At 41.6% G+C, this 244172-nt stretch overlaps 4 protein-coding genes across 16 annotated transcripts; 1 reads left to right on the top strand and 3 right to left on the bottom strand.

Annotated features, from left to right (window-relative positions):
• Window positions 1–10797: 10797 nt before the first annotated feature.
• On the bottom strand, window positions 10798–86573 carry LOC141992394 (mucolipin-3-like). Of its 2 annotated transcripts, XM_074961411.1 has the most exons (26): window positions 86342–86573; window positions 84245–84474; window positions 81300–81467; window positions 75262–75415; window positions 74500–74584; window positions 74321–74417; window positions 73550–73649; window positions 68580–68692; window positions 68346–68495; window positions 65514–65615; window positions 65280–65402; window positions 64113–64319; window positions 63327–63457; window positions 48483–48642; window positions 43183–43356; window positions 29782–29935; window positions 29128–29221; window positions 28941–29037; window positions 28496–28595; window positions 24055–24170; window positions 22830–22979; window positions 19503–19604; window positions 19264–19386; window positions 15525–15731; window positions 13764–13882; window positions 10798–11724 (listed from the first exon to the last, which is right to left on the bottom strand). In XM_074961411.1, exons 2-26 carry the CDS (start codon window positions 84470–84472, stop codon window positions 11688–11690), a joined length of 3291 nt encoding a protein of 1096 aa, XP_074817512.1. In that variant the 5' UTR covers window positions 84473–84474; window positions 86342–86573; the 3' UTR covers window positions 10798–11687. The 2 variants fall into 2 exon arrangements, with proteins under 2 accessions (XP_074817512.1, XP_074817513.1); XM_074961412.1 differs by lacking the exons at window positions 63327–63457; window positions 64113–64319; window positions 65280–65402; ... (8 more) ...; window positions 84245–84474; window positions 86342–86573 and adding an exon at window positions 53980–54053.
• Window positions 86574–89615: 3042 nt separating this feature from the next.
• DNAI3 (dynein axonemal intermediate chain 3) lies at window positions 89616–146356 on the top strand. Of its 9 annotated transcripts, none has more exons than XR_012640585.1 (24): window positions 89616–89721; window positions 101249–101387; window positions 103598–103639; window positions 110222–110403; window positions 110986–111090; window positions 113582–113728; window positions 114705–114904; window positions 115281–115397; window positions 116524–116714; window positions 117589–117713; window positions 117814–117903; window positions 121605–121694; window positions 122553–122681; window positions 125798–125871; window positions 126879–127026; window positions 127969–128056; window positions 130721–130851; window positions 131791–131854; window positions 134278–134408; window positions 135330–135534; window positions 136668–136759; window positions 138478–138600; window positions 140066–140390; window positions 142533–146356. XR_012640585.1 is itself a non-coding variant. In XM_074961405.1 (23 exons), the coding sequence occupies exons 2-23, from the start codon at window positions 101264–101266 to the stop codon at window positions 140198–140200; spliced, it is 2733 nt and encodes a 910-aa protein (XP_074817506.1). In that variant the 5' UTR covers window positions 89616–89721; window positions 101249–101263; the 3' UTR covers window positions 140201–142524. The 9 variants fall into 9 exon arrangements, 6 of the variants coding, with proteins under 6 accessions (XP_074817506.1, XP_074817507.1, XP_074817509.1 ...); XR_012640584.1 differs by having other exon boundaries at window positions 140066–140903; window positions 142533–146351; XM_074961405.1 differs by lacking the exon at window positions 142533–146356 and having other exon boundaries at window positions 140066–142524.
• A 13335-nt stretch (window positions 146357–159691) lies between these two features.
• SYDE2 (synapse defective Rho GTPase homolog 2) lies at window positions 159692–222025 on the bottom strand. Of its 4 annotated transcripts, none has more exons than XM_074961402.1 (7): window positions 221983–222025; window positions 204602–205330; window positions 187542–188641; window positions 183908–184034; window positions 170269–170450; window positions 167731–167962; window positions 159692–162147 (listed from the first exon to the last, which is right to left on the bottom strand). In XM_074961402.1, exons 1-7 carry the CDS (start codon window positions 222008–222010, stop codon window positions 161645–161647), a joined length of 2901 nt encoding a protein of 966 aa, XP_074817503.1. In that variant the 5' UTR covers window positions 222011–222025; the 3' UTR covers window positions 159692–161644. The 4 variants fall into 4 exon arrangements, with proteins under 4 accessions (XP_074817503.1, XP_074817501.1, XP_074817502.1 ...); XM_074961400.1 differs by lacking the exon at window positions 221983–222025 and adding an exon at window positions 211213–212743; XM_074961401.1 differs by lacking the exon at window positions 221983–222025 and adding an exon at window positions 212500–212738.
• A 12462-nt stretch (window positions 222026–234487) lies between these two features.
• Window positions 234488–242510, bottom strand: C8H1orf52 (chromosome 8 C1orf52 homolog). The gene is made up of 3 exons (XM_074961399.1): window positions 242148–242510; window positions 240845–241052; window positions 234488–237983 (listed from the first exon to the last, which is right to left on the bottom strand). The coding sequence occupies exons 1-3, from the start codon at window positions 242415–242417 to the stop codon at window positions 237907–237909; spliced, it is 555 nt and encodes a 184-aa protein (XP_074817500.1). The 5' UTR covers window positions 242418–242510; the 3' UTR covers window positions 234488–237906.
• Window positions 242511–244172: the final 1662 nt, after the last annotated feature.

Genomic DNA, 244172 nt, shown 5'->3' with positions numbered 1-244172 from the left:
CAACTCCCAAACCAAGAGGAGTATCCAAAGCCCAGCCTTCCCTGCAGGGGGGTGGTGAAGGTAGTCAGGGCCTGATATTTCCTCAGTAAAGACCCCAGGATTTGGCTTAGGGAAAATAGCACTGAGGGCGACATTTTGCTTTAGTGAGCTGTAGCTCACGAAAGCTCATGCTCAAATAAATTGGTTAGTCTCTAAGGTGCCACAAGTACTCCTTTTCATTCTGCTTTTGGACATTTGCTTGAAACAGCCATTAATATCAATGGGATTGAGCCGTCACAAGAGAGGTCAGAATCACTGAGCCCAAATTAAGGGACTACTGATAAATGGTGGTGCCATTGCCTATCTCCCAGAACACAGTGGCAGTATGTGGAAGTGGGAAAGTAAACCTTTAAGTAGCTACTTATTGTAGTTGTTGAATCACATTTATCATGCTATCTACGTAACTTTACCCACAATATTAGGTAATTCATTGTTCTCTAATCATTTCTCCTTGACTTAAACAAACACTTCAGGCATAAACTGGCTTGACTAAGGAAGGCAGCAAATGGTATGTTAAAACTGTGCTGTTTTCATGCTTTCAGAGGACAAGGCAAAAATTAATGCAGCCAAAGGATCTGTGATGCACCTACTGTTGTTACACTTCTAAATGCAAACGTTTAAGTGACCTTCTAGTGACATCAGATGACCATTCTGAATGTGGACATAAGGGCATCTTATTTTTTTTCCAAAATGTTGTTATTAAAGGCCTCCTGTCTGAATGAATTCCCTGTGCATCACTCAGCATAACATCTTGGTGGTGTTTGCGGGGGGGGGGTGGAAGGGGGAGGGAAGGGGGTTGTTACAAATGCTTCAACCCTTTATGACTATACAGAATAATTAAAAAAAAAATGTGAGAAGCTTGATTGTCCCTCCCCCTGCCCAATTTCTCAAACGTCTGATAAACATTGGCTTCACTCTGGCAACAAAGTACATGGCTTTTTTCCCTAAAATGTTGTGTAATTCCCCAAATGGAAGCACACTGGGGCATGAGGAGGTAGGTTTCTATTTTAGTGGGTTTCTTTTCTGTTCCATTTGCTATTGTGTATGTGCAGTGGAGGCTAAAGTGATCTGAATTGTTTGGTGAAACTGACTCTTAGGTGTGCACTCTGAGCCAGTTTACAGCAGCAGGTAATGATCAGAACGTATTTGATTCAAAACAGGAGGCGGCTCTGCCTGCTCAGAGGAGGCAGCATGGTTTATGAATTGTGAAGTGTGGGGTAGTGGCTGAATTGCAGGAAAACTTTCAAAAATGCTGCCTTCTTTAAGTTTTGAGGCCTGAGACACTTTGGATGTGGGTACTTCAAGCTTAAGAAGTCATTATTTAGACCTGGCTTATAATTAGCCTGTGGAACTCATTACCACAATACACTATTGAGGCCATCTGGTACTGATCTCTGTCAAAAACAAGTTATCAAACTACTGGTCTGATCCCATATGGCAGTTAGTGACAATACATGAAGCCAAACTTATCAGGAACACTAAAGATGGTGAATGTTAAACTTACAGTAATGGAGCAGATTGGTTCTCCAAAGCAGTGCACACAGGAAGGATGCAGAAGAAAATAACTCCAGTGACAGATAATATCTGCACAACACAGAAGAGGAAGCAACAGAAACACATACAGGAAGCTAAGTAAAATATGAAGTACACAAAAGCATTACTCTGGTTCCCCAAAAACTCAGTGATGTGAAAAATGTCTGCAAGGATATCAGCTACACTTATGAGAAACCAAAACCTCCATTAGCAGTTAACTTTGAAAACCACATCTTCACATTTTTACAGAACTGTGGACATGACTATTTCCATCCATCTTGGACCACCGTGGCCAATTATCTGTTTGCAAAGGGTTTTGTGTGCTCACAGATCAAATGCCATAAAATAATAAACATGTCTGTTGACACCTGGAAGGGTATTTGTTTTATAAGTGCCTCATCTTTCTTTTCTCACTGACTAAATTTGTACTGGGAACCAAACTTTGTTTCTCGCCCCCTTTTTTGCCGTTGCTTCTCCAGAGAGTTTTGTTTTTAATGACCAAAAGAATATATTAAAAAGAAACTTGACAAAGAGTAAGTTTTAAAATCCATACACAAGATAGAAAATTGGGAAAATCTTTCATTCCTGACCCCACTCATAGCAACAAACTGCTTTATCCCAGAGTTATCCTCCCTCTTTCTGCCCAATTCATTTAGTCACAGCATAGTCCAGCATAATGGATAAATTATCATCCTGGCAGCAGATTTGATGCCAGACACTAGCTGTTGGTTTATGGGAATAAAATGGGCAAGAAGAGCATTGGCGCAGCTACAGCGTTTTAAGTGTAGACCTGCCCTCCGTATATGGGCACTAGTGAGACTGATGCCAGAGTACCGTGCACAGGATCGTGTTCACACACTAAAAAGGATGTTGAAAAAATTGGAGAGGGTGCAGCATGGAGCCACAAAAATGTTTCAAGGGCTGGAGAAAATGTTTTACAGTAAGAGACGAAGAGCTCTGTCTGCTTAGTTTATCAGAAAGAAAATTGAGACGTGACTTGATTACCATGTTCAAGAACCTTCAGGAGAAGAAAATACCAATACTTAAGAGCCCTTTAGTACTATCAATCAGTTAAAGGCCTAACAAATACCAATGGCTGGAAACTGAAACCAGACAAATTCACTGGCACAAATAATTAATATTGTTCTGATATTTAATCGCCTTCAAACTTCCAAGGGAAGTGGTGGACTGTCTGTCTCTTGATGTCTTCACATCAAGACTGGATGCTTTTTTGGAAAATATGCTTTAGCCAGACAAGTTATTGGGCTCCATACAGGGGTAAATGGGTGAAATGTAATAGCCTGTGATATACAGGAGGTCAGATTAGATGATCTAACCGTCCCTTCTGGCCTTGAATTACAGTAACTCCTCGCTTAACGTTGTAGTTATGTTCCTGAAAAATACTACTTTAAGCGAAACAATGTTAAGTGAATCCAATTTCCCCATAAGAATTAATGTAAATGGGCGGGGGGTTAGGTTCCAGGGAAATTTTTTTCACCAGACAAGAGACTATATTTTTATTTACACACACACACACACACACACACACACAGAGTATAAGTTTTAAACAAACAATTTAATACTATACACAGCAATGATGATTGTGAAGCTTGGTTGAGGTGGTGGAGTCAGAGGGTGGGATATTTCCCAGGGAATGCCTTACTGCCAAATGATGAACTCGCACTGAGCTGAGACCTCAAGGGTTAACACATTGTCGTTAATGTAGCCTCACACGCCAGAAGGCAGCACAAACAGAGGGAGGAGATTCAGCATGGCAGTGGCTGCAAATATTCCCTGTGGAAACTGAACGGGATGATGAACCCATGCTATCCCACTGGAGTGCACCCCTCCCTCCACTTTCCAAAGTGCTGGCGGGGGTGTCATAAATATAAAGGGAAGGGTAAACCCCTTTAAAAATCCCTCCTGGCGAGAGGAAAAATCCTCTCACCTGTAAAGGGTTAAGAAGCTAAAGGTAACCTCGCTGGCACCTGACCAAAATGACCAATGAGGAGACAAGATACTTTCAAAAGCTTGGAGGAGGGAGAGAAACAAAGGGTCTGTGTCTCTCTGTCTATATGCTGCTTTTGCTGGGGATAGACCAGGAATGGAGTCTTAGAACTTTAGTAAGTAATCTAGCTAGGTATGCATTAGATTATGATTTCTTTAAATGGCTGAGAAAAGAATTGTGCTGAATAGAATAACTATTTCTGTCTGTGTGTCTTTTTTGTAACTTAAAGGTTTTGCCTAGAGGGATTCTCTATGTTTTGAATCTAATTACCCTGTAAGGTATCTACCATCCTGATTTTACAGGGGTGATTCCTTTACTTCTATTTCTATTAAAAGTCTTCTTGTAAGAAAACTGAATGCTTTTTCATTGTTCTCAGATCCAAGGGTTTGGGTCTGTGGTCACCTATGCAAATTGGTGAGGATTTTTACCAAACCTTTCCCAGGAAATGGGGTGCAAGGGTTAGGAGGATTTTGGGGGGAAAGACGTGTCCAAACTACGTTTCCCAGTAAACCCAGTTAGAGTTTGGTGGTGGCAGTGGTTATTCCAAGGACAAAAGATAAAATTAATTTGTACCTTGGGGAAGTTTTGACCTAAGCTGGTAAAAGTAAGCTTAGGAGGTTTTCATGCAGGTCCCCACATCTGTACCCTAGAGTTCAGAGTGGGTGAGAAACCTTGACGTAGGTGTGTGTATAAATATATACTATATATAAAAGAGAGAGAGAGAGATACATTGTGTGTGTGTGAGAGAGAGAAATGCGCATTTCCACTTTAAGTACTCTGACCCCACTTTAAGTACACTGCCTTTTTAAGTAGATCAAGTTGAGACAGCAGCTGCTGCCAGCAAGCTCCCTCCATCCTGAGCCCTGTTGTGTCATCGTCCCCCGCTCTGTGGAGATGGGGTAAAGAAGCAGGGGGAGGGGGCACACTGACATTAGCACCCCTCTTCCCTGCACTTGCACAGCAAGCAGGAGGCTCAGGGAACAGCTCCAAGGCAGAGGGCAGGAGCAGCACATGGCAGTGAGAGGAGGGACAGCTGAACTGCTGGCAACTGATAGCCTGCTGGGTGGCTGCTGCACAGGGAGCTGATAGGTGGGCTGCCTGGTTCCAAGCCCCCATCAGCTAGCTGCATCAGGCTGCTCTTCCTACATGCAGTGGACAAAGCAGGCAGCTGCCAAACAACGTTATAAGGGAGCATTGCACAACTTTAAATGAGCATGTTCTCTAATTGATCAGCAATGAAACAATGTTAACTGGGACTTAAGTGAGGAACAACAGTATCAATCTGTGAACCCGCACATCTGTTTTCTGCTTTGGTCTATTTAGGCCCTGATTCTGCATTACGATCCAAATTGATGGATTGCTGAACCCATACGGGGGCCTCACTGACTTTGATGAGGCTCTGTACTGATCACAGTCAGGGCATGGATTGAGAGTTCTTTGGGACAGTGATTGTGCCTTCCTAAAATGGTGATTTTTTTTTTGATTTTTTAAAAATAATTTAAACAGTGCCCACATATTCAGTAATAACAAACACTACAGCAACCTGATTAAATTAAGACTTCAAGGTCTAGATTCAGATCTACGTGCTTTTGCAAATATATCCAGGGATAAAGAAACACTGGGAGAGAAAGTAGGTCAATTAGTGAGGAGGATGCAGTTCATGACTACACTGATTGACATATTGAACTGTTTATTTTTTGTTAGTAGACACAAGTTTGGGCAATTAAGAAGGGCAAAGAAAGACCTTGTAAAAATAGCTATTGATAAAAAGTAGTTAAGGGAACATGAAAAAGTTGAATATATAAAGAAGTAGGTCAAGATTTCATGCAGCATAGGCTAAGGGGCTCTACTAACAAAACCAACAAGTATTGTTATTATTATTTATTTCTGAAGCCTTTTGGAGGACTGGGAAAATACAATACAGATGCTCAAGAAGAGAGGAGTGATCCTGGCAATTTCCATGTGGTAAAGTTCACTTCAATATTATGTGAAATTACATCTGTAAAATTTGATAGAGTAAGGGCAGCACGAGCAATAATCGCTCACCCAGATTGAGCAATATGTAGAAAACTGGACGTTTAATATGTGTTTGATGAAAAATACCACCCCTTTTTTTTTTTTTTTTAGAATATAAATTTCTGAAAACACAAAGCCCTGGTTATTAGTTCTATCAGTAGTTTGGGGCTTTATTATGATCTATTATTTGTATTGTGGTAGCACTTAAGAGCCCCAACCATGTACCAGGACCCCATTGTGCTAAGGACTGTACAACAGAATGAAGAGACGGTCCCTACTCCAGAGAGCTTACAATCCAAGTAAATTCTCCCCACCCCACCCATGTTACACCAATGCATCTGTCTCTTTTTCCAGAATCAGCAAAGTAAGGGGTCTAAATTAAAATTTAAAAAGCAGGGCTTGGGGGCCAAAGAAATCTGGGAGTTTGTTAATGTAAGACATAAGATGAATGTGGAAGTTTACACAAAAGCTGCCAGTTCTATAGTCCACCCTGCTGAAGTCAAAACGAAAGAGCAGAGCATTCATTTGCAGCATGAAGGCATCTTCCTTCTCAGAAAGGTGAGGAATTGGGAGATTTTAAAGAAAATGATTGTTTACAGCCCATGTAAATTGTGCTCTGCTCCCAAAAATGTCATGATTCATGACCAACCACCGAGACATTAATATAGGTTAATTCTAAATAAAAGGTCCCATTTACACCTGTGCCATCAGCATAGAACATGAGGTAATACAGCAAACACCACATAAAGACTCTAAATGTGGGCACATACATTCATTGTCCACCAGGTCAACCCAACACTTCATTGTAGATAGTGTAATACCTGTGCATGATGCAGTGAGCTAAAGTTTATTCTCTCTTGCTGATATTTGTAGATCACCAATCACCATGGCATCTAGGCACTAGCTTTCAGTGCTACCACTGCCCTTCCTTGCTTTGGAGTGTGTGTCAAACCTTATGTATTTCTTTAACTTTCATTAATTTATTTTTTTCTAAGTAACATCCCAATAGCTTTGGAATAATGTTACCTTGCTTGTTAATGGATGAGAGTAACTTTCTTGCTGTTTCAGGTTCATCAGCATTTTACTTCTACATTATGATGACCTCATCAATTATTTTATTCCTAGAAGTGCACTTAAAAAAAAAAAACCCAAAACCAATGATGCTAAACCACATCATCAAATGTCAAATGCAGACTCTTACTAAACCAGGAATTTAGAAAGTTGCTGTTCTTTTTAGCTACGCACTGCCCTGCACCTCCCTCCCTGACCTGGAACAATTAAATATTGATACCTCCACCTTGTCGCCCCACCCACAGACATCTAGAGAAATCCATCACTTCATCCTGCTTTGCAACCATCATTGTACTCACCTGCCAGCCAAGGCCACTGGAGACTGCAGAAGTTACTGTTAACACCTCTTCAATATTTACCCCACCACTGCTGGAGAATAAGACCTTGTCTGCAAAGGAAACTTTTTCAGTATAATCTAAAGGTTTGAATTTAAACTGACAGTTATTCTGGTATAACTCTCCGACACCCTTAGGCCAGCTCTATATTGGAAGCACTTTGCTGGCATAGTACACCAATATCCATATCCAGGCAAAACCTTCTAAGCACAGGGCTGGCCTTGGTAAGATTATCATGAGGGCTGCTGCCCTGCAATTAAAAGTGGTGGTGTCACACACACACAGCCTGCAAAGGACTGCTTTAAATATTGGCCTTGTGGTTTTCAGTTCTTTATGATGTATAAAGAAGGCCCAACAACGAAATAACAAAATTATGATTGTGTGTGGCTTTCTTACCTTAAACTCAGGAATATGAAGTCTGGTCTTTGCTGGCAGACCACTGGAAGGTAGAAAGGATGTTTATTGAGGGTTCTGAACACTGTCATTGAAGGGCTGCAGGTGTTATGCTTCCTATATTTAAAGTGCTAATCATGACAAATGGGTGTTAAAATGAAGTTTGACACAGTATGGCTAATAATCCCTTCCCCCACCAAACAGTTTAGTTTATATCCTCGTGGCTCTTGTGCTGCAACTCTTGCACTACTGTTCTAGCCATCAGAGTCTGCCAAAGACAGGAGCTGAATTTCTAATATAAAAAGCAGCAGAAAAAAGGATTTATTTTTCAGAAACTCACCCTTTTGCTACTTCTTGATGCCTTAAAATGTACCACAATCAGGCACAAGCCAGGTTTTTTGTTCCTTTTTGGGACACTCTAAAAGTAAGGTATGAAATACTATTAATTTGAATAATTTCTCTCTCAAAGGCAGGAATATGTCCAGAACCAGCATACGTGTCTCCCCAGTCCATCATGACAGAGCCAAAAAACCACCTTTGTTTGTTTGTTATATTTATGTACTTACAAGAGATGCACGGAAGGCAGCCAACCATCCAGGGCAATCCAAGTATCGGGAGCATGGTGGGAAAAGGTCGAGAGTCAGGAGTAGGAGAAGGGTCTGGTGTGGCAGATGAGTTGAGGAGCACAAATAGGGAAGTAGCGGGAGTGATAAGAGGGGGCTTGGAGACCAGCACAATCACATATTAGGATCACTTTGCCCACTTTATATGGCAACAACTGTCATCAGTAGCACAACAAATGGATCAGGTTTTTTTTATTCAGTCTTTAAATGCCAAAGACATATTAGAAAGTTATATACAATTTGACATTGCCTTCTCTAACAAATTGATAGTAACATATATATTTAAAAAAAACCAAAAACCCTACCAAAACAAAAAACTCTACCACACATGCTGCTCCCCATTGGGAAAGGATGAGAAAATCACCACCACATGACAGACATGTGGCATGTTACTTAATGCTCTACAGCAATGCCCTCATTCTATGGCAGCGGTTCTCAAGCTACGGGTTGGGACTCCAAAGTGGGTCGCAACCCAGTTTTAATGGGGTCGCCAGGGCTGGTGTTAGACTTGCTGAGTCCCAGGGCTAAAGCTTTGGCCCTGGGTGGTGGGGCTCAGGTTACAGGCCTCCCACCTGGGGCTGAAGCCCTTGGGCTTTGGCCCCCCTGCCCAGGACGGCAGGGTGCAGGCAGGCTTAGGCTTCGGTCCCCACTCCTGGGGCCATGTAGTAATTTTTGTTGTCAGAAGGGGGTCGAGGTGCAGTGAAGTTCTCTGTTCTATGGTAATGAGCATGGTATAAGAGCCTACAGGGGATAGACCAGCAAAGCATTCAGGATTTTGGTTATGCTCATTTTCAAACCCTCCTTGCCTTTCTCTCTCCTTCCACCCCACAACCAAGAGCCCAGGGATGCTCAGCATCCTCAGCACTTATGGACTATGTAGCTCAGTGCAAGGCCCAGCTGCGAATGCTGTAGCAACAGGGTTAGCTCCCACAGCTTGAGAGAGTTCTTTCGGGAGTGCCAGCCTGCAGCTTAGGAGGAACAGCACTTAGCTTTATGTAGCACATTCCATATTCACCATTTCCCTAAGGTGCTTTGCAGAGCGAGGAATAAAGTTAATAAATCAATCTATTTTCCTAACTCCACTAGTGGGTTTGCCATCGGAGCATCTGTCAGTTAGAACCTGGGTTCAGACCATCACTGCTGTCATTCATTTTCTACCAACATTAGATTGTAAGCTATTTCCAGGAGGGGCAGTAGCTCAAATCCAGTTTACAGGAGTAAATCCAGAGCAACTCCAGAGACATCAAGGGAGTTCACTCCAGTTACACAACATAACTGAGCACAGAATTTCCCTGTACCGCCTCACGTGGTGTGTTCATAAAGTGCTGTGCAAGTTACCAGTAATTCAAGAAATAAGAAAACAGGTTTGGTTTGATATTTTGGCAACACATCTTGCAGGCCCACCATCTTGGTACAAAGGAACACATATGTTCAGGGATTGTTTAATCAACGTGCTTCTGCTGGAAAACGTGGGGTCTCGGCTGCCCAGCCCCAGAATTAACGTATTCATCACTTAGTCTCAGCAGAGTTTCATCCTTCGTCTGACAACTATTTGTAAATAAATCAGCGCCAAAATTTCCTCTTAACTCGCCAGACCATATTTAAAGGCTCTCACCAAGACATGAGTTACATTCAAACAAAATATGGATAAACATTGTGTTTGAGATTTTTAACAGTAACTAGAAGTTCCATACACTGAATACTGATTTTAGCACTTCTTTATGGAGCTTTTTTTAGTAAAAAAGCTTTTTAATGCAGAGGATGGTATGTCTAACTGGGGGAGACAGCTTCATAGTAAAGTGCCCATGGCCTATAAAACATTTCATTTTTTATAGCATCTTTTATCCAAGGCTCTCAAAGAGTGTTTTACAAATGCTTCTAGGGGTCTCAATGCTCCCGTTACATCAGATGTAAGCACTTTCCTTCCCACTGGGAAAGAGGACCTAAGGTCAATAGCAGAGCCAAGAATAGAAATGCAGAAAACCCAAGTCCCAGTTTGTTGCTCTGATCACCAGAGCACACAGTCTTCCTAACTTAGTCTGTATTCGTAAAAAGAAAAAAGAAAAGGAGTACTTGTGGCACCTTAGAGACTAACCAGTTTATTTGAGCATGAGCTTTCGTGAGCTACAGCTCACTTCATCGGATGCATAGCATATCGTGGAAACTGCAGAAGACATTATATACATACTGTGTGTATATAATGTCTTCTGCAGTTTCCACGATATGCTATGCATCCGATGAAGTGAGCTGTAGCTCACGAAAGCTCATGCTCAAATAAACTGGTTAGTCTCTAAGGTGCCACAAGTACTCCTTTTCTTTTTTCTTCCTAACTTGTGACTAACCGCCTTTGCCATCAGGCAGCGTATGCTTGCTCAGATTAATCAAGATGCTTGAAGCAGTAATCCATCTCATCTGAGGACCGCGGTTACAACCAAGATTTTCAAAAGTGAGTAGTGATTCTGAATGCTTCTATTTTGGGGTTCCAGACTTGAAACACATTAAGAAACCTGATTTGCAGAAAGTGCTGAGCACCCTTCCCTCTGAAAATCAGGCTGTTTTAAGAGGTCTCAGGTTGGGCACTCATATCAACACAAAATCACCAACCACTTGAAAATCTTGGCCTGTATGAACAGTCTTTGAATCTGCCACTATATATTCTCCTTCTCTCAACCTGTGCTTGGAATAGAAACATCAGTAAATCAGTGCTCCAAGTAGTGTACTTTTAAAAGGGATTTATTCAGTATGGAACTACCATGTCAAACTTGAAGGGTAAACTAGGCAGAAATTAGGTGAGTTTTCATTAAAAAGTTATCCCTTGTGTGATATTTGTGCTGAAAGCTTACATTCACATTATATGTGACTTATTTGCCAATAAGTAATGTGATGAAGTACCCAAACAAATATACTATGTGCCTATCACACACACACTGAAGATTTTTTACATAATGGAGTAAGCCCACCGCCAAAAGACAAAGGAAGTGGGCAACTACAAATTGCTTTTGTTTTGTACAAGATCTGGTAGGCAAGTTTAGCGATATATAAATGGCTTAACAGTTTTAAATCAATTTAACGCACATGAAGACAATTATTTTGCATTTTTGTACAGCTCTGCATTACACAAATTTATTTCAAGCAACTGAATCATGTTTTATGTCAAATAGGAATTACAATCTCCATTTCCAATACATCACTTTAAATGAATGACCTGAAACACCCCTTACCAATAACTGCAATATTCAACATTCTACTTAAAAACAAGTGTGTTTATTCCTTTTTAAATATGTTCCTTAATATAAATATTTAAGAATCAAAAGATTAGTTTGGGGCCTGATCTGAAGAAGGTGTTGAGCAAACGACAGCTCCCACAGACAGCATCTCTCAGGTTCAGGCCTCAGATGGTAGAACACAGAGTGGGAATGGTCATCAGTTCATCATTCTAGTCCAAAGAAAGGTAACTTTTGAACTTCCAATGTGGTCAGCCAGCTGACACCAACCATTAGCAGCTTTTTGCCCTGCTCGCCTCCCCAAACTATTGAAGTAAATAGGGTCATAATGTTTACAAGGAAATAGCCCCAAATGACAGATCTTCTTGAAATCTGGGGGGCTGTTTTTCCACAGCCGTTTGTTCCTTCTGAACATTCTTGAGCAGTGAATTTCAGCAGTAGGTTGTCAGTTAATAAGTATCAAGTTGTCATCACTTCCTCGTCTGTAAAAAGGGGGCAGAGAGAAGAAAAAAAAAAGAAGGTATTTTTAAATTCTGTACTTAATAAGGACAACATAAAATCCTTGGTATATTTAAAGTTAACCATGCTGAATTTCCCCTCTTTCTCTCTCTCTTTGATGATGAAGGAGGATCTACCTATACTCCTTGCCTTTATGACACTCTCAGAAAAAGGAAACAAGTTTTTTATGGATTGACCTTTTGCAAGAAAACCAAATATGCTAAGTACCCATGAAATCAATTCGGTCCCGGTAATTTACTGTGGTCACTAGCAACCTTGGATTAGCCTGAAGTCACAGCACCTTATTTGTTCATCCATCAGCCAGATGGATCTTCAGGGAAACAGAAAGCGCTAAAAGTGACTAAGCTGCACAACTGAGACAACAGATCCACCAGTCCGAACTTGTTGTAACATTTAGGGCTCCCCTGACTGACATGCTCAGCTAAAGACGTGTGGAGGCGTATAGTTTAAGAAAATATGCCCTTCACTGGGCAGCAGTACTGTAAGCCTGCCCATCCTGGTAAATGCAGCAACATGCCTTGTTCCCTACCTCCAGGGCAGGAGATAATCCCCCTCGTTCCCTGTTGCGATTTGTAATTTCCTACTTCAGCGCCGCAGCGCCCAGCTCCAACTAGTTTCTACTAACCAACAGCAAACCAGTGCACTGGAAATGCTGGGACGCCAAGGAACCCAAGTCTCTGAGCCCAAAAGAAGCTCCAGGTTTCAACCCAGCTGCAGGTCTCCTGCTGGGGAAGCTGAACTCGTTTCCTTCTTTCAGCGAACAGTCCGTTAAGGAGAAAAGGATCTAGACGCCTGCTTGCAGCCTGCGAGAGTAGGTTTGAAGCTGCACTTAAGTTCACTGTACCTCCCACCTTTGAAGTGTCCACAGCAACTATCTGGAGATTTAGGTGTTCTTTTATTCCCCTCTCCCCCTCAAGCCAGCAGTTTTTCCTCAACTAAAAGATACTTCAGCCTCAGCCCGGGGCACAGCAAAAGCAGAAAGCTGTGGCTCACAAGAACCTTACTGTACAAGATCCATTGTTATAGATTTAGGAACACAAGATTGGCCACACTAGTTTGGGTCAGTTGATCACCCAGTTCTGCTACACTCCCCACATGACACCATGCCCTCAGGCTCCATTGCCTCCAACCCTGCTGTGTATAAACTTCAATGCCATTGCCACCACTGCTACAGCTGTCAATGCCAGCAGGCAGCAATCCACAGCCATCTACCTACCACTTTAACAGGGATTAAGAGGTGGGAGTGAGCTCGATACTATAGGATGAATGGTCCCTACTCCTCTTTTTCCCCACCAAGAGAGAGAACATGACAGCCTGCTACTGGTCCCTTAACCCCTATAGGGGTCTGAACCGGATGAAATGCCTTCCGGTCCCATCCACATGGTCCCAACACAGGCCCTGCTCATAAATGATGGGCACTTCCAGGCAGCTCAGTGGAAGTGACCAAGGTTCTCAGGGAAATGCTCCCATTAAAACTAGAGGGGAGATAGCTGGGAATAGTTTCATCAGACAAATCTCAAGGTTTGGGATGGGGGATGGGTCACTTAAAATGAAAGAACAAGTTCTCTCTTGCTCCCTTCTACTGCTACCTGCCAACAGGTCTCCGACCTGGAAGTCAAGGTGGTCTTGGAGCCTAGCTTCGCTCCTAACAGTTTTCAGTGCTTCCTGACCTGATCAGCACAACTCACTCCTTTAGAAATATTAATTATGCTATTTAGCTCTTATATAGCATTTTTCATCCATAGGTCTCCAAGGGCTTTATAAAGATTACAGCCAAACTCAAAAAGGTATCTTTCCCTGCCCCCTCCCCTTAACAAATTAGTTATTTTCTAATGCTAAATACAACAGAAAGGGATAAATATATTTAAGAGAGTCTGAATGTGCTATAGTTAGATTTCTGGGCGTGCCTGCCATAGTGAAACCCATACTTTCCAACGGACAGCTAACCTCATGGGTACTTATGAGAATTACATAGCTCATGGAATCACACTGCTATACTGACCTCCTACAACAGCAGATGAAAGGCATGGAAGCCTGTGGTTCTTTGCTATAGTCTGTGCTACTGCATTCTTTAAGGAATTCATGAAGATCTGTTACTGGAAAGCCGTTTTGCTGGTATTTCTGAAAAACAGGACACCTCATTTCCAGTGCATGAAAAAACCATTCCTTTTGTCATTGCTCAAAACCTGCCTCCATTCCACACTGCTCTCCCACACTTTTATCAGCTTTAACATCTAGATTAATAGTTGAATCAAACCGTCACTACCGCAGCAAACAAAGTGAGGCTAGGAGAGTGTGGTCGTGGGAACAGAAGAATGAGCTAAAGGAAACTTATATTGAAAAAAGAAAAGACACTGTTCAGTTATTCCTTTTCGCATGTTACTTGCATAACCATCCAGTTCATTCCTGCATGGTTCTATTTAACTGTTTTTATGTTGACTTTTTTCTCCTACATAGTCACCATAAATGAGTGAGTTCTCCATAAATTAAAAATCCCAAGCTCTAAAGACCAACAGATTTGAAACAGAGATAGACAGCAGCCACTTAGAAGTTTGGTCAACATTTTCATTCAGAGGAAGTGCTATATAAAACAGATAAATCAACCTATTCTTCTCTGGGAAGTTTTGGGAAAAATTCTATGGCCTGTGTTATACAGGACGTCAGACTAGATGATCACAATGGTCCCTTCTGATACTTGGAATACTGGAATACTCTCCTTTAAACCATTGGATCCACCTGAGATGATTAGGCAAGGGGAGAGAGAGAAAACAGAAGTGATCTCACTTTGAATATCAACAAAATTACTGCAATCCTATACAGAGAAACTTGCAAAACAGAGTCCTTGGTCAGCTGGATAGTTGTGGTCCAAATACTGCCACTAACAATTTACCACTATGCTGCACATGTATTTCCATGAGAACTAAAACAAAGAGACAACAGCCAAAGGCCAGTTACTGACTGCAGCCTTCTCACTGGTCACTCTAACCACCAGGACTTAAGTATATAGAAATACAAGTGACTACAAATGTAAAGAAAATACTGATGGAGGGCAAGAATGCAGGGAAGAAATCTAGAGAAGGGGATGTTTTTAATTCCACTCCATCTTTCACCGGAACTGGATAGAGTGGTTCCAGATCGCAGTTCATTAGTAGTAGACTCAGTGGGTCTCTTTCATACCATGCACTCTACTAATTATTGAGCCAGTAATTTCTGTGAAGCACAGGGAGCAGAGGTATTCAAATCTGTACTGCTAAGCAATTTTAACTGAACCGGTTACCCCCTTGCCTCCTTCTTCCCCAGCAGTGTTAACAGACATCTTTCAAACATCACTCTCTCCTGGCCTCAACGAGACTTTTTGATACTGCAAGAACACTCTTGCACTCCATGAAAGAATTCTCTAGCTGTAAGCAACTGCATTCAATGATTTTAAGCTTAATATACCTCCCTGCTTCCCACTCAAGTCATATTCTGACCCAAATGTAATACAGCCAGTAGAATAGATTGTGGGAAATTGGGGGGGGAGGGAGGTGTGATACCTTAGGTAAGTTTTCCAAATTAATGCCTGGATGGAAATTGCGTAAGGGAAATTCTCTTCTATTTTTTACCAGATCTTAAGCTAAAAGCTTTGAATATCTTTACCATACATCATAATCAGTCAACATCTGAAGAGAGCTTCCATTTGTCCAGCTTTATTGTTTAAACTAACGTGAAATGCTAAATAATTGATTAGAAGAAAAATACCACGAAAGACAAAATGATTTACCTTTATGGTGTCATAAGAGTCTGTAATGAGTGCAATAAAAAGGCTGAGGATCATGTATATAAATAGGCTAATGAAGGAATACAGATATAATCGACTGAACAGCCACACCAAGGTGCTCTTCTGCTGGATTTGAGCAAATGTTGCAAACATGTCATCACCGTTGACCAAAGAAAACAGACATTCAGCAACTGTGTTCAGATCTTCAAACTAGACAATATTGAAAGATCAACATTAGAACCCGACCGCCACATACAGTCAGGTTAAAGGAAATAAAGACAGACATTTTCATTAACAGTTTTCCCACAAATTTTTTACCCACAGCCACTACTCTCCTGCCCCACCTCCCCAAAAAACCTCCCACAACCACAATCTCTCTCTTTTGTGTATTTCGTACATTTAAGACTGGCATGATCATTTGGCTTGGGAGGCAGAGAATTCCTTTTCCATCTGTACCTGAGCGTTTTGCATTGGCATCAGTTGTAGGAAAGGTGCCAAGGGGTAAAAGCATCTAACAAACAACCACCACTAATGTTTAATGCTTTCATTAAAGGGTCTCAAATTACATTATGCATGCGGGAAAGTATGCCCAATTTAGAGATGAGAAAATTAAGGCAGAGAGAGATTAAGTGACCTAGGTCACACAGTGAGTATGTGACAGAGCTGGGAACAGAATCCAGGTCTTCTGATCCCCAGACTCTTCTTATTCTTTCAATAAAATATTTTAAAATCCCCTTCCAGCAGCACATTGGTAAAGATCAGTTTTGTTTTTTCTGCACTTGGGAGAAATACGACATAAGTGGAGCCACTACAGTTCCTCTAGCCTTTCTGTGGCGAAATTAGAGACCATACTTCTCTTTAACAAAAATACTGATATTTGAAAGAATATCCTCCAGCTATATTATCTCATTCCATTATTTGGTGAAGGGGTTGGGGATTATCTTGCAAATGATCAGGTACATTTGAACCCAAATTTAGGTTTTATTGATAAAAGGTTTTCTAAATCCCAGTATAGCAGCAAGAAAGAGAGTTATGGCAAATGGTAAAGATTTTATTCAGTGGGTTAGGGTGCTAACGGCCCTTCACAACAATAGCTAAAGACAGTGCGAGCAGGTTCAGGCCTTATATCAAACTCCACTAGGCAATCTCCTATTTTGCCTTTTCACTTTGCCTTATCCAACTCTACCTACTATCAAAACCGCCCATAGTTTCACATTTTCTGGGTCCAAAAAGAATGCTGGATAGTCCAGAAACCCAAAGTAAACAGCATTTATGTCAGGCATTCAGAGTAGCTGGCTGATGCCATGTCAAAACATGTCTTCAGAGAAGATCAAATGCTATATATGGGCAATTCCCATTAAATGGACCTATGAGGAATGGTTGAAAAAATTGGGCATGTTTAGTATGGAGAAAAGGCGGCTAAAGGGGATGTAACGGTCTTCAATATGTAAAATGTTGTTATGCAGTGAACAATTGTTCCCCAGGTCCACTGAAGGAAAGACAAGAAATAATCTGGTTAATTTGCAGCAGGGGATATTTAGGTTGATATTAGGAAAATCTTTCTAACTATGAAGGATAGTTAAGCACTTGAACAAGTTATCTAGGGAGGTTGTGGAATCCCCATCACTGGAGGTTTTTAAGAACAGGTTAGACAAACATGTGCCAGGAATGATCTATGTATATCTGGTCCTGCCTTAGCGCAGTGGGGGCAGGAGGAGGACTAGATGACCTCTTGAGGTCTCTTCCAGTCCTACATTTCTAGGATTATGTATTCTATGAAGTGTGGGGAAGGAGTAAGACAAATTTGCTGTAAGGGATAATAGGAAAGGGTGATTTTAGAACACGAGTGGTCCAATACACTGCCATCTAGAGATCCATGTTCAGCTCTCTTGCTTCTGAGCTGGCAGGGCTGCTCAACGAACCATCTCGCAAAAGAAACAGCTAGAAAGGCTTCACCTTGCTCATGGTCACTCCTTGTAGTTGTCACATGGAAAGGGCAGAATCCAGCTCTTCTCTGCTGAACAGAGATTCTCTACTACATGAGGCCTGAGAGAGGCTGGGTAGAAATAGAAGGGTAACCCTTGGGATTTTGAAACTCTTCATGAAAAAGTTAAGAGGGAATCCGTAGAGTACTTTTCCCCATCCAATTCCAAGTGGCAAGGTCTGTAGCTGACTCAATATGACTTGTGGGAGGACTGTCCCATTTCTCTTACTTCTTTACTACTTACCAATCCTCCTCTAATTTTAAAAATAATCTTCTACTATTCACTGCTTCACATGAAGCTGCTTGCCTGCATATCCTACCTTTGCACTACACTTCAGGAGACAGAAAATGTAACTGACAAGCAGGGAGCACTGCTTCTGGGAGTGTCAAGTTGGTGGGACATGAAACTAGTACAACCACTAGACAGCATTAAGGGATTTTGAGCACAAAGCTTGCAGTGGCCCTCTTGGTTACTTAGTACGTATGAGAATCAAGTCATTCCTACTTTGGGCTGCAGTTTGGAGCATTCAGAACAGAATGGGAGCATCCTCCTTTCAATTCTGCTCAGTCTGCTGTACGTGCAGTCAGTCAGCTGCCACAAAAACACACGGTAAAGCAAGTGCCTATAATAGGCTGTTCCATACAGTACAATACTGCCATCTAGTGAGATTTGGGGCAAGTTGCCAGAGCCTCAAACAAAATGAGCTGAGCCATAACATTTAATGACAAGAAAATCATACAAGACAAAAAGTTTTGACAACACAGTCAAACATCTCATTGACTATTCTTTCACTTACTCAAAATCATTAGATGCTTGCTACTTGCCATTTAAGGGTAAAAGTGATATTTACAACATGTCAGCTAAAAGTGACAGGTCCCCAGAATATAATCTGAGGGATGTATAGGGTATTATGGGATTTCTGCAGGAAATTCTAAAAGCTTTTAAGAAGTATTCGGTCATCAATTAAAATGCATTAAGAGCAAAGGATAAATAAATGTAACTTTTTTATGTCTGAGAAATCAAAGTTAAATGTTTGTGTTGTTGCACTCATTTCATCATATTGCACATACTCCAGTCAAGAATGAAAACCAGTATAGACATTTCTTATTACTAACGAGCATTAGTAAATATGCAAATTCTAAATGTTCCTAACACCAGTCTCTCTTCTCTAAACTTGAACTGTTGTTCTTTCCTGTGCGAAGAGCTTTATAAAACATGCTAAAGCCTTTAGCGTCCCACATTTTTGAATTATGCAGGCACAAAAATTTAGTCTGGAATATAGGGAAAAAAGAAGTATATGTAATATTTTGCATCTCCATTGAAAATGAAAAAAAAACAAGTGATTTTGATTAAAAACTTTCCAGTTCACCCTACATTTGGGCCAAGATCAACTTTGCCAAGTTTCACCCAGAGGGGAAGGTTTGGCAAAAGCTATGAGCAATACAAAACCCTGCTGAGGCAACCCGGGGATCAAAAGTATCAGAGCGCAGGCTATGGTAGAGCGCTCACCATTGACAGTAGTGCTGAAGCCACACCAGCACTAGAACAACAGTGGGGGAATTTCTGAAAATCCTCAGTGTAGTGTTTGGAAAGGCAGTGAGAGTTTAACATATAAAACTTAAAGCTGTTGTTATGGCTCCATAACGAAGGCTGAGTTACATTTTACACTTAAGCAGCAGGAATATCTTCCCCCAAATGATAGCACTTACTCCGAGTATGGAATGATTATATATGCACATTTAGAAGAGCTTACATACCTTTTCATGATAAGGCCCCAATACAATCCAGCCACAGAATGTATAGCCAAGATATATCATCCCAGCACAACAACAAAATCTTAGAACTTTGGGCAATGATGCTTGCATTGTTAAAATGAGCACCTGCAAAGGGTTGGGAGAGAAGGAGAAAGAGGACAAGACACACATTAAAGAAATGAGAATAAAAACAACAGAACAAAAATAAGCTGAAACTATTGAATATTTGATTCTAGGCTTACATTGTATGTCTGGAAATATCCTAAGTATCGGATGACTCCAACCCAAACAAACAAAGTCGATGTTCCAAGTAAGATGCTGCAAACATCATAACTTGTGAGGTTCTGAGGAATGCCAAAATAAATAAATAAATAAATAAATAAATAAATAAATAAAGCAGGTGAGTGAAGGAACACCTCTTGATAGGTATCACAGTTTATGACTATGCAGGTAAAGAATGATACATGGAAATTTTTTAGGTCAGATTTTAAAATTTCAGTGGCTTCAGTTGAATTCTAATGCCTAATGGACACAGCCACATAACACCAAGTCAATATGGTTGCTCAGGAGAGGTGACTTATACAGAGAAGCAGTGGTATTGTGGAGACGGGAAAAAGGTGCACAATGATATAAAGAAATTTGCATGAAGCCTGCAAGCACTGTGTGGATTTCACTTTGGTTATAACAGGCAGTTTTGAAATTAAGTTCTCAAGGAAGTTCATTGTTTGCTATTTTTAATCATATGGCAATCTAATTTTCATTCACTACTTAAGCACTAGTTCACAATTAATAAGAGGGAGACTTTGTGACTAAGTCCCTGTCTACACTACAACTTTAAACAGCATTTGTTACCAGCTGCTGGCATGGTCAACTTTCACGAGCTTTCTGCCCACACACGTGGTTAATACTGTTTATAATCACAACAACTAGCAGCTCATTGCCCTTTCTTCAGGCCGAGGCCAACACATGGCGGTAGCAAGTTTGTAAAACTTATTCTGCTGTATTTGCCTTACTGTGCCTGTGTAATTGATTTGGCCAATGCTTATTCCTCCCAGCTACCTGTGCAGTAAGACATTCGACAGTTTGGGAAGCATGATCCACTGGCCCACCATTTTCCCAAAATGCCCTGAGACACATATCAGTACATGTGATTACACAAATTTTGTCAAAATATGGTTGAGTTGTGGGGAAAAAAGCTGCTGAGAACATAAACCATATTTATTGTAACCGAGTCAGATTGATCAGAGAGTGTGGTGACAGACACTGCTTTACTTGTAGATTTGACAGTCCATTAAGAAAGTGGATTACAGCAGAGACGTTCCCATTCCCACAAGCTGCTGTTTGGGGACAGTTTAGAGGAGACTCCTGTTTGTTGAATGTTTCTTGATTTTCTTCTTCAGAATACAATTTAGTTAGTGAGTGACCATCAGCTTTTAAAGGAAAGAATTATGGGCAGCATTCATTAGCTAAGCCCTCTGGGGCAGGAACCACCTTTTCATTATGTGCGTGGTGTGTGTACTGTGCCTACCACATGCAGGCCATGATCCGGACCTGTAGAGGTGACTGAAAAAAAAGTGCTATATACAGCAGCAGTTTCAGGAACAGAAGCCAAGTAAATGAGATGGAATGAACTTCCAGATTCTACTGTACCAAGAATTTTATGGAGAGGCAGATTGGGGTCAGTTCTTCTCAAGAGATCCTGGGATCTTTTGGGTAAATGCTACTGGAGCCCCACTCTCTGCTCAAAGAGCAACATTTCTCTCACCCCAAATGAGAGATGCTGAACAATCCCTCTCCCTGAAAAAGCAGTTCCACCCTTTTGAGAATATCCTCTACCCACATGTTTACCCTTCCTGTTTCCCTCAAGCCTCACCTTAGGACTCTCCCGGAGCAGAGCCAGGTCTCTCCATTTCTTCCTCTTCCTCCCTCCCTGAAGGCTGTTGCTGAACTGCAGCTTTAAAGTGTCTCTCTTATCTACGTGAACAAATTCCACATACACACATGTGGAACTAAGGCGAGATTACTGACTAGACTGTATTCTACGGCTACTACAGCATCTTGGTTGGATTAAGCACTTTTTAAAGAACACAAGTGACTGCTGTTTCCCCCCCACTTCTGCATTCATAAAGCTCACTCCTTCAGCTTTGGTAGCAAGGTCTGTTGTGCCCGTTTGGTACTTAACGTTACATGGCCTAATTTGCTGCATCTTGCACTTAGGGGTGTTCTGCATGGTCATCCTGGGTTTTATGGCAAATTTTGTTTGGCCATGACTCTATAACTTAATGACAGATTCTTTTTGTGTACTTATATATAGCCTAGCTTGCTATATATATATATATATATATAATATATATTCTACACACACACACACACACACACTATATATATTCCACACACACACACACACACACACACACACACACTTTATAAATATTATAGCTTCTGCATTTTTCAATGTAGTTTTACAGATGCAATACATATATGTTTTGTAAATTCGCTTTCCTTAAAATTATATAGGGATGTCCTTTTAGAAGAGTATGACCTATATTGTATTCATCATAAAAGATGTATGTTGTTTCCTGTTAACACTGAGGATGTAAATGTAAGAAATACACTATGGGTTTTTGTTTTAATTTGAAAAACTGTTTTAAAGAAATAGCTACTGCAGAAGAAAACTTATTGAAAGAAAGAAGTGCTCAGTGTCAGTATTGTGCACTTGCGTGTGGGGTTATGCCTATGATGGCCACTCAACATAATGAGCACCCTACCAAATTCACAGCCATGAAAAATGGGTCACAGACCATGAAATCTGATCTCCCCAGTGAAATCTAGCTATTGTAGGGGAAGGAGGCTTCTACCGTGTGCTGGGCTGCAGCTGCTAGCCCTGGCTGGGCTGGGGAGCGACAGGACTTCCTCTTCCCCTGCAGGGGCCAGACCACCTCCAGGAACCTCCTCCAGCTTCAGGAAGCTCTGTGCTTGTTGGCTAGGAAGCCAGCTCTGAAGGCAGCGCAGAAGTATGGGTGGCAATCCCACAACCTCCCACGACTCCCTTTTAGGACCCGCATGGTTACAACAGTGTGAAATTTCAGATGTAAACATCTAACACTGTGAAATTGACTATTTTTAAAATCCTATGACCACGAAAAAGACCAAAATGGACCGTGAATTTCGTAGGGCCCTGACCATAACATACAGTAGGTGTCTTCCTGCCAGTGGCATTTGACTCAAAGGATGCTGCTATGAGCAACACAATTATGGCCATAAAAAGAGTGGTTTGGTACTCAAGAGGAAAACGGGAGTTCCAAGAGCGAAGGGGCAGAAGACCCTCAGGAGTTTGACTAAACTGAGCTGGTGCCACTGACCAAGAGAAAACTCATATTCCAATGATAACAGACAACAAAAAACAGGTACAGGTAGAGGGGAATATACTACCAAAAGAAGAGAGAGACCAAACCAAATCACTGTGGCAAAACAGTTAATTGGTCACAACTTTGGTTTTCCTTGCATTAGTCTAATTAAAACCATGCTTAAATACAGTGAAGAAAATATTAAGATGTGTTAACTCTCACCTTGGCTTTTATTTCCATTTTCATTATAGATCCAATGATTGTCATCACATCACTGATAATCACCAGGACATACCATCCATTTATAAACTCCAGACGATCAGCATGACAGACATGACGTTTGTACTTTTCCAGGAAGAAATTCACAAATCTCTGTAGTAAACATTTAGAGATTTGGTTACAGAACCTACTTTTCTCCAGAAAAAAAAAAAAAAAAAAAAAAAGGAATCTCATACAGGTGCTGCAGTTCTTGCGTACGGCTCAAGTAGAGTACTTAAGTTGGGTCTGTTGGAAGACTATGCCCTAGCAAATACTGTAGAAATAATGTGTGGGCAGCATTAGCAATATCAACAGAAAATAATTATGGGACATTCATATACAGCTCTGTAAAGGGTGACTGCTATCATTATTATTCATTATTACCAACTTCACTTTCTGCATCCTGCATGCCAATCCACAGACTCTCTCCTGTCCCCTACTGATGGGACAGCACTGCTCTCTCAATCCCTCGAAGTCTGACAAAGTCCCCCTTTACTGAACTATGTCCCATTACCTTTTTGATGGTTATAAAAAGACAGTGTGCGGATTAAGATAACTGGGTATCATGTATCCTGTGCTCTCTTCTCCCCTCCCCTGTGAACACATTTAGGAACAGATTCGGAGGTACGGAACATATCAGTGTGTCTCACATGTGCATCAGAGGAGGGTGGGGCAACAACATGACACAAAAAGCATGAGGCCCTTTGAGTTCAGGAATTTACCCAGTGAACATTTAAATATCTGGCTTTTTCAGCCTTATAGGGAAAAAAGTCAGTCATATTTGGATTTTGAGGGTGTATGGTTTGCGCAACTTCAAACAAACAAGGACTTGAAGATTTGGGGTGAAATCCGGCACCAATGAAGTCAATGGCAAAACTACATTGACTTCAGTGGGCCAGAATTTCAACCTATGGATCTGAAATGAACATATTTGTATTACAGTATCATGCAGATACTCCAATAAGGACTGAGACTTCATTGCATACTGTACAAGCATACAATAAACTAAGGCTCCTTCCTAAATATCACATTGGCTATAATACAGATGCAATACACTCTTGGAAAGATATTTTCTTAGAACAGATTCACTACTTGATAATCCAAAACATAGCACCACTTAGTGGAACTAAACTATGGAAAGCAAATGGAAACAAAAGCAGAGAGAAAAGGCAGACAACGTTGTACTTACCTTTTGCAATTTCAGAGCAAGAACAATGGATCGTGTGCAGAGTATAAGGGAAGCAAAGCAACTTACGATGACAAATCCATCAAAAACCAAAATATATTGAGTGTTTTTCTGAACTACTATAAAAAAAGTACAACAGGAAACAGTTAGATCTTTACATATTTCTTCTGGCACAGAAATCTTTTCATAAGCATTTGAAAAAAAAACCTAACTATATAATAAAAGCTCCCTGAAAGTTTATTATGACAAATTTTGCAACACTTGGTATACTGTCATCTCACTACGGAAATAAGCTATATAGAATACAATGCATACATATGGAGTACACAAGAATCCTCCTGAATGTAGATCTGTAATTCAAATCACTGGGGTATTACATGCAGAGGGTTTGCGGGACTGTGCCCCGAAAGTGAAATGAATTTTTTCTTTTTAAAACTATTTGAAATTAATAATTCATGTACAGGCCAAATTCTGCTCACACACCAAGAGTAATCTCGCTATCTTATTGACTTCACTGAAGTTGCAAAAGCAAGGGCAGAATTTGGCCCATTGACACTGTTTACCAAAAGGCTTTTCACCAATGAAGACCTGTAATTAGAAGCCTCCATTTCACCAGTTGCAACTGAGAGCTGCTGTAGCAGTTAGTGGTAAGGGAACAGTATTCCATGCACAGCACTAGGAGTAAGTGACAACCTATATCTTTTCCAAGGGGATAAGCAGCTCTCTGAACTTAGTTCTTTACAGGTAAGCAAAGGAGGGATTGATTTTCAATTTCTGTACACATATATAGAATTAAAAATAGATTTTGTAAAAATCTATAATTCTGGTAGATCCAGGGTCTTAAACAGCTTTTGTAAAAAAAAAAAAAAAAAATTAGTTCAGAGCAAAACAAGTCAACCATTTATAATGCAGGAGTATTTTAACTCCGTGTTCTCTGATCAACTACTTAATATGCAGACAGAGTACAAAAAGTGGCCAACTGAGACACCATTGTAAGAAGTGATCACACACACCAAGTTATTTGGGCTCCAATATAACAGTACACAAATATAGCGAAGATTTGGCTAGGAGGAGAACACATTGTTCCTTAACCACGATCTCATGTAAGGCCCCACAAAGTTTGATCAACTATACCACAGCCCTATATTGTAATTGTGATGGCCACATTCATAATGGTTAAGAGACAGGTTTATATTATTCTGTCATACTGAATCTTGCTCTGAAGTGGAACCTTCAGTACTATTGTCACTTTAGAAAGTGATCAGACAAAGGCTTAATGATAGAAATATAAAGAGGATGCCATTCTTTATTTGTAAGGATCATCAAAAGAACAAGCAAGGAACACTCACTGCTTCTGATAAAGTCTTTAAAAACATAACAAGCTTCAACTAGTTAAAGAGGAATTATTTTGATGTACAGGAAGAAAAGGTGTCATAGGTGTTTGAGTTTGGGTATTTATTATTGGTTAAAAGACCAGGCTAGAATTTCAATTTAATGTATTAAGCTCATTCAGAGCAACAGAAGGGTCAAAACGTATTTTAAAACATTAAAATTTCCCTTGCAGGCAGAGTCTTGTTAAATCCATCACTAGGTAGGTTATAGCAAGGGATATTCATGTCATCTTGATACTTTTATAGAAAGGAGTTAAGTTTATCTGTTTCTTCATTAGAAGCAATGATTTGCTTAGACATTAATAATAAAAGCACACAAGTTGCAAGTCTCAGTATCCACTAGATATTAGCAAACATCTGTGCCTTCCTCCTCTAAACTCTTTTCATCCCTCCAGATAGGAAGTTGATGAGCTTCAGAAAAATATGAAACAAAAACACAGACTGTCAAGATCTTGGGATCTAAAGACACACTAATATTTACTGACTTTGAAAATATGTACATTGCTATGTACAAGACTTGCTGAACCCAGTGACATGACATGCTGGTTAAAATGAGTAAGCACTCACCAACATGTCTGTTATTGTCAGAGAAGCAACAGACCATGGCATAACTTCTTTTATGCAATGCGTCTGCATGTGTCTCAAGATCACTACACCAGCAAGCAGGGCCAATTGCTTATTGCATCATGTGGACACAGCAGGACATACAGTGTAGATTCATAATGGTTAACCTGCATGCCCCAACCACTCGTCTGAAGTGGTGAAATAACGAAAATAACCGATGGAATAAAAATCTTATACAATATCCCAAGTCCATCGACCTAGGTCTTAGAAATATCTAAGACAGAATAACATGCTTATTTAAATTTCAAGTAAAGACAGTATTTCTAAACAGTTCTGATAAGTAACACTCAGCATGGTGGATTTGTCAAGAACAAATAGTGTCAAACAAATCTAATAGCTTTCTTTGACAGGGTAACAAGCCCTGTGCATAGGAGGGAAGTGGTAAATGTGGTATAGCTGGACTTTAGTAAGGCTTTTGATACTGTCTCGCATGACCCTGTCATAAACAACCTAGGGAAATACAATCTAGATGGAGCTACTATAAAGGTGGGTGCATAACTGGTTGGAAAACCGTTCCCAGAGAGTAGTTATCAGTGGTTCACAGTCAAGTTAGAAGAGCATATCGCGTGGGGTCCTGCAGGGATCAGTTCTGAGTCCAGTTCTTTTCAATATCTTCATCAACGATTTAGACAATGGCACAAAGAGTACACTTATAAAGTTTGCAGACAATACCGGGCTGGGAAGGATTGCAAGTGCTTTGGAGGATAGGATTAAAGTTCATATCTTTCCTGAAATTATTTTGGCCAAATTGGAAAAAAAGTCCAGAGAAGAGCAACAACAATTATTAAAAGCCTAGAAAACATGATCTATGATGGAAGATTGAAAAAACTGGATGTGTTCAGTCTGGAGAAGAGAAGACTCAGAGGGAACATGATAACAGTTTTCAAGTACGCAAAAGGTTGCGCTACAAGGCGAAGGGAGAAAAATTGTCCTGTCGTCAGAGGTTAAGGAGAACAAGTAATGGGCTTAAATTGCAGCAAGGGTGGTTTAAGCTGTACATTAGGAAAAGCTTCGTAACTGTCAGGGTGGTTAAGCACTGGAATAAATTGCCTAGAGAGGTTGTGGAATCTCCATCACTGGAGATTTTTAAGTGCAGTTTAGACAAACACTTGTCAGGGTTGGTCTAGATAATACTTAGTCCTGCCTTGAGTGCAGGGGACTAGACGAGATGATCTCTTAAGGTCCCTTCCAGTCCTAGGATTCTTTACTCCTGCTCTGAAACAGTTACTCAGGCTCACTCTGATGGTGCAATCCAGCTCTAAAATAGCATAAACCTGTCCCTTAAGGATTTTAAGTGCACTGTCAGACTAACCTCCTCAGAGTGCAAGGGGGTGGCCTCGGTGTTCCTACACTCATGATACCCATATGAAGGAACAGTACCTTGGGGTCATAAGCAAGGGGCTCTATTTCCTAGAGCTGTGGACTTGTTCAGGTCACCCTCAGGATACAGGGTCCATAAAAAATGACGTAAAGCTCAGCTAGATGGGAGGATCTGGTCTGTGGTTATTGGGCTGCTTCTTTTCACTATACTGGTGTTAAATAAAAGTGGGTCTAACATTTTGTAATTGACATGGGAGAGGGCATAAAAAGCAAACACCAATATCACAAGTAGAAACAGGAGAGCGAATTGGGACATGGTGCAAACGCTAGCAGGGTCAGAAAAAGTGGTAATACAGAGTCAGAAAATATGAGATTTGGTGAGACAAAGGCAGAGCCAGCAATAGAAGCCAGATCTCAACTCCCAGCACAATGGGTTACATCTACTAAATACAAACAGGTTTCAGAGTAGCAGCAGTGTTAGTCTGTATCTGCAAAAAGAAAAGGAGGACTTGTGGCACCTTAGAGACTAACAAATTTATTTGAGCATAAGCTTCCGTGAGCTACAGCTCACTTATGCTCAAATAAATTTGTAAGTCTCCAAGGTGCCACAAGTCCTCCTTTTCTTTTTGCAGATACAAACAGTGAGGGATAAATAGTACAAAGTGTTCACATGCATTTGAAAGGTGCAAATACCAATGTAGTACATGGAAGCGTAACTAGGAGGAAGTCAAAATTTGGAAGAATATAAAAAAAATAATTTCCTAATGCTAATGTTTCTGTCAGGGCAGGGATGTAGGTCCCAAGCTTGAACCATTTAAAAAGCACATCAGATAACATACTAGACTTTGTGCTGCAAGGAATACTCCTATGCATCATTTCCATCTGTAGCTTATATTATCTACTGGTCAATGCTGCCCTAGTGTCCAGGCATTTCAGTAACATTTCTAAAAATGTTGACACTTTAGCCATTTATTTCTGAATATAGCCACAGTTCACATTTGTATATTTGGCTGCAGTCATCATATATATTCAGAAGTTGAACAGAAGGATATAGATTTACTGGAAACACCAGATTTTCACCATGCAGAGCACATATGCACCATACTTACTAGATCCAGATATATGCCAGTCTTTGCATTCTTGAATATCAGCATCACTATCAAAATAAATTTTTACTTTACCACTGTGGGCTCTGTTGTTGAAAGTAATCTGCAAACACAAGTGTAAAGATTTATAATTTGATGAAAGCAAAACTAGCAAAATTAACAGTGTCAAAAAGTGTAGAGTCAAAGTTTAGATTGATACCCACTGGTACTACTTAATCTAGATAATCTATAAATAAAACTATCAGATTAATATAGCTGGAAAAATATATCTGAAACAATATGCAAGTGCAAAAGCAATCAATGATTTTACTTTTTATGAAGAACAAAACATTTAAAAAATTTGAAGGGCACACTGAATTTCTTCTATTTTGCAGTCAGGACACCAATAAGAAATATGCTGGATTCTAGAACACTTGTTTCCATGTGTATACAGGTGAAATGCACTTACAGTATTCTGAAAGGCATAGCAGTCAGGCAATTCTCTGGCATGAATTGTTTGTAGATCAATGCCTTTAAGTTGAAAGGAGATTTCAACCTGTATAAGCCTGAACAGTAAAAATAAAGGCAGTAAATTATATACAACAGATTCCATTATTTTCATGTAATTGGATGGGTCTTCAAAAAACTCACTTTACCTATAAAATTCGAAGTTGAAAAATGATGAATTTATCATCTTCAAATCACCAGATCTCTTAGTGGCTAGCATCTGTGGCTCTAGGTGAATACAGTCTGTGGGGGGGGAAAAAAGATTTTTACAAGTTTCATTCAAAATGACTATTTTACAAAATGAAGTAAGGGAGAAAACGGAGGTAACTGGATACTAGTGGACACAGATGTAGGTCCTGATCTCGCAAGCTGCTCATTGTGGGCAACTCCCTGTATCTGTGTAGAGCCCCACTCAAGTTAATGGGGCCATGAGAAGGCGCAGGCCCCAATACTGAAAGGTGCTAAAAGCTCCCATTGAAGTGAATGGTGGTTGACAGCATTCAACACCACTCAATATCTGGCCTCTGATCAGCAGCTTCTCTCATACAGAAGGTCAACAGCTGAAAAGTCTTCAGAGAAAAAGTCTTACTATGGTGACCTACAATGCTTAGGCTGCAAAGTAGTAATTTCTAAGTGGATATTAAAAAAAATAAAATAGGGGAGAAGTGAGTTAATTTTTCTAGGTTAAAGTATGATTGCCACACACAAATAAAATACTAACTTACTCTTGATGATTTGCCATTACAATACATAAAGTGTCCATGGAAACACTTTTTTTTTTTTAATTTACAGCTGTACTGTACCTGTTTCAATGGCAATGTCTATGTTCAGCGAATCATTGGAAGGAAGCATTGTGCCTTTCTTGTACTGTTGTTTACAAATCTGTAAGCCTGACACATCGTCTTCATCTTGTTCGTAACCAAGTGTGCCCAGGGATATCGTCTTTAATTGGCGGTACTAATTTAAAAATAAAACACACTTTTTCAGTTAACTTAATTATCCTCACATCAGCCTATTCACAAAAAATTACTGATGCCCATAACTGTGTTTTCTTTGCCCACATTCATTCAAATTTGCTTCCCCCCCCCCCCCATTAACAAATTTAATGGTCCACAGTACCAGCTTTTCATACACACTTTGTATTTCCATAACAAGTTTGATTCCAGGATCTCAAAATTAGTCAAGCCTCAACAAGGCAGGTGAATATAATTATACTCTACAAGGACATTGCGACAGGTTCAGTCACAGAGGCCCGCCTTGGGCCGGCCACCTGATGTGCTGAGACTACCTCGGAGCCCGTTTTCCCTGCCAGCTTGGGCCTTCAGAACTCTGCCTTGTTGAGCCAGACACACCAGTCCACTGCAACACAGACCCAGGTCTGAACAACGTCCCCCAAAAGCTGCAGACTTAACTGAAAAAGGCTTAAGAAGTGCTCCTGTCTCCAGTATCCAGATACCCAGTTCCCAATGGGATCCAAACCCCAAATAAATCCGTTTTACTCCGTATAAAGCTTACACAGGGTGTGGCAAATGGCTGGTATGAATATGATGGGTCCCGCGCTTCCTCTTCTTGGTTAGGGGGGCGGGGGGGGGGGGTGTTCAGGGCGCAGTTTCCTGCCCCTGAACTAGGGTATCTACTGTCCCACTAGTAACCCAGAGAAGGGTAGTGGAGAGGGAGGGACCCGGGCCCACCTTCTACTCCGGGTCCCAACCCAGGGGCCCTAGGGATAGTGGTAAACCACTTGAACTAGTGCTTCCTTCCCTGGGCTACTTCCCTCTCCTGCTCTTCAGCTTGTGGGGCTTCCTGCCCTCTCTCTCTGCACAAGCCGGGTGTCTCTTTACCTAGGATCTTGGTCTTCTAGCCAGCCATGGAACTTCTCCAAACTCTCCTCTGCTCCAACGCCTTCAAACTGCTCTCTGCTCCAACTCCTTCCCCTGGCTGATTGAAGCAGGGGGTTTTTAATCAGGTGACTAGCTTCAGGTGCTCTAATAGGTTTCTATAAATTAATTAAAAGCACTTGAAGCCATTCTTCCCTCTACAGGGAATAAGGCTTCTCCTCATCCTGGAACTTACATATCTCTCCTATATATCACTCTCCTGCTGCCTTCTAACCATGCTGTATCACATATCCTCCCCCCCGCTCAACACCATGGGGTTGGGCTACTTGGGACGAAAGGCAATGCTTTCATGACAAGCCATCTGCATTGCTATGTTGGCTTCCGGCCCTATGCCGTACTCGGAAATGAAAGGGTTGCAGAAATAGGAACCATCTAGTCGCTCTTGCATTCTTCTCCTTGTTTCTGTGCATCCACTGGAGCGGGGCGTGGTCTGTCACCAGGGTAAATCACCGCTCCAGCAGGTAGTAGCAGAGAGTTTCCATGGCCCATTTTATCGCCAGACATTCCTTTTCAACAACGACGTACTTTTGTTCCCTGGGGAAGAGCTTCCGGCTGAGGTACAGGATCGGGTGTTCCTCCTCCCCTACCACCTGCGAAAGGAGGGCTCCTAGCCCTACTTCCGAGGCATCTGTTTGTAGGACAAATTCTTTCTTGAAATCTGGGGCTATGAGCACTGGATGGCAGCAAAGGGCTGTCCTTAAATCTGTGAATGCTCCTTCCGCTGCTTCAGATCATTTTACTATCTTGGGGCCCCGAGCCTTTATCAGGTCTGTCAATGGCCCTGCTCTTGTGGCAAAAAGAGGGATGAATCTCCGATAGTACCCAACTAACCCGAGAAATGCTCTGACCTGCTTTTTACGGACTGGCGGAGGCTAATCTTGTATTGCCTCCACTTTGTTCCACTGGAGTTTTACCAAGCCTCTCCCTACTACATACCCAAGGTATCTGGCCTCAGCTAGTCCTATCACGCACTTGAGAGGGTTGGCAGTGAGGCCGGCCTTCCACAGGGCGTCTAGTACTGCTTCTACTTTCCCTAGGTGCGTTTCCCAGTCAGGGCTATGGATGACTATATCTAAAATAGGCGGCGGCATACCTGGAATGGGGTTGCAGCAATTTATCCATAAGTCGTTGGAATGTTGCAGGGGCCCCATGGAGTCCGAAAGGGAGGACAGTGTATTGGAACAGGCCATCAGGTGTGGAGAGAGCAGTCTTCTCCTTGGCGTTCTTGGCCAGGGGAATTTTCCAATATCCTTTAGTCAGGTCCAGAGTGGTTAGGTATCGGGTCTTGCCTAACTGATCAACTAGCTCGTCGACACATGGTATCGGATAGGCATCAAATTGGGATACGTCATTCAACTTCCGGAAGTCGTTGCAAAACCTCAGGGTGCCGTCAGGCTTGGGTAGTAGGACAATAGGGCTGGACCACTGGTTGTGGGATTCTTCAATAACCCCAAGTTCCAACATCATCATCTTCACTTCTGTCCTAATTTCCTCTCTTTTAGCTTCCGTTATCCAGTACAGTCTTATCGTCACCCTTATTCCGGGCCTGGTGACAATATGATGTTGGACCAGTGTCGTACGGCCCGGCTGTGTACAAAACACTTCTTGTTTCCATTGGATCATATCAATGACCTCTGTTCGTTGTTCTGGGGCTAACTCGGGGGACATCCTCACCTGCTCCTGTGGGTCGTCCGTCTGAGGTGGAGCTCTCCGAATGACGAGGCACGTCTCTTGGTCATGGCAGGGCTTCAGTAAGTTTACGTGGTAGATCTGCTCTGGTCTTCGGCGGTCTGGTTGTCTGACCTTATGGTCCACTTCCCCAATGGCTTCCACTATCTCATATGGTCCATGCCAGCTGGCCAGGAGTTTGCTTTCCGCTGTCGGCACTAGCAACATCACCCGCTGTCCCGGCTGAAATTTCCGTACTTTCACTCAGCGGTTATAATATGTCCCCTGGGTCTCTTGTGCTTTTTCCAAATGTTCTCTTACTATAGGGTTTACTTGAGCTATTCGCTCTCTCATCTGTGTCACGTGTTCAAGGACATTCTTTCCTGGGGTGGGTTTGTTCTTCCCAGTCCTCCTTGGCAATACGTAATATTCCACATGGGTGGCGTCCGTATAGCTCAAAGGGAGAGAAACCAGTGGACGCCTGGGACACTTCCCGTATTGCAAACATTAGGTATGGTAGAAGGGTCTCTCAGTCTTTTCTGTCCCACGCTACCACCTTCCGGATCATACCTTTAAGTGTGCGGTTAAACCGCTCTACCAGTCCATCTGTTTGTGGATGGTAGACTGAGGTCCGTATGGCATGGATGCGGAGCAGGGTATATAAGTCCTTCATTAATTTCGACGTGAAAGGGGTTCCTTGGTCAGTCAGGATCTCCTTAGGGATGCCCACTCTGGCAAAAACCTGAAGTAGTTCTTTTGCAATTGCTTTTGATGTGGGGTTTCTTAAAGGAATGGCTTCTGGACACCGTGTGGCATAGTCAAGGATGACTAATATGTTTCGGTGGCCCCGTGCTGATCTTTCCAGTGGGCCCACTAGGTCCATGGCTATCCTTTCGAAAGGGACTTCAATAATAGGCAAAGGTACTAATGGGGCCCGCAAGTGAGGTCGGGGGCTATGCAACTGGCATTCTGGGCAGGAGGTACAATAGTGTTGGACATCTGCGCGTATTCCTGGCCAATAAAATCTTCTTAGGACTCTATCAGGTGTCTTGTCTACTCCTCGATGTCCCCCAAATAAATGACTGTGAGCTAACTCTAGTACTGCCCTGTGTGTTTTCGTGGGATTAAGAGCTGCTCTACTTCTTCCCCTCAACTTTGCACTATTTGGTAGAACAGATCATGTTTGATCACATAATAAGGCCTTGGGCCTTTGGTCTTTCCTTCCACGGGTATGCCATTTACTTCCACTACCTCCTCCCTCACATTCACATATAGTGGGTCATTGCCTTGGTCCTGCCCGAAATTCTCATGTGCGGTACCAATCTGACCTAACTCCATGGGACCTATTTCTTCTCCGCCCCTTGGGTTGCCCTTACTTGGGCTAGGAACTGCCTCCGAGTCCTCACTGGCCTGAATTGTCTCCTGGCCTCCTGAATGGGTTCGCTTACCAACAAGGGAGGCTTTCTGGCTCTCTGCTAGAATCCTGGTCCCTAGCCTTTTATCTGCCCTCTTTTCCCACCTAGACTTTCGGGGTTTCCCAGGGGATGAAAATAGCTCTGGGGCAAATTCAGCAAAAATTGAGGTGAGGCTATCTGTAGGTGCCTCCGTCTCAGCCCGGGGGTTGCTACCGTCCCCTGGCTCTACTCGGGGGGAGTGAGTTCTCAAACCCGGGGAAGTCCCTACCAATTAAGACCAGGTAGGGGAGCCTAGGGACCACTCCTGCAGCTACCCTGGTAGTGTTTCCCTGGATCTCAATCCATACTGGGATTGTGGGTCGGAAATTTACGGTGCCATGAACGCATGTTACCCCTGTAGTTTTGGCCCGGGTTAGTTGGTCTTGCCCCACCAACTTCCCCGAGACCAGGGTGACAGCACTCCCGGAATCTCCTAATGCTAGGGTAGCAATACCATTTCATCTTTACTGACCCTGTATACCTATGTGAGGTCATTGCGACCCCTACCAGGCCGATTAGGCCACACTCGTAACACCGACTCCTTATCCCGGTTGCCGCCCTCTGCCTGGGGCTATTTGGTCGGCCGCCCCAGCCCTCTCTTCCCAAACCCCCAGGTCCCTTCTTGGCCTTGGGCCATTCCTCAGTGTCTTTCCTCCCAGTTATGGTTTTTCTGTAGTTCTTGACAATCTGGGGCCTTGGGTTTTGGGCTGTCTTCCTGGTTTGCCGTGTCTCACCCCCGGGGTCTGGAACCGTTCACGGGCTGCCAGCTGTCTTTCCATGAGGGAGACCAACTCATCGTAGGTAGAGGGGTCATTCTGGCCAACCCAAGCCTGAAGGCCTGGTAGTAGCCCCTTCATATCCTGGTCCAGTACCAGGAGCTCCATCATTTTTTCAGAGCTGAGGGCCTCAGGGTGCAGCCATTTCTGGATCAGGTCATACAATTACGATCAGGGTGTCTTGTCCTCTGTACACTGCCATTCATGAAACCTCTGGGCTCGTAACACCGTGGTTAGTCCGGATCTGGCCAGGATCTCTGCCTTCAGCTGGGGGTAATCCTTCGCAGTCTCTGCAGCCATATCGTAGTAGACCTTCTGGGCCTATCCACACAGGAATGGGACGAGGATACCAGACCACGGATCTCTGGGCCAGGCTGCTCTCTCAAATGCCAGGAGGTATGCCTCTACATCATCCTTCCGTGTCATTTTCCGCAGGCAGTGGCTGGCCCGTATAGTCCAGGTTTCCTCACAATTGTGGTTCCGCTCCATAAGGGCCTTCATCTGGTTTGCCAGCTCCTGTAGCAGAGCTCAGTCCTGGGCAGCCTGATTCATCAACAGCCAATTAGTCTTCTGCTGCACCAGAGTCGCTTCCTGTTGGGCGGTTGCTTGGATTCGGGTAGCCTCCTGCTGGGCCACAGTGGCTTGTATTAGAGCCTTGACCACGTCGTCCATCTTGGGGATGGGATGGTTTTGGTTAACCCTGGTTTAAGTCCCCAGTGCGGAGATCCCACCCGACCACGTGTGGCAAGTTGCCAGTATGAATATGATGGGTCCCGCGCTTCCTCTTCTTGGTTAGGGGGGTGGGGGGGGGTGTTCAGGGCGCAGTTTCCTGCCCCTGAACTAGGGTATCTACTGTCCCACTAGTAACCCAGAGAAGGGTAGTGGAGAGGGAGGGACCCGGGCCCACCTTCTACTCCGGGTCCCAACCCAGGGGCCCTAGGGATAGTGGTAAACCACTTGAACTAGTGCTTCCTTCCCTGGGCTACTTCCCTCTCCTGCTCTTCAGCTTGTGGGGCTTCCTGCCCTCTCTCTCTGCACAAGCCGGGTGTCTCTTTACCTAGGATCTTGGTCTTCTAGCCAGCCATGGAACTTCTCCAAACTCTCCTCTGCTCCAACGCCTTCAAACTGCTCTCTGCTCCAACTCCTTCCCCTGGCTGATTGAAGCAGGGGGTTTTTATCAGGTGACTAGCTTCAGGTGCTCTAATTGGCTTCAGGTGCTTTTAATTAATCTATAGAAACCTTTCTTCCCTCTACAGGGAATAAGGCTTCTCCTCATCCTGGGACTTACATCACTCTCCTGCTGCCTTCTGGCCATGCTGTATCAAAAGGGTATATTCAAATTATCTGCCCTCTAACATTGATAGAGATATGCACAGCTGTTTGCTCCTCCAGTGTTAATTACTTACTCTGGGTTAAATAATATGCAAAAGTGATTTTATTAAATATAAAAAGTAGGATTTAAGTGGTTCCAAGTAATAATAGACAGAACAGAGTAAGTTACCAAGCAAAATAAAACAAAAACACGCAAGTCTAAGCTTAATACATTAAGAAACTGATTAGAGAAAATCTCAAACCTCAGAGATGTTTCAATAAGCTTCTTTCATAGACTAGACTCCTTTCTAGTCTGGGCCCAATCCTATCCCCAGTACAATTCTTGTTCCAGCGCAGGTGGTAGCTAGGGGATTTCTCATGACTGCAGCTCCTTTGTTCAGTTCCACCCCCTTACATAGCTTAGGCACAAGGTGGGAATCTTGTCTCTCTGGGTCCCCAACCCTCCTTCTAAATGGAAAAGTACCAGGTTTAAGATGGATTCCAGTACCAGGTGACATGGTCACATGTCCTGGGAGATCCCAAGCCTTCATTCTTCCTGGCCTGACTCACAGGAAGGCTTGCAAGTAAATAGAGTAATTTACAACCAGTTCTCCTAGTTGACGGGAGCCATCAAGATTCCAAACCACCATTAATGGCCCACACTTTGCATAATTACAATAAGACCTCAGAGTTATATTTCATATTTCTAGTCTCAGATACAAGAATGATACATTTATACAAATAGGATGAACACACTCAATAGATTATAAGCTTTGTAATGATACCTTACAAGAGACTTTCTGCATGAAGCATATTCCAGTTACATTATATTCACACTCATTAGCATATTTGTCACAGACATGTCAAAGGTCACACAGGTAGTTAGTAACAGGGCCAGTCACAGCTGTACTCCAGCCGTAGGAATTATGATACCTACAGACAGATTTCACGATTATGACAGAAAGGGGCCATGACCAGGACACACTGCAGTGAAGGGTCAAAGTGAAGGAGCTGCGGAACGCCAACCACAAGGCAAACTGCCATTCTGGTGCTGTGCCCACGAGCTGCTGGTTCTGCAAAGAACTGGACATGATACTCAGTGGTGACCCCAATTCCACTGTGAAGACCACTGTGGATACTTCGGTGGCTCGCGTGCCAGTTGAGAGTAGATTGAGCCAGGAGGAGGAAATCTCGAATAAGGATGTGGAGGGGGACCCAGAGGCAGAGGATGACTGAGAGGTCAGAGATGCAAGCAGCCAAGAGCTCTTTTCTACCCCAGAGGAGGCTAACCAGTCACAGCTGTTGGATCTTGGTGAAGCGCAAACAGGAGAGGAGGCCCCTGGTAAGTGAATTTGATTTTGGGAATTGCTGAGGTGAGTTGTTGGGGGCAGGAGGGTTGCAGAAAGCAGACTTGTGTCTGTATGATGCAAGTACCACCACATGCCTAGTCTGAGCAACGGAACAGGCTGTTGATTGACTCCCTCACTTCACGGGAAGCTGCCTCAGAGATCTCCACAAAACTCTCATGGAGATACTGGGCAATCTGCTGCCACAGACTCTTTGGCAGAGCTGCTTTGTTTCTTGCCCCATTAACGGGTAACTTTCCCACGCCACTGTGTGGTCACAGGGGGGGAGAGAAGAACCATTGCTGCACACAGGCAAGCCACATATGGGCCAGGGCAGAAGCCGCAGTCTTGGAGAAGACTCTCCCTTGATTCCCTGCTCACCTTCAGCAGCGAGATATCTTCCATAATGATCACATTCTATGGAAAATGTGGAGACAGGAATGATTATCAGGCCTCCCCTACAGTGCTGGCTCTCCCCAAGAGCCACACGCAGTGTGGACAGTACAGTCCAGGAACACAGATTTACCCTGCCCCTGTGGCTATTCACCATTTTGGGGGTCTTGTGGGTCATGTGTGCTTGCCTGGGGTAAGCCAGTTAGCGACAGGTACGCGAGTACTGGCTGTGTTTTAAATCACCGAATCAGTGGTCTGTGCATTGCAAACAATATTGCTTCTGTAAAATATTGCATTTAAACTTCACATAGCTGACCTTGGGAGCACAGCCTCCCTCTTTGTTATCGCCAGCTGAACGGCTGCGCAGAATTAGAAAGCAGCCAAGAAGAACTGAAGAGGACTTTCTGCGTGATGTCATGATGCACTCTGCGGCCGAGACACAGTAACTGAAAGAGTGGCAGGACAGCGAGAAGGACCGAAAGGAGAATGCAGCGCGCCAGAATGAAGCCACGGAGCAGCTCTTAAGAGTTATGAAGCACCAAGTGGACACGCTCCAGGCGATACTTGCACTGCAAACCAAGCAGCTCCGCACCCACTGTCCCCTGCAGCCGCTGTTGCAAAACTTTCCCATGCTCCCCCCCAGACACCGCCAACACACTCTTATCAACCTCCTGGCTCCAGTCTGTAGCCACATCATTCCATTCCTCCCCCATCAGTCCAGTACTGCGGATTCTCAGTACCCACTGCACTCAACACCCATTTCTCTGCAGTTTGGCCCTGCTGACGTACAGTACCTGCTGCATTGTACTCCAAAGGAGAAGGTTGGATATGATCCCTGAACATACACAAATCTTTAGCCATCCTAGGACCCCTCCTCCTCCTGGGACCTTCCCTTATCCCCCTCAGTGCTGATGTGGTTTTTTTGTTTGACTCTCTCCTCTGGTTGTTGTTTTTTAATAAAACAGTTGTGTTGCTTTAAAAATCACTCTTTATTCTATTAATTGAAAGCCAGCAGAGCCCTGCAAAGCAACAGACGGTTATGTTAAACCTTCATATTGCATCGTCTGCACCAATCACAATCACCTCCTAGCACTACAAGCACTGCACTTCAGCACATAGCAACAAATATTAGTGGCTTTCAACTTCAAATTGCTGCCTCAAGGCATCCCTGATCCTTATGCCCCCCCACCCCAATAGCCCTGGTCTCTGGCTGTTCAAACTCAGCCTCCAGGTGCTGAACCTCAGCGGTCCAGCCCTGAGTGAAGCTTTTACCCTTCCCTTCACAAATATTATGGAGCATACAGCACACGGCTATAAGCATTGGAATATTGTCATTGGCCAGGTCCAGCTTCCCACAGAGGTAGCACCGGCAGGCCTTTAAACGGGCAAATGCACACTCAATCGTCATTCTGCACTTGCTCAGCCTGTTGTTGAACCACTCCTTGCTGCGGTCAAGTTGCCTCATGTATGGCTTCATAAGTCATGGCATTAAGGGGCAGGCGGGATCTCCCAGGATCACAATGGGTATTTCGACTTCCTCTATGATCTTCTGGTCCAAGAAGCTTTCTGAACAGGCCAGTGTTCCGAAAGATGCATATGTCATGCACCTTTCCAGACCAGCCTGCGTTAATGTCTGTGAAAAGCCCACAAATGATCCACAAGCACCTGGAGAACCATTGAGAAATACCGCTTCTGATTAACGTACTCAGTGGCTAGGTGGTCTGGTGCCAGAATCAGAATATTGGTGCCATCTATCGCCCCTCCGCAGTTAGGGAACCCCATTTGTGCGAAGCCATCCACAATGTTACACATGTTGCCCAGAGTCACGGTCTTTTGGAGCAGGATGCGATTAATGGCCCTGCAGACTTCCATCAACATGAGTCCAACAGTCGACTTTCCCACTCCGAACTGGTTAGCAACCAATCGGTAGCAGTCTGGAGTAGCCAGCTTCCACAGTCCAATTGCCACACGCTTCTCCAACAGCAGGGCAGCTCTCATTCTCATGTCCTTGCACCACGGGGTTGGGGCGAGCTCATCACACAGTCCCAGGAATGTGGCTTTCCTCATCCGAAAGTTCTGCAGCCACTGCTCATCATCCCAGACATGCAACATGATGTGATCCCACCACTCAGTGCTTGTTTTCCAAGTCCAAAAGCAGCGTTGCACTGTGGTCAGCACCTCCGTGAATGCCACAGACAGACAATCTCGTGTCGTAGCTACTATGCGTGGCGAGTTCAACATCGCACTCCTCTTGACTTTGTACAGTAGTATAAGGAATAACTCCACTGCCACTTGTGACGTGTTGCTCAGAGCGAGCAGCATACTGGTCAACAGTTCGGGATCCTTTCCTGCAGACCGAAGAGTGCAGTACACTCTTTGTGTACTCTTTGCAGTACACAAACCATTGAAAGATGGTGCCAAATGCAGGCGGACACAGGGATTGCTGGGATGCGAAGCAATGCATCATGGGGCATTGGGACAGGACCCAGGATGCCCCATGACCCCCTCTGTCTTCCCACAACTCTTAGTGGCAGAAGAGGAAGAGATACTCTGTGGGATAGCTGCCCAGAGTGCACCGCTGCGAATACCACTGCAAGTGCGAACACACTATTGTGCAGGCACCTGATGAAGGGAAACTGCTGTTGTGGGTTCACAGTACCACTCTGAGCAGCGCTGTAACTCCCGGCACTGTAACTCTGCCAGCGTAGACATACCCTTAGATTTCAGCCTACTTCTGACAACACCCCAGACACATCCCAACCTGGTGTTAGAACAATTAGTATCACAGAGGGTCCAAGTCTCCTAGTTGCCATGGACAACATTCCTCACAGGTTATCATGGAACACTGCTGACACACTTGGAAGGTCTAGTGTCAGCTGCAGCACAAATCAGTCCTCAAATGGTTGTTATGGACAACTGCATATTTACATGCAGAGCTCTCCTTTAAAGGTGCTCCACAAGGCTCTTTCAATCCTGCTGTTCAATGTCTATTAAAGCCACCAGAAGAGATGATGGACCCAAACCCATTAACAAGCCAACACTACTCAGCTCCGCATCTTCTTTATGGCAAATGCAGACAGAACCATTTGCCAACAGTCCCAGTACCCACGTGAGAACAATGTGTGGATTAAAAGTAGATGAATGAAGGTAAGTCTAGGTAACAAAACCAAGTTAGTGGAAGAGAAAAATATGGAGAAATTAATCAACACCATTCCTTCGATAGATGGAGACGTAATCAGTTCTCCAACTGACAAGATGCTATGCAAATTAGGGGTCCTCTGAACTCCTCACTGTACCTGGATACCATCTCTAGCAGTGGTTTCCCCACGTGCACACTCTCCTAAAGTTGACTATCCTCCTTATGGATGAATTACCCAGCCATGCTGATCCATGAGTTCATCACCTACAGACTGGATCACCAGAACAGGAAGTTAAAGCAAGGTCCCTAAAAAAATTTCCAGCATGTTGAGAAGGAGCTGTTTGCAGCACTCTGCGTTGCTTTGTAGGCAAACATATCATCTTGATACTCTATGAAACCACGCTTGTTACATTTGATAATGGGACATCTTTTTGACATAAATTTCCCCATAATAAAAATAATACCCAGATTAGACAGAAAATGTAAGAAAATCAGCAGAGAGGGTATGTTCTGTCTAATACTTATTTGCAGAAATGGGGAGAGAACCAATGATCTAGTACCTGTAGTTTGGTTTTTTGCAAAAAAAAAAAAAAAAAAAAAAATTCAGATATCATGGGGATTGTCCATTACACATTTAGTCTTCCACAATTATGCAAGACTTAAATTAGTACTTTTCAACCATAGGAAGGCTGCATTCTGTTGCCTTAATTTTCAGAAAGTGCTGAGCACAACCTCTGGGAAGAAAAAAAAAAATAGCCAAGCCAAGCCAAGCTCTTTTAAGGTCTCAGTTTGGGTGCCCACAAATCACTAACCTCTTTTTTGATAATCTCAGCCATAGATATGTGCCAAACAAGTTAAAGCCTGAAAACCTGCAAAGCCCTAACAAACCTAAGCTACATTGACTGGAAAAAGCTCCTCTATAAAGGTCTACATTTACAGAATATAGACGTCATACAAAGAGACCTTTATATCTGATGCCTGTATTGCATACTTGACTCCTGCTCGATGATATAAATCTATCCTTTCACTAGTCTTCTAGCTGGGGCTTCAAATCTGCCTTAGTGCCTACAAAAGAAGGAAGAAAGGAAGGAAGTAGTAAACCAGGAAGGAAAGATAAAAAGCAAAGAAATAACAGACTAAAAGTAAAAGAGCAGCACAACTGAAGAAAATTCTCAAGGAGAACTAAGAGACGAGACATGTACAAGTCAGCCACCATTTTACACAACAGGCCAGATCCTCTGTCTCTTTCTGCCTACTTCGGCAGAAACAGTGGATTGGCTCTGCAGAGGATTTCCCAGAGTTCGTGGGGGTTGCTAGAAGGCAAAGAACCCTGAAGTGGGGGCATGGCCAAAGGAGAAGGGGTATGGCCTTTGCATTCCACCACTTCCTGACTGATGTAATGGCTGCATGGGGACCATTACCAGTCTGCAAAATGCTGAACAGTCCTAAAGCTGCTCTAAATTGAGCCTCAACTGGACAAGTGCCCATAGGTCTCCGAACTGGGAAATCTCAAGTAAGGGTGACTTAAAGCCCCATACTTCTGAACTGTACTGGACCAAGAAGAGACCAGGACCCTCATGTGATTTAAAAACCATCAAGAAAGGACTTCAATTTTTTATTTTCTACAGGAGCATAACCTTTTGTTTTCCCATCATTTTCTATTTTATGTGCATGTTAACACGATCTGTTTTTTTATTTTAAAATTTTTTAAACAATTATTTAAGGGAGTTGTTTATCATATTATCCAAATTCATTTTAAAATACCATACTACACTTAAGGCTGTGTCCTGATATTCCTGGAAGAACTGCATTCCCATGTTGAGACTTCTGGCAACAATGCTACAAAGCTGTGATTCACTATAATTGTAAGCATGAATTTTTGGAATGTATCTATATTCAGGTCCATTTCTACTTAAAGTAAAACCCAAATCATCTGCCACAGCAAATTTGGAAATAAATAATCTAATATTAACAAATTCAGTGTTTATGTTGTGGCTAATAGTCAAAAAATGAAGATTAAGCATATACACGAAAATAAATACTGAGTGAAACTTAACTTTGACTGTTTATTTTAATCAGATGATGACCAGTTAGGACATTTGCAATCTGAATGAAACTAACCAGAACAGAAAATGGAAACGGAGCAACATCTTATTGGCTGTGACTTTTAAGCAGTACTCATGCTGTTTATAATACATAGAAACACACAAAACACTTACCTGATTAATAGCAAAAAAAATGCTGTCATAAACATCCTGCTGTGTGTATACACTGCAACTATAATCATCTTCATCAACTCCTGAGTAGCCTTTCAGAAACAGATGCTTAAAGGCAATAGTGTTCTCCTCTTTGAAGGAAACCACCAGCTGGTTACTCAAACCAAAAAGAATAAGCTAAAACAAATTAAAGATTCAAGTCAGAATACAATGCCATCATTAACATACTAATGATAGTAACAGCGATTAACATCTTCAAGTTATAATCAGCACAAATTGGAAAGTAAGAAGTTTCTGTATTGTGTCAGTACCAGACCCCTTAAAAAAAAAAAAAAAAAAGCAAGTTAACAGTACAATTAGGGCTGTTGCGTGATTAAAAAAAACTGTGCAATTAATCGCACTGTTAAACAATAATTGAATAGCATTTATTTACATATTTTTGGATTTTTCTACATTTTCAAATATATTGATTTCAATAACAACACAGAATACAAAGTGTACAGTGCTCACTTTATATTTATTTTTGATTACAAGTATTCGCACTGTAAAAAAATGGATTTTTCAATGCACTACTGTACTTGTATGAGGTGAAATGTCTTTGTCATGAAAGTTGACCTTACAAATGTATAATTATGTACCAAAAAAACTGCATTAAAAAATAAAACAATGTAAAATCCTAGAGCCTGCAAGTCCACTCAGTCCTACTTCTTGTTCAGCCAATCGCTCAGACAAACAAGTTTATCTACATTATCTCCTGCAAATGTAAAGAAGAGGTCAGCATTATTTCCTGTAAATGTAAAAAGACTTACTTGTCTTAGCGATTGGCTGAACAAGAAGTAGGACTGAGTGGACATGTAGGCTCTGAAGTTTTACATGGTTTTGTTTTTGAGTGCAGTTATGTAACAACAACAACAACAACCACCACCTACATTTGTAAGTTGCACTTTCATGACAAAGATTGCACTACAGTACTTGTATGAGGTGAATTGAAAAATACTATTTCTTTTGTTTATCATTTTTACAGTGCAATAATAATTTGTAATAAAAAAGTATATACACTTTGATTTCAATTACTACACAGAATACAATATATATGAAAAATGTAGAAAAACATCCAAATAAATTTCTATTGGCATTCTATTGTTTAACAGTGCGATTAATCACGATTAATTTTTTTGATTTATCATGTGAGTTAACTGCTATTAATTGAGAGCCCTAATTACAATACAAGATCACAAAAGAATAGTAAAGGTTCTCTTTTGCCAAAGCCTGGAAAACAAAAATCTCACTTAGCATAAGCTGATGCAAGCTGAAAACAAGGGAATGAAAAATACCGTTTACTTCAGTGACAGGCATGCCATGAAATACCAAAAAACTCTTACTACTTTATTTTGGAGCTTAGCCACTTAGTGCATAATCATCATCAATTACAGCCCAGGAGATGCATTTTCACTTCTTTTAACTACGTGCACAGTAATTTTATTCATAGTGCAAGTGTTTGAAACTATTTGAATCAGCAAAGCTACGTTTTCTGTGGAAAATCCAAAACCAATTCATTCACCTCATGGCCTCTCTGAGTAGGAGAAAAGTCATTCAAATCTGAGAAATCACTCTGAATTTGAAGAGCTTTGATGATTAAAAGTACAGTTATAGTGAACCAAGTTGACTACAAACAACATAACGTGGTTTCAAGTTTATCACACAAACACTTCCTTATGAAGTCTACTCAGTTTTTTTTAAACTCACCCTGAGATCGGAATGTCAAACTGTGTTCTTTCTGTCACTTACATCACCAGTAATAAGGTTTCTGTAATTAGAATTTAGCTGACAGTTTTGTTGATGATGCAGGAGACAGAATAGAATCCAGTCCACTAACCCAGAGCAATGCAGAGCCTTTACAGATAACAGTATTTTTAAAAAATTGTTTTAGTCTGTAATGTAAGAAGATAAGAATCTGAATACACATGGGGAAAGACCTATTGATCAAAAACTTACTATTTTTACTGAGCCAGTTTCCTATCACCACACTTTAACCCCCTTTTTAAAAATAATTTTCATAAGAAAAATGTAAGTGGTTTACTCCACATATATTTTGGTATGAAAGAAGAACAGTGTAAGGTAATTGGAATCTCACAGTGGAAGAGCAGAAAAAGGAGAGAGCAAAGGAAGGAACCCAGAGCTTGAAAAATAAACTCTCTTACTTGTTAGTGGCAAATATGAAGTGTTTGGACTCATCTGTTTCTGCATAATCTAACCTTTCACTGAAGAAAAAAAGAGTACTAGCCTAGCCTGAAGACAGAACTGCATTAAGGAGGCTGTCTTCCTGAGTCTGCAGACAGCTCTAGTTTGTCTGCGCCGAGCACTGCACCAGAATGAAACAAAAACTATTCAGAACCCCATGGGCACCACTGAAAGTGACAAAAATGAAGTTAATTTCATAAAGGTGCTCCTTGGGGAAGCTATAATTAGCAGCAGAAGCAGGTGCTGAAGTTGTTCATAAAGATTTATGTAGACTAGCAGAGATTCCCCATAAGTCAAAGGAAAATACATAAATGGACCCTCTGAACAGAGATCCCAAGTGATAGGAATCCTAGCACTCTCCCCAAACCCAACAGCAGGGGTATAAGGGACCCAGTGTCCCACCAGAGCATTGTCTCTTCCTCCCTCCCTAGTTTTAATCTCAACCTCTGATGAAAAATTATACATGGCCTAGCCAAAGAACTAAACCTTTTAAAGGTCAGCAAGAAACCAACCAAACGAGGGAGGAGAGAGAGAGTGTGTGCAATGAAATCCCCACTAAAAGGTAAGCAAGCCCCTATTCTTGTTCCTAGCATTAACAGTATATGAAATCTGAATTGCTGTCTGAGAGCCTCTCTTTAAATATAAAAATAAAATCTATTTATTTTTTCTCCAGTGAGTACTTTCTGGTCTCTCCTAGATGGTAACTAGTTAGCTCTGGGCTAAATGAGTACACAAAGCAATGCTATTCACAGTGAACTATTTATGTAATGTGGCAGGTTGCAGCCAGGATGACCGGAACAGGGATTCCAGGTCATCGGTGCCTGGTTATATCCACACAGCCTTTAGAACAAGTGTTGAATTCTGGCCAAAAAGTTTGCAAGGTTCTTCAGGGGATTTAGCAATTCTACTTAAATGTTCTTTGGATTGCAAAGCTGTTAACTTAAGTTCTATGAATGAATTCATGGCAATGTTTAGCTAATATCAGTGAATTAGAGCCTTTCCCCGGAGTACTGCAAGAAAAAGAAAAAGGCGGTCAGTCTTGATTTGGAAAGCATGTGGAATCCTTAGGGGGCCCTAACACAACTTTGCACTAAAATATACTTCTGCAATCCAGCAGAGAAAGGACAAATTACCTTCACCTTACCATACGGAAGAACCCACTCCAATTAACAGGTTTAACGTACTGAAACTCAGTGGTTTCTCATCAGAGTCAGACAGCTAGTGACAGGGACAATCCTGTAAGAATAAGCATGAAGTACACCAAAGTCACCCCTAAGGAGCTTGGCCTCATTCCAAAACACAAGGATGGTCATTAGGACCTGCCCATATGCCTGCTACAAGTGTGCAAGACTGCCCCTTTTAAGTAGCAATGCACTTCCCTTCAGTGATTCTGTTGCTTCCTCACCCTGGCTACCCAATCAGCTGCTGAAGATGGACCAGTAGTGACAGCCACTTTCAGCGGTGCAGTGAAGTAAGGTGCTAAAAAAAATGCAGGTACCTGAATTGGCTGGTGGCATCAGAAAGCAAAGCAGCACTGCATCTCTTCTGCCCCAGGAGTCAGGCTCAACACAGAGACCAAGCAGAGGAGAGACTGGGACAGCAAGCATGGCAATCCAGAAGTTTAATCGCCAGCACAGGCACTAATGCTTGTGGGTTAGGATACACTTTGAGTGGTGGTGAAGGATATGGGATGGGTTAGGATGGGCTTTGAAGTGGTGTGTTGCCTCATTCCACTCATGATTAAGCCCCTGTGTATAAGAGCTAGACGGTAGTGTGATAACCTGTGTCTCCCTGACCTGGACAATGGGAAAAGGCTTTCACTAACAGCTCAGTAGAATCAAGCAAGACAATATTACCTCTTAGCTTGTGAGAATATTCTGAAAGAAACCCTGATGGAATTGGTATCCTCATGACTGTGCCCATACTAGTCTTCCCCACTCCACCTCTCCCAAAGCAGTCCTGTTCCACAATTGCTAGTGGAGCTTTGCTGCTGTTGAGGAGCACTAGTGTACACAGGACTTCAGTTACCAGTGTCATCTGAGCCAGTCTTGTCTAGACAGCATAGTAGTTAGAATGCCAACCATTGCCTGGAGCTCGGTCTACGTTAGTGCTTCCTCTGCTGCTACTCCTGCACTGATGTTCGCAATGCTGGAGATTTATATTAAAAGGAAAAAAAAAAGAAAGGCTGAGATCACCCTTTCTGGCTTGATGGGGGTCTGGAGGATATTAGCCAGAGGTAATATCTGAAGGTATTGCTTGATTCCAGCAGGTCTGTTAATTTCAGACATTGACCCATGCAGCTCAGTGTATATTTCAGGGCTATATATGTAATGCCACTTTGTTAAATCTCACACTTGAGATTCCTATGTTTTAGAGATCAAAACAAATTGCTGATTTGACTCTGTATCCAAATTAATGCACCCTCGTTAATCCATCACTTGGGGAGAGAAAGTGGCTCAGGATTTTAACTGCCTAGTCAACAATCTGCTCTTGCCAATTAGAAGAGCATTTGCAAATACAAACCAAACATTCAGAGTTGCGGGTTACATTAATAATGCAGGCTCTGCAGTTGCTGGACTGGAACTCTGGTAACAATACCAATACATTGGCCTCAGGGTATGGGGGCGTTACGTGCAGTGATGAGCAGAAGGCACAAAGAGCATTGGCAGTGCTGTGGCATAAAGCCAAACAATTCAAAACCATATGATCCATAATGAGGCGCTTGATTTAGGGGAAAAAATTGTTTTGAAATAAATGTCTTTGGCAGTATCTGACCTTCTATTTCACTGTTAACCCCTCACTGAAATTGCTCCAGTTAGCACCAAGGTGGTGACCAAAGAACATTTAGGAGTTTAGTTTATATTATCGTTTCCTGCCACCACATCCACTCCTATTCCTTTAAGAGTGTTCTTTCCTCACCTCTGATCTTGATTTTTTTTCCAGGAAGGAAGTTTAGATAGTTAAAGAGTAACCAATGGAAGCAACACTCCAAGACATTGATTTTCTGCTCCACCTACATGCGTTATTTTTTGTAAGAACATAAAAAAATATATATTTATTACCTGTGTGGTAACCATAACTATCTTTAGTATCTGCAAACCCAGTTTCCAAGGGATTTGACGTCTGGCTCTGTATTTTTCACATGGGTTCATGAAGTAAAACTTCAAATCCTCCTTTAAAGCATCCTCTTCTAGATCTGAATCTGGTTGAGCCATCATACGTCTGCCATAAATAATATGTTAATTAGAAACCCACAGAATGTCTTGGCAGAAACTTTACATATATTACAGATTCATCTCACAGGTCTCTGTTTGACTTAGATGTTTGTACAAACTGGAATGAAGTTTTTAATAGTAAAATGGAAGAGACATTGTCCTATTACAGTGTAGTTACCAATCCTATTTCATCACACTACGCTATCCCAACTGCACATCTCAACACAGCATTTAAATGACTATTCTCCAAAATACCTACCTCCACCCAATGAAATGAGTTTCTATTCACTATAAAGATTAGTAAATGGTTTTTAAAAAATTTCATTAAATCTAAACATTTTGAAGTATTTTGTTTACATAAACCACAATCTTCCTTTAACCTTTAAAGCCCTACAGAAAAGTACTCAGAGACCAAAGGTCTAGGCTTTGAAGCACACAGACAAAGCAGCGTGGGAACCTGCACTTTCACTTCCTGTGCATAAGTATATTTTTAGTTTACAGGCCCATCAGTTGGGCACTTTTTACAAGCACTAAATTCACTGTTGTCAAGGTTCCTTCCCCACTCTGAACTCTAGGGTACAGATGTGGGGATCTGCATGAAAACCTCCTAAGCTTACTTTTACCAGCTTAGGTCAAAACTTCCCCAAGGTACAAACTATTTTACCCTTTGCCCTTGGACTTTCGCTGCCACCACCAAACGTTTAACCGGTTACTGGGAAAGAGTTGTTTGGAAACGTCTTTCCCCCCAAAATCCTCCCAACCCTTGCACCCCACTTCCTGGGGAAGGTTTGGTAAAAATCCTCACCAATTTTCACAGGTGACCACAGACCCGAACCCTTGGATCTTAAGAACAATGAAAAAGCATTCAGTTTCTGAAAAGAAGAATTTTAATAGAAGTAAAAAGAATCACCTCTGTAAAATCAGGATGGTAAATACCTTACAGGGTAATTAGATTCAAAACATAGAGAATCCCTCTAGGCAAAACCTTAAGTTACAAAAAGACACACAGACACGAATATCCATTCCTTTCAGCACAGCTTATTTCCTCAGCCATTTAAAGAAATAAGAATCTAACGCATATCTAGCTAGATTGCTTACTAAGTTCTAAGACTCCATTCCTGTTCTGTCCCCGGCAAAAGCATCACCCAGACAGACACAGACCCTTTGTTTCCCCCCCTCTCCCCCAGCTTTGAAAGTATCTTGTCTCCTCATTGGTCATTGTGGTCAGGTACCAGCGAGGTTATCCTAGCTTCTTAACCCTTTACAGGTGAAAGGGTTTTTCCTCTGTCCAGGAGGGATTTTAAAGGCATTTACCCTTCCCTTTATATTTATGACAACTGTAAAAACCAAACATGTCCAAACACACCAAAACATCATGTTTTAAGTATAAACAAACAAGATGTATACATTATTTGGTATCATATTTAGTAGCACCTTCAATTTACTTGTAGAAACTGATAGAGTGGAAAAAAATGAGATTTTTCTTTCCCCTTCTCTTCTCACACTTCCTCACCTTTATTTCAAATGCAGCAAGTGCTGACTTCCTGTTCAAGTCTTAAAGATCTGGGCTCAACTTGTACATTTTTTTTCTAATTAAAGACAATTTCATTTGTAAATACAAAAAAGTAACATGTTCTCTTGCTCCCATTAGACTTTCAGGAAAATATTTCCAATATCCAAAATTATATATTCGGATAGCAGTTTCCCAGTCTTGGTTGACACTTGAAAAATACATATTTAACATTTTCAAACATGCATTCATATCTGATCTTTGTTTGACCTGGTCTATATGCAATGTATAGTGTACTTACAGTTCTGAATTCTATAACGTACTGTATGTTGCATGAAGTATACGCCCACAAAACTTATGTGATTTCCAGAACCAACCCTCTTCTCAAAAAGCAAGAGAGTGTATAAGTAATTTTCAAGACTAGAAGAGCAGTACAGTACCACTCCCAGGTAAGCAAGTAAAAACAGATCTTATCACTGAAGCCCAAAGGTTAGGTTTATTACACAGTGTCTGCTTTTATGGTTCAATTAAAAAAAAAAAAAAAAGGAGGGGGAGGGGGAGGGGGAAAGGGAAAGGAGTTCAGTCCAGTAGAATTACAAAGATGCTAATAGAGCTTCAGAAAAATCAGGGGCGGGGGGAGGGAATCAGAAAAACTAATTTTAAAAAATTTCCCTAAGAAAAACAAGGCACCAAGCTGGGCTAGTTTTAACCATGTTAGAAAAGTGGTTAAAGGGATATCAACATGAAGACACACATTTTTGCCTGAAAAATGTATACCTAGTGTAGTTACCAGCAACACTTAAAGATTGCTTTTAGATATCATAATTAGCACACAAAAAATGTGTTTTTTCAGTTTGCATCCTTTGGGCATTTGACAGCACTCTGTGTCTAGTCAGATACTGAAAAGAGCTTTATAAACATCAACAAGGTTTTTTTAAATGAATATTTCTTTAAAACATCAGGACCTACTATTTGGAGAGAGGTTCTTTTTGTTTTACGTTCACCCGTCTAAAAAAAAAGCAAGTGCACTTCCACTCTTTTGTAGTCCTTTCCAGCCAACAACCCTTAGCCCTAATTGCCAAAGATTTTTACTTATACCATCAACTTCCCTGATCAATTGTCTGCATTTTCTAATTGCTGGTTTGTAAGGTTAAGGAAAATAACAAGGAACTCTTTGAAACATATGAAGCCTATAAAACATATGAAATCCTATCAGTGGCACTGGTCCAATACTAGATAAAGATGGTAACATTGTCTATCATGAGGAAGAAAAGGCAGACATACTCAATACACATTTCTATTCTGTATTTTGAAAGAAGCAGGATGAAGTATTCATATTTTACAGTGTTAGTGAAATACTTACTAAGGAGGATGTTACACAGCAGCTGTTATAATTACATATTTTTAAACATTCAGCATTAAAAGAATTGGTCAAGGAGCTAATCTCATACCAATATTAGCTATGAGAACAAAGGCAAAATATTGGAAAGACAGATACAGAATGCAATTAATAAAGAATTACATAATTTTTTTAAGATCACAAATTTGGTTGATAAAAGGTAGCCAGGTTGACATAACAGATTTCTGTAAGGCATTTGACTTAGTCCTGCATGATGATTAATTAAAAAAAAAAAAATTAGCACTACGCAAATATCAGTGAAGAGGGTGCTTCTAGTGGGGTTCCAGAGGGATCCCTATTCTTGACCAAATATTATCCAATATCTTTATCAATTATTTTGGCGACAACACTAAATCATTGCTGGTGAAGTCTGTATATGACACAAAACTTGATAGAGTAGTAAACAATGATGGGGACAGCTCAGATACATAGATTGGCCTCAATCCCTTGCTAAGGTGGTCTCATTTGAGCAACGTGCATTTTAATACAGCCAAAATCAAGGCCATATAGATTGAAAGAGATTTTGCCCAAAGTCTCACAGGTAATTCTGTCCCAGTCAGGAATAAAACGCATGTCTCCTCTTTTCTAATCTTATGCTTCAACAGGACTGTCCTCTTGTTATGAAATACTGCCATGCTAAGAAGGTCTGTGCTTAATGACTTTAACTAACACATACACCAATCTACACTAACACATTCATCAATCTAGCACAAATGGATTTGTCTACATTACAAAATTTTATCATGTTCAAACACAATTATGAAGAATTTAGAAAAGCTTACAGGATGATAACGATAATAATAGTGATAATACCTAGCTCTTATATACACTGTTCATCAGTAGATCTCAAAGCGCTACCCAGAGAAATTGACATACATAGAGGTGAAGTGTCCATGACTGACAGGTTAGCATAGCTCAGGGTAAATCATGTTCAGTGTCAGCTAACTGTAATTAAATGCAGCCAGTCACTATTTGCCCTGATCTATGAAGACAGCTCAGTCATAGTCACTGTTGTATCAAATAATTCAAGTTTTCTCAGTAGTGTTTGAACATAACATGTTACAGGGTAGACGAGGTCAGTGTGGACAGAGCTCTTGCAGCATCAACTGTGGCAGTCTGAGACCACCTTTTGGCAGGATTCAAGCATGGTTTTCAGAAACAATTGTAATAGGGTCTGTACTGGTGTTGCATAAACACAAGGAATATTCCAACTTTTTTTTTTTATGTTAACTGGAAATTTTAAAGACAGTGTGACAAATCCTAAGGAGGATGGGGCCTAAGCTTCCTGCAATCTTAATTTCTGCAGTACAAAACAGAAGCGCTTTGAGATATACTGTTGCTCTTTAATTAATTAGTTTGCTTTATTCCTCTCTCACAGTACATTTGCTTCTAAAACCAGTGGTTTCCGCCAACCCGCAAATAAGTGTTAACACAGCACTGGCTGGTCTCCTCAGCCCCACATGAGAAGCTACTTTGAGCTGAATACAATACAGCAATACAGCCCTGGGTGAGGGGCATGGGGTGAGCATGGATGGATGCAGTATGTGGAAGGAAACAGACCCAATGGGCAGAGCTGCTCTAGTAGCAGCTGGGTGAAAGCTTTTGTTGCTGTTCAGGTGCAATTCCTAGAGCATTAAAAGCCCTTTGCATTGCCCCTAACTTTCTGTCTCCTCCACCTCAGCAAATTTCAAATGCCTTGGGCTGCCCAGAGAAATGTAAGAGCATCTAACCAATTCCAGAAGAACCTTGCCATCTGATAGCGAGGGCTTGATTCTGATCTCCCTGACACAGTTCTTATGCTGGTTCCAACTCCACAGACTTCAGTGGAATTACTCCTGCCTTATATCAGTGCAAGTGAGAGAAAACTCAGACCCAGAGTCCTTCAAAGTGTCAAGTAAGATATATCCACCACCAGCACCCAAAAAAATCCACTTTAAAAGAATTAATTTCCTTACCCCTATTATTAGCAATACTTTCCGTTCTAAAAGCTGCACAAGTTTTAAGGAGCATTTAAAAGTCTCGTTTCTCCTTTTTTCGGTTTCATTTACTAGTTGCATCATGCTCAGCCGGGGACAGCAAAGCTTAGGACATTGCAAGGGACCCTCCTGCCCACGCCCAGGGGAGCAGCGTTATGATCAACAACAACCGCCCGCTCAGGTTTGCTCCCCGAGTGCCAGGCACTGGTGGGGGGGAATTTTGAAACCCAAACCTCCGAACTCTCACTGATGTAAAAGTCAAGTCAACCAGCTTGGGCAGCTTCAGTGGGAAGAGCGATGGGAAGGCTCCCCGAGGGCCCCTCAGCAACAGCCATGGGGGGGTGACAGGTCCCCAGCCCTCTGAAGAACTGGGGTGTTTCCTAGCTCGCGCCAGTTACCCTGACCCCCCGTGGCCACCGACACGCCACGCTCCCAAGCGGCCCCCAGCCGCCCGCTCACCTGGTCACCAGCGTCCGGCCCCTGGCCAAGTACCCCACCGACAGGTCCATGGCGCACGCCGGCCGCGGGGCCCCGCCGCGCCCACTGCTGCCCGGGGCGGCGCGCTGGCAGCGGGGCGCGGGACCCATGCAGCCGGGCGGGCGGGAAGCGGGCGAGCCGGGGCAGCCGAGCGAAGCCACCGCAGCCGGATCCGCGGTCACGTGGCGCCCCGGGCGAGCCCGGAACAGAGGATAGCGGGGCGGAGGCGCCCGGCGCCGGCAGCCCTGGGCATTGGAAGGGCAGCCGGCGGCGTCGGGGCTGCGGAGCCGGAGCGTCCCCCTAGCCTGGCTGCGGCGCTAACGCCCGCCCCTCCCCGCGGCAAGGCCGGGCGCGCCTTGGTTTTAAAGCAGGAGCCTGGAGCTGGGACTCGCAGCGCGCTGCAGGGTTGGGACGCGGCTGCCGTGGTTTCCCACGTGCTGCTCGCTTGCCCCTCAGACCTGCTGCCTGCCTGGGCCTTGGTTTCCGATCCCCCAGGTCGCCTTCCCCAGCCCTGCACCTTAAACAGGCGCAAATCCGCGCTGGTCTTCACAAGCACCACAGTCAGTCAGAGCTACCAGGGCTTGCTTGGCTCGGCTGCAACAGGTAGGACCCGGCGTGTTCCAGTCCCGCTAGCCCGGGGCCGCCAACTTGCCAGTCACATCATTGCCACGTGGCAAGCATGGGCCCAGCAGCCAAGCCAAGTAGGTGCCCTGGGACAGCACCGGGAGTAACCACACCTCCAACCAACTCTCCTGCTACAGCCTACACAGAGCGATTGGATTAGCGATCGGGAACTCAGGCTGCAGCTGGAGCCCGGCTCTGTCTGCAGGGGCAGCGCTCGCTGGCTACGGTCATGTCTTCACTAGCAAACGGTGCAGCTGCACTGCTGTAGCACTTCTCTGTAGACCGTCCTTACAGCAGTGGGAGGGGTTCTGCTGTAGGGTGACCAGATGTCCCGATTTTATAGGGACAGTCATGATATTTGGGGCTTTTTCTTATATAGGCGCCAGTTAACCCCCACCCCGTCCCGATTTTTCACACTTACTAGCTGGTCACTCTATTCTGCTGTCACAGTAGTTAATCCACCTCCCCAAGAGGTCATAGCTACATTGAGGTTAGAATTTTTCTGTTGACCTAGCATTGTCGTGACCAAATATTTCTCTGAGGAGTGTGGATTTTTCACCCTCCTGAGTGACGTAGCTGGGTCAGCCTAGGGTGGCCAACTCTTCCAGATTGGCTGGGAGTCTACAGGAATTGGCATTGATCTCCCAGTGACTATTGAAAGCAATCTAGGAGATTTTAATAGGCCGCTAAAAGTCAAGTCGGCAGCACAGCAGGGCTAAGGCAGACTCCCTACCTGCCCTGCCTTTGCATGGCTCTCAGAAGTGGCCGGCATATGCAGCTCCGAGGCGCAGGGGTGGCTAGGGGATCTCCGCGCACTTCCCCTGCCATGAGCACCAACTCCGCAGCTCCCATTGGCCAGGAAGCAGAGCAGCAGGGGTGGTGCCTGCAAGCAGGGATGTAACCCACAAACCTCCTGGGTGTGGTGTTCTATCCCATCTAGTGGCACTAAGACCAGTTAAAGCAGGGGAGGGCAAACTATGGCTGTCAGGGCTTTGTCTGGCCCACAGGATTGCCAGCTCCGTTGCACAGCGGGGCCAAAGCAAGCTCCCTGCCTGCCCTGGCCCCAGCCCCGGCCCCGCGCCGCTCTGCTCCTGGAAGTGGCCGGCAACGCATCCCTGGGGAAAGGGGTGGTCTGAGGGCTCCATGCACTGCCCTTGCCTGCAGGCACCGCCCCCTTCAACTCACTTTGGCCAATGGGAGCTTCGGGGGTGGTACCCACAGACGAGGGCAGCATGTGGCAGAACTGCTTGCCCCACCCTACCGTACCCCACCTCCAGGAGCCACTGCCAGATATGCTGGCCACTTCCGGGAGCAGTGTGGGGCCAGGGCAGTGGGGCTCAGTCTTCGGCTTCAGCCCTGCTGACCCCATTAAAATGGGATTGTGACCCACTTTGGGGTCCTGACCCATAGTTTGAGAACTGCTGATCTACAGCCTAAGTTAAGAGCCACATGGCTTTTAGCTCATGCAGTAGAGGCTCATGCACTAAGCTCCAGAGACCACAGGTTCAATCGCGCTCACCAATGACTGGGATCTGTTGGTGTTACAATTGGGAGCTCATCTGGGATTTCAACTGGGAAGTCTCTGAAGCTCGGGACGCACTTCCTCCGCTAGGGGAAGTATGTAACCCACGCACTTCCTAGGTGTGGTGTTCTGTCCCATCTAGTGGCACTGAGACCACTTAGAGAGATTAATGAGTTTGCTATACAACCTTAGCTAAGAGCCATACAGGCTCATACACTAAACTCCAGAGGCCCCAGGTTCGATCCCATCTGCCAACAGGACGACCGGGGTCTGTCGGCATTACAGGGGCAGCACACGAAGCCACTTGGCTGCCCCTGAGCCTAGGAGCCAGAGGGACATGCCGGTTGCTTCTGGGAGCCGCCCAAGGTAAGTGCTGCCTGGTTGGAGCCTGCACCTCAGCCCCCTGTCTGAGCCCCCTCCCGGAACCCACATCCCTGCCCTCCAACCCCCAGTCCTCCTGCACCCAAACTCCCTCACAGAGCCCGTACCCTGAACCCCCTCCTGCACTCCAAACCCTTCATTTCTGGCCCCACCCTGGAGCCCTCACCCCTCCCATACCCCATCCCTTGCCCCATCCTGGTAAAAGTGAGTGAGTGTGGGGGAGAGCAAGCAATGGAAGGAGTGGGGTTGGGGCAGGGACAGGGTAAGGGTGTTCGGGTTTGTATGATTAGAAAGTTGGCAACCCAAGGTCAATCTAACTTTTTAGTGTTGAGCTGGGCTAACTAGCTCCAGTTTAAAGCCCCACTTACTTTGAGCTAGAAATTTGTGTGTGGCTAGGAGTCAGGTTTCTGGGAAAACCATGAGCTAATACTTCAATAAAGACAAATAGCTGGACTGCGAGCTCTTTGGGGCATCAGCCATGTTTTGTTCTGTGTTGGTGTAGTGCAGGGGTGGGCAAACTTTTTGGCCTGAGGGCCACATCTGGGTATGGAAATTGTATGGCAGGCCATGAATGCTCATGAGGTTGGGGTGTGGGAGGGGGTGAGGGCTCTGGCTGGGAGTGCGGGGCCAGAAATGAGTTCAGGGTGTGGGCAGGGGTTCCAGGCTGGGGCAGTGGGGGATGGTGACCTCTGGCTGGGGGGTGCAGGCTCTGGGGTGGGGCTGTGGTGGAGGGGTTTGGAGTCCAGGCTGGGACTGAGGGGTTTGGAGAGTGGGAGGGGGATCAGGGCTGTGGCAGGCTCAGGGATACAGGCTCCAGATGGAGCTTACCTCATGCAGCTCTCAGAAGCAGTGGCATATCCCCCCCTCTGGCTCCTACTCGGAGGCACAGCCAGGTGGCTCTGTGTGCTGCCCTGTCCAGAGGTGCAGCCCCTGCAGCTCCCATTGGCCACAATTCCTGGCCAATGGGAGCTATGGGGGCAGGGGTGCGGAGGGGACATGCCACTGCTTCTGGAAGCTGTCTGGAGGGGCTCCTGACCCTGCTCCCTGGCAGGAGCGGGGCAAGCCCCAGACCCCGCTCTCCAGTGGGAGCTTGAGGGCTGGACGCAGCCCGTAGTTTGCCCACCCTTGGTGTAGTGCCTAGCACTGGGGGGTGCTTATCCCTGAATAGAGGTCCCAGACTCTACTATGTCTAAATAAAGGTTGTATTAAAACAGGACCTTGAGGAGTCCTGTTAACTAACAGCGTTGCAGTCAGTGGAAAGGGTGATATGTCATCATGAATGTTGGCAGGTAGTTGTGGATAACTCTGTGGTTCCATTATCATTTTGTTGATATATTAAACCCAACTGTTGTGCTTATTTAATATATTTATTAACAGGATTCTAACTCTGGTCTAATCCCTCTTCTGCCATGATCTAAATGTTTAGCCACAGCAAGCTCAAAGTCTGATAGTTTTCTCTAGTATGGAAGCTCATTTTTGAGCTATTTCCTCTATTAGATTGAATGTATAATGGCTCATGGTTTAAACCAATAAGAACAACAGGACCCCAGTTTCTGGAACCTGGTTTGACTTTCTTATTGACAGTTGTGAATTCCAAGGCCAACTCGTGGTTATACTAAAGAGAAAATTCACAGATTAAAAAAACATTCTACGATTTAAATTTGTCAGATTAAAGCAGGATTTAGGCAGATGCTACATGTTGTTTCCAAAAAACAAAACATGCAGGTATCGTCAAGCTTAGTTTTAGCTGCCAGAAGAGCTCTTTCTGGTTGAGACTGGTACAATTAAAATACTCAGAGTATTGTTCCCCTTGACTTCAAAGTCCCCAGTGCTTTCAGTGGGAGAAGTTCAGGCTCAAGTTTTTTGAACCTCTAAACATTACCTATCCTAAAGTTGTTTTTTGATAAATCTTGAAAAAAAAATTGAAGGCAAAAAGTGCAGATAGTATTTCACAATATATTTAATGAGTCCAGCAGCTGGAATAGTGCAAGCTCCATTAATTTTTATTTGATTATAGTTTTCTATTACAGTACTCTAAACACCACAAAACAGCTTATACAAATAACTCAAAGGAAAAAAAGTGTCCACTTCAGTTTGTCCAGGTTGAAGTTGACCAGCCACCAAGAAATAAGTAAATATTGACTACACAAACTTAGGCTAAGTGGGGGGGGGGGGGGGGGGGAGAGAAAGAGTAGGAAACAGACTTTCTGATGGGGCCAGGAGCAGGCCCCGCATTCCTTTTCAAATCTGAAGTACTTTAAAAACTCAGAAGGGGTCTAAGTTTATACCTCAGCTTTTTAAAGGAAACACTTTGAAGTGCACATACAGGCCCAGATCTTCAACCCTACCTAGGTCCCTAACTTGCATTGAAAATCAACAAGATTTAGGCACCTAAATACCTCTAAGGATCTAGCCTCTAACCCTTCAGTTTAATATTTTCACACTGGTTCCAGAGGCATGGAACTCAGGTTATTGTCCCCTCCATATTTTAAACCGAGTTGAGTTGTGGATAGAGGTAGAGAGCTTGGTAGGTAAAACTCTTAAAGAGGTTCCAATGTAAAACAAAATATCCAGCTCACTCATCCTGCAATCTCTGCTTCACTAAAGTCTTTGGGTAAGGATTAATAAATCCTGCCTCCTTTAAGGTAATTTTGATAATCATGATTTTAATTTTGGAATAAAGTGTTCATAACTTTCAGGCAGAGTGTTTTACGGGAGAGGTCGAGGCAGCTGCTACAGAAGTTTAGGACAGTTATACAGCACCTCCATACCAAAACCTAGAGGGTTCCCCTTTGCAAAGTTTATCCTACAGAGCTGTTCCCAATTTTCATTTGGGAGCTGTAAGATGGTGTCCGATTACTCCAGCAAGCTGTAGGGTGGAACAGAGGATAGGATTAAACTAGCTCATTCTGAATAGCTTTACAGAGTTTGATTAAGCCTCATCTTACAGAGTTGTTAGAAGTTCTGTCCTTGCTGTAAGGGGAGCAAGGCAACAATGTTAGCATGTAGAAAGAACAGGATAGAGAATACTGAGTTGTGCCATTATGTAATTAGATAGCGTGCCTTCACCCGAGTCTGTTTTCGGTTCACCCTCTCTCAGAAGAGATGAGACATTTAAAAAAAAAAAAAAGTCCAGAGACAAGAGGCTAGACATAAAAAGGCTTCTATATAAAGGGGGAGGGGGGAAGGGAAGAGAACTGAAGAAAAGTGTGGGACTATTTGGGGGAGAGATGAATAAAAGGGAAGTCATAGTTATACAAATAGCAGTATAGCAAAGGGGAAATTGGATTCTAATAAAGGACGAGAATTCAGTACTGAAAGTAAAAGGCAAAGTTACTACGGATTGAAGGAAACATTTCCTCTCAGTGGGTAGTTAACCAGCTGAATCTGTTATCACAGGACACCATTGAGACCAAACAGCCTAATAAGATCCCAGAAAAGAATGAGATATTTATATAGGTATGGACATCCATAACTTCATTAACAAGATAGACAAGGTACAAAGCTTTATGCTTCAGGGCACAGGTCAACCACTAACTAACAGGAGTTAGGAAGAAGCCTCACCTAGGGGGCAGCTATGCCACAAAACAAAACACTGCCAAGCCTTCCAGCGAAGCATATGTTATTCCCAGTATTCCTTGTACTTAACCAGCATATTTGTTGCTCAAAATAAGTCATCTTGAACCTTCATTCTCTAATTAGCCAGAATATTTGTTGAGGAAATTTGGCTTCAGCATTAGATGAGGACAAGGAGAACATGTATTGATTAAGATTCAGGATTGTCAATACAGGCTATTTCCAAGAGCACATCAAATACAGGATCATTGGCTCCAAGAACTGAGAAGTCTGGCTATAAAAAACACCACAAGTCCTTGCCACAAGTACCTTGCCACTGGCTTGTGGCTAGGGTAAGCCTGTTCTGCCTCATATGGCAATATCAAGGTATTAGAAATTGGGAGAAGACTGCACGGGAGGGGCTAAGTTGTGCAATGGGCCCTAGCTCTTCTTTAGTCATCCCAAATTACTTACAGGTGTTCCATCTGTATTAGGGCAGTAACGCTGCTCTGCATTGTAATCAGATTTGGTTTTTGCTGAATTGTGCAAGTCTTAGCAGACTGGTTTAAAAATCAAGAGAAAGTTTGAGGTCATCTAGGTTTATGAGGAAAGGAGATATCAGGTGGGAGAGGTGGTGTTCTTTCAATGGTTTATAATGGCAGATGCCCTCCCCTTCAGATTTCTTTGCAACTGCAATAGTGCTTTTTAAGTGGTGTGTACATTATGCTTAGCCCCTTTGGTACGCAAAAAATTGCAATCTATGCTTACATGCTAATGAACTTGTTTCCCCAAACAGCATTCTCAAGAAAACCAAAATGCTGGTGAAATAAGCCTTATTAAAAGGACTTCCTAAAAATTTAGTTTAGGGAGAATTTGTTCTGTCTGTCCCATTTCTGCTACCTATTGTATGTGGTTGGCCTCTGCTGAGTGGGAACCTATTATGATTTGCAGAAGTGGTACTTCTAGCCTGACTGTTTTACACCAGAAAACCAAAGAAGGATTAAGATGCAATAATTCAGTGAGAAACACAATAAATGTAAGAGCTAATCTGGTACAGACCCAGAGCTAGCATCAAGCTAAAGTTTAGGTATTCATCTCAAATTAGTCCAATAGTTAATCCTTGCCAGAAGTATAAGGATACTGGTCATGAAAAAGATGAATTAAAAACTGACATCTTAAAGTTACTCCTGGTTCACTCAAGATTTACTTCAATTGCAAATGTTTATTTCAGCACTTTCCTACAAAATGTAAACATTCAGACTGAACATATTTAGCATCTTCCAAATTTGTACATAGTATATAAAGAACAGTTCACTGTACAGTTTACTACACCTATAGGATTTTTGCTCTTACACATGCAATCATCTAAAATATGCTCCTCCATTTTTCTATTCTGCTTCCCAAGTGAACAGATTATGGAGAATAAAGCTTCAATAAAAATCCGGTTCCAAAGCAAGAGGATGGACTAGTTAATAGCTCAGAATTGCAATATTTGAAGTACTGTATCATAACAAAATTCCACAGAGGACCTTTGTGACTACTGCAGATAATAGCTGTCAAATATCCACTTTCCAATATCTGGGAGTCAAAATCTCCATACATCTAATTTAGACTCCAGAAATAGTCTAAGGTCTAGTATACAAGGAGGAAACATTTAAATAAAAATGAATATTTTGGAAGTACTTTTGTTGCTGTTATGTTTATTTTCTCCCTTACCTCACCTTTATTCTTTAAAAATGTAAGTCAGCATTCTGTTAAGAGACATGAAAGGCTACATGCCTGGTCCTACCCAGTGGCGTGTGTAGTAAGCTATGTAAGGTTCCCCCACTCATCTCCGCCACCACACTTCAACCTGACCTCCCTATCCCTGGTATATACTCTGGCCTCTCTGAGAAGAGACTGCCGGTCATGTCAGGTGGTATGGCTTGTTTGCACAAATGCCCACTTAGTTTATGCCCTGAGCCAGATTTGAACATTTACGTTAACCCACTACACTGTCTCCAGCGGCAGTTTATCTAACGTGTTTTCCTGAAACTCAGTTTGGGTTGATTACTGTAGGTAAATAGAAAATCTGAAGAAACCAAAGGCCTTTGGTAAGTAGTGCTGTAACTCAGTAAATGAATGCTACTCCATATCTAAAGCCTGTAGTGTTGAGGACCAGTTTTTGTTTGACGTTGCCATTGTCCAGCTGTAACTTTTGGATCTATTGGAGAAATATTGTTGAATAGTCTAGTCTAGCCAGATCGCAGTGCATAGCCAGTTTCATAATGCCCTTTGCATTCCAGTGCAATTCTAACTAGATCAGACAATTAGAGCCATATGCTTAGAAAAATACAACCTAAACTAAACTAGAGATAATGGTCAATTAGAGGTCCAAGTTTCACAAAAAACTTCTGTAACAAGTTTATACTATTTTAAAGAAAAGAAAGTTTGAGCTTTAAGTTCAGGAATTTTCCAGCTATTTTTTCTATCCAGTTCTTGTGATTAGTGTGCGGTTTTAAAAAGTCTCCAGAATACATTCCCACATTCTTGTAAATATCTTCATTAGGACCTTCAAGAAAGAAAGTTGTCAGCAATTTGCAGGAAAGTAACATTTTTAACTTGATGTAGTTAATTTGGAGTCTTCAAAATAATGTAGATCTATTCCTTAATGACCAATACTACTGGAAACAGAAAGATCACGTACAATACAAGGTGACTGAATTACTCGGTAAGGTGGTAGAGAAAAATATGAAGTCCTTGGCACAAAACATGTAAGATTCTATGAATATTCCTGAGCTGAAGCTACAGATTTTACAGTCCAAATCCCCAGATGGGCCACTAACTTTAACATCTCCATTGGATAGGGCATCTATAAGGAATGTGTAATCTCTGGATCCAAAACAGCAGGAACCCTTATTTGAACTAAAGGGCCAGGCCCATTAGTTAGAGGCAATAGCAGACTCAAAAGTCTGGTCTGGCCACTAGAGCAGGACAGTTATCTATTGCAGTAGCTTGAATAGCTGCTTTGATTCCAAAAGTTGGGCCTGGAATAATGTAAGTTAAACATTTTAGATTTTGCAGTATTTCATAACATAATCCAGTTGACTAAGAGGATAGCCTATTTGTATGATAGTACAGGACTCCTAAAGCATTAGAAAGCCACATAGTTCTTAACTGAGAAAGTATTTCTGATATGAAATCTTGGTGAGATGGTATGTTATATGGCTACTTAATAATATGTAGGCAAATAAAGCCAGATGCCTACCGTTTACAACAACAGAAGATCGACACAGGACTCTCCTCTTCTAATCTGTATCGGCCTGAGTTTGGTAGGTCTTTACACTGTGATATAAAGTCATGGAGTTCCGTCTCTGGAAAGCCATCTTGCTGGTAATGCTGAAGATTAGTCATTCTTAGTTACAATACAAAGCTGAATTGTTGTGTATAGTCTTGCTAAGATTAAATCCTTCCCCTCAACCCTAACCACACAATTGTGTAAAAACTGGATTTAGAAGACTGGACACTCTGAAGTTCAGTAGACACTGTACAGAAATATTCTGATAGATTTTTATCCTTTCACTTTTAAAGTTTGGGATAGGGAAGGCCGATTGCTTTTGTCAAAACTAGGGCAAGGTGGGAAGATAATCTCACTAATATTTTAGTCACTCTTCCTTAAGTTAGTTTCTGGAAATTTTAGATCACTAACATTTCAGGAGAGAGAGTTATAAATTTATGTTCTAAAAATTCATGTAGAATACTTCTTCTACCTCAGTGCTTTGGAATACATTGTAAAGTCTGGATGCACACCGACTAACCCATTATACTTGTTCCCTAGCCGGAGAGATCAACTAGCAATATTGCAGCTGCTGAAAGGGTTTTCAGTAGAAACGTTTCTGTAAATTTTTATTCATATTTCAACTTTAATTACCAGATAGGTACATGTACTGGCAAAAGCACTGAATTCTATGGGTTTTGTATTAATATCATAGTTGAACATGCAAACCATTCTTGCATTTTTCTTCTGAACGAGAGAATAAGAGACCATGCCTACCTTAATTGTTTCATATGTATCGGTGATCAGTGCAATGAAAAGACTTAGCACCATATAGATGAACAGGCTGATGAAGGAGTAGAGGTAAAGCCGACTAAATAACCAAACCAAGTAACTTTTCTGCTGCATTTTTGCAAATGTGGCAAACATGTCATCTCCATTTATAAGTGAGAAAAGGCATTCTGAAACCATGTTCAGAGAACGGAACTAGAGGAGAAGGGGAAACCAAAAACAAACATTATTTAGTACCGTCCAGTTACTGTTTGCTGCAGTCTTGGTTTTAAAATAAAGTGAAAAGCTGTTGAATATTGCTGCTCAGCTGTCCTAGACTCTTTACAAGAAGCATGAGATACTATAACCCAAATCAATTCCTCCTTGTGTAGAGACCTGCAGAGCAAAAGGTGGCTACAGGCAGGTCCTGGCATAGCAGGGAGAGAATGCAGGATATATCATTGCAAACCGATATGACAAAATGCACTGGTAGACTATATCCAGGCAATAGATGATTAGTTGTCTCCCACACACAGAGTCAGATTGGTTCAGCTGTGAACTAATAGCAAGACTAGATATGCTGACTTTGGTGCCTTAGTTCTTATCCCTTTAAGAAAAAAATCTGAAAAATTTGAAAATAGAAGTTAGTCTTGTGCAAGACCAAGTTATTTCTCAAAACGTTGCATAGAAAGCCCCAGCATGTGATTAGGAATCAATCTGGCCATACTTCTGACTCAGGACTCTCATAATGGTGGAGAGGAAAGTCTGATCAAGTCAACATTGTACTTTGTCAGCCTTCAAAACTATGATAGATAAGGCTTTAGATTCTTTAAAAAGACTTTCATATTAGAGAAAACCTTGAAATTGTGAAGCTTAGCAGTAGCTCTCATAATTTAGACACTTAAACTGAATGAATAGAATTCATTTCAAATAAGTGGCTTTCAGACTTTGTATTGGTGATCCCTTTCATACAGGGAGCCTCTGAGTGTGACCTCCCCCCTTATAAATTAAATATTGGGGGGGGGGTAAATTTAATGGTTGCTTGGGTTGTCAGGTCCTGAGCTGCCAGCTTGCAACCCCCATGTAACCACCTTGCGACCCCAAGGGATGACAACCCCCAATTTGAGAACACCTGGTTTAATTCATTCAGTTTAAAAACCTCAAATATTACATTACCTTAACATGATATGGCCCTAGTACAATCCAGCCACAGAAACAATAGCCCAGATAGATCATAGCAGCACAACAGCAGAATCTAATGACATTGGGCAATGCTGACCGTAGTGTCAGAATAAGCAGCTGCAGAAACCAATATTAACAGTTAGAATCCAGCCAGATATTTGTTACAGTTGTGTGGTAACAACAAACAAAATAAATACCAACAGCATGGAGATCCCAGGAGATCCTTACATTATACTTCTGAAAGAAACCTAGGTATCGAATAACTCCAAGCCACACAAGCATGGTTGAGGTTCCTAGGAGAATACTACAGACATCATAACTGGTCAGACTCTAAATAAAAAAAAACAACCAGGAAAGAACAAAAAGTGTTAAAAACCATACAGTTGACGAGAAACCTCCTTTTTGTGCTAGCCTAGGATTTGGTCATTGCTACAACAATCTGCCAAGAAACAATTTATTATCCTTGAAAGCTTCCATCTCCCATTCCAATACTGACCAAAACCAATTCTGTTTAGTGGGCAAAATCCTACTAAATTTTATAGATTCAGGCAAGAAATGAGAAAACATGTAAATAAATTTAGTGCATCTCTCACATGTGTGACTAATATATAAAGTATAGCCATCATGTCCAAGAATGTATTTTCCTGTACATGTATACATGTCCATATATTTTCCTGCCCAAACAAAATACATCTTTATGTAAGAGGAAGAATCAGGTCTAGCCAACAAGGAGGACAGACAAGTGCCACAGTACTAGGACGTTACCAAGGAGAAAGATAGCTTCTAAAAACTGAAGTAATGATCGCAGAACTAGATTAATATTTTACTTGTGTTCCACTGGTTTTCCATTCTGTCAACACCTACACGCATTGGCCTACTTTCATCCAACTTAATACATTCACTATCCTGTTTTTAACTGCAGTTCTACTTTGAAAGGCAACTGTGCAAAAATATGTTTTAAGGTTCAGATCTGAGTAAAAACACAATAGCTCACTTTAGTGACAAAAAGTTTTCACTTTTTTTTATTCCTGTTAGACCTGCAGAACCAACACACTTGGGTAGACTCCATTCCTTCTTGTGTTATATATCAGCTGCTTCATTTGTTAAGCTGCACTCAGCTACATGTATGCAAACTTGCTGAAGACAAGGGATGCACAAAGTGTAATTTGACTGGCAGAACTTTCAGACAGTGTACAACAAGGAAGAGATGTTTATTCAGATTTCAGGTGAAATTTGCAAGACTTGCAATGAGATGCCTCTGCTTTACTTGTGAACTGATTACATATGATATGGAGGCTTAGAAAGAAGATGAACCCCACAATCCCAGTTTTTACCAAGCCATTTCATAAGAAAACTGCAAGATGTCATCCGATGTGCTATCAGATATACTCCTTCTTGCTCTCATGCTTGGATTTTCCCAGACCATAAATCAATTATTCATTTTTGCATTTACTTCTTACCTTCCTTTTATTTCTAAGAATTGAGCTTATAGCTCCTATAACTGGTAGTTGGGTACTTCACAAGGATAATTTAAAAACAGTAATCAGCACCACCAAACTGGATTTTCAGAATTATTCTTTGGTCACTGTAGAGCAGGGGTAGGCAACCTATGGCACACGTGCCAAAGGCAGCACGCGAGCTGATCTTCAGTGGCACTCACGCTGCCCGGGTCCTGGCCACCGGTCCGGGGGGGCTCTGCATTTTAATTTAATTTTAAATGAAGTTTCTTAAACATTTTTAAAACCTTATTTACTTTACATACAACAATAGTTTAGTTATATATTATAGACTTATAGAAAGAGGCCTTCTAAAAATGTTAAAATGTATCACTGGCACGCGAAACCTTAAATTAGAGTGAATAAAATGAAGACTCGGCACACCACTTCTGAAAGGTTGCCGACCCCTGCTGTAGACTAAAGCTTACAGGCATGCTGCAAAAGCTAATCTGCTGGAGTTTTGAGGGCAAGTAGCATTAGGTTAATGTTAAGGTATTTCAGGACGGAATATTTTTGCAGTTCTTGGTTGATTCTTATTGGACATGGGTTATAAATCACTGTGCATTTTTGTATGATTATTTCATAGAATATCAGGGTTGGAAGGGACCTCAGGAGGTCATCTAGTCCAACCTCCTGCTGAAAGCAGGGCCAATACTCAATTTTTGCCCCCGATCCCTAAATGGCCCCCTCAAGGATTGAACTCACAACCCTGGGTTTAGCAGGCCAATGCTCAAACCACTGAGCTATCCCTCCCCAATTTAAGAAATTGAGCACCTAGACCCTGGGATAGGCACTTCTATAAGTGCAAAAGAAATGTTAAACAGTAAATATCAACTTTGGCTGGTCCACTAAGATAGAATCTCACCCACCTTGTCTCTAACTTCTGTTAGAATTATTTGTAATATGGAAGCAAGTAGTTTCAGATACAAATAGAAATACCAAAAGCTTAAGCGGTAGCACCAGAACTGGTTAGAGAAGATATCTAGGTAGCAGAGATTCCACACATCTAATTCTGAATGTGGGTGGGTGCAAATCTATTTTGTCATGTACTGTAGCGGAGATGTTCAGAACTCTTGCAGGCTGAAGCCTGCTTAGTTACTGGAGATTGGAAGCTGGAGTTGCAGTGAAGAGGTGTTTGAGAAGTACCTCTTTCCTTAAGACAGTTGTGGGTACTGTACAATGGTGCACAGAAAGTCACACACACACACACACACACACACCCCTAAACTGAAAAGCCAGATATATCAAATACAGCTGACACTACCTGGGAGGAGGAAGAGGGAAAGCGGACAATGAATATAAAATTTTATTTTTCCAGAGTAAAATTTCTTAAGAGTGAAGAGAATAGGCAGATGGGTGTCTAAGGATATTCAGGGTTCTAAAGTCTAATGGCCAGTCACTGCTCACCTGAAGTGAAATGCCTAACAAAGAAAGTTTATTTTTGGGCCCCACTAGTTGGAAACCTCTAAGGGGGTATTGCTTGGCTATACTCAAGTAGTCAGACTGGGATGGAATTTCAAAAACAAAAACAGTTTTGCTTTTACCTAGTAGGTGAACATTTTACCTTTGCTTGTATTTCCATTTTTAGTGTTGAGCCAACAATAGTTAAGACATCACTAACAATAATCAGGATGTACCACCCATTGACAAATTCCATTTGATCAGTGAAAGATACTTCTTTCTTATAATGATGTAGGAAAAAACTTACAAATTCCTAGAGGGAAAAAAAGAAAAAACAGCCACAATCAAACTAAGTTTAAAAGGCTCATAAGCATTCCTGAGGACAAGTTATACCCACCCTTTGGAGCCGAAATCCTTTAACCACTGATCGTGTGCAGAGGATCAATGAGGCTAAACAAGTCAATATGACAAAGGCATCAAAGATCATCATGTAATGAGTATTCTTTTGTACTGTAAAAAAACCAAGAACAAAAAACAACACACCCAAACATGTTTATAATAGTGCACAAACACAATAAATTTTGCCTAAGAGTATCCATTTAACTCAAGTCTGAATAACTATGTATATCCAGTTTGGATTAAGATAAGCTTTACTGGGTGAAACTAAGTCATCAGAGATGTATGAGCATGAAGTTGATGAGTGTCTCAGTACGATAGATCAACACTCACCAAGTTGTAGGCCTAAACATAATAGTATATTGCACTTATGCTCAAGGTAAGCCATCTGGCAAGTTATTTCAGTATTAATGTACCTCCTGCCTCTCTCAGATTCAAGAGGAAACAGCTTTCAGCTTTGTTTATAATATATTTAATTCTTCACTGGCATTCTTGAGCAAGTTGTACAGACAGCACGTTTTACTGACCTTGTCAGTGCTTGAAGGCATGAGACAGTCATGTGAATACTATTTGAGTCTTGGAGCAAATACATAGTTGCTAACATGATAGAATTACATTTTTCTGTTGTGCATCTGCAACTTAAATTTGAACAGATATAAAAGACAGCTGTATAGACAGTCATGCATTACATTGACTGAATATATTAACAGTATTAAACTGACTAGTGCTTCTCATTTAGAAATCCTATAACCACTCCAAAGTTTCCTTAGATCACAAGCCAACATGATTTTACAGTATCTTCTTGAAAATGAGCAGTTGCCTTAAAATAACCCCATGTCATAATATTAGAGGAGTCTCCAGTGTCCCATGAGAGCACGAGATACTGTTCCTCATTTTACAGTGACAGGAATGGAAGCCTTAAAAAAAAAATAATAATAATAATTAATAATAGACATTCAGTGGCAAAGTCAGGAACTGATCCCAGATCTTCTCAGTTCCAGTCCAGTGTCTTAACCACTGAACCATCCTCCGTCTCCCAGAGCAATTCAGGTAACTGTTACACAGCTGCATAGACAGTCAAGACACAAGTAGAGTAACTGATGTTTAACAACTTATACTAAGTCACCAATGTTGCTTTTAATAAAGAGCATATATTAAGAGTGAGAGACATAATCAAGACATTTAGACAGGCGAAGGTTTGCGCCAGAGCTATATGTTAAAGGGTTTGAACATTTTATCCTAGAGTTTTCATATAAAGCTAACATATTTGAAGCCAGATAACCATCAGAAAGAAAAGGATTAAAGTTCCAGTACTAAAAACAGGATGCTTGCTTTAGACAGCCCCCATCTCCCACAAAAGGTATCCTAGTAATTACATTTGTGTTTAAAGTGGTTTTTAGAGACCAAAGGCTCTACAATTTATTATTAATCCAAGTAGGTTTTGAAACAAGCAAGCTATCAATCTAAAATAGGGTAAAGTGCTATCTGACTTCAAGATGGTGCCTGCTGCACCATTCCACAAAGATACACATTGACCTTTTGAATATACAAAGGTCTCTGCCATATATGTAGCAATGTGCTCACATTTGAGCAATTTTTGCAACTTAATTCAAATGGATTAAAAAAATTATGTTGGGGTTTGGTTTTTTTGGGTTGTACTTGTTTTATATTTCATGACTGATTTGAGATTAAGTTACAAAAGAATCCCCTGGATTGACCTGTAAAAATAATGTTATTGTGATGCACATTTTAACAAAGCAACACACCCTAATATGGATTATCACACAAATCTGATAAAGCACTTTCTTTTAGCACTGCATAAGTGATCCATTTGAGCTAGCATGCCATCTAGGTGAACAGTTGGTGAAAGGCAGCTAATGGGGCTAATTGAAGCAGGGAAAAACTTTTTAACAAAAAGGTTTCACAAAACAGAAGTGTTTTTGAAAACTATTTTGTTTCATTGCCCTCTCCACTGAACGCAATAAATTGAGGGCCAGGATGGGTTTTTCTCCAACCAACCAAATTTTCTCCTCCACTCTCAGGTTTTTCCTTTTGCAACTGACCTTTTTTTTTTTTTTTTTTTTTTTTTGGGGGGGGGGGGGGGCACGGAAAAAGAGTCCAAACGTTTCAAAAGTTAAAGTGGAAAAGTAAAAACCTGGATCTCATTCATCCTATTAGTGGCAAAACAGGGAAGAGAGAAATAAAATGAAATCTGAGAAAAAGCCATTTATAGAAAGTGTCTGGTTTAAAGAATGATCAGAAATAGCCTAAGTGTTTTGACCAGCTCGAATATCTACTAATCTTAAATTGGTTTGAAATAGTCATTAAGTTCCAACATGTGGTGGGGGCTGTACAAGACAATCCCTGCCCCAACTGGTTTATAATGCGAGTAAGCACTTAAGATATTTGTTAAATACCACTGGTATGAACAGTATTGCACATCACAACTTGATTTCAATTAAATCAAATCCTTGGTATGGTCAGTTACACATGCTAACACTTAGGTATATTTCTAGCCACTCCACATTAATACAGGTGAGGCAACTTCCTGGATACAGCCTTTGAATATGTTAGAATAAAAGAATTACTTAAGAACCAGCTTTATTTTTCACCACTATCATTCAGCTTTGGCAGACTTACAGTGCGAGCCTTTTTGTACTAAAGAGTCCCTAAGAACATTCTAACTCAGTATGGCCAATGATCCATCTAGGCCAGTATCTTATCTTCCAACAGTGGCCAATGCCAGATGGGTCCGAGGGAATGAACAGAACAGGCCAATTGTAAAGTGACCCATCCTGTCTTCTAGTCCAAGCATCTGGCAGTCAGCGGTTTAAGAAAACACAGAGCATGGGACTGCATCCTTGACCATCCTGGCTAATAGCCATTGATGGACTTCTCCTCCCTGAACTCAAATTATTTTTTGAGCCCCATTATAATTTTAGCCCTCAACATCCTGTGGCAACAAGTTCCACAGGCTGACTGTGTTGTATGAAGAAGTCCTTCCTTTTGTTTGTTTTAACCCTACTACCTATTAATTTCACTTGGTGACCCTTGGGTCTTGTGTTATGCAAAGGGATAAACACTCCCTCCACACCATTCAGGATCTTACAGACTATCATTACTCATCTCTTTTCTAAACCAAACAGGCCCAGTCTTTTTAATCTCTCCTCAGATGAAAGCGGTTCATTTTTGTTGTCATTCTCTGCACCTTTTCCCCATTTCTAATATATCTTTTTTGAGATGGGGCATCTAGAATTGCATGCAGTGTTCAAAGTGTGGGCAAACCACGGATTTATATAGTGGCATTGTGATTTTTTTCTTATCTTATATATCCCTTTCCCAATGTTTCCTAACATTCTTAGCTTTATTGACCACCACTGCATGCTGTAGATAGTGGTATGAAGACACATGCTCAATGACTCCAAGATCTTTCGTGAGTGGTAAAAGCTAATTTAGACCCCATTTATGTATATTTGGGATTATGTTTTCCAATATGTATTACTTTGTATGTAGGCAGATGAAATTCAATGTTGCATTTTGCTGCACAGAGATTGAGAGATTCCTTTGTAACCCTTTGGAGTCAGCTTTGGACTTAATGATCTTGAGTAATTTTGTATTGTCTGCAAACCTCACTGTTTATAGGTGATCTGGAAAAAGGGGTAAACATGCTGAACAGCACTCATCCCAGTACAGATCCTGGGGTGCACCACTATTTACCTATTTCCATTCTCAAAACGGACCATTTATTCTTATCCCTTGTTTCCAGTCTTATCCAGTTGCTGATCCATGAGAGGACCTTCCCTGTTATCCCAGGACTCCTTACTTTAATTAAAGAGCCTTTGAGGAGGGTCCTTGTCAATGGCTCTCTCAAAGTCTAAGTACATTATATGCAGTGCATCACCCTTGTCCACATTTGTTGATCCCTCAAAGAATTCTAATAAATTGGGGAGGCATGATTTCCCTTTGCAAAAAAGCAGTGTTGACACTTCCCCAGCAAATCAGAATTAGCAGACACAGATGAACATATTCTGTACTATAGTTTCAACCAGCTGTCCTGGTACTGACGTTAGGCTTACTGGCCTGTAATATCCAGAATCACCTCTAGAACCTTTTTAAAAAATGGACATCACATTATCTATCCTCCAGTCTTCTGGTACAGATTCGGATTTAAATGATAGGTTACAGACCAGACCAGAGTTAGTAATTCTGCAATTTCATATCCGAGTTCCTTCAGAACTCTTGGGTGAATACTACCTAGTCCTGGTGACCAGGGCAGTCCCTGGAGGGGGAAAGGGGCTGTGGGGCCCAGGCAGCCACCCCTCCAGCCCAGGCCCCACCCCCATTCCACCCCTTTCCGGCTTCTGCACCCTCCCCCGAGTGATGCCAGAGCCTCTAACCCCCTAGGCTGCCCTGGACCCTGCGTCCTGAAGCGTGGGGCAGTTGCCCCAGTCCATCCTATGGATGGGACAGCTCTTCTGGGGACTTACTGTTTAGTTTATCAAGTTTATTCCAAAACCTCCTCTAATGACAACTTAATCTGGGACAGTTCCTTGGATTTGTCACCTAAAATGACCAGCTCAGGTGAGGGAATCTCTCCCACTTCCTCTGCACTGAAGACCAAAGCAAAGAATTAATTTGGCTTCTCCACAATGTCCTTGGCTTCCTTGAGTGCTCCTTTAGCACCTCAAATCATCGAGTAGAACAATTATATGTTTGTGTTCTCAAAATTTCAGGTGAAAGTTCAAATGTTAGCGTTATGAGCAGAAAGCTTCTTTATAAAACCTAAATTTGAGACCAACTCTGTGGACAACACCCCTTTACATAATTCCTCATATTAGCTGGCAAGATGAAAATGAGAGAAAGAGAGAGAGATGGAACAACCCCATCCAGAGTGGATGAATTCTGTATTAACATGACAAGAGTTTAAGTCATCTATAAATGTTTAAGTATTTTAACTTAGTTGTTACTTACTTGATCCAGAAACGTGCCAGTCTTTACATTCCCTGATGGCAATATCATTGTCCAGACTTATTTTAATTCTTCCACTATGTGCTTTGTTATCAAACACTATCTGTGTGAAGAACAGTGAGATTTTGTATAAAGTTACAGGTACTTACATAAAGTTTAGAAAGGTTATATATATTTCATAACAATGACCCAAAATATTCTTAGGAGGAAAATTAGGATGCTTGGAAATAATTTCAAACTAAGATAATCTTCAAATTTATGTATGTAAATATGTAACAAAGGTAAAGTCCGATTGATTAGTTATTTGCTATAATTACTCAGTTCTATTTGTTGGAATATAAATTAAGTCAATAATTTAAGTTACAATCCCATTCTAGTCCGAACTGCACATAACCAACCATTCTTAGAAGGGTCTCTTTAGAGAGAAGAGAAAGTTGTTTTTTTTTAAAAATATATTTGTAGTGTGCTCAAAGGTGGAGGAGGTTTAATTTCTTATACTTGCTGTCTGGTAGCATTTAGGCTCTCCTGTTAAACCATTAACTATCAACAAAGGTTGGCAAAATGTCTTGTGGCTCCCACAACACCAACCTTCAACTATTTATAGGCTACTGTAAGCGATAGCCTCCCCCTCTACCCACTCTCAAGGATAACTGAGCCCTGGTGCCCAACCATGTTTAAATATATGGTATGTATAGTACACCCCCTATGAAGATATCAAATATGCAATAAATTATTACTATGGTGAATACAAAATACATTGAAGTATCCACTTACTGTCAAAGTAAAGTCATAACAGTCCGGGAGTTCATGGTGACGAACTGTCTGGAGATTGACTGCTTTCAGTTTAAAGGTAAGCTGTACTGTTACAAGTCTGGAAGGCAATTTTGAATTAACTTTTCATAGTACTAGAATCTCTCCCTCTCCCACACACACACACACTCACTCCACCTCACCTATGGAAGTCCAGAGTGAAATTGAACTCGTGCTTTCCCAGTGTTCTGTTTTCCAAGGGCATCATTGGCTCAACATAGAAACATTCTGCCATGAACAAAGAGGCACAAACACCACCAGATGGATTCACTGTCAGTTTAATTTGTTTTAAACCACCAACCTCCCGCCAGTGGGCATAAGAGCTTTTGACTAAAGAAGTCAAAATAGCACTCTCTCTCTCTCTCTCAAATGGATCAGTCATTTTAGAGATCAGTTTGCAAGAGTATTGTCTTTCTTGCACTCCAACTCAATGCATTCTTGACTTAAGACACACTTAAAGAATTAACGTTAGTTATTTACTTCCTTACCTCACAGGGATGTTGTGATGGTAAATGCGTTAGTAAATGCATTAATAAATGCAAGAGGCTTCATAATATGGTGATGGATGCCATAGAAAAGCCTATAAATCAGTCAAAATACCAATAGCATTGGCTGAAGCTAGTGCTACTTCCCTCAACATAAAGGGCATTAGCATCACAAGTAATTTTTTTAAAAAGTTACAAAGATTTACACATTTCACAAATGTTAGGTTACAGTAAAAAGTTTAGACAGACTACATGATCACAAAATCCAGAACGGATTATGCTGGAAGAGAAACGTTTGTAGATTCCATGACAGTTTAACACAACTATAAAATACTGATTAGGTTTGGGGAAAATTGAAAACAAAAAAGTTTACTGAGTATAAATAATGAGTTCAGACAAGATATAAGGTAGGTGTGTCACCAGTTTCAATGTTGGGGTCGATATCAAAGGTGTCATTTCCAGGACAGATGCTGCCTCGCTTGTAGAACTGTTGACAGATTGCCATAGCTGTTTGTTCTGCTCCTCTCCTCTCATAAGCATGATTTCCAACAGATATGTGGCGCAGCTGTAAGTACTAAGTCAAAACAAGGAGATCATCAAACTGAATTCGAGGTCATGCCTAGGCTGCTACATTTGAAAAAGCTAGTCAATATTCATTTGAATGTATACTATAACCATCTCATCGTTTAAACGGTCACCTAAATAATTCACAAGGGCTACACCACACTCCTGAGCTGGACTTGTCCACTAATTTCAAGAGAGTTTTGCCTGGGCAAAGAGTTCAGGATTAGATCCTAAACAAGCAGCATTTTCTATTAAAGTTCTCTCTTTTCAAGTCCCTAGGATGAGGCTAATTCATTATTTTTAAAGCACTTGGAAATCCTTGGATTAAAGCCATTAGACATGAAAAGTATATGATAAACCTTTGAGGCAGTTGCCTCTGAAGTCTTGACATTGGGGCATGAAGATCACTAGGACATAAGAAGTACCAGCTTTTTCCAAATAGTCATTGAAGGTCTTCATCTGTCAATCTGATTCAGGATTGGTTTTATCCCAGGCATATGGCAATATTGTAGTTTGTTGCTTAGTCAAAATGTACATAAAAATAAGCTATTTCATTTGATCCTGGATGGACAGTGGACAGATCCTCTCACGTGATGTGGTGATGCTATAAAAAGCAACCACACTAGCACATTCTGGCCAGAGACCTAGAATACCTGACTCTGGGAGGATTACTCCGCATACAGGACCCTGGGATGCCCTAGAGCGGACAGAGCAGTTCTTATACCAGGCTTCTCCCTGCTTCCGGCCTAGGAAGGTGTGGCTGGGGTTTTTCTATAGTCCTGCCAATCCTCTACTGCAACTTTGGCTACTTGGCAGTTCAAATTTATATTGGGGCTCCAGCCTACCATACAGAGGGTCAGGTTGTTCCCTCTTCACACACACTTTCTCCAGGTCTGTTTCCTGCAACTCTAGAAAAAGAGAATATTTTCCTAAACCCTTTTGCTCTGTCTAAAGTTTTTCTATCTATGACCCTTATTACTGTAGTATCAGAGTGCCTCACAGTCTAACGTATATACCCTCACACACCCCCTATGAGGTAGGATGGGGAAACAGAGGCTTAATTACTTGCCTAGGTCACACAGGAAGTCTGTGGCAGAGCAGAGAGTTGAACTTGTCTCCCAAGTCCTATGCTAGCACCCCAACTTTTCTAGTCAGGCAGCACCATGATAAGTTGTCCTCTTGAATCTTAAAATTGCAATCTTGTAAGATATTGAAGAAATAGGATTGTATCCCTCAAACAATTGCCCAGAAGTTTGGAATGAGAGAATTATTGTTCTTCAGCAGCTAAGGGCTAAGGGCTAGATTCACCTAAAATCTCAGAATCAGGCCTCACTGGGATTCACAGAACCCCCGTTCAGCTGCTTTAGGTGCCTAAAGTTACAAGGCATCTAAAAATTTGCAGTAAAGGTTTTCTCTGCACCTACATTTCTCTGTGCTCACACACTGCAGCCCCTTGCAAGACTTCTGGATGTGTAAGCCCAGAGCAATGCATAAGCCAGGAAACACAGGCCATCCTCCAAATTCACCTGTGGGGCTCAATCCAGAAAGTGCCTTCAGAGCTCACCTACCAGATTGGACCCCATAGGCTAACTTACACTAGACAACCTCCCTTATAACTTTTAGCCCAGTGGCTCAAGTACTCACTTGCAATGTGGGAGACCCCCAAGTTTCCTTTCACTTGAGGGGGAGAAGGGATTTGAACAGGGATCTGCCACCTCTCAGATGAGGGCCCTAATCACTGGGCTACAGCCTATAGGATATTCTGATGTAGGGCTCCCTCAGTCTCTCCTGTTGAAGCTGTATTAGTTTGGATCAGTGGTCACCAACCAGTTGGTCGCAATCGACTGGTTGATCGTGGAGCCTCTGGCAGTCAATCTCAGTCAGTCACTGAGACGGAGACCATCAGAGACTCCACAATTGACCAGTCAATTGTGATAGGGTTGCAAACCCTCCTGCAGCCAAACGGAGTTTGGCCACTAACAGTTCGGTGGCACAGTGGGGCTAAGGCACATAGCCGGGTGCCCACTCTGTGGGTGCTGCGGGGCTGGAGCACCCACGGGGAAAAATTAGTGGGTGCTCGGCACCTATCAGCAGCCAAGCTCCCCCTGCCCCCACCTCCTTCCCCCACCCCCAAGCATGCTGTGTTCCCGCTACTCCCCCTCCCTCCCAGTGCTTCCCACCCGCCACCGAACAGCTGTTTGGCAGCGCTTAGGACTTTCCGGGAGGGAAGGGGAGGAGCGGGGATGCTGTGCACTTGCGGGAGAAGGTGGAGAAAAATGGGGGCAGGGAGGGAGCGGGGCTGGGAAAAGGCAGGACTGGGACTTTGGGGAAGGGGGTGGAATTGGGCCAGGGGAGGGCACTGCAGGGGGGCAGGGTCGAGCACCCACAGGGCAGAGGGGAAGACAGCGCTTATGCTAAGGCAAGCTCCCTACCTGCCCTATCCCCGCGCCGCTCCTAGAAGCGACTGCCATGTCTGGCAGCGGCTCCTGGGGGGAGGGAGGGGGAAGAAGAGGGGCAGGTGACTCCATGCAGTGCCCCCATATGCAGGCACCACCCCTGCAGCTCCTGTTCCTGGCCAATGGGAGCTGCGGGGGTAGTGCCTGCAGACAGGGGCAGAGTGCAAAGCCACCTGCCCCACCCTCCCCCCAGGAGCCACTGCCGGACATGGCGACCACTTCCAGGAATGGTGCAGGGCCAGGGCAGTCAGGGAGCCTGTTGGAGCCGCACTGCACCGCCACCCAAGATAAGCAGTGCCCAGTGGGAGCCCATACACCAAAACCCTTCTGCACCTCAACCACCAGCCACAGCCCTGAGCTCCCCCTGCACCCAAACTCCCTCCAAGAGCCTGCACCCCCTCCTACACCCCAGACCCCCCTGCACCCTAACCCCCTGCCCCAGGCTCAGCCCAGAGCTCCTCCCACACTCTGAACCCCTTGGCCCCAGCTCAGAGCCTGCACCTCCTCCTTCAACCCAACCCCCTGTCCCAGCCTGGTGAAAATGAGAGGGTGGGGGAAAGCAAGCAGCATGGGCGGGGGCGGTGTTTGGGTTTGTGTGTTTACAGTTATTTCTGCCTTTTCTTTGGAGGTAGATCCTGGGTTGCACTTAAATTTAAAAAAAAAAAAATCTTTTGCTTAAAAAAAGGTTGGAGACCACTGGTTTGGATACATAATGACAGAATCATTGGTGGGAGAAGGAGAAGGAAGGAAAGGTGAGAGAGAGAATAATGATTGTGCAGCCTTGTGGTCAGTGCATTCACCTAAGGAGTGGGAGACCTGGAGTTAATTCCCCTGCTCCAGTGACTTTTTAAAAATTAGTTTACCCAGCATGGAAAAGCCCCACATCAGAATATGCATAGCTCAGTAGTTAGAGCAGTCACCTGAGGTGACATCCCTGCTCAAATCCTCTCCCCGCCCCTTCAGGTGGAGTGGGGGCTTGAACTAAGTGTCTCCCACATCTCAGGTGAGTACCCTAATCACTGGACTAAAAGTTGAGGCAGCTGGTCCTGTTCCTTGTCCTCTACCAGCCCCCATCCCCTTGCCAAAACGGTATAGGCACTTAACATCAAGAGATGGTTTGCAGCTGCAAACCCCAAGCAAATGGAGGTATCTCCCTGCAGCCCAGATTTTGGCACCTATTGCCAAGAGAGGGGCAGGGCTCAGCACATGCCTAGCAGCTTGGCACCTCCCATTGGCTACTTTAGGCCAGGAGCCTCCTGGCACACTGGCTTTTTGCGACTCCCATTCTGAGACACCTATCACCCTCCATTCATGGTATAGGGATCCTAGGTGCCTAACCCATGCTTTATGAATTGGAGTGATTTTCTAAGAATAAGAGATAGGTGTGGTGGTGCTCTGCATGACTATGCTTAAAATTTCTTTGTGACTCTAACCCCAAGTGTGTACACAGAAAAACCTTGCACTAGGTAATCCTGATCCACCTCCTGTCACTACCATGTACTCTATACTTTTAACCATAAGTCTCTAAAACATCAAGCTAACGATCAGAAAGCTTTAATATTTGTTTAAACTGAAAAGCCTGATCATGTTTGTTCATCCAGCATAGGAACTGGATTAGGTCTTGTTCTTTAGACCTACAGAAATGGTTGGCCCCAGGTTAGTTACAGATACTATATCACAGAGTGAAATAGAATTGGAGTGAAATATTTATGTAGTAATAAGTAAGAACTGGAAGACCAGGGCAAAAAAAAAAAAAGTGTTACTGTAATATTTGCTCTTGCACAGCATGGTCAAATATAAATTAAATCCATAATACTGAAACTTCAGAGTAGACAGACACTGGGACCAATACCCTGTTTTCTCTTCTCTCCCTCCCCTCCCCCCCCACACTTGTGGTAGTTCCCTCTTGAGATGGCGAGGAACCCAGCCTGAGAGTGTTTTACAGGTGTGATTTTTCACCTTTAAAATGAATTGCAGGTGCAATTCAGAGTATTTGTGTTGTTATATCCCCATTTAGCACCACCAGAGTGAGGTATTTAGAGAGACAACTACACACGTCTGGGCCCATAATTCACTTCTTGGTGCCAAAATGCAAGCACATTGAATGTGATAAAGGGGAACCTCCCCTTTGAAAGGTGGACCATTCTGTCTAGTTATCCCAAAGGGCAACTGTGCCAGAAATGGTTTAGTGATAAGCATTCCTTGTAGCATTTAAATGTGATAAAAAAGCACTATAGTCAAACGTAAATTGTTGACTCTGTTAGGGAAGCAATAGGTCTATTTGCTTAGTATTTGGAAAACAAGTGGAGGCTCTCAGCCAGTGAGAAATAGAGCCAGAGAGTTACCTCCAGTGATCAGAGAACATAGCCACTCTCTTCCCCAGCCCACTGCTCCATTTATTTTAAAGATTGCTTTTCCTCTAGTCTCCACAGGGCAATAGTTATTTGAATCCCCATCATCCTTTGTTCATCCCAGAAAAATCTTAAGAGACCTGCTACCAAAACTCAGATTCTCTCCTACATATATCCCCATATTGTTTGCTTTGTAGATGGCTGGATAAGACTCCCCAAAGAATGAGCCAAAATTCATTCAGATGGGGTGCAGTTGAGTGACAAACTCCCTTCCCCCAGATTGAGTTTATCACTTCTCCCAGTAGTCGTACTCCGCTCAGCAAGCCAGAGACTAGTCATGAAATTCAACTCTGGTTTCCTCTGCGATACTGAGGAGAGACTAATTTTTAAAATTGAGAATGTCTCCTTCATACCCATTTTAATTCAACTTCAGCATGAAATCATTCCCTAACCTGAAGAAAGTCAGCTGTGAGAGAGATCAGGTCATCTTAACACTGCCTATAGACTAATGGATTTAGTTGAATTTACAACTAAGGACAGTAGTATCACTATATGGTACATAATCTACCATACAATTCTAAAGTGGCACACTCCAGTTATGACTCTACATTTGTAGAATATCAGTACTAGCTGCACTAGGTAACTGACCAATCCTATATCATTGTTCATAAAGAGTGCAAGATTTGGCAATAATGCAGAGTCATGACAGACTATTTAAAAAAATCTACTACTGTTTGACTTTGTAAAATTACTAGAAACTGTTAACTGTGGAGTCATTAACATAACTTAAGGGTACAAGTCTCTGTTCACTGATACTCTGCCCTCTTAATTTAGAAAAGATCAACATTCTCTTCTCTGGGAGTGTGGGAAAGGGAGAATTGAGAGAAGTTTGGAAATGGGAAATTCTTCCAGCTTTTAGCTCAATTTCTTTCCAAAGAGACCAGTTTTATTTCAGTCTCAACTCTTTTTCTGGGACACCAGCTTTAGATATTTTGCAGTTTTGTGAGATTACTTGATGTAAGTTACATTTTACAGGTTGTTTCCTATGCCTTTTATGTACTAGGCATATTGCAATGGAAACTTTTACCTGGTTTATTGCAAAGAAGATCTGGTCATAGACATCTGTTTGTGTGTATACAGCATAGGTATCATCCATTCTCTCTGTATATCCTTTCAAGAAGAGGTGCTTGAATGCCACAGTGTTCTCCTCCTTGAAGGTAACGACCATTTGATTGCTTAACCCAAAAACTACTAACTGGGAAAGAAAGAAAAAGAAAAAAATGTTTGCAGTTCCAAAGGAAAATTGGCTTTTAAAGGCTTACAGTACAGCTACCCTCCCTCTTCTGCACAGAAACCTCCTCTGGACAGCCATGGCTGGATTAGACTATTACTAGAAATGGAGCTCACACGGCCAGCTGGTTTTTTTTGTTTTTTTTGGGGGGGGGGGGCAAGGGGGGAGAAAGGAGGGGGACATGTTGGAAATTCAAACTGCTCTCTAAGGAATACATAGCCTAGAAGATCATTCCTTCAGCATAGGTACAATCGCCTCCTCTGTTTGGAAAAAGTCATTTCCCAGCCAGAGAGAGGCAGGTCTAACAGCTTTTTTTTTTTTTTTTTTAAAAAGGAAAAATATAAAAAAATAAAAATAAAGTGCCATCCCATCTCCTATCCAAGCTACAAATGACTCACTACACATGTTTTGATAGTCATAGTCTGAGGTTATTTTGAAAAGCAAGAAATACCAGAGTGACAGCTCAGAAACAGCTACAAGGTATAACCAGATCGAGCTTTCAAGCGAGGGAAAGAAAAAAAAATTACCCTGGGATGACACAGAAAAGGAAATGTAGTTGTCTAACCTCTTGCACTCATGTAAAAGCTGCATTAGCACTGCATTCTGTAATTACACAAGCAGCTTCTAAAGAGACATTAGAAGTGAATTAACTGTTCATTAAAAGGTTTTGATTGGATAGCACAAGATCCTGTTGACAAGTATTAGAAATTAGACAAAGGTTTCTAACCATCAGAGGAGTGAAGTTCTGGAACAGCCTTCCAAGGGAAGCAGTGGGGGCAAAAGACATATCTGGCTTCCAGACTAAACTTGATAAGTTTATGGAAGGGATGATATGATGGGATAGCCTAATTTTGGCAATTAATTGATCTTCAACTATTAGCGGTACATATGCCCAATGGCCTGTAATGGGATGTTAGATGGGGGCGGGGGGAGGAGAGAGAATCTGAGTTACTACAGATAATTCTTTCCTGGATGGCTAGCTGGCGAATCTTGCCCACATGCTCAGGGTTTACCTAATCACCATATTTGGGGTCGGGAAGGAATTTTCCTCCACGGCAGATTGGCAGAGATCCTGGGGGTTTTTCACCTTCCTCTGCAGCACGGGGCACGGGTCACTTGCTGGGGGATTCTCTGCACCTCAAAGTCTTTAAACCACTATTTGAGGACTTCAGTAGCTCAGACATAGGTTAGGTTTCAGAGTAACAGCCGTGTTAGTCTGTATTCGCAAAAAGAAAAGGAGTACTTGTGGCACCTTAGAGACTAACCAATTTATTTGAGCATAAGCTTTCGTGAGCTACAGCTCACTTCATCGGATGCATACTGTGGAAAGTACACAAGATCTTTTTATACACACAAAGCATGAAAAAATGGGTGTTTCCTGCTGGTAATAGCTTATCTAAAGTGATTACCAGCAGGAGAGTGGGGTGGGGGGGAGAAAACCTTTTGTAGTGGTAAACACCCATTTTTTCATGCTTTGTGTGTATAAAAAGATCTTGTGTACTTTCCACAGTATGCATCCGATGAAGTGAGCTGTAGCTCACAAAAGCTTATGCTCAAATAAATTGGTTAGTCTCTAAGGTGCCACAAGTACTCCTTTTCTTTTTGAGACATAGGTTAGAGGTTTGTTACAGGAGTCGGTGGGTGTGATTCTGTGACCTGCGTTGTGCAGGAGATCAGACTAGACAATCATAATGGTCCCTTCTGACCTTAAAGTCTATGAGTCTATGATTATCCTGGGGAGGAAGAGACACTTGTAGAAGAGTTTTATATAGGCTTAACAGGAGCCCAGAATTCCCTTTAGTGGTTTTACTGCCAATTAATAAAGAGACAAGACACTTCCAGGAAATAAAACAGACAGTCACTGGGCTAAAGGAGGGTTTTGCAGCCCTGCTGTTCCCTGGAAGTGAAATTTCTACATAAGGAGAACTAGATTACCAGTAATTCTGGCATTTAAGAGTCCATCTTCTCAATACACAGTATCGCCCTAGGACTACACATGTTAAAAAAAAACAAAAAAAAACAACACACTAGTGAGAAGACTATAAAATTTCAAGTTATTCATGGACGGCATGTTTCCCCTGGAAACAGTGGCTCAACAGTTTATTTCCAGTTTAGGTCCTCCCATTCCCAATTTCTAGCTACTACAAGAGGAAGACAATCCATGTAACACATACAAATATATAAAGTAGACCATATATGCACATAGAGCCCACCAGGTTTTCAATCAAAGAAACTATGATTCCTGGAATTCACTCTTGCAGCCTGTGGGACCATTGTCCTCCACACTCATGCTTTCACAGCAGAAAGTCACTAGATTCTGCACTCCATAAGCAGAAATTATGGAAAAATCTTTGAAGATGGAGAAAAATTAGCGCATAAGCTTTCTCCCCAACAAGAGGAGAGAGAGGCAGATAATGACATTTTAGTCAACATAGGTTTGGTCTAGCAAACTAAACTTTAAAGTTGGAAAAGATTGAGAGAGTACTTAAAATTCTACTCTGACATACCTAAATGTGTTTAAAAACAAAAAACCCCAGATTTGCATACCTCATTCAAAACTCACAGTGAACATACCATGCAACATCTACCGTATTTCCAAGGCTTCCAAAGTTGCTTATTAAGAGAAGCCTGAGTTGGTACTGTTAGGTTGTGCCACAGCAAGTAGAACATTGATCAGTTGCTTTCCTCCTACCTTGTATCCCTGGAGTGAAAAGAAAGCCCCAGCTCCCAAAGTAACTCACCTGGATGGTAACCATCACTATTTTTAAAAGCTGAATCCCAAGTTTCCAAGGTTTTCTGCCCCGGGCCCAAAATTTCTCGCATGGGTTCATGAAAAAAAATTTAAGTTTCCTTCTAAGCTGGTCTTCCAAAAGCAGCTCTTGTGAAACAGATGGGTGTCCTTTGTAGCCGTAAAGATTATCATCATCATGGGAGCTGCAGCTGCTGACAACCACATCAGCATTTTCCATTTCTGGAATGGAAAGTCAATTGGAAAAACATGCAGGCATAAGTACAGTAAACAGCAGATCACTTCTGTTACACACAATGAACACTCAAGATTTTAGTCTACCAATTACAAGTAGGTTCAAGATAATTGCAAGCGACATTGCGCAAATAGCAAGACATATATTGCATGTATTATTTAGAACTACAGCAATATCTAGGCTCAATTAACAAAGTTTTGAGAAGCCATTGAATTTGGAGATTAAAATATCAGGACCATGATTTACAAGTGATATTTTTGTCCCTTTGGATTACTGAACCGGTTGCCAAAAAGCTCTATTCTTCGCCCACCAAAACCACAAATATGAGATAAGTTTTAGACACAGAGGGAAATAAATCAGAAGGACATTTAGTATGTCAACATCAGCTTTCAAGGTTACTTGTTATCTACCCCTACATCCCCAAGCCTGCTGTCTAAAAAGAAGAACCAGGCCAAAGGCAAGGACTAATTCTTTCACGTTTAAATGACCTATAGCATTTTCAAGTGTCAATTCTCCTTTTCACAATACAGATAACTTAGAGGCAACAACTGCCATTGACTTAAATGGGAATGATGCATAGGTACAGGGAGCAGGACTAGCTAGTCAGTACTACAATGCCCAGAGACACAAGAAGCAATTAGAGTTAAAACTCTGACGTAGCTTTGGATCGCTTTGTATAGGGTTAACTCAACTTCCGTTTCTTTTTAATGAAGTATTAGGAAAAGAAAAAACAGTCAGACACAGTATTTAAATAGTACCAACTTTTTCATTCTTTGTACTTGAAAACTTTTAAGAGCAAAGTCCATAGTCCGATCTTCTGCAATGATCTATGCCAAGTATTTTTATCCCAAGTGACCAACAAGGTAGTCTTACAATAGATGACTGAAAGTGCCAACACACTGAAAAGCACTTACAGGCTAAAAAAAAGTTATAGCCATGAAAAGTTGTAAGGAAAGTAACAATTAGGAAATATTGTAGGGTTTTAGGCACAGTTGCAACAGCACCAACACTATTACCACAGAAACAGCTTTACATACTTAGCGAGAACCTTTCTTTAAAGCAAAAACAAAACAAAACACAAAACAAAACAAAAACAAAACTCCACCATGTTAAATCCTATCTATTTGCAGATAATTTTAAGGAATCACTCACTTATAAGGAAAAAGAAAAGGAGTACTTATGGCACCTTAGAGACTAACCAATTTATGTGAGCATAAGCTTTCGATACATCGGATGAAGTGAGCTGTAGCTCACGAAAACTTATGCTCAAATAAATTGGTTAGTCTCTAAGGTGCCACAAATACTCCTTTTCTTTTTGCGAATACAGACTAACACAGCCTCTACTCTAAAACCTGTCACTTATAAGGATGGTCTTTGGTATCCATGTTTAAAATAGTTAAACTTTTAAAGTTAACAACTCATGTTTTCCAAAGCTTCAAAGCGTTGCAGCCTGGCACTCTAAAGAGGCTATAAAATGTCATGGATACATGAAGGGAGGAAATTGTTCCCCAATCTCCGCATCCTAAAGGTAGCTTCACAGAGCCTTTCCCTGCAGAGTTTTCCCCAACCTTCTGGGATGAGAGACGCCAAAGGGGGTCTGCGCACAAACTGACCTTTTGGAGGATAACAATAGAAAAACTGCATTTCGCAGTCTGCTCCTGTGCCTGTCTCCTCCATGACCGCTTAGCTATTTCCCCAGGGCAGAGACTGATATATTTACTTATTTAACAGTAGCCCTGACACATTACTTATATAACCTGCCCCTCGGCAAACTACTCAGGGCGATCTTGTTAGCATCGCTGCAAAGTGCAAGGACACCTGATGCCAATAGCCCGTGCGCGCCAGCCCACGTACCTACAGCAGCCAGCCGGGAAGGTGCAAATTGCTCTGATGAGAAGGCGTCAGGTGGGAGCTGGTTTCACAGCCGCATAGGCACCTCTCCTGGCCCGTGGCCGACGGGGACAAGCGAAGCGAGGGAGCGCTGGTGTCTGACGGCAGCGGGGCCCGGGACCTCATCTCAGGGACGAGCTGATACGGCAGCAGCACGTGACTGCCCCTCGGCTCCTCCGGCAGCCTCCTCCCACGGGCAGGCTGGCCCGAGTCCTCCCCGCTTCGGCATTTTCCCTCTCGTCCTCTGCATCAGACCACATCCCCCAGCCACCAGACAGCCGTCCTAAAAACGGCGGTGTGACGAGCCGAGCCACAGGTCAAGTTGCCGCAGCACTTACACTCATCTTCCTTACCTGTCACTTTAGAAGAGGAGGAGCCTGTTTTAATCCTTCTTTCTCTTCTCGCTCTGGCCCAAAACCGCTATGCAGCCATCTCTTGGTTAGTGCACCAGGACACTGGGTTGACATACAAATCATACATTGAAAGGGTACATGTGGAAAAATTGGAAAGAGTCCAGGGGAGGGCAACAAAAATGATTGGGGGACTGGAACACATGAGTGATGAGGAGAGGCTGCGGGAACTGGGATTGTTTAGTCCGGGGAAGAGAAGAATGAGGGGGGATTTGATAGCTGCTTTCAACTACCTGAAAGGGGGTTCCAAAGAGGATGGCTCTAGACTGTTTTCAGAGGTAGCAGATGACAGAACGAGGAGTAATGGTCTCAAGTTGCAGTGGGGGAGATTTAGGTTGGATATTAGGAAAAACTTTTTCACTAGGAGGGTGGTGAAACACTGGAATGTGTTACCTAGGAAGGTGGTGGAATCTCCTTCCCTAGAAGTTTTTAAGGTCAGGCTTGACAAAGCCCTGGCTGGGATGATTTAGTTGGGGATCGGTCCTGCTTTGAGCAGGGGGTTGGACTAGATGACCTCCTGAGGTCCCTTCCAATCCTGATATTCTATGATTCTAAAACAAATCTGTTTCCGTGCTTGCGTTACCAATAGCATCCAGGAAGTCAACACGGAAAAATCTAAATAAACACCTGTTTTACTTGTCATTATTATGCTGTTTACTTTTTGCATGTCGTTCAGCTTGGACTCTCAGAATCAGTGAAGTCCTTGTCATTTTTATCATTCGTTTCCCTTTCAGAGTCTCAGTAGGGTAATGTTTGGGTTGCAAACAATGCAGGGGGATGTTTATTTTTATAAAATTTGCATCGGAATTGGATATTATTCACCCACTACAATTTTAATAAAATTGAATGTTTCTATTGATGTAGCTTGTTTTTATACAACTTAAATTTGGGGCCAAATTTGAATTGAAGCGTTATTTTAAATATGCTTTGCACAAAAAATAATGTTTAGTATAGTAATTATTTTATTGTTCATGCTGTAGTAGAAGGGGTTAAAACACAGTCGATGTGGGTTGTTTTCTTGATATTGCCACTAAATTCCTGTTTGACTTTGGATAAGTCACTTGCCCTCTTTGTGTTCTAGTTTCCTCAGCTGAAAACGGGACTTATAATCCTGGTTTATCTCACATAGGTATTGTGAGGATTAATTTTCTACTGGTTGTAAAGTGCTTTGAAATTGTTGGAAGAAAGGCATTATACCAAGTGATGAACTTTTGATATATATACTATTTATATACTGTTTCTTGAAATGTAATGTCACAGCCAGACTGTTATAGAAGATGTTTTGGAATATTATGTATGTACTGTAATACTAGTTCTGTGTCTGGATTTTTTTTTTCAGTATTCCTGATTTGGAAGAAAGAATACACTGTGCTGTAATTAGTTGCATCTGGATCTTTAATAAAATCTTCATCTTCCAGTAACAAAATCATAATTACGAAGAGCAGTCTGCGGGGGGGGGGGGGGGGGAGGGTTGAGCTATGCTGAATGACTTCCATTGACTATAGTTCTACACAGGCAGTCATAATAAACATCAAATATAATTAACCTATTAAAGTTATTAGCTGGACTTCAAAGAGACAATAAGACTCTTTCCTGAGGATCAGTCACTCCCAAACTAGGATACAAAAGATCACTTTGGTACAGCTGCCTAAGGTGAGGGTAGTTTCATGAAAGATAGAAACTGCCCTAGGAATGTGTGATTAGTACTGATCTTATACCTGCTGACCCCTTGCCCAGTCTGTGGCAGACTCAGCAGTGGCAAAAAAAAATCTTTTCCTTTATAATTTTGGGGGGGGGGAGAGAGACGACGACTGGGAGAGTCAGAGACAGTATCAGCAGATTTAAAAGAGATTAGGACCCTCCTGATTGTGTGGAAAGGAACAGAAGAAAGTGGCACTCATGTCCCCTAGGTTGTCATTATTATTGCACAGCAGTAGCATTTAAAAGGCTCAATCAAGGGCTCCATTGAGCTAGATGCTGTACACAGAACAAAAAGATGAACCTTTAGCCCCAAAGAGCTTACAATCAAGTAAGGCAATCTAAATGATTCTCATGCTTCGCCTAAAATCTGTAAGACCAGCACTGAAGGAGGGAGATTTACAAACAAAACCAAAACAAACTATCTCACCAAAACACCTAAATTCCCACCCCTATCTGAAGAGACTCACAACAGCCTTAGAATGACCCCAAATCAAGGAGAACCCCGAAACAAGGGGGACTTTCAATTTCAGGGCCTGGAAGGGGTGGATGGAACTGGGACATGAGCCGCCTGTGTGTGGGGGCAGGGTGGCAGCTTTAGCAACTGAGGGGGAATCTTGACACAGGTGCAGAGGCTATGTCGGAAGAGCTAGCACAAAAGCAAAGGTCTTCCAGCAGCAGCTTGTGGTTAAGGTTTGTGGAGGGGAGAGGTGTGTGTGAAGTGTCTCCATCTCTATGGATAAGCCTTGGGGCAGCAGGTCTGTTCCCCCTGCCTTCACCTTAAAAACAGATTGCAGGGATCTGATAGCCATCCTCCTGCTCGCAGCCAGGTGTCTATACCCCACGCAGGCCGCTCCTTTGCTGCACTGAACAGCCAGAGGAGCCCACAATGCGCCCAGAACAGACTCTTTCTTCATCCTCCCCAGTGAGGAGACCGCAATCCCCAGCATGCATTGCTTACCGTCTCACACCAGTGGCTACGAGAATGGCAGCGTATAGCATGCTGGGAATTGTAGTCTTCTCGGTGTCGCCTTTAGAACAGAATTCGTCTGTCTCAGCCAATCGCGGCTCCTCTTGCAGGGGGCGGGTTGAATTCGAAGGCGCGTATTGCCTGATAGCATTGTCAGTCCTGCTTGTCATTCGGCCCTAGCAACCGAAGCATCCTAACGACGCCTGCAGCGTGGGCTGAGGCCCTCTTCGCCCAGACCCCAGAGTGGACCCCGAGCCTGCAGGCAGGTAAGCGGGGCCGGGAGCAGAGAGGGGTTCTGGGCGTGGAGGTCTCAGCCGAGTGCAGGGTGAGCATCTGGCAGCCCGGGGGCATAAACCCCCACAGAGGGGTAATCACAGGGGCAGGGTGACCCCCCCATCCCGATTCAATGAGAGCCACCCGGCCTCCCACCCTCAGCCGCTCGCCCTCCAAAATACTCACCCCTTGGGTATGCAGCCCCAGGAGGGTGCAGGAGAAAGGGGAGGGGAAGGGGAGCAAGGGACTTAGAAATGGTGCGGAGTGATTGGGATGGCAAGAGAAAGCAGGTTTCAGAGTAACAGCCGTGTTAGTCTGTATTCGCAAAAAGAATGCATCCGATGCAGTGAGCTGTAGCTCACGAAAGCTTATGCTCAAATAAATTGGTTAGTCTCTAAGAGAAAGCAGTGAAGTCAAAAAGGAAGCAGAAGAAGAAAGGCCAAATCAGCAAAGAAAACCTCTTTGAGAGAGATGGGGGCGGGGAGAGAAGATTTTAATTGTCATCTAAAATGAGTGACAAAATATGGCCTAAGGAAAAACATAAACACTGTACAAGAGGGCAGAAAAGAAGCATCAGGATAAAGAGGAGAAAGGAAAAGGTGGTACTAGGAAGCTTGCTTTGGGCAATATTTTGAACCTGTGATTTAATCTAATTTTGGTGGTTTCTAGCAACAAACACCACAATGTGAAAATGGTCCTGACCCTGGGGCCAGACCTCTGTTTGGACGCTATAAAATTTATAACATGGGTCTGTTATACAGATCACCCTCATTTTCTTTTTGAAAAATTGCAGGGAGATTCCCAGTGTTCAGGGCAGACTCCACTTAGGGCAAAAATGCACAGTCCACACTTACCAAGATGAACATGCTGGTACCTGTAGATTTCCATGAGCACCTCTGTTCAGAATAAAATGGAGTATTGCATGCCACGGTCTGTAGTCTTAGCAAAGACAGCACCTACAAGGTGGCTGAAAATTTGATCAAAATGGAGCGTAGCATGCTGAAACCTGTAGTCGGGATTCTTTGTATTGTCTGGAATTTATCTTGGAATCCACACTGTGCTGCAGGATTGTGCTCTAGAATCTAAGATTTTATTTTTAAAATATTATGTTTCTAGTCCCGGTGGTTGCAAAAAAAACCTTGAAAATGTTAATCTGATGTAAGATGATGCATTGCAGTCTTCCTGAGTCTACAGTCACCCAGAAACTATAACTCAGAGATGTGTACACTGCTCCCTGCTTCCAGTGAGATGATTGAGACCTAAATATGGCATTTTAAATGTCAACATTTTTACATTGCTGATAATTTTAGCAGAAACATCTAACTGATGTTCCACAGTCTCTAACTGCCTCCCTATGTCCCCTCAGGTGGCAAAACCCATCGATCCCCTAACGAGGCCCTGATTCAGGAAAGCATTTAAGCATATGTTTGACTGGTGTGGAACGACTCACATGCTCAGATGCTTGCTTGGATCAGGGCCTCAATTGCCAAAAATTCTAGCTTAATTCCAAACAACTTCTGTAATGCACTTATACATTGTCATATCATATATTTGGGGGCATATCGAAAACTGTGTACGGCAGATTACATAAAGTTAATCAAAATAAACAACACAAGGTCTTCTGAACAGATTTGATCATTCTTAGCTGTTACTGTTAACAATTGTAGCTTCTTTTTTTTCTTTTTTCTTTTTTCCAAACAGGAATGTGCTTTTTAAGTTGCCAGTGTCCCTTTAATTTAGATCTGGTGACACAGACAACAAAATAATAAAGTATGTTTTTGATACTTTGCTGGTACTGTTTTGTTCTGTAGACGTACATTTGATGATTCAGTATTTTTAAATTGTAATAAATCAGTTTCAAATTAGTAATACACACAAACATGACCTTAAATGGTTCAATTAGGCCACTAATTAATCTTTCTTCCTTCTCAGTTTAGACAGCATCCCTTTCATTGATCATAACTAATCACCTTTCTCTTTCTGTGGCACCCGGCAACTTTGTGGATTTGTTTCATAATTCTACTTTTTTCGGTCCATTAAACAATTAGGAGAACATTCTGATCTTCATTTTTCTTCTGAGAGTCTAAGGACTGCACATCGGTTCCATGATGACAATTAATCTGTAAAATATCTAACACAAAGTTGTCAAACGATGTCTGCTTGGACATTACCAGTTAATATATGATCTTGTTCTGACAATTTGTGCTGAAAATTGACTCCTCATAGTTTATGAAAGACTGTGGTCATAAACAGCCCACAGATAAAATATCTGGTTTATTTAATACCGGGGTTTGTACATTATATTATGTTTTCAATAATTATTCTTTGTATACATGTTTTGTACACTCTGCTGTTATTTTTCAAGTTTAGTGTTCAGGTATTTAGTTAATGAACATCACTATGAAAATATTGCATTTGGGTATTTATATGTATATGTAATGGAGTCCTACTCTTATGCAGTATAAGAACTTAGAGAGAGCTCTCTGTGAGGATAGGAACTGAACATGGACAAAACATTTCTGCTTGACATTAAAAATTAAACTCTTGGCCTCTTCTGAAAAATTCACAGAGCAAGATTCTTATTTGGATTGTAAGCTCCCCTGGGCAGGAGACATTTCTTTTTCTGTTTTTTGTACATTGTTGACCATACTGTCAGTGTTTAACAAAAAGTGACTAACAAAATGTTATTCAAGTAATAGTGGAAGTTGTACTTAACTTGGCAGAATAGCTATTTGGCAAGGCTGATAGTACCTACTATGGTTTGTGCTACATTTTTCTAAGAGAAGGTGAGACAGCATAGTCTAGTACAGGGGTGGCCAACCTATGGCTTAGGAGCCACATGTGGCTCTTCAGAAGTTAATATGTGGTTCCTTGTATAGGCACCAACTCCAGGGCTGGAGCAACAGGTGCCAACTTTCCAATGTGCCGGAGGGTGTTCACTGCTCAACCCCTGGCTCTGCCACAGGCCCTGCCCCCACTCCATCCTTCTCACCCACTCCCCTGAGCCTGCCGTGCCCTCGCTGCTCCCCCCAGAGCCTCCTGCATGCCACGAAACAGCTGATCGGGAGGTGCGGGGAGGGAGAGAGAGGCGCTGATCAGCGGGGCTGCCGGTGGATGGAAGGCGCTGGGAGCAGGGGGAGAGGAACCGATGGGGGGCTGCTGATGTATTACTGTGGCTCTTTGGCAATGTGCCTTGGTAAATTCTGGCTTCTTCTCAGGCTCAGGTTGGCCACCCCGGTCTAGTGGCTACTGTTCAGGAATGAGAATCAGGAGACCTCATTTTTAGTTCTTACTCTGTCACTGGCTCAACTTTGTGAGCTGAGGAAAGTCACTGAGGGCCAGATTTTCAAAAGTGTCCTTGAAGTTTGGGTGCCTTGCTGTTTTAGTTTTTTATCTAAGACACTACTGTATCTAAAGTTAGGAAACCAAATATGTAGGTGTCCAAAGCAGAGGCAAGTCCTGAAAATGTTAGCTTTAGCTTATACATTAAGGACCAATAGTTTACAGGAGATCCCAGCATAATACCAAAGTGAATGTTATAATATTTTAGAGACTTTGGTTCATGTCAGCTACCCACAGGGGCTCATAAAGGTTAAGGCCTTGATTCTCCACTGCGCTGCACTTTGTACAGTCACATACCTACGAGTAATATGTTGCTAAATCAAAATGGTAGCATTTTACATCCACTTTGCAGCAATGTAAATGGTAGGGGCCTGGTTCTGTTTCCAGTGAAATCTATAGACGTTTTGCTGTTGAATTCAGTAGGAATAAGATCAGGCCCTAATAGCGTCCTAACTACAGACAAATGCATGCCTAGAGAATGAAAAATTTTGAGTCAGAACTGATGTATTGTTTGTGAGATTATAAAAGAAGGCTAGTTAGATTTTTTTTTCTAACTATATTGTAATAAATGTATGTCCATCTGTCTCCCAGCTGGTACCTAAGCAGCCTCTGTGGGTTCCAGATTTGATCTCCATCACTCAACTCAGTTACATTTCACATTCCCACCCACTCCTGCAATCTTCCTGCCAACCCCTCACTTGTCTGTATGACCTCTCAGTTGTACAGAGGATAAAGGGGGGAAGAGTTAAGTAGACTGGAGAGATTTTTAAAATTTATTTTAAAGAGATTTGTTTGTAAACTCTTTTTCTCAGCACAGTAGCTTTAAAGTCAAACAAAAGAATGGAACACATGGATGTCTTATACACTAATATGCTTTGTAAATTACTTTCCTAAAAAGAGTCATGTGATTAATCTCAGATATTTCAGTGTTTCCTCTATTCATATGACTTATGGTTTTGATTACTCACTAGAAACAAATCAAAATTTCCAATCCGGATTCATTTCAATATTGAATAAGGAAGTGGTGAAGTAATGTGACTGTACTAAATATTCAATGGTTCATTTTGTCCTCCAATTAATTTTCAGAATTACTGTCTGCTTTGTGTTGCAAAACATTCTCTCTTTCATCCAGAGGCTTCAAGCTTCTGGCTCAAGTTAGAGCAGTGACAGGATCCCTTTGTAGGAACAGGACCACAGACGGTGCCAGTGGGCAACAGTTGTTTTAAATGTACAATGATATGGATCAGTAGTGACTTTCTGTGTACTTGCATTTGTCAATCTTGCACCTTCCTTTTTTTGTGCCATGTAGGATTTTTTTGTAGGGCTGTGCTTGGAGGTTTTGACAACATTTTCTCTATCTTTTCAGCCAAATCTTTAGCATAATATGCCCATAAAGATAGATTGCCTTTCTTCTCGTCTTTTGGAGCAGCATACAATCATTCTAATTAGACAGTCCCAACACATTTTTAAAAACACAGAAGTTAATATGTGTCTCAGAACTGTAAGATAAGCACGTTACTCCCTGCAAAGCCTGGGTGCAAGAATATAGGCAGGCAAGAATCAATGAGTACATTATATGCACAACATAAATATATTTATAGAAAAGCAGTTGGAAAGTGAGTTTAGTTGTACATTAGCAATCTTCAGTAGAAATGGTTATGAACAAGTTTCATGATATCAAATTAAGATTGAGTAAACATATGGTAAAACCTTGAATCCTTCACTTTAGAGTCATTCCATGTAAAATTAGTAAATATGTTTCTTCTCAGATTGTGATTCAATTGCAAGTCCTTGTTAATTCTCATAAAATGGCAGCTCTAGAACTGCAGTGGTTTCAGAGTTCTGGAATGTTAACTGATCTTGTGCGAGTGCGGTTATGACTTATGGTAAAAGAAGGTGGTTTATATTTATACAACTCATGAATGGATTTAAGCCAGGGGACCATATTTGCACTAATCAGTAATGATTAACAAATTCTTAGATGCAGGTGTTGCCCATCACCTGTCATTCCCATGCTCTGGTAAAAGAGGAAAAATAGATTATTTCTAGATTATAGTTTTCTATCTTGTTCATGGTGAAACAGAAAATGGGTGGGGTGGAATCCCAAATACTGTTAAAAAAAAAAAAAAAAAAAAGAATTACAGTTAACCCTGACCTGACTCCCATTGAAGTCAATGACAAAATATATATTAATTTCAGTAGCCGCTAGATTAGGTCCCAAATCTAGAATAATAGATGACCACTTCTACCTCTCTTCTCTAGTGGCTGCCTCCAAATTAAAATTTTACAGGTTCTGACTGTGTAGAGCTGAATATGATATTTGATTTCTTATTCCTTCTAGAATGATTTGAGAGTAGTGGCATAAAAAAGAGAAGCACCAAGTTTCTCAATGTGGGGAGGAAAGATATTAAACTAAAAGTTAGGATGATCCTTTAAGTTGCAACACACACATCTAGACTTATTTCTTTTCACATTCAAACTAGGGCTGTTGATTAATCATAGTTAACTTATGCGATTAAAAATATTAACCTTGATTTTAAAAATTAATCATGATTAATCGCAGTTTTAATTGGACTGTTAAACGATAGAATACCAATTGAAATTTATTAAATATTTTTGGATGTTTTTCTACATTATCAAATATATTGATTTCAATTACAACACAGAATACAAAATGTACACTGCTCACTTTATATTATTTTTATTATAAATATTTGCACTGTAAAAATGATAAAGTATTTTTCAATTCACCTCATACAAGTACTGTAGTGCAGTCTTTTTATTGTGAAAGTGCAATTTACAAATGTAGATTTTTTTTTGTTATCTAATTGCACTTAAAAACAAAACAATGTAAAACTTTAGAGCCTACAAGTCCACTCACTCCTACTTATCGTTCAGCCACTCGCTAACACAAACATGTTTGTTTACATTTACCAGAGATAATGCTCCCACTTCTTATTTACAATGTCACCAGAAAGTGAGAAGAGGCATTCGCATGGGACTTTTGTAGCCAGCACGACAAGGTATCTATGTGCCAGCTATGCTTAACGTTCATATGCCCCTTCATGATTCAACCACTATTCTAGAGGACATGCTTCCATGCTGATGACGCTCGTTAAAAATATAATGTGTTAATTAAATTTGAGACTGAACTCCTTGGGGGAGAATTGTATGTCTCTGGGTCTGTTTTACCCGCTTTCTGCCATATATTTCATGTTATAGACGTCTTGGATGATGACTCAGCACATGTTCATTTCAAGAACACTTTCGCTGCAGATTTGACAAACACAAAGAAGGTACCAATGTGAGATTTCTACAGCACTTGACCCAAGGTTTAAGAATCTGAAGTGCCTTCCAAAATCTGAGAGGGATTAGGTGTGGAGCATGTTTTCAGAAGTCTTAAAAAAGCAACACTCCAATGTGGAAACTACAGAACCTGAACCACCAAAAAAGAAAATCGACCTTCTGCTGGTGACATTTGACTCAGTCGATCTGCACTGCTTTGGATTGTTATCAAGCAGAACCTGTCTGCAGCATGGACCCATGTCCTCTGGAATGTTGGTTGAAGCGCAAAGGGACATATGAATCTTTAGCGCATCTGGCACGTAAATATCTTACGATGCTGGCTACAACAGTGCCATGAGAACACCCGTTCTCACTTTCAGGTGACATTGTGATCAAGAAGCGGGAAGCATTATCTCCTGCAAATGTAAACAAACTTGTTTGTCTGAGTGATTGGCTGAACACAAAATAGGACAGAGTTGACTTGTAGGCTGTAAAGTTTTACATTTTTTTTTTGAATGCAGTTATTTTTTGTATATAATTCTACATTTGTAAGTTCAACTTTCATGATAAAGAGATTGCACTACAGTACTTGTATTAGGTGAATTGAAAAAAACTCTTGTTATTTACAGTACAAATATTTGTAATAAAAATAAATATAAAGTGAGCACTGTAGACTTTGTATTCTGTGTTATAATTGAAATCAATATATTTGAAAATGTGGAAAATATCCACAAATATTTAAATAAATGGTATTCTATTATTAACAGTGTGATTAATCACGATTAATTTTTTTAATTGCTTGACAGCCCTAGTACAAACCATTTTAGGCTTCTTAAAATACCTTCTTTAAGTTTTTCCCCTGGGGAGTCTCTGATTCTCTGGTATTGTTTTGTTTTTTTTAAATCTCACCTACCTTCAGTCTCAGGTCCTTTGTGGTGAATATGGTATCTGTCCAAAGGACGCTGGAGGGACCTCCCTTTAGGGCTCATCAGTGATTCTCTGGTAATAAGTGTTGTATCATGGCCTGCCCCATGATATGAGTGCATGGCCTTTCTTTTATTACTATTACTATTGTGGTAATGCCCAAAATATACTAGGTGCTGTGCAACCACTTATGACAATATGGTCCTTGCCCCAATTAGTTTACATTCCTAAAAACTAGTTTCAAATTTGTATGCCCACATTATAGAGACTTGTGGCACAATGCAACTGCCACTCCAGCCTTCATTACTTATGCTTAAATCTTCTGGTTGTTCACTAATAATATCTGACCTAAGAAAGCCTGGACCAATCTGGTTGTAAAAATTGCTAGTTAATTGGATGCTAGGTGTATATTTTCCACATGATGGTGCTGCAACTGTGTTTCACGTTTTTGTTTTGTTTTGTTTGGTCTTGTCTGGCCCATACTGCTGGCAGGATTTTACGTTTATATCAAGCAGAATAGACCCTTCTTACAACCTGTGATCTCTGCTATTCTAATTGGTTTTTAATATTATAATAATTTTCATTATACATATGAAAAGCTCTGTTGGACTATTTCAGTGGAAAAGAAGGCAGAAGCAGAAAGCTGTTTTCTTGAGATTCTTTTATGTATTATGACTATGGTGACCACTCTGAAGCAGAAAAAAAGAGCCTGTATACTTCTTTCCTAAACCCTCTCTCCTATCCTTTGAGAGGGAGAAGTGGGAGGGAAGAAGGAGAATGAAATAAGCCAGACAGCCACTGGTTGAGCCTCCAGATATGTGTAGAGAATAATGAAGTCAAAGAAGAAATGTGTGTGACTGTATGTTGTAACTAATTTTACAGTTGTTCAAGTTTTCCCTTAATGGTGTCAAACTAAAAAGTCAGTTGAGGCAAGTGGCCAATTACTCTGGATTTGCAGTGGTGGGAATGAGAACAGAATCTGGGCCTACAGCTTTTTCCCACATTCAGCCTCATGTGGGATTTGTGAATATTTTAAGGTTGAGGTCCCAGGCTAGACTGAAGGAAAACAGCGCTGGCACTGTCCAGCAATTGAAATGCCATGGACTGTTAATTGACAAAGAAGAAAAAAATGATGAATATTTACAAATCCCTACTTTTCCTCTGTGATAAAGAAAACTGTGGTCAGGGAATGGCATATCATTTAACTGGTCATTGTATCTTCTCTGATATTATTTTCACTGTACTGGAATTTGCTCCCGTGGAACTGGAATCCTTCAAAGATGGTTGTTACCTGTCTTCAAGAAGTTTAGGTGAGAGGAAGGAGTGAGACACTGAAAACTGTAGGTAGCACAGTTTTATTCATTTTGAGCTGTGTTGAGATAGTAGCACCAACAGATTCTAGTTAGAGTAAAAATACAGATAAATCTCTCTTTGGTAATACTCTGTACATTACTTCTGACAAAAATGCTGTGTGCAGCTATGCTCCTGCCTATGTTTAAAAACACCGGGACAAATAATGGTACTCCACATGTTCCATGAAGACTGTAGCAAAAGTACACAGCTTTGTTTGTGTGTGAAACCTACCCTCACCATAACAAGGAGTCTGGTGGCATCTTAAAGACTAACAGATTTATTTGGGCACAAGCTTTCGTGGGTGAAAAACCACTTCTTCAGATGCATGGCGTGAAAATTACAGATGCAGGCATTATATACGGACATATGAAGAGAGGGGAGTTACCTCACAAGTGGAGAACCAGCGTTGACAGGGCCAATTCAATCAAGATGGATGTAGTCCCTGTAGCAAACCTCGTTGCCTGCTCTGTCCCCATATCTACTCTAGCGACACCGTCAGAGGACCCAACCACATCAGCCACACCATCAGAGGCTCATTCACCTGCACGTCTACTAATGTGATATATGCCATCATGTGCCAGCAATGCTCCTCTGCCATGTACATTGGCCAAACCGAACAGTCCCTACGTAAAAGAATAAATGGACACAAATCGGACATCAGAAACGGTAACATACAAAAGCCAGAAGGAGAACACTTCAATCTTCCTGGACGTTCTGTAACAGACTTAAAAGTAGCTATACTTGAACAAAAAAATGTCAGAAACAGACTTCAAAGAGAAACTGCAGAACTAAAATTCATTTGCAAATTTAATACCATTAATTTGGGCTTGAATAGGAACTGGGAGTGGCTAGCTCATTACAAAAGCAGCTTTGCCTCTCCTGGAATTGACACCTCCTCATCAGTTATTGGGAGTGGACTACATCCACCCTGATCAAACTGGCCCTGTCAACACTGGTTCTCCACTTGTGAGTTAACTCCCTTCTCTTCATATGTCAGTATTTAACACCTGCATCTGTAATTTTCACTCCATGCATCTGAAGAAGTGTTTTTTTACCCACGAAAGCTTATGCAAATAAATCTGTTAGTCTTTAAGGTGCCATCGGACTCCTTGTTGTTTTTGTGGATACAGACTAACACAGCTACCCCCGGAACTTCACTACTCTCACCTTGTTATTTACCTTTTTAATTATTCAGCCCTGGAACAATCAATATTATAACTAGTCTACGAAGGGCTTGTCTACACAGCATAGCAGTGTGCACGAGAGGATATAATTTCTAAACTGTACTGCGTTGCATGCTAACTGTGTTGGATCATATTAAAGAAGTTCTGTATTAAAATCACAAATGAGTTTGATTCCCCATAGTTTAAATTCTAGGGTATTACTAATTAAGAGGTCTCTTGGTTTTTGGTACTGTTTCTCTCCCTCTATGTGTGAAACTTGCAAGCTGCTAATTGCATTAGTACATTCTAAGACAGAGTCTGTTCTCAAAGCAATTCACAGAGAGAGAGACTCAAAGCAATACTCTAACAACAGAAACAGCACCCAGAGACTCCCTGCCCTTTTGTTGTATTAACAATTGTGATTAAAATAGAGATAGAGGATGTATGTGGATGGATGCTTGGTGTGGATAATAACTGAATGATCAGGGAGGTGCCAGCCTAAGAATCCAGTGTCCATCGGCTGAAGAAGGCGTCAAGTGGAAATAACCAGAGGATCCCCAGAGGGCAGACTGGAATCCACCCAACAGCCTCAAGAATGGGAGAACCAAAGAACAAGATAACATCTAGCAGCACGGAGCCGTCAGGAATGTGCTATCTGCTGATTGATTCAGCAACAGCATGATGAAGCAATTCCCATAGACTGGCATAGGAAGAAATTCCTATAAAAATAGACTCTAAAAAGTGAGAACTTTGGGGTCTGATTCTGCAAACCAACTTCCAGGAGCATCAGATGAGCATCTGACAAGGCCCTGCTCCCTCCTCATGTCCAGGCCACCTGGCCAGTGGCTTGGCATGAGCAACTCTAAGGCTGGTAACTATGATAACACCCTTGCAGAACCTGTGTGTGTGTGTTTGTATGAATGAATGTGTGAATAAATATGAGATTGAATGGAATGTTATAGCTATAACTAACTGCTTACTATGATTCTTTCTGTATTCACAATAAATGTTGTATTTTGCCTTTTTCCCTTTAATAAGATCCTGCTAGTTTTTATTTTATTGGTATAACAACTGGCCAATATAGACGCTACTGGCGCACATTAAAAGTTCCCTAGTGACCGCCCTACCTTAATGCACTATGGAATTTTTACTGCCAGTTAGTGCACAGCACACTGGTGTGCTTTAAAAATCACACCCCTCTAGCGCACATTGCTGTACTGTGTGGACATGCCCTAAAACAGAAGCAGCAGCACTTTCCAACTATAAGATGCCACGTCAAAAGTACAGTAAGTTTGGGACATAAAAGTTTGGACAGTGCCTTTAGACATGGATGAAAAAGACTTTAATGATAAGCTGTATAAATGTAAGCCTTGGCCAAAATTCTCATTTTGGCCAGCGGCAAACTTGACCCTTTGATTACAGTATATTAATGCTATATATAATATCTTTCCAGACAGAAATTTGAAAAATGTTAGAAAGTCCAAAATCCAGCAAGACCTCTGAACTAAGTCCCAAAGGTTCAGTAAAGAAACTTAAAATTAAAGAACAAACCAAAGCTAAAGGATCAGCCAAAGGCAAGCGAAAACAGCTTGGTATGTATAATACTACAGCGGTAAAGAAAGATGTTGCCTAGATTTACATAGCAGCTACTTACATTGCTTGGGCTAAATGTTACAACATTAAAACTCACTAATTTGCACCAGTGACTGGGAGACCTGTTATGAATTACTACAATTTTGTGAATTAGCAAGTAAGTGATCAAAGCACAAGCACCATGGACATTACATCACACAATTGACTATATTCATTTAGAAAAATATAGTTTAGATTTACTATGTGGCCTACTGGATAGAGCACTGGACTGGGACTCAGACAACCTATTTTCTATTCCCAGCTCTGCCACTGGGCTGAGGGTGACCTTAGCCATGTAACATGACCGCTCTCTGACTCAGTTTCCCCAGCTATAATGTGGGGATAATGATGCTTATCTCGTTGTAATGCATTTTGAGATCTACCAATGAAAAGCATATGAGAGCTAAGTGTGATTGATTATTATTGCTTTACAATGAAGACAGAGGTTTAAGTACAGGAAAATACTGAGGTATCTCAGGTGCCACTGTGCAGAAAATGTTCAGTGTTGCATATTTAATAGTGAACACCATCAGTGTACTATCATTTTTTAAAAATATTATGAAGTCTCACTGTAATAACATGTAACTTTACTGGAGTGCTCTGGTATTATAACTCAGCTGAGAAGTGGGGAGAGAGAGTTAGCAAAGTGCAGGTTAGTGAGGCTCTCCTGTGTATTGTAAGGAACGAGTTTCTTCAGGGGTTTAGGCAAATTCACCCAAGAGGTCACAATGTGCTATCAAGGTGAGTGTTGAAATTGGACTCCGTGTGCTGCTGCTCTGCTCTAAGGGGAGCTGGGCTGGAATCATGTCTGGAGAGGGCCAACTGATCACAGCAGAAACCAGAAAGGAAACACACCTCAGTGAATGGTATCAATAAAAACCTCTTCAGTTAAAACAATTATCAATACTATCAACAACAGGTCAGCACCCCAGGCTAGGTATGGACCAGGGTCAGTTCACGAGTGTAGACTGGAGGCCTATGTCCCCAGCCCAGGAAGGACTGAAACCTAGCCTAGATCAGGGCCTTTTTCTCAGGGCTTCACTTGTTATTCAGACACAAAACTCACAAAGTAACACTGAACAAAGCTATTCCCCAGTCCTTCTTCTGGCCATCTGCGTGGGGCTATGTCTACACCTCAGAGCCTATGCCAGCACAGCTACATCAGCATATGCTGACCTACCCTCCAATGTAGACACAGCACACACCAATAGAAGGGGTTTTCCAACTGGAGTAGGAACACCACTCCCCAAACGGCATTAGCTATGCCGGCAGAAGCACTCTTCTGTCAACATAGCTGTGTCTACAGGTCTCTGGTCTGGTCCTTGGGATCTCTTGTTTCTTCAGTCAAGTGCTGAAGTGGCTCTTGGGCAGGAGCCTCCACCAAGTATCCTCCCTCCTCGGTGGTCAGCCTAGAATGAGCTGGGCTGCTCCCTTTTATACTCAGGCAGCAGTTGGAGCATGCCCATCCTGTGGGGTTAACTCTTTCTTGCCTAGTGCGGGGTATGCAAACCCTGTCACACCCTCCCAATCACTATGTCTAGTGAGTACTGTGCAGCAGAGCAGACTGAATGCCAGACCATTAATCCTTTCCTGTCCCGACTCATTGTAGGGTTTGTACACCATCACATAAGCTCAGGGATGCCCAATGACTCCTGGAGCTCCGCACTCCACCACTCTTTAGAGAGATGCAACATCTGCTCCTCTGAATACCAGCCAGCTCTACTGATCAAAGTGTTTAGGGGGACCTGACCATTTACCATCCCATTCAGTCAGGACCATTTCTGGGTGGCAAGTTGCCCAGGGGATGCTATCAGGTAGAGTGTAGTGACTGCATTTGTGCCACAAGGTGGGAGATTTCCTCTTTGGTGTATTGAGCACCTGTTCACAATAAACATGCATTTTACATTTCTCTCAAAATTCAAAGAAATATCAATGCCTCCTTAAAACACATTCAGACACTCATTCTAATAGGATTCAGTAGTTTCTTTCGTAAAATCTAAGTTGAATAGAAAGTGTATTGTGCTGCCTCGTCACAGGTTAGATTTTATGCATTATAAAGAATGTGTTGCCACTTGTTTATGTTACCCTATCAAATTAAAGATTGTACAAGGATAACTAATGTATTAGAATTTTTTAAATGCGAACTTAACATCATGTTATTGTATTTCAGGTAAAAAAGATGAGGAAGTTGACATATCTATGGCTAGCATAGGTAAGTTCCATTATTGATCGGGATTTACAGTACCAATTTTAGAATATTTTACAGCATCCATAATCACTGAGGTTAATAATGTAGAAGAATAAGGAAAGATGAAGAAAAGTTTGCTATGGATGAGAAAGAATTAGAAACTATGAAAGAGTACATCTGCCTGAACTAACTAGTAAAGTACAACTGTCTGATTAGCAGGCAGCTTGGTGTGGAGTGTCAGATAGGAATAGCTTTCCCAACCTAGAAGCCTATGTTATCAGGAGTTGAAAAGAGGAGACGACAGCTTGTGCTGAAGAGAGCTGTGTACTGAAGGGGAGGTGAAGTGTATTTACAGGATGATATTATTGTAAATTACCTGCAGTCAAAAGAAAAACTTCAATATTTAAACCAAATATTTAGATTTCCTTCAATCATTGTTAAATCATTCTTAAATCTGGTTGGAAACTGATTTACAGTCCATTTCATTGGGGTCTACCATTACCAGCACCACAAGTATGAGCCTGTTTCAGCAAGGGAGTGGCTTGCAGAATTAGGCACAGAAATTCCAATTGCCATTTAAAAACTTCTAAAAGAATTCACATGATGTCAACCACTTCTTCCCTAGTGGATATTTTTACCCTTGGATATTGAGTAAGAGGACTGCAATTTTTGTTTTTAATAAGTTAAGTCTAGATATATTCACTTGTCTTAAATATTGTAGGATTTTTCACGCCTTTCTAGAACCCTCTTGTTATGCATTCTTTTGGACAGATTTTGCAGTTCTTGACCTCAATTGAAAATTTGCCTGAGAAAAGACTACCCCGTCAGGCTCAATAGGTTACATTCTCAGTTGGATGTATTGGCATTTATTGGTGCGGCTTTCATGGCTAAAAGCAGTTGCACACCTGAGACATCTGAGGCAAATCAGAATATACTCCTCATCAGAGGATTTTATTAAAAAAGACATAATTCACTCCTTTCCTCCAAATAGCATGATATTATTCAGTACTGTGTGCTGATGGATGGAGGTAAAATTACACAGTCTTAGAAGTTTCACCTAAGCTTGGGTAAATTGTCTCTGCTTTTAATAAAGACAGAATATGTCTCGTCTTTCAGATGATATCAATGTTATGTTTATGATGTTCCTGGAAAGTCGTCAAGAGAAACAAATAAGAATTGTAGCTCCACCTAGTGGCGAACAATAGAAGAAAAAAATTGATATCTTTATGACTCAGTTTATATAGAATTGTAGTAGTTGGAAATGCAAAAGATCCTATTCTCTAAACATACTATCTGTGCAGGATTCTCATTCCTGGTTCTTAGCTCCTTAGCATAAAACTAGCAAAATTCCCTTTGCTCTTTAGGGTTTGTTTGGCCCCTCAGGATAGTAGTATCAGGTTAAAGTGTGAACTGTGGGCACAGACATTATAATAGTACAATAAACAAACAGGAACCAATGTCCCCAAAACTAAGACTCTTCTAAAAGTCCACCACTACGATACAAGGCTCTTCCAGACAAATGGTACAACATTTGTGGTGTGCGGTAATAGAAGGGTTTCATTGGCACTCACTGGGGTTGACCTGCATAATTTATTTGCACCTTTACTATTCATGAATAATTTCACCATTCCAAAGTCATGCTGATAGTACCTGTTTACCGCCATGACCCATTTTATAGGTCTTTGATACATTATTTAAATTTATTTATATTTCAGTAGCATCCAAAATGTGTGAGGCACGGTATAGTCATATAGAAAGACATTAGTCAGAAGAGTTAACAATCGAAAAATTTTGCCTTGATGCCAAAAACTTTTACTCAGGAAAGCATCAGCTGGCAAAATTACTGATATGAGGAAGAATTTCAGGATCAGCTCTTAGTTTTGTATTATGATTTGGATTGGAATCCTTCAGGCAAAGAGATGTTATGATATGACCTATTATTCTGGTCATTGCTTTTAATTTTTAATTTAGTCTCATAGACATAAGTGGTGGAAAAGACATTTTAGGTCATCCAGCCTGCTCTGCTGATGCAGGACAGTTGTCACAGTATATTCCTTAGTGTTCTGTCTAGAGTAGTTTTCATAAATTTTAAATGGACATTCATTATGTTCCATGTGACACTGAAACTGCATCAGATTAAGAAAATGTTTTTCTGTTAACACTGAAGGAAAAGATATTTTGCAGCTGGTTCAAGCTTTTTGTTTTTTAAATCATCTGCTACCATTTGAGTGCAGTACAGCTGTTTTATTAGATGAGCTATTTGAAAAATCACCATTATTCTCGATTAGGACCTTTTGATACATAGAGAGAATTACCTGACTAATTGCTTGGGTTTCCTTTCACTTTTCTATCAGATAATTTCCTCCTTTCTGATAATTTCACAATAAGAGGATTCCAAAAATATTATGGGTAGGGATAGGAAAGTTATATAGATTTTCCTCTGGGTACCAATCCAGTTAGTTGCACCCTGGGCATCAGTCCTGGACACCCCAAGCAACAAATCGTGAGGACTGATACACATGCATGTTGTGCTGTCCCTCTGCTCCCCCTGTCCATTCCATTCTTGTGAGTCAACTGGAGATTAAAATGGATGAAAATCCTGTTATCAGTGCACTATAGAGATGTGGATTTTTGTCCTGGTGGCTCACAGGAACAGAGCTGGCAAAGGGAGTGCAGGGAAGGCATGACATGCATGTGCCTGTCCATGATGTTGTTAGATGGAAAGTTCCTCAGTAGAGCAACTGGGGATTTTAGTACTGTTGCAGTCCTCATGCTGAACGGGTGGTAATTTTCTTCTCAGAGAGATGCTTTGCAAGAGGAAATGTAATTTCCTGGGCCTGTCAACCATGACATATCAAAATCTTGGCTGTATTTGTAGCATTGCAGCTGTGTACTAGGGTTGAGTGGGTCTGTGTCCTGACCACATCCTTCACTCCCTGGGGCAGCAGGGGCTGAGAGTGCTACAGAACAACATGCTCAGTTCTTTAGGAGGAATAAACTTCTCAAGTTGCTTCTTCGTAGTTGGCTCTTATAGCCAAAATGCTAGGCCAAAGAAGGATTCATGTCCTGGCCTCCTCATCCCGAAGGGGGGTTGGGGTTGTCATTGGAATAAGGTGCCTGACAGGGAGAACACAGATACTCTTGGAAACTCACACAAACATAAGTCCTTAAAATATAAGCAATATTGAAAAGGAAAGCAGTGAAATGTTAATTAGCACTTGTGAAGCAAATAGACACAGGAATTGTGTGTGTGTGTGCGCGCGTGTGTGTGTGTTGTATGCATACTGCACAATGTTGTGTAATAGCCAGGAAGTCCAGATAGAACACATCTTTCATATTGCAGAGTATACTAGGAATGGCTTAGTATTCCACTGATTTCAGTGGATGACTGCAGCAGAGTGGATGCAGTGGAGGACCTGCAGTGAAAGGGTTTAAAGGATAAATGTGGGATTTATCAAATATTACATATTAAATTATAGGCCTATTCGGAAATTTAGCTTCCTGGATGATAGAGATTAAAAAGGATTTATTGTTTTGTCAGTTCTAAAAGGATTAGGTTTGAGTTGACTTCTCAAAGCATGTTTACCAAGCTGATCAATATCCCTATTTTAGATTTACCTACTTCATCTTAAAATAGACAAAAAGATGCCTGCTCCAGGTCTAGATTATCCTGACAAAATGTACCTTATAACAGGAAATAGAAAAACTCTGAAACACCAGCAAATCTCAAAAAAACCCCGCCCAGCCACCAAGAACATAACAAAACCCACCTGGCCCTTCAGGTCCCCAGAAACCTCCATTCTCTAAGCAGGTTTCAGAGTAGTTGAAAAGAAGCATTTTGTAGCTTGCCCTTAAGGTCAGCAGATGTGAACTATTTCAGAACAAAGCTTAGGGTTCTCTACGAAGAATGTCCTCTCAACAGCTCCCATTCTAATAAGTTAGGAGAGATCCAGCTTGAATGCCTTTGTAGTCTGCAATTATGGCAGTATTGCATGGCGAAAAAGGAGGTCTCTCAAATAGGCAAGGCTCAAACCAATTAGGCCTTTATAGGTTATAACCAACTATTTACATTCCATCCAAAGCCAACAAGCAGACAGTGCGATTCAGGAAGCACCGGTGTCGCACAACAGTGCCCTTGCATTCGATTGGCAGCAGCAAGAAGCAGCAGATTTGGCCCCTCTGGCCCTCCATTATGACACGTAGAGTGATGAGGCCAAAATTGAGTGATTGGCACTGCAACCTGGTGCACGGGGCCAGGGGGCCAAACCTGAGTGAGCACACTGGGCGGTGGACCAGCCAGTGCTGCTCCTTCTTGCTGCTTCCATGCGGCTGGCTCCTATACCAGGGCTCCCCGTAGGGGCTTGTCTGGCTTTGTCCCACTTCCAGAAGCTTGTGTCCCCTCCCTCTCAAGGATGGGGAATGACACTACACCTGGGTGGACTGGGCTGGAAGGTAGGGGCTGAGCATGGTGCACAGTTGGTGGGCTAGATGCTGGGGCCAGTGGCAGCAGTGGGGATGGCTCCACAGCGATTACCAGTGCGTACCATGTCAATTTCTGGAGGCACTCCTGGTGTCTCATACTCATGGTGAGCTACATCACGTAACAAGTGGGTCCACCATATTCTACATTAGCTTCAGCTTTTGAATGGATGTAAGGTGTAGCCCCATCCCATATAGAACTTACTACAGTCATCCTATCTAGAAATAACAAAGGCATAGATTGTAGTGTCAAGGTTGGCTTTGAAGATACAGTCAGAGTTCTAGTCAATGTTCTTTGATTATCTAAAAGCAGATAGGAACCTAACAAGATTCACACTTTAGTAACAAATGATGGATACATACTCTCAATCAAAGGGGCATATATAATCTTTGTCATATGCTCTGGTTGTCTCCCTTGGCCAGTCATTGCCACCTCAGTTTTACCTGGTTTGAGTCTCAATCAGTTTGCTCTTATTCATAGAATCATAGAATATCAGGGTTGGAAGGGACCTCTGGAGGTCATCTAGTCCAACCCCCTGCTCAAAGCAGGACCAATCCCCAATTTTTGCCCCAGATCCCAAATGGCCCCCTCAAGGATTGAACTCACAACCCTGGGTTTAGCAGGCCAATGCTCAAACCACTGAGCTATCATGCTTCAATCTCACCCAGTAACTGAGAAATAGACTCAACTGCACCCTAGACAGGATGAAATGGAGATGAGGGCCCTGATTTAGAAAAGCATCCCTGTTCAGGACAGTACATAAACCTGTGCTTAAAGTTAAGCATGGGCTTAATTGCTGTCCTGAATAGGGGTGGACTCATGGACTTTCCTCAGTCAGGGCCATAGAGCTGGAAATCATTAAGTATATTGAAAGCATTTCAGTCCATGCCTCTTCAGTAACCCTCCTAATGGCCTCATGCACACTGAACAAGATGTATGAGGTGACAGAGAGGAAGTCTGCAGCACCCCGTGTGAGAACCCATGAGACAGAAGAGCAATTGCCTAACACTGGGTGCATGAAGCTAGCACATAGCAGCTCTGTCTAAACCCAGTTTGGTCTTCACATGAGTTAACAAAACCTCATAATTAACTGTAGCAAAGACTGCTGGCAAATCTGACAATATCAGTATGGACACCCTGTCTTTATCCACTGCCTGAAGGCCATTGACCAATGCAAATATAATAGTCAAAGCCCTGAATGACAAGGGTTTAGGAAGTCAGAGGCATCAAGATACTATGAGTTGTCTTGCTGCAACCTTTTCCATAATCTCAAACAAACATTAACAATTAGATACAGTCACTAATTACACACATTATCAGCATCTAGAGCTGGATTTTGATCAGAGGACATATGCATGCTTCCTTAAGAGCACTTGGTCCTCTGTTCTCTTTCAAGGTAGCATTGGCCATCTCCTGTAGCAAAGGACCAGTATTTCCCTACTGGCCATCACTAGCTAGGAATAAGACCAAGTGCAGGTTGTGGAATGAAGTTTCCCCAGCATATTACTGAGCAACACTGAACAAAACTCAAGCAGAAAATACTGAGAACTTGTCCCCTCCATATACTACTGTAGTTTTATAGATGCAGATGTTTTGGTCTGAATACTGTAAATTTTATCCACAGTGATACAAGATTTCCACACTCCAGGAAGGATTCTCTTCAGCCAAAGAATAGACATAACTTAGATTTTCCAGGCTATCCACCACGTTAAAGAAATCAGCTGATCATTATTTTGTGAATGCTAGATTAGCAGCAAGGAAATGTTTCTTTGCCATCCACACAGCCAACTCCTAGCACAAAACTTCTGCCTTAGTATAGCATAGGATGACTGTGAATTTATTCTTCTGTTTTCTTGAAATATTTTATTTTAAATAACATATATTGATTATGCAAAATGTGTTAGGCGCAGGCTTTTACAACATGAAGACAATGTTATCTTTTCATATTGAATTTACAGTCTGTGCCACCAAACGTACCAAAAACTTTAAGTACAGAGATTCAAAGGTTTCATGTTGCTAGCCGTAAGAAAGATCTAGAACTGTTAAGGACATATCTCCTACACTGTCAACCTTTCAAGGAAAACATTATTTTTGTTCACCCTCCAACTTTGCCTTACCTTTTCTAGGCCACCCAGAGATCTTTCCATTAGTTTTCACTCAAAAGACACAAGAAATTTTAAATTGTCGAATTAATGAAGATGTCACAGAAGAAAAACCTTACAAACTTCTGAAAAAAGAGGACATAATTCAGGACATGAAGACAAGAGCTGCAGTCTCCGATTTCCACCCAGTCAAAAAAATAGTCCTAGTACGTAACTCCTTTCATTTTCACTTTAAAACTTAAACCCTCAGACCATGTAATTTCAGTGGTAAGGCCCATCCTCATCTGTCCATCTGTGACTACTCTAGGAAAATGTATTTTCATTTCCATTTTTCATATTAATATGTAATCCTTAAAAGGAAATTTAAAAGGGAATAAATATTAGTATATTACAAAATAGAAATAAGTCTATGTATGCCTTTGGATATGGCTTTGAAATTTTCACTGAAGTCCATGAGATTTGTACACACACATGTGAGGGCAAAACAGCCCTCTGTACTTGTAAATTTTTACAAATTCTGACCCTGATCATCCACCACTAAAGTTAATGACAACTTTGCCATTGACTTCAATGTGCATAGGATCAAGCTTTTTTTGCACATTACTTGCTTTCCGCTTTCCAGTAAATAGTCACAGTTCTTTGCATTTAAGAATTGTTTTTTCTTCAGGATTTGTTTTCTGGTATTGACTACTTAAATGTCTAATTCACAATTTTACAGATCTTAGATTAATATATCAGTTGTAATTGGAAGTGGAATATATGAAACCTTTCTGTTCTTATTCATGCAGGAATATCCAGGGGAAGAACTTCTGGTAGTTTTAGATACAGAGTTCAAATATGGACAGAACTTTTATCTTGTTGCAACTGAAGAGGCCAAGGAAAGCTTTTTAAATGTAAGAAAATTCAAACACACCTTCACATTATTTCACATACTCACAGTGCTACAGACACACACGCACACTTTGAGATCTGTATTGTCTCTTCTTCTCTTTCTCTTTAATTCTCATCCATCAGCTCAGCAGCGACAATGGGGCCGAATGAAGTTTTTCCATCACTTTGTATCAGCTTCACAGCCTCATTCATCTTTAAATATTTTTGTTCTGTGTCATTCTTCACTGTGTTTATCTAATACGTCCTCGGTTTTCCTCTCTTTCTAGTTGCTTGCACTCTGGTACATATCACCATATTTGTATCCTTTCTGGGTTCATTTTTGACACATGTTCAAACCATTGCAGTTGTCTTTCTTGACTCTTCTGTAACAGCATTATTTCTTGCCATGTTTTTATCACATAATTTTTTATTTTCTGCAGTCTTGACTCTCTCAGTATTCCTCTCTGCTAGTTCATTTCTACAGTCAATATCTCATGTTCATCAGCTTTCCTCATACTCCAGCATTCCAACCCAGACTGCAATATCAGCACACTTGTCTAGTATACACTGATTTTAATTTTTATTGAAATGTCTTCAGCCTTCCAGATATTACAGAGTTTTAGGAATGCAATAGTGGCTAGTCTGATTCTTCTTTTTATGTCATTGACACAGCTCTTCAATGACATGAAAAGAAGATCTGTATTGAACACACTTATAAATAAAGCACTCGAATTGCAAGAATTTTACTCTTGAAGTTAGTCTGAACATGCAAAATATACCTATAATTTATACTGAAAAAGTGTTTGGGTGAAATCCCAACTCCATTGTCAATGGGATTTTTGCCACTGACTTGACTGGTGTCACGATTACCATTTCTCATAAAACTGCTAATCACATGTGCAAAATCTCTAGTTTTCCAGATTAGACACATTTCAGTAAGAGATTATAATTAATGGGCTCTTCAAAGGAAGACTATCTATTCAACAAATTGTACTTGCAAAAATAACTCCAGATTTATATATTTGTAAACATTAGAGGAAAACATTAACCTTGTAACTGAAAGTCACATTTGGTTTTGATTTTTTTTCTACTGTTGTTACAAGGAGCACATAAAATTACTATAGTTAAAAAATTAGAGAAAAATGTGCTTCTTATTTTCATTTTGTACATTTGCAAACATTTTTATATAGTCATTTAGACCCTGTTTTGCAAATATTTGTACATGTGATTTCAGTAGGCCTATTTATTTTCCTGAGGTTACTAACATGCTTAAGTGTTTGCAGGACTGGAACCTTAATTAGTTAGGTCTCACTTCTGCAATGCACTGTGCACTGGAGCACCACTGTGTGGACCCCTGTGACCTTCCAAGTGCAGTACGCTGCAGGATGAGGGCCTTAGTCATTTTCTCCTTTTGTTTGGGTGCATCTGTCACACACCAGCAGGCGGGGGGGGGGGGGGGGAAGGGGAAGCATTTTAATAGAAAATAAAATAGTGATTGTACATAAGAACGGCCATACTGGGTCAGACCAAAGGTCCATCTACCACAGTATCCTGTCTTCCAAAAGTGACCAGTGCCAGGTGCTTTAGAGGGAATGAACAGAACAGGTATCATCAAGTGATCCATCCCCTGTTTCCCATTACCAGCTTCTGGCAAACAGAGGCTAGGGACACCAGCCCTGCCATCTTGGATAATAGCCATTGATGGACCTATCCTCCATGAATTTATCTAGTTCTTTTTTGAACCCTGTTATAGTCTTGGCCTTCACAACATCCTCTGGCTAAGAGTTCTACATGTTGACCGTGTTGTGTGAAGAAATACTTCCTTTTGTTTGTTTTAAACCTGCTGCCCATTAATTTCATTTGGTGGCCCCTAGTTCTTATATTATGGGAATAAGTAAATAAACTTTTCCTTATTCACTTTCTCCACACCACTCATGATTTTATATACCTCTATCATATCCCCCCTTAGTCTCCTCTTTTCCAAGCTGAAAAGTCCAAGTCTTATTAATCTCTTTTCATATGGAAGCTGTTCCATACCTCTAATCATTTTGCTGTACCTTTTCCAGTTCCAATATTCTTTTTTGAGATGGGCAACCACATCTGCATGCAGTATTCAAGATGTGGGCGTACCATGGATTTATACAGAGGCAATGTGATATTTTCTGTCTTATTATCTATCCCTTTCCTAACGATTTCCAACATTCTGTTAGCTAGTTACAGTGGACTCGGGAGCAGGTGGAGTACATGAAACCACTTTAAACTTATTTTTAAAAAACTGACTTGCTTTCAAATTGACAGTGTCCCTTTATGGAAAATTGGAAAATTCATTGCTAAAAGGACAGGGCCTAATCCTCCAAACCCTTACTCCTGTGAGTAGCCAGATTGACTACATTGAGACTATTTGTGTGAATAAGAATTGGCAACACTGAATTTGGTATCTACATTTAAATAATATATTTATGTTTATATGTGAAAAACTATAAATATCTTCTTTGCAATTACTTTGTCTTATAGCCTCCAGAGCCAGTGGAAGAAGAAGGAGAGACTAAAGAAGGAACAACAGAGGAATACGTTTATAAGCCTCCTGTCCGCAAACCTTGGGTCTCCCTTGGCAGTGAAAAGGAAATTGAAGAAGAATCAGTTAATGAATCTCTTAGAAAGGTCAGAAATTATAGATATAATTCAATCAAAATCATAATCTCACAAATTCTCTATTAAAATAAAATTAAAGAAGTTCCTTAAATGAACAGAAGGCAGAAAATTTAGAGTTATGCCTGAAATTCTTGTGGTCATCCCAATTTTGATTGCGATCTTGTCAGACATCACAGCAAAGGAGAGTTGGAACTAACTAGACCTCTAAGAAAAACTGAAAGTTCTGTAGGAAAAGATTCTGATGTTTTCCTTTTCCATTTAAGTCCATACATGATCCAGTGCCCTAGACTGTAATGAAGGCACTCTGCTGCTGGAGATGTAAAACAGAAGTCATGGCCACTTTTGGCCATTAAGCATCCCCATCACCATTCGTAAGGTTTGGGGTGGTAGTTTTGATATCTTTGCCAAATAATTACAATTTAGATAATTGTAATTATTTTCTACTTACTTAAGGTCCCAATCCTGCTCCAAACAAGTCAATGGAAAAACTCCCATTAACCTCTGGGAAATCCAAATTCTCCATGTAGTTTAAATGGGATGCAGTATTCTCTTCCGTTTGTTCTGGAATCTGCTGTCTGACATAGCATTTGGCTTACGTGGCATATAGTCCTTGTGGTGGCTCTCAGAGCAGAGTAAATTTCACCCAGAGAGAAGTGAGGTAGTTACTTGGGCAAATGGACAATTTTGATATCTCAGAGTAACAGGATTATCCCTTTCAGTGCTAAGAATAATTTAAAAAATATTCAGAAGTCCTGTACAATTTAGAAAGATAAAAATATATGATGACACACACTTATTGGTGATTTGGGCTCATGAGAGAGGTACAGAATTTCAAAATCTATAAATGTTTGTGAACTCTGTTTACAAGTGACCACCAGAAGTGACCTTGCAGATCTCTGAATCTCGCTGTTTTAAACGACTTGCCTTTCAAGAATATTTTTCCTATGGTTACTTCAGAAAATCTCTTATTTTGGGTGTATTGCAGATTAAATATATGATTTCTCGAGTGCGCAGAGAGTTTGGTTCAAAGGTCAAATTTACTGATAGAAATGCTTCAAGTGTAAAAGATGGCTACATTGAATGTACATCCTATCAGGATAAAAATTTCATCATTAAGAAACTTGAAAAAGATGTTGGTACACAAGTCGTTCCAAAAGTAAGGGAAATGAGTACTCAAACAAAGTGGTAAGTTTGAAATTGATTTAACAGTTTTTAGTAATTATAAAGGGAAACAATCCCTTCATTATTATTTATTAATTTATGTCCTGATTCTGAGCTCATTAACAGTAATGTAAACCAGGAATAACTCATTGGAGTCAATGGAGTTACACAGTTGTAAATCCCGCGTGAGAGCAGAGTCAGGTCCTCTGAGAGCACCTTTTCAAATACTGTGCATCTAAGTTCTCCCCCACTTCCAAAGTCGGATCAACCCAAATCACCTTAACAACATTAGCAAAAAAATAACATAGTTAGCTTTCCATTTTTTATGTATCCTATGGCTTCTTTAAAAAAAAAATTCTTTCAAACTTACTTGTGTTAAAATTTATTCCAAATTGCTTAGGACCTATCCAAGAAATGCAGCCACACAGTATTTTCCTAGAGAGTTCTCAGATGAAGAAAAAGAGCTGTGTTTGTCATCTGAGGATCTGAAAGAATTTATTATCTCAGTGCTTTTAAGGTAAAAATGTTGCAACAATATGCATTAAAGTTTACCTTCAGTAAAGCGGTACACACAACTATACAAGAGGTGTCACAATATACTTAGGTTTATAACTGTTAGTTTTAAAATCAAGACAAAAACTGAATTCTCTGATGCATGTGTCTCCAATCCATGCTGTTCTGTTGTGCTTTGTGGAAGGTGGTTTCAAATCTCTAAAACAAGTTAGTCAGCTGTTAAGCCACAATTAAAAACTTTCTTACTGACAGAAACTTTGAACCATCTGAAATTTAAAGTATAGGTCTCACTCATTCCATGTGTTTTTCCATACTCCACGGGCCACAGGTTGCCCACCACTGCTCTACACTGTCACTTTTGCTAATTATTGAAGTACTTCCATCGTAGTAATGCTATTGCATACTCGTCCAATAAAGTGACTTTAACACCTTCCTCTGAAGCATCAGATATTGGCCACTGTCAGAGACAGAATACTGCTCTAGATGGACCAGTGGTCTGGTCCAAGTAGTGCAGTTCCTAAGTTTCTATATTCTGCATCTTCCTAGCCTATTTTTCTTCTTACTTGATACTGTAATAGGTTTGTGACATCACATTCATTTACATGGGAACAAGTAATACAGTTCGTGACAAATTCATTTTCATGGGCAAACAAAAAATTATGGCCCAGATCCTCAGCAGGTGTAAATGACATAGCTCTATTAAAGTCAGGGAGCTACATCTATTTATATCAACTGAGGATGTGGCCCTAGGACTCCTCTGCTGGATTAAGTAGAAGGAGGAACTATAAACTGTGAGGGCCCAGTTCTACAGCTCTTACTCACTTGAGGAGTCCACTGAAATCATTGGGGTTCAAGGATTGGGCAGTAAACTTCAAGAGCCTAATCACTGAAATCAAATCTATCTGAGTACACACAAGTGAAGTGATAGCACAGTACGTCTATTTGAATGTGAAGGGCTCTCTTGAGAGGACTGACCAGCACAGGGTAACCATTGTGCGTACCACTTTGGGGGATGTGGTCATAACTTTTAAATGGAAGATGTCTCTCTATTGAATTAGTGGGTAATTATCCCATTGAATAATCACATCTGACATTTTTTGAAAATGTTAACTATTATTTTCATAACACAGAGTGGAAATAGCATTGCAGCAAAATGAAATAATGAATGCCTTTTTTGATGACTGGAAAGCATTAGCAGAAGACGAAAGTGCCTTTGGTGGCAAGTCAGATGCTTACCTTAAGGAATACCAATCGTTTACAGACCTGCACTATCTGAAGCATAGAACAGTTAGCTGTGTTTGCTGGCACCCAACCATTTATGGTAATGCTTATCGAATATTTAGTTCATGCCTTAAATAGTTTGAGAGCTTTAAAGTTTAAATTGATGAAGGTTTTATTGGCTTTTAAATGTGGAAACCACTGATTTGAGATAAAGTGGGATATGGACAGATATTGTGTAGAAATCAAAGAGGTAATGTTGTAGTCCAGATGATTTCTTGTACAAGTGTATAGTAGAGAATACATAGGAAGGAAATTTTCCCCTTGTGAAACCCATTTAAAGGGACTCTAATTGTGCTGGGCCTAATTTCTTTCTCATATTATCCCAGAAGCACACACTCTCCATGGGGCCCTGCTTCTCTTTCAACTTCTCCCCACCACTTGGCTATGTGGCTCCACCTGAGTGCAGAGAGCACCAGTATACATTCTGAATGCTTCCCAGTGCTTCCTTTGGGATATTGCAGCTCCACACATGCCACTGAATAGCCAACACTGGAGGATGCACAGGAAATCTGCCTTCTTTTTAAGTATAACAACAAAGGAATTGGTTTCTTAATGGGTGCCCAAGAGCATAACCATGTCTGTCACGTTATTCCAGTTTTGAGATTACAATTTAACAACTCTTAGCAAAAATATTTTGTTATATTCTGGTCTTGGGCTTCCATCATGCATTTATAAAGGTGCCTAATCATTCATTAACTAAAATTATTGCTTTAAAGGTGACTTACAGTGGGGAAAAAATTGGCTATGTATATGAAAAGGAGACATAGCCAATTGTCTCTCTTTACAGGTCACCTATAAAGTAATAATTAACAGAGCCATTAACACTTGAAGTGGGCATGGCATTTTTTTTTTTTAAGAACTGCTAACATTTTCCCTTTATCGACGATGAAGTTGTTTGTTTTCCCCTCCATCAGGGATTATAGCAGTGTCAGTAACAGAGCGGCTTTCTTATGAAGAACGCATTGCCCAGTCGGGTAAACTGTTGTTGCGGAAGTCACCAATTCTTTTTTGGAGTTTCTCTGACCCTATTCACCCTCAGGTATTTAAACAGGATTTTAAAATATTCAGAGCATTCAGACAGCAAAGGAACAATCTTTCCAACATGGCTGTATTTCTCTATTGTTTATTATTTTTTCTAGTTAATGCTGGATTGCCCTGAAGATATCTACTGCTTTGAGTTCTGTCCATCTGATCCCAATATCATTGCTGGAGGCTGTATGAATGGACAGGTGTTGGTTCCTTTCTTTTTCGTTCTGTTATTTTCTATATGGATTGTTCTAGTCAATCTTCATTTTTGAATTTTAATTTACTACATTAGTGTATCTGCACTAAATAGTGAATATTGAGTGTTCTTGAACAAATGGAAAATGCAGTATGGCAGCAAACTTGGTAGTTTGTATAAACTAGTGAAGCACAGTCAAAATACACATGGCCAAATCACACCACTTGTGGGAAAAATACCCAAGTTTCAGCTCCCATGGATTCTGTACAAATGAGCCCACTGTGGTAGTGAAACAGGGTTTGTACCTTTATTGTGCAGGTATGGGCAACCAAGTCTCTTAACCCACGGATAATCAAATATCTACAAGGAAATCCCGTTGCCTGCACTTTATGTCCTATTCCCCTGTTCCTTCTCAGTTTCCTAAGGAACCACATTCCTAGTGGTTCCCTACCTGTGTCTGCATCTAAATCCCTCTTGTGAGAGAGGTTTGACAGCACAAGAGAGTATTCCACACCAAATAATGCTGATAGGATAGGCATGATCTTATCTGAAGAAATTCTTCATACTGTGGACAACTGTTTGGACAGTGACCCTCATGGACTCATTTTTTTTCTTTAATGCATTTTGCTGTTTTGTTGGTAATTTATCAGAAGGAGTATCTGAGGTTTCTCCTCCATAGAATTGCCTTGGCACGTTGCCACTCTTAGGAGTATTGCATACTATTCTTCATGTCCCAGAACCACTAAGGGGACTGGGTTGACTAAAAATGTCCACTTCTCATATCTAAGTGGCTAAGCTAACTGAAAGCTCTAGACCCATCCAGGTCTCTTGGCTCCAGAAACGGAGCATTTTCGTCCATTGATAGCAGGTCGTAGAAAAAACATAGAAATTACCATGCTTGATCAGATCAGCAGTCTGTCTAGTTCAGTATCTTGTCTGCCAGGGGACAGCACCAGATACCTTAAAGAAAGGGAGAATATGTAAAGAAGTTGTGGTCTTGTGAGGGATCTAGTATAACAGATCAGTCCAGCTTCCTTGATGTAGATGGTACCAAAGCAGACTGTGATCATAACTTCTTCATGGTTTCGGTAGATGCTTGTCTTTAGGAGGGCTATGCTGCCTTTATCCTTCATCTCCAATATGGCAGAAGTGTGGGCCTTTCCTTGGACCAATAGTACCTGCATGTCTGTTACCAGTTGCACCAGGCCATGTCCAGATCCATGTCCCTGCTTGTACGTCATTGTGGCTTTAGAATATGAATGCTTCCCATCTTTAGAGTTCTCCTACTTTTTTGGTTCTAGAGAGGAAATCAATAAAATATGAACATGATAGAGAATATATAAAATGATAAATGGTACAAAAGATACAGTTGGGCACCCCATTTATCCTCTACCATAATACAAAAACAAGGAGACATAGAATCATAGAAGATTAAGGTTGGAAGAAACCTCAGGAGGTCATCTAGTCCAACGCCCTGCTCAAAGCAGGACCAATCCCAACTAAATCATCCCAACGAGGGCTGTGTCAAGCTGGCCTTAAAAACAGCTAAGGACGGAGATTTCACCACCTCCCTAGGTAACCCATTCCAGTGCTTCACCACCCTCCTAGTGAAATAGTGTGACACTCTGTACCTCAGGGAAACACCCTACACCCCCATGTTCATCTTTATAAAATGATTGTGTGGCATCCAATGCAAAGTTTGTCATAGCGGGTGTCTTTGGAAGGCACTAAGCATTGTTGTTACAGTGATGTTATAGTAATGTTACAGGTTATAATTTCATGTATGTAGTTATGAGGCTGAAAATGTATCCTCATGGCTTAAAATAAGCCCAGGCAAAAACTCTCCAAGAGCAGAGAAGAGGTTCACACTTCATCAGGGCAGGTATGGGACAAACCCAGCCTCACAGGAACAAAAGAATCTGTTAGACTCTCCCCCTCACTCTTCTCTTCTGCAGACTAAGGGTTTGGCTACACTTGCAGATGTAGAGCACTGGGAGTTAAACCAGCCTTCGGAGACCACAACAGGGAAAATGCTGCCGTGTGTTTACACTGTCAGCTGCAAGCGCACTGGCGTGGACACATTAGCAGCTCTTGCAATGCCACAAAGAGCAGTGCACTGTGATAGCTATCCCAGTGTGCAAGTAGTTGCAACGTGCTTTTCAAATGTGGGGAGGAAGGGGGTGGAGTGTGACAGGAAGTGTGTTGTGTGTATGTGGGGGGAGAGACAGTGTGTTCTAGGGGGCTGAGAGTGTGTCAGCATGTTGTCTTGTAAGTTCAGACAGCAGCAGACCCTCCCCCCTCTCTCATACACACTCACAATGGCAGCATTCCACACTAACGGTTTGCTTTGTCCCAGAGCAGATAAGCATGCTGGCTGTCAGAAACTGAGCTTTGAAAGGGAATATCTGCATGCCTGCGGCCGATTTCAACAGAATGAGAAGAGTGGCCACTTGACTTCAGGGGATTATGGGGCGTTTCTGGTGGCCAATCACAGCGCAGTAATGCAACACTTTGTCCACACTGACCTTGTTTCAGCCGGGGCGCAGCAAGCTTTATGCTTCTTATAGAGGTGGATTACCAGGAGCGCTCCAGCTACAGAGTCCAGGCGCTATACATGCCTTGCCAGTGTGGACACCTCAGGAGCTAGGGTGCCCGGGGCTGCTTTAATGCGCTCTAACTTGCAAGTGTAGCCAAGCCCTTAATAACCGCAGTTTCCTCAGCCTCTCCTCATAAGTCATGTGCCCCAGCCCTCTAATAATTTTTGTTGCCCTCCGCTGGACTCTCCAACTGGTCCACATCCTTTCTGTAGTGGGGGGCCCAAAACTGGACACAATACTCCACATGTGGCCTCCCCGGTGCCAAATAGAGGGAAATAATTACTTCCGTCAACATGCTGGCAATGCTCCTACTAATGGAGTTCAATATGCCTTTTGCCTTCTTGGCAACAAGGGCACACTGTTGACTCATATCCAGCTTCTCATCCACTGTAATCTGCAGGTCCTTTTCTGCAGAACTGCCGCTTAGCCAGTCGGTCCCCAGCCTGTAGCAGTGCATGGAATTCTTCCGTCCTAAGTGCAGGACAATAAAATTGAGAGGAAATGCATTTAATCTGTTAAAAAAAGAAATTGCTTCTTTACACAACACATAATTAACCTGTGGAACCACAAGATATTACTGACCCCAGGAGATTAAAACAATTCAGAAAAGGATTAGACATTTTTATGGACGGGAAGTTTTATTCCCAACTTTCGTCAATTAATGTTGGTTTATGAAAGATGAAAGTTTATATCCCGTATAAATGTTTTATCCTGTCAGTAAACATTCTCATCATCCATAGAAATGTCTAATCCTTTATTGAGTCTGAGGATGTGATGTCATAGAAGCAGTTTTTTAGTCCACAGCCTCAGCAATCACTTTAAAGGTAACACTTAGAAATGCTTGATCAGTGTGACAAGCTACACAGACCAACCAATTGTTAAGTGACTCAGATGGTTCTAGGATTTGCAGTCTTGTTGCACAAGACTGCTACAGTGAGGGTCTACAGAGGCAATACCTTAAAAAAAACCACCACCCTGCAGTTCTGGTATAGAAAGTAGCCTTCCTCCTTCTAGTCTCAAACAGTGCTCATATTACAGTTCAGAAGTATGTTTTAATCTATCATTTAAACAGAAAAAAATACTTTGTAAGGACATTCATTTCTCCTCATAGGTTGTACTGTGGGACATTTCTGAGTATGAAGAAAAGCTGCAGAATGCTAAAACTGGTGCTGGTGGAAGCAAGAACACTGCTGTTAATATGGTTAGTACTTGAGTTCTGTATTTAGTGCTGGAGTATGCCCTGCTGTGAATTAAAAAAAAAAGGGGGGGGAAAGGAAAATGAGAGAAAGTTAGGAAATAAAATATGGGAAAGGGAATGCAGGCTTAAAATGAAGGAAATATCAGCCTGGCAATGAAGTACTAACTAGACTGTTTGTATTCCGATACGTGAGGCAACAAAATAAATCTTTACCAAATCTCATATCTACATCATCAACTCAGATAAATAATATTACTGTAATCCACACAGACCAGAGATACAATAGGGCATTGTTATTTATTGAGCACCAACAGTGTATTCAGCCCTACCCCCAGGAAGCTACCGAATAGATCAAATCAATATTGGATGAGGTATAAACTGAAAGCAGAACAGAAATTTTCCCCAGTGCTAAAGGTGTGTATGGAAGTGTGTTTTAAAGGACATATTTAAAGGGTAGAGGGAAGGTGGTTTGGCTCATGGAATGAGGGAGATAGTTCCAGGCAGAGTGTGTGGTATGGAAGAAGGCACAAAGATGAGAATGGAAAGAGGATACAAAAGTGGGTAATTAGAAGGAAGGCCTGAGAGCACAGTGGAAGAAATAATGCTATATTGGAGGTGGGTAGAGCAATTGTGGACATAAGTTTTAGAGTATGGTATGCCAGGGCCTGATTCAAAGCTGACTGAGACTTTACATTGACTTTGATGGGCTTTAGATCAGACCCCTAGAAAGGTTTCTAGGTTGAACTAAAATACTGTAAAGGAACATTAACAATATGAGAAGTTTCCTCTTTTTTCTTGATAACTAATGTTGTGTTTTGCAAAACATACCTTTTAAAATGTATCTTTTAAAAACTTCTCTAGCCAACATTTATACAAGCACAACAAAGTGGTAAGGAACCACATTTTGTGAGATATTGTGCAGTCTCTTCCATAGAATATGGCCATAAAACAGTAATAACAGATATACACTGGCTGCCAGACTATTTTGAGGTGAGTTTCAATGGATATTTTATTACTTTTTCTTTATATTTTTAACAAATGACTAATAAAAGCAGTGTGTGAACTGCAGATCAGGTGTAACAAGATGAAATTATTTATAATAATCTCAGTAGTACTTGGGCTCAGTACTGTATTTCTGACTGCATCCTAGAATGCCAAACAATGACAGCCCTTCCCCCCCCCCCGACCCCCGGTTCTAATCCCCACAAGGAGGGGCTGCTCTTCCTGAGAATCCTGCAAGCAGTGGACAAAGCAGGCAGCTGCCAAACCACGTTATAAGAGAGCATTGCGCAACTTTAAACAAGCTTGTTCCCTAATAGATCAGCAACGTAACAATGAAACAACATTAACCAGGACAACGTTAAGTGAGGAGTTACTGTATATTAACTGGTTTCAGAGTAGCAGCCGTGTTAGTCTGTATTCGCAAAAAGAAAAGGAGTACTTGTGGCACCTTAGAGACTAACCAATTTATTTGAGCATAAGCTTTCGTGAGCTACAGCTCACTTCATCAGATGCACAAAGTGGAAAATACAGTGGGGAGATTTATATACACACAGACCATGAAAAAAATGGGTGTTTATCATATACATTTTAAGGAGAGTGATCACTTAAGATGAGCTATTACCAGCAGGAGAGTATAGATTCAGGGGACACCATCATAGGGCCTAATCACATCAGCCACACTATCAGAGGCTCGTTCACCTGCACAACTACCAATGTGATATATGCCATCATGTGCCAGCAATGCCCCTCTGCCATGTACATTGGTCAAACTGGACAGACTCTACGTAAAAGAATAAATGGACACAAGTCAGATGTCAAGAATTATAACATTCATAAACCAGTCGGAGAACACTTCAGTCTCTCTGGTCACTCGATTTCTGACCTCAAAGTGACTATTCTTCAACAAAAAAACTTCAAAAACAGACTCCAACGAGAGACTGCTGAATTGGAATTAATTTGCAAATTGGATACAATTAACTTAGGCTTGAATAGAGACTGGGAGTGGTTGAGTCATTACACAAAGTAAAACTATTTCACCTTGTTTATTTCCCCCCCCTCCCCCCCACTGTTCCTCAGACGTTCTTGTTAACTCCTGGAAATGTGCTGGAAATGGCCCATCTTGATTATCACTTCAAAAGGTTTTCTCTTCCCCCACCCCACTCTCCTGATGGTAATAGCTCATCTTAAGTGATCACTCTCCTTACAATGTGTATGATAAACACCCGTTTTTTTCATGGTCTGTGTGTATATAAATCTCCCCACTGTATTTTCCACTTTATGCATCCGATGAAGTGAGCTGTAGCTCACGAAAGCTTATGCTCAAATAAATTGGTTAGTCTCTAAGGTGCCACAAGTACTCCTTTTCTTTTTGTATATTAACTCTACTATGGGAATTCCTAGCCTGACACCAAGAAGTTAAAGCAATAACTTCTTAGGTCACCTAAACAACTTAGTTGCCAGAAATGACTTCACTAACAGTTCTCCTTTTTCTAGATAGAAGTTGCACCCACAAAAATTGCACCTACATTTACTTTCTATCCTATTCATAGTGCTCCATCCACAGTATCTTAAGGGCCCATCCAGCTCCCTCTAAAGTTAGTGTGGGAGGGAAAGAGGGATTCCATGAGTCAGCCCAAGGTGATCATTTGCTGTCTAAGTAGTAGGATTAGTGAGGTGTGCAAAAAAGAGGCCAGACTGAAAAAATCTGACCCACAACCCAAAGTGGATGTTACCTTGAGAATTTCTTGTAACTAAGATTTTAAGACTCAGTTGCTACTGCATTAACGCTCGAGTGAAGACTGTGGAGAAGACAATGCATATACATCTTTGGAAGGAAGATTGATACATTGCACATTAATCACTAATTATATTGTGATAGTACCCACAACCCCCTCTTGGCACTGTATATACACGTATAAAGACAAGGCCTCCCCAGAAGAGTACATACATATTTGCCAGTGGTTCAACTCAGGGTCTGTCTAGAGCATCAGTGCTACAGTGGCACAGGGTCAGCAAATCCAATATTACAAAACTGCATGATAGAAAGTAAACAAACTACATTCGGATTCTAATCCAGCCTTCCTTACCCATGCAAATAACCCTTTGACTTCAGTGGCCATGTTTGTTTGAGAAAATTTAGTAGGATTTGGCTTACAAAGTGTTAAAAGAATGGATGCAACTTTCTTGAGTAGCTGATAAATGCAGGTTTTGCCAATTATCCGGAAGTAGTCAATTCTTTCTCTGGACAAAGATTCCATTGTGTACATACATTTTCATCTTTTTGAGATTGGGAATTAGATTTGAAAATAAGATCAGAAAACAGTACTGGAATCAATAACTTGCATTATTTCATCAGCACTTTGTTTGCTATTCTTTTATTTTCTGAATAAGTTTAAATGTAAATCTAATTTTCTGTTTTGATCTAAAAAGAGAGAAAATAAGTAAAAAAAAATGATCAATTCAGAGAAAAGTGTTATTGGAAAAACATAAGAAGCCTAATAAAAACTAAATTATTTATAATTACTATAAGCAAGTATCATTTGAGATATTCACTTTTTGAATTGCAATTTCACTATGTAATTGTTTACCATTAATTCTTCACTGATTTGCTATTTGTTTAAGCAGGATGAAATTTACAAGAGAATGGATATTAGGTACTTACATATTTGACAATTGAGGGCCTGATTTTCAGTTGTGCCAGTAACTTAAGATCTCATTGACCTCATTTCAAGTTCTACATGCTTGGCATTTCTGAATATCAAGGCACTAACTGATTTGCTTGCAGTATGTTTGTTTTGGTAAAACGTGTTTGTTTCATTTTCATATCAATGGGCTAATGAGCCCTGACTTGCTCACGAAAGCTTATGCTCAAATAAATTTGTTAGTCTCTAAGGTGCCACAAGTACTCCTTTTCTTTTTGCGAATACAGACTAACATGGCTGCTACTCTGAAAGCTGTACCAGGGGAGTTGTACAGCCCACAGCGAGAGGCTCTCTTTCTTAAAGTCTGTTTTTAGAGGCGGTGAAGAAGTAGCTTTGTTGATAATAATTTGTTGTCATTTCTCATCTCCACCTCCCTGTATTGTTAATTAATTATTATTTTAGGTTAACAGAATGGGCATTGCTTTTGAAAACAGAACTGGAGTTTGTGTGCAGCTTGTAACCTGCTCTCCTGATTGGTAATGCATTCTACAAATGTTTTCATGGGCACAAACAGTCACAAAACGTCTCCTGAATTCCTTTGAAAATCCTTCTAAATATACCCTATTCCTTCTCTCTGCTAAATGTTTCAGCATATATTCAGTGGTGTAACTGACAAAGTTCTGAATTCCTACAAACCTATCTGGAATAGATGAAATTCATCCTATTGCAGAGGGCCAGCACACAGACCACCACATCACTTAAGCCCCACATAAGGGCAGTGTGTGGGGTCCACTAGCTGGACAGCCTTACAGAGGTGCTTTCATGCTCACTCTGTGCCACAGAAAAAGCGTCTGTGCTGGCCCCACGTAGATTGTCCTGGAAGGCCACAGAACTACATTTATACACCGAAGGCTGCTAAATAACCTAAGGCCATGTCTACACAAGAAACTTCTTCTTCAATAGTAACGTCAATTAGTGTGGGTTTTTAATAAAATTTCTAAACTGGCAAAAGCCCTAGTGTAGATGGAGTTAGACCTGCACATAGTCCTTTTGCCAGTACAACTCATTTCATTCAGGAAGCATCCACTACTGGCCACTGTCAGAGACAGGGTACTGGACTAGATAGGCCTTGAGTCAGACCAGTATGACATTTCTTATATTCTTCAACTGGCTGGCAGGGCTGTGGATGCAATTCCAACCCAGAGGCTGCACAGCAGACACAGTTCCAGACCAAGTAATTAGGCTCTATGCAAGGGAGTGCATTTCATCCACTGAGTGTGTAGTTTTCTCAAACTGTATGATGCTTATTTAGCTACAGTATACGATTAAGAACAGAGTGAGGACAAAATGTGGAGTAACTATATGCCATAGTGTACAAAAGTAGCTATAAACTAGTTCTCCATTTCTCTGTTCCCCAAACTCTTGCATCTATTGCTATACTAATTTTGAAGATAAAAAACAATTATACAAAAGCTTATTGAAAAGTTTAAATGATTTTTAAGCATACGAATAGCAATAACCTACAATCTCTGGTTTTGTGGAGCTCCATATTATTTTGGGATCTTCGAGCCCCCAAAGCTACTATCCAGAGTTCATTCGAGAAAGTAAAAGAAGAGAAGGTTATCGAGGCTCCCCCTGATGTACCGACTACTTTTAAACATCTAGATCTCTCCTGGAGACCTCTCATTAAGGTACTGTATATAATGTATAGGCCTGCAGAGTTGTCATGGCATTTTTAAATTTAAAAAAAAAATCACAGTGCAATCCTGCTAAATTTGGTAAAAAAGTCATGGTTTTAGGGGAAAAGGTATGAAAATTCAGTTCTCTCTCTTTAGAGACAACATACCTAAGTCCCTTTATTGCTGCTGCCTCTTTGCCCTGCCAACAGGGCACCAACCACCTGTAGAAGCACCCTCTGCCCCAGTACTCCAACCCTAATCCCACTGGTCAAACCTGAGTGGCACTGTCACCCCTGTGCACTCGGTCACAATGCCCGGAGTGGGGAGCCAGGTCCAGACCTGCAGGATAGGAGCCACTGCTGCGGGGTGAGTGTATGCAGGCTCACTCTCCACCCCCTCACCCCAAATCTTACCATGTAAACGTTCACAGTATTGTGATTTTCCTTTTAAATTTTGTTGTGATTCGTGTGGGGGCATATTTGAATCCCTATAACATGAACAGAATAGGACAAATACTTTCCAAACTTAGCTTACAAGAACTTTAAAATGATCTAAGAATTTCTGAATAAACTCAGGCTACAGTGGAAGTAGTAATGTATACAAGCACTTTTACCACCAGGTTGTCTATCCTGGTCAGAGCAGGTCTAGAGACATGTTTGTTAAAACACCAGTGGCCACTGGGACTACCACCAGTGGAGTTGACATTGAAGTGGCAACAGTGAGGCATTTGAGAGGGAAAAGCGTAATGTAGGCTAGACCGCTGAGTCACATTTTAACCACTGCTAGCAAAGGCGGTGTTGGAAGCTAGCAAAGGTGGTGTTGGAAGGATTTGTGGAATCTGAAGAATGCACTTCAGACTGACAGGTCTTTACCATTACAACAGAAAGCAATTTAGCCATATGCCTCAAGTGTTTGACAAAATGAGTTATCAAATACTCCCTTTGTACTAAACAGGCAAACCTATCCAAGAGCGACACAAGTGGAGACTATAGTCCTACCAAAATTAGCCTAGTGGAAGAGCATTTCCATTACAAAATGCAAGGTAATATTTTCAGTGGATATTTTTGACATGTAAGTATTTTGGTAAGATGATTTTTCTCTGCATATAGAATAAAAGATAAGCAACATAAATATACTGTAACTAGTGGACCTGTTTTCCTAAATTTACTGGTATATCATGGCATGGTGAAGGTAATGAACACATACAGTATGAGAAGAACAGAATTCTCTAGCAATGGGTCACAGGTTATCAGATCTCATTAGAAGTTATATTAGTAAGCTATTTTTCTCAGGCGTACTTATTCCCATTAAAGTGAATTGAGCCTTGGTCAGTACTATGTGTGATTTCCTCCTTTAGAGCCACTGTTAGAAATTTATTAATCTGGGGTTTTATTTTAAATGAACCTTTCCTTACTTAATTTTCTACTCCTGAGGCAAGTCTTCTATTTGCTTACTTTGCATCAGAAATTATTAGTCTTCTGTACGATAATACTTTCAGAGAAAGTACTCAGAGAGCAAACCTATCATGCTATCTTAGGTACTTGTATAGCTCCCATTACCATAGTATTTGAGTGTTACTGCCACACAATCTTTAATATATTTATCCTCACATGTCCCTCAAAATGTAGAGAAGTGCTATTACCCCCATTTTACAGAGGGATAAACTAAGACACAGAAAGGTTAAGTGAGTTGCTCAAGGTCACACAGGTCACTGACTGATCAGGTAATTTAATCCAATTCGCTAATGGGTGGACCATCCTTCCTGCTTGCGTTGGTAAAACAGCAATCAAAAGGAAAATATTGAAAAATCATTAAAGTCTTTGGAGAATGGGGAAGGCAACAGAAGGGGGACGAGGCAGATTTGGAATGGTGAACGATCATCAGGCAGGTTTATAAGGTTTGGAGCAAATTAGTACCAATGGGACAGCATGTGACCTTAAAAATACTTTTGGAAATCATTATCACACTGACCCTGAAGCACTATAACTCTGTTACTAAGATGTGCTGGATCAGATTTATGTACTGCCCACTACTAACTACAGTTGTAAATAAAAAGTTCATAAATAATTCTACAAACTCACTACCTTAACATATTCACATAACAAACTTCAAATTCCCCGCCGCCCCCAAAAAATGAGAGCATCCAAGAGATACACTAATCTTTCAGCTGTTTAATTCCAACTTGCTACTGAGCCCTTGTCAAAGAAGGAAAGTAAGAATTCTGGAACAACGGAAGTCATTGTCAATTGTCTTTATCAAGTTCTGGAGATACATGAAAAGTTTTATAAGAATAACACAGACTCCAGCAAGTGTGAGACACTTTCATTACTGGTGATCATGTTTTTCCCCTGAGGTTGAAAGGGGCATTGCCTGGTCAAGTTTGGTCTAAACAAAAGAAAGACCAAGAGAAATATTGCTATATTTTTTAATTCCAAGTGAAACATTTATTTAAACAAATATACATTCACTGTTAGCAGCCAACAAGCTCAATCTAGAGAGCAAATACATCTATACCAGAGAAATGTTACTCATTTGTATAGTCCCACTGAAGTCAATGAGACCACTTGGGTGCATAAATATTCATAGGATTGTGCCCAGACTCAGTTATTCTCTGAAGTCAGGGTTTTCCATCACACCTTTTCCAGCAGTGCTTAGGATTCTCAAGTGACAGATTTTTCTGGCTATCATCCCAGACCTACTACCCTGCTTATCCATTTACATGGTTGCAGCATAGCTGTCTCCACAAACACATCCTGTATTGTGAGTTTTTCTTAGCCTCTCCCATTTAGGGTGACCACCTTTTCAAAAGGCAAAAGCAGGACACATGCAGGAGCCCTTCCCCCTCTGTGACACCACCCCTGCTCCTCCTCTTACCCCTGAGTCCCTGTCCCCTGGCCAGGCCGAAAGCCAGAGCCAGGCCATGGTAAGAGCCAGCCCACTGTGGGGAGCCCTGGGTCCTCCACCTGCCCAGGGTGGCTCTTACCACAGCCTGGCTCCAGCTGCTGGCCTGGCCAGGGGGGAAGGGACTCAGGGGTAAGAGGAGGAGCAGGGGCAAGGCCTCATGACAAAGGAGGGGCTAAGGCCAAACTCAGCCCCCCACCCCCAGGAACAGGCTGATGCCGCCCCCAGCCTTGGAAGGCATGGAGCAGGCGCTGCAGGGAATCCGTGACAAATGCTGTCCCGGAGTCATTCAGCCTGGGACTTGAACTCTGCATTTTGGATTGTCCCACCCAATTCAGGATGGATGATCACTTACTCCCATTGCTACAGCAGTGTTAGAGCTCTGCCGGGATAGCAACATTGGGAGTCCTAGTGTGTCATCAGCATTTTAACCACTGTTGTGTAAACTGGCCGACTCTAGTGCTCCCGCTGTGGCTGCCACGAGTGGAACTGCATCAGTGGTGGGCAACCGTGGGAGATTTTATGAAAAATCTGAAGTGTAGGCACCACAAGAGTACTGCTTCGCCTGCCTTCTATTGCTAGCAATTTGTATGTGCTCAGCCTCTTTCCCCCTGCTAGATTAAGGTAACATTCTATTCCATGCCATACTAGGTTCACTCTTCTCTGGAATTTTCTTCCCTTCCTTATTTCTCATCTTGAAAGTTCTAATCCCTCACCCTGGAATTACCTTAGTAAGGAAAATAAAATGCCTGATCTAGTAAATTTCCCTATATAACCAAATGATTATATCCATACTCTTTTCAAGATAAGATGCAATACCAAGTCAAACCAGAAATATTTGGAGATGAAAATCCTTATAAGCAGTTAAAGGTCCCTTCAGCCAAAGCTCTTCAGATATTGGAGAATATCCCCACCAACTTTTTTGTTGGAACTGAAGTAAGTTAAACATTTTGATTATAATCTATGATTGATCATTCTTAAAATAGCAGGGGTGTGCTGGACAATTTACACAGACTGGTGCATGTACATGTTTTCTTTATGAGTTAATCAGTAGTTTTTTAACTCAGAATTTGCCTTGCCTTTGTAGCCCATTTTGACACATTTATATAAATATTTTACTTTTAAAGATCGCTGGGCTATACACTCATGTTTAAAGGCTGTGATTGAAAGTCAGTGGGAGTTGGGTGGCTAATTCCCCTAGACTCCATTGGAAATCCTAGCCAAAAGGTGTTGAGCTTAATTCTTAAACCCAGGAACACATAAAATGTCCTTATTCCCATTGCCAGAACTATTAGGACAGTAATGTTTATTGCAAGGTTTCCCCTAGAAGTCTCATGAAAGCTTTATCATATTTTGAATTTTTTTCAAATTAGTCCTGTATTAAAAATAAGCCTAATGTTCCAGCTTCTACCCTCTTTAAACTAGATCTAGCTGCCAAAATTGAACAATTTAAAAGGGTGTCTTTTTAAAATTTCCTACATTTCTTCCATTTTGGGGTTCCCGTTGAAATAATTTTTCTCTCTTGCTGCCACCTTTTCCTAAAACTATGGGGCAAGGTCCATATAATACATGTGAACTACTCCAGCTCTACATGAAGAATGCCCTATAAATGCTGATTGGTGTGTTTTTCCTGAAGACTGCAGGGTTTGTTTTTTTTTAAATTAAAACAACCCAACTGATAAAGTAAGGTGAACATTTGCCCCATTTTTGCAGTCATGCTAAAACATGTTCACATTAAATTTATCTAAAAATTTACATTTAGTAAAGAGACTCCAATTTTACAAACTAAAAATAGGCACCTTTTGACTAAAGCTTTTGCTATAAATATTTCACCCAGTTTCTGTTTGCATTTATTTGATTTTTCTGGCATCACAGGATGGTGAAGTTATTTATTCCGACTGGAAGATGGAAAGAGAGAGTGACTCAGGAAGACTGATTAGTAAGTTCAAGTTTTTCACCATCAACTAAAACTGCCTTTTTAAGCTAATGGATGGCCGGACGGATATAGAGGATACAGACATAGATTTAAGCCTTGTTTTATTACACGGAGATGTAAGCTTTGTAGGACGGACTCTTGCCCTGTCTGCAGAAGGAATTTGACTCATTGCTGACAACCGGCATCAGCAAAGAGCCTCCAAACTGGTGTTGAAAAGGATTTGACTGCTACTGTAGAATGAAGAAAACCCGCTTCAATACCAGTACCGAATGCATGATCAGTGATGCTGAAAACAGTTTTGTCCCATTTACACTAGTAATTAAAATGTTTTTAACACCATCTTAGTGGGACCTGTTGCAGCTATTGCCAGCAATGGGTCAATTTGTTAGTATAGATGGAGCTTAAATGTAAGCTGATGCCCTGTAAACAGTCTGAAGATGATTTCCAGCCACAGAATAGCAGCAAATGTAGCAGTAGTGGAAATTCCCCCCTTCCGAAGTCTTCTCACTTGAAAGCTTAATTGGGATTATTTAAAATAGGAAATTGCATTTTTCTAAAACACAACAAAATTAATAGAAAAACCTATATTAAAACATCATTTGGCTGCACGGTTAAAATGAAAATGTGTGCAAATCCAATAGGTCCTTAAAGTGACATTAGCTTAGCCACACTGAACATTCTGAGTATCTTTTGGTATATATTAAAAACAGAAACAATACTATATTAAGTATTAAACCATTCATTTAACGATATAAAAACAGAAAGGAAATATGTAGTATGTATGTCATGCAACTTGGCTGACAATGTTGCTGTAGGAATCCAAACTTCTGTATTTCCTGGCTTTTTAATTTTAACTGCATTAGTGTAGCTTTTGCATTTAATTGGTGGATACTAAAAATATTCCAATGTTTGTAACTGAGGGATTCAATAAAGAGGGTTACATTGTGAGAAGCTAGAAGTTTTAAGTTCCATTTTAATGTCTTATTATTTCTATCATGAACTAAGAAATGCTTGCTGAACTCTAACAGTTTATAGGATGATGACTAAAAATATTCAATTTATAGACATAAATCAAAAGCATATGTCATAAATATACAGCTAAGGGTAGCATAAAATCCCTCCTTTACCTGTAAAGGGTTAAGAAGCTCAGATAACCTGGTTGGCACCTGACCAAAAGGACCAATAAGGGGAGAAGATACTTTCAAATCTGTGGGGGAAGGTTTTTGTTTTGGGCTTTTGTTGTTCTCTCTTGAGACAAAGAGAGACCAAGCAAGTAATCCAGCTCCTATTGAATGATGCATCTAAAATTACAGAACTAGTAAATAATAGCAAGGAAATGTGTTAGAGTATCTTTTGTTTTAGCTTGTGAATTTTCCCTATGCTAAGAGGAAGGTTTATTCCTGTTTTTTTGTAACTTTAAAATTTTGCCTAGAGGGGAATCCTCTGTGTTTTAAATTTTATTACCCTGTAAAATTATCTTCCATCCTGATTTTTACAGAGGTGTTTCTTTTACTTTTTTTTCTTTATAATAAAAGTTTGGTTTTTAGGAATCTGACTGTGGTTTTTAGTGTCCTAAAAACCCAAGGGTCTGGTCTGTGCTCACCTTGTTTACTCTGAAGCCTCTCCAGGAAAGGGGGTGAAGGGACTTGGGGGAATATTTTGGGGAACAGGAACTCCAAGTGGTCCTTTTCCTAAATCTTTGTCTAACTCACTTGGTGGTGGCAGCGATACCATTCCAAGGACAAGGAAGAATTTGTGCCTTGGGGAAGTTTTTATCCTAAGCTGGTAGAAATAAGCTTAGGGGGTCTTTCATGCGGGTCCCCATATCTGTACCCTAGAGTTCAGAGTGGGGAGGGAACCCTGACAGCATATTTTAAAAACTTCTCAAATGGTGTCAGTATCTCACAGAAATGTACACTGAACAATAAAGCTAATAACAATATCTGAATTAATGAAAATTCTCTAAAGGCAAGTACAGTGCCTTCTATAGCTCCCCACTAGGATCTCCTTCCTCGGGGACTAATGCCTGAGAGTTATTAGAAAATTAGAACAGAGACTTAAAGATAAGAGAGTGTATTAAACTAATCAAAATGCAAGGGCCTGTAATCAGGTATTCAAATGTTTTAACCAATTGGCAGGCAGGCACAACTATGGGAGTTTGATATCACAATTTTCTTGGACAAAACTGCAGGCATATATTTGGAGACTGGGGTGAGGCCGCTTTCCTTTATCTGTGCTAATCAGATTCAGAGCACATGGATCTGAGGCACAAAAACCCAGGAGAAGGAATCATTAAAGATAATGGATCCAATCCTGCAATAGTTATTCCAGAAAAACTCCTACTAGGTTGAGGATTGTAGGATCAATTTTGCTATCTTCAAAAACCTAGAGTTACAAGTAAATAATTGTCCTTTTCACTCCATTAGGTCAGAAACCAGCTAACAAATACACCATCCATGATGGAATTGTCCACACTATACAAAGATCTCCATTTTTCAAAGACATCATTCTTAGTGTTGGAGGCTGGAATTTTGCCATATGGAAAGAAGGTGTTACAGTAAGTTACTTTGGCAACAGACATGCTATAGTTGATGGAGAAAAGAATAGAGTAACTACAGTATATAGCCTCAGGGACAAGGCTCACGGAAATGATGGTAGATGGCAGAGCTGGCCAGTTTGAAAATAAATTGGGTTAAAAAAAATAAGCTATTTTCTCCTGCCAGAGCTAAGCTTTTAAAAATAGTTTTGTAAACTTGACTCCAACGGAGGAAGCAACTTTCTCTAATACCAGCCTTCGTGACACTTGTGGCTTCTGCCCAGGCTATTTCCATTTCAAGCAGTCTGTTGTCAGTCAGAAGAGCTTGAGAGTAGAGGTAGGATGTGCTAAACAATATTACAGGCTTGCGGAACCCCCCATTAAACAAAAGTAATTTGAACAACAGAGTAATAGAGACAGCAAATAATAATTCAATCTCTCTTTTTTTTCCCTTTGGAGTTATAGCACATTGAAGGGCAAAGTGACTAGTCCTAAGGAAAAGGAAATGCACTATTCTAGCCTAAAGATAGCAAAGGCAAGGATGGCTATGGTAGCATCCATACCAGTGAGGAATGGGTGCAGTCTTTTGGCCAGCCAAATATTGAAAAACGTGTTTCTTACTATTGCTGCCACCTGGGAATCCAGGACTTCAGTTGCATCTAGCAAAACCCAGATTTTTTGTTTGTCAATAGGTAGGCAGACTCCCTCAACTGAGGGAGTGGGCATCAACTTTTCCACTTCCCTACAATGCTTCTCTTTACCAGTCAACAATATACACGCTGGTTTTGACCCCATAATTACTTGTGTAGTGGGATCACTCAGAAATGGGAAGCGTTCTCACATTACACAAGCAGGAGGCTGGAAAGAGTTCTGACTGGGTTGTTTTTCTGTTTGTGATTGTTTTGGTTTCTTTTATATTGGATTTTTTTTTTTTAAATTAAGAGTGGCCCAATCCTTCAATCATGCTGCTCATCAAAAAGATATACTGTAGGACATTGGTCCTTATCGAGAGCAGGAGTTTTCTTCATTGGTAGAGAAGATGGAAATATTGATATTTGGGACCTACTGGAGAAAACACATGAGCCATCCCAGACCCAGAACATCTCTATATCAATGATCACCTGCATCAAACCCTGGATCGTCTCTTGTATGTTGACAGTGATTACACTTTTTCATAACACTACTTTAAAAATAAATTATACCATGATCCTGGAAAGGTTTATGCATATCCTTAAGTTTACACACTATGCATTGTTCCATTGAAGTCAGTGAAACTATGCACTGTGAATAAAGTAAAACACATGCATAAATCTTTTCAGTATTGGGGCCTTCATGTTTTTATCATTACATAAGCAACTAAGCACAGTTTCTTTTGTTTTTTAATATTGTTACAAAAATATTGTTTCTTTTAAGCAAGTTTGAAAAGGTAAAAATATATTTCTATGTAATAAGGGACATTTAATTATTAGAAATACAATACAAAATAAGGCTATTTTTTGCAGCAAAAACAAAAACCTAAAAAAAAAAAATCTAACAAAAATGAGTCTTTGGGAGCTATTCACTCTCTCTGTTTAAAAAGATTGATGGATGTGCACACTTGCTTAAACATTTTTGTCAACAGCTTTATGAGGTTTAAGTATTTTATGGGTGAAACTGTGCATCTTAAATAAAACAAAATCTTTTTCACATTTTTAATAGCGAGTCAGAGAAATGCCTGGAACTTTACATAAGAGTTTTCAAATTATACTTGCCTATTCCCTGGGAAACCATGGAAACTGCAGAAAAGCTCCATGACCCTTACTAGATTATAAGCACTTTGGGGCAGGAACCATCCTTCCCTTGGGTAGAATGCCTATCACAGTAGAGTCCCAATCTGTGATTAGGTTCTCTGGGCACGACCACAATAAAACTAATATGCAATGACTCAAATAACCATATTTGGAATTCTGTATGAATAGAGGCCTTAGCTGAAAAGTTAATCAGTAAATACTAGAATTCATTGTTAAAAAGATGCCAACACAGTAATGGTCATACTGGGTCAGGTCACTGGCCCATCTAATCCAATATCTAGCAATGACCAGTACCACATGCTTCAGAAGAAGATGCAAGAATACCCATAGTGGACAATCACAGAATAATTTAGAGGGGAATTTTCTTCTTAGCCTATTAGTTAGTGGTTGGCTTATGTCCTGCAGTCTGGGGGTTACACAAACATTTTAATTTACTTTCTGTATCTTTAGTAATAGCATCATTGTTTATTTTGTTTTTATACTCTCATAGCAAAGCAGCACTTTTTAGCTATATCTGATAACTTTGGAACTCTGCATATTTTAGAAGTCTCTTGGACATTAAGTCACCCTTCCAGTAACGAGGTTTGTAACGTTTTCTACTTACCCTTTAAGTGACCACATATGTTGTGGGGTTTCATGACTTTTTTTTTTTTTTAAGGCACATCCTTTCAGGTTATCGGATTCCTACATACTAAAGGTGATTAGCTTGTGTTTGAAATGATCCACAGCCACAATCTCATAACGTCTCACAAACCAAAGCTGGACCTGGGACGTCCTCAGCAGTGAGACCTCAGAGGAAAACTAGTTGTTTCAAGAAGCAGAGTTGGTAGAATTTCATCGTTATAACCAGGCAATGGGAAAAATGTAGATGAAGTGTCCAAACTGTAGAAACACCATTTTTTGCCACACGCATAAAATGGCACCAGGTTTCATAAACTACATTCTATACACTTGCCTTGACTTTTTTCCTATAAATTTTGCTCCAAGGAAGTCAGTGACTTCAATTGAGCCATGCTGATTTACACCATCCAAGGATCTGACTGTAGATCTTTTAGGATCTGATCCTGCAAACCCTTACATAACTAGCCCCCACGAACTCATTGGGACTGCACATTTGAGTAAAAACATTTAAATTGTAAGCTCTTTGGGGCAGAGACTGTCTTGTTCTGTGTGTTTGTACAATGCCTACCACAATGGGGGCGTGGTGCTGTAACACTACAAATAATAAATAATTTGCATCAATAATAATTTGCGAAATTAGGTGCTGAATTTGCATGTCTTCTCTCTGTACCTCTTTCATTCAGTTTCTCCCAGCTCCTTCTCCCCACCAGAAAACAAGTTAGAGGCCCCGTCTCACTCGTTCTAACAATTTTTTCTGCGGCTTATTCTGTTCTCCCTATTCTCTTTCCCCAAACCGCTCCTGCTCACTATCCCAAACCTTCCTCCTACCATTTATGTACTCATGTATATTGTGAGCTCACTATGAAGTTATGGTATGTAACCAAAATGAAACAATATGAATACTGGTGATAACTGGCACCCTTGGCTCAGTAAAGAGAACCTCTCCAGTTCAGGTTAGGGACACATTTCCAGTGTAGGGAAACTTGTGCTGCTTCTGCCCATATTGTATTTGTTTTGTGAGTAGAGGGCTTTACTGGACAGAGTTGTCAATCCAGCACCATTTGGGAATATTTATCTACTTACTGTAAAATCTTTACATTCTGTTAAAAAACTCTAGGATCTTGAACAGTCGTGTTAGGGAAATTGGTGCACAGTCTGACTCAAATAACTGGCATAGTGGAGAGGTCGGGTGGCGTTGGGGAGCTTAGTGCATAAAACGTAACTCAGGACTGGTTTACACACAGACCTGGATTGATTTAACTAAATAATTATCATAAAACCAATTTAGTTATTTTGGTGCAAGTGTGTGAGGGGTCACTCTTGTTTCACAATGTGAGTGGGTAAAGTCAGTTTGTTATTGAGACTAGAAAAGTGACTTTGGCCGCACACAGACTTGCACCAAAAACATTTAAAATCAGTTTTAATCCATGCCTTTTGTTATTTTACTGCAAGTCTGTGCATAAACCCACACTAGGATAGGGAAACTGATAACAGCATTATCAGGTTAATCAGGAAATGGTAGATGTATCACACTATTACAGAATCTCTTATTTAGTTCTGTATATTTAAAAAGATGCTTTAAAGCAATGCTGTTACTGTAGATGGATTATGTGCTGAAAAGTGCGATGATTCAGATTCACTGTGATCACCACAAACCATGCTTGCCTTTGTGTTAATAGCGTGCCAGTGTTCTTCATTACTTTGAGAGAGAGGTCAAACATCTGGATTATTTTGAACAGCGTCAAGAATTCCGAGCCAAAGAAAGAAAGGAATTGGAACTGGAAACACAGAGGAAAAAGACAGTAAGTTGAGTTCAGGAGGTAGAAAAGCTAGTGTATTTTTTTTTTTAATTTTTAAAATATGCCTCTCTCTTTGCGCTAGGTAAAATTTCCTCTGATATTTCCATCTGTTTATACATTAAAAACAGCTTTTGCTCAGCATTTTCTAAGTAAATCCAACTGACCACTTTCATATTTATAGACTAGTCCATCATTTGGGGAAGAGAATATACTGTACTAGTTCATGCTTAACTCTTCAGTCCTTATTCAGCCAGCACACTCCCTTTGACTTCAATAGAGTTAGAGTGAAGATCAGTTTGACCCTGTTTAAGTACACTTATCCATGTCCCCTTTCCCCTAACTGTACATTTGAAATCTTAATTTAGGTGCCATTTTTATAAGTATTATTCTTTAAAGTCAGCAGGCAGAGGCCCCCTACCTTCAGCCCTTACTTACATACAGCCATAGTATCATTGGACTCAGTAGGACTGTTCATGTAAGTGATGATTACTGGCATGAATAAGGGTTGCAGGCCTGAGCCCTACATACATAAAGCTAGAACTATTAAATTACAACAGTCGGAAAGAGATGTTTTTCCAGTTTGATATTTTAATTAATGTTTTACTCAGATTTGTTTTTTCTTGTTTGTGCACCCTCCATATCCCCTTGTTGGGAGTGTGTTACATACAACACTGTTATTACCATTGACAGCAGTAGAGGACTATGCGATATGCGAGATGCAATGATTCCCCCTTGCGGAGAGAGGGAAGTGTAGTGCAATGAGAAGTGCAGTAAGGAAAGTAACTGAAATACTTCCCTGATGGATTGTATTTTCTAAATGGACAACCTACCCTAATTCTCAATTACTGAGGGACAGCCTTCACTCATTGATAGATTTTGCTTTCCACAACCAACTCTCTGTACAACTTTTCATGAGTGATGCATGTGAATACTTGGATGCTAAAATCTAAACTGCATTCTTAAATTTATTCTCCTAAATTTGGGTTATTGCTGATTATGTACTATATGTATCATATGACTTTTAAAAACAAACATGGTATTTGTGGATAATCTAAGCACTATACCCAGATGTACATGCACTCTTTTCTCAACCTGTGTATTATATAATTTTCACATTAGCTTTACACAGAGCATTATATATCCGGAGTCCTGTGTGGTATGTGAAAGGAAGTGAGCCTTGAATAGATGATGAGGCTTGTCCATAGGAGGTACTATTGCAAGGGCTTGGAGAATTAAATCTATCCAATAGCTCTGTGTTGACCTGACTAATAAATGATGTTACCTAGCTGATGAAATGGCAGATCTGTGCATGTGGTTCTCAGTGATGCTCCACTCCTGATTATATAGCTAAAAAGATGGAGGTGAAAGAGTCAGCATTGACAATCACTGACTGAAAACAAGTGGAATCGTATTAATGTTTCAAAGCTAACAGCAGCTATTAATGAACTATTGGTTACTTTTTCCTCAGAGAGTGGCTGGTGGACAGAAATCAAGAGAACAAATGGAGGAGCAGATGAATGTAAATTATGTAGATTTTCTGGATGAAGAGAAGAAGATCCTGACAGGACTTGGGCTACTGAAAGCAACAGATAGATTTGCCTAGAACAGAACACAATGAGCATATTGGCGAACGTGTTTTTTTTTTTTTTCAGGATAGGTTATTTTGCTTTTTTGGGAACCCTGTATATATTTAATTAGCAGCATCTTTAGTATGAGAACTGTAAATATAAATCATATCACACTAGGCAAAATTATCTCACTAGCTTTATGAAGATGTTTGCTCAGAGCAGCAGGTAAGAGAACACTTGATTTGTGATATTCCTGCACGGCCATTCATTAATGATTATAGTTATAAATGAGTCATCTCCTGGTTTAATGGCATTATTTTAAGTTAGCCTACTTATTTATTGTTACAATGCACCTACCCAGCGCTGTGCCTGCTGTAAAAATATTCAGTGAAAAATCTACTCAACAAGTCAAAATAAGACTACAACATCCTCCCCTGCAAACTGCTCCCGTTCGAATAGAATAAAGGATATTAACATTCCTGCTGCTCAGCTCCAATAAACATCTCCCACGCCACCAGTCATCATCCCCAAAGCACTCAATTCCCCTGGAAAAGCTTACTTTTAAGTTTTGCAGCATGCCCTGAAGGTCCCAAGTTTGGGCATGTCATGAATCAAGGGAGAAAGAGCACTCCAAAGCCAGTAACACACTGCCGCTCGCTGCCTTTGGTTTGCATCAGGAGGGACCAGTCAGCACCTCAGATGACCACAACTGCCCTGGCAACATACGAAGAGAAAGAGGTAGTCTCTCAAGTGGCTGGGACTGAAACCTTTAAACCTCATAAACAACACCACACACTTCACCTGGGCAGACCATGAAGCACTGGTCTCCTGTGCTCTTTTCATGAAAGTCCAGCTCATAAGCAGGTCACTGTGTTCTGAACTACCTGCAATTTCCACATCATTTGAAAACGTCGCCCCAAACAGAGCACACAATCTAACCTTTGGGTGATTAGGTAGTAGAGCACGGCAGCTAGTACGGGACTTACTGTTTGTTAAATACAGAGTGTGGCAGACCCACGGAAAGAACAGCAGGAACCGTACTGGCCCAGGGGGCCTATGTTTTGATTCTATCGGAGGTGTGAATTAATGCCACTTTACAAGCTTTGCTTCAGTATTCAAAGGCTTCTTTGAGCCCCATCTCTGTGTTGCTAAAGTGGTTGGCAGACTTTCCTTTGCTGAAGACTGTGAGGAAAGGGAGGTTTACGCTACGCAGCTCTTAGCAACACAGCCCAGCCCCTACAGCCGTGGTGCTAAAAGGCGCGCAGTGTAGCCACCGTTTGTCGGCAGGAGAGAGCTCTCCCGCCGAGAAAAAACATCCATCCCCAACGAGGAGCGGTCGCTCTGTCGGCAGGAGTGTGCTCCTGCCGACAAAGTGCTGTTCACACCAGCGCTTTTCTTCGACAAAACTTGTATCTTTCAAGGGGATGTGTGTGTGGTTTTTTTTAACACCTCTGAACAACAGTTGTGTTGTTCATTTGCCAGTGTAGACAAAGCCTTAGATAGAAGAAACAACAAACAGATACGAGCTAGACACTCATCAAGAGATTTTGATGAACCCTGGTAACTACAAGAATGAAGCTCTAGTGGCTAGGTATGATTGTAGAACCTGGAGGTGTGTGTTCCTTAGCTAGTTTTCCTGTGCTGTGATTAACAACCATTTGCACGTAGTTAAAGGCGAGCACAAGATTTTTAAAAAGAACGTGTTTTCCTGTGAATCCCATGCAAGATGGCTCTATTTCTTCCTGTCTGACATTTATTTTAAGGTTCAGTTCACAGTTTGATTTAAGCAGATTCTGAACAGTGGGAGGATGGATAAGAGGGTAGTAACAGAGGTACTCTAGCCCCTCAGAACACTTCTTTTATTTACATGCTGCAGTTTGTGAAAGTTGTTCTGTGAAGAACTGGGTGGTTCCAGATTAGCAATGGAGATACAGAGCCTTACATCGCAGGTTTGAATCTTTAACAACTAGCGATAGTGACCAGAGATAATGCACTGGCTGTCACATCTCCCATCTGAAATGAGCTGACAGGCTCAATCGAGCTTTGAGATGTCACAAAATTCACCAACGTGAAAATTGGTGCTGAGTGGCCATTTTGTTGTCAATCACAGTAGAGGGACCAAAGAATGTAAATGGAAACCTAACTGCTTTCATCTTTAGCGGGTGGTCACATCTGGTGAGGGCTGATAAACATTTCTAGGGAATGATTCTGCTCTTTTTGTGGAATCGACTAAACACCATTACATTGTGTGGAACACATTGTGTGAACTGGTACAAAAACCTAATGAACAGAATAGATCTCTCAACCAGTAATATTTCTGAGAGAGAATAAAAACCGTGTTCTAGTTTTTCCTTGGTCCTTTCACAGATCTCTGATGTCACAGCCGTATATCAGAGCCCAGCACAGCTGCATAAGAACAGCAAGAGTTCCTTCTTCACTAGAGAATTCTCCAAACTAAAATCCTGGACTGGTGTAAACATGATCTTTGGCAGAAATTGAGTACAAACATCACAGCACAGATGATGGATGTTCTCCACATCGACTGCAACGGGCAACATGGAATAATGGCAATAGCTTGAATTAGAGGGATACCAGCAGATTAAGTCATATGTAACGAATTTCCTTCTAACTAAAATTGAAAGAATTGTGTACATTCTAATTACTTTTCATGATTTAGGCTTTGTATTTTTGTTTTGTTTTAATTTCTCTCATCTTAGGCAATGAAAATAGATTATTCAGTTCCTCTTTTATGTCTAGTCAGTTTCACTTGCTGGCTCTAATGCTTGTACTGGGATGCCAACATTGCAGGGCAATTTCTTTATTTTAAAGAAAATTTCTATTGGAAAAAGCCACAATTTCTTGTATTTGTCTTAGCTTTTGTAAAAACTTATTGTTAATAGGCCTAAACTTTGGACTAAGTTTCACCTGCCAGTAAAACCTTAAACAATAACATCCTTATGCCTTTGCTTCAAGGAGGTAATCAAATTCTTAACCAAAATCACAGATCTAACCCCCAAACACCACCACCACCACCACCCCCCGCCCAAGTCTAGGAAATTTCAGAACTCTGCAAACTGGAGCATCTCTGCTTAAAATAATCATTTTGTTCATCGGATTATAAAATGATTCCTAATTTAAGATTAGTAAATGCTTAACAAATGGAAGACTGGACCCATAAAAATATGTTGTTCCCCCAAGGAAACTGGGTTGTATTAGAAAGAGCAGTTTTTACTGAGCACACAGTGAATGTTGCTGTTTGCATTTCCACTGAAAGGCAATTATTCCTGAGAGATAAACCACGTGTTAGACAACAGCTTTAATATCCACAAGTGTAAATGAGTAACAGCCTCATTAATATTTATGTTCATCCTTTATCTGCAGGGATGACTCTTTACATTATGCAGCGTTCCTGCCTGTTGCTAGGTTTCCAAAGCCAGGTCAGATACCATGTAACTGAGTAGAACCTGTCAAGTGGAAATTAAATGTATCAGAGAAGGACAGATTAAACTCTATACGGGTGAATTCACTCTTTCCATGACTCACTGAGCTGTTTTGAGGGTCACAGACTCCTGTCAAATGAGTGTCCATATGGTCACAGTAGAAACTAGAACGCAAAATAAAACTGACACATGGGGCCTTTGCCAAAAGAAACTTCTGTAGACCAATGCTACCTAACTACAGTGCACTACTTCATCTGAACAAAGGCTATTCTAAAAACCCTGGAACAAGACAGCTATGAGCTTCCTGTCCACAGAGAAATACAGAGATTACAAATAGGTTTTAAGGAAATGTAAAAACATGCTGTAAACCCACAAGGGCTAGTGTCTCAAGGCCCCTCCCATTAGGTATATTTACTTTTTGCTAAAGCTTCAGTCAGGCTTAAAGAAAGTGCCAATTGAGTACCACTAAACCTGGATGTAATTATAATGTGACATTTAAAAAGGAAAACTGAGCACGTGTGTTTAGAAATGATTATAAAATTATCAGCCTTTTATTTTTAATTTGAAGTTTAAATACTATTACAATTACATTATGTGGCTCCTTTATATTAGGCAATCTCTACATCAAAATAAAAGTGAAATGTAATAACCACTTTCCTGACATCTATAATGTTGTGTTTGCAGCTGGAGATCAAATGGAACGGGAATGCAGCTCCCTTTGTTAAATCACCATTTAACAAACAAATTGGTGTGCACAGATATGGCAACTGTCCCACAACAAGCTAAATTGAAAAGCTCTATCCTCTGGTTCCGAGGCCTATATTTTATTAGAGGAACATACGATTTTTTCAGATCAGCTTTCACAGAACTTTAGCTAACTAGGACAGTCTACAATATACAGAAGTCAATAAAGTGATCACTGAATGTACCTGGAAAATCCCTGTCACGTTTGTCTCCTTTACTAAAAAGGAAAAAAAAAAAAAAAAAAAAGAGGAAGTCACAGCTTCTCTTCCTCAAACCACTTTAAAAAAGCTCTAAAAGTTATTCTTCAAGATGGCTTCTACGTATACCCATGCTCCCCAGCACTTCAGAGGAACCATTGGAAAGCAGTGGGGGCTGGATGCGTGCTCTTTCACGGGACCCAGTGTTTGGAGCAGAGATTAAAAAAGGGATCATACCTTCCCACCTGCCTCAGTCACTTCCATTCTGCCGCTGATTCCTTCAGCGTGGACAAGACAGCACCAGTACATAATAACCCAGACCTCCTGGATGTAAGAAAAAGCAGCTATTACAGTGTTTGTGCTCCAGGACATTCACTCACAGAAGGAAACTTTCTGCACAGATTTCAAGGCCTGATACTGTTTCCACTGAAACCAACAGCAAAATTCCCACTGGATTCAGTGGGAAAAGGATCAGGACCACATAGGGTAGTATTGCTTTTGGCTTATAGATGAAATAACTTGTCTAAGCTGTTTTGTTTGTTTAAATTATTAAAAAGAATATACACACACAAGGCACTAGAGATACATTTTATAGAGCGCTTGATAGAAATGAGTTTCCCTGTTAAAAATCTTGCAGTTATCTACAAACTATCTAAAATAACCCAAACGTGTTACTAATACTATGCAGGCAGCTCTGGATTGGGATCCACAAGTGCTAGGGCTTTGTCTACACTACAACCTCCTCCACATCAGGAAACTTAATCACAACCAGGCTGTCGCCCCACCTGGTTACAGGTGTGCTTCCAATTCTCTGTACAAAGTGGACCTTAAACTTATTTAACACATAAGCTAAAGCATTATTCTGACCAACCAGAAATTAAGGTTTCAGACTGGTTCTGAAACATGGTTTAGGGCAAGTCTACACTATAAATTGGAACCCTGTTTTGTAGTCAGATTACAGAACCACCAGATTTTAATCTGGTACCATGACATAACTGTAATTAGAAACCGGAATCATCAGACTACAGCTCCATGTAGTCCAGTCTCCTGTCTCAGCAGCCAGTACCAAATCAGGGAACTGCAACAATCTTCATAAGGGACATAATGGCATAACCTGCCTATAATGAAAGTTTCTTCTTAAACTTGTCAATTAGTGGCTGGCTTTTAGCCTGAGCATGAGGGTTACATCCTGTATACATGTTTTAGCCTCTCTATTGTAACTCCGGATGTTCTGTTACCTGTCTCCATGTCTAATCCAATCCAAACCAATCTTGCAGCCGAGAGTTCCACAGCTTAATTATATATAAGAATATTGTCATGTAGATGGCAAACTCCAAGGGATAGCCTACAGCCTTCCAGGATCCTGGAAGAGTGGAAGATGTACGGTACACGTCATGCTTCACTCATGGTGTCATAAATATAAAGGGAAGGGTAAACACCTTTAAAATCCCTCCTGGCCAGAGGAAAAACCCTTTCACCTGTAAAGGGTTAAGAAGCTAGGATAACCTCGCTGGCACCTGACCAAAATGACCAATGAGGAGACAAGATACTTTCAAAGCTGGAGAGGGGGAGAAACAAAGGTCTTCTCTGTGTGTGTGATGCTTTTGCCGGGAACAGAACAGGAATGGAGTCTTAGAACTTAGTAAGTAATCTAGCTAGATATGCGTTAGATTCTGTTTTGTTTAAATGGCTGAGAAAATCAGCTGTGCTGAATGGAATGTATATTCCTGTTTTTGTGTCTTTTTGTAACTTAAGGTTTTGCCTAGAGGGATTCTCTATGTTTTGAATCTGATTACCCTGAAAGGTATTTACCATCCTGATTTTACAGAGGTGATTCTTTTACTTTTTCTTCAATTAAAATTCTTCTTTTAAGAACCTGATTGCTTTTTCATTGTTCTTAAGATCCAAGGGTTTGGGTCTGTGTTCACCTATGCAAATTGGTGAGGATTTTTATCAAGCCTTCCCCAGGAAAGGGGGTGTAGGGCTTGGGAGGATTTTGGGGGGAAAGACGTTTCCAAGCGGGCTCTTTCCCCGTTATATATTTGTTAGACGCTTGGTGGTGGCAGCAAAAAGTCCAAGGGCAAAAGGTAAAATAGTTTGTACCTTGGGGAAGTTTTAACTGAAGCTGGTAAAAATAAGCTTAGGGGGTTTTTCATGCAGGTACCCACACCTGTACCCTAGAGTTCAGAGTGGGGAAGGAACCTTGACACATGGTTACAAAAGTGTCATCAAACTGTGGAGGAATCATTTCTGGAAAAGTGATTTCTGAAGTTACATCCACTTCTAGCTAAAATGATTTCACCAAAGCTACACTGGTGCTGCTGGATGGGGGAAACCATCATCTTTCGCTTAAAAACCCACTGTTCTGGAACATGACATGCTATTTCAAGGACTAAATTGTTTTTACTGTGGAAAAAACCCTACATCTTGGGGTCAGAGGTTTGTGGCCTGGCAACAGAGCGACCAGATGTGTCCCTGGCTTATCAGCTTTATCCTGTAAAAACACTGAGTATCTACTTTTGCCTGGGATTTTCCCCTCTACTTCTAGAATACTTTGGAATAGCTTCACCTACCTTTCTGTACTGGTATGTGAATAAAACGTCCAAACGTCCAAAAAAACAGTTCACTTCATTCAATAAACCTTCACCCAAATTCCATCCTCAAGAACTTAACCAATAGCTAACATGTTGCAGGCCTCTTTGAATAGCAACACCACAGTTCTAAAAATTGCAAGAGGTTTTAAAGACAAGCAAGGCCATGCAACTTGCCCCCTCCAGAGGGCAAAGTCCAAGGCATAGCTTAAAAATGAGGATCCTGGAAAAGCAGATGAGGTACAGCACATGGAGTACACAGCTTGCGGAAAATACAGCCACCTAGAAGAATGAATTTCACAAACTAAAATGTGATCTAAAAGTTCACTGCAGAGTGCTTTTGTTGCAGGCAGTTGCAGCCACTGAAGACTTTGAAATGACTGAGAAAAGTAATCAATCATTCTGATTTATCCATTGAAAGGCCAAGATGATACTGAGCAAAGGAAAGTTTAGGCTATTGAAGAAAATGTCATTACAGCATCATCAATGAGACTGTGGAACCACCTCTCAAGGGAGGAGCTGCAACTCCTACCAAGACTGGAAGTTTTCTAAATGCTATGCTCTAGGAATTATTTTGGGGAAGTTCTAGGACTTATACAGGAAGTCAGACTAGTGAGCCTTCTGGCCTTGGAATCTATGAATCTATTGCTTGAGTCATTTCAAACTGGACTGGATAAAGTGGAAGTGGATGCCTGATGGGGTCGGTAATGGGATGTAGGAGCCTTTCATCTCTAGGTCCATGGTTCAAGTTCAAATTCAGAGACCTGGCAAACCACCATATGGTGAACGTTGTTCGGCGATCTGAAAAAATCCCCTCAAGAGGGCTTTCCTGGAGGGCTGCAAGATCTGCAGTGAGGGGAAGGCCCCAAGCACCATCCTACATGGACAGCTGCCCCACTATGGCATGCTGCTCAGAATTCATCCTGTGAATCTCCCTCTGGGTGCTCAGAGACTGCTGAGGGGAGCCCCGGTAGGAGCTAAAACATTAACCCTGGGAGTTCCATCTAGAAATCTTCTAGGTTTGCAGGGGATTATGTTGCAGAAAATAACTGGTTCCCTATTTCCTTCCTTGCCCAAGAGCCCTTGGCAGGATGATCCTGCAAGACACTCACCGAGTGGCCCCAGAAAGGGTGGGTGGAAAGCACATCTCCAGAGGCAGCACTGCCTCTACATTTCTCCAAGGTAGGTATTGTCTGCTCGGATAAGCAGGAGCAATAACCAGCCCTATCATTCTGTTGTGGTCCGTGGGCTCTCCTACTGCAACAGCTTCCTCAGGAGAGCGAGATTAAATTATATTAGTGCAGATTCATCCATGATTTAGGAGTATCACTGTTAGGCTGCATTGTCTTCATTAGTCTTTCTTCCTCACTATCTTGGGGCTATCTACTAACTTAAACATATGCCCTTAGTGCTAAATAACTAAGTTAAGTACACAGTCAGCTGGAATTTCTATTTCACTCTGTTTACTTGTAATGAAATGGCCAACATCTTTATCACCTTACACTTAAAAGAAAAAACAAAAAAACAAAAAAAACCCCAACCCCACAACCCTCTAGGTTCAGAGTGGATTGTGAAAGCAACTCTAAATGCAACTCTAAGCATTCAGAGAACAAAAGCATACAAGTTACTTTACCAATTGAAAAACAAATATCCTAATCCTAATTACTTGGCATAGCTGTGGAGGAGGGAGAACATTTAAATAACATTCAAGATATTCTAGAGGTGGGTTCTCAAACAAACAAGGCAGGTGCAAAATTAATTTGAAAAGCAAAATCATTGTTCAGAAGGGGTTAGGGAAGCTAGAATGTGTTATAAGTATTAGATCATCTCTTTTTTAAAAAAATAAAAAAAGTGCTGTCCTGCATCTTTTATTGTCCATGTAATCCACATAAAATCTTTTGTGCAAGTAACATGAGCTGAATTGCAATCCATGGCACTTGTGCTAATGTAACCACCAGAATTCTCTAAAGGAAAATGTATGATTTTTCTGGGATATGATTCTCATTCATTAAAACCCAAAACAAATCTGCACAGTGTGATGTATAATATTTGGATCAGGTACATAAAGCCAAGTGGTCAGATCTGACCACTGTTTCATTAATAATGAAAACATCTGGACATTAAGTGTAAAAGGAAAAAAAGGAGTAAAATGCAAAATGTAAATCTCCTAAAGTTATTTGGTATTGTCTACAGGCACAGCACAGCAGAAAGGACCAACTGCAGCTAACCTCAAAAAGCTATTTGTAATAGGTTTGCCACCTCAGCCAAGAGGCGGTGTGCATTTCGGTGAATTATAGACCTGTCTATCCCAACACCTACTGCCTCAGTCAGTACACAAATGTCATGTCACCTGGCAAAACACTTTCTGGGACTAGGAGGAGTTTTGGTGCAATTAAAAGAAAATGTTCCACTTCCTTTCAGGTTGGAAAGGTGCTGCTAAGCACTACAGATATAGGCTCCTGTGGGGCTCAGACTATTCTAAAATTGCTTATAACAGTCTGTCCTTACAGACAACACAATTCAATATAATCCCACTATAAAATTCTCACAACTGTTGCTGGTTTGTGAGCGGATACACTATGAAGTGCCAGCTGTTCTCAGTGGCTTCTTTGGAGGAAGCATGTATCTCAGATTGGGAGGAACTGGGATGAGCCTTGTACATCTTACTTCACATCGGGGCCTACAAAACCTAGGCCCCTGCATAACTATTTTAACCCCCTGGAGACCAGATCCTCAGTTTGTGGCAATATTGCAGCTAGGCCCATTTACACAAGCTGTGGATCTGACCCTGGGCCTTATCTACTCCTCCTGCCTCTTTGTTCTCTCTCTCTCTCTCTGTTCTTGCACCCGAACAGCACATAATACTCAGAGCCTCTCCTTGCCAGTCCCAGAGAGAAATCCAGGTGCGCTGTTACCCCTCCCCCGAAATCAGCTCATTTCTAGTAAAAGTGACCCTAAATAGCTACCTTGGCCTGGTTTCTGCTAAGACATCTGCTCCAATGGCTTTGATGCAGTAATCTGGGAAACTGACTTGACAGGAGCATTTAAAGAGTTCAGAAAAAGGGTTATACTAGGCAAGCAAACAGGACTTGAAAGCCAGACTCCCTGGACTCCACAGAACATCAGGGTCAGTAATGAACTAAGGGAGTGAGTGAGGGAAAACATTGTTCAAACTATGCATGGATGGTGGTAACACTGCAGGCAGCAGCAGTTCTGCCCCCATCGTGAATTCTATCCAGTCACCAAATTCCAGGAGCTTGACTTTTCATGATTTAAAGAGCCACTGTTTTTTCAAGAGCTATGGAATTTAACTCATTCCGTGCCTTTGTTTGTACACGTGCATGGCTGCAGAAATGGACCTGTCCTGCATGTCATGACAAAAATACTGCTAAAAGTGGGCAAAAGCCCTACCCAATGGTGGCTCAGATGTTGAAAAGTAGCTGCAGGTTTTTTTCTGAAGTACGAGGAAGGTTAAGAGTTTGGAACCAGCTCTATTTGGTCCATGTTGCCCCAAATGCCAGGCTTTATAATAAGACATCTCTGTCCAATAGAGGAAATTCTGAGCCTTCTTCTGACACTCCTATTGGACCAAGTCAGGAAGAGGATGGTGAGAGCAGACAAAGCAACGGGGGGCAGCAAGGGCCCCTCAGGTCTGCTGCCAGTGCCCTGGTCCCAGTGGGCATCAGGTCAATGGAGCGGGGAACCAGGATACTGGCATCAGGGCTGGGGGCAAGGGCCCTGTTGCCTGCAGCACTTTGTCTGCTCTCACCATCCTCTCCCTAACTTGGTGCAATAAAAGATATTACCTCATCAGAGTACTTGTTTAGTTAGAGGCGGGAACGGGCTTTGTCAAGGCATTTTAGACAAAGTAAACAATTGCACTAGAATCCTGTACAACACTTTCTTCCCCTGCCAGCAGTAATTATTATTGATCCAAAAGCAAGACTCCTGTGAGATAGTAGCTTCAGAGAAGTAGCATTATTACAAGGCAAGATATTTTCCCTTATACCGATTGAATTACACAGTAGGGTCTACTGTAGAGTGAAAGTTATGTCCAGTAAGAGGAGCAGATGTCTTCCATTTTCACATAATTGCCTACCAGATTTAGAAGGAGAAAAAACAGTTACTCACCTTCTCGTAACTGTTGTTCTTTGAGACGTGTTGTTCACATCCATTCCAAACAGGCATGCGCGCGCCGCATCCACAGTCATCGGGAAGTTTTTCCCCTAGCAGCTCCCATTGGGTTGGCTGTGGAGCCCCCTGGAATGGCGCCTTCATGGCACCAAATATCTGACCCTGCTCCTCCTCAATTCCTTCTTACTGGATACTCTGACAGAGGGGAAGGCGGGAGGGTTTGGAATGGATATGAACAACACATCTCGAAGAAAAACAGTTACGAGAAGGTGAGTAACTGTTTTTCTTCAAGTGATGGCTCATGTCGATTCCAAATAAGTAACTCCCAAGACCTACCTAGGCAGTGGGGTCGGAGTTATGGAATCGCTGATTGGAGCGCCGCTCTGCTGAATGCCGCATTGTCTCTGGAGTGCTGGATGATGGCGTAATGAGAGGTGAACGTATGCACCGGGGACCACGTTGCTGCCCTGCAGATCTCTTGTACTGGGACCTGGGGCAGGAACGGCGCTGATGAAGCCTGTGCCCCTGTGGAGTGTGCCGTAAGAGCCGGAGCTGAAACCTTGGCTAGCTCATAGCACGTCCAGATGCAGGATGTGATCCACGATGAAATTCTCCAAGATGAGACTGGGAGCAGTTTCGTCTGGTCCGCCACCACCACGAACAGCCAGTTCAACTTCCAGAATGGCTTTGTGTGCTCAATGTAAAAGGCTAAAGCCCACCGAAAGTCCAGTGAATGAAGCCTCTGTTCTCAGACATAAGCATGAGGCTTAGGGAAGAAGACAGGCAGAAAAATGTCCTGGTTAGTGTGAAAATGTGACACCGCCTTTGGAAGGAATTCTGGGTGAGGTCTGAGTTGTATCTTGTCCTTATGGAAAACCGTGGGGGTAGGTGGTTAGAAGTGAGGGCCTTTAACTCCTACACCCTCCTTGCTGAGGTAATGGCAACCAGAAAGGCTACCTTCCATGACAGGTAGAGAAGGGAACAAGTCACCAGCGGTTCAAAAAGGGGGCCCCATTAGTCTGGAGAGAACCAGGTTAATGTCCCACACAGGGACTGGTTGTCTAATTTGTGGGTATAACCATTCCAGGCCCTTGAGGAAATGGGCAACCATGGGGTTGGCGAAGACGGAACACCCAGCTGCTCCCATGTAGAAGGCCGAAATGGCTGCAAGGTGCACCTTGATGGACAATGCTGCAAGACCCTGCTGTTTCAGGTGCAGTAGGTACCCAGGATGAATGGTATGGGCTCCTGGAGTGCAGGTGTGCGATGCTGAATACACCAGAATGTAAACCTTTTCCACTTTGCTAAGTATGTTGCCCTAGTGGAGGGTTTTCTGCTGCCGAGTAGGTCCTCCCTTACCAGTTCCGAGCACAGGAGCTCCAGGGGGTTTAGCCATGAAGCTTCCAGGCTTTGAGATGGAGGGACTGAAGGTCGGTGTGTGATCAGGTCCAGAAGTAGTGGCAATGTGATTCGGGCATCCAACATTGGTGAGGCCACACTGGTATCACCAGAATCATCTGTGCCCTGTGTCTGCGGACCTTGAGTAGGACCTTGTGTATGAGAGGGATCGGCAGAAAAGCGTACAACAGACGTCCAGCCCAGGGGAACAAGAACGCATCTGCAAGCAAGCCTGGGCTGTGTATCTGGAAGGAACAGCATTGCAGGCACTTTCTGTTGCTCCAGGTGGCAAACAGACCAACCTGGGAAAACGCCCCCCTCTGGAAAATGTAACGCATGACATCGGGGTGGATGGAACACTCGTGATTGCGGAAGGATGTGCTGAGGTGGTCTGCTAGTTCATTCTGAGCTCCTGGGAGATAGCCCACTCCATTCACCTGGAGGCGTCCTATGCAGAACTCCCAGAGCTGGAGGGCTTTCCGACACAGGGGAGAGGAACGGGCTCCACCTTGCTTGTTGATATAAAACATGACAGTGATGTTGTCCATCATAACTGCCATGCACTGTCCTTGTAGCCTGGCCTGAAAGGTTTGGCATGCTAGTCATACCGCCGTCAACTCCTTGATATTGATACGGAGCGAGAGCTTGTCTTGCAATCTTAGGCCCTGCATTTGGACATCTCCCAAATGCGCGCCCCATCCCAGAGCTGACGCGTCCGTTACCACAGACACGGAGGGCTGGGGGCTGTTGAAGGGGACTCCCTCGCACACTGTCTGAGGGTCAAGCCACCATCAGAGAGACTCGAGTACTTGCTCTGACACAGTGACCACTGAGTCCAGCCTGTGGCACTCTGGGCAGTAGACCAAAGCAAGCCGAACTTGGGAGGGGTCTGAGCCTCATTCTGGCATGCCGGACCACATATGTGCAGGCTGCCATGTGGCAGAGGAGACTCAGGCATCCCCTTGCTGTAGTGGTCAGGTACTGCCTGAGGCCTTGAATAATGTCTGCCATCACTTGGAAGCAGGCCTCTCGCAGAAATGCTCTTGCCTGTTTCAAGTCCAATACCGCCCCGATGAACTCTATTCTTTGGGTCGGTAACGAAGTTGACTTGTTCACATTGAGGAGGAGACCCAGTTTCTCGAAAGTGGATCTGACCAATCGGACTTGAGACTCCACCTTTTCCCTGGAGCATCCCGAGCAGCCAGTTGTCAAGATAGGGGTATACCCTGCACCTGTCTCCTTCGGAGGAAGGCTATTACAACCAACATGCACTTGGTGAACACTCAGGGGGCTGTCGACAGGCCGAAGGGGAGGACCATGAACTGATAATCGTTGTGGTCGACATCAAACCTGAGGAATCATCTGTGTGCAGGCTGTATAGCTATGTGAAAGTACGTATCTTTCATGTCGAGGCCGGCATACCAGTCTCACAGATCCAGAGAAGGGATAATAACCCTCAGGGAGACCATGTGGAACTTGGTCAAACGATTCAAGAAACAAGGGGAAGGATCCGGTGTCATGGCAGGTGCGTGGTCCTTGGTCGCACCTTCAGAAGGCCTGCTTTGAGCCAGACGATGGCTTGGTCGGGCCCTGGCCCTGCCCGGGCAGGGGATGGGAAGGTTTGCACCTGCCATTCCTACCCCATCTCCTATAGAAGTCCTGCCTTGGCCGGAGAGGATAGGGGCGTTGCTGCTGCTGTTGTGGCTTAAAATGTTTGCATTGGGTTGGGTGTGCATGCCCAATGATTTCATGGTCACCCTGGAGTCTTTTAGGCTGTGCAGCCTGGAGTCTGTTTGCTCTGAGAACAGGCCTGCTCCGTCGAACAGCAGGTCCTGCAGGGTTTGCTGCACTTCCGGGGGCAACCCAAATGCCTGTAACCATGAGCTCCTCCTCATGGCTATCCCAGAGGAAAGGCTGTGTGTGGCTGAATCCACAGCATCCAGTGAGGCCTGTAAAGAAGTCTGTGCCACTGCCTTTCCTTCGTCGACAATAGCCACAAATTCAGCTCTGGAGTCCAATGGAAACAGCTCCTTAAACTTCAACATGGAGGCCCCAAAGCTTGCTGGTTAGCTATCCTCATCAGCAGGCCTCCAGTTGAGTAGACCTTTCTACTGAAAAGGTCCATCCGTTTTAACTCCTTTGATTTGGGAGTCAGTCCCTGCTGCCCGTCTCTCCTTCTCATTAACTACGGTCATCACAAAGAAGCAGGGCTGCGGGTGTGAGAAGAGATATTCATACCCTTTAGAGGGTACGAAGTACTTCCACTCAGCTCCTTCAGCGGGAGGCGGGATAGATGCAGGGGTCTGCTACAGAGTCTTAATGTTGCTCTGGATTGTTTTTATCAGTGGCAGAGTAGATGGCCATCTGGATGGACCCTCCAGAGCCAAGATGCCCACCAAGGGGTCCTCAGGTTTGACCACCTCCTCCACCTGCAACCCCATGTTGCGGGCAATCCTGCATAGCAGGTCCTGGTGGGATTTGTGGTCGATTGGGGGGGGGGGGGGTGTTGTCCTGAGGCCGAAGCTCCTGCCGCCACCTCGTCTGGGGATGAGGATGAGGAAGCCAGAGGCGGTGCAGGGTCTTCCTGACCCGCCAGCTCTCTCGTGTCCTCATGCCCAGAGCCGAGGACCTCGGCGCCAACCGTTGTTGCGGTGGCCTGGATGGGCGGTGGGCCTTGTGCAGCCGTTGTCTTGGAACCCCGAGGCATAGGTCAGTCTCTGGGTGGTGGGGGAGTTTGACTTTCAGAGGCCGCCGACCAGGAGCCCCTGGAAAAAGACCACTGGGTCTGGTGGTAAGCCCAGGGGGTCCAAAAGGGCCACTGTGCAGGTGGCTGTCACTGAGGGTGCCAAGGCACCACACTTACATCTCGTCGGTGCCTGTCTGACTTATGCCGGCTATGTCGCAAGTATAGGGATTCTGCGTCCAAGTCCAACGAAGCTGACCTAGACCGCGAGGACTATGGCGGTGCTGATGGGCATAGGCGCAGACTCCATGGGTGCTCCGGGGCTGGAGCACACACGGGGAAAAATTAGTGGGTGCTCTGCACCCACCAGCAGCCAAGCTCCCGGCTCCACCTCGCCTCACCTCCTCCTCCTCCAGGAGGGAGGGGACAGGAGTGGCAATGTTGCATGCTCAGGGGAGGAGGCGGGGAAGAGGCGGGGCTGAGGCAGGGATTTGGGGAAGGAGTTTGAATAGGGGCAGGAAAGGGGCGGAGACTGGGGAAAGGGTTGGAATGGGGGCGGGAGGGGAGGGGGCAGGGGTGGAGTCAGGAGCAGAGGGGGGGTCAACACGCACTGGCACCAGTAGAAGTTGGCACCTGTGCCGATGGGTATTGTGACGGGGACCTGTGCCGCTCAAGTCAGTGCTGGGGACCGGTGCCGCTCCACCCTCGATGTCGGGGAGGGCAATCGCTGCCCCGCTGGCATCAGGGAGCCTCACCTGGAACCCGGTGCCAGCGAACGGTGCCGTGACACAGGAGATCAGGAGCAGTGTTGAGCTGGGGAGGGCGACCACCTCATCGTGGCCGACTTGCCGCCTCTAGACGGTGCCACCATCATGGCAATCAGATCCCTGGCAGCTTTCTGGAGTGGAGGGCAGGTCCAACTCCTCCACCTGGCATTGCCTTTCAGGAGTGTTGCTGGGCACTGGACTCAACGGTCTCCTTAATGGAACCAAAGCCAATGGTGCTGAGTACTCCTGCATAGGACGCACTGCTGCCGCGCCCGCCGGCACCGCTGTCTTCGGCACGGGGGAGCGACCCCAGCAGTCTCCTCGTGCCATGTGTGCGGCACTGGGGAGTGGGAGCACTGCCAGGTTGTGCCTGCAGTGCCGGGGAGTGCTGGTGCCCAGGGTCTCTTAGGCCACAGTCCTTGCACAGTGCCATGACACATACGGAGGCTGGGGTGCTCTGCAAGGATGCGCATGGTGCTGGGTCCTGATGGTCCGTGGCAGGCTGGGGGCAAAGAGCAGACTCCATCAAGAGCTGTTTAAGACGAAAGTCTCGCTCTTTCTTAGTCCTGGGGCAGAATGCCTTACAGATCCTGCCGTTCTCCATCTGGTGTGTCTCCCCAGACACGCTAGGCATGAATCATGGGGCCGCCTGTTGGCATAGGCTTACTGTAGGTTCCACAGGGCTTAAACCCGTGGGACTGAGGCATGCCCTGGAACTCGGGGAAGAGATTGGGGGGTAGCCCCACTCCCAAAACCTTATCTACAAACTACAGCTATGTATACAAACTACTAACTACAACTACAAACTAAAAATTAACAGCTACTATAAACACTAAGGGAAGCACTTGCTACACAAGCAACTGCAGTTCCAACGACCACCACTGGCGGTAAGAAGAAACCGAGGAGGGGCCGGGTAGGTAGGATCATATATTTGGCGCCTGCTGGTAGTAGCCCAGTAGAGCACACCACCACCACCTCCTGCCAGTTGTAGCCTGATAGAGTACTCTGGGTATCCAGAGGCTTTTTTGGTCAATTCCATTGAAAGGGGAAAGGGAAAGAACAAGCTACAATAAGGGAAGTGCTTTGTCAGGTGTTTCTTTAGAACAAATTCTGTGGTGCTCACATTTGCAGATGACCACAGAATAAGAAGGTTCGTAAACGCACGAGAGCACAGAACCAAAGTGCAGCGTGACCTGGAGAGTTGCGGGAGCTACGGTCGGGATGGTCATCAGTAAGATAAGTAAAGGCCTATACCTAGAGAATGGAAATAAACAGCACAGAAACAAACTGGGCTCTGGAGAGTAGGGGTTTAACCAAGCTGCCACATCACACCCCACTAAAACAAATTTGTTTTTATGTTGTCCCAAAATCACCAAGCAACCTAGTTGTCATTGGGAAGGCATGTGATTGCCCAAGGGAGACTGGGAAGAAGTTGAGAACCACCAGCTTCAAAAATTTCATTGCTCCAGTTGTTGTGGAGGAAATAAAACAGCTGAGTGGAGATTCTCTCTGCTTCCAGCCTGGAGAAGCTCACATCAAAAATCTCACAGCAACCAGACCTCACCTCACCCTTTCCTCAAACTGGGGTAAATGCATGCCCAGATTGGTGCCTGGCTTCCCGATCAACCTTAAACATGTCTAAATGGAAGTATTCCAGCTTTACTTCTCCAACTGCTTCAAGTTCAGACAGAGATATTCAGTAGCTCAGCCATGGTAGGAGTGTTGGCAAACAATGATAAACACCTCCATTCTGAGGGAAGCAGCTGAAGTTTCCTTCACAAAGCAGGTGCACATTGCTTTGGCTACTGAGATGCATGTTGCCAGAGACAGAATAGCTGAGTGGACATCATCAGTGATAGGGAGTCAGGAGACCTGGGTTCTGCCCCAGCTTTGCCACTGTCTTGCTGTATGACCAAGAGCAAATCAGCTAAACTCTGTGTGTCTTAGTTTCCCCATATGTGAAATGGCACTTACCTTTGAGATCTACAGATATGTGTTGTGATCATTTTGTAAGACAGTGACTAAGCAGTATCAGAAGTATAAATCTTGCTTCCATTCTCCTGTTTCCATGGGACTGTAAATTAAGTCATTTGATTGGTGCTTTCCCCAGGCATGCCGTGTGTGTATCAACAGACACATACAAATATTTAAATATCCACACTTTTCTTATGGGAAAGCAGTTTGCATACTAGTGAGAAAGATTTCTTGACACATTTCTGTGTCATCTTCATTTGCATCTAACTTCTTCATTATCTGGGACAGTAGAAAGGCCACACAGCTCAAAGACAGTCTGCCTGTGAATTATATTATGTTCTCTAAAATCTAGTTTTTAAATCCCCTCTGGTAGTAAGAGGCCCTGCAGAGTGTAAACCACTGCACTACCGCTTTTATGAACTATACTGGAAAAACACACAGAAATGGGTAACTCAAACTTTATTTTATTACTAAATAAGCATTTCAGGGCTTATCCATGGAGTTCATTGGGAGTTTTGCCTGAGTAAAGACTGCAGAACCTGAGGCTCATCTCTTGTATGTCATGAAAACTTATCTATTAGAAGAAATACTAATTAGCACTTTGCTAGAACTATGCTCTTCTAATCCCTGCATTTAACTTCCCCGGTCATGGGGAATTTACATACTAATCTATCTCTTTAAGAATCTTTTACAATGCTAAGTCTGACAGAAAGCTGCAACTTGAACAAGTATTATTATATAAACAGTTATGTAAATAGGCACAGTATATAACAAACAAAAAATACCCAGAGGGAATTGTGTCTGCAAATGAAGGGGATGTTTACAGGACATCAAGGTATTACAGGATGTTGTCTTAACCCGTTTAAAAGCAAATGTGGCAACCACAAGCATCCAACTGCAAAATAAATTTTGTTTACCTGCAGTTAGATCCCTTATACAAAATCTGTGAACAGGAAAGCTTTAGTGTAATTAAACAACTCATGAGCTTGACATTAATTCAGGTAAATCATTACAGGTCATCCGTTACTGTGTTCTAATGTTGTTAAAATATTAAAGTTTAAATTAATTTTGATAAAGCAATGTGTTTGCTGCATAAAATGTTAACACAACATTCAGACTAGGAAATACATGTCTGTACATTTAATAATAAAAAAATTCCACCAAATATTTTTGCATAATGGACCCATTTGTAGTCTATATTGTAAACACAGAATTTAAGAAATAGTCTGGTTTACCAAAGAATATTTATACAGAAATATTTTAATGCTAAATATATTCACACAAATGATATGGAAACAGATTGTCCCAAACCATCAACATATCTTTGCAACATACCAAGAACTGCGGTCAAAAACATTGGGTTTCAAAGTTGCTTACAAAAACAGATCAACTGCAAAAGCTATTACAATAATTTTTTAAAATCCTATGTGAATGCAACTGCAATCTAGAAAACAAAATACTCCAAGTGACTGAAAAAAAAATTCTGCAAACCACTAGAGTATCTATCGAACAATTAAATAATATATTCTGCCAAAGAATATGTACAGTAGATAGCTTAAAGTATATTTTTAAATAACCACTTATTAGACTTGATCACATTTTATTCTCAATTCAAATTTTTATTTAGAATTAAAATTTATAGTTTAAAAATTATACACATTCCGTATAAAAGTTTAAAAAAATACATTGATTTATTGATAAATGTGTCAGGTTAAATTTACATTTTAAACAATATTGTATTGCATATTTTAACACTTATAACAAAAATAAATTAATGAGAATGAATAAATCATTTGAAACTATGCTCAGATATTCCTTTAGAAAAAGGTGGTAAAACTGTACCCTAATTCTCAATGACATTCTACTGTAAATAAATAACTATAAAACCTGGCAATATATAGAAGTATGTACTAGCTAAAAGCACTTACCACAGGGCAAAAGGAAAGATATGGAAGGATGCTCACATACTGAAAAGAAAGAAGAAAATTAAATCCTATACTGCTAGTTGATTAAGACCGGATGTTTGGATTCCCAGTAAAAATGTTGTGGCTTATAAAAGAAAAACAATGGGTTTGTGCCCTTTTGCTTGTTATGACATTACAAAGGTGGCTTGAGATTTTTAAGAAATGTAACAAATATTTTCTCTGCTTTTTTTATTTTAGAAATTCAGTTACCTTCCATGGAAGACTCTATGGATGACAGGAGATATGACTGTATTATGAGATCACAGATATAAAGGAAATGAAACTTGATTAATTGAGAGGGGATGTGATTTTCATTCTATTTAAAACTCTTGATTTTGTTTGTTTTGGTTAACACCTATTTAATTAAAACACTTGGGGGTGGGGGGGGATAACGACTGCCTTTCATAAGTATTTATCACCTCCAAGTTCCCAATGAACATCTGAATCATGCAAGATGACCTCCAAAGGTATTAAAGATTTAACAGTCTGCTATTTTGAAGGTAAAATAAAAAGCACAATCCCCCCCCACCAAATAAAAGCTTGAAAACTCAAAACCCTTTCAGACCTTCTTTATACATCAGAAAGGATTAAAAAAAATAAATAGCACAATCCTTTCCATCCCCCTTCTTTGCCTGAAGGGCACCTTTAAAGGGAACAGACAGGTTCACTGAAAACACTTAGGAAATGCTGGAATATTCTTAAAACTAAACTGGATGGTTTCTTTATGTAGTTAATAGTCAACAGCTGTGAATTGAAGCGTAACATGTGACACAAGGTCATTTATATTAATCATTCACTATGTCCTCTCTCTCGGCACATATTTCTGTGCGTAAAATCAAATGCTACATTGCTCAAGCGATTCCTTGTTTTGGCATCACAATGTGGAGCTCTTTAGAAATGGTTTCCTTATCTAATTCAGATTTCCCGCTTCCCAATATAACTATACAAACATGTACATAAATATATACAAACAAGGTTAGAAAAATATTTAATTTTTGCAGGTTTAAATAATTACTGAAAAGTGTTAATACAGGAATACAATAATATTTTGTACAGTTAAACTTTTATATACGTATAAAGCATTTTTTCATAGCAGCCTTTGCACTGCAAATGAAAAGGTGACATACATGGTAGAATGGGATCTACCTCAAGTTCATGCTGCAAATCACAGGCCAAGAAACACTAATCCTCTACTAAGAGGCATGTCCGTACCAGGTATAAAGTTTCAGGAACCAAGAGTGCTGTTGCTACACAGAGCAGACAAAGATGGCACCTTAGCTCCTGTCACATACTGTCCAAGCTTCATAAGTGCATAGTACCTTGAAGGGGTGAGAGGGGAAATCACTTCTTCCTAACATCATTTCGCATAGTCTAAAAGGCCAACTTAAACCACAGAGGGTGAGGCCAATGTATTCTTCTAATGAGAAGAAAAATGATCCACAATAATGGATTGGCTAAATTGGATTTGTTTATCCAAGGGAGGCCACAGATTATTCCACAATTCATTAAAAAACCCACAGACAGACTTTTTTGAAGAGACGGGTGGAGGAACAGGGAGGTATCAACAGCAGGTATCACGCAAGGAAATTAGTAAGTGATATTTAGTTTGTTTTTGTTGAGTTCCCGCTCCAAGTTTCCTATCAGAGTATCAATACTTTCTTGCAGGTCTTTGAGGTTTACTCTGTGGTCCACTGCTGAATCTATTGTTTGCATTGTCAAATAGGTCTGAAATGTATGCTCTTTAGACATGGATTTTGCATGTTCAATCAGTCTAGCTGGTCCATCTACTTTGCTGCAATCTTCCCCACTTTCTGTATCTTCTGAAGGAACATCATCATAGTCTGCTTCATTTAGGGTCTCCTTTGGATTTAAAAAGTAGTTTTCCCCACAACTGCTCCAGTCTCCTGCATAGCGATTACTTGAGGGACTGTCTAGTCTGGCTGGTCTGGGCCTAAGTACCCCTGACATTTCAGTACTGCTCAAATTCAACATCTGAGGCCGCTGCTTCTTGGGTCTCAGATAATTCAAAGACGATTGGTTCCCTGGAAACATGTTTGAGTATGTTGATTCTTTGGCAGTTGAACATTGCACTAGAACAAAGAAGAAGTTTAATGAAAATCATAACAATCAGATTGCTAGTAGAGACCAGCAACGAAAGGTTGTCCATTTATTTCACTCTACTTTACACACTCAAAACATGCATTAATACATGCAAACTTATGGCCAACACATTCCACTATTATTTTTTCTGCCATTATCTGATATCACTTAGATTAGAAGGAAAATCTAATGGAAAGCTCAGATTTGAAGATTCATGCCATATTTAATCCGCAACTGAAAAAGTCCATTTAAAAACAGAAAACTTCCAGAGAGTTGATTAACTCAACTGCATGAGTTAATCATCATCTAGCTATGGTCAAATAAAAGCAAACAGCTTAGCTCACAGGCCTCTTCCAAACTAAATGGTGTAACAAAAAGCAGGCACCACTTGTAGAGGTTAAAAACACAATAAAAATACCACCTCGAGAAACACCTAGAGAAGCTGAAGGCACATCAGAGTTGAACTCTTGCATTTCTCTTTGTCCCAAGTTTTGTGCACTACCAATAGAAGCTCTTTTGTATTAATTTATCTAAGCAGCCATAACTCCATGTCAAAGATAAAATAAACCATCAAACCCATTTGAGTGTGTTACCTGAACTCATGATTACACAGCATAAGTTACTAAGACTCCTCCTCTGTTACCGGCTTCCTATGGTAAACAGTACAAATATTTTTACTGACCCATGCCTCCTAAATACCTTAACTTCTTTTTGCTGTGCAGTGGACTATTACCTCTTGAAATTAAAGAAGCAGGTTATGCATTCTCTTTCACTGCTAGAAATGTAGCATACACAAATACCTAGAGATCAGGAAGATTCCAACTCGGTCACTTTTTGATTAATGTCCTCTATATTTAAGCATAAAGGGCTCAGTCCTGGGAGGTCTCGAATGTTCTCCTGTCCGGACCCATAACTGGTCTCTATGCAAGACATTAGTCTCATTTTAGGTATACCACAGTAATCTTCAAGAACTTTCTTGGCTTTTTGTTTTATTTCACATTAACAAAAGTCTTTCTGTTTGGACTATGCTCCATTAACACAAAGGGTCCCGGGGTTAACAAAACTTGCCGGCTTTACACTCTCCCACTGAGCAAAGACCCATTTGTTTTCACTTGGAAAAATAAGGAAATTGAAGTATTGCACAACATGTTTATGATCAAATTTGCTAAATCTACAGGCAGATTAAGTTTAAGAGACTAGACTGTGATCTTTCCTTCTTGAGTCAGATTTTTTTTTTACCCCCAGAATACTGATTTACATTTAAGCATTCATATTTTTACTTTAAATTTCACCGTAGTCATTGTTCTGCACAGTTCTTGTAAACCAAAGGTACTGTACAGTATTGGTTTGTACACTTTTATTACAGGAGGGATGGAAACCTCTTCTCTACTTATGGTATCTTTTGCCTGCTTGACAGTATTGCATGATCCTGTCTAAAAAGCTACATTTAGTAGCTTTAGTTTCCCAGCAGAAGCGATCATGTTGTGAACTAAGATACCAACTTGTTCAAATCCCACCTTAATTTGCAACTAGAAATACAACCCATGTTTTCATTTCTGTAGGCTGAATTAGCCAAACCTATAGCAGGCAGCTCCATTATTAGTCAATGACTGTTGAGTCGTTATACTAAAGCACATCCACAATGAAACAGATGTACATTTGTTGCATCTTGAAGGAATAGGAATCCTGGCCCCCTGAGTGTGGAGGCAGTGCCAGGACACGATCATTGTCAGACCAGAAGAATATGGAAGACCACAGCACTGCCATTTATCCTTTGGATAAGCAGCTGTTCCAGTTCTTCTGATGGGGACATCCCCTCAGGGCCTTCGACTGGCTTCACAAGACTGCTGTGACAGTCAGAAGTAACACTGGCTCCCCACAAAGTGCTGGTCTAATGGCTGAGAATATCTGACTGGCAGTGGGCATTAGACATTTCAATATCCAAAACAAAACTCCCCAAACCAAATGGATGAGAGTTTGCATACTTATACTGGGTTTTTCTTCCTCTACACAATTTAAATTTCCTAACAAACTCATCATTCCTATTGCCAGGATATAAAGTATAAGTAGGGACTGCTGCAGCTGTTGTAGACCTTAAAATGGCATTAGCATGCAGTGCAGTGATTTTGTGCCAAGCATTTTTGGCGGCAGCAGCAGCAGCATGGATACTAGTGATATTCCCAGGGTGGAAGTTATTGCTTGAGATAGTGATGAAGAGGTATGCACGAAGGCTCAGTCACTGTCTGTCCCACAATATGATGTATACTGATCAGTATCTAATGTAGCAGAGGAAACCTTAGGGTACTTTTAAAAAACACTTCTCCATGGTATCTTCAGAAATTTGGCATTTCTGTGGTAATTAAATGAGCCTGCAGAAGACTCTTGTGTTTCCCTCTACTTGTTTGTTCATCCCACCCCCGCCCATTTCACAGCTCCACCCAAAGACAGATTACATCTTCCCAAACAATTCTCTGACTTCAATCATTCTAAAGACTCTCAACAGATAATAACCATAGTTACTAGCTAGATAAAGCAGCACCCACTTTGAGATCTTCCTCCCAAGAAAAAAGGAGTTAGGGTACACCTGGTGGAGTTACAATATTATTATTTAAAAATTTGGACTTCATATACTTTTACTTCAAAATATTAGTACATATATTTGTGATCTTAAAAAACAAAAACAACATTAATAAACTTTTGAAGTTCACCTTTATTCCCACTTATGCAGTTATTATGTAATAAACTGCAGACTGCATTCATTGTGGCCATATGCCTGACCTGCACTTTGTCTGCTAATCCATCTCCCCCTCCAGGAAATACACTTCAAACTGTTTCAGCATAAACTTAAAATGGTTTCAAATGGCCATTAACTTTTATTTATTTATTCTTATACAACTTGCCAGAGAAATATTTAATTCTTTCCTTCACACAGTCCCGAGTTGCAGGATTCCTTCCTGGTGGTTTCTGGAATTAAATGCTTTCAGAACCATCCAGTGAGAAACTGGGTAGCTCTCTCCGTTTGTGAGTTGCCTGCAGATAGAAAGAGCTGGAGAACCACTGCTATACATCACTGGAAAAGTGGAGATTCCCCATTTTCTAAAAGGTACAGCATTTTTATTCTTTATCCCAAGCAGATGATAGATATCAACCTCAAATTCAATTGTGATATTATGATGTATGGGAAAACTATTTTAGGTAAATTTTTAGGTTTTGTAATAATTATGATTTTCCTCTCCTTCCCGGTCCTGTATTTTGACTCTTGGTATGAAGGATTTATTGGTAAAGGGATACACAAATATTTATTCTCAAACATTTCTGAAACAGATTTTCTGTAATAAGAATGGCATATACAGAATATATGATGGCCTTCATACTTCACTTATACCTGAGTCACTTGCCATCCCAAACACATGCCACAACATACCCTCAGACATTTCCTATATATCTGCTGTTAACCTTATATGAAAGAACAAGGATTTCTTCTGTTTGAGTTAAAACTAAATAATCTCTGTGACTTGGATTTGGTTTAAATCTCATATCAAGTAGTTTATGTTTCAATGGATACTTTAATGCAAATCAAATAGTTTCCCAAGAGGCTTTAGTACGTCCTAAAGGCAAAACAGATGAAAAAACAGTTCATGAAATCACTATAGTTAACCTCTGCAATCTCAAAAATAAAAATTTTAATTCTGTGCACATTTGAGAAACACATATTAACAAGCAGGTAGGTAATGGAATAGATTACTTCTGATCACTGTCACAAATCAGATTACTATGAAACTAAGTGGGCTTCAATGATCGTTCACATCAGGAAACAAGAGATATAGCAGACCTTCATCTTCCTCCCACTTACATATCTCTAGGTGACTGATGGATTCTGTTGGCCAGGGAATATTTAGCTATTATAAAAAGATACTAAAGAACCCCACAGTAATCTTCTCAAACTCCAGTTTACAACCATGAGACTGCAATAGCTGAGCCTGGTACTGTGGATTACTGCAGGATCCAGTTCAATAGCTAGCTACTAAACAGGAGAGAGAGTACAAAAATAATTCATAAGGGGCCTAATCCAAAACCCATGGTAGTTAATGCAAGTCTTTCCACTGACTACAATGGGCTTTGATCAGGTGCCTGAACACCTTAGGGCAGAGGTGGGCAAACTACGGCCCGTGGGACCGTCCTGCCCAGCCCCTGAGCTCCTGGCCTGGGAGGCTGTCCCCCGGCCCCTCCCCTGCAGCCACGCCACCGCACAGGCAGCACTCTGGACAGCAGCGCGGCAGCGTGTCTGGCTCCGGCCAGGTGGCGCGGCTGCCAGACTTGCTGCTCTGAGCGGCATGGTAAGGGGGCTGGGGGTTGGATAAGAGGCAGGGGGTCCCAGGGGGCAGTCAGGTGACAGTTGGATAGGGCAGAGGTTCGGGGCGGGGGGTGTCAGAGGACAGGGAACATGGGGGGGTTGGATAGGCGTGGGAGTCCTGGGGGGCCTGTCAGGGGGCAGGAGTGTGAATAGGTGTCGGGGCAGTCAGGGGACGGGGAGTGGAGTCCTGGGGGGCAGTTAGGGGCGAGGGTCCTGGGAAGGGGCGCTCAGGGGACAAAGAGTAGGGGGTTTGGATGGGTCAGGGGTTCTGAGGGGGGCAGTCAGGGGGCAGAAAGTGGGAGGGGCCGGATAGGGGGCAGTGGCCAGACTGTTTGGGGAGGCACAGCCTTCCCTAACCGGCCCTCTATACAGTTTTGGAACCCTGATGTGGCCCTTGGGCCAAAAAGTTTGCCCACCCCTGCCTTAGGAAATGAGAAGTTAGCAGCATCCTTCCACCTCTGAAGCACAGATCCGAACAGAACTATGTCCTTCACTTGCATTCTGGCAGGTTCATTAAAAAATATCAACGTTTCCCTTTCCTTCTACTTGAGCCTGTTCCCAAGAGCTGCTAAGCACATGAAACCCACAACAAAGTGAATGGGAGTTATGGGTGCCCTGGACCTCTCAGAGATTGGCTCATTACCTATTTTCCCAAAGCCTTCTGCTACACAATTGTACAGCTGGAGTCTCAAATTCTGACTGGGGCTTCTAGCCACTATTGTAATACAAATAATAATTCAGCAGGTCTGTCTGTGCAATTTAAGAACCCATAAAACCAAAAGAATCTATACTTGTTCAGGCCAAAGCCAGCAAAATGACCAAACACATCAGAAACCTGAGTTAGGTCGTGTGTAGGAGCACCACCACTAGGTGGGGTTTTTTGCCTATTTCTGTATCTTTTATCACAGTTGCTTGAGAACCACACATAAAATACACTAAAAATCTTGTCATTTTCAGTTGGTAGATAGATCGCCAAAGCACAGGATCTCCCACTGAATGACACATTTTGACAGAACAGTTGGATACAATAGATAATAAGATTACTGTGGTCTCTTTAGTATGTTGTGACATATTAACCAATAACTGAGAAGAGCCCCAATACCGTTTGTATACCCTGTAAACCACACTCTATAGTCACACAGTAAAAGATTCGGTTATATTTTAGGATCTGTTGACATTGCTTTCTCATCAGACAGAATTATTTCATAAATTTTATTACCTGGCCATAGCTGGAGCAAATAATGAAGAACTTCTATGTGTTTTTTGAAGTCCAGGGCACTAGCAAGCTCTTCTGAATCTGTAAAGACCCTGTTATTATGATTGGAGGTCTCCTGCCTCTGGCTCAGTAAGACAGGCCCAAAACACACAGCTAAATTCTGGCATGTCATCTTATTTACTTCATGATAAGATGCCACCAATTTCAGGTGATCCAGCAGCATCTTTAGGGTTGCCTAAAATGAAAAAGTTAAGTTTCAGGTAACTAGATACAGCAAAAATACAGTCTGTTATCATGCTATGGCTCTTGCTCAACAGTGCTATTTTCAAGGGTACTTGTTAGATATCTAAGGCTTTTCCATAACACAATCACTGCAGTATCTAAGCACTGAACATCAAGTTGTATTGGACTCCATTACAGTGCAGGCTGGTTAAGACAGATGTCTTGGGCAAAAAATTTCTCTCTTACTTGACCTCTGATCTACGTGTATAGATTTTCTTACAGTGAAAAGAGGACATCAGAGAAAGGAAAGAAACTGAAGAAGAAGCAGGGACACAAGAAGTCAGTCTGGCTTGATAAAAATAAAAATTGACCTCCATCCGGTTTTCTGGCCACCCAGGTCTGCCTTAAGTGGAAATGACTTATTAGAATTACCTCTTTTTCAGCATTCAAAATGCTTAGCTTACAAGGATTCTTTTGCAAAGGGGAAGTGTCTTTCATTTAATATTAAGGACTAGATTCTGGTGCTTTTACTCATATTGTCTAGCTCCTTACCCCAGTGGTAGTTCCACTGAACAAAGTGGGACTAGAAGAATACAATACGACTCAACATGCGTTATGGATGGCCAAATCTGGCCCTACATGAATTGAGTATTCTTTAAAAGTACTGGATTGTCAACCATGGACACTCAAGTCCTATGTACAGCACCCGTCAGTTAGAAGGGTAACTTCTAGAAATAGTTGTAATCTTGAAGAAAAGGGCTTTGTTTATGAATGTGCAACCCCATAGACACCCCAATGAGGGGTTAGTATCTGCTCAAAATGTTCAAGGCTGCTCCTTTAATCTCTCCTGAAGAACACATATCATTAGGGAGAGAGAATGGTACCTCAGGCAATATGTCACATAGTCATAGGATAGGGTGGCCAAACTTACTAACCCTCCGAGCTGCATATGATAATCTTCAGAAGTTTGAGAGCTAGATGTGCCTACCGAGGGGAACCTCAGGGCTCAAGCCCTGGCAGTCATGCCCCATGGGGCTGAAGCCCCACCACCTCACCGCAGAGAAGAAGCCACAAGCTCCCCCCCCACTCCTCCAGTGTGGTAGGTGGGAAGGGATATGGGGGGGCTCTGTTAGCTGCACTTTAACTGTAAAAGAGCCGCCTGTGGCTCCCAAGCTGCGGTTTGGGCACACCTGCCATAGGATGTGCACCTCTGAGAGCAATGGCACTGTAATGTTGTGTGTTAAACAGTAAGACCAAGAAGTTAAGCAGTCGTTGAACTATCAGAGAACAGAAAAGATGTACAAACACAGAAGCAGGACCTTTTACCACCTCAAATGCAGTCCTCCTCAATGGAGAATGAGCATTCAATTCTGCAGCGCAGACTCGCTGCTGTCTATGGGATTATTTTATTTATTACTGAAGCATCCATCCTGAACTCTAGGCACTTTACAACACAGAAGTGAAAAACCAACAAACAGCTGGCAATCAAGTCGATAAAAATTTCTTAAAGGAACATTAATTCATCTTTTAAATTAAGGTAATAAAATACTTAACACAAGCACATTTGCTGGCTAAAGGTTAAACATTTACTATGTTCTACTTTGCTTAGAAGCAATTTGCTTGTCCATTTACAGTAAACACATTAAACTTAATCAAGTCAGTTCGCATTCTTTAGTTTTTCTGTTAATAACCTTTAACTTTTGCTCTCGTAAAATCTATTTATGCCACCATTAAACATTAAAGGTTAAAGTTTTATTGCACTATTGTTAATAATAATAATTCAGCAAGAGGGATTTACAGAGTGCCTTTCAGACTGAATCCTCCCACAGCACTCCATAATCTATATACAGGGTTCACTTTGCCTGTCAAGGATGCACTGATGCTCTTGGATGGAACACGGCAGCTCTTACGCTACAACATATGGCAGCTTATAGCCCTATCACATATGTTTAGGGGAGAGGAATGCTATTACTCAGGTAAGCATTGGCCAGGAGACCCAGGATAACAAAAAGAGCTCTGGGAATTTAATACAACTCATAGTCAGGATCTCCCTTTTCACAATATTAAAAAATACCTGTATGCCATTTTTAATTCAGTTTTGTACACCGGAAGAGGTAAATCACACAAAGTACAAATTAAACCCCGCAATACAGATCTTAAAGTTAAAGACAGCTTGAAAGTGTTATCTATCAAGTGGGTATTTGGGTTACAAATAGGAAGTATAAGAACTCAACAGCATTTATGTGTAGTCTAATAAGGGTTCCTTCCCTTTCTGCAACTGGAGATTTATTATGGTTTTAGCTGGCCAGTAGTACTCACCTTTTCAACATCTGGCAGACAATCCAAAAGGGCCACCGTATGCTCAGAGTCACTTGGGTCATTTTCACAACTGCTTGCTGTCATTTTCAAGGGATTTTTCACCATGGCATCTAACACTGCTTCATAAAGCTGCTTAGTTATCAGGGGAGAGGGCAGCTCTCTTAGATAATCCTTGAGGACACCTTCACAAGAGACACAGGAACAGATGCATTTAACAAACTGAAGACTCTCATGTTGAAGAATTTCTTGGGAGTTGTAAGGCACATAACCTGCACTCCTCCCACAAGAGAATTCGCCAGGATGTTTTCTACATCTTACATTTGCATGGGGGAAAATAAGAACAGACTAAAATCATATTATTTGGGGAGCTCCCAAGGACTTGAATTACTGGGAGTGTAATTGCCCAATGACGTTATTTCATTACTTCATAACATTTTGGGGCTCTGGAAACTTTTTCAAATATGCTTATAGCACTATTAGTACTAGACTTACCTCAGACCCACTTCAGACCTCTCTCTTTTATATTTACTGTAGTATCTAATGACAGGTTTCAGAGTAGCAGCCGTGTTAGCCTGTATTCGCAAAAAGAAAAGGAGTACTTGTGGCACCTTAGAGACTAACAAATTTATTTGAGCATAAGAAGTGAGCTGTAGCTCACGAAAGCTTATGCTCAAGTAAATTTGTTAGTCGCTAAGGTGCCACAAGTCCTCCTTTTCTTTTTGTAGTATCTAAGCTCTTCACAATCTTTAAATGAATGTATCTTCACAACATCCCTGAGAGGTAGGAAAATACTATTATCCCCATTTTACAGATGCCGAATAGATGAAGCTGCAGCATCCCAGGCTTCAGCATGGGCTGTACAACCCAGTCCAGAATCCTGGGTAATGGCCCAGGTGGCTAGCTAGGTTAAATCATAGCCTGTGGCTGCAGTGTACACATATCCTCAGTGATTTGCCCAGGAAGTTTGTGGCAGATCAAGAATTTAACCCAGGTCTCCCAAGCCAGTCCCCATCCACTGAACTATCCTTCCTCTATTTTTGCAGTGCCAGTATACAGAGCACTTTAGAAACTGCCTATGTTGTTGTTGGATCATATTAAAGAAGTTCTGTATTAAAATCACAAATGAGTTTGATTCCCCATAGTTTAAATTCCAGGGTATTACTAATTAAGAGGTCTCTTGGTTTTTGGTACTGTTTCTCTCCCTCTGTATGTGAAACTTGCAAGCTGCTAATTGCGTTAGTACATTCTAAGACAGAATCTGTTCTCAAAGCAATTCACAGAGACTCAAAGCAATACTCTAACAACAGAAACAGCACCCAGAGACTCCCCGCCCTTTTGTTGTATTAACAATTGTGATTAAAATAGAGATAGAGGATGTATGTGGACGGATGCTTGGTGTGGATAACAACTGAATGATCAGGGAGGTGCCAGCCTAAGAATCCAGTGTCCATCGGCTGAAGAAGGCGTCAAGTGGAAATAACCAGAGGACCCCCGGAGGGCAGACTGGAATCCACCCAACAGCCTCAAGAATGGGAGAACCAAAGAACAAGATAACTTCTTGGAGCCGTCAGGAATGTGCTATCTGCTGATTGATTCAGCAACAGCATGATGAAGCAATTCCCATAGACTGGCATAGGAAGAAATTCCTATAAAAATAGACTCTTAAAAAGTGAGAACTTTGGGGTCTGATTCTGCAAACCAACTTCCAGGAGCATCAGATGAGCATCTGACAAGGCCCTGCTCCCTCCTCATGTCCAGGCCACCTGGCCAGTGGCTTGGCATGAGCAACTCTAAGGCTGGTAACTATGATGACAACCTTGCAGAACCTGTGTGTGTGTGTGTGTGTGTGTGAATAAATATGAGATTGAATGGAATGTTATAGCTATAACTAACTGGTAACTATGATGACAACCTTGCAGAACCTCTCTGTGTGTGTGTGTGTGTGTGTGTGTGTGTGAGAATGTGTGAATAAATATGAGATTGAATGGAATGTTATAGCTATAACTAACTGCTTACTATGATTCTTTCTGTATTCACAATAAATGTGGTATTTTGCCTTTTTCCCTTTAATAAGATCCTGCTGGTTTTTAATTTATTGGTACAACATTGTGCACAGTAGGTGCAGTAATGACTGCTAACATGAAAGCATTTTACTTCTCCATGATAAAAATCTCTCCAGTTCTGACAGGTCACAAATGCATTCCACCAAAACTTGTCATACGCAGTTCATACTAGTATTAAAGTCACACACAAGAATGAAGATTAATTGCCTTATTTCGAATCAGAACTCTTTCGCAGACATTTTCATAGTCCAGGACACATTAAAAATTTGAAAACACCTTAAATACACCCATTAATGACAGAACTCTAGCAGCCCCAGAATGAGAGTGATATTGTTCTCTCAGTACAGGATTATTCATACAAATGATGCTTCTCATTGATGTTCAGTGCAAGTCTACAAGTGCATCAAAATTGGGACTCTGCCCCCACTGGGTTAAGATTGCTCTCTTGCTCTTCCCCAGACCCTTTTGTTCTGCTCCACACTTTTAGATTTTAGTGCCAATCTTTAAAAAAGGGAAGAAGGAGGATCCTGGGAACTACAGGCCAGTCAGCCTCACCTCAGTCCCTGGAAAAATCATGGAGCAGGTCCTCAAAGAATCAATCCTGAAGCACTTACATGAGAGGAAAGTGATCAGGAACAGTCAGCATGGATTCACCAAGGGAAGGTCATGCCTGACTAATCTAATCGCCTTTTATGATGAGATTACTGGTTCTGTGGATGAAGGGAAAGCAGTGGATGCATTGTTTCTTGACTTTAGCAAAGCTTTTGACACGGTCTCCCACAGTATTCTTGTCAGCAAGTTAAGGAAGTATGGGCTGGATGGATGCACTACAAGGTGGGTAGAAAGCTGGCTAGATTGTCGGGCTCAACGGGTAGTGATCAATGGCTCCATGTCTAGTTGGCAGCCGGTGTCAAGTGGAGTGCCCCAGGGGTCGGTCCTGGGGCCGGTTTTGTTCAATATCTTCATAAATGATCTGGAGGATGGTGTGGATTGCACTCTCAGCAAATTTGCGGATGATACTAAACTGGGAGGAGTGGTAGATACGCTGGAGGGGAGGGATAGGATACAGAAGGACCTAGACAAATTGGAGGATTGGGCCAAAAGAAATCTGATGAGGTTCAATAAGGATAAGTGCAGGGTCCTGCACTTAGGATGGAAGAATCCAATGCACCGCTACAGACTAGGGACCGAATGGCTAGGCAGCAGTTCTGCGGAAAAGGACCTAGGGGTGACAGTGGACGAGAAGCTGGATATGAGTCAGCAGTGTGCCCTTGTTGCCAAGAAGGCCAATGGCATTTTGGGATGTATAAGTAGGGGCATAGCGAGCAGATCGAGGGACGTGATCGTTCCCCTCTATTCGACACTGGTGAGGCCTCATCTGGAGTACTGTGTCCAGTTTTGGGCCCCACACTACAAGAAGGATGTGGATAAATTGGAGAGAGTCCAGCGAAGGGCAACAAAAATGATTAGGGGTCTAGAGCACATGACTTATGAGGAGAGGCTGAGGGAGCTGGGATTGTTTAGTCTGCAGAAGAGAAGAATGAGGGGGGATTTGATAGCTGCTTTCAACTACCTGAAAGGGGGTTCCAAAGAGGATGGCTCTAGACTGTTCTCAATGGTAGCAGATGACAGAACGAGGAGTAATGGTCTCAAGTTGCAATGGGGGAGGTTTAGATTGGATATTAGGAAAAACTTTTTCACTAAGAGGGTGGTGAAACACTGGAATGCGTTACCTAGGGAGGTGGTAGAATCTCCTTCCTTAGAGGTTTTTAAGGTCAGGCTTGACAAAGCCCTGGCTGGGATGATTTAACTGGGAATTGGTCCTGCTTCGAGCAGGGGGTTGGACTAGATGACCTTCTGGGGTCCCTTCCAACCCTGATATTCTATGATTCTATGACTACTTGCTGGCTCTGCTGCATGACAGTGCAATAGAGCCTTTGTTGGGCTCTCAACAGTGCTATTTATTACACCAGCTCCTCTGCGTTGGTGGTTCTACCATCTTCTGTAAAAGACTCTGTCCTTCCAGAACAAAAGCAGTGCAGTACTACTGTCTAGAATTATTCAGAGCCAGAATACCAAAAGAGAAAATAAAATAAAAGTCCTTGATTACTCGAATAACTATTTTGCATTTACATTAACTTATACTGAGGCCCACAGACAGTGTTTTAATCCAGGTGAAGGCACCAGAGGATGCCTGACATATGACAGGTGCCTGGTGCTCTCAAAGGAAAGATGCCTGAATGGGTGGGCACATGCATGCATGGAAACTGCATGCTATCAGTGATCTCATCCACAGTTCTCTCAAGGGTGAGCTGGAGAATGTAACTCCAGGATCCTGCCATTTACAAGAAGTAGGGAAAGAGCAGAAAAGAAGCTGACAGTAGCCCTCCCACACGTCTGCTGTCTCAGGAAAGGGAAGGGATAGCTATAGTAACTAGGAATGACCTAAATCTCTCTGCTACGCCAAAGTCTAGTGACACACGGCTTCATGTGTGCCTGGTGATTAATTTCTTTCCTATTCATCTCATTGTTTCTTATTTTGGTTTATAAAATGTGCCTGATTACCAAGTACCAATAAAGGCCATGCTCTGCGTACTAACACAAATCCAAAGCAGAAAAGAGCAGCTGTTCCCTAAAACAAAAAACATCAACCCCACCCAACGTCCCACTTTCTAACCACCTGTTGCATTTACAGCTGCTGCACTAGTCAACAAGTAGATCAGTGGTCACAGAATAAAACGGATACAGCATCCATTCCCATTCATTGACATTTCCACCTATCACCTCTTTGGCAACTATATGTCCAAGCCCAAGAAGCGCAGAACTCCTGCAACTCTCACTAAACGTAAGACTGTATCAAGATTACAGACTTTTGCAGCAGTGAATGCAAGGACCTACTTCTGAAAATTTTCTTGATCCCAGAAAACACTAACTAGTAGAGAATTACTGCTACAGTCCCAACATTAAGATGTTGAAACGAGGGACATGCAGATGACTATTTATAAAGGTCATTTTGGAAAGGATTGGGGTACAAAGGGAGGAGGAAAAGGAGAAAAGAAATGTGATTCTGTGGGATGCCAACAGCCAGGAAGCATTTCACTATACCTGCTTCTCTGTGAGCCTCTCCATCTGTCTAATATAGAATCAAGGAAAAGGGCAGCGGGGGAATGGGTGCGGGGAGTTAACCTCAGCATTTGAAAATTTTTGTAAACAGGTCTAAACTCCTGGCTAATACTTCAGAGTGAGTACTATTTCAACTGCTTACAGAAAAAACAAGAGCACTAATCATAGCCACTTGGAAACGACAAACACAGGCCAGATATCTAGAAGCAAAAAACACAATATTATGAAAACAAGGAAACCTCCTAAAGATGTGTAGCTTTTTACCTCTCTCTCTGCCCTACCTCTTTTACTACTCTCATTTAAAAAAAACTAAATTAAAAAAGGCAATCTCTGCTACAAAATGTCCAAGCACAGCGTATTATGCAAATAACCACTTTAATTAAGATACAGCTCAGTTAAACATATTACAATCTGATATTTCATTTTAGCTAAAACTCCTTTTCATAAAATATTACCATAATTAACTTTGGTTCGTGGCAGCATCGAATACAGGGATGGACAAACTATGGCCCGCGGGTCGCATCTGGCCCGCCAGCCGTTTTAATCCAGCCCTCAAGCTCCTGCTGGGGAGTGGGGTCTGGGGCTTGCCTTGTGCCAGGCAGGGAGCAGGGTCAGGGGCCGCACCACGCAGCTCCCAGAAGTAGCAGCATGCCCCCCCTCCCTCTAGCTCCTATGCTTAGGGGCAGCCAGGGGCATCCGCTCTGCATGCTACGCCCGCCCCAAGCACCACCCCCGCAGCTCCCGTTGGCCAGGAACCACAGCCAATGGGAGCTGCAGGGGCGATGCCTGCGGACAGAGCTGGACACACGCAGAGATGCCTGCCTACACCTCCGCGCAGGAGCCAGAGAAGGGACATGCCGCTTCTTCCAGGAGCCGCTTGAGATAAGCGCCACCTGGAGCCTGCACCCCTGAGCCTCTCCCAGCGTGCTAACCCAACCCTTCGATCCCAGCCCAGAGCACCCTCCTGCACCCCAAACCCCTCATCCCCAGCCCCACCCCAGAGCCCACACCCCCAGCTGGAGCCTGCACCCCTTCCCACACCCCAATCCCCTGTCCCAGTCCTGATCCCCCTCCTGTCCTCCGAACGCCTCGGTCCCAGCCCGGAGCACCCTCCTACACCCCAAACTCCTCATCCCCAGCCCCACCTCAGAGCCTCCCCCCCCACCCCACTCTCCTGCCCCAGCCCGGAGCTTCCTTCTGCACACCGAACTCCGCATTTCTGGCTCCACTCCAGAGCCTGCACCCCCAACCAGAGCCCTAAACCCTACCGCACCCCATCCCAAATTTTGTGAGCATTCTTGGCCCGCCATACAATTTCTATTCCCAGATGTGGCCCTCAAGCCAAAAAGTTTGCCCACCCCGATCTAGAATGATAGAGCTGGAAGCAGGAAATAGAGAGGTATAATTTTAAGTATCTGCGAAACACAGGACACATCACTCCCCAAACCATGACAGAAATACCATCACTTTTGTGTTTTTTTAACAAAACAAGAGTTGTTACAAATCTCGGTGCAAAGCTTGCCCTATGAGCCAGCTGTCAAGTAAACTGTCACTAAAGATTTTGTTAAAAATTAATTTCGCATAAACACAGAGTGGAGAGATTTAATTTTTCCTCCTTAGATGGTCTTCATACGTGAAATATAACTATTACAACTATTGTCAATCTTTGTTCTTATTTCTTTGAAAGAAAAGGAAAAAAGGAAAATGTACTGCATTGAAACAATGTTAGGAAAGAACAGTCACAATTGTAGCAAGTCAGAAAATGGGGACCTAAGATTCCAAGAGCAATATTAACTCACCCCTATTACACAAATGTACTATTTCCTACTCCTACTTTTCTGATTACTGCAACATGGCCAAATTAACACTGCCGTAGAAAGCACAGCTGATTTGTTCTAGTTTTAGCTGTATAACTTTATCAGGGCATTAATAGTTTTTAACATTAACTCTCCTAGGTTTTTAAAGCCTATAAGTAAGTAAGGAAAGAAAGTAAGGGCAGAGGAAAAAGGAAAAAAAAAAAAATCTGGAGCTTCTCAGTTTGAGAAGATTATAAACTTCTAGAGACAAACAGTCCACACTTGAAGCTATGTTCTGCTCCCGTTGAAACCAATGTGAATTTCAAAATTTACATCAACAAGAGCAGGCTCTTACCTACAGACATGCTAAATGGGTGTGCATTGCTCAGACATGCATCTAAGTTTAAGTGCACACTTCCCAACAGAAAGAAATGTTATATCACGCACATTCAGTACACAGTATTCAACCCAACATATATTTAAATATAATTTTTTACCCTTCCTTTCAATCTAGTAAAGGTATGTCCTTTCAAGGATCCATCTCAAGGTTCAGATTACAGTTTTTTTATTGCTGTGGCCCTCTTCAAAAAGCAAGGCTGGTTTATTATATATTATATATATGGGCGGTCAAGCGATTAAAAAAATTAATCGCGATTAATCGCACTGTTAAACAATAGAATACCATTTATTTAAATATTTTTGGATGTTTTCTACATTTTCAAATATATTGATTTCAGTTACAACACAGAACACAAAATGTACAGTGCTCACTTTATTTTTATTACAAATATTTGCACTGTAAAAAACAAAAGAAATAGGATTTTTCAATTCACCTAATACAAGTACTGTAGTGCAATCTCTTTATCATGAAAGCTGAACTTACAAATGTAGAATTATGTACAAAAAAACCTGCATTCAAAAATAAAAATGTAAAACTTTAGAGCCTACAAGTCCAATCAGTCTTACTGCTTGTTCAGCCAATTGCTCAGACAAACAAGTTTGTTTACATTTACGGGAGATAATACTGCCCGCTTCTTAATTACAATGTCACCTGAAAGTGAGAACAGGCATTTGCATGGCACTGTTGTAGCTGGCGTCGCAAGGTATTTATGTGCCAGATGCGTTAAAGATTCATATGTCCCTTGATGCTTCAACCACCATTCCAAAGGACATACGTCCATGCTGATGACAGGTCCTGCTCAATAACAATGCAAAGCAGTGCAGACCAACACATGTTCATTTTCATTATCTGAGTCAGATGCCACCAGCAGAAGGTTGATTTTCTTTTTTGGTGGTTTGGGTTCCATAGTTTCCGCATCAGAGTGTTGCTCTTTTAAGACTTCTGAAAGCATGCTCCACACCTCATCCCTCTCAGATTTTGGAAGGCACTTCAGATTCTTAAACCTTGGATCGAGTGCTGTAGCTATCTTTAGAAATTTCACATTGGTATCTTCTTTGCATTTTGTCAAATTTGCAGTGAAAGTGTTCTTAAAACAAACAACATGTCGGATCATCATCCGAGATGGCTATAACATTAAATATATGGCAGAATGTGGGTAAAACAGAGCCGGAGACATACAATTCTCCCCCAAGGAGTTCAGTCACAAATTTAATTAACGAGCATCATCAGCATGGAAGCATGTCCTCTGGCTGAAGCATGAAGAGGCATATGAATCTTTAGCACATCTGGCACAAATACCTTGCGACGCCAGCTACAACAGTGCCATGCAAATGCCTGTTCTCACTTTCAGGTGACACTGTAATTAAGAAGTGGGCAGCATTATCTCCCATAAATGTAAACAAACTTGTTTCTCTTAGCGATTGGCTGAACAAGAAGTAGGACTGATTGGACTTGTAGGCTCTAAAGTTTTACATTGTTTTGTTTTTGAGTGCAGTTATGTAACCAAAAAAAACCCCTACATTTGTAACTTGCACTTTCATGATTAAAAAAACTGCACTATGGGACTTGTATGAGGTGAACTGAAAAATACTATTTCTTTTGTTTGTAATTTTTACAGTGCAAATATTTGTAATAAAAAATAAGATAAAGTGAGTACTGTACACTTTGTATTCTGTGTTGTAATTGAAATTGATATATTTGATAATGTAGAAAAACATCCACAAATATTTAATAAATTTCAATTGGTATTCTATTGTTTAACAATGCAATTAATAGCAATTAATTTTTTAATTGCGATTAATTTTTTTGAGTTAATCGCGTGAGTTATCTGCGTTCAATCAACAGCCCTAATATATATAGTTTATTGGTACACTGTGCAAAGTACTTTTCTTTCCCACTAATGCCCAAATCAAAAACAGCTGAAGAGATTTTTGTGCAAATTTAACAAAAAATTTCACTTTGGGGAAGAGTCCTAGAAAGGAAATTTCAGACATCACAAAAATTAACATTTTGGACACACAGAAGGGACTATATAGTTATCTTGACTGTAGCATGTGCTACCAGGCTCCCACTATAACAGAGAACTCAGGAGATTTTTTGTTTTAATTTAGTGTAACTTAAGACCAAGGGGGCATGTAACATATAGTGAGTATTCAGCAACAGATGATGAAGATTCACCATCATGTCTTTAGGGATCACCACGCAACAGGTAACAGTCTACAGTGCATTTCAAAAATATGAATGTTCCATCGGGGAAACAAAAATACCATACATGTTTTCCTATGCCCATATTCTTTCTGAATTTTGTACTACTCTGTTAAATCATGCAGCCCAGAGTTAAGTGGATAGATTGATCACAGTACTCCCTGTTAAATGACTTACTATGGCCTTGTATTCCACATTTCCATTCCTTTCCCCTTATTTTAGAGGCCTATATTTCATGTGTGGGATATTTATGTAACAAACTTGGCAGAATTTTGTTGTACATTGTGGTTCTAGGTATTAAGCAGAAGAAGCAAGAGGCAATAATTTTCTATAACCTTTTCTTTTGTGCTTCAGATCAAATTGTTCTTCAAAGAGGAATCCGAAATCAGAATTACTTTGCAATGGGAACTAGGAAGAGGGAAAATGTCCTAAACAAGTTGAAGTTTATAACATAGCGAGAACACTCAACCATTTATTAAAAACATCTCTGTTGAGCTCCATGTAATAGAGTCCATGGTCACGGGACCAACTTCTCCCCCTCACCTCCACCCCCCAAGATAACTTTCTCTTGCTTACTCCCTGAAAAACAGAATAGTTTTGAGCCATGGAGTGCCCTTTGACCTCTCAATCCTTTTGCTGTTTCCTTTGCTAAATTAGCCCTGTAAGAGGCTGCAGTTATTTTTTTGAACCTCAAGCTTTGCTCTCCTGACTACCAGCTTACTGCTGCATTCTCCTTCGCACAAACGCTCACCACACAACGAATTTAGACAGCAAGCAGAAACCACCATCCACTTCATTAATTTCTCATTTTCCTGACCCACTGAACTGGTAACCGTATTATGTGCTTTAACTCACAGATGTGAAGTCACATGGATGAAAGTAGAAATGATGCAACATCATCGCTGCTGGGTTTGTTCCTAAACCTGGCAGTCCATTTTATTTTGAGCCACGAGTGCATTTAATTGCATGTAAGCCAGTGCCGCCTCCAGAGCATTTCTCAGCCAAGACTTAAATCATTAAATTTTCATTCTTAGGCTTTGGAGAACTCTCAAAAGAAAATATCTGCATAATGTTTTGAAACCAACAATGCCCCTCAAATTTCAATATGGGCCCAAATAAAGCACTAGTCTTCAAAAGAGCCAAGATTTATGATTATTCATATTTTAGGGAACACATAATTTGGCTTATAAAAGTATTAATCATACACATCAGCCTTAGCGTTGCAAACACTACAGTAAAACATTAACAAACTGTTCTTCAGCAACAAAGAGATAATATAGGTGAAATATGCACTGACAGATACTTACAAATAAGGATGGAAAAGTATGCATGATGCCTCTGGTATGTCAGTAGGCATTAGAGGCTCATCAAAGACTGAACTGTTTAGATTGTAACCAGTGACAGAACTGGCTACAGTATGCGGAAGATAACCAGTTTAGCGTGCAGACACACACAGCAACCCTGCCAACTGTTAGAGAACCAGTGCTTTGAGAGTCTGCTCAGAACTGCACAGTTGAAGAGGTGCTGTAGCAAATAATTTTTAAAACGGGATTCCTTAAAATATGCTTCTTCTTTAGAAACAAAAGCAGCATACATTTTATAATGTATAAAGAAACATATCTGATTCTTGCTTAAAACAAAGACCTCAAAACCGTATGCCTTGTACCTTATAAAAAAAAAAGTCAAATGCAAAACATTGAGAAGCTGCAGTAGTTCAAAACAAAAAGTCAGGAGTACAGGAGACCCTGCACACTCAAACAGGTGTAGTGTAACAATCAAGAACAACAAAAGCATGCACCAATGAATTTTACAAAATTAAAGTGATCTTTTCTATTTAGCCACAGTATTGTGGGATTTTGCTGGAAGGACCAGACTAGTGCAGCTGCAATACCAGGGCTTTCTTTCTACACTTAGCACTATCCCAGGTCAAACGTGAGCTTACATCAAAAGAAATACTTGAAGTTGCACAGGTAACTGGAATGCTGTGAAATATTTAGGGTTGTCAATTTTGGTTGGACGTATTCCTGGCAATTTCATCACATGACATAATCTTTAATTAAAGATTAATCTTTAATTCCTGGAGACTCTAGGACATTCCTGGAGGGTTGGCAACCCCAGAAATATTACAAGTTTTTCCTGGGTGTGGATGTGAACTGTTTCATAAGTCTCCCATGTGTCTGAATTGTTTCTGTAAATGCTGAAGGTTTAATAATACATGAGGCTTTATATTAAGGTGCGAGATGTTATTTCCATTTTTTATTGAGCCAAAACTTGCCTTAGCAGTACATCTGTTTGGCCATTACTTAGTTACAGCTCACTATTAAGCTGTTGGTTTCTGATGTTTGACATAATTAAACTCTTATTTCTATGAGTTAATTCACAAACCTAAGCAATAACAGTCATCTGCATTTCCAATGCTTGTTTACAATGATTAAGAGCAACACAGGACCATAACAAAGTCCTGAAAGAAGCTGGTCCTAAGAATTATCATCACTTTTTCTTGTGAATTTATTAAAAGAAGTTAAATCAAAGAATATTTTAAAGGAGCTTGATGAGTGTTCATTGTGCAACCTTTCAAAATAAAGAATATATATTTAAATCCAGTATCCTGCCTCTGGGAGTAGCCGGTAACTGACACTTCTGGAGAAGGCAAAAACCAACAGTGAAACTAGCCAAGGTAGCTACAGGAAATAGGGTTGGTCTAAATTCTATTCTGCAAAGATAATATTTAGCAAACACAGTAAAATTAATTGCATAAAATCTGCTGATAAAGTTTTTCTTCTACTCACCCATCCTTAGCAGTAAGTTACTTTTTAAAAATATGCATAAAATAGAAAGTTGACTGACAATATGTTGGAAATTAAAGTACCAAACAATTAAACAACACAACTGTTATTTCTTTACAAGTGACAGAGGGTGTTGTGGCCCAGCAAATTTGCACCTTGCCTACCACATGCTGAGTAAATTTTCAAGCCCTGAATGTATATGAAGGAAAAACTCCGTTCCAATTTCTGCAGGCCATCAATTTATACCATGAAGCCTGAAAATAGATTATTAGTATTTGTTATGTAAACTAAGGTTAGTCATAAAATTATTCCACCTTTTAAAAAGCCAAAGATTCCTACTACTAAATGTTACAGGTGAAATGCACAGTGTATACCACAAAACATTTTGGTTTATTCCAGAAGGCTATCCAAACTAAGATTCTCATCATAAAAATTGTCTCAATTCTCCAAACCCTTACCAGGAATCCCACTGAGTCACAGGAGTATGAACTACACAGACAGATAAGACTTTGGATAAAATGAGCCCCAAATTAATTTTCTATAAATGACCCAAAAAAGTATGCATATGATCAGATTAATGGCTAATTATTTCCCACTGCACACCTTGAATTTCTATGCACTATTCACTAATCTAGCTCCCACACAAGTCAATGGAAGTTTTGCTATTGGCTTAAATGGGAGCAGGACCTGGCTCTAACGACCCAATTCTACAAGGCCTTATGGACATGCTTAACTTTCTGTACTGTGAGTAGTCCCATTGAAGTCAATGGAATTATTTGTAAAATTAGCACAAGGACTGGGGCCTAAGCTCATAAATCAAACAAGTTTCTTTGTACTCTCCCGTTTGGCTATATCCACATGCTGTCTCTTCTCTTAAGATTGTAGGATATTTGGAATAGGGACTGTGTTTTTTTGTTCTGTGTTTGTACAGCATCTAGCCCAATAGGGTACTGGTCACGACTAGGTCTCCTAGGAGCTATCACAATACAAAGAATAAATAGTCTTAAAGGTTTGGCATACCACAGAGACCTCCATTCACTTCCAACCTCTATCCACAACTCATTACACTGTTTCTCTATCACTGGCACATCTCATTTTTACATGACAAAAGTTAGGATTCATCTTCCCTTTCTTGTTCAGCAAAACAAAGTGTAGCTAATGGATTGTCTGAGTGACACTCCAATGAACCATTTTAAAGCACAATTTTCTTTATTTAGATAGAGATTTCTCATGGCTATATATTAAAAACAAAAGTAAGTGCATTACCTGTTATCACATTAATATCTGGGTATTGGTTTTCACAGAGAGTAACAGCCTTGCTATCCCTCTCAAACGCCTCTCGAAGCTCTTTCTTGACTGCTGCTGAACCACATAATCGGTACAGGCCTACAACCTAGAAGTGAAATCATGGCCACACTGTGACATATTACCCATTACAGAGCACTAAGTAGTGCTACTCAGATAACTGGTATGAAAAGAATGAGATGTTTTACAATGTCTTCAGTTAAGGATCAAAAAATGCTCACATCCAAAAACTTAAGTAAAAAATGAAAGCATATGGCAAAATCTTTTGACATCAAACAGCAACACGTTATCAATAGTGTACAATGTCCACAGTCTGGGTTATAATAGTAAATAAATAATAATGTTCTCTACAATAGTGAAATTCAGTCTCTTATCAGTTTGTTTCTATGGATGCAGCTAATGTCCACAGCCACACATATTGAACTAATATGTCTTTGACAGAAAGTGATTTTTATTAAGGTATTGGTTTATCATTGAGTCACTCAGGAAGAGCACAAAAAGGCTTCCATGTACCCACAGCAGATGCTAGTAACGTTCTGTTTAAGAGTAAATGTTTTAATAAACTCTACCCAATAAAAATGTTTTTAGTGTTAAATATTAGTGTAAAGCAAACAACCCACTCCCCAAAAGACTATTCATTTTTACATTCCCCCTTCTCCCGCTGCCCACACACACAAACCCTTTTTATTGACAAGGAATGGGAACAATGTCTTAATCAACTTCACTGATTTTTTATAACAACTTGTAACGGAGCACTAGAACAATAAGCTGTAATACAAAATGGAGAAAAATTATGAAGTCTTTACATTAAGCTAAGTGCTCTTTGCTGCTCATTTTCTAGTGGCTTCTTTAAAAAAAGACAACTACTTCCACACTCATTTTCTTCTGTTGTGATACACAAACTAGAACTCTGATCACATTTACTCTTTATAAGCATTGATGAGTGGGTATAATCTCAATGAATAATGCAAAGTAGGTTGCAGTTTCACCTGCAACCCTCTTACCACTCTGCTTGTTCAGCTCACCACTTTTGTGCTAGCGTAACTCTTTAATTCTTCTTTGAGTTTAAGCAGAAAATAATCTGAATTAGAAAATTTGTCTTGGACTTTGTAAGGTAATTCTACAGATATTAGTCTATTGATGATTAATAGGACCTTCAGTAAACAAGCTTCATACTCGTGAAACATGGCCACAGATCATGCACATTAAGAAACAAGTATATGCTGTAAATCAATTTACAAAGAAATTATTTTGATTTTATTTTGTTAAGTGAGTAATTGAGTATTGACACACTTGTTTTCACAGCAGTTAACTATATCATTACCAATATTTAAATTATATTTGATATCATATCCACTGGGGTATCAAGAGACAACAGATGTACTCTAGCATCACGTAACCAAGAAACAAATTTGAGAAGTGCTAAGATATTATGCCAACATGTACATTGTTTCAAGTTACATCAACACTTTTATACAAACCAGGAGGTTATACTTCCTAAAGTAATCCAACACATTCAGGTACATAGGAACGGTATCTATACATGATTATCATGCATTGAAGAGTGTTTGGTGCATATACTTCTACACGCTCTAACTTGATATATTTATTATTATTTTAAAAACAACTTTGTATTTTGGTAACACCCATTCTCCATACACTTCTCAAACATTAAAGAACTAAACCTAAAACCACCTCTAAGAGTGAGAGAGTTATTTTGATCCCTATTTTACTGACTGGTAAACTGACTAGTTTGTCTAAGGCTACACAGTGAGTCATGAGCAGAGCAGAGACTAGAACCCAGGAGTCCTATATTATAATGATGGCTTATAGAAAGGGGCATTTGTTTGACCATATGCTAATGGTCAAATAAGTTACCTGGATCCAAGGCCCACTGATGTAAATGAAGATTTAAGAAATGAAGGCAATGGATGTTACATCCATATAACTGAAAGCAGAAATCAGCAATGTATTATGCAGATATCAGACAAACACTCAAACTATTAGCCATAAGGTTTTACTATCACAGCTTGTTAAATCATCCAGACACCAGTGACATTAGCAGAAACACAAACTTACATCCTGTGTAGTTCAGTAAGAAATCCAAAAAGTTTCATGTATAGATAGTCAAATGTGAAATTAACAGGCACAGTACATTTAATGTTCTCAGTCTTGTTTGTGCAGGTTGAAAAATTACATTTTATGCTTAAAAGCACCAGGCACCTGAAGACAATTCAGATCCCAATTGTTCAATGATCAGTGATGTCTTGATTGCCTGATATCATCTGCATGACTAGGTGCTAACAAGCAAGTGCTGCGCTAAAATGGGAGTCTCATGATCAAAGTCAAAAATGGGAGTGGTGAAACCATTTGGCCCAGAACCATTCACCAAAAATGGCACAAATTTTAAAATGTAACAAACCAGGGGGTGTGGCTACTCCTGAATTGCAGGGTTCATCAAACAGAAGGGCACACCTTGAATGAAAGTGTGTCAGAGGCTCCCAGGCCACACACATGTTAACGGAGCACTGTGAAAGTTGTTCTGCTAACTTCAATTAAATTGGCCACAGGAGACGTCTGCCATGAGACCTGTGCACCTTCCTTATTTTAGAATTTTTTCCCACTGTCTACAATTGGAAGTGTCTACAACTGGAAGATGAAGATATCATGCTCCTTTTAACACATCTTTCAACCACTGGACTTATCAACCATAAACTATACAAGATGAACAAAAGACACTGCTCGACACTACTAGATTGCAGAGTTTATCTTACAATTTTGGGGTCCCCCCCGTGAAGGCAGGATGACAGAAGTGGGAAAGAAAGAAAAAGAAAGCGGGGGGTGGGGTGGAGAAAGACAAAGGGTTCCGTTTCCTTTTTGTCTGACTGCCAGAGGGGTAGATCAGATTTGGCCCAAGAATGTTTTAAGTCTGTTTGGGGGCTGCCTAAGCAGTAGCTTGTGCTTAAAGGCAGACGTGTTATGCATAGCAGCATAAATAAAGGAAAGGCTAAGGGACAAATCAGAGTTGATCTTTCACATTTTGGCTTGTGAATGCATTTGCTAAACTGAAGTTTTGCCAGGATGATAACGAATAGCTTTATTTTAGATGGCACAATGCCTGAATTGTGGGTGTTTGGGAATTTTACATTATATCTTTTCAACACGCATGCAGCAGAAATGGTCTTATGGAATGAGCCATTGGCTCGAAGTTAGGAAGTGGGGAATCCTAACCCCAATGCTGCCTTAACTGAGGAGTTACTCCAAGTGCCACAATCTATAGTTTTATTTATGTTTCCATTGTCCGAACACACCACTGGCATTAAGTACAGGCCTCCCTTATTAAGAAACTGAAAACGCTGGGTTCACCCAGCCTCACTGTTCCTCACCACGTTACAATAAGCAAGGGGAGAAACTTGCACACTGACAGCAATAAAGTGATGAGACCAATAAGAGGATAAGCAAAGGAAAAAAAGACACACTGTGGGAAACATACTTACTGTATTCTCTTGCTCGCTGCTCAAATTCTAAACATAACAGTGCAAAAAGAAATTCAGCCACATGATATAGGAGAATTTGTTTAAAGCGTTTACAGTACCTGGCAGCCTCTCTTTTCAATCTCCACAATACATTTCTGCATCAGAAGCGGTACCATCAAGCCCACATTTTCCTTCTCAACAACTTTTCGAGCATCTACTCCAAATATCACTGGCTCTCGATCTGCAACTAGACCATCAAGAGAATTCTCCCATTGTTCTATGAGAGTCAGTTTGACATAAATAAGCCCTCTGGGCTCCAGTTTGACAGCCAGCTGATGCGCCTTTGTCACTCGAAAAAGAGTGGGGAGAACCACTGTTCCATGACAGCAAACACGATTTTTCCGTGGGGTAGGCTCCCAGCTGAAGACCACTAGTTTTAAGTGCTGGGCATTTTCAATTTCTATGTTGAAAGTGTGGTCCATATCTAAAAAAGTCGTCCTGCATGTAAGCAAGGCTGTTCTTGCTTTGTTTACCGAATCTACCTGAATTGCACAAAAGACATCTTTCGAGTCCATCCGTGGTGGTTTCAAATCTTCAGCACCATAGAAGTGAATACTCATGAGTCCAGATATGTATTGGGAACATTTGGGTTGATCAGAAAAGCTGTAATGTCTAAAAGCGTCAATGTCTATTTCAGTTTTATTGTTGTTACTTAGAAGAGTCTCTTTTCCTTTCCCAAACCTGCTTACAGAACTGTGTTTACCCGATTTTGCTATGAGTTCAGGAGAGTCTCCATCACTGAGATAACCACCTTTACTGGAGGATTTGGAACTCCCAGTGCTTTTCTTTTTGTAGCCGTGTTGTGACGATACACTACTGTCAAGATGGTACCGACTTATAACATTCCTGCTAGCAGCTGCTGTTGCATTTCCAGAAGATGGCAAAGATGTGGTATGGCTTGTATCCTGACAGTCACCTTTCAGCAAGGAAGTAGGATTATCTGAATTATTAGAGCTTGAGGTTCCTTTGATGCTCAGCTTCCTGCTGAGTTCTGGCAATTTTTTCATTTTCATTGAAAGTTTTCTCACAGTTCTAGGAGATTTTATCTTGTCAGGGAAAGGCCAATTAATTGATCCTCCTTTTTTCAAAGGATTAGGACTTGGAGGAGAAATTTCTGTCCCTCCTGCCTCAGCCTTATTTGCAGGTACAATTCCAGATCCTTTAAAAGAAAAAAACAAAACAAAATAGGAATGCGTTTTTAAAGCTGCCCATTAACAGCAGTTAGCAGCAACAATAATTTGTGAACTACGGAAGAAGTTAGTTTGTCAGTACTCAAATATGGGATCTACTCAGACAAATATTGTGCATCACTTAGACAAACATAAGCATGTCTGCACTTTGCTGACTTTTTCAGCCAAAAGTTGGCAGAGGACAGTCAGAAGCTTGATTCCTCCCATTCTATTGAGGTTTTGCCTAACAAAACGGACTTGATGCAAACTACATATAAACAATTCACCCATCGCACCTACCTGTGTAGTACTCCATCTGTTGGTATAATGTGTCCTCACACAAGCTGACCTAACTGCTTCACCAGGGTACAGATGCCAGGTAGCAATGAGTTTAGATGGGAAGAGTGTGGAACACTACAGAGACTCTCTCCTCTGAGTACTGCCACTGCCCTTAGCCTATGCAGGAGAGCATACAGCCTGCAGTGTTCTGCAATTAAGGACTACCGAGGAATCCTCCTCAGTGCATGCATCTTTCTTCTTATTCTCATAAGAACCCTGCCTCTGTCACTGCAGCTCAGAACCCTGTTCCGTTGTCTCCCCCTCCCTCTCAGTATCAGAACACTATTCCACTACAGGCAAATGGTCTTAAGTACACCTTTCTCCCACCACATCTTGGCAGCTACCCTGTACACCTCACTCTGCAATGACAAGGAGGAGATTTAATGCACATAAGAACAGCCATACTGGGTCAGACCAATGGTCCATTTAGCCCAGTATTCTTTCTTCCAACAATGGCCAGTGCCAGGTGGCTCCAGTGGGAATTAAGAGAACAGGGGATTGAGTAATCCATCTGGTCATCCACTCCCAACTTCTGGCAAACAGAGGTGAGGGACTCTCAGAGCATGGCATTGCATCCCTGAACATCTGGGCTAATAGCCAGTGATAGACCTATCCTCCATGAACTTATCTAGTTCTTTTTTGAACCCTGTTACAGTTTTGGTCTTCATAAGATCCCTAGCAAAGAGTTCCACAGATTGACTGTGCATTGTGTAAAGAAGTACTTCCTTTTTTGTTTTAAACCTGCTGCCTATTAATTTAATTGAGTGACCCCTAGTTCTTGTGTTATGTGAAGGCGTAAATCATATTTCCTTATTCACTTTCTCCACACCAGTCAAGATTTTATAGACCTCTAACATATCCTCTCTTAGTGTTCCATCATCCAAGCTAAAAAGTCCCAGTCTTTTTAATCTTTCCTCCTACAGAAGCTGTTCCATACCCCTAATCATTTTTGTGCCCTTCTCTGTACCTTTTCCAATTCCATAATCTTTATTCAGATTGGGCAACCAGATCTGCACTCAGTATTCAACATGTGGGCATACCATGGATTTATATAGAGGCATTATGATATTCTTTTTCATATTTCTCCCTTCCCTAATGGTTCCCAACATTATGTAAGCTTTTTGACTGCTGCTGCACATTGAGTTTATGTTTTCAGAGAACTATCCACAATGACCCCAAGATCTCTTTCTTGAGTGGTAACAGTTAATTTAGACCCCATCATTTTGTGTGTATAGTTGGGACTATGTTTTTCAGTGTGCATTACTTAGCTTTTATCAACATTGAATTTCATCTGCCATTTTGTTGCCTAGTCACCCAATTTAGTCAGATTCCTTTGTAACTCTTGACAGTTAGCTTTGGATTTAACTATCTGGAATAATTCTGTATCATCTGCAAATTTTGCCACCTCACTGTTTACTCCCATTTCCAGATCCTTTATGAATATGTTGAACAGCACTGGTCCCAGTACCAACCCCTGAGGGACACTACTATTTACCTCTTTTCATTCTGAAAATTGACCATTTATTCCTACTCTTTAACCAGTTACTGATCGAGGAGGGGACCTTCCCTCTTATCCCATGACTGCTTACTTTGATTAAGAGCCTTTGGTGAGGGACCATGTCAAAGACTGTCTGAAAGTCCTAGTACACTATATCCACTGGATCACTCTTGTCCACATGTTAGTTGACACTCAAAGAATTCTAAGATTGGTGAGGCATGATTTCCCTTTACAAAAGCCATGTTGACTCTTCCCCAGCAAATGATGTTCACCTATGTCACTGGTAATTCTGTTTTTTACCACAGTTTCAGCCACTTTGCCTGGTACTGAAGTTGGGCTTACTGGCCTGAAATTGCCAGGATCACCTCTGGAGCTTTTTTAAAAAATTGGTGTCACATCAGCTTCTGTACCAGATAACTGGAGGATAGCTCATTTAAATGATAGGTTATATACCACAGTTAGTAGTTCTGCAATTTCATATTTGAGCTCCTTCAGAAATCTTGGATGAATACCGTCTGGTCCTGGTGACTTATTATAGTTTAATTATCAATTTGTTCCAAAACCTCCTCTAATGACACCTCAATCTGGGACAGTTCCTCAGATGTGTCACCTAAAAAGAATGGCTCATGCAAAGAATTCATTTAGTTTCTCCACAATGGCCTTGTCTTCTTTGAGTGCTCATTTAGCACCTTGATCACTGATTGTTTAGCAGACCTCCTGCTTCTGATGTACTTAAACATTTTTTTGCTGTTAGTTTTTGAGTCTTTGGATAGTTGCTCTTCAAATTCTTTTTTGGCCTGCCTAATTATACTTTTGCATTTGACTTGCAAGAGTTTATACTCCTTTCTATTTTCCTCAGTAGGATTTAACATCCAATTTTTAAAGGATGCCTTTTTGCCTCTATTCGCTTCTTTTACTTCATTGTTTAGCACTTTTTTGGTCCTGTTACTATGTTTTTTAATATGGAATATACATTTAATTTGAGACTCTATTAGGGTGTTTTTAAAAAGTTTACATGTAGCTTGCAGGCATTTCACTTTTGAGACTGTACCTTTTAATTTCTGTTTAACTAGCTTCCTCATATTTGTGCAGTTCCCCTTTCTGAAGTTAACTACTACTTTGATGGGCTTCCTTTGTGTTCCCCGCGCCCCAGGGATGTTAAATTTAATTATATTATTGTTCCTATTACCTAGCAACTCAGCTATATTCACCTCTTGGACCAGATCCTGTGCTCCACTTAGGACTAAAATCAAGAATTGCCTTTCCTCTTGTGGGTTCCAGGACTAACTGCACCAAGATGCAGTCATTTATGGTGTCAAGAAACTTTATCTCTGCATCCCCTTCTGAGGTGACATGTATCCAGTCAATATGGGGATAGTTGAAATCCCCCATTATTATTGGGTTTACTATTTTTACAGCCTCTCAGGTTTCATTCCTCCCAAGAGTCCCAAATTGTCCTGCCTCTTACCTGCCAAAACCACTTTCCTCTTTCTTGGCACAAAGCTCCCAAAACAGGCTTGGAAGTTAGCCAGTTCCCAGGTGACCTTCACCTGTGAAATAGCTAGTTTCCCAAGGCTTAAACAAGTCACACCAACTCACACTGTTGAAGAATAAAAGCCTTCCATCACGTTAACAGTGGAAGGAGGCTGATAATGAACGCTAGGGCATACACCAGAAAGGTGTCATGTAATTTTCTGTGCTGAGTGCACACATTTGTGCACAAGCTCTTCGCCCTGTGACAGAAATCAGGACATTCAAGGGAATTCCAGTCTCAAAGACAGTGGATCTGATTTTCTTCTCATTTCCACCTGTGTCAATCAGGAGTAATCCCACTGAAGCTAACAGAGTTACATCAGGGTAAAATTAGGGCACACATTAGAGGGGAACTGGGCCCAGTAATTCCAAGCTGATCAGTAGGAGTGAGATCATAGCGCTTATTGACAGTCTCTTCATTTTGAGTCATCTTTTTCTCCCTTCTGATATTTATGTTCCTCCTTGGTAGCAGTTACTACCATATTCATTCTGCAGTTTGGACAACATAGCTGACACCACTGAGAATTTAAGACTACTTCACAAAAGATCACTAGCTATGGGCAACCAGAAAGACTGTACAAAGTGCACCTTCCTCCCACCCCATCACAACAGGAAGAGGTCAGAATACTAAAAATAAATAAATAAATAAATAAAATTTAAAAAAAATCCCCAAACTTCTATTTTCTACAACCACACAAACAGGAAAGTTTTGATTATCAATTTTGGTAATAAAATGCATGCTGATCCATATAAAATTAGATGTTACATAGCTTCTGTGCATACTGAACCTCTTTAATATACTTACTTTTCTAGTTGGCATATTGGTCATAACCATCGACAAAACTTCAAGCATAAATTACAATCCTTTGCTAATACAGGACTGGAAGAATCTGCAAATCCGCAAGCGTTGCCTACGAAGGATACTCAGTACGTCACACTGTCACATTTAATAAGATGTCTGCACCTATTAGATTTTTAAAATGCTTTTAGCTTTAATTCATAGCATTTCACATGAGCAAATGACTGTACAGTCATTAATTGATCTTCACAATTCCCCCTCGGCTAACCTGATTTAGTTTTAATCATTTACAAGGTTAGTTTACTTTATGCACTTCACTCAGCTTGAACTGTGACATCACATAAGCTAACTTCACTATTTTATTAAAACCTTATTTTTAATTTGTTTTTGCAGATGTTACAAAAATCTAACTTTTGGGGACTAACTTGAGTATCATTTTGATAATTTTTACAGATACAATTTCTTTTTTTTTGTTTGTTTGTTTTTACAAAAAGGTTCCCGATAGTAAAAAAAAAAAAAAAAAAAAAAAAAATCCAGTTGTGAAAAATAGTGTACAAGATCTGTCTTCCGGCAGAATACATGAAATTTCTTGTTTCCTCAGTTGCTGTGTCCCATCGAAGTAGTATCCTTACAGGGAAAGGACTTTTTCTAGCATGCCTGCTGTGTTCTTCTGGCAAGCAGCTAGTAAGAAATGTGGCGTTTGATAAAACTGGACAAAGCCTTCCCTTGTACTGCAAATCACAGCACAGTCCCACTGGTGGGCTGGCCTGAAGCCTTCTATAGTAATCAGTACCATGCTTTAGCCTGCTAACATTAATCTTCCCTTCCTGTCAGAAGTCTCTGGCATCGGCTTAGAAAAGCAAGCCAACATATTAAACTTCTCTCAGTTTCATTAGAACTGAAGAGTCAGTCTAACATTCTGACTTTCATGTGTCCAACTTCTGCTGTATTCAGCACTGAACAGTTAAAATGAAATATGTGGCTGAGTGAAACTTTAACAGTCAACTATTATGCAGGCCAGTATTTCAACGAGTATTAAGCCACATGTTTTTCCAGTAAAGCCAGAAAGTTGCTAAGGTATGCACGTGATTTTCAAAACAGTGTACTAAACAGCTTTTTACAATCTGCAAAATGAAACCTTACTATAGTCTAAATCTAAACAAATTTTTACCCTGCAATACAGTTCACTCAATATGGCTTTCATATAATATTGCTAAAGGAAATAAACTGCTTTTGGTTACCTATAGTATGACAAATCATAGAATGTTGTTGTGTGAACCCAATCCTAATTTCCGACTACCACCCAATCAGAATCTTATGATCATGTCTGTTACACTTGAAAAATATTCGGCAGGAAGGATGGCAGGAGGAAATGATATCTACAAGGCACCTGCCGTTTAAATGACTACCAAAGCATCACCATGAAAAAAACAAAATGCTTTGTAATTTACTGCCCGACACATCAGACTACAAAAGTTCAAACTTACGGAAAAAAACCCAATTAAGTTAAAATAATGAAATTGAAAGCCATTACTTACATTTTCCACAAAAATCAGCTTTATACACTTTTTTTGGCTTTATAAGCATGTGGGAGAGAGAAAAAGATGTTTTTTGCAGAACAACTCAATTCAGAGATTTATAGTTTTATATTAGATGGGTTGCAAGGTTTCCTGGAAGGACACTATATTGAACAAAAATGACTTGGCATTGTACATGATTACCTCAGTGAGTCATTTATTGAGTCTGATTAACAAAGCAAATTTTTAGGTTTGTGCAATAATGCGATTGAACGAAGTTATGAAGTCTTTTTCATAACTGAAAAGAGGCAAGTAGCCCATGGCAATTGCAGTACTTCATAAATTCAGATACTTTTCATCTCAGCTTTTTATTCAGAATCAGTGTCCATCCAGTCCTGCAGGTTAGTCCTAATGAAATTAACATCTACATAAGGGAATAAGTTAGCTCACTTTAACCTGGAGAAGAGAGCTCTTCTCCAGGTTCTGGAAGCTCGAAAGCTTTTCTCTTTCACCAACAGAAGCTGGTCCAATAAAAGGATATTACCTCAGCCACCTTGTCTTTCTATATAAATCTCTGTCAAAGTTATTTTATTTTAAAGGCATAATATTTGATTGCCCTGACTTACATGTAAGTTTTTCCTCCATTTTCAGAAGTTTTAAAGGTTTAACATTTGCTTTAAAATTTACCAGAAAAAATTGTAATTTTTTATAAGGAATGAGTTAAGGTGAATGGATAACTGGCCAACAGTCTGTTACAATTTTAAAACAAACATCCAAGTATGTAACTCCAACGAAAACCTGAAACTACTACTGAACTAAAACTGCTGTTCCGTACAACCTTTTCCTATAGTTTTCCAGGAATACTTATCTTAGCAGGCATGATACATATAATTCTGGAAACATCTGTTTCAATTCATGTAAAGCTTTGTGGTACAAACACTGCAGTTAAAACCATACCATTCTTTAATAAAAAAAAAAAAAAAAAAAAGACATCTTTTCAGTGGCTTCTAACATATTTTTCCTTTACATCTAGATTTCTCTTGCTTTTTCTCAGCCCACTGATGAACTTTGGAATGTTTATAAGCAAACCAAAACAAAAACATCCACATACAACTCTGGTGCAAGATATCCAAGCCAGGGGGGAAAAAAAACCCACACAGTATTCTTTTAAGTCATAAGTCACACAAAAAAGTTGGGCCAGATCCTCTACTCTTGCAAGTGGCATAGCTTCACTGAAGTTAATAGGACTGCACTGATTTACACAAGCTGAAGATTTGGCCCATTAAGTCTTTTTGTGCTCAGACAGCTCCAAACCTGTTTCGTTGTAAAAAAGTAGAATTATAAACAGTCTGTAATGAAGAATGTGTGCTTCCCCAAATTTAAACAACCTTGGTTAAGAAATAAGAAAATTATCATTTCCGCCCACTTTGGCGAAACGAAAAGGAGACCAAAGGGAAAAACACCCAAATCCCATTATTTTTTTAAAAGGAAGTGATCCTTAAATATTTGCAAATAAATGGAAAACTATTCCTTCTTTACACTTAGGGACTAAATTCCCCCCCCCCATGACAACTACCATTTTTTGATCAGATCTAGCTAAAAGTTCTGGGCTCACTTCCTGCTGAAGACCCAAAGTGTGGGAGTAGAGAGGTTGTTACAGGTTTAAAAATCTCCACCTGCTGCTTTTATTAAGAGTTAGAAACCTTTCCTGAAAGAGAGGAGACACGGTGGTCTGATAGCAACAAGGCTGTGATAAACCCTTCCACTCAGCAATCCTAGCTACCCGCTGCCCCAATAGACTAAGAGGGAATTATTTTAAGTAGCCCATAATTAAAGACGTGATGACTAGAGCCTCCAGAGGCGCATAATGCAAGTAAACCAGCTGAACTGCCTGCTCTTCCATTACAATAATGATTTTGCTGAGCACCATGCAGCTTAAGTAATATTTCACTAGAGGAAGAAACAGTTGTATAATCGCGATTTAACTCACTAGCCAAACTTGAACGTTCAAAATCTACAAAACTAGGATGAGTTTGCTGCCAATTTTTCATATGTTAATGCTTCTCCAGCTCCGATACACCAGTCTGGAACATCTGGATCAGTCACTTTCCTCATATAAGTTATAAGCATGCCCTTTTGACCCCACCCTGTCTCACGACAGACCCAGTTCTTGTTGTTCCTTTCACAGTGCAAGACGCAAAAGCAGTTCCTGCTCCTTTGTGACAGCCAGGTCATAAAGAGAGTTATTTTGCCCAAATCACAATCCAAAAAATCTATAGCTACTTCAATCTGAGCTGCTGGGTCTATTTGCCTCTTCTGCCTGTAAGGCTGAGCTGTCAAGTGATGCCTCACATACACATATGACTGGGCCCTCAACCTTCAGAAGCTCTGACAAACCTGCTTCAAGTACACAGAAGAGATAGGAAGCCCTCTTCCATCTGTAATTTATTGGAAGGAGGTGTAACACTTTCTTCACAAGTCACTTGCAGGTTTAAACTAGTGCATATGTGAATTCTCTGTAATTTGAAGTCTTTAAACCATCATTTAAGGACTTCAGTAACTCAGCAGGAGGTTAGGGGTCTATTACAGGAGTGGGTGGGTGAGGTTCTGTGGCCTGCAAGGTGCAGGAGATCAGACTAGATGATCATGATGGTCCCTTCTGATCTTGAAGTCCAGCTTCCTCTGTTCTGCCTAATTTGGCTTCTCTCCTTTTGTTCTAGCACCACCCAAGTAAAAGAGGACCGTATACAGTCCCATTTCCTCTGCAGAGTTCAACTACCTTAATTATCAGGGAGCTCTGGGGACAGAGTGAAGCTTATCACATCAAGATTGATGGTGTCCTAGCAATAAAGAGCACTAGGACCTTTCTACAGCATCCCAGGCTATCCTGATATTACAGTCACTACCCACAACCCTACCCACTAGGATTTTACATTGAGTCAGCTATCTTGGTATAAACACATACCCTTTAAAAAAAAAAAAAAAAGCAGTGAAGATGTTGCCAAAGTCATAATCAGTGACTGACCCAGAAGTTTCACCATACTGTTATAACAGAGATGGCGAATAGGAAAACGTATCTGTGCCTTACCTGAAAATTTAATTTCTTAGAGTAATGAGGCCCACATGACATTGGATCTCCACTGTATGCAGCCTTGGAGCCAGACCAAAATCTACCAAATCAGTGGCAGGCTAGGTGAGGCTCCTCCTCTGCCAGTTGAGAGACTTCCATAGCCCTAGGCAAACTAACAAAATGCATGGTAAGGAAAATTAAGCATTCAGACTAAACACGACAATTCTCCTGCAGAGCAAGATATTCATTGTATAAGAAGCTGAGTGCCAATTAATAATCCCATCTCTTTCCCCAATTAACAGCCAAAGGGGGGATGGATTTGTGGACCTCATTGCTCCAAAAAAGGAGATTTTCAGATAAGGGATACATTTTCCTATTCTTATTCGTAATGAGGTCCACAGATCCATGACATTGGAATTTTCATAGCAGAGTCCACTATGTGCGTGTATGTGGGGACTTTATACAGTCATATACAGATGGAAAAGGGGGTAACCCTTTCTTAATAGTTACTTGGATACTACAGTGAGGAGCACCCATGTACTGAAGGCAGCATCAGATAATGATAGCATGTCCAGCGTGTAGAATTTGGAGAAGGTGTGAACAGATGACCAGGTGGCTGCTTTCCTCTTTTGCTTGTAGGAGATCTTTCTGCCCATGAAGCTGCCTCAGCTTTTCTGCTATTAGAAGTTGGAGTAACCTTTTTTTTAAATATATATTATATTTAGGGCCCTACCAAATTCACAGTCCATTTTGGTTAATTTCATAGTCATAGGATTTTTAAAAATCATAAATTTCAGAAACTGTGGGGTTTCCAACCCCAAATGGGATTGGGAAGGAGGGGGAAGGTTGCAAGCCTACTGTGGGAGGAGGGGTCATGGTATTACCACCTTTACTTCTGTGCTGCCGCCTTCAGAGCTGGGCAGCTGCTGGCCAGGCACCGAGCTCTGAAGGCAGTGCCACCGCCAGCAGCCGTGCAGAAGAGGTAAGGGTGGCCATACCATAACATGCCACATTCACTTCTGCACGGCTTCTAGCAGCGGCGCTGCCTTCAGTGCTGGGCTCTGGCCAGCAGTTGCCACTTTCCGGCCGCCCAACTCTGTGAAAACTGGTCTCTCCTACAATAGCCAGATTTCACAGGGGAGATCAGATTTTTTACGGCCATGAATTTGGTTGGGCCTAATTATATTATATACACACACTTTTATGCTTCTGACTTACAATATCTTAGCCACTTGGAAATGGAAGATTTTCAAGCCTTCATACCCTTTGACACTGGATAATAAAGCACATAAAGCATTTGTCCTTCTGACCTAAGATGTACAATGAACAGAGACTTTGAGAGCTCTGCAGACATCCAAAGTATGCCACAGTTTCTCTGTGGAAGGTGTTGGAGCTGGACAGAAGGATGGAAAGACAATTTACTATGCTCTATGGAACCTGGGATTAATCTCCGACATTAAAACATGGTTGATTCTTCGTACCACTTTCTTTATAGAAAGTGCAGTGGTGACGTTCCAGGAAAAGAGGTCCCAACTCAGACAGTTTGCAAACTAACATGATGGCTATCAAAAAGGCCGTGTTAGAAAGCAATTAAGACACGTTCACAACTGATTCAAATGGATGACCTGTCATGGCACTGAGAACCAGATAAGAGCCCACAAAAGAACTCTGTACTTCAGGAGGAAGAAAAGATACTGCTCCAAATAAACACACCCCCACACCATACTGGACATCTGGACAAAAGGAAATCTACTACTTGTCTGCCGCGCTAAGGATGCTAGTCAAAGCAGCCATCTGACCTCTATGACCTAGCCTGAGTCCATCTTGAAGAAATTCAAGAATCTGCTGATGTGTGGGTGAGACCCCTGTTCTGCTACCAATGGTAAACCAGGCCCTAGAATACGGTGAGTTAGTAGATTTATTACTGAATCTACAAGTATGGCTATTAGCTCTCTGACTAACCTTGTTGGCTTAAGAGGGTCTGTTCAAGAACCAGGCAGCTAGGCTCAGACTGTCTGGATTCTGATGCATGACTGACCCTTTTAGTATCATATCCCTTCTGGATGGATAGCAGATGACAGAATACAAAGAGCTCCCAAATAGGTCAGAGAACTGAGGCCTCCTTGACCAGAATGGGGATAGCAGAATTACCAGTGCTTCAGCTTCTTGACTGATCTTCTGTAGCATTCTGGCGAAGGAGAGGAAAGGCACGTAAGAGCCTGTTTTGCCAATCTTTGTGACAAGACATCTGTTGCCTTAGCTTTGTGATGCTGCCAGCAGGAAAAAACATAAACCTTGTGATTCAGGTGGGAGGCAAACAGAGCTCTTGCTGGGAGACCAAATTCTTTAACCAGTAGATGGAACACCTATCGGTGTAGTTCCCACTTGGGACTGTCTAATTTTGGCCTGCTGAGCCAGTTGACCGTAACTTTCAATCTTCCCTTGGACATAAAGAGAGAGAATTGACTGCAGGCTCTCTTTTGCCCAAGTCATCAGGAGGTGAGCTTCTCTCGGAGGGACTGTACAACTCATTGTCCTTTTCTGCTGAAATAAGACATGGCTGAGGTTTTGCCTGTCATGATCAACATAAGAGTAGAGCCCGGATATGGGAGCAGAGCCTCAAGACCATATCAGATTGCCCTGAGCCCTTGCCAGTTTATACTGTGCTTGCTCTCTTGTTTGGGCTAGATCCTTGAACAGTCCTTGATCCTGTGTGATAATTTTATCCCTCCAGGCTTGCATCTATGGCAGTAACTGTCCTGACTACTTTCCCTATTGAAAAGCCTGCTTTGAATCTGCTCAGTCTTCATGGAGAAAGATACATTTACTGAGGGGTGGATAAGAAATAATGGAGGGAGGGATAAGAGAAATCTCTATAGTGGCCCAATGTGAGCACAGGCCCACTTGAGAGGGGCCTGAGTCTCCACAGCACAGGCACAGATCTCCAAGCAGGCACTCAATCAGCAGTGAGGTGCAGGAGACCGTGTCTGGCTTTCCCTCTCTTCTTAGCCTTCTCTGCCATGCTGCACTCTGCTTGGGTGAAGAGAAGGGATGGACCATTGGGAGAAAGGGAATCCCCTCTGCCAACAAAGGCAGATGGTGACAGCCTGGAGATTTAAAGCTATTTTTTAAACTGCTCTGCAGCAGGGAGGCACTGAAGCAGCAGACAAAAATATGGCAGTTTCTCAAAGGTGGCAGGATAGGTGTGGTTCCAATGACAGACAGGTTTGGCCTGCCTCCAAAGCTGCATAGACAGAGGCCCAATGTCATGGATCTGTGGCCCTCATTATAAACAAGAAATATCATTTACAGGTAGCTATTCTAATTTCTTTTAGACGAAGACCCAACACCACAGCTCCAATTATACTAGTACGTTAAAAACCACCACCCCCAAAAATAGTAAATAAATCTTCCAAAGTAACAAGTCACAATTCTGTGATGCAAACCATTATAAAGAGGTGTCATTTTTCAACATTTTGCAGGTTATACCAGCACTGACTAAGCTGTACAGTTAGGGTTCATTTTTATACAATTCTATATTTTGACATTTGAATTTTGTATATACTAATGTTTATAAAAAATGTACTTTTCAGTTTGCACACCATATCTACTTCTCCTTAACTGCAGGCCAAAAAAGCACACTTTTTATTTGCAGCCACTAAAATTTGTTTCTTACAGATTCAGATCAGCTCACACTACCACCAATTTTTTCTAATTTAGAATCTAGTTTACTTTTAAAAGGGATTACTTTATCATAAAGAATTAAAAGAACTTTTATAAGAATTTTATATTTGCAATTTTGCTTTGGGACAAATACTAAATATTTGGATTTACTTATATCTATTTCTATTTCTCAGTAACTTAAAAATATTAAGCATGGCCAGGACTATAAATCAAGGAAATTAACTTGCAAATCCTTATTCACATGAGTAGTACATAAGTGAGTAATCCTACTAATTCTGGAACTACTTGTATGAGCGAGAACTAAAAGCAAACAAGAATCTGCAGGATTAGTCCCCAAGACACTAGTACAGTATTTAAAGAAAAAGCCCATTCAGTATACTGTTTGGAAGGACTGCTGAGAAGTAATTAAATCCCAACATTTATGTTTTACTGAAGAACAGTTTTCAAAACCATAGTAGTGTTTTCAAGAAATTAAAAACAAAATAATTGGTATCTCTGCTTTAAAAAAAAAAAGACAAAAACAATATCTCATTAATAAAAAGAACACCCTAACCATAAAAAACACACTAAAAACCAATGATGTTATTAGGAACACAGATAAAAGCATTGTTTTTGTATTTAACCGACAGTAGTACCCTTTGCTCAGACTTCCTCCTTGCTAATAAAAGCAGACTTGCTAAACAATCATGGGGCATTTGACAAGAGTTACTGCTTGATGTATTTGAGTCGATGAAGATATAGACATTTATCTACTGCATAGCAATTGCTTGTGTAATTCAGACTCTGTACTAATACAAATAAAGTTAAATCGGACGTGCTGCCCTTCATGTAGTGATTTTGTCTGGATGAGCCGTCATTTTAAATTTGACTGAAAATAACCGTAGACACCTTAACTGGATTAAAAGCAGCACTAACTACTCCTCCACAATAAAGCCAATTACTTAACAGCAGGGACCCACTTCATCATCAGTTAATCCAGTCAATGTGATCACTATTCAATGCACACACAAGAGAGCTGCTTTAAAATAGTTTAATTAACTCAATACAGAGTAAACTTCACAGGAGAAATCCATAATCAATTTTCCCAGACTTCATTACAGACATAGATTCAAAGAGCAAATTAATCTGACGGGATATAACTTTGATTCTCCAACATGAAAAACTGTAGTCAGTTTTGCCTAATACATAAAGGGGTTTAGTTCTTCAAAAGGAGCAAGTGACCCATATTAATGTTCCTGAGCATCACATATGTATTGAGAGATTAATCTCTTAAATGGATCAAACACAGTTTGTAGGACTAGTACACACTGGTCTACTTATTCTGTCACATTTTGCAACCAAATGCAATAGTACCAGTTATTTAATACAGACTACAAAGCAAGATATTTTTAACTTGAATGGAAATTCTAGACCGTCACATATACTTTGCAGCTTACACACACACACACACACACTCCTACCTCTGCTACATTTCCAAACAAAAGCACAAAATGCGGGTTCCTAGATGTGACAGTACATTATGGCACAAATGGCTGGTTATAGAGGGTAAAATCTGTATGTGACCTAAGGAGCAACAGGATGAGTTTCAGAGCCAGAGCTCCAGCTCCAGGGAATGTCTACACTGCTATTTTTAGTGTTGTAGCACAAGCCCCAGCCTGTAGACCATGGCTCTGAATCTTGCTGACACAGCTTTTTTTTTGGGGGGGGGGGGGGGGGAGCGGAGGATGGGACAGTATAGACATACCCTAGGTGACGGTCTCCTAAATCCCATTTTCAACAGTGACTTAGGCACTTGGGACTTGGGCAAAATAACTTAGTACACAGACTCATCTGCAAAGTTTTTACCAAAAAACAGTAATTAATATTCACAATATGGATATTAATATGCCCATTTTATACAGGGAAACTGAGGATGACAAATTAAGTGACTTGTCCAAGGGGACAAAGTTCAACAGACTTTGGGGGGAAGGATAGCACGGCGCTTTGAGCATTGCCTGCTAAACCCAGGGTTGTGAGTTCAATCCTTGAGGGGGCCACTTAGGGATCTGGGGCAAAAATTGGGGATTGGTCCTGCTTTGAGCAGGGGGTTGGACTAGATGACCTCCTGAGGTCCCTTCCAACTCTGATATTCTATGATTCTATGAACCAGATCTGGAATTAGAACTCGGGAGTATCTTGTCTCCCATTCCTGTGCTCAGATAACATCTCTCTCTCACTCAGAAGGATACTACAAGTCAAGGTCAGCAAGTTGCTTGACCCTGTCAATGAGAAGTTATTCCTTTTTAGGGGCTGACACCAACATCAATATATATTCAGTTGAAACAATAATTAAAACTGGAATATAACACACTTAAGGTATGTCTACACTGCAAGAAAAGATCTGCAGTTAGCCTAGGTCAGCTGACTCGGGCTTGTGGGGCTCAGTGCGGGGCTAAAAAATTGCAGTGTAGATGTTCAGGCTCATGCTGGAGCCTGGACTCTGGGACTCTGCTTGCAAGGGTGGGAGAGCGTCCCTGGGCCCAGGCTCCAGCCCAAGCCTGGATATCTACACTGCAATTTTATAGCCCCACAGCCTGAGCCTGCTGACCTAGGATAGCCACAGGTCTTTTATACAGCGTAGACATAACCATTGATGAACATGATAAATAGGGACAAGCCAGCACAACTTCTGTAAAAGAAAAACGTTCTTCTCCCATCTATTAGACATTTTTGAGGGAGTCAACAAGATAGCAGATAAAGGAGACAGGGTTGATATAATTTATACGGACGTTTAGAAAGCCTTTGATAAAAATCCCAAACAAGAGACTTCTGAGGAAGTTAAGTAGTTACAGAGCTAGCGTTAAAGTTCTACCTAGGGTTAGAATTAGCTAAGACATAGAAAACAAAACATGTTGTATTTGTGCACCATCAACAGAATTGTTAACCAAGCTCACTCTGTAAACTTTTTATTGTTGGCAAGGTGTGAGCCATAACGAACCAGTTTACATTTCAGATTCCAAGCTCCATTCAAGGGCTGGTAACCAGGGTTTAAAAAGGACATATTTTTATATTTGAGATGTGCAAATTTGATCCAGAAGTCATAAATACATACAAAATATGGAACCCCACTCTTACAGTCACATTTCAGAGCAGAAATGTGTTTTAAAGGCTCAAAAAATAATACTGTAGATAATTACCATAATTTTCAAACTTGAGTATCTAAAGTTAGGCACCTAAACTCATATTTAGGAATATAGATAAATGGCTTGATTTTGCAAGGGGCTTAGCACTCGCATTTCCTATTCAAATGAATGTGATCTGTGGGTGTTCAACACCCGCGAAAGTTAGGCCACTTATTTAGGTGCCTAACTTTATGTACCCAACTTTGAAAATTATGGCCTACATATTTTATAATCAACTTTCCATCAATTTTATAGAAATGTTCACAATGAAGAGGGGGAAAAAAAGTTTAACTTTCCTATAAAAATAAAGACAGGAGTGTAACATCTCTATATTCCATATCCTTCTTACCTGCTGAACAATATTTAAATGCAGGGCTCTCCTCTATTGCTGTCGCACTCTGAGTCTTGCATACAAAACTCTGCTTGTGCAGCTGCACATACTCCATGGAATGTATGGAATCTGCTTGATTAATTTCACTGGCCTGACCCATTTGATTGTCTCCTGCAGATTCTGAGAAGTATGGAAGGCCTTTATTGTGCCCCATTACTTTAATCAAGTCACTCCCAGGCAACATCTTGAAACTGGTGGTATGGGAGTCCAAATTAACAGAGTTTTTCCCAGTAAAACAATGGACTCTGGGGAAGTCAGGCTCATCATCTTCAGGGATAGGATTGTACCATATTTCTCCTTCATCATCTGCATCATTATCCTCACTGAAGTCTAAAGTACAGTTTCTCAAAACTGAAGGGCTTGTAGAATGGTGAACAGCAGTTACAGAACTATAGGTTCTTGCAGGACATTCCTGTCCTATAGGTGATTTGGGAGGAACCTGTGGCAGTTTAGGTCCAGGTAATGGACTGGAAGATTTGGGTACATGGATAGTGTTTCCTTGCATTTTCTTACAGATATTTTCTTCTTCCAGATTAGGGGCCTTTAAAGTACTCTGACGTAGCCAGTTACGTTTCTTAGAAACTGTGATGCTGTCAAGCTGTGGCCTATGCTCATGGACTTCACTGGCCACAAGAATTTTAAGTTCTCTCCCGCTTGCGGAGGATATGTAAATATTTTCAATTAAATCTGTTATTAAAAGAGGAAAAAGAGATGCTTAGAACATTCTTCCAGTTTTGATCAAACACAAACACATACACTGTCATGTCCCATCCACACTAAATCCAGTCCCACAGGACAAAAGAAATGCTGTGCTATCATGAACTTAATTTCAATCCATCAAAAGACAACAATTGTGCACGTAGTAAAGAAACAAAAATATCTTTTGACATAGCAATGGAAGTGATAGTACAAGCACGTCTGTACTTGTTCCACATTCCAAGAATATGCACATAACAAAACAGAATGTGGGGAAGCAGTCAATCTGACACTCCTATCGATAATGAGGATATAACAGACATGCAATATTAACTTTAATATATCTCATGACATACATGATATTCTTGACTATGGTCTAGATCCTGCAAGGTGCCACGTGTCTTCTGAGAGCTGATAAAGGGTCTCAGCTCTCAATGAAAGACCACCACATCACAGGATCAGGCCCTAAGTGAGATGCAATTTCAAGCTGCCAAAAAACTGTGCAGAGTCCAAGTCTATAGAAAGTACCTGAGAGAACATGGTTCTGTCTCCAAAACAGAGTTTAATATTAACAGGACTTGTATAGAAACGTTCGAGGTACTATTTCCATTTAACATTTATATCTTCTTTAAAATCTCACCCACATTGTTGGCATTTGTAAAATATTGAAGGATTAACACTGAAATTGAAATGTAAACTGATCAAGTAAAGTTGCTCTGTGTGTTTCAGGGTCTTAACACACTACTTCAGAAATGCAAGTGCTTTGGTAGTACCCCAGATCAACTTTATAGGCACCCTCCAGTCTTAAAGGTCCTGCCCTAAATCAAGTACATCAAATACAATTCTGCTCCACTTATTAGAAACTCCATTAAGTACCCAATTTTATCAGTACTTCAATGGTCGCTGTAAATTTCTTCATATTATGTTTTGTAAAGAACAAAAGAGACAGTCACTTAAGACTGTTTCACTTTGTTAAAACTTATCTAGGAACAAGTTACTTATAAAAGTTTATTGAGCCAAAAAGCAATGTCCTAAAAATGTCAGGTTTCACAGTAGTGGCCATGTTAGTCTGTATTCGCGTCCGATGAAGTGAGCTGTAGCTCATGAAAGCTTATGCTCAAATAAATTGGTTAGTCTCTAAGGTGCCACAAGTACTCCTTTTCTTTTTGTCCTAAAAATGTTATCATAGCACAGTATTCCTATTATCAAAGTACAATAAAAATGAAAAAAAAAATACTAATTATGTATTGACACTTAAGTTTTGCTTGTGTCTTTATTTACATACAATCTGAAGGTTTTGAGTTTTTCCACTGAATTAAATACAGATTGCAGTTCTTCACCAGACATATACATTACATAGTACTACAAAGTTGATTGTTCATTACATTTATTTTAACTTAGATGTCAGCACTTTACATTAATGTAAAGTTCACATTAAATGCAAAATTCAGGCTCCAGCATTTTAATAAGTAAATGTGAAGTACCCACTACCTGAGATCAAGATGAACACACAGATTTGCAAAACAAGTCTATTTTATTTCTACTGTAGCTATGCATCAAGTCTGTACAGTATAATTAACAGATTCCTTCTAATTACAGTCATTTTATTTCCCCATGAATACCTGTAAAAGAATGCATGCAGGCAGCATTTAATGCTCTTTGAACAACCAATACTTAAAATACTTTTGCTAACTACTTTAGCGATTATGTTTGCTGAAGAAGTCTTGTTTTGCAATAACTCTAGAGGATTTATAACCATTGAACATTTAACTAGGCATACTCCTAAAACAAAACTTCAACAAAATAGTGTTTAAGTAGCAAAAACAACCCTGAAGTACATTTTGCAGCACTCTTGTTCAGTGTGCATTACATATGTAGGTTAAAAACTGTGAAAAACACAGTGTAGAAATTACCAATATATAAATGGTGTACAGCTTATGAAAAAACAAACACACTGTTTAAGGACAAGCCAAGGATCACATCGATTTTGATATTTGAACTCAATATTAGCATTAACTGTGAACAACAATTCAGCAATCCTTAAATTGAGTATATTGGGTGTCTATACAAGGGTTTGTTTTGTGCAGATGCTGCTGTATTGGTATAAAACCCTAGTGTACATAGGCTGCATCAGTGCAGTTACAGTAGCATAGCTATACCCATACTAAAAAGACCTAGGGCAGACAAGCCCTCTGTTTAAAGCTATTGTAATGTTTATTGACTTTGCCTGTTTATTAAGGAAATCTTAATAATGGTTCTGATGTAAAGACCTATATTTCTGTCTACAATAAAAAGGCAGTTATTTCAACTTGCTTTTTAATTAATTTCCTTCTCCATTATTTTTCTTGCTGTTATTGTTGCTCCAAATAATTACATCTTCTATTTTGAACACTTATATTTTGTATCATTTGTAATTAGACATTACACAAAGTCAGAAATATTTATTTAAACCAGTACAGTATATGCTAGGAATGCTTGCTTTCTACATCTGATTGCTGGCTTTCTACATCTGATTGCTGCATTAAAATCCTCAATTTTCCAGTAACAGCCCAAGGAATTGTTCCTATCTAACAATTTAAATAGATGGAACATTCAAGTATTCTATTTCTACAACAAAAATATCTGTGTTACTGCCAGCATTGCATAGAAATGTGTGCCCTTTAGCATTAGTTAGGAAAGCTTACAATCCTCAGAAGGGCAGACTCTTAAAAATTATACACACGTCCAAATATACAAACCAATCATATGTCTGAAATCTGGGCCTAAGCTACCTTTTACTCCTAGAACAGCAAAAGCTCAAAGTACGTATATATGATAACATATACCAGTACAGTGTTCAATATTCCAATTACAACTTTACTTGAAAGGCTTACTAAGGAATACAATGATAAAATGTGTTGAGAATTCTTGAATAACTTTCCATGACATGATTTGCTGCTGTATCACAATTTGAATTTCAGAAATACTATTCTCACTCTTATACTTTATGCAGACAATAATAAGCAAGCTTACTACTGCCAAAATTCATTGTCAGTATTACAAATTTTCAAAAAAAAAAAAAAAAAAAATCCTATCTTAAATCCAGAACCAGATAAATGGTATACTTCAATTTAAATGTCAAGTCCGTCACCTACAATCAAATGACAGACAGCTGTATTTGTAAGCTCTGAACTTCTCCTTTATATGGTCTTAGGCCCTGATCCTACAATCCTTTACACACATGCTTAACTTCAGTACAACAAGAAGTGCCACTTAGGTCAATGGCAGTAGTAAAGTTAAGCACATGCGTTAAGGATTGCAGGATCAGAGCCTTGATTTCAAAAGGCATTTTTACTTTGAAATCTCACATATACCACATGAAAGGACAAGGAGAAGCACAGAGAAATCTAACACAAATCTTTCAATATACCTCATACATATCTACACTCATGAATGTTCTGATTTATCTGAACTGCTCAATGTACTTTTCAAAACAATTAAAGCAATTCATTTTATAAATATCTATAATGTCTAAATATTTTTAAAATCTTACAAGAGTATCAAATTTCTGAATGTCAGCTCTGAAGTTTGCTACCTCATCCACTTTTGCAGTTAAGACTCAATATGTTTATATTATTGTAGCTGACAAAAAATGAAGAAAACAGCCAGAGATAGAAGTCAATATATTATTAGCCATTACTGAAAAAGCTTCAGATAGATCCTAGTGAAAATGTATATTTTGTAAAGTCCCAATATGCAAGTACTGCCTTGTCTGGACAATAAGTATGCACTATTTGACAGAAATACAGCTCTAAGAGTAAATTAGTTCAGTAAGCAGACTGACATTTTGAAGATTTTCCGATCCTATTAACTTTAGTAGTGATCAGGCCCTAAATAAGTAGAAGGATTTTAGAAATATGTAGGTCATGCTGTCCCTTACCCTTTGTTCTAAGGCAGTCTTATTTATAATAATATTCTCTAGATAAAATTATTTGTATTATCACAGCACCTAGGAGTCCCAGTGTGCCAGGCGCTGTACAAAACAGAACAAAAAAGATGATCCCTTCCCCAAAGAGCTTCAGTCCAATGTTTGTTTATTATGGTTTTCTTTAAAGCTAACTATTCAATTTACCTTGCAATATACTGACTGAGTACTAACTAAATACTTCTTTATAAAAGAGTAGGACCCAATTTTACAAACATGCACATGCAGATCAGGTCTCAGTCTTTCAACTCGATTGAGGTTAATATTTTGTCTATCAACTGTGTGTAGAAAATTTCTCAACAAAAGGTCACACTCTACCTTTCTAAGCCATATTTTTTGGATGTCAGGATAGGTTGACAACCAAGCTTTTAATTAAGTGGGAAGAGAGTTTTTGCAGTTCCCCATCTAGATCAAAATAGCTCGTTCATATCTTCCCAGAATTAATTTAGACTCCAATATTTTTTTTGTTTAAACCAAACTAACAATTAACTTGCAAACATCCAAGTAAATTAGAAAAATAAATTAAAAGAATTATGGAGCAAGCAGCAGTACAAAGAAAAAGCCTGGGGAGTTATAAAACATTTAAATATTGAACAAAGTAGGGGCCCCGATTCTGCAACTTTTTAGTCACATGAGCAGTATTTACTTCTAGGGTTACTCATTCCTGGAAGTGGTTGCAGGGGTCAAGCCCTAAATCTGGATATGCCAAAGCACACTGTGTTTATTTGCGTTAAGTTATAAAGCAAACAAGATTGGGTAAACAGGGAGATTGTTAAGAACCTGCACAAAATTAATTTTGTTCAACTGAAAGGCTGGTCATTAAATTTAAAGCCCTTTTCAGTTTTAAGAGATGAGTTTTATTGCCCAGAATAATGAACAGATTGTTTGTGTACACCTACACCTTCTAATTAAAATAAATAATTTCCAAACGTGAATGAGTTGCTTAAAATATGCAATACTGTATAAGAGAGACAATACCAATCATTTGGGATTATATTTATTCAGTTAACTTCCTACTTGAGTTTACTGCAAGTAAACATAGGGGCTTTTTAAATTAAAAAAGGACTGCTTTATGATTTCAACATATTATAGTGGTTATCTATATGTAAATCATTTTACTCTGGTGTACACAATAACAGAAGTGTAAATTACAAAATTCTAACAAACATATACATCATTTTGGTACTATTTTTAATGATGCACAATCAGAGCTACTAAAAATAATGTCAGTTCTCATATTTTTGCGGAAGTACCATTTTGTGGATTCATCTCAAATTCCCCCCCCCCCCCACTTTCTATGAAAGTTAAAAGCCATTTCACTGGAGAAATGGAAAACGTTTGCCTTAAAACACGTCATAACTTTGCCTATGGCAACGTTTTGCCACATTCACAACTCCAGTACTGTTAGTGACAGGACTAGCAAGTGCAATCTACCTCAATCAAATCAAGAAAACACCCAAAGTTCTATATGTGAGTATTCAGAGGGAAATCTAGGACTTCACACAGCTCCAGTATTAACCTCTAATTCGCAGATGATACTCAACTTTTTAGGTATACTGCTTTTATAGGTGCACGAACCTGTAATAAATATCTGTAATCACTGATGCCAACCCCTAGAACCAAGAACGCTAGGTGTGTTATACTAAAACTACATACACATTCCCTGCTATACAGCAACCTGAGACATTACACTCGCATTTCATTATCACCCTGTAAGGAATGGTTGAACGTTACCTCCAAACTGCAGGCTACCCTCCACCATTCACTCACCACCCCTTAGTAAGACAGACCAGAGGTGGAGTTAATTTGGCTCCAGGCCTTCCAGAGCACAAGCTGCTTGGCGGAGTGTGACAGGCTGAAGCCAGGCCCAAGCGGTGTGGGGGCCTGGTCGCCATCCCCGCAAACATACCTGTCAGCAGAACTCTTTGGTCCGGGGGAGCTGCCTGGGCCTTGCTTCCCTGCCCTCTCCAAGCCGGCGGAGTTGCGGGCTCCTCTTCTCCAAGGTCTGGCTGAGCAGGCAGCGCCGCACCTGTCCCAGTGGCTCTGGGGTCAGCGGAGGAAGCCCCAGCCCCGACGCGCCCCTTCATTCCCAGGGACAGCAGGCGCCCTTTACACATCCACTTCTGCAGCCTCCCGACGCTGACCGCGGGCGGCCTGAAGGGGCTCTGGGGGGCATGCGGGCGGCTGCCGGGGCACGCTGCCGGGAGCCCGCCCCCGGCCGCTGCCTCTGGCGGCGCGGAGCCCTGGGCGCTGAGCAGCAGCCGCTCGGCCTGGCGCGGCCCCGCGCCCCGATCCGGGCTCTCCCCGCAGCTGACGGAGCGCTCTGCGCCTGCAGGAGCGTCGCTTCCCCCGCGGCCGCTGTCCGGCCGCGCCCGGTCCCAGGCTGGGCCAGGCGGCTCGCCCTGCAGCAGGTGCCCCGGGGCGGGCTCCACGGGGTGGTAGCGGATCACGCTGTCGCTCAGACACCGCTGCAGAGGCGGTGGCTTCGCGGGGCGGCCGGGGGACAGAAGGGGGAGGCTCCCCAGACTCTGACCCCCGCGCCTGTGAGGCGCCAGCTGGCCGGGACGCCCTGCGGAGCCCTGGGCGGGCGGTGGTGGCCAGGCGGTGGCGGGCACCTGCTGCTGCGGGCTACCCTCCCCGGAGGAGGAGGACCAGGCATCGCTGCTCTCCGCTGCCCCGCAAGAGGCGACGGGCTGGGGGAACCCTCCAGCGCAGGCGGGGCTGGCCGGGGGCAGGTCGTGCATGGCATGGATCAGCAGGTAATAGGCCTCCTGCAGCTGGCTCCGCAGCCTGCCCGTGCTCTCCCGGGTCCCGGCCAAGCGGCCCTCCCCTCGGCCCCGGGCACAGGCGGCAGGTAGCCCCTGCGCCTGCTCTCGCGGCTCGGCCGGGCGGCAGCCCCAGGGCAGAGTCTCATTATCGTAGTAATCGCCCTCCTCGCCGTCAGGAGCACGCCGCGCGGGGGCGGACCCGGGCTGCGGAGCTGGGTCCCCCGGGGAACAGCCAGGGGTGGCTGGGGCTCCTGGTGTCCCTTCCCCCAGAGCTGCGGGGCCATGCGGTGCCTTCCCCCGCCGGGGCCAGCCGGGCTGCCGCTGTCCAGACTCCTCCTGGCTCCCAGCCCCCGGGGGCGCCGAGACCTGCCGGCTGCTAGGCTGAGCCCACGGCGCCCCCCTGGCCTGTGGCTGCTGCTGGGCTTTACCTTGAGGGGCGCCGGTCCCCCCGCGGGGGTGCGCGCCTGCCGCCGCCCCGCGCTGGGACCTCCTGCCCCGCAGCTTGGAGAGGGTCCTGCGCAGAGGATCAGCCATGCCTGCCCCCGCCCCGCACCCGCCTGCCTCAGTAGCTGCTGCCCGCCAGCAGGAGGGTGCTGGGTGCCCCCCTGCGCGGCGGCTGCTGGTGTTGGCGGCGGCGCCCCATGGTCGGGCGGGCTCGGTGTGCGTCGCACTCCCTCCCCGCAGCCCGACTCCTGCTGCCGCTCACATACTTGGCATAACTGAGCGGGGTGAGAGGGCGGCCTGCAATGCGCATGCCTTGCTGCCCGCCGCGGAGCGTGCGCGCCCGCCTCTCCCCGCCCGGGCTCCGAGTTAGGGGGGCCGGAGGCGAGGCCGAGGCCAAGGCTCCCCACCCCCCCAGACCCGGCTCTGGGCGCTACCTGCTGTCCCCGCACACGCGCACGGCTGAGGGGGAACGGAGGGGCGAGAAGACACCAGTCCCTCCTTGCAGCTCTTGTTAGGGTCACAGCCCCTTCTGCTCCCCCTAGCCCGCTACATCCACGTGTGCTAATACCTTTAGGGCAGGGGCTTGACTAGAGCATAGAGGGGCTGAATCTCCTTTCCCAGGCCCATACCTGGGAGGGAGCGTGAACGTGTCCTCCCCCAGCTGCACCTAGGCCGTGGCTGGAGTGAAGCACCCAAGGACGCCCCCGCTCCCAGTGTTGCACGGGGGAAGGAATACCAGTGCTATTCGTGGTAAAACAGCGACTAAAGCACGAGGATGGTGCAGAGATTCATGACGGTGAAATTGCCAGGAGGGCTTTGCTTTTGTTTACTCTGTATGAGAAAACTAAGGGAAAAGACCAACAAGTGCAACAGGTGGCCTTGAACAGCAGCAAACCTGCGCTGGGACTGCACTCAAAGCCCTATTTGCTGACACAGTTTAGAACTAATTTAACAAGTCCCTCTTAAACTGCTTTTATTTTCTCCCTGAAAGAAAACCTGCCTCACCTTGCAGGCCACCTAAGTAAGGGTGACCTAGAAAAAGAGGAGGTTCTGTTTTTTTAAAGCATCTAATGAACTGAGGTTTTTAAAAAAAGTTTTTATTTGAATCAGTTTGATTACAAATATATTTACTTTGTTACTCAGGTTTCACTTGCACGGTGTCTCTCATGTCAAAATTATTAGGTCATGGAATATTTAAAGAGATGAATTTCTAATGTTCTCTCTCACCCTTCCCCCATATGTCCTACCTAAAAGAACAGGCACATCCATAGGCCACAAACCTATTTTTCCTCCTTTTGCACATCAGCTTTAAGCTACCTGGTCAATAAAGCCCAACTCTGTTACAGATTTTATAATGTGTGAGAATTGTTCTAAAACAACAGGCACATCCATAGTCATTTGGAGAGGAGCCAATTTACAGAACCCCATTAAAGATTGGCATCAGAGTTGAACATGCTTACACCAGGGCTGAATTTGGCCCCAGTTATTATAGTCTCCAAGACAAATGCCACATTTGTAAAGTATAAATGGCATTTTGAAATACCAGAAAGCATGCTTGTCTTAGGTTTAGTGGGTGGAAATTTCTACTTCATAAATTTGTTACCCATACCTTATGTGAACGGTGTCTTCATTATCAAGCCTGCATCTCTACATAAAAACCATATAATTTTAAAAGTGTTACCAATAGAAACACTGATGCTTCTTTTGCTGAGAGAATGGCTTCAGCAGCCTATTGTAGTCAGCAAGATCTTCCTATTAATGCCAGGGGATATTTGTAAAGTGCCTTTCTTTTCTTTCATAGCAAAGAGCTCCAGGAAAGCTTATCTTAGCTCTATTTATATATCTTGGAAATGAGAACAAGAACATAACTGTACAGTGGTGAAATATGGCATATGGAACCATAACTGGGTCACACAAGCCATTTCACAAACATCTAAGTAGAAATTCCAGTCTTTCCCTTATAAGAATTATGAATAACAAATAAAATAGTTCATCTTGTTTATAACATCCCCACACTATCCACGATTAAGCCATTATCTATGTTCTTCCTGTTTTGTGGAAACTAAATTTAGGTTTGCCTGTGAGTTTAGAGTACATAATTATAACTTTCCACTCACAAACTGTTATGGGATTTATACATCTTTCTAAAAGTTTTTAAAATTAAAATGCTGAAAGAATATTGCATATAGGTGTAAATAGCACCAATCCAATAACATCACAAGTAATCCATTAATATAATGTTTTGTGTATTTATGAATTAAGCTATGAGGAAAAGAAAGAGTAGCGGATATGATTTATATCCAATATGTACTTCACAATAGTTTATCACTTCTGCTACACCTTTGCAACTTGAAAAAGGAACTTCTGCCATTTTTGTCCTGCCTTTTATATACATTTTCCCCCTTTTTAAAAGAAAATTATTTGGAAATAAGTATACTAGTTTGTGTAACTAGGTATACAAAATATTGCATAACATTTTTGTAATTACGTTTCCTTTGGGGAGAAAAATTTTAGGTTGATCTTATGTGTTTGACTCAATCATAATTATTAGTTCCACATCCTAAACATTGAAAGTAATGATAAGTTTGATAACTGAACTCTTTATAATAATAGCCTTACTTTTATTTTGGATCTTTGTGTTTCATATATTCAATTACCATAACAAATGTTTCTGACCAAATATGTCAGCTAAAAATGCTTTTGTTTTATTTTACAAATGAACATCACTCTTGGTTCTGTGTTAACTTATTTCTGTCTACTATTAGAGTGTCCCCTGCTGGATGAGTTGGGGACTGCATTTTGGTCCTAACTTTCCTTCATCTAAATCTATGCACAAGAAATAACTAAAAACAAAATGATCCGACGTCTTCTGAGAATATACTACCGTCCCCATTTCAACATTGTTGTTAATCCAAAACTGTATGCTTGTGTGTTTCTTATGCTCTTTTACAGATACTCAGGGTGCAGTTCTTAACTTTAGGAAGTGTTTTTTGCTTATTTTCAGTTGTGTAGGATCCACGTAAAGAAAAATTCCAGTGATTAGCTGTAATATCACGTAAGCCAAATACAAATTTAGTTCCTGATCCTGTAAAGACTTGGGTATGTGCTTAACTCTACGCACTGCAAGCCGGTCCATTGACTTAAATGGGACAACAGTAGAACTTCAGAGTTATGGACTGACCTGTCAACCACACACCTCATTTGGAACCAGAAGTATTTAATCAGGCAGCAGCAGAGAAAAAACACAAAACAACCCCACCGACTGCAAATATAGCACAGTATTGTGTTAAACGTAAACTACTAAAAAAAAAAAAAAAGAGGGGAGGAGCAGCATTTTTCTTCTGCATAATAAAGTTTCAAAGCTGTATTAAGTCAATGTTCAGTTGTAAACTTTTGAAAGAAAAAAAACATAACATTTTGTTCAGAGTTAGGAACATTTCAGAGTTACAAACAACATCCATTCCCGTGGTGTTTGTAACACTGAGGTTCTACTGTACTTCCAGTGATAAAGTTAAACAAATGCCTAGGTCGCTGCAGGATTGGGAAGCTAGTAGATACACGTATATTAAAAGTAATGTCTGAAACAATTTTTGAAAAACCTTAAAAATGTCAATATATTTATTCATCCTCTCTCTTATTGGGGCTGCCATCTTAATTGTACTTTCCCACAGAGTCATAGTTGGATGACCAAGTATGAACTCAGTGGAGTCTGACTGCCATTGACTTCACTGTTGGAACTCCACGCAGCCAGGAGAGCCAACCTACAGTGTGCCCATTGGGATAAGGGTCCAAGTCTGCAAAGACTTAAGAGACTTTTCAATTACAAAGCACTGGAAACATTCAAAGGTTGCTGGCAGCTAAGTTCTATATCTATATTTATATATACACACTTGAGAAAGTTAATGTGAGTTGGCTGAATTAACACTTAAAAACACATACACAAAATATAGACCTTACCTATCAGTGATTTTCATACTTACAAATTTCCTAGATGCCATCAGAGGAAGGTAGATTCTCTCTCTCCTATTTTGCATTGCCAAATTGTTAAGATGGCAGTTTCCTTCTTTGTCCTTAAAATATTTTTAAAAGCATTGTAGTAAATTCTTTGTTTTCAGTCTCTGATGTTGTGATTGGAATCTTTTATATTATACTGGGATTTTCCTTTAACAGGCAGAACATTTGTTGATAAAATGTATTAGACATTAGGAGCCCAATCCTTAAACAACTTGATCACTCACGTACATGTTTGCAGACTGGGCCCTTAGTTTGCTCCCCTGGGTATGTACTGCCATGAAAGAAATTTCAATGTAATTTTGCTTGCATAGTTGTTTCACTCAGTATTTTCTTCACGGACTCACAGGCATTTAATGGAGCAGTTTATGCATTTAATGTATTCCCCCATGAAATAGCCACACAGGAAATAATTAAATTAAAAGCTGCCAATAATTGCATCTATAAAACACAGTTTGATCTGTATCTCAGAAAGTTATTCCCATTCCAACTTGTGGTTGCAAAACACATTTTACTGTAGATAACTAGAAGTTTTGTTTTTTTTTTAAAAACTTTGCATCCTTTATTTGCACAAATAACCATCAATTGATCGCACACACAAAAACCCAGATAAAATACCATTGAGGATCTGGCTTGAGCTGACTCAAGCCAGGCAAAGAGGAGTCAAACTGCGTTTTTGTACATAACTCACTGTGTTCTGCTCAGGTGCTGCAAAACATGTAGTACAAAATGTGACCCATTGTTATCAGGCCTCCTACAAAAAGTACATGGGTTTAGGAAACAAGACTCAGTGTGAAGTTTTAAATTCTTTTGGGGAGACTGCCAGGCATTTAGGGTTATTTGTACATAGGTTTCTAATATGTGACCTTAAAAAAAATAGAAAAGGACAAAGAAATTTTCCTGTACGTAATACAGGAGAATTTCTAAAGCAGCATCACCAATTTGGTTTGTCTAACAAGATACAGGTTGGGTTTTACCATTTTGGGGATCTCTTATTCAATACATCTTTCCTGAGCTGTTGGGTTCCCAGATATCTCATGTGGCTCCACTACACTGAGATTGCCAAAACATAAAACTTAAGAATCAAGTGGTGATAAATATCCTTGGCGAAGAAAGAGACTCATACATATGTAAACTACCTGTAACAATGAAGCCATGAACCGAGAGAGAGATGGCTGAAAGATTTAAAGTCAGGTGAGGCAGCATGTGTGACAAACTACAATCCATATCTAGGACACCTGTGTCAGCAGTAGCTCTCATGACTGATGAAAAGCCTCAATAGCTCATTATGTAAGATTGACAAATACTGTACCCTTTAACATCCTTGCTGCTACTTGAGACAGCACAGCAGATCTGCCTCAGAAAATAACCTTTCACAAGCTAGGATTTTCTGAAGTGTGCAAATGTTGGGTCCCATGGAAATTCAGTGAAATTTTTGAAATTGCCCTCATATAATTTTGAAAAATTCCATCACCTATATTCTATAAAGCCCCATAATAAACATTTAAAATGGGATCTAAATATATTTATACAAATGTAGGCCTTATTCCTGCGAACATATGCTTAACTTTGCACCCATGAGTAATTCCCCTGAAAGCAATGTAAAAGAGCCTTCCGTGACTGTGAATAAGACCCCTCAGTCTCCTTTTCATTGAATTTGGCAAAGCAGTTTCTTTACTCTCCCAGATTCTGGCAGAAAGAGAAATAGTATGAAAGCTAAAAGATAACATGGAGATGATGCTGACTGGTGAAATCCACAAGCATTCCCCTTACCTAGAGAGTGTCTACCTTCCCATTGTCAAAATGGTCTGGAATCAGAGTCCTATTACTCATTTCATAGTCAACAAACAAGGGTCAGAATTTTCTTTTTTTATTGTCAGCTTGCCAAAATATTGATCCTTTTTCTTTCAAGTGCAGACCTAACTCCAGTTATCCATACCTTTGTTACCACTAGACCTAGTCTATTTTGATTCACTAGGAAAGACACTCGAAAGCTTCAGCTAGCATAGAATACAGCTGTATACTTTCTGAGAAAAGTGGACCAAGAGACCATAATACACTTGTGCTCCACATTCTGAACTGGTTGCTTGTCACCGTCCAGGTGGAATTGAAGGTGCTAGTGAAAGAAAGAAAGGAAGGAAGGTTCTAAATGGTTCAGTCGCCATCTGAATCAGGAATGCTTAAGCTAAATGTTCCAAAAGCAAGGATTAATGGATCCAGGAGCAGAAGAGTTTGGGAGCAGAATCTCCTCTCTGGAATTCACTCCTGCCAGAAATTTGTCAAACCCTGGCCATTTTCAGAAAATGCTTTAAGATGCACCACTGGCTAGGCTTTAAACTAAATGCTGGGTCCAGTATTCCTAACATTCAGGCTATTGGCATGGTCTCCTTGTCTGTCCAGTAAGTTACAAGGGGTCATGAAAGGGTTTTTACAAGCTATGTAAAGTTTACCAAGATAATACAGTGAAAGGCACAACATAAATCACTTGTAGCAATAATAATCATTCAGCATCACAGGTTAAGTTAACTAGCAGGTGTATTCATGGCTCTGTTCTACACTTGGGTTAAATATAAATAAGAGCAGTTGCACTTACTACCGCGGCTATTTTGAGCATTTTTAAAAAAAGTTTCTGTTGGTTGCTGTTATAGAATGCAAGTTAACACCTTAACGAGCCTTCCGTAATATACTGTCATTACCTCCTTTGATTATAGTCATCTGATGCAATTACAGGGCTATTGTAAGACCTTATTCTCAGATCCTGTATAAACCTGGTAAAGGATACACTGAAAAATAAGAGTGGCCAGAGCATGACCCCCTCAGACTGAAAATGGTCCATATAATTTTACAAGATGGCAACCACTATTATCATCTTTGTTTAGTATAAGAGGTCGGTGTGCAGAAACAGCAGGTCCCAGCTCCTAACACTCAATCTTGATCCAACCTGAAGGTAGACATGAATTAAGGGTTTAATGGGTTCACGTAAAATAAGATCAGAGTCAAACCTTCACTCAAAACATGAAAAGTACCTTTTCTGGGGTTCAAAAAATTAGATACAGTAATTATTTCCCTCCTCCTCCACCCCATTATTTTTGTGCATCTCTGTTTTGCTGGTTCTGGCCAGTACTAGAGGTAGAAGTGCCAAATTGCCATGAGAAAGGATTTTTCCGGCTCTTTCTAGTCTGACCATAAGAAGGAAATAATAGAAAGCCTGTTTTCATAAGCATTTCACCTCAGCTTCCTAACTTCAAAGAGGTTGCTACAGTAGTTCAGAAAAAACATCTGAATTTATGGGTGTTAATCCAAACCAGATTAACCCTCAGAACTGTTAGATGTTCACCCATATCAGGACAGAGCCATATTCTAGCCAGCTGCTTTAGTGGAGTTTGAACACTATTTGAACACTGTCCTGTAGCTCTGTTCTTCTAGCACAGTTTAAAATATGTATCATGTGGAAACAAACATGTTCCCAAATCATGTTAAGACTCTTAAAAGTCCTAGTGTGTACAATGTTAAAATCCACTAAGTCATAATATTTCAATTTTATGTCAGTCCCTACCAAAGAACTACTGATATGTTAATATGGGTTAGTGTGGGTAAAAACTCATTATGGATAAAAGTGATGGTAACACAGAGTAGATTTTTGAAAATCAGCACATTACTTTTACACTTAAAAATAAATCCCCAAAGGCTCCAACTTGTGTGATCAGTTAACGACCTACAAAATGTCAGTAAGGAAGAAGACTTTTAAAAACTACATGCTCAGGAGTATCTGCATTTTTAAAGTACTGTTTTTACTTCTATGATTTAGAAATGAGGGTGAAAAAAAACCTGTACAGACTTAAAAACTTATGCAAAGTTTCAATGTGGAGCAAAATTTTTGCACAGTTTTCAGTCTCTGAAAAACAAGGTTAATATTCAAAACAGACACATGGATAGGTTCTTAATTGGAGTGTTTTATTTTACTAGAAATCATGCACTGTGGTGCATTTAATATACTCTAGTTAGGATAATCAAATGGACACATCAATGATATATAATTAAGTCATCTCAAACTTTAAGCAATAAAGTCACTAAATATGTAAGATAAAACCAAAACTAAACAGTATCATCACATGGAGAAATCTTTTATCAACAGTAAGGTACACTGGGTGCAAATCTGATTACTAATAGATTGTTTCACATGAACTTCCAATGCTGAAAAAATGTAACATGCTTTTTCCTTCTGCATAAATTATGCCATTTTTCTAATTAGGAAACTTCTTTACCATATATCTATACAGTAACTTCATAATTATACACCCAAAGTCACCGCCAAAGCCCAGTGCATAAGCTCAGACTGCCTGGAGGTGTGTGGAGTTCTGCGTCTGTTTACTTTGCCTTTCCGTTAAATAAATTAATATTTAACACATAAATCGCAGCTACGCTAGGTATACATACTATTGAGGGAAACAGTGCAGAGTAGTTTCTTAAAAGAAACTGAAAGAAAGTATGTCTGCACATGCACTGATGGTTTCACTCTTATCTGGGGACTTATTTGTTCCCAGAACTTGGACATGATTACTGCTATGAAATAGCTGAAAACTAGAAAGGCATTCTGCGTACTGGTACGCAAATGAACATACTGAGTGTCTTGTGTGTCATCTAGAATACACCTATCAAGTGCAACAGATCAAAGCCGAGTTTTAAAGAACAGAGTTTCTCCTGGTTACATGGGCAACCATGTTTTGATCTGAGGGGCTCTAAGATATGCAAAGAACATTACAGCTGAGAAGAAAATAGGGTCTAGTTCCTACGGGGTCACACCGGGAAATTCCTTTATTTGCTCACCTGCCAGTGTTGTGGAGTAGGGGTGGGGAGAACTTGATAATTAGTTATGTTCACTTTATTGCTAGGGTTGCCAACAGTTTAATCGCACAAACCCAAAGACCCTTGCCCTGACTCTTCCCCAATGCCACGCCCCTCCCCCACCCCTTCTCTGAGGCCCTGCCCCCCCCATTCACTCCAGCCCCCCTCTCTCCGTCGCTCGCTCTCCCACACCCTCACTCATTTTCACTGGCCTGGGGCAGGCGGTTGGGGTGCGGGCTCTGGGCTGGGGCCAAGGGGTTTGGAGTGCGGGAAGGGGCTCCGGGCTGAGCTTGGGACAGAGGGCTGGGGTGCGGGAGGGGGCTGGGGTAGGGGTGTGGGAGAGGGTGGGGGCTCTGGGAGGGAGTTTGGTTGCGGGCTCAGGGCTAGGACAGGGGCTTGGGTGCAGGAAGGGGTTCGGGCTGTGGGCTCTGGGAGGGCGTTTGGGTGCGGGAGGGAGCTCAGGGCTGGGGCAAGTCGTTGGGGTGCAGGAGGGGATTTGGGGTGCGGGCTCTGGGAGGGAACTTGGGTGCAGGAGGGGGCTCAGGGATGGGGTAGGGGGTTGGAGTGTGGGAGGGGGTTCAGGGTGCAGGCTCCAGCTGCGTGGCACTTACCTTGTTTGGCTCCCGGAAGCTGCAGCATGTCTGTCAGCAGCTCCTAGACTCAGGGGCAGTCAGGTGGCTCTGCACACTGCCCCTGCCTGCAGGCACCACCCCCTCAGCTCCCATTGGCTGTGGTTCCCCATTTCCAGCCAATGGGAGCTGCAGAGTCAGTGTTCAGGGTGGGGGCAGCAAGCAGAGACCCCCTGGCTGCGCCTCCACCTAGGAGACATTGCCAGACATGCCAGCTGCTTCTGGAAGCGGTGCGGAGCCAGGGCAGGTAGGAAGCCTACCTTAGCCCCGGTACGCTGCCAGACTTTTAGCGGCCTAAAATCTCCCAGATTGGCTTCAGTAGCCTCCGGGAGATTGAACCCAATTCCTGGGAGGGTTGGCAACCCTATTTATTGCCTGGCCACCAACTGGAAGACACAATGGAATCCTAGAAATAAGAGATGGAAATAATTTAGTAGGTCATCTTATCTATCTTTCCCTAATCACACCTCCCTGTTTGCTAGCATTTAGTCCAATCTAGGTTTAAATGTCTCATGTGATGGAGCTCCTACCACTTCCCTTTAGGAGGTTATTCCACAGCAATTGATCACCCTGTTAGGAAGCATTTCCTGCTATTTAACCTGCGTTTTCTTTTGTTTAATTTCATCTAATTATATCTAGTCGTACGTTCTAGCAGCACCTTAAGCATTTCCTCCGCATCCTCACTGTTTACATGTGTAGAGAGCTATCTTGCCCTTCCCCCAAACTTTGTTATGATTTAGTCAACCCCTTTTGTGTTCAGGGCTGAATTCTGTCCCAATTTACATTCCATGCAATTGCACTGGCTTCAGGCTGGCTGCATATATGCAAGGCAGAGCAGAACATGGTATTTAGTTGCAGTCTGCCCTCTTCTCTCCTGGAGTTCAAGGGTGCTGGAACAATTTGTATAGTGGAGGTGCTGAGAGTCATTGAACCAAATTGTAAACCCTATATATAAAGGAATCCACTTCAAGCCAGAGGGTGTGGCAGCATCCCCAGCACCTATGTTGGAGTTTGAATCCTTTTCTGGACCACAGGCTCTAGTGGCATGAAAATGATGTAGTGATATTGACATCAAGGTTTGTCTGACTTGTGGGTGAATACAGAAGTCAATCCCCACCCTCTTTGGCTTCACCCACAGCCACTTATATAGATCAGTTAAAAGAGATTCCTAGAATGGAAATGTTGACACTCAGTCTTATCCGTAGTAGTGTGAACAATGCAGCTTGAGGCATGTCTCAGATGCCATGTTGTCTCTGTTGAAGTGACACAATGTCCTTTATAGCAGAAAATGTATGATGTCCTTCAATAGAGTCAGGGGCCAGCTGGGGTATAACAAAACACAGTATTAATACAACAGAAGAGTCACCAAGAGGGAACACTGATTACAGCCAATGTGCTATTATAACAGAGAAATAATTCACATATACTAACTTTTTATTAATAATTTATCATTTAGTCAAACAAGTCCAGCCTAGCATCTATTAACTCTTAACACATTGCCTAGTTTCCTTGTGACTAGCACCTTGTAAAATGCAGCTGGTGGAAAGGGGGTTAGGCTGAGGTACTTGTCACGTGATACAGTGGTCAGCTACTGGGACAGGTTTTGGCTTGGGGAGACCACTCATTCTCAATGTTACCATGCAGTTTCCTGCAGACAAGTATCCTCCGATACAGTTTTAATCCAAGAGTTAATGAAAACACAGTTCAGCATACTTAAAGAATCTTCTGTACCTGGGTGGCTACTGTAGTTTGTCTTTCACTAGCTACTATGAAATTAGGATGACTTGGTATGTTTTATGATGGCGGCATATCGACCAAGGTAGGAGAAATGGGATATATGTATAATACCTAACAGTAGAGAGACTGACAACAAGAACCAGGCCTGCTTGGCAGTAATTCTGTCCGAATGGTAGTTCTCTCTGAGTTTCCAGTAAAGTTACTTGCACAATAAAACATTTATTGAATCAAATTTATATTTATCTTAAAATACTTTTTAGTTTATTTTGTCTTCAAAGGTGTGTTTGTTTTGTTTTGAGTGTGTGATGAGTGTGGAAAGCCCATCTATGAAAATTATTTGTGCTTAAAATACGCAGTTAAAGGGTACTAAGATTTCTATACTTTCTCAAGTGGGTTCTCCTAATAAGTATGCTCTTCAGATTAGAATTGTTATTGAGAAGGGTTAACTGTTGAAGATACTCAAATATTTACATTCTTTAGTGAATGCAAACCCTGGTTTATCCAATCTCTTTTCTAATTATTTGATTTCCCATCCTTTAGCGTAATCTTTATAACTCACCCACAATAAAAAGACACACAACATTTTAATATAGTCAAACTGGAAAGGACACAGTGGTGTCAGAAAATGTATAGTAATCTACTTTATAAAGTAATGTGTAAATTTACAGCAATATAGACATAATTATTAACTGTTTTTATTGTTTAAAAAATATTTTCCCCCTTCCTGTTGAAATCTGTTTCCTAAATTAAATGTTCCTCCAGCACACACATACACAGGTATGTAAAAGGACCCCACCAACTTAAAAAACAAATCACTCTTTGATTTTTTTAAACTGTTACTGTTATTTGTAATACCTAAGATTACTGTTTTTTTTTCTTTCTATTTTTCAATTTGTTTACTTTGTGCACTTAATAGTATTGTATGCATAGCCATTTTCACTGTGTAATTTGGCAGCTTCTCCTGTTGCTTATGTGGGAGAGAAACATTTTTAAAAATTGAAAATGTTGAGTGTAAAACCAAAATTGTGGGGGACAGGGGCAGAGGAGGGTGTAGTATCTGAAACTACTTTAACTCACTTTTTGAAACTGACTAGATTTCCAGCTGACAGCATCTCTTTTATTATAAGGTTGCTCATTTGCCTTGAGCAGTTGCCAGAGTATTTTATCTGGTCCTTATTTAAGTTTTGAAGAACTAAAAATAACCTGGAAAAAAAAACCAACCCAGACAATAAGTACTACACCCTCAAAAGGAAAAAAACAGGTCAAACTACATGTCTGCCAACTTTAGTGTCTCTTTGGAACTTACATGTCCAAGCAGTACATTCTGACCATATTCTGATTATGCTATATGGTTTATCAGGTATCACAGGCTAAACTGTGGGATAAGAGGCTATTACTACTTTGCAGCCTTGATGCTGTTGCCTACATATGTGACAGATGGGACCTTTTTAGGCACCTATTAGCAGGTCAAAGCCTGCAGGCCTTGAAAGGAGATATCTTGCAGCCTCACACTCACAGGCCATCTTAGGTAGCTGTAACCCACTGAACCTGTTTGGTAGCTGCCTTCTAGCTATTACAGCAGGCAGATAAGACCCTTATGGAGAAATTGAACACTGCTGTCACTAGAAAGTTGAACAGTTAGATGGAAATTTCTAAAAATGTCAAAACAACTGATGTGATTATGAAACATGTGTAGTGTATGGGGTGAATCCTAGCATCAGTCTGAAAGGAAAACTTTTGAAATCATACAAGAGATGTTTTTCTTTCAACTAAAGAACATTCAAATAGATAAACCTGTCTTGATGCAAATAATTTCCTCCAAATATCCCCATCCATATTTCTGACCATGCATATTTTTAAGTACCTTAGAAAAGACTGCCCACTAAGAATCCATCCCAGGTCTTACACAGCACCCACTAGACTAGGCAGTTTAGTCAGCATGAATGTATTCCTACAATAAAGCTGTTATTTATGTACTAATGTATCAAGCCTCAGAGCTTTGACTCCAGGAGAGACCCCAGTAACCTTGTCCTAGCTTTCAAGGTCCTACTCACTCAGCACCAGCCGGTATCTCTGACCTTGTCTCCTTTCAGGCTCTCCTCTAATCCCCACTGCTCTGATGCAAACCTTTATGCTTCCATCATTTCCTTTGTTTCCTCCTACCTCTGTGCCTTCTGCCACACTGCCCCATAAATGCCATCTCAGAATCTGCTCACTGAGCCACCACCATCTCCTGCTTCAAATCCCTTCTGAAAAACTCACTTTTGCTGTGTCACATACAAGTGAGTTAATACACTCTCAGAAAAGATCCCAAGTCCCCCACAAATATAGTGAATGGGACCACCAAAATATATTCATGCTTTAAGTGACCACACATTATTGTAACTTTGCTCTGACCGCCTCTCCTGAGGCCCCCCTGCACCCTTTTGTTTGTTATTATCCTCACTTGTGGTGTCACATCTGAGTTTAGTGTGAGGTGTCTTGGAGTGGGGATTTGTCTCTTTCTTGATTTTGTAAAGTATCTAGTAACTTTTGGACATTAAAAAATTAATGTAACAACAGCAGCAAGGTATTTCAGGGATCTTTAAAGTCTGTGAATACTCACTGATTCTCTGTTGCATTACTGGGGCACAATGGTGAAGCCTAGGTGAATGTGAAATTAGTAAAACGGAAATGGTTCCCCCCTTCATAATACAGCTGAATTCTTTTCCCAATACTGCGCTCCTTTGCAAGCAAAACTAACAGCGACTTCAATTGATATTTTGCCTGCATAACTCATTCTGGATCTGGATTATACATACAGGATTAGCCTCTGGGCAAAGACTGGTGTATAGTAATTAATAATATTTGTTGAAGCCTATGCCTTCAATTAAGGTTATTATAGACTGTGTGCAACCCTGCCAAAATCCACCTGCCCAGCCACTGGCCATTGAACAAAAACATAGCACATCAATGGCAAATGCATCATGATTTCTGATTGTTTCTCTGGGCATAGGCCCATGCTCAGTTTTCAAGATGGCAACAACTGGGTTCAGATGGAAGTTAAGAAGAGGGATTGTTACTCCAAGAAATGCTGTTTATTTTGCTGTTGCTGTGAGACATTAACATTGTCACTTTCAGTGCTACAATTCTGAGCTGATTTTACCCTAGTGATAAGCAATTATAGACGTAAGGGGAAATCTACTGTTTTTAAGCTTTGGGTCCCTCACACTTATAATTCATCCTCCATTTTTGCTTTGAAGAAGTCCTTATATTGCCAGTCAGTTGAGGCAGAGTAAAGCCACAAGCTGGGACAAGACCGTAATGACTTATTACTAGAGTGCAGTAAAGAGAAGCAAAATAGGATTCTCGTTACTATTACTTGTTTACTGCTTATACTCTGACTTGGAACAACATACCAGACATGGTGAATGTTAGTTGAATGGACTGATCAGGAGGGGAGTGCACCGCAGCACTCTCACACTATCATGTACAATCTCTCAAATTCCTCTGCAGCTGGAATTTGGGATTTTCCACACATATCTCCCCTTCAGATGTCCTACTGCAGAACATAGTTGAGCCTCACTCTGCTAACATTAATATTGTGCTAGTCTCACTCGTGGTTAGATGGTGTGTGATGCTATGGAAATGCTGCAGAGACATACACAAAGCAACAGAAAGACAAACACAGCATTCAGAGTTTACACAACTTCCATCTCATCCCATTCTCAGGGCAAACGCCAAGGAGTCCTTTTCTAACCATCACCGTAAAGCCTCCACTTTCTGTTTGAAAAGCAATGTGCAGGCCCAGTCACAGCACTCCTCTGTTAGTAAATGAATTGTTCAGAGATGTACGCTTCCATTCTGAAAGGGCTTTTAGCCTATTCAGATGTGGTAAGCCCCCTTACTAGTATAGCTCTGATGATGTAAATTATTTATCTCAAGCATTTCTAAGATGTCTTCCATGGTGGTATATAAATTCCATGTCAATTGTTGCTGATTAAATATTTGCATATGAAATGGGAGATTTTTGAAGGATATTCACAAATTTGACCCGAAGAAGAATTTCTCTGTGTCCATCAGCAACAAGCACCTGGTTACGACAAATGAATCTCCCCACTCTGTCCCAAATGATGAGTTTTTCCCGCAAGCAGAAATCCACCTTTTGCAACAAACATCTATTCCTGGCAAAAGGAAGATTCACAATGAAAATGAAAACTGTGATTTGTCAGCCTGCCAAAACTGTATTTAAATAATACATTTGGGGTGGTGGGAGCTGTCCTCCGGAGGCTAAAAACTTTTAAAATTCTCCTTATTCCTTTACCAGAGGCATAACAAAGCTCCAGGCTCTAGCCATGATCCTGCAACACTTAAGCATGAGCTTAACTTGATGCACAAGAGGGGTCTCATTGACTTTGATGGAACTATGCATGTGCTAACTTCGTGCACGTGCATAAGTATTTGCAGGATCTAGTTCTGGGTCATTAGGATAATCATTCCCAATTTGCGGGTAGTGGGGGGAAAAGCTGCACTAAAGCTACCATATTCCTCAGTACTTAGACTCTCCCTAGTTCTCACTGCCTCCCATGCCCTGCATCAAGGATTACAACAACCTAATCAGTGGGTTGAAAGCATCTCCCAAAGCGAGGAGAACACACTAGCAACTTACAAAGAGCCTGAGGACAACATCTAATTTGCATAAAAGGGAGCCATTTCCAGCTGCCCTTCTCTTCAGCATGAAGGTGTAGCCTGCAGCGACGACAGTTCTCAGCATGCAACGCTCTTAGAACAACTAACCCACCAGTTAGAGCAGGGGAGGGCAAACTACAGCCCGTGGGCCAAATCCAGCCCACCTGGGCTTTCAATCCGGCTCGCAGGATTGCCAGCCCCATGGCGCAGCGGGGCTAAGGCAGGCTCCCTGCCCGCCCTGGCCCCGCGCTGCTCCCAGAAGCAGCTGACATCACATCTCTGCGGCCCCTGGGGAAAGAGGAGGGCAGAGGGCTCTGTGCACTGCTCTCACCTGCAGGCACTGCCCCCCACAGCTCCCATTGTCCGGGAACGGGAAACTGCGGCCAATGGGAGCTTCGGGGGTGGTACCCGTTGGTGAGGGCAGCGAACAGCGGAGCCGCCTGCCCCACTTCCAAAAGCCACTGCCGGATATGCTGGCCACTTCTGGGAGCGGCGCAGGACCAGGGAGTCTGCCTCAGCACCGCTGCACACCACTGTCACCCCGGAGCCACTTGAGGTAATCAGTGGCAGGCTGGAGCCCGCACGCCAAACCCTTCCTGCCACACCCTTCCCGCACCTCAACCCCCTGCCCTGAGCCCGCTCCCGCACTCCCCACCCCCTCCTGCACCCTAACCCCCTGCCCATAGCCCCTTCCTGCACACTGCACCCCTTCCCACACCCCGCACTCCCTCCCGCACCCCAATCCTCTGCCCCAGCCCTACGTTCATGGCCCTGCATACAATTTCCCCACCCAGAGGTGGCCCTCAGGCCAAAAAGTTTGCCCACCCCTGGGTTAGAGCATCAAATGGGTGTCTGTAGTCTCTGGAATGTGCCTAAGTACTAAAGAAGTGGTCAAGGCAGACTTATATTGCTTTAGGAGCCACATTTCACTCCAGACTACACTTCAGTCACCCTGGCCCAAAAGGGCACAATGACCACACATCCTCTTTTAAGCCTGCTTCTTTCACGACAAACACAGACTGGTGACTGTACTTGTTTTAAAAAAAATCCATGCTACATAATCAAGAAAAATAAGCAATTTTTCAAGAAGCCCTCAGTTTGGCAGCATTTTAAAATTGATCAACAGGTACCCAGACAGCAAGCTTCCCAATAACAATTGTTCTGGTTTATACAATTCAGGTATCGTTGTGGTCTTAAAGATAAAGAGAGCACTAATGGGAAAGTCCTATAGAAATTAATAGAGAAGGAGATTCCTGCTGTAGAATAAGATCTCCTTCTCCATTTCATTCTATAGTTTTTTAGAGTAATTTATATGGAATATTATTGAATTAATTCCTACTCATTCTTGTAGGACTTTCCCCTAAGGAAGTGGTAGTGGTGGTGGTGTGAGCGGGGGAACAAAGTAAATGGCCAGAAATACTCCCACCCCTAAATCCAACTGCTTTATTTAAGATGCTCAAGATAATTTCATGAATCATAAGTAACACTTTCAAGTACAGAGCAACCAGTGAAGAAGGTACTGTAACATCCACTACTAAAACTTCCATGGCAAACAACATAGTGCTATTCTCAGCACATCTGGTAAGGAGTTTTGGTTTGCTCCAGGGCATACTCAGCTTATGGTAACCTTTGCCCTTTAAGTAGCACTACACTAACTATTTTCTTTCTCATCCGTTTCACGACACTGAACCAGCCTGTGCAAAATTAAATCCTATTTAGTTGTTGAAGGTAAAAGCCTAAACACATGGCAGAGTTCAGTCCTACAGCATGGTACCTCCATTTCTTCTCATTGTACTACTGCAGGCACTTTGTGTTCTGAGGAGCAGAGTTCATCTTCAGTGCCTCTGAAGAGAACATAGACACAGTGCTGAAGAGAAAAGGGTTAGATTTTCATAGGCCTAGTGTCAGCTCTAATTGAACTGTGGCACCTAACTGCATTAAATCCTGTTATAAATCATCCCCAGTGCAGCAGCACCACAATGCCCAAAATACCTTGCACTTGCAAACTGCATTCTAAGGAAGTTTGGGTGCAGTGAATTGTATGTTGTACTACACAAATGCACTCGGAAATAAGGCAGCAGGCTGGCTTCTCTGCCAGACCGACATCAGGGAAGGTGCTGGAAATTTTTCTGAGGCTCACCATAACGCAACCTGAGCACGTAGGGCCTCATTCAGGCAATTGTAAGTATAAGTGGCTCCAACTCCATTTATTGGTTTACACTGATACAGTATGTGTTCCAATCCCACATGGAAGTCAGTGGAGTTGCATACACCCACATCAGGTCTCAATTTGGCCCCTAGTGTTAATTTAGTGATACATGGTTTCCAAACAATTAATAAGAAAGAAGTTTATTCTTGTTCATTCACCATCTTTAGCTACATGTTTCTGCTGATCTGTACCCATGTATTACTGCATTGAATTGCCATAGCTGAGCAGAGGGCTGGCAGTGAGTGTTTCACTGTTTCATCCAACTTGAGCATTGTTTTAGTTTTTCTTAATAAAGCGGAAGCCAGGGATCCCCTCCGTGGGCTAAAACAGGGATTAGATAAATGGAACTTTTCAAGGCAAATTATGCACTTGAGTTGACATTCCACAATGCTTTACATGGCAGAAATAAGATTTAGTGTGCTCTTGCCAAATCTAGACCAGTTTTCGTTACAGGATAATAAACAATTAATTTTGGGCTTTTTTCCCCCAAACTGGAAGCTTTGAAAGTCACTCTGTAAATTATCATAAAAGGCCCAATTTGTAAAGGTATTTAGGTGCAGATTTTCAAAAGTGCCAAGGAACTAGGCATCTAGATGCTTTCAAAAATGCCACTAGGAGCCAATCTGCATCTCCGTGGCCCAAACTGCATAAATTCAATCAATGGGACTATGATTTGACATACTTTTGGAACTTGTAGTGACTCAGTCATCTTTCTTCAGGAATCCATAATCAAATGCATATTTGTGAAGCACAAATTCGAATACTGATGTTAGAAATGGGATAGCACAGAGCTTTAAGGTCTCTCCTCTACTTTGTGTACTGTATTAAAAATAGGGAGTTGAATCACTTGTGTGTGTTTGTACTACAAAATTGAATGGCTGACCTACCACAGAATACTAAATATTTTTCTTAGACAGTTGTGTCTGACTTTTAACCTTACAGCTCCTGTTGAGAATAAAACCTGTTTGGATAACCTTGTTAGCCTCATTAATCTGTTGTTAGATCCTTCTAAATATTCATTGATTTTGTGGAGATTATAGTAACTCTGTCTGGAGGGAATTAAAAACAAATTGAAATTAAAAAAATTACAGTAGCTTTAAAGAGCTCATCAATCAGACAAAAGCTATACCACAGAAAACTTAACAGAATCAGAAGTTGTGGGCCACAACCTAGGAAACATCCGAGACAGATGCATGCCTTTTCCCAAGACACTCTGCTGAAATGGTAGGGTATTGGATTCATGGAAAATGAGTGTCTTTACAACAGCCATTTTGCGAGCATACTTAATTTAGACACCCACTAGTGGACTCTCCTTGGAAAAAAGTCTAGCACTTTAGAGCTACCGTCCCTTTAACTAGAGCATGAACTGATTCAGATTCATTACACCTTTCCATTTCTTCATCATCCTAATTATGTAGTGATATGCGTTCAGTGTCTTGCCTCATTTAAATTCTCTGAAAAAGTAAATTTTGTAAGATCAATACAGTATTTCATTCCTGCTTAAAAGCACACAGGAATCTGGGTTATTTACAACACCTATTGTTCTCTGTGCCATACAGACTGCCAAGAGAACATCTGTCAGCTGAATGCCAGCAGTACCTTTACAAAAAACCTCAATCTTCCTAATAATCCATCAACACTTTTATACACCTCATCCTTAGCAATCACCAAAGGTATAAGCAACTTAAAACAGCAGAACCTCTTCTGACTTTCTAAGAATTAGCACTGAAAATATAGTTTTAAAGATCAGTTTATCAATCCCCAACAGTTATTTGTGCATTTTCCCTAACTGACTGATAGTTTGAGTACAGCAGCAGATTATTCCAGTCCTATGATTACTATTCTCCCAGAGCAGAAACTTGAAGAAAGACACAGGATGTTAATAAACACCTAAAGAGGAGTTATTACTACTTAGTAGCAATTTAATATGGAAGCTTTTGGCCAACAGAGCCTACTTTGACCACCTGCACCCTACACCCCTTTCTGTTTGTAAAGGCTGGCTTGAGGAGCAACTCCTCCCCTTCCCCTTCAAACCAATAGCATCATGAAAAACAGTGCAACAAAAGCTTGCTCATGGATCAAGTCTGTTTCTCATTTATGCATGGAGACTTTAGTCTGATCCATCCAGACCACAGAATTATCCTGCAGAATTCACATAGCTAGTCTGCTACTACTGTAAATTCTATAGTTTAAGGAGCTGATGGAAGACATGGGCTAAGGAAAGAGAAATCTTTATTAAAAAACAGACTTTTCAAGAAAGCTTCCACTCGGGGGGGTGAGGGGGAGAAATCACAATGGTAAAATAGTGGCTTGAGGCTCCTTACAATCAAGTGCTATGAAATCTACTGATTAAAGGCAAAAATAAGAGTCAATAATTAATTACTAATAAATATCTATTAATTATTATTATTATTATTTATTATTAAGCATTCCTTTTAAGATAAGCAACACAGAAGATACAAAGCGATGCTGAAACTAAATTGTGTTAGAAGTGTCTGAACCCAGCTACTATACATAGGATATTGCACGATGCTAGCCACAGACTTCACATAACCAACACTTATGCCTTGATCAAACAAGTCCCTTTTGAGCATAAAAACTACGGCACCAGATTCTTGATGTCCAACTATCAAACTGGCTTTTCCAGAGATCATCACAGAAGTTAAAACTGAGAGCTCAAAAAACTTCTTTCAGCTTGTTTCTAAATTACCCAAGGAACAACTCTGCAAAGAGTTTCAAGATCCTACAAGCATTTCTTTTCTAGCCCCAAAAGAGCAACCAATCCCTCTTATCATCTAACCGAGTTCCTCAAAGCACCTCATGTGCTGGGGAAATTACTTAATTTAACAAAGCTGGACCCAGGCCTACTTCCCTTGTGGACAGATTCTTTGATTATCTTTTCGCTAAGGGCCTACAGTTGTGATATTTACTCAGGTAGAGAATAGTAACCCTCGCCGGATAACTGCTGGATAACCCAACACAATGCCCCATATCTCTCTCTATTAATTCAGTTACTCCATGCCTGTTTCATAACTCATCTAAAGACAGCTAGCTAGACTAGGCGCTGACATTGGAAGGTACAGTTTTACAAAGGAGATAAGCAGCTAGTGCTTGCTCACCTGATGGATAACAGTCCAGTAAAATATAGAGAGCTTAGACATCTAGCTAAAGCTAGTGTGAAAAACCAGATACCAATTTAGCACTCCTAGTGACTGAGAAAACAGCTTCCAATAAAAATTGGGAAACATCCACGACCCTTATAACTGAAGATAGTCTTAGGATGACAGAATACAGAGGGGCTTCATTCATAGACAACTCCTTATCATCATCTTCCCCACCCGTGTTAGAACTTTATTCCCAGGATTCTTGCCTATTTCACAGCTGTCCCTGCCAAAATCCCATTGTAAGATATCTTGAGGAATAGACTATTTATTCATGCTCACCTGAACATTTCCTTTCTTCAGACAAGACAGGAACAGCCTTTCCTTGTTATTTTTATGAGGAAGGTTATGGATATCAAGATATCTGAAAAAAGAAAAGGAGTACTTGTGGCACCTTAGAGACTAACCAATTTATTTGAGCATAAGCTTTCGTGAGCTACAGCTCACTTCATCGGATGCATACTGTGGAAACTGCAGAAGACATTATATACACAGAGATGTCTTCTGCAGTTTCCACAGTATGCATCCGATGAAGTGAGCTGTAGCTCACGAAAGCTTATGCTCAAATAAATTGGTTAGATGTCTTCTGCAGTTTCCACAGTATGCATCCGATGAAGTGAGCTATAGCTCACGAAAGCTTATGCTCAAATAAATTGGTTAGTCTCTAAGGTGCCACAAGTACTCCTTTTCTTTTTGCGAATACAGACTAACACGGCTGTTACTCTGAAAGATATCTGAAGTAATAAAAAAGAAAATTGGTTCCTGTGCCCTGTGGCTCTTTAACAGCTGGAACATATTTCTGAGATAGTGACTGACAGATGTGGTTCTACCTTCAAACTGCTAGGAGGCTAAAGTGCCAGTGTAGGATCAGGGGACCTGGCAATGCATAATAATGTTAATACCTAGCTCTTATATAGAACTTTTTATCACTGGATATCAACAGTCTTTGCAAAGGAGGTCAGTATAATTCATCTCCATTATCCTCTATCACAGATGGAGAAACTGAAGTAGAAAGAGGTGAAGTGACTTGCCCAAGATCAACCAGCAGGCCCAGGATATGGTATAATGGGTAGAGCACTCAGCTGGCACTTGAGTTCTGGGCTGTATTCTCAGCTCTGCTACTGGTTGCTGTGTAAGCTTGGGAAAGTCACTTCACTGATCTGTGCCTCAGTTTGCCCATCTGTAAAATAGGGATAATGATATTGACCTTCATTGTAAAGCACTTTCTGATCTATTGATGAAATGTGCTATATAAGACCTAGGCATTATTATTACAAATCAAAAGATGAAAAGTGATACATGCTAAATATTAGTTATCCCTTCTGACTTGAGTCCTTAGCCAATATTGGGGAGGAGGGCAGGTTGTTTCTCTTAGGAAGAGAAATTGACAATAGAGTCAGATATTTCTTTGCTGCCATCTTGTTTATTTACAAAGAATATACAAAATCCTATTTCTCTGAAAATGGTAGGAATCAAACAACAAGAGGCAATTTATCTGCTCACAGTTCCAAGCCTCTTTCTAGCCAGCCGCCTTCCCAAAAAGTTCTTCCTCTTAGCTTTCTCACAGGGCTATGTTCTAGTGCTTCTCTTGCTGGCTGCTTCTGCCCACAGACACACTCCGCCACCAATCAATACTAAGCCTCCTACATTTGCAGTCAGCCCCTAGCAACACACAGAGCTCAATTTCTGACTGGCTGCAGCCTTGCATGTGGTCTGTGTTTTGAGTAGTGCTTCTGTTGTTTCAGCTATCTTACTCTAAAAGTTGCTTCCTATATTTATCCTGAATAGACAGCTATCATGCACCAGCTTCAACAAGGTTTCACCCAACCTCCAACATAGCACTATTATTAATTAACCCCTGTTCCAGGTTAGACATGCTTCCTGCCACTAACAGCCAAACAGGTTGGAAGCTGTTAGTTTCAATAAGGCTGGATATTATCCATATCATTATGCTCTCTGAGTTCCAAGGCCAAACAGGAGTCACTGGTAAGTACCATCATCACATGCTGATCCTTGCCCAAGTTGCTACTAGGGTAATGAAGCAAATAATATGAAGACAAAAGCCTCTTTGTCATGCCACCACTGCAGACATGGATCTATTGCCAGTGTCCCTGGCTTTAAACTACAGCTATGGAATTGTTTCAGCTATTTCAGGCAGCAGCCAAAGATATCATTACAGGATCCAAACATTAGTCAATCCCTTGAACCACTTCACCTGTGAGATTTGAGCAGGTTGAATCTCTCTAGTATAAAAAATCAGCTCATCTTGGCTAACCTCGGGATATTCTCTGCATTTACTGGGATCTGGTAATTAAGGCAGAATTTCCAAAGCCTCCTTGTTAGATCAGCTAGCACCCAGGAGAGGGGGTCCTGCATCTTGCTAACTAGACCACAGGGAGCAGAATAGCACACCCACAAAACTGACCTATTTGATTTCATGGCTGAAGAGAATCTCAGTATCACTCTTCCAATCCAGCTATCGCTATACTTGTAACCAAAACTGAAGTTCCTCCTTGACCTGGATTTAAGGATTCTTCATAACACATCCTTTGAAGAATAACACCCCCAACTCCAGTGATCCTGAGGACGAAGAGAGAAGATTGGGTCTAGCCTGATCATTCACAGACACCAGCTTCAGTTTAACACATTTGTAAAATTAATAGGCTCAAAAACATAATGCTTAATGAGACCACCTAATCTCATGAACAAAGAGTACCCAGAGTCAGGCTAAGTAATCTGTATCTACCTGTGTGTTGACAGAAGTACTATGTCAGTTACAGTCATAGCAGTCTTCGCTATGGTGTACGAGTATTGTGTTGCAGATGCCCTCTTTTTGAATTAAACAAAAAGCTGAATTTCTTCCCGTGTGTGATTATTAAAACTAGGAGCAATTTCACACTATGGGGGGCTGGTCACAATTAGGTATTTACATTCTAATTTCAAATGGCTGCAGCATTCCACAGTTCCTAAACTGTCACAATGTGTGGGCTATGCCCCGTGAAATCACTGTCCCACTCCTACCATTGAACCTGACTCATTTCTGATTGTGTGATTAGGTCTTAGGTACCATTTATTCTCAGATATGCGTAAAGCCCTCTGAAAAGATGTGAATCAGGAGGGCATATTGCTTGACTAGATTCTGCAATGGGAGCAATAAAAAGACCCAAATTGCTTGCTTGCTGCAGACCTCCTCCATTTCTGGTTGTGTATAAAATTCACCTGAACTTCATATTGTTATTTTGTACTGAAGGGGATGTATTTGACAATAACCATTGTGTGCTGAAGTTGAGCCATGACAACTTTTGTTTTTAGCATGCATGTCAGTTTTGTTCTCCACTTTGAGAATACATAAACTGATCCCATTCTGCAATATTGACAATTTTCCTCACATCATTTAACCTCATGAGCCATTGCTGCAGGCAACAACGTAGTGGTATCCAGCATAGATTTCAAAGCAAACTCACTTTTCAAGTACATTTTTGAAGATCAGTGTCCTAAATGAAGCGGTAACTCTCAATTTATTACACATCAAACGGTGAAGAATCTGTCAAGCATCTCTAACATACTGCTAAAACACACACAGTATAGAATTTGTCCATTACATTGCATATTAAACAGCTAAGCTATATACATTTTCACAGGTAGTTTTAATTTCAGGTGACCTACATATTTACACTCTTTACATATATTTCAAAACAGCATTGATTAAACATGTACCACAGTATGTTACTTAAAACAACATCTTAAAAAATATGTTCCTTTATAAAAGGTTTTTAGCACAATGGCAGGTCAGCTGAGAAAAGCTCACATCACAAGTTTGTGGATAAAGAGAATACCACAAAACCCTATAACCTGTACGAGCACAAATATTCATCACAATACTTTAATAGATTGTGTTTTAAATAAATTGATTACATGGACTTAATTTTTGTTCAGTGGATACAAGTTTTATCACAATACTGATCCACGAACTCTTGTGCTTTCCAAGTGGCAAATATTCTATGGAAATAAAAAAATCTCTAAACAACATATGATATAAGTTTGGTGAAAGTATATTTGTTTCCCATTTCAGCAGAGGAATCAAAGTTCACGACGTGTCCATAGGGGGCCAAATGCAGTTCATCCTGCTTATTACTTCTTCCTCTTAGTCTCTTCTCCAGTGTCTAGTTTGCGTTTCTTAGCAGAAGCTGGTTCATCTTTTTCTTCATCTGTAAATAAAAGAATTAACGCAAGTACAATATGTGAACTCAAGCTGGAAAGTTAGATGTGTTGTCACATACCCTAGCCTCTCACCAAACCAACTTATTTTGTCCCACTTCTGAAGATCTGTTGGAATCACACACACTAGGACTGGCTGATAACATCCTCACTCTTGGAATGGACCAAAGTGATAGTAGGAAAGATTTATTATGGTAGTGACTAGGGGCCAATCATGCTAGGCATTGTACAAACAGAAGGAGATAGTTCCTGCCCCAAAGATCTAACGATTTAAATAAGACAAGACAGACCAAGGATAGGAAGAGAAATATTACATTCAAGCAGAGAGTGACGGTCTGCAAAGGTCATGTTTGTTGTACAATTTCTTTTTAATCTTTGGGTGGGATTTTGTTAGGAGGGGACACAAAGGAAGGAGAACAGGACAGTGGTGAAGAGGGAAGGAAGAAAGGGAGCATGCAGGGCAGGCAAAACAAAGAGTAGGAGGAAAAGGGAGCAGGAACAAACAGCCAATCAACACATGGGAGAGAATATTCAGAGTTTCAGAGTAACAGCCGTGTTAGTCTGTATTTGCAAAAAGAAAAGGAGTACTTGTGGCACCTTAGAGACTAACCAATAGAAAGCAGTTGGATGCAATCCTCAGATGATCGTGCTCCCTTTGTCAATCAAGCTCTCAATGAGCAAGCCTAAGTACCTGATGTCAGAGACAATACTGGATGTTTCATAAGAAACATTTTCTACTTTTAGCTCTGTTCTTTACAGCTTGTCTTGAGTTATTCTCACACACAAGCACATTTAATACATAGTTGACAAAAACGAACATTCAATGACATATATGGCCAATTCTTCCAACCTACGGTATCAAGATGTTTAGGTGCATGTATTATAGATGCTCTTCAAAAAAAAAAAAAAACAAAAAAAACTTTCATTTACATAGCTCCTTTTATCCTGAAGTACTTTGCAAACATCATAAATACAAATAACCTGGTCTACCACTGAAATACAGCTACTTCTGGGTTGAAACACAGCCGTAGTTCTCATAACTAAATTTTCTTTTAAAGTTTTGAATGTAAAACCTGTCTGAAATTGTTAAGAGTAAAAAAAAAAAAAAAGCTACGGACTGAACACTAAAAATATTCTGCAGACCCTGCCATTACTTCTTCATTGGAGGTAGGGGCTGGATTCATTTTGCTGATGTGATGAGGAGTGGAGCAGAGCATTACAGTGCCAGCTTCAATTCATGCCAGGAAAGACATGACGCACACTGAGCTAATACTATGGATCTAACCTTGCCGCTGAACCACAGACAACATAATTTTGTGAAGAGAGGAAGAAAATAAGGCAGCCAGATAGTATTGCTCTGGCTTAGAGAGGTACGAGAGGAGGAAGAACAGCAGGCCACCAGTGGCCTTCTCCCAAAGATCTCTACAGCGGAGCCTGGTGACATGCACCACCTTATTTGTATTTTGTATTATCATCTCTCTCTCCAGCACAGGAAGCAGCACTCAGCAAATCTACTTTTTATTCACATTCATGTTAAGCTTAGCACATATGTGACTGTGGAAAGCACGGCCATATTATGTCATGACTACATGGAGAAGAAAGAGCAATCAAAGAAACATTTAATGTAGGAACTGAACTTACTCTTGTTTCATTAAAGCAGATAGTACATTTTTAATGACTTAATAATTATAGGGCGGGCCTTGAACTATGAGGCCATCAATGGTTTCAAGCTTTGATTTATGAAGTTTGGATGCTTTAACTTTATATGGCATCTATCCTATGAGCATCTTAACCCTTTATAATCAGGTATATATTGCATTATTATTATTTCATCCCTTTTTCCAAGTTAAAAGTTCAATATAACAAAACCAAATGTTTGACAAAAGAGAAGCTTCAAACAGGATTTTAGAACAGCAGAATATGAGCAAGAGTACACTTAACGACCACAAGAGCAAGAGAGACAATTAATGTAACTAAGCTCCCTGGGACTGCATTCTGAAACAACCTATAAATTAGCTCTATAGCACATGGTTGCTTGGAAAATGGTTTATTTGTCCCTTTCTGGTGAGTTTCTGAACACCGGCTTAGAAAACAAATTAAAATCATTATGATTTTCATCCTAATAAGAGGAAATTTTATAACAGGATTTTATACATAATCCTTCTAGAACCACTGGTATAGGACTAACTTACTATATATTAGATATTGCCTGTTTTGGAGGAGGGGAAAGAAGGAAACCCAGGAAGACCAAACTAAAAGCAGATCACATAATACACACCCAAAAAGAACCATCTCTTTTTACTTTTCAGACCCTTCTAGGATTGCCAGGAGTCCGGTTTTCGACCAAAACACCTAGTCAAAAAGGGACCCTGGAGGCTCCAGTCAGCACTGCCGGCCTGGCCGCTAAAAGTCCAGTTGATTGCAGCGGCCAGCTCCTGGAAGTGGCCAGCATGTCCCTCCAGCTCCCAAGCGCAGGGGCAGCCAGAGGGCTTTGTGCACTGCCTCTGCCTGCCCTGGACCTAGGAACCAGAGGGACATGTTGCTGCTTCTGGGAGCAGCCTGAGGTAAGTGCTGCCACCCCAACCCCTTGCCCCAGCCCTGAGCCCCCTCCCACACCCAAACTCCCTCCCAGAGCCTGCACCCCAACCCCAGTCCTGAGCCCCCTCCAGCACCCCAATCCCCTGCTGCAGCTTGGTGAAAATGAGCCAGTGAGTGAGGGTGGGGGAGAGCAAGCAATGGAGGGAAGGGGGATGAAGTGAGCCCAGGGCAGAACGTCTGGCAGGACAAGGGTGTTTAGTTTTCTGCAATCAGAAAGTTGGCTAATCCTTCAACAGATTGGATAATTACCCACCTGATTCTGAAGGCTCGTGCTCCTCTTCTGGTAAAAAGTTAACTTTGTTTGTTTGCTGTGGAGCATCATCACCATTGTCCTCATATATGTTAGACCATTTTATTGCCATATCAAGCTCAGGAGGTGGTGGCGGCTTCTTTTCCTTAATACTGTAAATCTCAGGTGGTGGTACTGCATTAGTCTTCCACACTTTGAATTCCTTAGGAGGCTGTTGAAGAGACCACCACCGTTTACAACAATGCATTGCAACAAAGCAAAGTGGAGCAGAAAGCGAGAGCTTCATATTATGTCATCAAATCAAAGGAGATCTGATCTCTTGATTACCAAAACAGTCACCCGAGGGGCCCTGGTGAGACTAAACAAGAAAGAGCCTTTCCCCTAAAACAACAAAGGGGAAAACCAGAAAACTAAACGCCATGCCCCCAGCCCAAAGAAAATAGCAAAGATTCAACAAACTCTGTGGGGAGAAGCCTGAATTAGAGCCCTATGTGGGACTATTTTTTAACCCCGCTCCGTAATAGTCACTCCTACTGCTACCCAATCTGGCTGTAGGGCTCTACCCTGACGTTCCTCCCTATCAGGAAGAGAGGCTGGCCATCTCACCAGGGTGCTGTTCCAGGGCCTTGCTCAAGGGCAGTGATTTCTCAACCTGCAGCCTGCATGCAGCCCAATTAGCAGATAGCTGGGGCCCAGCTGTGTGCTAAAAAAAAATTCAAATTTTGCTGATCTGGTCTGAAAGCGGGTGGGGAAACTGAGGGGGAGACAGTGTCTGGCAGCCTAATGGAGCACTACTACCAGCAGAGGGCTCGTGAGTGCCGCAGGGGGGCAGGGTGCAGAAGAGTGGGTCTCTGGGCAGGGTTGTGGGGATGGGGGGCACCTCCAGGTTTTAAGCTACCCTCCCTTCTGTAGAGGGGTCTCTGGGCTGGGGGTGCTGGGCACAGGGGAATGTGGGGGGTTACTGGGCAGCGTGGGGGGGGGTTGGTTCTCGACCTAGGGCCCACAAGGATAAATAGGTTGAGAACCACTGCTGAAGAGGATCACCGTGTCTTTAAGTAGCGGGAGTCTGATAACTCTGGACCACCCCATCGCCCCTTGGCTCCTAGGGGGCGGGAGAGTCTCCGCTCAGCTGTTCGCAGTGCCCTGGGGCTCACTGTGGTGCCACTCGGGCTCACCGCGCCCAGCAGCTCAGGGCCGGGAGGGCCGCGGGCAGGGCAGGGCAGGGCTTGACCCGAGAGCCTCGCCGCTGGGGGCGGCCGCGCGCGTTACCCCGGAGCCCCCACACGGAGCCGTCCCCGGGCCTCACCTCCTCGGGCGCCCGCACGACCCGACGCTCCCAGTCGATCTGCTTGTTGAGCGGGTTATAGAGGAAGGATGGCGGCCGGGACACGTTCCGGAACAGCTCGTCGGGCCCGGGCAGCCGCGGCTTCCGGCCCGGGCTAACGCCGGCCGCCTCCCCAGCCGCCTCTCCCCCAGCGGCGAGCGGCTCCTCGCTTTCGGCGTCCGAGCTGGAGCTGCTGCTGTCGCTGCCGTAGGCCGCGAAGTAGCCGAGCGGATCCTTCCCCTCCGCCGCCATGGCGGGGCTGGCACTGGGGACACCCCGCCGGCCGCGGAAACCCGGCCTGGAACCAAAGGTTCCGGGAGCGAGAGAGGCCGGCGGAGCCAGGCTCCCTCCCGCGGCCGCCCGCCAGGAGTGCCGCCCTCCCCGAGGTAGCTGCCCCGCAGTCCCCCGAGCAGCGGCTCCCTCCCACACCGGGGTCCCGCTGCCCGCGAGGGGGCGAGCACCCCGGCGGTGCTCTGCCCCGGCCCGGAAGCTGAGGGAGGAGGGGCCAGGCCCTGAAGAGGCCGGAGCTGGGCAGCCCCAGGGAGCGGAGAGCTCAGCACGCGGGAGGGCGGGGACTGTTTGGCGATCGGATGGGGGAACATGCGGGCGCGGCACAAGAAGATGCCGGTCGGGTACAGGTGGCCCTGCCCCATCGTTTTCCTCATCATAGTAACAAAACAGCGAAGAGGACATTGAAAGACACGGCTAGAAAACCGATTGAAAACGGATCAAAGGAAATGTGCTTTCCACACCACTCTTCATTAACCTGTAGGACTCATTAAAGAGGCGTAGTAGATATTTAAGTTGATGAGAACATGCGCAAGTAAGAGTAGGGATAGACCCCTCAGGGGGTCATGAGCTTATTATCTAAGGGTAGGGGTCAAAAGCTGTCAGCTTGCATCCCAAACCCCACTTTGCATCCAGCATTTATAATGGTGTTAAATATATAAAAAAGTGTTTTTAATTTATAAGGGGGGAGGGGTCACACTCAGAGGCTTGCTGTGTGAAAGGGTCACCAGTACAAAAGTTTGAGAACCACTGCTTTAAAACATGCTAAACCGGTCACCTCTGTAGGAACTTAAGCTTTAACCCAACCACTTAGCCTGTGTTAAAATATACGATGCTTTCTCTACACTAAACTTTTCAAACATGTTCTAATATGTTGTTTGAAAAGTCATGTAGATAAGGCCAGTGCTGCCTTTTTTAAATTCTACCTAGTTAACACCCTTAACACCTAGTTTAACAATTACTATCACATTAGTTGAGGGGGATTAAACACCTAGGTTATATAACCAGCTAACTCCACTGTAGAGATATTAACTGTGTTTACCCTAATATTAAGGGGTGTATCAAAATCATTTTAGGTAATTGTTTTAAAAATAACATTATCCCTTGCCTAGACCCACAGACTTGGGTCAGAAGCTCTCCATCCTCCGACCTTTTCCAGGTTTTAGAGTAGCAGCCCTGTTAGTCTATATCCACAAAAAGAAAAGGAGTACTTGTGGTACCTTAGAGAATAACAAAGGTATTTGAACATAAGCTTTCTGATGAAGTGAGCTGTAGCTCACCAAAGCTTATGCTCAAATAAATTTGTTTGTCTCTAAGGTGCCACAAGTACTCCTTTTCTTTCTACCTTTTCTATTTTAAAGATGTGTGTTCTTCCCCAGGTGAGTATAATTCTACCTTAGCCAACAGGGTCTGGCTCAACACAGCACCTTCTATAGATCAGTCAGGAAACTTGAAGCATGAAGCCTGATTTAAATCCTTGTACCCACCCACCCCGTCCCTCCCCAAACACAGCAGATGAGGGAAGATAGTTCTATCATTCTGCCAATGGAGAGATGATCAGTATGCATTTTTTTTTTTTTTAAAGCTCATGCTATTGGAGATTAGGTTAGAAATTACACATTGGAGTCTCTCCAACCTAGGAAGAGTTCCATGGAATGCTCAAGCCTCGAGGATGGGCACTCAAAAGAATCAGGAGTTGTGAAGTGGACAAGTTAGGGG

This window comes from Natator depressus, chromosome 8 (genome assembly GCF_965152275.1).
Source record: "Natator depressus isolate rNatDep1 chromosome 8, rNatDep2.hap1, whole genome shotgun sequence".
NCBI lineage: Eukaryota > Metazoa > Chordata > Testudines > Cheloniidae > Natator > Natator depressus.
The sequence above is the reverse complement of the archived record's forward strand: the minus strand, read 5'-3'. Positions and strand labels throughout refer to the sequence as shown.

Bases quoted from the DNA above. Each gene is read 5' to 3' on its own strand.
- LOC141992394 (XM_074961411.1), bottom strand. From the start codon at position 84,472: ATGGAAAATGCTGATGTGGTTGTCAGCAGCTGCAGCTCCCATGATGAT. The intron at 64,320-65,279 runs GTAATGTAATAT...CTTCTCCTCTAG, and splicing joins TAGGGCCATATCATGTTAAG to TTCCGTTCTCTGAACATGGT. The intron at 29,936-43,182 runs GTAAGTGTTTTG...TTTTTAAATTAG, and splicing joins TTTTTTTTGCTATTAATCAG to TACCGCCAATTAAAGACGAT.
- DNAI3 (XM_074961405.1), top strand. From the start codon at position 101,264: ATGTTAGAAAGTCCAAAATCCAGCAAGACCTCTGAACTAAGTCCCAAA. The intron at 125,872-126,878 runs GTAATGCATTCT...GGTTTTGTGGAG, and splicing joins GTAACCTGCTCTCCTGATTG to CTCCATATTATTTTGGGATC. The intron at 136,760-138,477 runs GTTTGTAACGTT...TTGTGTTAATAG, and splicing joins GTCACCCTTCCAGTAACGAG to CGTGCCAGTGTTCTTCATTA.
- SYDE2 (XM_074961400.1), bottom strand. From the start codon at position 212,605: ATGGCTGATCCTCTGCGCAGGACCCTCTCCAAGCTGCGGGGCAGGAGG. The intron at 188,642-204,601 runs GTAAGAAGGATA...TTTCTTTTAAAG, and splicing joins ATTTAAATATTGTTCAGCAG to GATCTGGAATTGTACCTGCA. The intron at 170,451-183,907 runs GTAATGCACTTA...TCTCTTGTGAAG, and splicing joins AGATATTAATGTGATAACAG to GTGTCCTCAAGGATTATCTA.
- C8H1orf52 (XM_074961399.1), bottom strand. From the start codon at position 242,417: ATGGCGGCGGAGGGGAAGGATCCGCTCGGCTACTTCGCGGCCTACGGC. The intron at 241,053-242,147 runs GTGAGGCCCGGG...TCTCTTCAACAG, and splicing joins TCGTGCGGGCGCCCGAGGAG to CCTCCTAAGGAATTCAAAGT. The intron at 237,984-240,844 runs GTGGGTAATTAT...TTTTATTTACAG, and splicing joins GCACGAGCCTTCAGAATCAG to ATGAAGAAAAAGATGAACCA.